This window comes from Trichosurus vulpecula, chromosome 4 (assembly GCF_011100635.1).
Source record: "Trichosurus vulpecula isolate mTriVul1 chromosome 4, mTriVul1.pri, whole genome shotgun sequence".
NCBI classification, from domain to species: domain Eukaryota; kingdom Metazoa; phylum Chordata; class Mammalia; order Diprotodontia; family Phalangeridae; genus Trichosurus; species Trichosurus vulpecula.
The window spans coordinates 8,996,882-9,219,169 of NC_050576.1; the positions used below are offsets into that span (position 1 = coordinate 8,996,882).

The following is a 222,288-nucleotide window of genomic DNA, read 5'->3' on the forward strand; positions in this document are numbered from 1 at the left end:
AATTGTTTCTTTTTCTTTGCTTGCAGTATTTCCTCCTTGATCTATGAGCTCTGAAATTTGGCTATGATGTTCCTGGGAGTTTTCATTTTGGGATCTTTTTCAAGCAGTGATAAGTGGATTCTTTCAATTTCTATTTTGCCCTCTGGTTCTAATATATCAGGGCAGTTTTCTTTGATAATTTCTTTTAAAATGTTGTCAAGGCTATTTTTTTAATAATGGCTTTCAGGTAGTCCAACAATTCTTATATTATCTCTCCCACATCTATTTTCTAGGTCAATTATCCAACGAGAAATTTCACATTTTCCTCTATTTTTTTTACTTTCTCAATTTTGTTTCATCATATCTTGATGTCTCATAGAGTCATTAGTTTCTGCTTGTTCAATTCTAATTTTTAAGGAATTATTTTCTTCGGTGAGCTTTTATACTTCCTTTTCCATGATAATCATTTAAATCAATCTAGTAACTTCAATAAGGGCCAGAGCCTGAACTAATAATCAACCAGAAGAAGAGCCTCGACCTAAGCCTCTTTGTTCTCTGAGTTTACTCAGAGAATGCCTCTTCTTCTGTCAACAAGCCCAGATGACCCTGACTCAAGAGCATTCTTTCCTCTGGCCATTAAGGATGAGACCGTTAACCTGAGACACTATCTTGAATAATGTGACTTTTTCTTTTATGGGCATATACTATGTTATGGCATGTTAATGGTAAATTAAACACAGAAATGCTGGGTTGTAGTTTCAATTGACTCTTATCAACTCTCTTATTGTATTACAGTTTAGAAAAATCCTTTCTTGTATCATGGTTAAACATACATGGAGATCATAAATTTGAGTAACAAAGACATGCTGAGTTGTAACTGTTCTAAAAATGTATTTAATTTCTCATTCTTCTGTTCATTCAGTCAGATTTTGTCTGGCTCCATAGATGTATGTATGCTGCTAGCTTTAAGGGAATAAATAATATGAATTTACATATCACCCAGCCTGTTTGCCTCCTTTAACCAAACTTTCCAGTTGACAGTTATGGCGCTGTAGATTATGGATGGAATTGATGGAATGGCAGAACATTACCCCAACCTGGCCAATGATAATGATTCAAGCACCTCAGGATTCATCTTTTCCTGGAATACTAACCTTGATGGGGTCAGGTAAGTTCTCCTTATTCCCAGCTTCCAATGGACTCCCACTAGTTTGGTTTAAGTGCAGAATTCCCTTTAAGCTAGCTCTGGGGTCAGGGATCAAATCTTTGATCAAATGTTCTGTATAGATCCCCTGGAAGTACTGATCCATCTCAGGAAAAATTATCACAAGTATTGCCAGCGCTAGTGTCAGTTAACTAGATAGACCAAATTATGTTGGCCACAATGGGGCTCTTTTGGACCAGTCAAAGTTACTTTATCTTAAAACCAAATTAAGTTTAAAGGCCAATAAAACATCTAGCTAAGAATGGAAATGTTTTCAGGGTGGGTTTGCTGGGATGACTGAGCTAGAACAAAAAGCAGAAGCCTCTTCCCTTAAGGCTCGCAAGCTGCTTCAGCATCACTCCCAATATTGGCTAATTCTCTCCACCTCACTCCCATCTCTTGTCCAACAACCCTACCCAGAGCTGTTTCTCCACTCCTTCTGCCCTATGCCTTGCCTCCTTCCTCCCTCCCTTCCCTTAAAGGCTCTGATTCTGGGGAGGATAACTGCACTTTGTCATTACCACCTCCCTCCTCACCTTCCCTTACCTGCCCTAGGCTTAAGGAGGATGACTTTGTTCTGCTGCCTTTGCTTCCTCACCCTCCCCTTACCCCCTTCCCTTAAGGGCTCTTTTCTTGAAGATGACAGCTACACTCTGGATGTAGGATATAGAAAGTCAGAAACATCAGGGATGCCAAGGTTTCCCCCCAAGACCATAGAGGTGCTCTGAGTAAAGGTTGCGGGATCTGACCCCCATCTGCTCCAACCCTGTCGGATCTTGAATCCTTCTGAATTCCCCAGCTTCTTTTCGTTGGAATAATAATAGTCAATTGGTCATGGGAGTTTCTAACAAGCCCCTAATTCTCCCTCTCCTTGTCATTAAACTGTGAGCTCAGTTTATATTTGTCCTGTTAATTATCAATTTGTCTCTCTGTCTGTGTCAGTGTGTGTGCTGTGAATGAGTCTATTACTTTGTAAAACTTAAAATGCAGGTGGCCAAAGATTTCTAAGGGCTGCAGCTAGGGAAATAAACAAAACTTTTCCTTGTGATTCCCAGTCTGGCTAACTCAGAATTACAGTGGAAACAGATAGAGCTAAAAACATTTTAGCAGATTCTGGGATTAATCATTAAAAAGTTAGGAAACTGATTAGTTAGAATTTTGGGAGAAAAATCCTGAGACTGTAGGTAGCTCCAGGAACTCTCATTTGGGCTGAAACACCTCCTCCTAATCCTGATCACTTATCATTCCCCACTTCCTCCCCAGAGTTAAGAGGGTATCTCAGTGTGAGGATTTTTAACAGCCATAAGGGTTCTTGTTAACTCCTGTCATCCCCAGATCAGATTAAGAGAACAAAATGCTGGAGAACTGTAGGGCAAACTTAAATCACCCTTCCCCACCTGGCAAAAGGAGGGGAGGGGCAGCAATTTGCAGACTGGCAGTAGCTCTGACGGTCCTATGCCCCTGGTTACCTTGTAGCTCACCCATCTAGATAAAGCTTAGAAATGTCACCCAGGTTCTATACATTCTTCCCACCCTGTCCCAGCAGCTGCAAACTGCCCCAGGCTCAGTAAATTCTACAGTTGTGGGAAAAGGGAGAGGTGGATGGATTGGGCCTGTGGCTAGCGTTCCCTAAGCCCTGCCTCTAATAATTGTCATCACTGAGAAACCAGCCTCTGCTCTTGGTAAACTTCATACTTCTCTGTTCCAATTGTAAAAATATACTTTATCTCTGTTTGACACATTTCCTGGTTCATAATGGGAAAATAATAATGATTGTAGTTATGGGATTAAAATGATATAATGACTGCAAAATGCTTAACGTAATGACTGGCATGTTTTAGAAACAACATTTTTTTAATGTAAGTATTAACTTTGAAGTGACTTTTATTTTAATTCCATACTTAATTATTTAATAATTTTTAGTTTTCAGCACTGATTTCCATAAGATTTTGAGTTACAAATTTTCTCCTCATTTCTACCTTCCACCCCAACTCCAAGATGACATATATTCTGATTGCCCCATTCCCCAGTCAGCCCTCCCTTCTGTCACTGAACTCTCCCTCCCCCATCCCTTTTCCCTTTACTTTTTTGTAGGGCAAAATAGATTTCTATGCCCCGTTTTCTGTATATCTTATTTCCCAGTTGCAAAAACAACTTTTTGTGACCATCTGCTTTTAAAACCTTGAGTTCTAAATTCTCTCCCCTCTTCCCTCCCCACCCACCCTCCCTAAGAAGGCAAGCAATACCACATAGGTTACACATGTATCATTATGTAAAACCCTTCCCCAATATTCATGTTGTGAAAGACTAACTATATTTTACTCCCTTCTATCCTGTCCCCCTTTATTCAATTTTCTCCCTTGACCCTGTCCCTTTTCAAAAGTGTTTGCTTTTGATTACCTCCTCCCCCTATCTGCCCTCCCTTCTATCATCCCCCATTTTTTATCTTCTTCCTCCTTCTTTCCTGTGGGTAAGGTACCCAATTGAGTGTGTATGTTATTTGCTCCTTAAGTCAAATCCTATGAGAGCAAGATTCACTCATTCCCCCTCACCTGCCCCCTCTTCCCTTCCTACAGAACTGCTTTTTCTTGCCACTTTTATGCAAGATAATTTACCCCATTCTATCTCTCCCTTTCTCCCTCTCTCAATATATTCCTCTCTCATACCTTAATTTTATTTTATTTTTTTAAATATCATCCCTTCATATTCAACTCACCCTGTGCCCTCTGTCTATGTATATATGTATATTCCCTTCAACTACCCTAACACTGAGAAAGGTCTCATGAATTATACACATCATCCTTCCATGTAGGAATGTAAGCAAAACAGTTCCACTTTAGTAAGTCCCTTATGATTTCTCTTTCTTGTTTACCTTTTCATATTTCTCTTGATTCTTGTGTTTGAAAGTCAAATTTCCTATTCAGCTCTGGTCTTCTCACTGAGAAAGTTTTAAAGTCCTCTACTGTATTGAAAATCCATATTTTTCCTTGGAGCATTATACTCAGTTTTGCTGAGTAGGTGATTCTTGGTTTTAATCCTAACTCCTTTGACCTCGGGAATATCATATTATAAGCCCTTCAGTCCCTTAATGTGGAAGCTGTTAGATCTTGTGTTATCCTGATTGTATTTCCACAATACTCAAATTGTTTCTTTCTGGCTGTTTGAGGTATTTTCTCCTTGACCTGGGAATTCTGGAATTTGGCAACAATATTCCTAGGAGTTTTCTTTTTGGGATCTTTTTCAAGAGGTGATCAGTGGATTCTTTCAATTTCTATTTTGCCCTCTGGCTCTAGAATATCAGGCAATTTTCCTTGATAATTTCTTGAAAGATGATGTTTAGGCTCTTTTTTTGATCATGGCTTTCAGGTAGTCCAATAATTTTTAAATTATGTCTCCTGGATCTATTCTCCAGGTAAGTGGTTTTTCCAATGAGATATTTCACATTGTCTTCCATTTTTTCATTCCTTTGGTTCTGTTTTATAATATCTTGATTTCTCATAAAGTTACTAGCTTCCACTTGCTCCAATCTAATTTTTAAGGTGGTATTTCCTTGAGTGGTCTTTTGGACCTCATTTTCCATTTGGCTAATTCTGCCTTTTATGGCATTCTTCTCCTCATTGGCTTTTTGGAGCTCTTTTGCCATTTGAATTAGTCTATTTTTAAGGTGTTATTTTCTTCACTATTTTTTGGGGTCCCCTTTAGCAAGTCATTGACTTGTTTTTCATGGTTTTCTTGCATCATTCTCATTTCTCTTCCCAATTTTTCCTCTACTTCTCTTACTTGCTTTTCCAAATCCTTTTTGAGTTCTTCCATGGCCTGAGACCAATTCATATTTTTCTTGGAGGCTTTTGATGTAGGCTCTTTGACTTTGTTGACTTTTCCTGGCTGTATGTTTTGATCTTCTTTGTCACCAAAAAAAGATTCCAAAATCTGAGTCCATTTTCACTGCCTGGCCATGTTCCCAGCCAACTACTTGACCCTTGAGCTTTTTGTCAGTGTATGACTGCTTGTAGAGTAGAGAGTACTTTGCCCCAAGCTTTAGGGGCTGCACTTCTGTTTTCAGAGCTACTTCTACACAGGAAGCTGTGCCACACCTGCACTCCTTCTCCCCCAAGAACTGCCAACCCAGACCATGACCCAGATCCAAGCAGGCTCCGCTCCGTTCCCAGTTCCGTGCAATAGACCCTTCCCAGCGACCATCCAGGCTTTCCTGGGCTGGAGCCCTGCTTCCCTCTGCTATTTCATGAGTTCTTCAGCTCTAGAATTTGTTCAGAGCCGTTTTTTTACAGTTATTTGGGGGGACCTGGGGGAGATCTTAAGCAAGTTCCTGCTTTCCAGCCTCCATCTTCTGAAGTGATTTTTAATACCAAAAGTAGTAAGTTGAATAATTTCTATATGTGATAATCTGGAAATACATTTGATGTCATCTGAAGTTCATTGTTTCTGTATTTCTAAAGTTCTCTTAGATTGTGAAATTTGAGAAGAAGATTGCATGCCAGCAATGGTATTGTAGTAATTTTAATTGAATTTGGATATATATGAATTGAGTATTTTAAAAAAAAAGGGTGTGATAAAATGTGATAATTTGAAACTGTTATATTTGATTATAAACAAGGCATAAAACAAGGAAACTGTTGTATTTCATTATAAACAAGGAATATAAACAAGGAATAACAAATAATACTGATATTTACTATGAAAGCAGATTTTCCATTTAAAATCTTGTCTATTATGAGAATATATATAGTAGTTTAAAGTTATAGCTTCAACATGTTAGTGATGAGATGAATGATTCTCTGTGCAAAGTGATTTAGAATGCCTTCACCTAAATTGGTAATGGGTTGCTTCAAGTTTTGAATACATAATAATATTTTGGTCATTGTTGCATTTCTAAATCATGTAATTTGGCAAACAGATGTATCAGCAATATTGTTGAAAAAGCAATTCTTTTGATCTAGATGTTAGATTAAGCATTGTACAAAAAAAATAGGGGTGTGATTTTCAAGCCTGTTTCATCTAAGGAAAGGCCTGATAAACTTTTTTTATTTTGAGAAGGCTAATTTAAGTAGATATGTTCTTGAGTTATAGAAACTGTGTCCTCTCCATTACAACACCTTTTTGACTAAGGAACTGTGTGATATTTAAGGATTCTGTAATAACTAGGAATTTACTTTCTTGATAATACTCTGGAATTTGTGTTACTTAAGGACTTTTGCACAAACTTAATTTTGATGAATTCCAATGTTTAAAGGTTTATTTTTGCTTTAAGAAGGAAGAAAGAGATATCTATCATTTTAAAACTTTCAAACTAATTTTCTTCATAAAAGTTTAGTGACTATTCCTCTTAACATCAGGATAAAATTTTAAACTGTTTTTAAAGAAGAGGAAATACTTCTAGAAGAGATGTTTTGAAAAATCTCTTATGTGATTTTTAGAAGGCCTACTCTGAATTTGTAGTCATTCCATAGCCCAAGCAAGAGTTAAAATTAATGTTTGAACTTATCATATGTATGAGATTCAAATCTTGAAATGCCTCATTCTTCTAGAATGTGTATAATTAGGGAAGAATAAACAAGTTTGGGAAACAAGGACAGAAAGCCATCAACTTGTAAGTTTAGTTGTTAACCTCTTTGCTTTGTTTAAGCTGCAATGGGATTCCAGTACAGACAGTTATGTTAGTAAAGAGTAATAACTTATGAGCTATCTTGTCTTATGGTTGAAATGTAAAGGAAGGCTGAATAATGGGCTCGAGACATTTGGAAAGATCGGGGAACTTCTAGATCTGAACCAGAAGTAGTAGAACTCCCTTTTAGAACTGTCCTAAGAATAATATCTTTTTGTCAAAGGAGGGATATCTAGGGACCACATAACTACATCAGGCATTTGGGATTCAAAAATGCTGCTTAAATGGACATGGGGAATAGGTAACTGGGACACAAGGAATTTAATGTTAGTTAACCTTGGTAATAATGATTGCATTGATTTGTATGGTTTGTGTTTAAGTTTTCTTGATTATCTAATGTGTAAACGTAAACATGTGACATATAAATTACCCCTCTCAATACCAGTCTATTGTGAGCCATCTAAGTGATTTCGTCTATACCTGACTTAATGTAATTATGCAATTTTGTGAATTATGAGAAAAACTTTATTGTATTTGTTTGAACCTAGCCCTGTGTGGCTGGGAAACTGAAGCATTTCTATGTGCCTTTAGTCAAGGACTTATGTTGTGCAATTTACTCTCAATTATCAAATCAAATGTTTTCTGGGAGCCCCTGTCAGGTCTGACTACCCCTATAGCTGCCAACTTGTGGATATGGACTCTTTGATCCTTCTGTCACATCTAAAGATTGCCCCTGCTCCAGAGTGGACATCTGAGCTCATAGGAGACCTTGCCCTCCAGTTGCAAAGGGGCCTGAAAAAGATGACAATATACGTAGGCAGCTTTCCCAAGAGTCCGGACCAGATTTGCATGAAGAACAGCTCCCTCCCAACCTGAGTCCCTTACATACCCAAGACCTATACCTTTGGTATCTTTAGCTTATTTTACTTAGTTGCTTTATATTCCCATCATGCTCCTTACCTTGATCCCCCTGCAGCCTGTTCCTTCTGCTTGTTTGCAATTATTTTCCATCACCGGGGATGTCCAACCACAGGAAAAAAAAAATGAATCCACTTAGATAAGGATTTTTAGAACTTTGCCCCTGAGGAAGACAGAGATTTTTCCATACCTTCCTTGGTCTACAAGCAAAGCTTTCAGCTTGCCTTTGACCAAAAGGGGGAAATGATAATCATTTAACATCAATTTAGTAACTTCAATAAGGGCCAGAGCCTGAACTAATAATCAACCAGAAGAAGAGCCTCGACCTAAGCCTCTTTGTTCTCTGAGTTTACTCAGAGAATACCTCTTCTTCTGTCAACAAGCCCAGATGACCCTGACTCAAGAGCATTCTTTCCTCTGGCCATTAAGGATGAGACCCTTAACCTGAGACACTACCTTGAATAATGTGACTTTTTCTTTTATGGGCATATACTATGTTATGGCATGTTAATGGTAAATTAAACGCAGAAATGCTGGGTTGTAGTTTTGATTGACCCTTGTGTACCTTCTTATCTTATTGTATTTACAACCTATTCAATTAAGAAAAATCTTTTTCTGTGTCATGATTAAACATACATGAAGATCATAAACTTGAGTAACAAAGACATGCTGAGTTATGACTGTTCTAAAAATGTATTTAACTTCTCATTCTTCTGTTCATTCAGTCAGATTTTGTCTGGCTCCATAGATGTATGTATGCTGCTAGCTTTAAGGGTATAAACAGTATGAATTTACATATCACCCAGCCTGTTTGCCTCCTTTAACCAAACTTTCAGGTCGACATCCACTTGGCCAATTCTATTTTTAGGGGGTTATTTTCCTCAGTAAATTTTCGTATGCCTTTTCTCATGCTATTGATTCTTTTTTCATGATTCTCTTGATTACTCTCATATCTTTTCCCAATTTTTCTTCTACTTCTTAATGTGCTTTTTAAAATCATTTTTAAGCTCTTCCAAAGTTTTTTGGGGGGCCTGAGATCAAATTACATTTTTCTTTGAGGCTTCACATGTAGCCATTTTGATACTATTGTCCTCTTCTAAGTTTATGCCTTGTTCCTTTGAATCACCATAGTAACTTTTTTGCTTATTTTTTTTTTTACCTTTTTCACAACTTGGTGCTTTTATGTGCATGTTGGGCTCTGGTACTGCACTGTCCCAAGTCTTTTGTGTTGGGGCTCTGGGTCTTACAGCTGGCTTTCACTGGGCTTTGTGGCTTAGCTGCTTGCTTTCTCTGGAGGGTAGGTTTCCCTTCTGGATTGTATCAAGTGGTGAGGCTTCCCTGTTGGCCTCTCCAAGTTGTGGGGTTTAGCTGCTGGCTTACCTCAAGGGTGGGGACTTGCTTTGGGTTGCCATGGTAACAGAGTCTTTCTGGTGGCTGCCCCTGAAGGATGGATGTAGTTTCGGGTCTGCCCTAGTGGTGACGCCCTCCTGCTGGATTGCTGTGGAGACAGGGTCTCTCTGCTGGGGCAGGGGCTTCACTACTGGTCAGCAGTGGGGTTGCTGGTATGGGGCTTTGCTGTGCTACCTAGAATGTTTACTTGCCTAGTGGGCTGCTGGTTTGTAGGAGGGCCCGACCTCGATGGTGGATTGCCCCAGGCTTGGAGCTTTGCTGAAGGCCCCCTGCTGTGAAGCTGGCTTGCCACCACAGTGAGACTGACCTTTCTTGCTAGGCTGGTAAGTAGTTTCCCTGCTCCTCCATCAATTCTGAGGTGGTTTTCTAGTTGTTTGGAGGGGAATTTGGAAGGGCTTCAGATGGTTCCTTCTTCATTCCACCATCTTGGCACCGGAAGTCCCCATTTCCCTACATTTTTAAAAGTTGTCCCTATTCCTGGAGTGTGCTTCTTTTTCACTTTTTCCTCTTAACATCCCTCCTTGGCTTCAAAGCTCAGCTCAAGAGCCATCTCCTTCATGAGATCCTTCTAGATCCCCTCGGCCACTGGTACCTTACCCCAAATCACCTTGTATTTATTTAGCATATACATATAAGTGCTTATATTGTCCCCCTATAAGATGTAAGCTCCTCATGGGGAAGGGCTAGCTCATATCCGGTGGGTTTTTTTTTTTTTGTCATCTCTAGCACCTAGGACAGTGCCTGGTACATACTTAATACGTATTTGTTGAGTGATTGATCCTTTGCTATTTCGTCTTTATATGGACATGTTTTCTCCCTTGATAGGATACATATTCCTTGAAGGCAGGACTTGTTTCATTTTTGTCTTTGTATTTCTGGTTCACAGCACTAGGTACATAGTAGGCACTTAATAAATGCATATTGATAATAAATGCATTGATCTCCAACAAATAGATGCCCATTTCACTTCTACCTAAGAAACTCCATTGAGAGAGAGCCCACAGCTTACCATCATGTAAGGGTCCCTTGTAATATTTGTTCTCACCTACCCACTTGCTGAGGTTGAATTCCTGAAACCAGGGCCAAAGCCTTTCCTTTCAGATTCAGATAGAAAGGACTTAAAATGAAGAGCTTTAGTAGAAGTCTGGACCCTCTCCAATTATTCAGATAGGAGACTGGAATGCCCCACCCACATATAACTTATAAATGTTTAAATTTTTTAAAAAGCAGACTTTATTGTAAAGGAGTGTCATTCTTAAATAATTCATTCATTTAGCTATTAATATTCCATACAAGTGGCACAGTGAGTAGAATGCTAGGCCCAGAGTCAGGAAGACCTGAATTCAAATCTAGCCTTAGATGCTTACTAGTTGTGTGATCCTGGGAAAGTCACTTAACATCTGTCTGCCTCAGTTTCCTCAACAATAAATTGGAGATAATTATAACACCAGCTTCACAGGATTTTTATGAAAACAAATGAGGTAATATTTGTAATAGTGTTTTGTACAGTGCCTGGAACATAGCAGGTACTTGATAAATCTTGTTCCCTTTCCTCCCTTCCCCAAAGAAGACCCAAAGACCATCTGGAAAACTTTCAAAGACCACCTATGCTCTCCAAAACTACCTTTGACAGCTCATTTGGCAAGACAGGGTTTTTTAAAATGGAGGAAGAAATGAAAGGGAAGAAAAAAGAAAGAGAGAAGGCAAAAGGAAGGCGTTTCTGAGCTTGGAATCCAAGAGACAAGTGGGAGCATCCATCATCAGTCATTGTTGTGAGTTTAATTCTTCCAGAAAAGACAATACTTTTACACAGAAGAGGGACTCTTCCTTCTCCTGTTCTAGTACAATGTATTAAGATGCTACATTTGATAATTATATTTCCCATGTGAACCAAAGTAGTTGGCAAAGATTGCTTTGTGACTTGTGAATCTTGGTGGAAGACTTGGCCATGCATAATTATCGAGGAAGGGGCAGTCTGGTCCCATATTCCTGCCAAAGCCACTTAAAGGTTCCTGGACAGGTGGCATGTGACTCAGTGTGTCCTGGGAGGGACTTTTCTGTCTGCCTTGGTCTGTCTATGGCATTTGTGTGGGTCTGTGAAGTCTAATGCTTTTAGGGAAGAGAAATTTTACTTGAGGAATGTCATTTTAATCCCTTCCCTCAAAATGACACAGTTGCAGGATGGAACCAATGAGCTAATTTTCAGTATCAAGTTGGTGAGTGTTTTAGAAGGAACAGCCTTTGAGCTTATAAATGGGCTGAGAGCATAGAGATAACCATCAGAACTACAAACAACAATCTGTGCTCTCTTTTTTATCAGGCTATACCCTCCGGGCTCTTCCTTCTCTCTTCTGCCCTTTAGAATCCTTTCCTTAGATACCTTCGAGACTCAGCTCAAGTGCTAACTCTTACCCAAGTACACCCCCTGTTAACACCCTCTGGAAATGACTTTGTAATATTTACTTTGCAAGATGGGCCACAGAGGAAAGTACAAGTAGAGATGAGTAGAGGGCCAGTCTTTTTTTTTTTTAATTTTTTGAATGATATTTTATTTTTCCCTAATTACATGTGTAGACCACTCCCTAAAACATTATGAACCCCCAAGCCTGAGAAAGGCCTAAAACACAGATTGGCCAAACAGGAGAGACATTGCGGCCCATCCTGTGCTTAATCCACCACAATACTTTGTGATGCTCTGGCCTACCATGTTTTGTTCTCTGAGTGAACTCAAAATGCTGCTTCCTGTGTCAACACTACACGGCCAGATGAAGCTGACCAGGAGCATTCTTCTGTTTATTGACCCAAGGTATCTAGGAGTAGGTGCTATCTTGAATAGTGGGACTTTCCTTATCTTGAGTATTTTATGGACATATACTACGTTATTCATGTTAATGGTAAAAGAAACACATATTCTGGATCCACCATTTCACTTCTCCTATCTTATTATATTTTATTTACATTATTATTTATTACATTATTACTTATTATATTATATTTACAATCATATCTGAACCTCCCCCAAATTGTGCTTTCTTATCTGTTTCTCTTCACTCTTTGAGGACAGGTATTCTTTTTCTCTTTCTTTCCTCCACACTTTGGGTTCACTTGACAAACTTCCTTATTGGCTCACCAAAGGGTGGCTGTGACTACTTTAGGGTTTCATGGGTAATAATGGCTGGCTTACTTCCAAAATCTAGCTCAAGAGCCCTTCCCAGGGTGCTTCTCCTGAAAAATCAGGCAACTGACAATTCTTTAGTGAAGGCATTTACCCAAGGGACATAGCAAGTAGAGTCAGCCAATCAATAAGCATTTGTTAAATACCTACTGTGTGCCAGGCACTGTTAAGCTCTGAAGCTATGAAGAAAGGTAAAAGACAGTCCCTGCCTTCAAGGAGCTCACAATGTAATGACAGAGGCAATATGGATAAATAGGTTAGGGTTACAGAGTTACAGATACAGAGTTAGGTTTCAAAATGGAATAAGGGTAAGAAATAGAATTAGATTTAGAATCAGCAGTTATATAGTAGTTAAAAAGGATTTCCTCCAAGGCCAGGGGTATTTGAAGAGTCTGTGGGGGTAGGAAGGGTGGGTATGATCTTAAGGCACAATATTAATTAGGCTCAGGTCTGGAGCTGCAGGGTCTCAGAGATTTCTTTCTCTCTAGAGGGTCCTCATGACATTTGCTACAGGGGGTGATGACATGTAAATAGAGTATTTGTCTTGATAGACAAATCAGTTCCTTACTAGCCAACATATCACATATTCCTAAGGAGACCAAAAGTCGTCTACCACTTTGATAGGAAGGAAGTATCCCAGTAATTCCAGGAAAGGGGAAGGGTAGGTGAAGTAAAATGCCAAACTGGGCTTCTCCCTACCAAAACTTTGGTTTTCCAAACATGGGAGATATAATCTGGCTTTAGAAAGAAAGCAGGGCTAAGTTCACTTAGTTTTGTTCCTTGCCTTTTGTCTCCAATCTGTTACTCAAACTGCTTCTGGCAAGAGAGGAAGGCTATCCATCAACTTTCCAGATTTGGAGAGGAGAGCTTCCTGGTTTGACAAGCCTTATAGAAATGCATTTAATACCTTACTCGTAACTTGATTCCTATTGTTGAAACTGGGGTCAGAAAGTATGATTAGAAAATCCCAGTCCCCATGGGTGTGGGTCTATGTCACTTTGCATAATTACATATTTTATAAACCTTACATAAGAGTCATTTTCAAATACTTGTCATCCAGGGTCATGTCTGTTTAGGTAACATAGTAAGGGGAGATGGGACAAAAATATCCACCCTAAAATCTGGGATACACTCATCATACATATAGAGTACATGTGGGAAAGTAGGCTCAAGCTTAGAAAACACATGTGACAAAGGGGTAACTCACAGTTCTTTGTTGAATGGAAGCCTTTTTCTCCCTTCCTGCAGCCCTCATGAAGCTTGCTTTTGCTGTATGTTGCTCTCTGTTGTGCTGATGTCCTAGTTTGTTCGCAAGTTCTGATTCACTATTAGTCTTTTGGAATTGTGGTTGGTCATTGCTAATATTTCATTTTAAAATATAGGTATGTTCTTCCCTCCTTGTAACCAGAATGGCCTTTGTTTTCTTTGAATGACTCAGCTTACCTCATTGAGCCTCTGGACACTGTGGCTTGCTCTTCCGGGGCAGGAGGCCCGGGGAGCATGCCGGGAAGCAGACAACTTCCTGTGTGATGAGTCATGGGGCTGGCTGAGGGGAGGTGTTAATGTCTATGCTAGGGGGAGGGGCCAACTCAGGAACCAATCGGCCCTGGTCATTCGGGCGGAGCTTGATGATGTCAGAGACCCTATAAGAGGGGAGAGGACAGCTCGAAGAGTTCTCTCTTTCCTTTTCCGGTTGGAGCCAGCGACAGTTACGACAGTTACGTCAGTTACAGCGACCGTTACATCGTCAGTTTCAGTTGCAGCTTCAGTTACAGACACAGACACAGCTGAGGCAGGAGCTGCCAGTAGCAGAGCTGATCTACGGGAGGAAGCTGAACAAAGACTTCAGGCCAGTGGGTAATCTTATTACCATCGAGGGGGAAGCATGATTTTGCTTTACGCAATCATGCTTCTCTGTAGCCTCCTGGTTACTCTTGCAAGGCGTACTTATTGGGCCTGGAAGATTTTGATCAACATATCAAAATGGGGCTTCTGGTTCATGGGTTGGTTACTGTGGAGCCTAAATAAATGTTTTGATTCTTCTGCCTTCTACTTTGAGAGTTTCTTATATCCGGCGGTTCCGAACCTTTCAGACATGTTTATGATCCTCTTTGAGATTATAAACTCGGCCCTCCTGATACACTCCTTTATCCAGTTCAGATGAGAGTAAGGTTCAAATGTTTCCCATTACCTCCCACCCCACTCTGCTCCCTCCATTTTATATATTCTCCCACTTGTGTGAGATAATTTTTCCCAGTCTTCCTCTCCTTTCCTTTCTCTCCCAGTGCATTCCTTTCCCCCCACTCTTCCATCCTTTTTTTGAGATCATTCAAATATGACAGAATCAAAACCAGGTCCTCTGCTTCTTCTATGACCCTTGGTGATGATAAAGTTCTGAAGGGTTATATGTATCATTTCTTCACATAAGAAAGTAAACAGTTTAACCTTATGATTTCTCACTCATGTTTACCTCTTTATATTTCTCTTAAGTCATATGTTCACACGTCAGATTTTCTATTCAGCTCTAGTATCTTCATCAAGAATCCTTGGAAATCATCTAGTTCATTAAAAATCTATGCCCCGGGGCAGCTAGGTGGCATAGTGAGTAGAGCACCAGCCCTGGAGTCAGCAGGACCTGAGTTCAAATCCGGCCTCAGACATTTGACACACTTACTAGCTGTGTGACCTTGGGCAAGTCACTTAACCCCAATTGCCCTGCCTTCCCCCTCCAAAAAAAAAAGACTTTTTATTTTTAGTTTACAACACTCAGTTCCACATGTTTTTGAGTTCCAAGTTTTCTTCCCCTTCCCCCAAGACTGCATAGAATCTGATATGTCTTCTACATATACCTTCACATTAAACCTATTTACACAATAGTCAAGTCATAAAGAAGAACCATGATCAATGGAGTGAATCATGAGAAAGAAGAAACAAAACCAAAAAAGAAGAGACAGAATAAAAAAAAAAGGAGAGCAAACAGTTTGCCTCAGTCTGCATTCAGACTCCATAGTTCTTTCTCTGGATGTGGATAACTCTCTCCATCATGAGTCCTTTGGAGCTGTCTTTGAGCCTTGTATTGCTGTATCATCTCTATTTTGATTATTCTCAAATCTACTGACCTCTAGTCTCACGTTTCCAATGCGTAAAAGACATCTTAAACTCCATGTGTCCAAAACAGAACTCATTATTTTTCTCCACCCCAAATTATCAAAGGTGCCATAATCCTCCTAGTAGCCCAGGGTCACAATGTAAGAGTCATCTTCTAATCCTCACTCTCCATTCCCAACCCCCATATCTAATCAGTTGTCAAGTCTTGTCATTCCTACCTTTGTAACATCTCTCATATCATATCACTTCTCTTCTCTCCTCTGATACTGCCACCACCCTGATGCAGGTCCTGGATTATGCAGTAGCCTTCTGGTTGGTTTCCCTGACACTTCAATCTGCTCTCTACTCAGCTGTTAAACTGTTCTTCCTAAAGTTCAGGGCTGACCATATTATCCTCTTCCCTTCCACCTGCTCCAATTAAATGACTGCAGTGGCTTCCTATTAGCTTCAGGATCAAACATAAAATCCCCTGGCTTTTAAAGCCCTTCATTACCTGAAAACACTTAAAATTTTCCAGTTATCTTCTCACACCTGACTCCTTTCCATGTCCAGTGACACGGCCTCCTTGCTGCTCCTCGTACAAGACATTCCATCCCCCAACTCCAGGTATTCTATATCTCACTTGTATATAGCCGTTTGCATGTTTTCTCCCCATTAGACTGTGAGCTCTTTGAGGGAAGGGACTGTGCTTTTGTGTTTCTTTGTATTTCCAGTGCTTAACACAGAGTCTGGACATAGTGGGTGCTTAATAAATGCTAGTTAACTGACTGACTGATGCCCAGCAAAAAGCAGCGATATGACACGATCAATGGACACCAGTGGCTTTTTAGCCTCAGAATTGTGAGTTACTCCCCTGGATGTTTGTATGCCTAGGTCACATGTCTGTATAAGTATGTCTTCTATGCCTATGTTCAGGATACTAGTTCCTTGCATGTACACCTCTTCATTCTATGGTCCTATGTATTCCCTCTATGCATACCCCTCCATGTGTATTATCTGCCTACATGTGTTGTCTGAGTTTGCGACCTCCCATACTGGTGATATGACAACTTGTTTTTTTAAACAAGTTTTTTACTGATGTCTCCTGTTTCTTATATCATCATAGTTATCCCCAGTATCCTTCCTTTTTCATCTCCTGGAGAGTTACTCACATAACACATGGTATTTTTTAAAGAGGAAGAAAATCTGCACAACCCATCAAAAGATCAAAGTTATCTGAAATGAGCAACATGTAATAGCTGCTGACCCTCTATCTCTACAAATGTGTTGTTTGGGAGGTATAATCTCATATCTTTTTATCTGAGTCATGCTTGATCTTTAAGTGATGTTACGTTTTTATGGTATGATCCTTAATGTTAAGGTCACTTATCTATATAGAATATGTTACAGAATATGGTATAAGGTGTTGGTCTAAGCTAATTTTTTTTTGCCATACTGTTTTTCAGTTTTTCCATCAGTTTTTACCACATAAGAAGTTTTTTCCTCCTAAGTAATTTCTTTTTCACTTTATTAGACACTGGGTTATTGAGTTCCACTGTTTCTGATTCTTCTCTGTCTAGTCTGTTTCATTGATCTGTCTCTTTAGTTATTAATCAATACAAGAAAGTAAATCTTTTCATGCTTATTATCATATCACCATTTCTTATAACATAATAATATTCCATTACATTCATGTACGTTGTTGATGGAACTGTGAAATGTTACAATTATTTTGGAAAACAATCTGGAATTATGAGAAGTGACTGAAATATCCATACCCTTTGAACCAGAGACCCTCTTGGTGGACTTCTAAGGAAGCCACTGATAACAAGAAATATTTTTAGCAGTACTTTTCATGATAGCAAAGAATTGGAAACAAAGTACATTTATTTCTAAGGGGCAGCTAGGTGGTGTAGTACACAGAGCACTGGGCCTGGAGTCCAAAAGACCTGAGTTCAAATCTGACAGACATTTAATAGCCTTGTAACTGTGAGCAAGTTATTTAACTTCTGTTGGCCTCAGTTTCTTCAACTATAAAATGACAGCACCTGCCTTGCAAGACTATGAGGTTCAAATGAGATAATACTTGTAAAGAGCTTATAACAATGCCTGGCGTATAGTAGGAGCTACATAAATGCTTATTCTCATCCCTTCCCTCCCCCCCCCCCACTCATGAATGATACCAGCCTATAGTTTTTCTTCTGTGTTTTATCTTTCCCTGGTTTAGTTATTATGACAATACTTGTCTTATAAAACAATTCTGGTAGGGTACATTCTCAATTTTTGAGAATAATTCATGAAGTATGAGTACTAACTGTTCTTTAAAATTTGGCAGTTATTCAGTATAGCAGCAATCCTTCTTAGTCTATGTTGGTCAGCTATGACTGACACTCCCACAACTGTGTCAAAAGAGCCTGCAGATGGCATTGATCTTGGTGTCACTTATTCCTGTGTGAGAGTCTTTCAACATGGCAAAGTGGAAATCATTGCTAGTGACCAAGGAAACTGGACTAGCCCAAACTATATTCCCTTCATTGACACAAAACATTTAATTAGTGATGCTGCAACAAATTGAGTTGCAATGAACCCCACCAACATAGTCTTTAATGCCAAATGACTATTGGCCATAAATCTGATAATATAGTTTAACAGTCAGATAGGAAGCATTATTTCAAGGTGGTAGATGGTGCAGGCAGGCCTAAAGTCCGAGTGAAGTGCAAAAGGGAGACCAAAAGTTTTTAATTACTGAGAGAATGAAGAATTTGAGCATCAGTAGAAAAAATTGGAGGTCTGCAACCCCATCATTGCTAAGCTGTACCAGAGTGCAGGGGGTCATGCCAGGAGGCATTCTGGGTGGGTTTCTAGGGCGTGGAGCAGTCCCATCCAGAGGTACTTCTTCTGAACTCATCATTTAAGAAGTCCAGTGAAAACACCAGAAGAAAGAGCATTCCACACAGCTTTCCAAAAATTGAAGGATTCAAATTTGTAGACAAGACAATGGCAGTTTAAAAAAGTAACACTTAAGCTACTGGGTAAATCTGGGTATTCTGAATATTTGAATGTGCATGGAAGGAGAGAAGTGATCATCACTGCACTTTATCAGTACTGTAAACAAGTGGGAATGTAATTTTGGTTGTTGTTCAATCCTCTTTCAGTTGTTTCTGACTCTTTATGTCCTCATTTGGGGTTTTCTTGGCAAAGATACTGGAATGGTTTGCCATTTTTCACCAGCTCATTTTACAGAAGAGGAAACTGAGGCAAATGGGGTTGAACGACTTGCCCAGGGTTGCACAGCTAGTAAGTGCCTGAGGCTGGATTTGAACTCAGGTCTTCCTGACTCCAGGCCTGGCATTCTATCCACTGTGTCACCTAGCTGCTGATTTAAAATTGGTACCAACCAAAAAAAAGTTGGGTAAAATTCTCTTAAGAATATATCTGGACTGGGAATTTTTTTTTTAAACTCGGGTAGTTCCTTTATAGCTAAAACTATTTCCTCTTCTGAAACTGGGTTATTGGGAATTTCATATTTTTGAAGTTATTCGTTTATTTCTTTTGTGTTCTCAGTTTTGTTAGCATATAATTGTGTATAAAATGTTTTGATTTTTTTTAACTCCTCCTGGTTTTGTTGTGAATTCACTATGCCCTTTGCTGTTTTGTTGACTGATTTTAGATAATCTTCTTTTTAATCAGATTATCTAAAGGCTTATCATTTTTATTAGTCTTTTCAAAGAACCAGCTTATAATTTTATTATTTTACTTTTTGGTTTCCACTATCCATTTCTGTAATAATTTTTAGTGTTTCTTCCTTTGTGCTTATTTTAGGTTTATTTATTTGTTTTCTAGTTTTTGAAAATGCATATCCAGTTAATTAATCCTCTATTTTGTTAATGCATGTTTGTAGGGTTATCAGTTTTCCCTTAAGGACTGCTTTAGCTGTATCCCAGATATTTTGGCATGTTGTTTCATTATTTGTCCCCTGCCCCAAATAATTATTGTTTTTATGATTTGGTCTCTGACCCAGTCACTATTTGTTATTTCATTGTTAATTCTCCATTTGGGTCTATGTCTGTGGTCCCTGAACCAATGACTGATTTTATTATGTTATGGTCTGTGAAAGATATTTACTATTTATGTCTTTTTTGTATTTGTTTACAATACCTCTGTGCCCTAATACAAGGTCAGTTTTTTTAAAAAGTTCCTGGTTCTGATGAGGAATATGCATATCCTTTTGCAGTCCCATTTAGAAAATTCCATGTCTTTTAGTTCTAGCTTCTCCAGCAATTTGTTCAGTTTCCCTTTTTATTTATCTTTGTTAGACTTATTCGAAATAAGAGAGGGATATCGAAGTCTCCTCTCACTATTGTGTTACAGTTGATGTCTTCTTGTAATTCATCTCCTTTGTGAATTTGGACACTAAGACATTTGGAGCATCTAAGTTTATTACTGATATTGGTTTGCTGTCTATGGTTCCTTTCAGCATAGTGGAGTTTCCTTGTTCCTCCTTTTGCTATGTGTATTGGTAATTAAGGTGGGACTTTCCTTTACTGTTTTCCCTTTTTGCACTTATTTAATCAAGTGCCCTTGAAGAGTCTGGCCTTTGTTTCTTTGATTAAATCAGGAGTCTTTGATGACCTCCTTGCTTCAAGGCAAAGCCTAGGCCACATGGGTTTAAGTACCATGTTTGTGATGCTTTTAGGTCACATGGGTTTCAGTAGCACATTGTGATGTCCTTTGACCCTGAACAGACTACATAAACTCAAGAGGTTGGCATCTCCCCTTGGGGCCCTCAGTCACTGGAAGAGTGGCATGGGACTCTGGGCAGTCATTTTAAGAGTTCCCTGGCTCATAAATGCAGATGTTGATGCTTTCCTAGTAACTATGAATTGTGATTTGGTCTGTTTTATAATTTTTTTGTATTTTCTCTGAAGTTCAGGTTGCTGACTTTTCCTCCTGAACTAAGTGAGTTATATTTGTATGTTGGATTAAAGCAAGATTGTTAACCCTTTAACATTGCTTTCCTTAGTAAAGCAGATCAAAAAAACTTCTGTTAGTGGCTTTCTCTGTGCTGGTTGCTGTTGGTTTTACACAACCACAGTAGCTGCTAGACCAACTGTTGTTACAGTATGGTAACCTATATTCTAACTGATGGGAGCTCTTCATGGCATTTTTTTATTATGGTGTTTCTTTAAAAATACCATTCACAGGGAGGCAGCTAGACATAGTGCTTAGAAATCTGGCCTTATGGTCACAGGGTTCAAGTGTGTTCTCTGATATATACTGGGAATGTAACCCCAGGCAAGTGTCTCAGGCAACTCTCTAAGGCTATTGGTTTCAGAGCAGGCACAGTTCTACACTGGTAGAGGGAGTTTCCTCATTGGCATTCCCTATGTCAGTGAAGTCACAGATCTAGTTAAAAAAAAAACAAAAACAAACCAACATCCAAGACAATTTAAATGTGTGTGTGTATCAGGAGGGCCGAGTTTATAATCTCAAAGAAGATCATAAACATGTCTGAAAGGTTCGGAATCGCCGGATAGAAGAAACTCTCAAAGTAGAAGGCAGAAGAATCAAAACATTTATTTAGGCTCCACAGTAACCAACCCATGAACCAGAAGCCCCATTTTGATATGTTGGTCATAATCTTCCAGGCCCAATAGGTACGCCTTGAAAGAGTAACCAGGAGGCTACAGAGAAACATGATTGCGTAAAGCAAAATCATGTTTCCCCCTTGATGGTAATAAGATTACCCACTGGACTGAAGTCTTTGTTCAGCTTCCTCCCGTAGATCAGCTCTGCTGCTGGCAGCTCCTGCCTCAGCTGTGTCTGTTTCTGAAACTGAAGCTGCAACTGAAACTGACGATGTAACGGTCGCTGTAACTGATGTAACTGTCGTAACTGTCGCTGGCTCCAACCGGAAAAGGAAAGAGAGAGAGAACTCTCCGAGCTGTCCTCTCCCCTCTTATAGGGTCTCTGACATCATCAAGCTCCGCCCAAATGACCAGGGCTGATTGGTTCTTGAGTTGGCTCCTCCCCCTAGGGTAGACCAGGTTCTGGAGCTAACACCTCCCCTCAGCCAGCCCCATGACTCCTCACACAGGAAGCTGTCTGCTTCCCGGCATGCTCCCCGGGCCTCCTGCCCCGGAAGAGCAAGCCACAGTGTCCAGAGGCTCAATGAGGCAAGCTGAGCCATTCAAAGAAAACAAAAGCCATTATGGCTACATTCCACCCCTTGTTATAGGATACATAATCTAATCAGCCATGTATCCTAGAACATACATTGTGATTCAATTACAAAGGAAACTAAAACATATCATTCATTATAAAGCAAAACATATCATTTGGTGACATTCCTAAACATTGGTTTAACGATTCAAATGCGATCCACCCCTAGGTCCCAGCAAGATAATCTCTTCAATCAATCATCCCCAAAATAATTATTAATAATTCAAATGTCCACCCCTAAATCCTTGTATCCATTACATAGGATCAATAATATCATAACAATAAAACAACACAGCAAGGATAACACAAAATAAGTAAACAGAACACTATCATCATTTCCACCCCCCTTGAACGATTGGGGCTCAAAATCTTGGGGTGAGGGGTGAAGGTCTCATTTTCCATAGCTTCTTCATGCTGAAATTGGATGTAGAGATGGCCCTGCCCCCAAAAAGTCCCATTCCAGAGGTCATTTCTTTAAGGAGCTGGCAGGAATTCCAAGAATGCTACATGCTTAGGCAGTCACCGGAAAGTGCAGGGTGCTTAAGCCTGAAGGAAACAAAACTAGCAACAAGGTTAGCCAAAACAAAGGACAAAAAGAATAGTCTGTGAATCTATTATTATAACCTATTCACGGTAAAATATATGGTTCAGGGGTACGATTTGGTAATTATTTTCCCCTGAATAAACAACTGTTACAGTGTTGTCCTTCCCATGGGCTATAACTTCTGCAGCCTTTGGAATATCATCTGGCTTCCGTTTTACCCATACCTTAGCTCCTGACTTTATTCTATCAATGGAGCAAGACCCTTTTGCCCCTCTAGTAGTTATTTTGGGAGGAGGGTCAGTTTTCACAAAGGGTATTTTTTCACAGGGGATAATAATGACTTGAACCATCCTATCATTTCTACAAAATTGTACAGGTTTTTTACCCATATTCTGGAGTGTCACAACAATTTCTTTTTGATAATTAGAATCTATCACTCCAGCCAATACATGTATTCCTTGAGCCGCTAATCCTGGTTTAGGTAATATCCATCCAAGATGATTCTTGGGGATTCTCATACATACTCCAGTAGGGGTTTTTCTTATCTCTTTCCTATTTAACCTAAAATTCTCTATACAATGTAAATCATATCCTGCTGAACCAGGTGTTCCTGGACTTGGTAGTGGGACATCTTCCCTCACAGTCCAAAATTCAATGTTTTGAATCTCACATGTTTGCTGTTCTCTGATCTGCAGATTTGGGGTCATCATTCTGGCTAGAGGTGTACTCCCCCCTAAGGGTCTATTATTCAAATTACGTAAGGCAATAGACAAATTATCCTTCCAATGTCGATATGAATTATTTGAGCTTAATTTTCTCAGCTGTTCTTTCAACAATCCATTCATTCTTTCAATTAGCCCAGATGCTTGTGGGTAATATGGAATATGATATATCCATTCTATATTATTCAACACACAATATCTTTTCACTTCTTTGCCCTTGAAATGTGACCCATTGTCACTTTGAATCTGCATTGGGGTTCCATAATATAAACTTACAATATCTAAAGTTTTACAGGTGTTTTTCTGAGTTGCGTCTTTATAAGGACAAGCCACTAGTACACCTGAATAGGTGTCAACACACGTACATACATATTTACATCCTTTATCCTGGGGTAGTGGGCCAATATAATCTATCTGCCAAATTTGGGCTGGAACTTTTCCCCTTGCTATTTCTCCAGTAACTATCCTAGGAAGAGTTCGTTCTTTTTCTAATTGGCATATACAACACTCCTCTGTTATTTGTTTTAACAACGCATGAGAAATACTAATACCTCGATCCTGTGCCCATCGATGGGTGGCCTGGACCCCTAAATGGCCAGCAGTCTGGTGGACCCATCTTGCTAAGGCTGGGTCATCAGTTGGAGTCGGAGTAGGGACAATACGTTCAGTAGCAATCTTTGCTAGTCGATCCACATGTGCATTGTACTCACGTTCTGGTGTGGTCAGGGTTGCATGAGCATCAACATGAAAAACTGACAGATCTGTAACCAAAGACATGTCCCATATATTTTCCCATAACTCTTTACCCCAAACTTGTTTGCCATGAATCTCCCAATTCTGATTCTTCCATATAGGCATCCACGTAGCTAATCCATTAGCTACCGCCCACGAGTCAGTAAATATATGACACTGTCCTCCTTTCTCTGCTCTGATGGCCTGATGCACTGCCATCAGTTCAGCATATTGGCTACTTCCACCTATCCCAGAACTTTCCAGAGTTCTCCTTGTACAGGGGTTATAGGCTACTGCTTTCCAATGTCTCTTCTGTCCTAAATATTTTGCTGTCCCATCAGTAAACCAAGCATGTTTCTTCTGTTCTTCATTTAGTCCGTCATATCCATTATTCCATTTCACTAAGGATGGTACCATCTGTTGCTTAGATTCAAGGGGCTTTTCATTGCTCTCAGTATCAATGTTCGCCACAGATTCATGTAGAGCAGAAACTCCATTTTTGCCTGCTCTGGACCTATTCTGAATATACCACTTCCATTTGATTATGCTTGCCTCTTGTGCATGTCCAATTCTGTGAGAAGCTGGGGTACTCATTACCCAAGTCATAATTGGAATTCCAGGCCTTAATACCACTTCATGACCCAGAGTTAGTTGCTCAGTTTCTACTAAAGCCCAATATGCAGCTAACAGCTGCTTCTCAAAAGGTGTATATTGCACTCCAGATGAGGGTAGTTTCCTTGACCAAAAGCCTAAAGGTACACTTCGGCTTTGTTGTTTTTGCCACAGACTCCAATTGCATAGTCATCTTGTACAGTCACTTGTAACTCCACTGGCCCATTTTGCATAGGCCATAAGTCTAGAGCTAATTGAATAGCAGCCTTTGCTTCCTCAAAAGCTCTACTTTGTTCAAGTCCCCAGTCAAATTCATATTTCTTTCTGGTGACTTTATACAAGGGTTTTAAAATCTGTCCCAAATGTGGGATGTGGTGTCTCCAATAACCAAACAGCCCTATGAACTTTTGGGCCTCTTTCTTATTGGTAGGGGTGGGAAAATCCTGGATTTTTTGTCGAGCTTGTGGGAGAATTTCTCGCAGTCCTCTATTCCACTGTATCCCCAAGAATTTTACAGTTTGAGCTGGCCCTTGAACCTTTGCGGGGTTGATTTCCCATCCTTTGCTTTTCATATGGTCAATTAATAATACTAAACTCTCCTCCACCTCCTTTATATTCTTTCCTTGTATCATGATGTCATCTATGTAATGTGTAAGCTGTACACCAGGTAACTTTAATTCATCCAAATGTTCAGCTACAATCCTGTGGCAAATAGTTGGGCTATGAATATATCCTTGCGGCAGGCGTGTAAATGTATACTGTCGGCCTTGCCAAGTAAAAGCAAACTGATTCCATTGCTTGGGGTCTATTGGGATTGTAAAGAAGGCATTGGCCAAATCAATAACTGCATACCAAGTCCCTTCACGTTTTTGTATTCTCTCTATTAAAGTAACTGTGTCTGGGACAGCAGCATACAAGGGAGGAGTCACTTTGTTCAGCTGTCTATAATCTACTGTCATCCTCCATGTTCCATCTGACTTTCGGACTGGCCAGACAGGGTTGTTCCATTGAGTAGTTGTAGGGACTAACACTCCTGCCTCAACACATTCTCTTATAGTGTTGGCAATTTCATCTTGCCCACCTGGCACACGATATTGCCTCAAAGTAATTACTTCAGAAGGTTCGGGCAAAGTGATTGGATCCATCTTGATTTTCCCCACTAAGACTGCATTAATGCCTATTTTCCTCACAGCAAATTGGTATTTCCCTTCAGGTAAATTTAAGGTCATACCCTTCAAAATGTCTATTCCAATGATGTATTCAGGAATAGGCACAATAACCACACTATATTCTTTCTTGGGCAACTGTCCAATTTTCATCATCAATTTAACTTGTCTGGCTGATATTTCAGTCCCTCCTAGTCCTGTGATGGTAATAGGAGTTCCATGGCTGAACTTGTCTGGATTTCCATAAATAAGGGTGGCCTCGGCCCCAGTATCTATTAATGCCTCAGTTACCGTACTTGACCCATTTTTCCAATATATGGTCAAGTTAATGTGAGGTCTACAATCCAGCCTGTGTATTTCCTTAATTTGGACTGGGGCTCGGCCTATTCCCTAGTATTCCCTTTCATATGATTCACTTGGGTTTGAAGGTTCAACATCTGTAGCATTTGCAGGAGCAGTTCTGATTTCCCTATCTCTCGTGTTATCAAGTCCTCTATACATTCTGTATAATTCATTGGTTGGAATTCCATCTATCATTTCAAAACCTACCCCTGCTCTCAATAAAGTAGTAAACATTTCTTTCCTTGTTACTCTCCTTTGGCGCCAAGTTTGCTGGTTATTCACTCTTCTCTCTCGAGGAGATCTATCCCTTCCCCAGTCACCTAAGTCATATAACTGTAAAATCTTATTTATCACTGTTGTAAGACGGCTCCCTACTTCTCCAAGCAATAAATTCAAAATTAGTTGTTTATAAGCAGGGGGAGCTGTCCTAATTATTAAATTCCTATGAGACAGTCCCATTGGATCATTGTAATATTTGTCTGCAGTTCCTATCATAATGGCAGTCTTCATTACCTCCTCCTTTAGTCTCATGATACAATCTCTAAGTGAATACCAGGGTCTGTGCTCAGTGGGCCACATAGAATCAGTATCATATCTCTTATTGCATCCCACAGCGGCTAATGCCAACAGAGTAGTCTTGCTATCACCATCTCCTTGCTGATGATGTTCCCTAAAAGCTTGTTGAACTAGAGGATCATGGCTGATACCTATGAATCTCATGCAGTCTGTCCCATCTACTGATATTCCACCGGCCCCTTGATCACTGAGTCTTACCATCCAAGATATCAATGGTTCTCCTATTCTTTGGCTGAATCTACTCAAAATATCTGTGACCTCTTGCGGTGAGAAATCTTCCTGAATTTCCCTTGTAACTGAATCTTCACCTCGGGTTTCTGTCTTCCTCCTTTGTATGGGTCGAGCCCTTGTCTGATCATTTAACCATCTCCTATTCTCTGTGTGAGGCACATCCTGAACCCCAGTAGTGTTTTGTGCCTCAGCCGGCTCTTTCTGGGCTGGGTTGAAATGCACTCTGGGCTTTTTTGGTCTCCTGTTGCTCTTAGCCACATTAATAGAAAAGTTCTCATTTGAGTCAGTTTGGTCTTCTGCTATCTGAGATTTCCCTTCTTCCTGTGGGGTAGGAGTGCCCCCATGTCTTTCACTTAATCTCAATCTTTCGTATACTAGCCGGTAGGCTGATAACACTATCCAGCTTTGCCTAGATAGTGATGCCCCTGACTGAATCCCAACTTCTCGTAAACACTTTTCTAAATCCCTAGGATCTCCTCTCCGTAGCCTTGGTTCCCAGTTTTCACAGGGTCCAGCTTTTTTAGCCAATTCTTTTGCTAGGGAGGAATAAATGGATCCTCCCATCCTGGGATATTTATCTCTTCCTCTGGAATTGTTCTGCTTCTAAATAGAGATCTTATACCTAGCGATCCTGTTCGTGACGCCAAATGTATCAGGAGGGCCGAGTTTATAATCTCAAAGAAGATCATAAACATGTCTGAAAGGTTCGGAATCGCCGGATAGAAGAAACTCTCAAAGTAGAAGGCAGAAGAATCAAAACATTTATTTAGGCTCCACAGTAACCAACCCATGAACCAGAAGCCCCATTTTGATATGTTGGTCATAATCTTCCAGGCCCAATAGGTACGCCTTGAAAGAGTAACCAGGAGGCTACAGAGAAACATGATTGCGTAAAGCAAAATCATGTTTCCCCCTTGATGGTAATAAGATTACCCACTGGACTGAAGTCTTTGTTCAGCTTCCTCCCGTAGATCAGCTCTGCTGCTGGCAGCTCCTGCCTCAGCTGTGTCTGTTTCTGAAACTGAAGCTGCAACTGAAACTGACGATGTAACGGTCGCTGTAACTGATGTAACTGTCGTAACTGTCGCTGGCTCCAACCGGAAAAGGAAAGAGAGAGAGAACTCTCCGAGCTGTCCTCTCCCCTCTTATAGGGTCTCTGACATCATCAAGCTCCGCCCAAATGACCAGGGCTGATTGGTTCTTGAGTTGGCTCCTCCCCCTAGGGTAGACCAGGTTCTGGAGCTAACACCTCCCCTCAGCCAGCCCCATGACTCCTCACACAGGAAGCTGTCTGCTTCCCGGCATGCTCCCCGGGCCTCCTGCCCCGGAAGAGCAAGCCACAGTGTCCAGAGGCTCAATGAGGCAAGCTGAGCCATTCAAAGAAAACAAAAGCCATTATGGCTACAGTGTGGTAGGGAATGAGACCCTGAAGAGTTCTGACTTGGATAATGATTTCTGTTCTGCAGGCACACACTTTTTTAATGGCTTCTCAACTTTATGTACATACTGATACTGAAAAGCAATGTTCACACTAAGAACCAAAAGCTAACTACCTCTTGGGCACGAAAACTAAATCTGTTCATTTACATACATGAAGAAGTTAGACCTCCATGTAAGGAAAGTAGTTAGAACTAGTAATCAAACAGCTTCCCTAAGAATGCTCTCCTGAATGTCCCCCACCATAAACTACTGAGCCTCCTTCCCATCCTCCCCCACACCTCCATGGTCTCTCTTCCTTTCAATCAGTCATCCTCTCCCACTCTAACGACCACTATATCTCACTCACCAACCTTTCTCTATAGGATCGCTTTTCCTTCTTTCTCATTTTGGTGCTCTTCCCATTTCTTCTGTCTCTCTCTCTCTGTCTCTCTCTATCTGTCTCTCTCTCTCTGTGTCTCTCTCTCTCTCTCTCTGTCTCTCTCTGTCTCTGTCTCTGTGTGTGTATGTGAAGATAAATAAGTGGAGAAAGAGACAGAGACAAAGAGAATGTGTTTAAGCTTTGGCTCAAAGAGAGGGATCTCTTCCACTGTGAGCTTCAGAAGCCTTTTGTCTCCCAGGCAACCTTTTCCTCTGGCCAACAAAGGCTTGTTCTGATTAGTTAACATAGACCCGGCTAGATCTGCTGAGCAAAATTACTTGGGTCAAAGGGAAGTTCCTAGGATGACCTATAATAGAGGCAAATTGTCAGGATTGGATATGGCAGCTGATGACTGAAGCCTGGCAAGAAGGCTAGATCCTTCCTCTCCTGGGAGGAGAGGCGTTTATCTTTTGTATTTGAAGCTGGATTTTGACAGCTGCTTTCAGGGTTGCCTGAGATAGTTGAACTTGATTGGCCATAGGGTTATATCACCTAGCCAATCAGAATGCTCCTAGGCCTGGCTGTCTTAATAGAGAATCTAGGAAAATGTCATCTCTTATTATTTTTTAAATAAAAAAGAATAAAAATATTTCAGGGAACAATCCTTGAAGCCATACTTGATATTGGTTACCTTCTACACTGAACATAAAGCTGGGGTGTGATTAATAAATTCCATCATTAATTGTAGCTATGGATCCCCCACATAGAGGGATTTATGATTTCATCCACGTCTGCTCTTCCTTTCTAACGCTTGTCCAGACCCATCCCCTCATATCACCTCAGGAGGTCATGTTTGCACAATTCTTCATTTGGAATATGTTGAAGCCTGTTCATGTCCACCAATTACACCCGTTGATCTATATATAGTATTAAATGGGAGGGGATGCTCTATCAATCTCTGTAATTAATTTGTTTTACACAGCACTCAGGTATTATTAATTCTTTCATCAGGTGAAACAGAGATAGAGATACAAGACCATATGTTAAGTACACAAGAGTTTCATTTAGAATTCAGAGATATGGACTTCCATGGCCATGCTTAGTCTACTTGCTCATGTTCTCTCTCAGTAACAATCTTTTGTAAAAACAAAAACAACAAATATTTAACAAAATCCTCACTAGATAGAGTTGGATGGTACCTACTCATCAGAGGGAATGCTGTGTGCTTTTGCAGAGATGACCAGTAGGTCAACAGTTAAATGTGTTAACCACTTCTAGAGTGACAGTCATACACTTCAATCTGAAAGAGAAACCATCTCATGGGGTGTGCAAGGTGTTGCCAGGTGTACTCTGTGGGGGCTGCTGGGATTGATCTAGAATATCCTGGAGGTGGGGGAAGTGGGGGACCTCCTAGTGATAACAGCTACTCCCTCTGCTTCCCAAGAATTTGGTGTAGGACCAAGGAGGTTCACTGAGTGGCCCACAGTATGAGGCCCATCTCCACACCCCCCTTCCAAGCTCTCTGTGGCACTGCTTTGACAGCCCCAATGTGATACCTCTTCTATTCAGCTATACCAGCTAAATATCAGGAAATACCAAGTAGATATTTTTCCCCTTTTGATTTCTGGTGTCATTTTGTTTTTGGTGGCTCAGCCCACAGTACATGGCTGTGTAACTCTTGTTAGTGTGGCAAAGGAAGCCCAAAACATTAAAACTGTAAACTGCAAAACACTGTACTTAAATTCTTCAGTCCTTAAATTTGCTGACGCTTCATAGCAAAATGCCAGGGTCAGGGGAGCATGGTTCAGTTAACTTAGAGTCTTTCCTCAAACTGCTTTCTCATATTCAAATGGTCACCAAGTCTCATCAATTTGAACTGCTCAGTATCTCTTGAATTCAGTTGGAAAGCTACTTTTATAGCCCAGAAGACAAGTCCTCAAACCTAGGCTACATATCAAATGGTTCGTCTTTCCTCTCCTTCTCCGTGAGGGAGCAGCAGCTTATTCTAAAGATTCTAATGGAGCAACCAGTCATTCCCTGTTGGTGTGAAGCAGATTGAGACTGGAATTTCCTGGTTAGTCCTTTAGCCTTTTGTCAGATGAAATTATCATCAAGTGAAGTTAAGATATTAATAAAGCCCCCTTTTCCCATCTCTCTCATGCATCTTCAGTTTCCTACTTTCCATCTGCTCAAAAACATGCTTAGGTCTTGCCCAGGAGTGTGCTGATAAATGTTTGACAACCATCCTGGGGAGGGGGGCAATGTACAGAGGAGGACATATTCTTAAATTTAATGTGCATCTTTAACACTTTAAGTCTAAATAATAAACAAAACAACAAATCAAGCCTTGATTTGCCTCATGTATCTTTCCAAGGTGTAAATGCTCACACTGAAAATTGAGCCATCAGCTCTCCCTCCCCCCAATGGCTAGCCAATCCTGAAAGTCTTTCTTTGAGTATACTATCCTAACCAGTTGATGTTTAAACTCTTTTCTCTTTACTTCTTGCCAAATGTCTTGGGAAAGTTGGCTGCATCTAATGCCTCTACTTTCTCCTGATCCAATTTCTCCTGAACCTTTTCCAGGCCTCCTTCTGGCTCTACCAATTCACAGAAGCTTTTCTTAGAGGTCCCAAATGACCACCTAATTGCCATATTTAAATGGCTTTTTTCAGTCTGTAGCCTTCATGAAATCTCAGCTGTTGGAAAATGGCTTCTCTTGGATACTCTCCATTTTTGGCTTAAAGAAATATCACCCTATACACTCATTCCTTGGCTTCTTCACTGGCTCCTAATCTTCCTGATGCCTCAAATCTCAATTCTCTCCCCATACTTTTTCTTGGCAATTTCACTCACTCTTACATCTCTGCATGTGAGGCTCTGCACTCATTTTCTGGTCCTGACCTCTTTTCTGAGCTCCGTCCCACATTATGGCTATTGTGCTTGTGATGTCCTAGACTTCAACATTGTGTTTCATCAGCAGTCCTCCTGGAACGTCCATCAACAGGTCATCCTGCGGCTTCTTCTTCCTGGTACAACCCCCTTCTCCCATTGGTGAATTCCTCCTGGATTCTCCATTTTGTGGAGGGACCCTGGACAGCCAGCTTTCTTTCCCCTTCCTGCTGTGGGGACTTCAGCACCATACCCCTGCACTGAGTACTTTTACCCCATCCTCTTTCCATCTCCCTCTTTGTGACATCTTCCCCCACTATGTTAGGTAGGCACTGTCTTTTTGATTATTTTTTGAATCACCAGTACTCCACAAAATACCCTGCACATAGTAAGCACTTAACAAATGCTCCCTACAGGACATTTCTCCTACGATGTCCTGCTGGCACTTCAAACTTAACTTGTTCAACGCTGAGCATCCTATCTTTCCCTGGAAACTTGACTTTCCTTCTTACTTTACTATTTCTGCCAATGGTACCACCACTCACTGCCTCCCACATTCTAAATCTTAGTCTTATTTTTGACTCTTTTCTTACCTTCACTTTTCTTAGACCATTCAATTACAAAGTGCTGTCGTTTCTCTCTCTGTGATATCTCTTGCATCCATCCACTTCCCTGCTTGAAGACTACCACTTTTATTTTCCCTCCTTACTCCTTCATTATCACCTGCATGGAATAATGTGAGTCTCTTTACTGGTCCTTCCTGTATTCTTTGCCCCCATAAAATCTTCCTTTCCTGATGCTGCTATGTGAAACTTTTTTTTTTTATGCATTGTTCCCAGGTATCACTCCTCTACTCAAAAATTATTAGAGATTCCTCATTACCTCCTGTGTAAAGTTCTAATTCCATTGCCAGTCAGCCACTAACTTCACATTAAGTGATTACCAAGTGCCAGGCACTGTGCCAAGTGCTGGGGATGCCAAGAAAGGCAAAAATCCTGTCCTCAAGGAGCTCACATTCTAATACTTTTCAGGTATTTATTCATTCATTTAATCAATCAACAAGCATTTAGGAGCTTTCCGTTGTGAAAGACAACACGTCCACATATACATAATAAAGAATAAAGATACACAGAATAATGATAAAATAAAGCCAAAGTAGTGGAGGAATACCTTGCAAATGGAAGATTAAGAACTGCTTAGAAGACAGTGCTTAAGTGCTCTTGAAGGATTCTAATTTGGTAGGGGGGGAGAGGGAGAACATTCTAAACATAAGAGACAGTCAATGCAAAGGCCCAGGGATGGGAGATGGGGTACCAAAGGTGATGCTTCAAAGCCCTCCACAATTTGGCACCAGCCTAACTTCTCCTGGCCTTACTACAAATGAAGGATGAATGAATGAAACAGCTTTAAGACCTCACTGCATATCAAGCATCATGCCAAGCACTAGCAATACAATTCAAAAGGGAAGAACTTACAGTCCATAATAGGCATAGACAATACATATAGGTCAAGGAGGGGGTATTTAGGTTTTTGGGGGCGTATGGGGTGTTTAAGGAGGACTAGCACCTTTGGTTTGAGGGCTTGCTGAGCCCTTTTCAGGGCTATTCATCCACCTCTGGTGTCTACTTGACACTCAACTCTCACCTGTGGCTCCAAGAAGCTACAGATGGTGCAGTGGCCACGCCATGGTAAGCTGTCTCAGCAGACAGGCTAAACCAAGTTGAGGGTAACCTATGGATCTCAAACCCATCAATGAGTTGGGGAGGTTGTATTGGCGATCAAGATGGGCTCTTAGCACTTATTCAACCAAGTGCCCTTGAAGAATTTGGCCTTTGTTTCCTTGATGAAATTAGGGGTCTTTGACGACCTCCTTGCCTCAAGGGAAAGCCTAGTTTACATGGGTTTGAGTGACATGTTTGTGACATCAGAGGCTTTTAGACCACGTGGGTTTAAGTCACATTTTTATGACAATTTTAAGTCACGTGGGTGAGTCGCATGTGTGACTCACCTTTGACCCTGAACAAGATATATAAAACCAGAGGTTGGCTTTCTTTTTTTGGAGCTCTGAGCCACAACAGGAGTGGTGTGTGACTCTAGGCAAGCCATTGTTACGAGCTCCCGGGCTTTGAAGAAAACCCCAATGTTCAGACTTTAACAAACTCTGGTAACTATGCATTAAGATTTGAATCAGACAAGATCTGTCTGTTGATGTTTGTAATTTGTTTGTGTTTGCTCTGAAGTTCAGGGTGCTGGCTTTTTCCCTGAACTATGAATGATATTTGTATGCTGGATTAAAGTAAGATGGTTAACCCCTTCACCTTGCTTTCCTTACTAAAGCAGATCAGAAGAACTTGGGCTTGCAGCATTCTGTGTGCTGGTTGGTGTTGGTTTTACACAGCCACAGTAGCAGCTAGCTGGATTGTTGAAACAGAGGTGTCTACTGCAAGCATATGAAGATTTCCCCTGGCAGAAAGGGCAGATGTCCTGGCAGATGGCCAGGAAGGTGGCTGAAGCAGTAGCTGCGGAATGATTAGAGCTTTGTCTGACATCAAAGGTGTCAAGGTCATACGCTGTATCCTGGGCCATTGACTGTCTTGACTTTTGTCTTGCCACCAGATTTTAGTGACTGTGGAAGAGAGAGTGAGGCTTTGTGCAACTCTGCCTCACTTAAATTCAATTCATGCATGAGTCGAGACATTCCCTTGTGATATCATTGGTCCTCTTTGAAAACGAGGGACAAACAACAAATTAGGTTTTGAGAGTTAAAGGCATAGTGTGTGGAACCAATGATCATTTGATATATGTGTCTGGAACCAGAAAGTGGAAGGGGGGTGGGGCAGGTACTACATGCAAGGTGGATGATGAGAAGACAGCCAGGGAGTGAAGAACGGCTAGAACCAGGTTTAGATGTAATTACTGAGTCACATAAACGTCAACCACCAATAACAGCTGGGTTCTAGACGGGTTTTGGGATGAATAGGTTAAGTCTTCTCAAGCAGTGGAATAAAACTCAAAGAGAAACAGATCCCTGCAGATGCCTACTGACTTAGAAAACATTATTCGTGTTATATTGTATTTGTTTTGTTAAACATTTCCCAGTTACATTTTTATCTGGTTCTGGCACACAATGGAATACTGCTGACAGCTAACGAGTATGACAGCTCTGCTCAAGCAGCAGTGGCAAGATGGCCCTTCCAATGATGATCCTAAGTGACATCCAGTCTGCCAAAAGCTTTTGGTATTGTCTCACTGAACCTCACACCCTTCTTAGAAGGCAGGCTGTCCCATGTTACAAATGAGGAAGCAGTTTCCCAGAGGTGGTGACTAGACCACCATCTGTCCACCGCGCCCGCCCCGTTTATCTCTGCCTTGTTGGTCTCGGCCTGGAATGCGCTGTCCACCTCTTTGCCCATTGGGTTATCATTTCTTTTTGGAACCCAACTCAAATGCCAAGCCCTTCAAGGAAGCCTTCCCTTATCCCTGTTACTGACAAGTAACTCCCTCCCCACGGGATTGCACACACCCGTGGTTTCATGAAGCTCAAGTATTTATTGCATTTGCCGGAGTTTTCAGCCCACGCGAGTATTTTTGGGAGAATGCCTGTTACTGAGGACCCGCGCGGATCCGCCGGGCTTTAGCGGTTGTTTCGTGGGTTGGATCAGCAGTAAAATCCAGAGTTCGGGATGAGCCTGAAGTCACTTCCCCAGCGTAGACCTCGGCCCCTGCAGCCAGGGCTGCCCTCCTCCAACCACCCCGACACCCGCCCCACCGGGCTCTGCCCCTCGCCCCCTGGGGGTCTCGGATTCCTATCCTCGGGGCAGCTCCTCCTGCTAGACTGATTGCTCCCCTTAGCGCAAGCCTTGCCCAGCCGCCTTTCGTCGGAGGCTACTCCCAGACGCGACGCCCCGCCCCCCTGACTGGAGGCTCTACCCCTCCCCCCTCAATGCCCCTCCTCCCCTCCGCGGGCAGGCCTGGCATGTGGCCTACCCGCAGAAATGACTCGGATTGGAATCTCTTTAACGATCACGGGACCTGCTAGAAGAGGGCCTGAGACCGCGGCCCCCGACGGAGGCCTGCAGCCCGCAGCCTGGCCTCCCGGCGGACCACGTTAAGGGCCTCACGGGCTTGACGTCACGTTAGCCCTGCGGGATGAACGCAGCCGAAGCCGCTCCCGGAGCCGCCGCGTGACGTCACTTCCGGTCATCGACGTCACATTTCGAGCGGCGGGAGGCCGGTAGATGTAACGCGGGCTCTGGGCCTCGGCGGAAGAGGAGGAGGAGGGGTGGAGGGGCGGCGCCCCACACGAACTCCGCTCCAGGGGCACTAGGCGCCCTTCGGGCGGCACCCGCGGGGCGGGGCGCGCTCGGCACGTGCCCCGGGCCCGCGGCGACCGAGGGAGTCTAGGCGAGGGCCGCCGAGCGGCCATGGGGCGAGGCCGGGCGGGCGCGAGGCCGCGCTCGTCTCGCGGTGTTTCCTGACCGGGCCCGGCTGATCCCGCTCGCCTCCCCGCCTTCGCCAAGCTCTCGCGAGAGCAGCGGGGCAGGGCAAGATGGCCGTGGGCCGCCGCGGCCTGTGAGCCGAGCGGCGGGAGGCGAGGCTCGAGCTCCCCCCAGCGAGCCCAGGGCGGGCTGCTGCGGCGGGACATGCGTGCGGGTCGGGCCCGGGGCCGCCGCGGGAGTGGATGCTGCGCCCCGCTGCCGCCCCGGCTGCTCTGAGCGCCCCCCGGAGTCCGCGGAGCCCGAGGCCGAGGCGGCGGCGGAGGCGGAGGCGGCGGCGATGACCGGCGAGAAGATCCGCTCCCTGCGGAGGGACCCGAAGCCCTGCGGCAAGGAGGACGGTGACCTGCTGGAGCCGGGCGACGACGAGGCGGCCGCCGCCCCCGGGCCCTTCACGGCGGCGCGCGGGGCCGGGCCCGGAGGCGGCGGGGGCAAGGCCGGCCGGCAGGGGCCCCGCCACCACTCGCACCCTGCGGCCCCGCAGCCCCGGCTGCCGCTCAAGCCGCCACAGGCCCCGGCCGGCCCCGGCTGCTGCTCGTCTTCCTCCGTGGCGGGCACTGCCGCCTCAGAGCCCGGCCGGGGCCCTTCGCTCTACCCCATGCACGAGTGCGTGTTCAAGGGCGACGTGAGGCGGCTCTCGTCCCTCATCCGGACGCACCACATCGGCCAGAAGGACCTTCACGGTGAGCGGGGGCGCCCCTGCACTCCTCATCCCGCGGGGTTCCCCGCAGCCCCCCGTCCTGGGGATCCCCGCAGCCCCCCCACTCCCGGGACATAATAGGACTCCAGGCCCGCGGGTTTCCGCAGTCCCCTGCCTCTCAGCCCCTAGGAACCCCGCTGCCCGGTCTCGGGGTTCTCACGCCCCAGCAGCCTTCCTTGTGCGGCCCCCTTGGGATGTGGGGCGCTTGTCGGGCCCGCTGGCGGGGGGCTCCTCCGTTTCCGAACTTTCCCGGGAGCCGGCCGTTTGTTTACTCCCCTTGTGGCTGCGGGAGCGGGTTCCCGGACTGGACTTTGAGTCCTTCCCTTCCCGGCTCTTGCACCCGCTCCCTCCGGGCCCCAGGCCCCGGGCTTAGGGGAGGCTTTTGGCGGAGTCCGGGAAAGGCTTGCCAAGCGCTTTGTTCCCGGCCCGCCTCGTTGGATCGGTCGGAACCGGAACCGTGGGGCCGCCCCAGTTCACTTGTGTGTTGGCTCTTGTGGGAGAGAATGCAGAAGCAGCTGCGGTCTCTGAAGGCCGGGATCCCTTCGGGCTGGCCGGCCTGCTGACCAGGGCGAGCTGTGGCTGGGAAGCCCAGGTTTGCAGCCAAGGGGCGTGCCCTTTTTGGTTTGGGGATGCCCCTGATGGGCCTTCTCCCTGGGTGAGCCAGGCACACGGTGAGAGGGTTAGTGACTTAATAGCTGCTCAGCTTGATTCCTTCGCCGTGTCTGGTAGGGTTGTGCCATCTCCTTAAGACACTGAAGAAGACTTGACTTATTCTTAAAGACTAATGCCTTTTAACCCTGGATTGTATTTTCATAGTTCAGAATGGTCTATTTAACAGTAAATATGTAAGAAGTTCACACTTCTGTGGTGCAGTACAGTCTACAAAGGGTTTGTGTGTAGGTTTATTACCTCTTTTTTCAGCAGAGAAAGCTGAAGCCGCCTTCAGTGCCTCCTCCAAAGTGGCTGAGCCCATGGAGCTGGAGGTTTTCTGTTGCTTATGGCAGGTGCTCCTTCCCCAATGCCAAGCATCTTTACTTGTATATTTGAACAGATTTGCTGTCCACCATTGTTTTTCTAAGAAATGTCCAGCCTCCTATGCCCAAAAGGATGTAGGAGATTATCAATAGAATTGCTTCTAAAATTAGGTCCCCTAATTCCCACTGTACTCTATAATCTTTGAAAAATTGGGCCAGCCAAGGAAATATTTTTAATCAGTCACAGTGGTGAAGGACTCGTTATTTATATAGTACCTTAACTTTCATACTACTGTACTTGTTTTACTAAGTTTGTAATATCTTAAGCATTTCAGTTTCATTCAGATTTTCCTGCTGTTTTACATAAATTATATCACAAACAAAAATATTACTTGAAATTACACCTTGTTTTTCTTCATAGACTATTTTATTTCCTTGTTTCTTCATTTGGATTGTTACAATAACAAGCTTAGTGTTGACTATTAGTAGTGGTCATCACCTGCTAACTCTGTAGGAGATAATTTATTAGTGGGAGGAGGGCTGTGTCCCTAGGTTTTTTTTTTTTTTTAGCCCATATAGGCACTGAACACCCTTATAGTTAATCTTTGTATCTTTTTGAGTGCTCAGGGCCCATGCAAGTCAAGGTTCTTATGGGGTGCTTGTGTTGGGTGCCGGTGCTTGGACCCCAATTCCAAGACCATATTTCTCTCTAGCCTCAAAACACTCTCTCTGGCAGTTTCTCCCCAGCCCAGGGACACTATGCCTAGCAATTACTCGTGAATGGGCCCTAGCAAAACAGTTATCTCTCTCCCTGGTATAGTAACAGACTGCACCTGTAGGAATTATTAGTTTGAACTGACTTAGTACTGACTCATAAAGATATTTAATACCCACTACATTATCTATACCAACTCCCTACCTCTTTATATGCATCCTGGACTCCTCATTATGTGTATCCTAGACTTAAGACATATGTATACTCCCTACGTCTGTCTTGTCAGACAAGACATCGATTGGTGGCAGACTGGGCAGTCTTCAGTCAGCCTTGAATGCTAATTAACTTAGGGTTGTAGCAGACCTAAAAACCATACCTCCCTGTGCCCACTGCACTGCTGCCACCCCCCCCCCTTTTCCTGGTGAACTCTGGGTAAAATGCCTACATAGTAGATACAAAAAGTACAAATTCCTTTAAGAACTGACCACTCCTTAACCATTCCCTAACCCTACCCTGTATCACCTGATTAGCATACCCAGCATATATTATACTGTAGTTTATCCTGTATAAACTTAAACTGTACCCCACTAAGGTCACACATTCCTTAATTTTGTCCACTGAATAGTGTAAAAATAAACCTTTGCCAACTTGACTTAAAGAATGCTTGAATCCGTGTATTCTTTCCAGACAACCCTGTCCAGTACCCCAGTTCTTGAGGGGTCTCTGAACCCCTGAAAGCTGCATCATTTCCATGCTTTCATCAGTATGAACACTATTGTTTAAACAATCCGGCTAGCAGCTTCTGTGGTTCTTTAATCTGCTTAACTAAGGAAAGCAAGGTGAAGGGGTTGACAAGTTTACTTTAATGCAGCATACAGACAGCATTCACTTAGTTGAAGGGAAAAAGCCAGTACCCTGAACTTCAGAACAAAATACAAATTACAAATATCAACAGATAGACCCAATACAATTCATAGTTACCAACATCTAGGTTCAGCCTGGGAGCTCAGAACAAGGGCTGGCCCAGAGTCACATGCCACCACTGCTGCGGCAAAGAGCTCCAAGAAAGAGGAAGCCAACCCCTGGTTTTATATCTTTTTCAGCGTCAGGGGTGAGTCACATATGCGACTCACCCACGTGACCTAGAATCATCACAAAGAGGCGAATTAAACCCATGTGGTCTGAGCCTCTGCTGTCCCAGATGTATAAACTAGGCCCTCCCTGGAGTTAGCCCCACCTTGGGCCCCACCTTAGTTGCCAATCCACACCCACATAGGTTTTACACCTAATAGGGATTTGGGCCTGGTTTAGCGCTTAGTAAGGCTCAATGAAATACACTGAATTACTCAAAGCAAACAAAAGCCAAACTCTTCAAGGGCACTTTTGAACTAAGTGCTAAGGAGCCCATTTTGCTTACCAACACACTCTACGCACGAGCTCCCGGGCTGAACCTAGATGTTGGTAACTATGAATCTGTTTTTGGTCTGTCTGTTGATGTTTGTAATTTGTTTGTATGTTGCTCTGAAGTTCAGTGTGCTGGTCTCTTCCCCTGAACTAAGTGAATGATATTTGTATGCTGAATTAAAGTAAGCTTGTCAGCCCCTTTACCTTGCATTCCTTAGTTAAGCAGATCAAAAGAACCTGTGCTGTTGGCAGCTTTCTGGGTGCTGGCTGTGGGTGGATCTTACACCCCCACGGAAGCTGCTAGCCGGATTGTTGAAACAACTATCCATATATATCCAATAATGCAGATCCCTAGCACTTTTGGGACCTGGAAGATATTTTTCAAGAGCTGCTATGCCTGAAACATCTATTACCTTTTGACTAACTTGGTGACAAGTCTTTATAAATTTAGTTAGAATGATCCTCTAGTAGAGCAGAGAAAGAGAGAAAGGGCCTATATTCAACCTTTCTAGTTTGCCATAACTTCCTGCAGTTGGTAACCCCCCCACCCCCATTCTTCTGAACCCAATCATCCTCAGGGTACAAGGAGGCATTGGATGATTTTAGTGGAAGTCTTTGCACATAGTAGGTATCTATCCTCATAATAGGCATCATGAGCCTTCTTGGTATAATATTTAGCCAAAACTTATAAAATACAGAGCTAGAGTAATTTAGACTACATTTGACTAGCCAGAATGCCTCATGCATGATGTGATAAAACATTGTACTTCATTAGGTATGACTGACTTACAGATTAATGTCATTGGAACTGATTTTGTTTTATGATCCACACAATCACTGGGGTTTAAGGATTAACTTTTCTTTGACAGCATCTAGTCCAGTATTTATCTATAGTTTTGTTGTAATAGGAGTTGTTCCATCTCTGGTCCTCTTTTAAACTGTTTTCCTTTAATTGTTCCTCTTTGTTCTTTAAATGTTTTTGTTTGCCTTGTGTGTAAAGTATCTTTACCTCTTGTTTCTATTTCAGCGTTAATGAAGTCACCTACCTAGAATTTGCTTACATGTTTAAATGTTGTGATGTTCTTTTTCTTCTCATATTGCTCACGCACTGCCCTGTAGCAGAGGATCACTCCAGTTCACTGGTTTGTTGATCACTGGCTTCTCTTGTGTAGAAAGGTATAGATGGAGGACGCTTTTATTGCTAATCTGGATAATTTATTTAAATTTTGAAGATATTATCCTTTTGTAAGGATGCATATCAACGTTAAAAAAATACAAGGTATTATTCTAAGAGAGATACAAGATAAATAATACATGCTTCTTGCCCTTAAGTATTTATTTACCTGGTAAACCTTAGTAATTATGGAGCTGTGGACACCACTTAATAGCCTGTGGTCCCCCAGAATGCAGATCACAACCCTCCATGCTCCTGCCCCTATTGTACTCTTGTCCATATTATCCTAGATGTTTTATCACTTGGGATTCACCTGGTGTGCTGAAGGTCTTCCTTGCTTTCTCCCACCATCAGAACACAGGAGGCCTACCTGTACTACCTTGCTTTTTGATCAGGCTGTCAAAGTTCCATGATGATGCCCTGTATTGTTCTTTTTTGGGGATTTCTTGTTAAGTTGTGCAGCTTGTTCACTCACTTCTGCTATGTGCCCCTCTATTGCTCTCTGTGTGATGATCATTTTTAGTTCCTCAGGAACATTTTTATTCCATATAGCAAAACCGGTAAGGTCTTAGTATCGAAAAGATAGGTAGGCATTTGCTTTCATGGGATATTTAGGGCCAGTAAGAACTTTGCAGTTTCCTGAAAGCTATCTGACCCACTCTCTTTATTCTGGTCAGCTTAGGGTTGAGCTCAGCGTGCATCTCTACTGTCCTGACTTGTAGGACAAGCCCTGGAGGGCTTGTTGGAAACGCATGTTGGAATCTGGGCATTAAACATTCTTCACCAATTTGGTCTTTACTGTGTCAGTAAGCCAAAATCTTTTTTTTTTTTTTCAAATTTAATTTTTTTTTAATAGCTGTTAGTTCTTGGAACTTTTATTCACATATTATAAATGTATTATACCACTAATAATCCTTTTATATTAAATTCCTCATGCCATTTGTTTTTCTGTTTTTTTTTTTGTTTTATTTAATATATTTAGTTTTCAGCATTGATTTTCACAAGAGTTTGAATTTTCTCACCATTTCTACCCTCTCGCCTACTCCAAGATGGCATATATTCTGGTTCCCCAGTCAGCCTTCCCTTCTGTCACCCCACTCCCCTCCCATCCCCCTTTCCCTTCTTCTTTTGTAGGGCAAGATAAATTTCTATGCCCCATTGCCTGTGTATCTTATTTCCTAGTTGCATGAAAAAAATTTTTTTTTTTGGTTTTGTAAGTCTGTTTCTAAAACTTCGAGTTCCAAATTCTCTCCCCGCTTCCCTCCCCACCCACCCTCCCTAAGAAGGCAAGCAATTCAACATAGGCCACATGCGTATCATTTTGTAAAACCCTTCCACAATACTCATGTTGTGAAAGATTAACTATGTTTTGCTCCTTCCTAACCTATCCCCCTTTATTGAATTTTCTCCCTTGACCCTGTCCCTTTTTGAAAGTGTTCGTTTTTGATTACCTCCTTCTCCTGTCTGCCCTCCCTTCTGTCGTCCCCCCTTTTTTATCTTCTGCCTTCTTTCCTGGGGGTAAGATGCCCAATTGAGTGTGTATGGTATTCCTTCCTCAGGTCAAATCCTATGAGAGCAAGATTTACTCATTCTTCCTCACCTGCCCCCTCTTCCCTTCCTACAGAACCGCTTTTTCTAAAATGCCACTTTTATGCGAGATAATTTACTCCATTCTATCTCTCCCTTTCTCCCTGTCTCAATATATTCCTCTCTTATCCCTTAATTTGATTTTATTTTCTTAGATGTCATCCCTTCATATTCAACTCACCCTGTGCCTTCTGTGTGTGTGTGTGTTTGTGTGTGTGTGTGTGTGTGTGTATACGCCTGCATATATACATACATAGACACACACATATATATATATGTATATATATATATATATATATATATATATATATGCATATTCCTTTCAGCTACCGTGATACTGAGGTCTCATGAATTATACACACCATCTTTCCATGTAAGAATGTAAACAAAACAGTTCAACTTTAGTAAGTCCCTTATGATTTCTCTTTCTTGTTTGCCATTTCATGCTTCTCTTGATTCTTGTGTTTGAAAGTCAGATTTTCTATTCAGCTCTGGTCCTTTTACTGAGAAAGCTTGAACGTCCTCTATTTTGTTGAAAATCCATATTTTGCCTTGGAGCATGATACTCAGTTTTGCTGGGTAGGTGATTCTTGGTTTTAATCCTAGCTCCATTGACCTCCGGAATATCGTATTCCAAGCCCTTAGGTCCCTTAATGTAGAAGCTGCTAGATCCTGTGTTATCCTGATTGTTTTTCCACAATACTCAAATTGTTTCTTTCTGGCTGCTTGCAGTATTTTCTCCTTGATCTGGGAGCTCTGGAATTTGGTGACAATATTCCTAGGAGTTTTCTTTTTGGGATCTTTTTGAGGAGGCGATCTGTGGATTCTTTCAATTTCTATTTTGCCCTGTGGCTCTAGAATATCAGGGTAGTTCTCCTTGATAATTTCTTGAAAGATGATATCTAGGCTCTTTTTTTGATCATGGCTTTCAGGTAGTCCAGTAATTTTTAAATTATCTCTCCTGGATCTATTTTTCAGGTCAGTGGTTTTTCCAATGAGATATTTGACATTGTCTTCCATTTTTTCATCCCTTTGGTTCTGTTTTATAATATCTTGATTTCTCATAAAGTCACTAGCTTCCACTTGCTCCAGTCTAATTTTTAACATAGTATTTTCTTCAGTAATCTTTTGGACCTCCTTTTCCATTTGGCTAATTCTGCCTTTCACGACATTCTTCTCCTCATTGGCTTTTTGGAGCTCCTTTGCCATTTGAGTTAGTCTATTTTTTAAGGTATTGTTTTCTTCAATATTTTTTTCAGTATTTTGGGGGGTCTCCTTTAGCATGTCATTGACTTGCTTTTTCATGGTTTTCTTGCATCATTCTCATTTCTTGTCACAGTTTTTCCTCTACTTCTCTAACTTGCTTTTCCAAATCCTTTTTGAGCTCTTCCATGGCCTGAGACCGGTTCATGTTTTTCTTGGAGGCTTTTGATGTAGGCTCTTTGACTTTGTTGACTTCTTCTGGCTGTATGTTTTGGTCTTCTTTGTCACCAAAGAAAGATTCCAAAGTCTGAGACTCAATCTGGGTGTGTTTTCGCTGCCTGGCCATATTCCCAGCCAACTTACTTGACCCTTGAGTTTTTCAGCGGGGTATGACTGCTTGTAAAGAGTACTTTGTTCCAAGCTTGAGGGGATGTGCTGTTGATTTGAGAACTATTTCTATACAGCCAGCTCTGCCACACCAGTGCTCCTCCTTCCCCAAGAATCGCCAACCTGACGCAAATCTTAAGCAGGCTCTGCACTCCTGCTCTGATCCACCACTTAATTCCTCCCACGAGGTGGGCCTGGGGCCAGAAGCAACTGAAGCTGTAGTTCTGTAGCTGCACCACCCCTGCTGCTCCGGGCTGGTGGCTGAACCTCGAGCTCTTTTCACTCTCTCCCAGCAGCTTTTCCTGCTAACCTTCTCTGTTGTCTTTAGTGTTTGTGGGTTGAGAAGTCTGGTAACTGCCACAGCTCACTGATTCAGGGCGCTAGGGTCTGTTCTGCCTGGCTCCTAGTCTGGTTGGTCCTGCTGTTGCCCACGCTGGGCTCCGTTCCCCTCCGCTCCATGCACGATAGACCTCATCCAGAGACCATCCTGGCTGTCCTGGGCTGGAACCCTGCTTCCCTCTGCTATTTTGTGGGTTCTGCAGTTCTAGAATTTGTTCAGAGCCATTTTTTTATAGGTTTTTGGAGGGACCTGGCGGGGAGCTCATGCAAGTCCCTGCTTTCCAGCCACCATCTTGGCTCCGCCCCCAAGCCAAAATCTTTTCCTTCCCATCAAGCTTCTGGGAGGTTCTGCGATGGTCTGGGCGTTAATGTAATCAATCAGTCCAATGTCATATGCTAACAAGATTCATAGTATTTAGTTAAGTAGATTCTTCCCAGGCATACAAAAGCCGTAGTTATAAGAGGCCTTGGACTATCTAATCCAGCCTTCTGTTCAGTGTGGGAATCTCTTCTGTGATGTTTCTGACAGCCATTTTTACTTTGGATCCCCAGTACATGGTAGACATTTAATAAACGCTAGCTGCCTGACTTAGGATCTCACTGTTTTTGAAAGCAGTCTCTGTAACAGTTGGACAGTTTAAAATATTCTTGCCTATATCATAGGGAGCTAAATTTTCCTTTTCTCCACTCTTCATAACTCTGCCCAGTATAGAGTACCTGCTGCATAGAGAGGGTATTTCTTCTCACATGTCATGGGCCTCCTTAAATCTTCTCTTTAACAAAATAGACATTCCCAGTTCCTTCAGTTGCCTTGTATCAGGGCTGCCCAACCTTAGGTTTTTATTGAAACAATAGACAATATATTTGGATTTGCCATTTTAGCGAGAGCTCTGCTGTAGCGTTACTGTGCATTTTGGACAGCTCTGTCTTATATGATATGGTTTTGACAGCCCTCACTATCTTGTTATTGAATCACTTGAAGTGTGCCTGGATACAGTATTAGCATATGACCAGTACAGTATAATAGATTGTGCTTTTGATCTTGTTCTGAATACTGTGCTTATCTTCATGCATTCTGATTGTATTAGTTTTTTTAAGTTAAAAAACCCTGACAACTTATATTTGAAACATTTCATTTCGAATGAGGTTTTTTTTTTTTTTTTTTTGCTACTCGTCAGTATGGCTTTCCAGTTACCCTCTTCCCAGAGTTTCTCCCAAAAAGTTAAGCAAAATTGCCCAATATGTGATTGCTACATGTGATTTTCAATTTTTGTACCTTATCATTTTGATTAAGTATATGTGCTTTATTTAGTAATTTAGGATCAGTGCTGTCAATTGTACTTTGAGGTTTGTCACTTTTTAGTGTTGTCTTCATTTTTATTCTTGTAAGAAATTTTGTGTATTGATTTTTGGGTTCTGTTTTCTTTTCTCTGTATCACTTTGTATAAGTCTTCCTGTGTCTCATAGAATTCTTCATATTTGTCATTCCCTACAGAGCAGTAATTTTCCCTTATAATCATATATGTTTAGCTTTTCTCCAATCGTTGGATATATATTTCCCTAAATTTTGTGATTACAAATAGTGCTACTATGAATTTAGGGTTAAGTTTCCTTATTTTTTTCATGAACTTTCAAATCAGGTATTTGTTCTGTTTTTATGTAATTGTATTTAAGACTTTATTGACCCCTTTTAAGTTTTTTCCTCTTGTTTTTGGCCCATCTGAAATTTTCCCTTAATGACTAACAGACTCTTCTGATTATGCCCTCCATATCCCAGTGATTCTGAATGGGCCCTCCTTGCTTAGAGTGAATATCAATGGTAACTTTCTCTTTGGAATAGCAACCCTGAGGATCTTCTCCTCTCAGCTTGATTTTTTTTTCTTTTTTTCTGATTAAAGGGGCCATACCTTGACTCACTTCTTAAATAGGCCTAATTACTGAATGGGTGTTAACCTCACTCTTAAGTGTGTACATGAAAAGGTCTTAGTCTAAAAGGGCCAGGGTCCCCCATTGCATCCTGGGTCATCTCCAGTCATCCTGATGAATATCTGGTCACTGGATCCAGATGGCTTTGGAGGAGAAAGTGAGGCTGGTGACCTTGCACAGCTCTCCCTCACTCAAATCAAAGTGAATGCAAGTCACATCATCATTTCTCTGATGCCGTGGTTCTCCTCGAAAACGAAGGACAAACACAACACAACAAATTCTGAATCGTATAGGTCATCATTCAAAACCCTGTCCTTCACTGCCAGATTTCTCGTTCTCATTCCCTTCAAACCCTACCCGCTACTCCCACTGTGCCCTCTGGAATGCCTGTTCCATAGACAATAAACCTTTCATCCTCAATCTTTTCCTTTCTCATTTCTGGCTTTTACTAAGAGCTGACTTTCTCCTGAGGGCACAGCTTTTGACTCATTCCCTCTAACTCATTGGTCAGGGTGGGGGAGTTGGAATATTCTTTGTCCTCATTACCACCTGAGGTTCTCCCCTTGCTGCTGTCACTTAGTACTACTCCTTTGACATTCATGCAGTTCACCCAATGAATATCCTGGTAGCTGTTGTCTATTGATATTTCCCTTCCTTCCTTAATGAGTTCAATACCTGGATCACAATCTTTCCTTCTTAACTCTTGCCCTCCTAGTAGGGGGCTTCAGCAGAGATGGATGGATGGACAGACAGAAAGACAGATTATTTTCCCAAATACTAATCTCCTAGTTCCTCTGCTCATTTCCCACGACCTACTCCTTTGCTCTATCTTGGCCACACACAGACATGGTCATACTCTTGATCATTCCATCACCTGCAGATGTATCACTTCCCTGTTTGTGGACTCTGAAATTCCCCATCTGATTGTTGACTATTGGCGTTCTCCCTATCCCTATGCCTTACAATACTGGAAACCCTGCTCTGTGTCCTTCGGTCCCTCCACTCCTCAGTTCTCTCTTTTGCCATCACCCTTGCACCACAGCTGCACTCTCCTTCTTTCTTCATTTTAACCCCTTGGTGAACCAGTTCAGCTTTGTACTGCTCTCTTGAGTCCTGTGCCCTCTTTTCATATAGCTGATTAAGCCCTGCTGTGCCTCAACTTTGAATCACTTCTACCACTAAGTGCCTTTGCTTCTACACCTTTTTGTTATTTGTCCTTCCTTCTTGAGGAAGACCATGACATCAGAGAGGTGATGCCATAACAAGCAAAGTCACCACCCTCACTTTCTCCCCTGGAGCCATCTGGGTCCAGTGGCCAGACATGGATAGGGATGACTGGAGGGGACCCTGGCCTTTTCAAGCTGAGGTCTTCAACAGATCTCAGTTCAGACAGGAGGCAAAGCCCGTTCAGTGATGATTAAGGCCTAAAAAGAAATGAGTTAGAGAATGGCCTATTTACCTCTTCCAAAAACAAACAAAAATGCTTCTGAGAGGAGAAGACCCTCAGGGTATCTGGCTGAAACAAACCACTGCTAATTTACAGTTATTCTGAGCCAATCAGGGCCTAAACTATGACCTAGTAGGGCTTGGCCTGTAGTTGGCCAATCTGTGAGAGAGTGATTTGGGATTATTAAAAAAAGCTTTCAGAGATTAAGATTTACATTCCCTTAGGGCAGAGTGTTTGTGCTGTGGACCCTGGGAAGGGAAAGAAGAAAAGGAAAGACAAAGAAAGGCTGAAATGAAAGATGACCGAAAGCCTTGCTGGCATCTGGCCCGGTTCTAGTTTGGTCCCTGCTCCTATGCTACCGAAAAAAAGGTGGAAAAAATCATGGAAACCATCCTGACTGGATCTCCTATGAATTTCTGCTATGTAACTAACTTCAGCTGGGCCCTCACTTCTGCCTGGCAATTCTTTTACTCCTCCCTGAATGACTCACTATCCTGCTCTCCATAGCAGGTCTTCCAAACCTTTTCATCTCTCCTCAGACCTTCCTTGGCTCCCTCTACCCCTCCCTCTACTCCTCATGCTTTCAGTTGAGAATCTTGCCTGATATTTTACTGGAAAAATTAAGGCTGTTCTCTGAGAGCTCCCTCTCTCCCCTAACTTATTTCTCATTACCCCTATGCCATCTGCCTCTTATGGTGAGGTGGCAGGCTAACCCCCCGTACATGTATAAGTGATCTCAGGCCATCTTGTCTTCTCCAGCAGGTTGCCCTCTCTGTCATCTTCACTTGTCCCCAAGTCTCTCATTGGCTGCTGGCTCCCTCCCTACTGCATACAAACATGTCCTAGTCTCCCCCTTCTCCAAAAAACTCCCACTTGATACATTCCTCCTTTCCTCCCTCTATCCATTCCTACTGGCTTTTGTCCTGTATTTATCTCCTGCTTTTGGTTGCTAAACTTGAAAAGCGCATCTGCAATAGGTGCTCCAACTTTCATTCCTTTCACTCCTAACTCTACTGCCTGGCTTCTGATCTCTTCATTCAACTGCAGTGACTCTCTCCGAACTGGCTCAGACCAATGGTCTTTTCTCAGCCCTCATTCTTCTTGATCTCTCTGCAGCCTCTGACACTGCCAGCTCCCCTCTTATCCTTGTTACTCTCTCTTGGTTCTCCTCCTACCTGTCTGACCATTCTTTGCAGTCTCATTTGCTGATCCTTAGTCCAGGTCAGGCCCTTTAACCTTGGCCATCCCACAGGGCACTGTCCTGGGCCTTTCCTGCCTATTCTGTTTCACTTGGGAATCTCAATGGCTCCCGTGGATTCACTTCTCGTCTCTATTCTGGTTATTTTCAGATTTGCTTATTTAGCCCTGACCTCTGTGATGACCTGCTGTCTCCCATCTCTTAACTGCCTGTTAGACATGTTGAACTGGAAGTCTTAGAGATATCTTAAACTTAATATGTCCAAAACTGAACTTACTTTCCACCTAAACCAAACTTCCCTGTTTCTCTCCAGAGTACTCCCATCTTCCTGGTATCTGACCTCTCAACCCTAGTGTTGTCCTCTACTCCTTACTCTTTTAACCCTGCCCCACAATGTCCAATCCCTTGTCAAGGCCTGTTGTTTTTACCTTTGTAACATCTCAGCTCTGCTGGCCCCCTTTTTTCCTCTGACATGGCACCCCCTGGTGCAGGCCCTCAACGCCTCATATTTGGACTGCTGCGTTAGCTTCCTTTGTTGGTCTGCCTCCCTCAAATCTCTCCCTGTTGTAGTGTACCCTCCACTCAGCTGCCAAAGTGATTTTCCTAATGTGCAGGTCCAGCTATGTGTATTGGCAATCAAGATGGGCTGTTAGCACTTATTCAACCAAGTGTCCTAGAAGAGTTTGGCCTTTGTTTCTTTGATTACATTAGGAGTCCTTGATGACCTCCCTGCCTCAAGGGAAAGCCTAGTTTACATGGGTTTGAGTAACATGTTTGTGACATCAGAGGCTATTAGACCATGTGGGTTTAAGTTGCATTTTTGTGAAGATTTTAGATCACGTGGGTGAGTCGCATGTGTGACTCACCTTTGACCCTGAACAAGATATATAAACGCAGAGGTTGGCTTTCTCTTTTGGAGCTCTGAGCCACAGTAGGAGTGGCGCATGACCCTGGGCCAGCCGTTGTCCAGTTCCTGGCTGAACTCAGATGTCGATGGTTCCTTGGTAACTATGAATTGTATTTGATCTGTTTATAAATGTGTGTTTGTAATTTGTTTGTATTTGCTCTGAAGCCCCCTGAGCTGAGTGAATGACATTTGTATGTTGGATTAAAGTAAGATTGTTAACCCCTTAATGTTGCTTTCCTTAGTTAAGCAGATTAAAAGAACCTGGGCTTATAGGGTTCTTGTTGTTGGGCTTGTGTTGGTTTTTCACCCTCACAGCAGCTGCTAGCCACATTGTTGCAACACTATGTCAGCCACACCCTCACCCCCACTCAGTAAACTTCAGTGGTTCCATATTACCTTCTGCATCAAGATAAAATCTTGTTTGTTCAAAGCCCTTGATAACCTAGTTTCCCCCAAGGCCACCCTTCTGGTCTTCCTGGTGATCACTTCACTGGTGATCCAGTGACACCTGCCTCTGTACTATTCCTTGGGCATTTTCACTGGCCATCCCTCATACATGGAATGATCTCCATCTTCCTGTCTTCGTCCCAGCTAGAATCCCAGCTTCTAGAGGAAGTCTTTCCCCATCACTCTTAATTCTACTGCCTTTTGTTCAATATCTAGAACTTGTTTTTTTTACATAGTTTGCATGCAGTCTCTCCCATTAGACTGGAGCTCCTTGAAGGTAGGGACTGTCCTTTGTCTTTCTTTGTATCCCCAGTTCTTAGTACAATGCATGGCACCTAATATCCCCTTAGTGAATGTTTATTGATCTGGTCTTTTCAGCCTATTGCGATCTGAATCCCTTTTGTATCATTTAATGGATTAGCTATCTTTGTCTTCCCAAAGTACAATTATTTGTATAGTCTATAAATATGTTAAGTATGCATTCTATGTCTTCATAGATAAAATGGTATATTTAAAAAAATATTATTTTATTTTTTCCACGACTACAGTTTTAAACATCTTTTTTTATTAAGTTTTTTTTTTTTAAGTTTTGAGTTCCAAAATCCATCCCTCACTCCCTCTCCTCCCTGAAATGGTGAGCAGTCTGATGTGGGTTATACATATATAGCCATGCAAAATGTTTCCATATTAGTCATTTTTTGAAAGAAGACCTGAACAAAACAAAGAAAAGGAAGAAAGAAAAACAGTATGCTTCAGTCAGTCTCAAGACATCCTTTCTTTCTCTGGAGGAGGATAGCTTTTTTTTTTTATCATGAGTCTTTCGGGTTTGTCTTGGGTCATTTTATTGCTGAGAATAGCTAAGTCATTCACAGTTCTTCCTTGTATAATTAGCCTTTGCTGTGTACTATGTTCTGCTGGTTCTGCTCACTTCATTTTGTATCAGTTCATGTAAGTCTTGCCAGGTTTTTCTGAAATCAGTCTGTTACAGTCATATACCATGAGTTGTGTAGCCATTCCCTAATTGATGGGCATCTCTTCAATTTCTAATTCTTAGCCATAAAATGGCATGTTTCCAATTACAAAAGCATTCAATAGGATATGGCCAATGACAAAATCTGTATTATGCTGCTAATGAGTTCCCTCCTGGACAGCTAGTTGGCTCAGTGGGTGGAGCACTAGGCCTCAGACACATACTAGTTGTGTAACCCTGAGCACGTTACTTAACACTGTTTGCCTCAGTTTTCTCATCTATAAAATGAGCTGGAAAAGGCAGTGGCAAACCACTCCAGTATTTTTGCCCAGAAAACCCCAAATGGGGTCATGAAGAGTCAGATACATCTTAAATGACTGAAGAACAATGAGCTCACACAGTATGTTTTGTTTGAGGAAGAAAAACATTTATGTATGGTCACCATCAAATCATGTACCTAGAAATACACAAACTCGAAACCTGATTAGACAATGTAATAGGTGAGTCTCTTCTGCCACCAGCACAAGAGGATTTGGAGCGGAATGTGTGTGTGTGTGTGTGTGTAGGTAGGTTTTTGCTCACATGCGTATTACTTTATAGATGGATAAGCTTTAGTGATTTAGGAAATGATGGTAGGGAAGTTGGGAGGAAGAGCAGGTTTTATGAGATGGTTTCAGTTTTGGACATGTTGAGGTTAGAGCGTATGTGAGTGGGATATCCTGGTGGAACTCAGAAGCATTGGAAAACAAATGCAAACCCAAAGAGATGAATAGACTTTAAAATCATACAGAAGGCAGATAGAATTTGAACCTAGATCTACTGACTCCCAAATTTGTATTTATATCATTACCCTCCTTTGTTCAGCACACTGTTAGAAGTGGGGAGCTGGAGTTCAGGGGAGGGAGTTTTTAGATTTGGGAGACTTCTGTGTAATAAAGAAGCCTTGGCAGTGGAGTGCTAATGAGCTGTGGCCATAGCACCTTTCACCCTCTTTAGTTCCAGATCCTTTCCCCCACGTCAGCCATGCATCAGAGTGGTCATGCTAACTCTCATCCTCACTGTCTCACCAACTGAACTTCAGAACTTTCCTCCCCAGTCACAAATTCCTGCCATTTCACTTGTGCAAGAGTCTTCCTCTAATGTGTCTTTTTTTCTCCTGCCTGGGCTTCATTGGCTCTTCACCTGTTGACTTCCAGTAATATCTCCTATCTGGCATCATTTTACATTTATTGCATCTTCTCCTTTTACCCACTGCTGCCATAGGACTGTACTGGCCTCCTAACAGGTGTTCTAGCCACCACCCTCCTTATTTCAAGTCATTCTTTTAATAAAGCTTTCAGACTAGTCTTACTAGTACATAGCTCTGATTATAGCATTTGTCTGCTTAAAAATATTCATTGTGCTCAAGCCTGTACCCTCCCCACTGAGCCACCTGACCACCTGCATCAAGTGACTATTGGCTGTTCCCTCAGGTTAGTCATAGACTTATTGCTTTGCTTCTGCTGTCCCTCATTTTTGGAATGTCTTCTCTTTATGTCCTCACTGGCAGAATTCTTGACAGTCCTTTATAACTCCACTCAGATATCCCTCCTGAACTTCTCTGTGATTCTGAAAGGAATTCTACGGTCACGGAGAGAGATACATTAAAGTGGCAAGCCATCATTTCAAGGCTAGCATAGAAACAAATGAGACCAAAGTAAATGAAAGTGTTTTGGAAAGTAGGAAGAAGAGAAGAGGGTCACTGGACAAGAGAGGCCAGGATGGGAGTGAAGAGCAGTGTGTGAGAGAGGACTGGAAGTGGAGGGAGATAGGGATGTGATTAGAAATGGGAAGTTTGAAGTTTGGTCATTTGGGATAGTGGAAGTCTAGGGGATACCCACGGTGCCACGTGGTTGAAGTGGGTGGGAAAGGGGGTTGTGTTGATCAAGAGAGTGGAGTTGGGAAAATTTAAGACAGCTGGTCACTAGGTAATAAAAACATTTTTTTTTATACTGGAAAACGTTATTGTAGGTGGAGTGGGATAGCAGGACACAGTTTAGATGATTCCAATTTTGTTGGCAACATCTAAAGCATCATAGTCTGGAGCAAGTCGGACATAGGCTTTCTTCTCTCCATCAGGCTGGATCAGTGTGTTGACCTTGGCCACATCGATGTCATGCAGCTTCTTTACCGCCTGCTTTATCTGATGCTTGTTGGCTTTGACGTCCACAATGAAGACTAGGGTGTTGTTGTCCTCAATCTTCTTCATAGCAGACTCAGTGGTCAAGGGGAACTTAATGGTGGCATAGTGATCGAGCTTGTTTCTCCGAGGGGCACTTTTCCGAGGGTATTTGGGCTGCTTTCGAAGTCTTAGTGTCTTGGGTCGCCGAAAGGCGGGGGATGTTTGGATCTTCTTCTTTTTGTGGCTGTGGACACCCTTCAACACTGCCTTCTTGGCCTTCAAGGCCTTGGACTTGGCCTCTGTCTTGGGGGGGGACAACGGCTTCCTTCTTCGCCTTCGGCGCCATCTTGGGGGAAAGAATAAAAACATTTTTATTAAGTGATTACTAGATGTAAAGCACTCTTAGATGCTTGGAATACAAATTCAATAAAGAAATAACGGCCCTCCTCATGGCCTTGATGTTCACCAAGAATATTGAAGTCCTGAAGCTTGTGGCAGGCCTGGGGCAAAGAACGAGGGGCAGTGAGAATTGTGCTGAGTCACTGAGAAAGTTGGGAAAGTAACCTGTTGACTTAGCTGGACGCAGCAGAGATTGGGAAACTGGGATCCCTGTTGCCCCTGATTCTGATTTAACCTTTCCACAAGCTCTGGGCCTAGAGCCTCCTGCAGGCTCTTAACATGCTAATGACTAAGCCCTCCCTGAGCTGACATAATTTGTTGTTATACCCCAAGCTGGATTCGATTCCCTTTGTGTCCTTGGGAGGCAGGACAGGTGCCAGCCAGTTTGTGCCAGGCTGGGAAAATACTTGTGCTGTTGGGGTCCCTTGCAAATAAGCGGACCTTCCTATCTGCAGAGTCTCACAGTTCCCAGGGAAAAGAATGTGGCTTTTGCCATGGCTTTGTTCCTCCCCATCTGGAGGGGTTTTGTCCTTTTCCCACCTTGACTATACCTTTCCCCTTCCTGGTATCCCCTCCTCACTTTGTCCTTCTGTCATAAATATGTAAACTTGTGTAAGGTCTGTGAATTCTCTTCTCTGGCTTTGATTTCCACATGCATGTTCATTCCTCTTGGAATAAGCCTGGTTTCAGCTTAGTTTGTTGGAGGTCTGATTTCCTGTTGACATATCAACATTGCGTAGGTTTCAGAACACACTTATTGAAAGGGTGGAGGTGAAGGACTTTTGTGGAAGCAGCAGTGGGGAGCAGTTCTGTGCATCCCACCTCTTGCACCCGGTTTTTCTTTCAGAGCGGCTCTCAGGATGAAGGTGCCTAGCTAGGCCCCAGCTCCAGTTCTCTTGAGGCTCCTTTTCTGTTAACTACTTCTTGCTGTTTATTTTTCCATCATCCCTTGGGATATTTTGCAGATGCCCAAGGGTTTCTTTTGGCTACAGTATTTCTCACCTTGAAGGGAGATTGTGTAAAGTTGGCTGAGACACTTCCGTGTTGAGGTGACAGTTTTTATAGATTAAATTTCTCCAGAAATAGTGCTAGTTATTGTCATTTTGGTCCACTTCTGATGTTTCAGTAAGTTGAAAGGGAAGGTCAGCAGTTGAAGTAAGTAGTTGATGTTGGAGCTTTTACAATTAACTCATTTCCCCCCATTTTTATCCTTTATTCTAATTTGGTGTGTAGTTTGGCCTTTTGCTTTATACAAACAATGATCAGCATACATGTTGCTTCTGAAATAACTTCTTATAGAATGATTAACATTTTTTTTGTGGCAATAGGTATATAGTTTTTTTTTTTTAATTAGCAAAGCATTTCTTTTTCTTCCTCCTCCCCTCCCCATTAAGAAGTGGAACACAAAATCCCTGTGACAGATGTGCATAGTCAAGCAAAACCAAGTCCTGAGTTGACTGTGTCCCACAATGCAGGAGTCCATTGACTCTCTCTCCAGAGGAGGGGTTGCATGCATGCTTCAGCACCCTCCTGGAATTGTGGCAGGTCATGGATCAGCGTTTGAGTCTTTCAGTATGCATTGTACTATGGGTCCTGTTTACTTTGCTTCACTTTGTACAGATCTTCCCTTCAAGGCTCAGCTTAAGTTCTTCCTTCTTTCTATGTGAAACCTTTCCTGATCCATCAGCAGCTAGGACCTTTCTCCCCAGATTATTCTGCGGCTCCCTTATCTGGACTTAGACATTGCCTGTCATTGCAAAACAGTCGTATCCTGGAAGGCAAGAATTCCTTCGCTCACAGCCCCTGGCATGGAGCAGGTGCTTAATAAGTGTGGATTGATTGCTGTCGACTGTTGAATGATGAATTCTAGTTTCAGAATATACTTATCTTGAATTCCTCATGTGCTTAGAGAAGTATTTTTGGTTTGTCGTTCATTATTGAAATATTTTGGGACAATTTTCTAAAGCTTTTTTTTAAATTTGGGTTTAATTTTTGAACAAAATTTTATCAGCTGTGACTCTTATTAGAAGATTTTGTCTCTTCTCAAGTGATTGCATGATCTAAATTGTATCTCTTTGGGGATGAAACTTTTTGTTTTGGCAGATAAAACATCAAGGAAGGATTGTTAGAAAAACACCTAATTTGGGAATTAGTATTTCAAAATTACTTAATTTGCTTTTTGCAAATACGTGAAGAATTTGTTACTTCATCAGTGGAAAGAATTTAACTTTATCTACTGAAGTCTAGGGAGCTACTTTAGGGACATGACTTGGTCACACAGCTGGTCAGTATTGGGAGAGAATTTAAACCTTGGTCTTTCAGTTTCTAAGCCCAGCTATCCATCCAACCTACTTGAGGTGTTAGTGATAGAATTATTAGAAGAAATGTCCACATGATTCACTGATGAGATGGTGGTCATTCATATTTATGTAGTACTTTAAGTCAGATTTTCTTCACTGTAACTGTGAAGTAGATAGTATAAGGAGTTATGTTTACAGATACAGCATAGTGATTTGCGTATTGGTCTACACAGCTAATGACTGTCAGAGATGGAATGTGAACCCAGAATTCGACTCCAGATCTGGTGATATTTTCATTGTTTTTCTAGGTATGGCTGACTCTTCGAGAATCAATTTGTGGTTTTCTTGGCAAAGATACAGGAATGGTTTGCCATTTCCTTCTCCAGCTCATTTAAGAGATGAGGCAAACAGGGTTAAGTGACATGCCCAGGGTCACACAGCTAGTAAGTATCTGAGGCTGCATTTGAACTCAGGTCCTCCTGATTCCAGGCCCAGTGCTCTATCTTATACCACCTAGCTGCCCGATATATGTATGATGCTTATTAGTAGTCCTTGGAACCCTAATACTTTATACCATCCCTCTTTCACCACAGTCATTGTCCTCCTTGACCTTCCTTCCAAGGCTGAATTTGAACTCAAGAAGATGAGTCTTCCTGACCCCAGGCCTAGTCCTCTATCCACTGTACCACCATTACACCATGCTTAAGAGCCACCTAATAGTAGGTTAGTGTTTTCGAAATTAACTTTTGAGTGACTCAATGCAGTTTATGTAGGTTATACATTTTTAAAGCAGTGTTAGAAAGTTCTTTATTTTAGAGTCAGGCATATAAATAGTTATTTGTAGCAAATTTTGTTACTAGAGCCTTTGATAATTTTGAAGTGTCATTGAACATTTCAATCTAAGACTGATTTTTGACTTGGTAATGAAAAAACATTGTCTAAAACCAGTTGAGGTCATACGTGAGGTACAGTGTGTATTAATAGCCTGTTGTAAGCTTGGTTTCATTAATCTCTTACATCATTATTAGCATGGCAGAGTGAATAAAGTGCTAGGTTTATAGTCCAGGAGACCTGGGTTCACATTCTGGCTCTGATCTCTGCTAGCTGTGAGCCACTTGGATGGACCTTCATCCAGGAGACCTTTCCTGTCTTAAACTGAGATTAACCTGTGTCCTTGTCTGGAAAATTGTAATACTTGTAATGCTTCTCTCACTGGGTATTTGTAGAATCAAGGGAAGCAAGAGAAGTACAAGATTAGACAAGGGTAGATGTCTGAAAGCTGCAGATTAGGCTGGTAACAGTGACTTTGATTTAGAAGGGAGCATTAAAGAGATGTTTGGCTAAAAGTAGAAAAAGAAGCGATGGTTACAAAACGCAGGTCATGCCATTCTATAACTTTGTTTCCTTTTTGGCTGCTTTATTAAATTAGTAAAGGGAATGCTGAAGTTGCGCAGATTTTATCAGAGCTTTTGCTAAAGTGTTTCATCCTGTTCTGATTGAGAAAGAAGGTGGAGAGATATTGATTAGACAATACAATCCGATGGATTCTTTGTGATTTGAATAGGCAGATTCCAAGAACAGTTTAGTCATGATGGTTCATGGTTACACTGAAGGTCTTCAGTGGCAGGGACGTGGTTACATAGTAGTTTTTAAAAAGATCTGGGGATTTTAGTGGACTCTGGATGCTAGGTAGGAATTAGAATTATCAGGCAGCACCAAAAAAAGCTAATGCAATATTTGGCTGCATTAAGTGTACCATATATCCCTTAGAATAGGGAGTGAGCAGTTTAATTGTAGTCTGCACTAATCTGACCTCATACATTCTGTGGTGTTTTGGGAGCCACTTTTTTTTTTTTTTTGCGGGGAGGGAGGTTATAAAGTATTTCTTAATTTTTAATTAATTTTTAGCATTCGTTTTTTAAAATTTTGAGTTCAAATTCTCTCCCTTCCTGCCTAATCTCCCCTCCCCCTTGAGAAAGTCATATGATCAATTATACGTATAAAGTGAAAAAGTTCTGCTCACTTCACTTTGAATCAGTTCATATAAGTTTTCATAGGTTTTTCCTTCCAAATATTTTTTCATTGATTCCCTTAATATTCTTGACCTTTTGTTCTTCCAGATGAATTTATATTTTTCTAGCTCTAAAAATTATTGCTTGGTAGCTTGATTGGTATGACACTGAATAAAAAATTTAGGTAGAATTGTCATTTTTTTATATTGACTTATCCTGCCTGTGAATAGTTAATAACTCTCCAGTTACTTAGATCTGTCTTTATTTGTAGGAAAAGCGTTTTATAATTTTGTTCACATAATCCCTGGGTTTGACTTGGTAGGTATATTTGCAAGTAGTTTATAATATCTGCAGTTATTTTAAATGGAATTTCTTTTTCTATCTCTTCTTTTGTTGGTAATAGAAATGCTGATGATTTATATGGTTTATTTTGTAACTTTGTAACATATTGGCATAATCTCCTTGCTAATATTTCATGTAAAATTTTTGTATCAGTATTCACTAGTGAACCTGACCTACAGTCTTCTTTCTTTGTTTTTGCTCTCCCTGGTTTAGAATATCAAAGCCATATTTGTTCAATAAGAAGAATTGGGTAGGATTCCTTCACCAATTTTTGAAAATAGTTTATATAGTAATGGGATTAATTGTTGGTTAAATGTTTGGCAGACTTCACTTGTAAATTCATCTGGCCTGGGCATTTTTTCTTAGGGAGCTCATTTATGGTTTCTTTAGTTTCTTTTTCTAAGATAGGATTATTAAAGTATTCACTTTCCTCTTCAGTTAGTCTGGGCAATTTATATTTTTGTAAATATTCATCCTTTTCTTGGATTGTCAGTGTTACTGGCATATAATTAAGCAAAATAACTTAAAATTGCTTTAATTTCTTCTTTATTGGGGGGTAATTCACCTTTTTCATTTTAGATACTCCTAATTTTGTTTCCTTTTTTAAAAATCAAATTAACCAATGATTTATCTTTTTTTTAAGCAGAAACTTCTAGATTTATTTATTAGTTCAGTAGTTTTTTTTTTTTTAACTGTCAACGTTTATTAATCTCACCTTTAATTTCAGGATTTCCATTTTGGTGTTTAGTTGGGAATTTTAAATTTGTCCTTTTTCTAGTTTTTTTTATAAGTCATATATCGAGTTCATTGATTTACTTTTTCTTTCTTTTATTAATGTATGCCTTTAGAGATAGAAATATTCCACTAAGTACTGCTTTGGCTACATTTCACAAATTTTGGCATATTGTCTTATTGCTGTCATTTTCTTTAATGAAATTATGGATTGTTCTATTTGTTCTTTGACCCATTCATTATTTAGGATTAGATTAGTTTCCTATTAAGTTTTTCAAAATTATGTTTTTATTTTTTCCTTAAATGTTTCCCAATTAGATAAAAAATTAATGTTCATTAAAAAATTTTAGTTTTAAATTCTTTTCTCCCTCCTGCCCTGCCCCTACCACTTGAGAAAATAAGCAATATATTGATTAGAAACATAAAGGCATATAAAATGTATCACCATATTTGCCAAGTCCAATTAATTTTTACTCTGTGCTTCCATGGTCCTTTATTGAATGTAATTTTTGTTACATTATGGTTTGAAAGGGGTGCAGTTAATATTTTTGCTTTTCTCCATTTGTTTCTGAGGTTTTTATGCCCTAATACATGGTCAGTTTTTGTGACGATATAATGTACGACTGAGAAAAAGGTATATTTCTTTCTATTCCCATTAATTTTTCCCCAGAAGTCTATCATATCTAACTTTTCTAAAATTCTATTCATCTCCTTAATTTCTTTTTAAAATTTATTTTAAATAATTAAATTTATTTTTATTAAATTAAATTTATCTAGCACTGAGAGGGGGTAAATTGAGGTCCCACACTAGTATAGTTTTACTATTTCCTCCTATAACTCATTTAACTTTTTCCTTAAGAATTTAGATACTATGCCATTTGGTGTATATCTTTAGTATTGATATATGGCGCCTTTTAGCAAGATGTAATTTCCCTGCTTATCTCTTTTAATTAGGTCTATTTTTGCTTTTGCTTTGTCTGAGATCATGGTTGCTACTCCTGCCTTTTTTTTTTTAACTTCTCTGAAGCATAATAGATTCTCCTCTGGCCTTTTATTTTAACTCTTGTGTGTATCTCTGTGTTTCAGGTGTGTTTCTCATAAATAACATTTTCAGATTGTGGTTTCTAATCTATTCTGCTATTTCTTTTTCATGAGTTGATGTAATATTAATTAAAGCAGGACTTTTTTTTACTGCTTTCTCTTTTGGAGCACTTATTTAATCAAGTGCCCTTGATGAGTCTGGCCTTTTGTTTCTTTGATTAAATTAGGAGTCTTTGATGACCTCCTTGCCTCAAGGGAAAGCCTGGTTTGCATGGGTTTGAGTGACTTGTTTGTGATACCCTTTGACCCTGAACAAGATATATAAACCTAGAGGTTAGTGTTCTCCCTTGGGGCTCTCAGTCACTAGAAGAGTGGCTTGGGACTCTGGACAGCTATTTTAAAAGCCCCCTGGCTTGTAAACCCAGATGTTGATGCTTTCCTGGTAACTATGAATTATGATTTGTCTTGTCTATATTCTGTATGTTTGTATTTGCTCCGAAGTTCAGGGTGCTGGCTTTTCCTCCTGAATGAAGTGAATGATATTTGTATGTTGGATTAAAGTAAGATTGTTACCCCCTTAATGTTAATGGCTTTCTGTGTCGCTGGTTGTTGTTGGTTTTATACATAGTAGGTGCTAGCAAAATTGTTACTACAGTTGAATTCATCTCATTCCTGTTCACAGTTTTAATTACTTACTGTGCATTTTTCTCTGCTCTATTTTCTTCTATTTATTCTTTTCTCTTTTTATCCTGTCTCTCCTCTAAAGTCTGTTTTGCCTCTGACCACTGTCTTCCTTCATCTGTCCTCCTCTTTGTTAACACCTCCACCTTTTTGTCTTATTTCCTTTCTCTCCTTCTTCTCTGTTGGGTAGGATAGATTTCTATATCCACTTCTGTATATATATTCTTCCCTCTTTAAAACCATTCAGATGGAGTAGAATAGGTTAGAATTTAGGGTTGGTGTTGCCCCGCCTGCATTTTCCCTTCTCCTGTAAAAGGTCTTTCTCGTGTGCCTCTTTTATGTGAGATAATTTCCCCCATTCTTCCTCTTTCTTGGCCTTCCATTCTTTTTTTTTTTTCCAGGTTATCCTAACATAATCAACTCACTCTTATGCCCTCTGTGTAGATTCCTTTCAACTGCAGTAATAGTGGTAAAGTTTCTAGGCATTACATGTCTAATCTCCCCATATAGAAAAGTAAAACTTTAGCTTTATTGAGTCCCTTATGATTTCTCTTTTATGTTTATCTTTTTAGGCTTCTCTTGAGTCTTGTGTTTGAAGGTCAGATTTTGTATTCATCTCTGGTCTTTTCATCAGGAATGTTTGAAAGTCCTCTGTTTTATTAAATATCCCTTTTTTCCCTTGAAGTATTTGTGTTGGTAAGCAGAATGGGCTCTTAGCACTTAGTTCAACCAAGTGCCCTTGAAGAGTTTGGCTGTTATTTCCTTTGAGTAATTCAGTGTATTTCATTGAGTCTTTCTAGGTGCTAAGCCCCAGGCCCAAACCCCTATTAGATGTAAAACCTGTGTAGGTGTGGATTGGTAACTAAGGTGGGGCCAACTAAGGGGAGGTGCTAACTCAATAGCCAATCACAGCAGCCTAAGTTCTGGTCATTCAGACGACGCTTGATGACGTCTGAAACTCTGTAAGAGAGAACGTAGCTTGGAGATTGAGACTTATTGGAGCCAGCAACAGCGACAGTGAAAGCTGAAGACACCAAAGCAGAAGCCAAAGGAGCTGAAGAAGCAGGAGCTGCTGGTAGCAGGGCTGACCTGCATGTGGACCGGGGAGTGCTGAGCAAGGGCTTGAGGCCAGGCTTTAACTCGTGCTGGTGTGCTGATGCGGAGACTTCAGGCAGCTGTAGCTAAGGGCCCTCTAGCTTGTAACCCGGATGCTGGGACTTTGTTAAACTCTGATAACTATGTATTGGGATTTGAATCAGACAAGGTCTGTCTGTCCATGTTTGTACTTTATTTGTATTTTGCTCTGAAGTTCAGAGTGGTGGTTTTTTCTCCTGAACTAAGTGAATGATATTTGTATGCTGAACTAAAGTAAGCTTGTCAACCCCTTAACGTTGTTTTCCTTACTAAAGCAGATCAAAAGAACCTGTGCTTTTGCAGCGTGTTGGCAGTTTTCTGGGTGCTGGTTGTTGGTGGATCTTACACCCCCACAGAAGCTGCTAGCCGGATTATTAAAACAGTATTACACTCAGTTTTGCTGGGTGGTGATTCTTCATTCTATTCCTAACTCTTTGGCTTTTAAGGATATCATATTACAAGCCCTTCACTCCTTTAATTTGGAAGCTTATTAAATCTTGTATGATTCTAACTGTGGTTCCATAATGCTTGAATTTTTTCTTTTTGGTTGCTCACAATATTTTCTCCTTGACCTGGAAGTGCTGGAATTTGGTTATAATATTCCTGGGAGTTTTCATTTTGGGATCCCTTTAAGGAGGTTATTAGTAGACCTTTCAATTTCTATTTTACTCTCTGGATCTAATATGTCAGGGTAATTTTCATTGATTATTCCTTGAAATATGATATCTAGGCTCTTAATTTTTGTTGGTGGTTTTCAGGTAGTCCAATAATTGTTAAATCATCTCTCCTTTATTTATTTTCCAGGTCAGCTTTTTTTTTTTCTGATGAAGTATTTCACACTTTCTTTTATTCTTTCATTTTTTGACAGTTTTATTGTTTCTTGATGTCTCATGGAGTTACTACCTTCCATTGCCCAATTCTTATTTTTAAGGAATTATTTTCTTTGGTGAGCTTTTCTCTTTTCTCTTTGATCAATTCTGGCTTTTAAGGTGGGTTTTTTTCCCTTCAGTATTTTTTATGCTTTTTTTACCAAGTTGTTAATTCCTTTTTCATAATTTTCTTGCATTGCTCTTAAATTAGAGCAGTTTTCCCCAATTTTTCCTCTACCACTCATCTCTTTCTTCAACTCTTCCATGAATTTTTGTTGGGCTTGTATCCAGTTTGCTTTTCAAAATTTTTCTTTGAGTCTTTGCTTCTGGCTGTTTAAACTTCATTGTCTTCTTCTGATTTTGTGTCTTAATCTTCCCTGTCACCATAGTAACTCTTTATGGTTAGGTTCAGTTGTTGTTGTTGTTTGCTCATTTTTCCAGACTATTTCTTGACTTTGAACTTTATGTTAAAGTTGGGTCCTGTTCCCAGGGTGTTGGTTGTGGGGCCACTAATCTCAAGCTTCAGGGTTTTCTGTACTGCTGTTTTCAGAGCTCATTCTGGGGTTTTGCAAGTTTTTGGTCCTTCCAACGTGGTATGATCCGAGGAGAGGTGTAGTCACGGCTATCTTGGTCTCAGTTCTGATCCTTAGCTAGGAGGGGCCCCTGATCTCTTGTAGCTTCAAGCAGTGTTGCTTCTCGGGGTGCCTGCTCCCTTGGGACTAACTTGGCCAGTGATCCTTACCACCCTTGAACAGTGATCTGGAAATAGTTACAGATGGCGGAGTTTCTAAACAGTACTGGGTCCTGTACCCAGGGTAGCAGAGGGGTCCCATAATCTATTTCTGCTTTTACTGGCTCTGGCTTCAGAGCTCCCAAAATTGCTGCTGCTCTTGCCTTCCCCAGAGCTGGTGTTGCCGCCATGTAGGGTCTGGGCCAGCCCCTACCCCACTGTCACAGGCACTCCCTTTGGTTGGCTCTGTAGCCCCAGAATTCAGTTTGTGGTGTTATTTTAAAGTTGTTTGGAGGGGAGCTCTGCTGCTTTCTCTGCTCCACTATCTTGGTTCTGCCCCTGCAAGTCCTAGACACACTGTCTAAGAAGGACATTGACAAACTAGACAGTGTCCAAAGGAGGGTACTAGAGTGATAAAAGGGCTTTGAGTTCATGTCATGAAGATTAGTTGAAGGAACTGGCCATGTTTAGCTTAGGAAAGAGGCATCTGTGGCAATGGAAGCTTTCTTTTCAAACATCTAATGGGCTATCCCACAGTGGAAGGGCTAGACTTGGTCTTCTAGTTGCACAGAGCAGATCCAAGAGCCATGCAGAGAAGGTGCAATGAGGCCACTTTAGGCTGGAGATGCCTGAAAAGCTTCCTCACCCATACAGTTGTCCAGAATTGGAATGTGTTGTTTCCTCAAGTGGTGGTAAATGTCCGCTCTTCAGAAGTCTTCCTGCAAAGGCTCCATGATTCCTTTTTGGATGTGTTAGATTGGAGAAATTTTTGTTTATGGATTAGACTTGATGGTCCCCAGGCCCTTCTAGGTCCTTGGGAGTTCCCTAAACTTTCACTGGCTGGTGCTCTTCTGCTCCCTGTCTTCCCCCCAAAACAAACAAACAAGTCATTGTAGTTGTTAAACAATAGGCTTTGTTTTGGAAAGTTTGCAGGCCTGGCCAGTGACCTTGTCTTAGTTACTGCACATCTTTAACAGGTTTTTCATCTATAAAATGGGAATGTCCTGTGTACTACGCGTCTCTCCTCAGCCCCCTACTGTCTAACATTTTCATCACAATTCCAAGGACATGACTCTCTCCAGGGTCCTCAGTGGCCTGTGTTATTGCCTTACACAAGGGCCTCTTTCCATTTGTGACTCTCTTTGACCTCTTTAGAGCGTGTCACACTGTTGATCATCTCTTTTTCCTTGATGCGCCTTAATTTTCTGTTGTTTCATGTTTTTTCTAACTTATATAAGTCCTTTGTCCTTATAGCATAGAATCAGTTATCTCATATGGGCTCTATCATTTTCAAAAGATCTTTCATATTCTCACATAAAATTCTCACAAAAATAAAAAGTGAGAATAAATATTCTCACTTTTCAAACAAGAATATGACGAATGCTGTTTGAAAAAGTGAAAAGCTTGCCGAATACCCAGTTGTGTCATGTGTAGTAGCAGTGCTATTAGCCCTATTCTACGGTTGAGAAAATTGGAGTGGTGGGAGGTAATAATGATGATGACTGCTGTGTACAGAGTGCCTGCTGTGTGCCAGGCACTGTGCTGAGAGCTTCGCGTGTGCTGTTTCCTCAGATTCTCACAGCAGCTTTGTGAGGTAAGGGCTCTTATCCCCATTTCACACTTGGGGAGACAGGGTTGTAGCTGGAGTGTCTGATCCTAAGATCTTTGTGACTCCAGGCCCAGCCTGCCTTCGTTTTGCCACCAAGCTAACTCAAGCTTGGGCACTTTGCCACAGTTCTGCAGCTGTTGTGTCTACGGTGGTGTTTGAACCCATGTCTGCTGATTCCGTATAGTAGCGATTTAGATTTGAAGATCTTTTCCACCCATTGATAGGCCCTGTGACCTGCTTGTCGGGAAGCCTAAGTCACATGTGGTGGGAGGAGCTTCCTGATAGGAAAAGGAAGTTATGTCACAGGAAATGCTGAGGGGGGCGGGGAGGGGAGAGAGAGAGAGAGAGAGAGAGAGAGAGAGAGAGAGTAGAAGAACACGTGGCTATGGCTGCTAATGGCTGCCGTAGTGATAGTTAGAGGTGAACAGACTGACTTGGCTGTACTGTGAGTTTGTGTTTGGGGGGTCAGAGAGGTTTTGGGATGGCGAGCCTGCAGGCTATTCTGGTATTTTAAGTTCCTTGCTGTTGTGATAAAGTGGGCTGGCTGGCTGTGGGAGCTGAACATTTGGTTATGGGATATGATTTTCTGGTGTCTGAATAAATGGTTTACTTCTGTCTTCTATGCGGAGAGTCTCTCCTACTTTGCAGTACAGAACTGCACAGGCATATTCATGAGTATCATTGATGCTGTGTTTATTGCCTTACTGAGACACTCATTTCCCTAGCCATTAGGCTGTACTACCTCTCTGAACTCTCATTCTTGTGAGGAGAATGGGAATGTTATTTGGGAACATTTGACGTGCTGACAGAGTCCTTTACATGGTACATAGGAGCATTCTATTCATTCAACAGCATTTAATTTTTAAAAAAATCTAAAGTTAGTAATTTTCAGGTACACAAACAAGAATAAAAATTGATCCTGCAAGATTGTTTATACGTTATTTAGCTAGTTGGCACCGTGGATAGAACATGGCCCGGAGTCAGGAAGGTCGGAGTTCAGATTTGGCCTCAAGCTATGTGACCTTGGGCAAGTCAATTAACTCAGTTTGCCTCAATTCCTCATCTGTAAAATGAGCTGGAGGAAGAAATGACAAGCCACTGTGGTATTTTTGCAAAGAAAGCCCCAAATGGGGTCATGAGAGTTGGACATGAGTGAAATGACTAAACAACAAAAATTAAACACATAAACAAAACAGTTACCAGCATTCTTTTTTGTTTCTCATTGTCCTGGTGAATTTCCAATTCTGGGCATTTTTCTGGACTTGGAAGTGCTCTTCATTACTTAGATAGTTGTAATCATGTGTATGCCTATTCTGCTTTTTCTGATCGTACAGAGCACATCTGTGTCTTCCCCTCTTTGTAACTCCTCATATTTGTCCTTTCTTAGGCCATTACATTTATATAACTGTATTTATTGGGCCAATTTCTAAGTGTTATACACAATAATAGAGATATTTCCTATTAAGAATAATGCTGTTCAGGACCATCTTTGTAGAAGTGAGTCTTCTCTCCCTGCTTCTTCCCCAGCTTCTGGTAATACACATGGGCTTTGGTTCTGGCTTTGCTGTCATTGGGACAAACGGTTTGATCGCCTTTGTGCTGCCATATTGCTTTCTCTACCAGCAGTGTAAATGCAGTACCTGTTTTTTCCACAGACCAGTAGGACTGAATCTTCTTGTAATTAATTTTGTCACCATTATTGTAACTAACATTTCCTGCGCCCGCTCTGTGCCAGGCACTGCGCTAAGTGCTGTACAATGATCTCATTTGATCCTCACAACGACCGTGGGAGGGAGGTGCTCTTAGGATTCCCATTTTACAGATGAGGAAACTCAAGCAGAGGTTAAATGACTTGCCCAGAGTTACACTGCTTGTAAGTGTCTGAGGTCAAATTGGAATTCAGGCCTTCCTGGCTCCAGGTCCAGCGCTCCATTCCCTGAGCCACCTTGCTGGCTAATACATCTTACTCATTTAAAAATTATTTTGTTAAATATCTCTCGATACACATGTGACATTTTTTAAACGTTCATTTTTAAAAAAATTTTGACTTTTCAAATTCTCTCCCCCCCTTCCCCCCACACCTCAAGAAGACAAGCAATATAGCGATTATATATGTGAAGTCATGCAAGACATATTTCTCCATTACCCATATTGCAAAAGAAAGCACACACATGCAAACCAAGAAAAATAAAGTTAAAAAAAAAAGTATACTTCAATCTGCACTCAGAGCTTATCACTTCTCTCCCTGGAGGTGGATAGAATTTTTTTTTCTTTTTATGGCAAATCCATTTTAAAAGTAGCCGCTGTCTGCATGATATTGGGCAAGGAACTGGGAGAGATGGAACACTTAGCCAAGATGCATCTCTACCCTCAAGGAGCTTGGTGTTCGGCAAGGATCCAGATACAGATAATTGTAGTGTACAGCATTCTGTGTAGGAACTGCAGTAGAGAGCTGATATCAAAGTGCTGTGTAAAGTTTGTTACCATTCAAGCTGTATGTAGAGTGAAAGACAAGGGTCAGATAAACGGCCCACATGTCCATGTCCACATCCACACACATTCACGCTGAACATTTTTTTCTCACATTTAGGAGATATTCATTTCTAACTTAGGATCTATTTCCAGATATCCTTAACCCCCTTATCCCGGAGTTACTAACAGCCTTCCCCTTCTGACCTCATTGAATTTGCATGTTAATTTAGTAATGCAGTTTCTTTGCAAGACTTGGGGTAGTGACTTATTTTATACTTGTCCCTTAGCCAGACTAAATTCAGCTCTTTGGGTACAGGGTCTGTAGTTTGACATCGTTTTTCTTAGTGCTCAGAACCCCTGGAGCTTTCACCTGTTTATTTGAGTGAATAGATAAATCAGTGATGGGAGGAGTTGGAAGGAGTCCAGCAGGTGCCAAGTAGTAAAAGTGGGTAGCTCTGGAGGCATTCAGCTTCTGTGTTGGAAGTTAATGTGCAGTAGGGTGCCCCCCTCATTTGAAAGTAAGCATGAAATTTGTCCTACAGTAAAATTAAAATGACTTTACTTGTCTCTCTTTTGGAGTGGCTATCATGATTTATCTTCCATAGGGTGGACATTGAGTAGCGGCTGGCTATTTGTTTGGCTTTAGGCCTATTCTTCTCGTTTCTTTAGGAATTTGTTTCTGAAATAGCTTGTTTAGCATCAGAAAAATAGTTAATAAAAAGTAAGTGTGGTATTAATTTTTTTGAGATAAAGGAAAGCTACCTTGAATTCATCTTTTTTCTATGTGTGGTAAAAATAGATGGATTGGCATGGAGCTTTAGCTGCCTCTTACCAAGGTAGTGAAGAAGAGGTTTCCATGCAAAGTTGATCAACTTGTCTATAACATATCTAGGTGTGAGACTGCTCTTGCATCAGGTCACAATCACCATGTTCTAATTTTGCAGGATCACGTCGATTTGTCTTGGTGGTAGGATGTTATCTATCCCTAATTTCATGTCAGACTTACCAGAATAAGGATCCCCATTTGAATGAATTGTCTTATGTTCTTTTATTACATCTAATTTTTTTTTAATTTTGTTTTAGGAAACACTCCTTTACATCTTGCTGTGATGTTAGGAAATAAAGGTTAGTAAATATATTTTTTTTTCCTTTTAAAACATCATGTTGGTGGAGAATCTTAAAATTTTAACATAAATTCGGTCTTTTAAAACATGTAGGATGAAGCTAAAGTCTTTTGCGCTGTCACTAGCTTTTATTATTTATTAAACCTGGAGGATTTTCCCCTCTTTCATTTGGCAAATTCTGTCAAGTTTAGAATATACGTAAAGTATTGCTCTTTGAGATGGCAATGTCTTAAATGTAGAAAGATAAATTTTCTTTTCCCACCATATTCTTGCCACAGAATAGAATAAGTCATATTGAAGTTCTTAATAACTTTTGAAAGTGTTTTTATTAATAATCTTTTTATTAAAAGATTCATAATATAGGAAAATTAATTTTTTTCTGCATTTAAGGATTAAGAATTATGTCACTTTGAATACCAATATAATTGTATTGTGGTTTACCCTTGGCATAAGACTTTAATATTTCCTTTTTGGAAATTTGAATGCACAGTAGATATGGTATGTGTTTATCTAAGATAGATCAGCACAACTCACTGCGATGACTAAGCTAAGTCTTGGTTATACTTTCTACCTCTGAGGAGGTTGGAATTGCTTCCATATTTCAGTGACCTGTGATTTCATTGGTGTGGCTCCCCCTCACTAGCACAGTTAGTGCCTCCTCACACAATTAGGAAGTTGATATTCGAGAATTGTTGTAGTTTAAAGAGAAATCCCCATGCAGAGAAGTGGAGGATCAGCCTTTCACAGTGTCTGTCTCCAAGCCTGTATTCTGATGAGTCTTTGTAGCTGGTAAAATTTTCCAGAGCTTACAGGTTTCTGGAGAAGCCTTCAGTAACTCAATATCATCTCCAAGTCAGGCAGGTACTTAGGAAGCACCTCTTGTGTGCCTGGCATTGTGCTAAATGCTGGGGATACAGAGAAAGGCAGAAGACAATCCTTCCTCTCAAGGAGCTCATGATCTAACTGGGGAGACAACAGGCAAACAGCTATGTGCATATAAGGTAAAGACAGCATAGATTTGAGAAAATCTACTGAGGGGAAGCCCTAGAATTAAAGGGGTTGTTGAAAGACTTCCTGTAGGAGGTGGGATTTGAGCTGAGGCTTGAAGCAGAGTAGATGAGAGGAGGAGATGAGGAGGGAGAGCCTTGCAGGCAGGATGGATGGCTGGTGAAAATGCCTGGTCAGGAGCTGGAGTCACTTGTGCGGGGAATAGCAAAGAGGCCCATGTCACCGGATTGAAGAGGATGGTGGGGGAGGAGAGCATAAGCAGACTAGAAGGGCAGGAAGGGGCAGGCAATGAGGGCTTTGAGTGTCAAACAGAGGGTTTTGTATTTGGTCTTGGAGGCAGTGGGAGCCACTGGAATTTATTAAGCAGAGGGTGACCAGTCACAGCTCTGCTTTAGGAAGATTAGTTCAGCCACGGAGTGGCAGATGGACTATAGCAGGGAAAGACTTTGGGGTGGGCGGATTAACCAGTAGACTCTTGTCACAGTCCACTTGTGAGGTGCTGAAGGTCTGTACTAGGTGGTGACAGTGATAGAGAAGGAGTGAATAGGAAAGAGATGGTGAAGGTGAACTTGACAAGACTTGGCAACAGACTGGATCTGGTGAGGCTTTTAATAATACGACTCGATTAATTACTAATTAATTATTAATAGCAGTAGAACAAGCGATCCTAAGCTTGAACATATAGGAAATAGTACTCAATAGAATTTATCTCTTGGTTGCCTTTTATCACAGGTAATTATAAAAGCCTAAATTCCTAGTCTTTATTTTAAAAAATTCACTAAAGCAAAGTTCTTTAATTACTTTTTATATTCCTAGCTACTGTAGAATTTCACCTATCCACGAGTCTTAGGAATGAGTTGTTCTGTAGAGCACGATCTTCCAGGTAGCTTAGAATTATCTAGATAAATGTTTGGGTTTCTAAACTTGAACTTTTTTAATGGAAGTTCTTGTAAGATGTACTCTATACTTTCCTGCCTTAAAAAGTGATGTTTTTTTTTTCTATTAGTCATGTCCCCATTTATACTCTATTGCCTTTCCAGTGATCCCTGTAGGAGCAAAGCCAGCCAGCACAGTGCCAGTGTCTGATGGTGTGTGCAACATTCCCTCCCAAATGTCCCCTGGATCTTAGGAGTGGAAGACTTGTTTCCTTATCCCCCGGCCTGGGCCGCAAATCCTCTTTTGAACTACTCAGGGAGGCTCCAGCTTCATTTTAGTGGGTTTTTCCTTTACATTATTGTAATAGTTGCATATATTATTCTGGATCTGCTTATTTCATTAGGTGTTAGTAATTTATCCTTCATTGTTTCTTAGAGTGCAAGCAAGCCAGTTTAAGACACTCCAAAGAAAGGCAACGCTTTCCTTTTCCTGTTAAAGTGATTATAATAGAAATGATTTCCCATTTTCTTGAGGTATCAGAGTTGCCATTGAAGCTCAAACCTTTGAGGATCCATCCATGTACCCTTCTCCCCTCATCCAGCATTTGAGCCTCTCCCTCCACCCTTCTCTCTCTGCTCTTCAGCCCTCCCCATTTCATTTGCCTCACATCAGACTTCAGTATCTCCATCCTCAAAAGAAAAAACATTTTCTCTCAACTCTGCTACCTCCTTAAACTGTCGTTCTGTGTCACTCTTTCCTTTCTGAGCCAAACTTACAAACTTATTGCCTGTCCTCCTTCTCTTTTCCTCTTCCTTTTCTTCTCCCCTCCCTTTCATCCCATTTTCCTGTCTACAGCTTTGGAGGTCTTCCCTTTTGTTTGTACCAGCAACAGAGACAGTGGGATCCTATCAGTGAGGGGTTGTGGCAGTCTGACATCATTTCTTCCATGAAGTCTTCCCTAAACTCGCCCCTCACTAGATGGGATCTTTTTTGCCTCTGAACCCTTCTAAAAAGTTACTTTTCTTATGGCTCTCATTCACTTTTCAACCCTTTGCAGTGTGGCTTCTAACCTCTTCACTCAACTGAACTGACTCTTACTAGCTGTGTGGCCCTAGGTAAGTCACTTCACCTCTCTGTGCCTCAGTTTCCTCATCTGTAAAGTGGGGATAATAATAACGCCTTCCTTAAAGGGCGGTGATTAGAATAAGGTATTTTTAAAATGCTTTGCAGTTTTTAAGGTTCTATGTAAATGCCAGCTATCATTGTTATGATCATTATCTATCACTTTACTTCCCACACTCTATGGGCTGGGCCCCCTTGTTTATCACACAAGGCACTACGTTCCTGTCTCCATACTTTTCATACTTGGAATGTATTACACCGTCCCTTCCCTCCCACCAAATCCCTCACTTCCCTCATTTCCTTCCAGACCAACTTAAAGAATCCCCTTCTGCATGAAGTCCTTCCTGACGACCTTTCCCGGCCTGCTAGCGCCCTCCCTCCTTTGTGTCTGTTTTGTATTCTGAGTATCCTTGGATAGTTATGTGTTGGCTCCCCCAATAGAATGTAAGTTCCTTCTGGGCACGGACTGTTTCCTCTTTGTCTTTGTCTCCCTGGTAGCACGCCAATGAATGGCTGGCTGGATGTGGCTCGGAGTTTAATTACTGTCTGTCTAAAGCTTCAGAATCAGTTATCTTGATAATATTCCTATTCCTGCTCTTTGTCATTCCCTAGAACAAGTTTGGAATCTCTATTGGACACACTCTTTTGTCCTATTATGGCTTAGGTTGGGCTAGTCTTTAACCTCCATGGCTGTATTATTGGAGGACAAGTGGCGGCCCAGCAGACGCCCCCTGACCTTACGGGGCTGGGGAGATGGAGATGGCCTCCCTTTTCCATCCTGCAGGCCCACACTTTGCTCAGTCTTGTCTTCTTTGATTCTTGTCTGGATGCTTCTCTGCTGATTTCATCTCTGCCTCTGATCTTTCTCTTTTCCTTTTCTTTGTTTTTTTTAGTCTTGTCTTGAGCTTCTCAAAACCTCAGTTTCTTAATGGGTAAAATGAAGATAATGGGCTAAAAATGAAGAAATGGCTGCCTTCTTGGGTTGTTGGGAAGAATTAACTTTGTACCCCTTAAAAAAACCATAGCAGTGTGATTCATTATACTGGGCATCACTGACTAACTAGGATCCCCTTCTTGTGGTAAACGATGACAAGCAGCTTGTCGGTCTGTTGGCCTTTGCTCTTCTCTGATTCATCTGTAGGCAACTATATTTAAAAGACATCTGTGGAGAGAATGGATCTGTCGTAGTCGATTTCTCTCTGGAAGGGGCCTTCTCAGGAAACGGAGGGTGTGACATTCCCAGGGCCACACTGTTAGTGTCTGAAGTGGAATTGGAGCCTAGGTCTTCCTGACCTCAGGTCCGGTGCTTGATTTCTCATGCCACGAAGCCTCTCACTTTATTGTAACTAGATTTCTGTTTGCTGCTCCCCTCCCCCTTTGGGGTGTATGCATCTTTCAGTATTTATCCTCCTTTGAGTTAAAGGGATTAGCCATATCCTAATGATTTTGGCAAACCCGAACATTTAAATGATGTACTTCTATGATCTTTTCATGTTAAATAAACGCTAGAATGACATTTATTTCGATGAACAACCCCCCCGGCCCCCAGCCCTCAGTCATTGTTTCCTTTTAAACATGTTTCTAGAGTGACAGGCCATTGAGGAGGCCCAGTTGACTGTTTCAGTAGTAGATCAGAGAGAGATATTTTGGTGTATCATTTACTTATTTAAGATTGCTAAGGTTAACATTTCATTAACTGAAAACACAATTATATATTAACATTCATTAGCTTTAAAGAGCTAATATTGTGAAGTGGCCATCTTTGGGGAAGAATGGTAAGGGAATATTTTATTTCCCTGATAGGATACGGTCAATAGTTTTGAAAAAAATTCCAAATCTGAGTTTTCTTTAAGTAATAGATGCACGTAAGTCCATTAAAAAGAAAACCATTATAATATTTGGATGTTTTCCTCATGCCTGTAAATCATGGAGCATCATAGGTTTAGAATAATCATGATTATGGAAAGCAGCAAAGGCAACAGAAATTAGTATGGCTGGTGGAAGCAGTTGATGTTCTGTTACCAATGACAACTTAGAGGCTAGGAATCAGATAAAATATACCACTAGCCTCTGTGGCAGTAAATAAATAAAGCCGCTATTAAGTATTTTCTGTGTGCAGCTGTGTACTGTGTCCAATGCTCGGGATGCAAAGAGAAAATCAGGAAGGCTCCAGCTACCCGGGAGTTCCCATCTGATGGGGGAAATAAGCCGGAAAGGAGATTTCAGCTGCAAGTCAGAAGGGAAGGCCCTGTGGTCCTTGGGGGCAGCGGTGGACTAGGTGGGGCATGCTTCTTCTCCAGTGTCATCTCGCTTAATGAATCATATCGATGTTGAACCATTTGACAGTGCTAGGGTCTTCAGTGGCCATAAATTTTCTTTTCTGGATCTTTAGTCGCTGTGGTTCCTGAAGAGGTGGTGTTGGCTGTAGCACCTTTAGAAGAAGTTGCTAGGTCACATTTCTACAAGAGGTTTTCCCTTGGGCTGTGGCTGCATGGGCTAGGCTGGAAGCAGAGTAGGTGGTTTTGGTGGGGTCCTGCTATTCTTGGGGTTCTTTGGCTTACCTGCTTATTTAGAAGTATTTGGTTGGTGCTTGGGTTTGGGATTGGCAGGGCTGAAAGGAAGGCTCCTTCTCTTCTGGGGTTCCTCTCCTGTATGATGGCCGAAAGAGCTGGGGAATGAGTGCTCCTGTGCCCAGGGCTCTTGGAATGATCTACTTTTTAGTGGCAGCTAGTCAATGATTAGTTTTGATGGTAGCAGGGATGGAAAGGCGGGGTTCAGTCAGGTTACAGTGATATATTAGAGTAAACATGGGGAGATTTTGTGTTGCATGCAGAGAAAGGCCTTAGCTGCATGGGCAGATCCTCTCTGGAAGAGTCATGGTGTAATTCATGGAGAAACGTTATAAGGGATGAGAAATTCTAGATGAGTTGGGATCAGGTGAGGGAGACTGAACGTCCCCATTGATGAAGCCTGGGCCTCTGGAGGAGCAAAGTAAGACAACAATTGATTGAATCCCTACAGTGTGGCTTCGTGGGACTCTTAAGTGATAAGATTCTGAGGGCTGGGATTCACTCTTTTTCATAATGGACCCTAAACAACATGCCATTTATTAGCTATTTTCAACAGTTATTTGATTCTCTATAGTTATTTATTTTCTTGGATGATTCTCCTTTTTAGTGATGTAAAAATAATTGGGAATGGTGTGCTTAAAATGCCTTCTCTTTTGCAGAATGTGCCCATTTGCTTTTGGCCCACAATGCTCCAGTAAAGGTGAAAAATGCTCAGGGATGGAGCCCTCTGGCAGAAGCCATCAGCTATGGAGACAGACAGATGAGTAAGAGCTCTGAGTGTTTCTTGTCTGGCTGCTATTTCTGGGTGGGATTTTGTTTAGAATTGAGTCTACATGCATGCCGATGCATATTAAGAAATCCTCCATTGTTAACAGACTTCCCTCCATCCTAGAATTCTTTACTTGCTGCTCTTCCAATTTGCTCCAGTGGAAACCTGGCTTTCTTCAGGAGGTGCAGCATTCCTGATGAGCGGCCCCGGTCCTGGGTCCTGTTTCCCTTCTCTCCTACTCTTCATACTTGCCTCCTGCTTGGACTGTCCCTTTGCCGCCAGCCCCCTCCATCTTTGTCACCTGGTCTGACTTTCTTCCAGGTACCTGCTCATCCTCTTTACTTTTCCAAAGAGCTCAGGTTCAGGGTCCTGAGCTTTCCACTTTGACCCCTGTGCTCATCTTTGGGGACTCAACTATACATGTGACTGCGGCCTCCTTGGCTGTGTCTCCAGCATGTGCAGGCCCCAGCTTGCCAGATGCTTTCTGGCTTATCGCCCTGCCCTTGCCCCTCCTCAAAGGACATAGAAAGTGTTGTATGACAAACTGAACTTCTCTCACATCAATTTTTTAAACAAGGAATAAAACTTAACCAGTAGTAACAAAATCACTCTATTTGTATTCTCTTTGGCACTTCTTTTTTCTTCTGTGCATTTTAAAAATTGTTTTGTTGCTGATCTTTTTTTCCTGTCTGCCCTTGCTTGCTCACGTACTTCTCTCTCAGTAGAAGCTTCCCCTCTTGGTGAAAGGCCTGCTTCCTTCTCAGAGGCCTCTGAGCTGCAGGCCTGACCTTAGACACTTGGGAGCTCAGTGAGTCATTTCACTGCTGTTGGCCTCAGTTTTCTCATCTTTAAAGTAAAGATAAAAATAACACGTGAGGATCATAAAAAGTCATAGTTTGCCAAGTGCTTAGCACGGTACTTGGCACATCATAGGCATTTTATAAGTGCTTGTTTCTTTCCTTCCTTCCTGCCTACCTCTTGCCTTCCTTTTGCCTTCCCTCCTTTTCCCCTCCGTCTCCCTTCTTCCTTTCCTCTCTCTGTCCTCCCTCTTCCCCCTTCAGTCTGTCTTCTCCTGTCTCTCCCTCTGTCTCTCTTGTGAATTCATCTCTTCTCTGCCAAGAGGGGGGGTAGCTCTGTGTCATCATGAAGCTTTTGAAGTCGTGATTGGTCACTCCTTTGATCTGAGCTGTGAGGTCTTTTGGGGTTGCTTCCCTTCACATTATTGTTGTGGTCATCATGTGACTCTTCTCCGGATCCTACTCATTACACTCTGCATCGTTTCCTACTAGTATTTCTCTGTTTCTCTGAATCCATCATTATCTTTTTTTGTAGAGTAACATTCCATGTTTCCAGCTTGTTCAGCCATTCTCCAGTTATTGTTCCAGACCTCTTCTTCATCTTTGCCGTCATATTCTGTCCCTGTCTTCTATTCATTTCTGTTCTGAGGCCACTGCCTCTGCCCTCTTCTCGGGGCCCTGACCCTGTGGTTAACCCATGGAACCAGATGCTTCCCCTGGCCTTGAATCTCCCTTGGTCTTTTGTCCTCTTGGCTGGTTGTGCCTTGCGAAGTCCTTGCTTTAGAAAGTCCACTCATCCTTGAGCCGTGTGGGGTGTTTGACACCATCATTAGCCCTTCCTTGGGGTTTTCTGTGAGCCTGCCAGGTTTCCTCTCTGCCTGTCTGTGGATCCTTTTCCATCTCCTTGGTAGCATCAGTATACGTGTTGTGTCCCCTGACCACACTGCTCTTTACACCCTGTTGGACATCTTGTCACTTCTACGGATTCATCATTCATTCTATGCTCTTGACCCCCAGTCCAGCTCTTCTCTTGATCTCCTGCCTCCTGATGGACTTCTCAATTGGGACGTCCCACAGGCTCTCAAGCTCAGTCTGTTAAAACAGAACTGGTTATCTTTTCCCCTAAGCCTATCTCATTTTATTTAGCTCCTTTAGACTTTTCACTTTTGTCCCCTCACTGCCAGGCTCTTCGCTAACTCGGGGAGCCTCGGGGCCATGACTAAAGCATGACTTTGTGGAAATGAGTGGTGGTTGTGGTGGCAGAGGAGGACAAATGAAGTTAATGTGAGCCCTGGACAGTCTGGATATTCTCTAGGTCTCTGCTGTAGCATGTGCCTCTTGTGGAAGGTTTTCAGTGTGCGGAAGTTAGTGACATTTGGAGAAAAGGACACGTTGCTGCAGGTGGCCCCCAGAGCTCTGGAATTTAGAAGATTCCTTAGAGAGATTCAGAAGGTCCTTTTTTTGTTTTCTTTATAGCTTTAGTTACGTTGCTAGTTTGGGGTTGGGTCATCAATTTTTTTCCTCTTTATATATTATTTTACACTGACATTCTGTAATACAGTGAAGAACTAGAGCTTTCCTTTAGCTCAGGTTTCATGAAGTGAATAGATCCCAGGTTGCCCATCTTCTCCACCAGGACTTTGATGCTTTCCAGCTGGCAGCAGATTAACCAGGAGAACACTGGGCTAGGTGGAGGCCTGGAAGGAGGTGCTTAGCGACTTGAGGGGTGGCAATCGTGAGTTCTGGCAGTCTTTCTTGGTGTTTCTGAGTTAGTGAAATCACATCCATGCTTACACTGGTGATGTCATGTGGGCAGCATTTCCTTTTGGAAGCAGTTTTTTTTTAAGCCAAGTGAAAATACATGAAAACTTTTTAATTAACTTTTTTTTCCCCTCATTTAGTTACAGCACTTTTAAGGAAGCTTAAGCAGCAGTCCAGGGAAAGTGTTGAAGAAAAGCGACCTCGATTATTAAAAGCCCTGAAAGAGGTGAGCTGTTGTTTGGTTCTGTTTTCCTTCCCAAATATTGACTGCCTCAGTATTGGATTAAAGTGAAGTACATATCACTGATTGATTATTGAGTGGTTTAAGGTCCTCCTCTGTCAGTTAATGAAGAGTCCAAATTATAAACTCAGAGATATTCTTGTTAGTAGTCTTAATTCTCTCTGTCTCCTGAGACAGGGGAGGGAGAAGATGAGAGATGATAAAGGGCCACCTTGGAAGAGCTGGAAAGAAATCTGCCTTGGCCAGTGCCACTGTCTGAGGCCAGTTAGTGGGGGGAGTCTACCACACCGCTGCTGGTGCTGCTGTCATTCCCCCCACTTTCTTCTTTTAAAGCTGCCTCAGAAGCTCTTAAGTCCAGCTCCGGTGACAGCCAAGAACCTGGGTGGGTCACCGTGGAAGGGAAGTGGCAAGTCCCCCCCGGCTCCCTTTCCGCTTGGGTGACTTTTCTGTCTCTGAGAGGAGGCAGGGCAGAGAGACCAGCTGGACGCAGCAGAGAGGTGGATCTCAGGTCCTTTCTCATCTTGGAGGCCCAGGGGACAGGATAACAGGGAAGCCATTCTGCTAAGGAAAAATATTCCGTAGTCTACTTTAAGGACCTACCATTTTGTCAATGAAAATACAGCTTTGCCCTTCCAAATTCTCGGATTTGATATATGTTGTTGGAGAGTTTCTGCTGTTCATCTAATTGTGGGCCTCTCCACAGTTAGCTAGGTTGATCCGCAGACAGTGGGCATATTGTCAACCATAAGACTTATGCTTAATGCTTTTTCAGCTTGACAAGACCTTCTAGAATTCACATTCCCCTAGAACCCAAGGTTGTCTTCATGCCACAATGATATTGGTTTATGACTTCAGCGGGTGATGTGTTTGTAGTATTTATTAAATGTTTATGGACTTATTCAAATAATGAGGATAGCATTACTGCTATTTTATTGTATTTACTATAGTTTATTGTTTAGACTTTTAGATTAGATCAGAATGGTTCCTTGATTAGTTATATGGTTAAAAATTTAATTTTTTAGGTCACTTTTTCTTAGGTCTGATATGATGACGTACTTCAAATGTAGTCCACTTACGATCTTGTAGAGATGTTTTTGGTTTTGGTTTTGTTTTCTGAAATGTGGGGATAGAGAAACAGTTTTAAAAATCAATGTTGAATTATAAAGATGAATTTGCAAGCAATGCCCTGCTATCTAAGATTTTTCTATCTCAAATTTTAGGAATTTTTAAAACTTTTTTTTACTTAAGTTAGTAAGATTGATAAGATACAGTGGTGATGATTCATCTAAGGTTTGCTTTGGCTGTTCTTATGATATAACATCATTATGTTATTCTTTATATGGGATATTTTCCTTTTAATATAATTATGATATAAATTTCATCAACAGTTTTTCCAAATAATGCCATTGGGCATTCCAAAAATTAAAAATAGATTTTGCGCGCTCAATTCCTGATCTGTGTTAACTTTTCATATCGCTTTCTCTACTTTTTTTGTTGTTGTGGATTGTATTGTGTGAAACCCTAGGACAAAATGAAAGTTTTCTATTTGGGGAGTCCCAAATACCATGAGCCACTCCGGGCTGCAAGAGGCATATAAGGCTGCTCTGGGCCGGAGATCCTGGAGCTTAAGAGAGCCGGGGAGCCGCTGAGTTGTGTGGGGTCATTGACTGACTTAGAAAACCACGTGAACGTTATTGTCTCTGCACTGTTGTATTTTTATTTATTTTAATAACTATTTCCCAGTTACATTTTCACTGCTGGGCAGTGCGTGTCTGACAGCTGTGCGGTAGAGCATTGGCCTTTGCTGTGATTGGAGCAGTAGATTAAAATGAGTTCTTCTGATTTATGGAGCTGTTAACTATATGAATTGGAAAGGGGCATTTAAAAAACCAACAAACAACCCTTCAGCTGTTTGCATTGTCAAAGGTAATTACTTGTACAGAGGGGCTGCAAGGCATCGTGGACAGCATGTTGGGCTTGGAGTCAGGAAGGCATAGGTGTGACCCTGGGCAAGTGGGCTCTTCTGGGCCAATCTCACGGCATGCATGGGTGGACACTTGCGTTGGTGGAGCCGGTTCCAGACCTTGGTTCCCACCAATGGCCCAGCTATATACTCATATCCTTTACATACTCCTGCACACGTGTATTTTACCTAGATTTTACCTAGAAATTTTTCATATGCATTTATAATTTTTATTAATGTGTGAAATTTTAATTTCTTGAATCTTGTCTTCTTGCTGTCTACTTTCATTGCTTTATATGGAAAGGATCTATGGTTTTTTTTTTTTGGAGGGGAGAAGGCAGGGCAGTTGGGGTTAAGTGACTTGCCCAAGGTCACAGAGCTGTTAAGTATGTGTCAAGTGTCTGAGGTCCCATTTGAACTCAGGTCCTCCTAACTGCAGGGCTGGTGCTTAACTCACTGCGCCACCTAGCTGCCCTAAGGATCTACTTCTGTACTTTCTGAAAGGGAAAGCTGATCTTGTTAAAGAAAGGATCTTCAGGGAATCACAGACTTGAGAGTTAGCTGGGCCTTGGCACCTGCCTTGACCAGCTGTCCAGGAGCAGGGTGCCTTGCTTGGATATACCTGAGCAGGGTGCTCCAGCCTCACTTTATTTTTATTTTTTTAATTAGTTAATTTACTCATCTTTAGTTTTCAGCATTTACTTTCATAAGTTTTAAATTTTCTGCCCCTCCCTCCCCAAGATGGCCTGCAATCTGATATAGGCTCTACATATACATTTCTATTAAATATATTTTCACTTTAATCATGTTGTATAGAAGAATTGTAATGAATGGGAGAAACCATGAGAAAGAAATAAAACAAAACAAAAAAAAGAAAATAGTCTGCTTTGCTCTGCATCCTGATTCCACAGTTCCTTCTTTGGTTGTGGATGGCATTTTCCACCATGAGTCCTTTGGGATTATTTTAGGTCCTTGCATTGCTGAGAAGGGCTGAGTCTATCAAAGTCAGTCCTTGCACATTGTGTCCAGCCTCCTTGGAGGCTGGCCCATTCCCCTTTTGAAGAGGTCATTTCTGAAGGTCTGAATTCTCTTCTTTGTAACTTCTGGCCATTACTCCTCATGTCATCTGGGACTAAACCAGTGTGGTCCTTGTTCTGTACAGTAGTCCTTCAGATAGTTGATGACAGATCTTCTCTTCTCTTGGCTAAACGTCTGTCCTCTAATACTGTGGACTCCAAGGCCCTTCTCCATTTTGGCGAATCCCTGAACATTCCAGCTTATCAGTGTTTTTCTTAAATCTTGAAGCTGAATTCAGGACTCCCTGATGCCCAGCATCTAGTGCAGAACTCAGTGAAACAGTCGATTACGTTCCTTTCATAGGCCTCATAGGCCATTCGTTTTGTGGCTGCACTATCACACTGCTGACTCCCAGCAGGGAACTCATTTACAGGCCACTGAACCACTCAGATCTTTTTTCAGAATAACTCCTGTCTAACCACAACTCCCTGAATTGTACAGCGTTGATTTTTTTGTAACCAAATATAGACTTTATATTTATCTCTTTTTATCCCATATTGCTGGGATTAGTACAATTCCTTAGTCTTTCAACATTGTTCTAGCTGCTAATTCTGTCAAAGAGTGTGATATCCGTATCTCCCAGTTCAGTGTCATCTGCATATTTTATGAGTTATGCCTTCTGTGCCTCTATCCAAGTCATTGATAAAGATACTAGAGCAGATCCTGGAGTATTCCATTGAAATCTTTCTGCAGCGTTGATATTGAACCAGTAGTAAGTGCTTTTTGAATCTGCCACTCCAAACAACTTTGAATCCATCTGATTATGTTATCTGATTGGATTCTCTTCATTTTCTCTGTGGCATTTCCTGCCTCTGGAAATGAGGTTAGACCAGCATGACCTGTTCTAGTAAGAACTGTCTAATGACTTCCTTTCTAGGTGTTAGCCAGACATCTCTTTAATTATTTGCTCTAGTTTTTCTAGAACTTGAAGTTAAGATCACCAGCCTGTGGTGTGCACTCTTTTTTATTTATTTGTTTTTAAGTAGAGGCCTTTCACATACCTCTGACTGTGGTTCAGCAGTTCTCTGTCAGTTCTTCGAGGATCTAAGGATGTAAGTCATGTGGTCCTGATGACTTACCTTTACCCAAGATGGCTTGGTATCCTTGGACTTCTCTTATTTCCCCACTTAGGGCATACCCTGATCATTTTTCATTCGAAGGTTTCTGTCTTGGGCAGAGAAGATAACAGAATAAGGTGGAGGCCAGCTTGCTCTCCCAGTTACCATCCTCCACCTTCCTCAATTCAAGGTTTTTATACTTCCTTTTTCTCTCATCTTGTCTTTAAAAACACAACACCCTTTTTATTGTACTTCGTTTCCCTCCCCACCCTCAATCCACACTGAGCTTTAGCATTCCTGACTTCATTTTTATAGGACAGATCATGTTCTTGGAGACATCATGCCTTGCTCAACCCTGCTTCCGTTTTATGTACATTTCTTTTTTACACTCTATAATTAGGTTGATAAATTCCCTGTGCATCTCTTGTCAGTCTGTTCAGAAAAATTCTATGTTTCTTCTTCAGTGGATTTATTTCCCTTTCTTATCGTCAGAGCTTTATTCTTGATCATCTGTTATCCCTTCTGTGCTTAAGTCTGTGGGATCCTGTCTTTCCTCTGAACACTTTGAAAGTTACTTTTTCAAAATCTAGGTGTACGTTGGACTGTGCACCCTTTCTTTTCCTTTTCCTTTCCTTTTTCTTTTATTTTTTGGTGGATTTTTATTTAGTATTTTTTCCCCAGTTAGATGTAAAACAATTTTTAATATTCATTTTTAATTCCTTTCCTTTTCTATCGCAAACTCTCTATTTTGGGTCTTTGTCATTCTGACCCCATCAGTGAGAATCAGATGTAGCTCTTTGTGATGCCTTTTACAGTATCAGGCCAGAACGTGACACTTTCCCAGGCAGCACATTTACCATCTCCTTGTGTGTAACACTTACCAGTTCCTGTTTACTATACAGGAGTGTTGGTTGGCATGGACGCCTGCCCTCAGTGAGCTTTTGTTTTTGTAAGGCAGATATACATAGGCATATACTGCTTTCTGTGTTAGTTAAATGTCACTAATACAAAGAAAGTGCTATTTGACATCAGAGATAGGAAAGATCTCTCCATAATGGAACTGAGTGGGGTAAAGTGTGATGGAAGAGGCAACAAGGTTTGAGAGTTGTCAATTTTGGGAAGGAAGCCACGTTCCAAGAAGAAACAACATGAGTGAAGGTGGGAAATCCTGGGAAAGTAACAGGCAGACCTGGTTAGCTTGATTGGAGGTTTCATAAAAATTGGTAGGATAGGAAGGCTTCATTCTATGATTTTTTGATTAAGGACGTGACCAAATTAATTGGTGACACTGTGCCAGGATGGCTTTAGGATGGGACCTGTCAGATCTGGGGAAGCAGGTTGAAAGGTTATTGTAGTACTCCAGGCTTGAGGGAGTAGCTGGAAGTAAGAGGATGGTAATGGGAAGGAAGAATTGAGGTCTTAGCAAAGCTGTGATGTTGGAATGTCAGGACTTCGTGACTGACTGAAGGAGCCAGTGAAAGGGAGTCAGCTTCAGCACCAAGGAAAATGGTGGTCTGTGGGAGGAATTTGAGTTCAGTCTGCGGGGCTGGTGGGATGTCCAGTGTGAACAATTCATCATGCAATTGGAAGTGTGAGATTATGTGTAGATCAAGGGAGAGCAGTCAGGACTAGAGATGATAGAGGGAATCATCCTTATCGTCCTAATGGCAGAAAGTTGAAGCTGTAGGAAGGTAAAAATAGGAGTAAGGAAGATCAAAGGGCCTGGTCATTAGTCACCCAGTGCTGCGCTGGGGACAGGGTTCAGTCTGAGGCTATTGTAGAAAGGACTCGCCACTGTCAGCAGTGTAGACATGGGAGATTCTCAGTGGCTCCTGGTGTCAAGCTGGAAAGAATTGGTGGTGGGAAGGTTTGTCCTAAGCTGAAGGAAGACTTCTTTACATCCTTCTCTTCCCAGTAGTACTGTCCAGCTCTCCTTACGTTGTTCTTCAGGAACATGAAATTTACATATTGGTTCTCAGGAGAGACTTGGGTAGCCTAGTCCTCCTTGGAAAGTTGGCCATTTCCTTTCTCTCTGAGCCTTCCGATTTCCTATTGTTGTAGAAACTGTGGGAGCCTCATCCATGGGCTTTCTTGCCGTCACAAGAGCTGTTATAGGAGGGATGGCTAAGGTGATCAGTTCAGATTTTTGTTCAGTCATTTCAGTTGTGTCTCACTCCGTGTCCCCATGTGGGGTTTTCTGGCAGAGATACTGGATGGTTTGCCGTTTCCTTCTCTAACTCATTTTACAGATGAGGAAATTGAGGCAAACAGAGTTCAGTGACTTGCCCAGGGTCACAGCTAGGAAGTGTCTGATGCTGGATTTGAACTCGAGAAGATGAGTCTTTCTGATTCCAAGCCCAGTGCTCTATCTGCTGCACCACTTAGCTCCCCATCAATGCAAACAAAAAGTATTAGACATATTTTCCTTGTAGAAAAGCATAAAAACTCCAAAGTTTATATAAATTACTAAATGTTAGCTCAAGAAATTGTTCACTGTTACATGTTCATGGACCAATTTGAGGAATTTCCCAGGTGACTCTCACCTGCCTAATAGACATGATGTGCCCTCTATTAAGAAGGTGTAGGATTGTGTTCACATCTCAGGCTTAAACTGCCAACAGAATTATTGATCCCTGGGAAGTAAGTCCTCCTTTCTGTCTCTTCCGCCCCATCCCATTTTGGTCCATAGTACCTATTACATAGTAAATAATTTATAAATGCTTATTGAGTGCCTTACCATCAGTATTTTTTCAGGTGGAAAAAGGTTGTTTCAAAAGTAACAAGGTTAGAGTTGTATTTTTATTTTCATTCTCTTCCTAAATACTATGCTTTGCAAATAGCATTGTTTATTTTATTGTGTACCCATAACATGTTTGATAAAATTCTATGTAAATTAAACCTGGTTTTCACTGTTTAAGAGAAATTATTTTTTAAGGTAGTTTAGATGACCCTAATTTCTACATAGATGGAAAAAGACACAGCTGTCTTATGAATATTCATATCTTACTGAATCATCACCGCCCTTTTTTTTTCATGTTGGACTTAGACGCAGACAGTACCTTAACGATCACTTAGTTCAACCCCATCATTTTACAGACTCTGACCCTGAGACCCAACCAGAGACACACACGTAGTAAGTGGTAGATATGGGATTGACCCCAGGCTTTTCCTGTCTCTGATTCTGCCTCCTAAGTATCAGTCCCCCTTCAAAACCTGAAGAGGTCAGAAACTTGCCCTTGGCTCCACATCTGCCAGTGTTGGATGAGGACGTGAACCCAAAGTTTTCCTGATAGCACATTCCATGCCCCTCCCAGTCAATGGCCTTTATTATGTGTGATTCAAAGGGTACTGTTTTTGGTGGTAGGAATTTGACATAGGCTATAGACATTAGATCATTAGTAGGCATTCTTTGGATGAATCCTGTCCTTCCATTAAGTCAAAGCTTATTTCAGTGAGCATTTTAGCAGAAGGTTATTAATAGCACATCTTTAGTAACACTGAGGAGAATTTAAAAATCATACTTAATTTGAGCTATCTTCGAAGACATACACTTTGGAGGGACTTCGGAGGCCATCTAATCCACCATAGGCCAAAATAAGGCCTCTCTCCAGTATTCGGAATAATCCTAGCCATGGCTTGGAGAGGCCCCAGACCTAAGGAGGCAGCCAGCCTCTTGAAGTTCCTAATTGTTTTTGCCTTCATTCAACCCCCACTGTGCCTAGTTCTGTTCTAACGCCCTCTTTCCCATGAAGACCCTTTACGTACTTGAGGACTTGTTCCTCCCACTAGTTTAAGCATCCTCAGTTACATGCTGTCATCTCAGGGTCCCTCACCATTTTTCTGGTACTTCCTTGAAACTCTCTTCAGATTGTCGGTGCCCTTCCCAAAATGTAGTTTATGAATCAGAATTTAACATTTTGGTTTTTCTCCTTTTTATTAATGTAGAATATTTTGCATGTGATTTCCTTTAATAATCATTCATAGACTTATGAAAATTTCAGAATTTTGGTTTTCGTTTCTGTCTTTTTTTTCTTTTGGTTTTTGTTTTTGATTTGCATCATTGTTGTAAACTGGTAATAATGATGAAAAACTACATCAATAAGGAAAGCTCCATTTGTCTATTTCAGTTCTTTTTCATATTTAGTTAAAAATATTTCTGTAACATCTTATTGTACGAATATATGAAAGAAAATGTTCTATTGTGTTGTAAATTGTTAAAACTGACCAAGTTATGTTTTTTAAGCCCTAAATATTTGAGAGTAATTCTGGTTTTGCTATCCATTCCTTTCTAACTGAAAAAAATAGTTTTTAAAAAAGATAATATTAAACAGATTTAAGAGCTATTTAATGATGTATCTTTAGTAACTATTAATATCTCATTTCTCAGCTAGGTGACTTTTATCTAGAGCTTCACTGGGATTTTCAAAGCTGGGGTAAGAAGTATGCTATATTTTACTTTTAAAGCGGTTACAAATGCAGATATTCAAGTGCAAAAGTGATTTTCAAAGACTTTATCAGCATAACAAATATGTCACTTGCATGAAGTTTTACTGAATAATTTCCATCATAACAAATTTTGCATGTGGATGGTTTTAAAGCCTTACAGGTGTACGTAATTATCCAACTTGAATAGTCAATTGCATTATTCTTGGAAAATTGAGTTGCCCTTTACTGTATTACAAATGACTTTGACAAAAACCGAACAGAAAAATTCTAATCATTTTAGCAGCATAAGGCAAAAGTTTTTAAATGGCTGGGAGAGATAACAAAGGATTTCTTGGAATGTGAAAAAGAACTTGGTTCACATGATTTGACAGTATCTACATTTTTTTTTCATCCTTTGACAATTCATGTCTTGCTCCCTTTATTACTGATTTCCTTTCTGTCTCACCTTCTGTTTATTAGTAAACTGTCTAATTGAGTTCTAAAAGACCTTCATGTTTATAAAGTATTTTCTATTCATAATTTTGCAGTAGTAAGGTTAGTCCCTTTTCATCTTAAAGATGAGGAAACAAATTCAGACCAAACCTTTATATCAAAATAGTCACTCATTGATGATAATTGCTATCTGGTATAGTTTTTTTTTTATCACTTTATAGTTCATCATTGTAAAGAGTAAATGGAAAGAATATTCTCTGTGGTAATTGTATAACAAATTTAGTCAATTAAGGGGCACAATACAGTATGTACTCTGCCTTATTTTTAATCATGAAACATTTTTCACATCTAATATGTGGACATAGCATAATAAAACTCATTACCCTGTCTTAATGATTTGGTTAACTTGAAAAAAAATTATGTTCTTTAGTTTTAATTTTCTTTTCCTAACCAGCGAAGTCCTAAATTACAGGATGGACTTTAGTGTGTTGGCAGAAGCATTCTTGAATGGACAGTATTGAGTATTTTATCATGTGAATTTTAAGATGTAAAAACATCTTGCTCTTGACCACAAAATAATTACAAAGGTAAATATGGTTGATAGTAGTATACAGAAATATATGAGACTTAGCATCTGCCTTCTGTACGTCAAATCTGGTCTCTATGCATCTTTTAATATGGTCACACCCAGATACATAAAACCTTAAGGGCTATTCAGAACCAAAGGAAACACAGCCATAGAACCTTACAGTAGCACAGGTTTTTCCAAAAATTATTTATACATGTACACATAAAGTTGTGATAGTGTAAGGTTCTCATGGTTAGAAGTACAAGGTACAGCTTTAGTGTATTGGAGAGAGGTAGAGAGAGAGAATAAAATATTTTTCTCTAATCCTTTTTCTCCTCTGATTGAGATAGAACTCTATTAAAACCATCAAGTATAATTAGTTGCTATGTTTAATAAAGATACGTAAATAGTTTTAAAAGAGCATAAAAAGCTTGAGCAACAGCTTGATACTTTTCCCCCTCATCTCGAATTGCCATCCCTGCCAACTTAGCCGTACTGGTTTTGTCCCACTCTTGACTGGAAGACCCAGTTCTAGCTCTTCTTCAAGTCAGGCCCTTCCCAGGGTTTGGACATCAACAGGATGGACTTCAGATGCATTTGACATAAAAGCACCTTCAAAAATGATACTAACCAAATAGAGGTTGTTTCCCAATAAAGCCCTAAAATGTAAACTATTTATGAGATAGAACATTAAATGTTTCATAAATTAAACAAAACTGTGCTTTTTCTCGCAGCTGTTGGTTGCCTTTCTCTGGGTCAGCCAGAGCTTTTAGTCTCTGTCTTAGGCCCTCCCTTAGCTCCCTTAGGAGCTTGTTATTAGTGCACCCTAAAAGAGCTTGGAAGGCAGGCCATACACACACACACACACACACACGCACACTGCACAAAGATTCTTAAAAGAGATTTTGGGGGAAGAAACCCATTTGGTATTGGCAAGAGTCAGGCAGGTGGTTTCTGAGGATGAGGTCAATTGAGATATGTAGGGAGATTGTCAACTGTAGAGCTCTGGGTAGAATCCAGAAGGAGCTCCAGCTTGATCATTTTACAGCCAGCCTCAGATTATCTTTGGGTGTTATGACAGTGCATTCTGAGCAATGTCCTGGGATGCCACCAGAATGATCCAGATGATGTGAATAGGAATTTAGTGAGTGATGTTCCTGTAAAGTATTAAATGTGAAATCATGTATGTATCAAAATACTTACATTTACCTCAATTTTGGGGTGGGAAAATGGGCCTAATTATTCATTTTTGCTTTAAAATTTCTTCCCTTTTATCTTCTTTCCCTTTATCTCTGGGATGTTCCATAACCCCAGACTCTCTCTGATCAATATTATGTATCTTTAGCATTCCAGAAAATATAAGTTGAATGCTTTCACATGACGGCCTGGCGGCTATCATGTGTTCCCTTGAGTCTTCTTTCCTTAAGCAGTCCTTTAATGGCCTTGTCTTGCTGCTTCATCCTCCTCCTTCATGCTCCCCCCTTCTCAGTGCACTGCCCTGAGCTGCACTGACCCCTCTGAACAGGCCCCTCTCTTCTTGGTGCACTGCCCTGAGCTGCACTGACCCCTCTGGGCGTTGCCTGGTCACAGTCAGCTGCCTTCTCCCAACACTCCCCTTCTCTCAATGAACCTTCGCTTCCAAGAGCTCTTCTGTTGCCCTGTGATCCTCTGAAACGCAATGAGGTTGCAGTTCACCTAAATCCATGAATCCATTTCATCTGAATGAATGTTTTAGCCTTGTACCCTCTCCCCCTTTGCTTAGGTGAATTTTTTAATTTCAGTCTGAACATAAGACTCAAGTTTCCCACATTGCCTTTCCTGCTGGACGTTGGGCAAGTCGCATCCCTAGAGGCCTGAGTTTTCTGATCTCTAAAATGAGACAGTTGACAAGTTGACATTCCTTCATCTCAGTCATGGATTTTAAAAGAGAAAAGGCCCCAGTGAAGAGCCTTGCAGCGTTAGAAACCTTCTTCAGTCAGTTTGATTATGCTTTATTAACATCTGGTCTACATTTCTCCATCTTAACCCAAAGGATGAAGGATCATAGAATTTCGTATTGAACAGAAATGCGTTGTATGGTGGGATCCAAATTGTCCAGTCTGCAAAAAGAACCATTGAGGCAGAGCTCTGAGCCAATAACCACTTAGTAAAAGGAGCTGATCCCTTCAGTGAATGGGACCTCCAATCTCCCTCACGACTGGAGAAGCCCCCTTTCCCTAGGGCCTTCTATAGGACTTGATTCCCCAGACACTCAAGAAGCCAAGTAAAACACAAGGTCTTCTTGTTTGATAGACCAGGGCCAGAAAGGATGTGTCAGCACAGGTTGTCACAGCATGGGCAAGTCTTAAGTGGTCATAAGATGGGTGCCTCCTCATGCTGGGCAAGAGGTGGTTCAGAGATACAAAAACAAGTTTGGGGACTTGCCACATGATGTCAGACATCCCACCCATACTGGGTTGGTTATGCCCTCGTCACCCAAAAGGATGACTGTCCTCTAGTCAGGGTTCTTCTGGTTAGGCCAGTGGGCTTTGTAACAGGTTAGTGAACAGTGAACTTAGAGCTTGTAGTTGAAAGTTTGAGGCCCATTATAAGAAAGACTATCTTACCTAGTTATCCCTAGTTTTAATATTTGAAAAATATGTATTTAATGTATGTAATTAATGCTTATACTGTTTTAGTTAACTAGACTAACTAAATGTATATTACTAGATGAGTGTCCATACCCCCTCTCTTCAGCCACCGTTTCAGTTAGTACTTGTTACAAGGCCCAGCTAGAACTGATGGGCTCTCCTTCATTTTTACCCCTAAAGGTATCAGGATAGACTTTGTTAAACATGTTGTTAGAATCTAAGTGCCTCTGGGTGTGGCAGCCTCCTTTTTGGTCATTTCATTAACCCTTGCACAGGAGGTTAGCCTGGTAAAACTAGAGACTGTGGACCATGCTTTCATTCTAGTGTCAACAAGCCAAGTCTTTAGTAACACTTTCGTTTTCCATGAATCACAGTCTGCTTCACGGGCCTCCGGTTTGAAGAAACAGCGTTCTGTTCTTTTTAGAAATCAAGACATTTGTCTCTCTCTAGGCATACATCATCTCTGCCACGCTTTGTGATTTTCCATAGATCGTTGACCCTGACTCTGTCGTCACACCTGACATAACGAGATTTAGTTTTCTGGAGTTAAAACTCATTCAGGCTGAGCGTGCTGCACACTGTCTTGGGCTTTAACTCCCTGTTGCGCCCTTTTGGCTTCCGTGTTTGAAGGCCTCTCTCCTTTTAGTAAAGCTGAACAAAACCAAGTTGGAGGGGAGTAGTTTTTGCCTCTCTGCCATCTGGTACAGCTCTGTTTGCCCTTCCTACAGCCTCCTTTGTCTCATCTTCCCCAAGTTTGCCCCGGTGGATCCCTCTCCCTCCTCCTTCTCCTCGTTTTCTCTCATCCTCGTGAGGCTGTCAGTGAAGCCCACTTGCTGGGGCTGCCTTTCATCCCTTGCCTCGTCATGCAGTAAGTGGTAGAGCTGCTGTGATTTGAATCCAGCTTCCCTGACTTCAGCTTATAATGGAGGGCAGCACTGTATGTCACGCAGAGATCCTGAAGGCTTTTGGGTTACCAAAATGGGAAGAAACAGACAGTACTGTGGTGGGAGAAGATCACTGACAACTGGAGACAGGGGCAGCAGCCTACCTCTAAGCTGGCACAAGTGGCAGGCGGGAGGAGGGACAATCTAAGCCGAGGCTGTGACGATCACTTGTCACTCTCGGAACCCTGGGCAAGTTGCTCGCTTCTTGGGACTTCCGTTTCTTCCTTTTGAAAATGGAAAGGCTTGGCTGGATGACCTTGAGCCCTTTCCAGTTCTAAATGTGTGGCGATCGCTTCACCTAATCTTTTTTTTTTTTTTCAAAAATTTTAACAGGTTTTTTGATGAGATCTTTTGTTACTACATTACCTAGGTTTCCCCCATAATCTTCCTTCTTTGCTAGAGAAACAAACCTTATAGTAAATAATAATTTAAAAAAAACTAGAAGAGGAAAAAAAATTCAACAAAACTAATCAAACATTGAAAAAAATATCTGACATGCAGTATTCTACCATCATGGACCTCCCTACTTCTGCAAAGGAGTGGAGAGAAGGAATACTTCTTTGGAGGCAGAGTTCTTGTGTTTAATGAATGCTGTGAAATTACCAAGAGTTATGATCTGACCCTGAGGGAGAGATAAGAGGTAGTCAAAATGCCACTGTCAGGCCCACCATGTCCCCTCAGACCCTGATGAAGGTAGCCAGGGCCCTGAATCCAAGAGCTGAGGAACTAGCCAGGCTTCAAACCCAGCACCTTCAGCCACCATCCCCAGAAAGAGCCCCCATGGAGCCGTAGCTGGGGAGCTCCCCTGGAGGGGCTCTGGACGCAGAACCAAGACCCCAAAGGGAAGTCCTTGTCCCTGTCTGGTAGGTCGACAAAAGACAGTGAAGGAACGTTATCAGTGGAAATGACAGTTGGAAGAGGCACAGCCATCTGCTTTCCCACTGTACTGTAAAGAAATCCATGAGGCCCCGATGGGTCACAGAGACGGGAAGACCTGAGTTCACATTGGCCTCAGGTACTTCATAGTTGTGTGACCCTGGGCAGGTCACTTCACCTCTGATCACCCCACCTCCTTCACAGGGTTGTAGTAAAGTGCTCACTCAGTGCAGTGCCTGGCACTCAGTGGAAGACAGTTGCTTATTTCCTCCTTCCTTTCCACCTGATTTGCAGCCAAAACCTCCCCTTTATGTTGTCTCCCTGTTAGAAGAGGGGGATCCGTGAGGGCAGCAATGGTCTTATCTCTGTTTGTATCTTCAGTGCTTAGTACCATGCACTGCACATAGTAGGCGCTTAATCTGTCTGTTTTGAATAAGGCCTATTTTTCCATGATGGTAACAGTAAATAGTACGTCCCCACGACTCTCAGGTATCCTTGTGAGATCTTGTTGCTGGGGGCATTTGTTTAAAGCCCTCAGTCTTTATCAGCAGCAGGACTTTGCTTCTTCCTCTTGGCCAGATGTGGGCCTCTGTAAGGGGATGTGCTTGGCTAACATGCACTCTTTGAGCTCTCTCTGCATAAAGATCACTTTGCCAAATTGTCAGTAGTCTAAAGTTTTATGGCAATATTTATCAGTCGTGGAAGATTGCAGAGCATCGTGCTTTGACTTCTGATGACTATTCCTTTGAGTCATCTCCCAGACTCTCCTTTGCCTCTTTTTCCCCAGCTCTAACTCAGATTTCTTTTTCAAACAAAAATAGTACCAGATGTGTAAATCTTTGAGATCACACATTTTAATCCTGATAATTCTGTGGTCTGAAATCTTGAATTACTGTTGCATACCCTTTTTGCCCTTTTTCATCTTGCAGTGTATTTCAATACTTTGTGCTTTCATTAGTATCAGCTTTCAAAATATTGTCACATCTTGACAATCCCGGTAGGTGAGCAGGTCAGAAGTGACTATTCCCGCTCTTTCTGTTGGCGCTGCCCATGGAGGGGCCGCTATCTCTTTGCTGGCGCCACGCCTGCCCTCAGACCCCTCGTGAAGCCTAAAATTGTCAGGAAGAGGACCAGGAAGTTCATCTGGCACCAGTCCAACAGATACGTCAAGATCAAGAGAAACTGGCATAAACCAAGGGACATTGACAACAGGGCGTGAAGACGATTCGAGGGCTGGATCTTGATGGCCAGTGTTGGTTATGGAAGCAATCAGTGACTTATCCAAAGTACCCTGCTTAATAAAATGGTAGACCAGGATTGAGCCCAGTGGTTCTGACTTGAGTCCATTGTTCCTTCTGCTTGGGCTATGGTGCCTAAAGTTAATATCAAATTGGCTTCATAAACCAAAGCATTAAAAAAAATCAACTCTAGCTCTAAGTTTTTTTTACAAGAGAAATTTATTCTTACTGCCTGTGTAACTGAAGTTGTGCTAGGTGCTTTCGGCAGATTGTAGCAAGCGTGTACTAAATAAAAATTATTTAAATGCACTATTGGCAAATACAGTATTTTTCCATCTACTGCTAAATTCAGCTATTCAAATATTTTATCTTAAGCTTCTCTACAAGTTTGTTTTTACTTGAAACTGTTACATTGTTGATTTTCTGTTTGTTGAGAACTGAAGCTTGGCTTCAGAGAGAGAGACAGACAGACAGACAGACATGCTTAATACCTTTCTGACCCCCTGCTTTTGGAGAAGAGGAATTTTATCTATCTTTAAAGGCAATGATTGTTTTTATGTTGGAAATGTTTTGTTTTGCGATACCTACAGTGACAGTCAGTATTGACCCCAGTGGCCAAGTACTCCAAAATGTCTAGAAATGTGTAAGAAATGCCCCATTAATAAAAATCTCCACATGAGGCTAACAGCATTATTTTTTTCCAGCTAAACATTTGGATGGTCTATCATTTCTTCCTAACTAAATTTCATGTATTAGACCTTTATGAAACACCTGTAAAAGGTACTGTATATGACACAAAAATGAATCACAAGGGTTTACTTTATTCCCATTTCTCTCTGTAGAATTCCATTATAAACAGCTCTTTGTCTGAATTTAGATATGCCACCATTAAAATCATATTCACCAGAACATAACTTTGGCCTATAAAAAGGGGTTCTTAACCCTTAAGGGTCTAAGGAAGTCTGGGGTAGATTTTAGGGGGAGTCTCTGAATGCTGATGTGGGAAAAAATAGTTCTTTATTTTCACCAACCTGTTACTGAAATTTAGCATTTCCTTCGACTATGAATGCAGGCAACACCACTTGTATGAGAAGGGCTTTACCAGACGGCCAGAAATGTTCCTGTGACACAGTAAAGGTTTCCAACCCCCAGGCTCATAATATGGACTGAATCTTGTGCCTGAATGTGATAGGTGCACCCATAGAACCTGCTGTATTCTCTAATGTGGTATAGAATGTGGCCTCTTAGCAAGCCTGTTCAAAAAGAGTTAGTTAACTGGAGGAATTCTAAGTATTGCTTGGCTCTCAGACCCTTGACCTAGGAACATGATGGGCAGCTCCTGTCTTGCGCAGGAACAGACATCCAGACATTTTTGTTGGCTGTAGGAACTCCTTCCTCTTCCTTCTTCCCGTCTCTGGAAGCTTCTCTTTCCCCCTTTCCTTCCACTCCTGCTCACCACTCTTACAAACCTGGCCTATACCTGGGACTGGGCATGCTGGTTTCAAGTTGGAGCTCAGAGCTCATTTTCTTATAGAAACTTCATCCCATGGTTAACTCAGACTTCGTATCACTTCTGGTTCTAGATTAAATGTCAGCTTTCTGAAATTGCTGGAGAATGTTGCTTTGTTGGGTCCTGTTTTTAACCTTAAAACAAATTAGCTTTAAACATTATCCGTTTTAACAGTAATTACCACACTCATAGCATTAGTGAAATTTTAGCATTGCTGTTTTTATGCTTGGATAAGTGTTTAATAGGTTTCTCAGTGCATTAATTATTTAATCTTTTCTGTTACAAATATAGTGCCTTTACTTTCCCGAATTCTGCCTTCTGATGCATGTAAAATATACAAACAAGGTATCAATATCAGGTAAGATGATTTACTTTTGTTGCTGAGGTGTGGAAAACTTTGCCATGTTTCTGAATGCTTTGCTTGACCCATAGTTTATTTTTATTGTCCTTGCCAGTAAGGATTTAGTTGGAAAACAATTGGATGGGCATTGTAGGTGACTTGCGGGAATACAGTATAGAGTCTAGTAGAGTGGTATGTTACTGAAAACATTTTTAGGTTTTAGCATTTAGAATATTATAGTTTAGTTTAAAATGAATTGGGAAAGTGATTGTTTTCTTTTTTCAAAAATGCAGAAGTAGGATAGCTCTTCTTTATAAATTATATGAAAGCTTTAAAAAATCTACCTCCGTGTTTAACAACAGACTCATTCACTTCATGAAGTTTATAAATTAGAAATATATTGTGGTTTAAGAAAACTCTGGAATAATGTTTTTGTTTGTGGATGCCTTTTAAAAGTAATAGATGATTGATTTCTTATGACTTTAGAACGATTTTGTCCCTGAATATGTTTAAAAGAAATTAAGTCCAGTTCCAACTCCTGATAGCTGAAGGGAGGGAATCTTCTTTTAAAAAACCTTTGCTATTTTGAATAATATTGAACAGAGAACATCAGTATCGGGCCTCCTTGTATGGGGTGCACAGAATCGAGTGTTGGAGTTGGTATTTTGGGCTCAGACACATACTAACTGTAGAGCCCGGGGCAAGTCATTTAACGGTCCTCTGCCTCCATTTCCTCATCTACAAAAACGGAGATAGTTAATATCACTTTGCATCATAGGGTGTTGTGGGGAATCAGATTAGATGTCATTTCTTAAACCTTTTTGTGAACCTTACAGTGCTGTGTAAATGCCAGCTATTTGCTGTCATGGAACAATATTCATCCAAGAAACATTGGATCTCAGACAGTTCTTGCTCTACCTAAGTTCCTCAGACCTCTGTGTGAAGCGATTTTTACGTAATGCAGATTTACCCCTCCCCATCCACCTCACTTAGCTTATGTAACTAAGGCACACAGAAAGCTATCTTCGTGCAAGCCATAAAATGGACATAAAATGGGAAGTACCGGGCCATGAGAATAAACAGAATTCTGGAGCACCTGGCCTTTCTCACTGGGCATTGGCTTTTTGTTTTTCTGACACTATGTTTGGGCAGTGCCTTTTTCTTCCCTCTTATATCTGGCCATAGCAAGCAAGAGTATCCTTAACTAGTCTTTGAACTTTGATCTTGAAATACTTGGATTCATTCTTTCAACATCAAAAAAAATTCGTTCAGATGATGAAATGCTTTTGCCAGCTGTTCATCCTTATAAACATTTTTGGTTTGACCTCAGGTTCCAAGGCTTCCCTTTCTTCTTCTGCAGTCTTTGCAGCTAGCAGCTCAATCAGGTCCTCATTCAACAGTTGTTCTCCATGACTCAGCTCTTCCACATCATTCCCATTCACTTCTCTCCCCAACTCTTGTGGTAATTTTACAGTCTTGTTACTCACTTCAAATGTTTCATCTTTGTCAAAACCATTGAAAGATGGGAGTGAACTGTGGGCATGTTTTTTTTTTTCCAACCCTTCTTTATACATGTTTCTAATATATCTTCCCTGGCCTTTCAGAACTCTTTATGTAAAGTCACATTTGCATAATCCGAATTTATGTAAAGCAAGAACTGTCTGTTTTCAAAGCACTGGATTCAGTGCTGGGATTCAAAATCTCAGAAAGGCCCCATTCTTGTTCCCATTGGGGCAGGGAATAGGGAGAATATAGATCGAAATAAATGTATTATGCGATGATAAGGTGTGAGGAGAGAGGAGTTTGGGGAAGACCTTGAGCTGGTTTTTAGGTTTTTAATAAAGTATTTAAAGGGAGATCTTCACAGTTTAATTGTGGATAAAATGGCTCCATGAGAGAATTTTAAAATCTACTTTGGTGTCAAATAAAAGTCAAATATATTTTGAACTAGGAAGAAATCATATGACTAGTAAAGACACAAGAAGGGAGACTATAAATTAGCTATAACACAGTTTACATTTTACTTGTCAGTGCTGATGAAATTAGTAGGATAAATTTTCTGAGGACAGGAATCTGAATCTTACTGATATTTCCATCCCTTCAAGCATTAGCACAATGCTTTACACATAACAACCTTTCTCTAACTGGTTAGTGAATGAATACCATTAATAGCAACAGTAATATCACAAACTAAATCTTAAAGGACTGGAGTAGAAGAGACCTTAGGAGACATTTGTATGATGTGGAAGATTAGAGTCAAGTAGTATCCTTTAAATAAAACTTTATGAATTTATCTTACTAATTTGATTGTGAAATATGTTAATTTCGGATTTTAATACAACTGTTTTATTAGGAATTATGTGCCTACAATGTCTTCCAGCGTTTGTTTCATCAGTCCGTTTTCCACAGGCTTGACACAACTCTCATAGACTTCACTGACATGAAGTGCCAACGAGGGGACTTGAGCTTCATTTTCAGTGGTGATGCAGCGCCCTCTGAGTCGTTCGTAGTGTTAGATAATGAACAGAGAGTTTACCAGCGAATCCATCATGAGGTGAGAGCTGCTGATGGGTGAGGTCTGGGGGGCTGCTAGGCTGGGGATGGAGGCAGAGGATGTCTGCGCAGCCACAACAACTCTACTGTGGAATTACATCGCTGTCTAAGAGAGTAGAGTACAACACATCGATTCATTGAGTCCATATATTGCAAGGTCATCTGTTCTTTTCCTGGTCAAACTGAGTATTCTTTTCTTAAGTTGCATCTTTATGAAACTTTAAGCTTTTGTTTGTTTTTTTTCCAGTAAACTCTGTTGATTATTTGTCAAAGGTTCCCTTGGCTTCCATAATGTGATTCTTTTTGGTTCTACTAGGTTTTTGAACACTTTCTCTGCTTTTTGTTATTGTCCTTCTTGTGCTTAAACTTTTTACTTGAGACTTTAATTCCTTCTCATGAGTGTCTTCCGCTGTCTGAAATCTGGCATACCCACATCCTGCTCTCCACGTTTCTGAGAGCGGAGCATGCTAATATATACCTTGGTGTTATGCCCTCTGTCAGGAAGAGAGGTAGCCTGGAGTTTGTCAGTCATGTTCACCTAGGTTTGATTCCCACCTCTGACATATACTAGATGTGTGATCCTGAGCAAGATTGACCACTGGAGAGTGGTCGGTCTGCATTGACGGGTGACGGTTCCTCTCTTGAGGTTCCCAGAATCAGTAGAATCACAGGTCCCAGTGGAAACATCTGTGAGGAGTGGTAGTGTGGGATAGTGGGTAGAGTAAAGTGTGAGACTTGGAGTATGAAAGACCTGGGTTAATTTCCTCCTTCTGACCCCAACTGGGTGACCATAGCCTGGCCATTTAAACTCTAGACTTCAGTTTCCTCATCTGTCACATGATTAGAGTGAAGCTATAGCGCCCACCTCTGGCAGTTGTTTTGTAGCTCCAGTGATAACAATATTTGTCAAACCCTTGTCAGTTAGTTAGCATGTCTAAAGTGCCTACTGTGTGCCAGACGCTGCACAAACTACTGGGGTTACAAAGAAAAGCAAAAGACTGTTTTCGAGGAGCTCGGTCTTACTGGGAAGAGAATGTGCCAACAACTTTGTATAAACAGGTTATATACAGGAAAAGTTGGAGATAAAATAGGGAAGGACCTCCCATAAAGGGGAGCGGGAAAAGCCTCTTGTTGATGGTAGGACTGGAAGGAAACCAGGAGAGAGAGAAGGTAAGAGCATCTTGATTAAGGAATATTTGCAGGGTTCTACTGAATTCTTTCTAGTCTTCTCTACTTCTTTCTCTGCCCTGGTGTTTGTGCTGAAGCTACAGTTACATTTGTGCACAGCAACAGCAGTATTGTATGCTGAAGTGTGAATGACTTGGCTCTTCTCAGTAATACAAAAATCTGAGACAGTTCCGAAGTTCTTTTGATGAAAAATACTATCCCTTTCCAGAAAAAGAACTGATAGAGTCTGAAGGAAGATCAAAGCATACTCTTTTTAACACGCGTGCGCGTGTGCGTGTGTTTTGGAGGGGAGTGGGTCTGTGCTTGCTTTTACTACATGACTGATTTGGAAATATGTTTAGCATGACCGCGCCTGTATAAACCTGTATCTAATTAATTGTCTTATGGAGTGGGATGGGGTAGGAGGGAGGAAGGGAGAGAATCGGGAACAAAACTTAAAAAAAATGTTTAAAAATGGTGTAATGTAATTAAAGACTGAAAAAAATTTTTAAAAGGAATTTTCCCTATGGAATCTGCTTTCTTCTCTTTCCTTTTATTTCCTGGGAAAACAAATAGAAAACTTAAAAAATATTTGATAATGATGATATGCGACAATTTTCTAAGTACCTACATACTATAAAATCTAGTTTACAAGACTTATTTTTCTTTTTTTTAAGGAATCAGAGATGGAAACAGAGGAAGAAGTTGACATTTTAATGAGCAGTGATATTTATTCCGCAACTTTATCAACCAAATCCATCACTTTCACACGTGCCCAAACAGGATGGCTTTTCCGGGAAGACAAAACAGTATGTGTAAATTAGACATTTTGATCTTTCATAAAATCATTTATCTTTCTTTCTACCTAAGACTCTGTCAGTCGTGAAGTTGGAAGTAGCTGACAGACCAGTTTTAAGAAATTTACCCTCTTTTTGCCCTGTAATTCTGCTACCGGGAGGCTGCATGGCTAAGAATGTATGTATTCTGTGATATGATTGATGTTGGGGTGGTTGTCCTCAGCTGATTTTGATCCTTCAAACTGCTTTTGGAAACCCCAAGGATAAGACTTGATTCAGTTTTAGGTGGCATGATTGGAAGTTAAGAAGATAAGTCTTGTTGCTTCCCCTCCCCCCAAAACAAAACTTCAAAACCCCCCAAAAGATTTGTTTTCCTGGCTAATTATTCAGTAACATTTTTATCTCCTGGATTCTCCTGCTGTTCACTAACTTGGTATCTCTGATTGGAGAGATGTTGTGGAGAGAGAGAGAAGTTTTGACAACTGATTGGATATGGGGGATAAGGGGGAGAGAGACCACCAGGATGAATCTGAGAGATTGGAAGGATGGTGGTCTTTCAGAAGCAATAGGGAAATTTGGAGGTGGGTAACAAATTCATTGTTGGACATACTGAGTTTGAGATATCTACCACCTCTCCAGGTCTGAAGTATCTGCTAGGCAGCTGAACTCAGAGGAGGTGGGAGGGCTGGAAGGCTGGAAGAGATAGCTCCAGGCATCATCCACATAGAAGTAAAGTCCATGGGGGCTGATGAGGTCACTGAGTGACAGACTGGTTCAGATGATGAACCAGCAAGACTGACAAGGAGTCAAACAATACCCTGTTATTTTTATTTCTTTTTAACTAGTTGATACTTTTAAAACAATATTATTAATCTCCCAAGTAGCTGTCAAACCCCAAGAGGTTGCGACTCATCTAGAAATCTTAAAGTGTTTATTTTTCATTCTCATCTAGAATTTGAAGTTGATAAATTCTAATACATTTAGTTAGGACCCAAAGGATGAATCTTGTCTTGTGGTTGATTAAGGAGTATCAATTTCAAATAGTTTTCAGTGAATGATGAAATTGGAGGTTCTTTCTGTTGAAGATTCCTTTTATTGTAGATATTCTTAACTTTTTAAAATATGTGATCTTGTTTCAGGAAAGAGTGGGAAACTTTTTGGCCTACTTTTACCTGGTGAATGGACTTGTTTTAGAATCCAGAAAAAGGAGAGAACACCTTAGTGAAGAAGATATTCTTCGAAATAAGGCCATCATGGAGAGTTTAAGTAAAGGAGGAAACTTAATGGAACAGAATTTTGAGGTATAGTAAGCAAAAAAAATTTTTGTTTCGGAATTCTGTAAGGTGAGAGATTTTAACCTTTTCGAAAAGAGTGAATTTTAAAATTTGCTTTACTTTTCACATATTGTTTGTTTTCTTTCTAACTTTAACCTTTTTATGTAGTCAACATTTAAAAAGGGGTAAGTAGGCCCGATAAATCAAGGACTTAGTGTTGAAATTTTCTTTTGAGTTAATTTTTGCTATTGATTAATCTTGTATTAAAAAATTACCTTGCCGTTTATCACAAACATAATGTGCAGTGTTGTTAAATTCTTACCTTCTTGCTTTTGGTCACACTCTCATGAAATACTTTTTCTAGTTTTGTCTTCACAGAGCTCTGTCCACCTTGCCCATCCCATGATTCTTCATTCTCTTATTCACCTGGCAGTTATTTTGTTCAAAGCATGTACTGTGGTATATGGGGTGTTCAGGAGGACCAGCACCACTGGGGTGGGGGCTCTGCCTGTACGTCCAGCCTGAACAATCGAGGGAGAGTCAGTCTTTTTTTCAGAAATCATTAATGAAAGGGAAATGTTTCCTCTTTCTTCCATGTTGATGGTGTCAGGCTTGAAGTTCTTGGCCTGTGGCTTGGCTGTGGACAGCTGAGTGCACTACATTTTCTAGAGGTCTCTGGGCCGTTGATGTTGGGGGTGGGGGGGTCTCTGTAGCAGTGAGGCATGTTTGGGCAGCTCGAGGGAACAGAATCACATAAATTTTAGAATGGTGAGTGAGGCCTTCTCCCCATCATCACGCTTCTCCCCACTGTTGACCAGATCCCCACTGACTATGAGCAGTTAACTCAAATAGATCTGTGGTCTTGTGATTTGGGAAGTCCCTTGGAACATGCAGATTTCATTTTATCCCTTTCTGTGGTGTCAGAGTCCCATAAATTTGCCACGGGGGGTCCTCACCCTGTTAGGGGGCTCCCTAGCTTTCTCTTGAGATCACCAGGGATCCGTGGCTCCATGTGCCACACTCCACCCTGGCCTCAGGACCATCTTAGCTTTCTTGTTCTCTTTCCTGTCATGCATTTCCTTGGTGACTTCTTTATTCCCACAGATTTTCTTTGGTTTTCTTTGGCTGCAGGCTGCTTGCATTTCATTGCCTTTTGGGAGATATTTCTTTTCCCTTTTTTTGGAGACCATTGTATTCCATGTCTTGTCCAGGAACACCTGTAGAATGTTGGTGCTAAGAAGATGCGCCTTTGTTTCCAGTTTCTCAGAGGCAGTGCAGCCCCTGGCTTTCTGCTTACCTGGTCTGTACTTGCTCTTCCAGGTCGAACTCTGTCAGTGAGTTGTCCGTCCCCAGTTGCATCCTCGGAATGATGACTGATCCCTTGGGGGAGGCTCTGTAATGTTTTGGGACCACTAAAGGCAGCAGCTAAAGGAAGGGAATCCTTCCATCTCTCTTCAGCTTGGACTGTGCTCTGGTGGCCAAGGCTGTTTTGTGCCTCATCTGGTTTTTATGAAGCGGGGGTGCTGAGCAGTATTACTTTTGTTGTTTACTTTTAATGGAGTCTTGAATGATTGGAATGTGTGGATGGGAGAGAGCCTTCAAGGCGGCATTTGCTCTACCAGATCAAATGCTTATTTACATCCTCAGAGAATAAACACGATGGAGATAATTTATTCTCTGACTCTTTCCCTTCCTTGTGAAATGGTAAAACTGTGGCCCATTGTTGAATATTGCTTGCCAAAACCTCTGATTCCCTTCTTTACCCGTGCTGTTAGCAGGGGTGCCCTCTGTGTGTCTCATCTCTTGAAGGTTTAGAGATAGGAGAGTGGACATTGAGGTGGGCGGCTGTTTCCACACCTTTCCTCCGCTGTCTTGGCACACTCTCCCAGCTGCACCACTTCCACATGGCAACTCCTTTGGAGTCTCTTGTTCCAGTGAAGCGCCTTTGCTCTCAGATGCCTCTGGTGTAACTGCTCCATTGTCTTGAAAGGTTGTTCTTCCGTTCTTGTCCTCATGGGTCCTTGACATGGCTGGTTAGTTAGGACTCTTGTTCCCAAGATTTCTTGAAGGTGCTTTAACCTTCCGCTCCTCCTGGTATCATTTTTGTTGACCACTTCCTATTTGTCTTTCTCACTTAATTAGATGAGGATTCAGTTGTAATTACATTCTATCTTTTTTTCTACTGTTTTTTTAATTCTCTCTTCTCTGAATGGTTGGTTGTCTGTACACAGAAGGTTGGTTATAGAGTGGCTTTTACTTGAATAAGAAGTATTTCCTGTCTCTTCAAATAAAATCAGTTTCTTTTTGGTCATGTTGTTTGGTGTCTCCTAGTTCTTTTCTCAGTGTTTAAGGTGTGGAGTATGAGCTCACTTAGCTGTGCTTGGACCACACTTTTACATACATTTCCCACATACATTTACGTACATTTCTCACCTTTGCACCAAGGCATTGCATATCAGAAAGTATGTTGACTTAATTTTCAGGGTTCTTCTGAATTCTTTCTAGTCTTTTTCTGTCTCCTCCTCTGCCTGGGTGTTCGTGCTGAAGCTGCAGTTATGTTTTGCAAACACAGCTGCTGCCCACAGGTGTGCAGCACGAGTGACCTTGTCAGACTTCACTTTGCTTCTCCAGGGAGTGCCTGCTTCGATGCAGCCCGCTCTCCTTCTTTCTTACCAAGGGGAGGTCACTGTGGCTATCATGGAACTAGACATGTTGACAGGTGGGAAGGACCTTGTCAGCCACGTGGTCCAAGCCCAGTCATGTTGGCCTGTTGTGGTCATTCCCTGGTCACAGGAGGCCTTTGAGGAGCAGGAACCCAAGAGGTCTTGATTGGCCCTTTTCACTTTGAGGCAGCTGTAATTGGGAGGAATCTGTACCATATCACACCTGCTGCTCCTTGTTCGCCCAGCATAGGCCTAAATTCTACCAGTGCTCCCTTACTTTGGCCATGGGCCTTTGCCTACCCTCTTTGTTATATACGTGACCTGTCCCTCCCCTTCCCACTCCCAGATGTCTTATCTCCCCCTTTCTTCCTCCCGACACATACACACACGGACGCACACACATACAGACACACACACACACCCCTTCCCAACTCTTGGTTATTCTGAATAAGACCCTCTTTCTCCCAGCTCTGGCCCATTCTCTCTGGCTGTCCCCCAGACCTAGAACCCTGTCCCTTCTCTCTAGCTCCTGGCTTCCCTGGTTTATGTCAGGGCCTTAGTGCTTAGCACAGGACCTGGCACCCAGTAGGCACTTGGTAAATGCTTGTTGACTGAATTAGAGGCATGAGGCCATCCTGTGGCAGGGCTCCTTTCTGTGCCAAATAATCTTGCTTCCCAGATATCTTCCTCCAAGCCTCTTTCATTATTTGATATTTCCAAACTCTGCTGAGGTTCTTTCCTTTGTGTTTTGGCATGTACAGTTTCCTACTCTGGTGAGGACGCCCTTGGCTTGACTCCTGTGGTCACACACCAGGCTGACACTCACTGTCCCCATCTCCATACACTGCCTTTCCCTAAGAAGTGATGTCCTCAAATTTAGTGACCTCTCTCATCAGTCTTCATTTCCTAAGTAGGGATTCTCCCTTCCTTTGGCGTCCAGGATAAAGAAATGACCCTCATCGTAGCATTTTGTTCTTCCTCTGGCTTCTAGTTTTGTTATGGGGAGGTTATTGCTCTGCCTACCTTTTGTCTCTGCCTTCCCTTCTCCAGCCTACATCTCACTCCTGCAGGGACAGCTCTGAATAGCGCAGAGTTTTGTCCCCTCGACCAGCTCCAGGTACTCCTGTCCACAGCTGGCCTCCTTTTCCCTCAGGAGGGACGGCCTTGGTGATGAAGTCTGTTAGTGCTAGGACTTCCAAGAAAACATTTTGGTGTCAAAAATACTTGAAACTTTACTATGTCCTCCCATCCTCCAGTGTTAGGGAGAGCCCCAGGCTGGATGGCAGGAGACCTGTTTGTCCAGGCTTGTAGACCTGTCAGGGAAAGCAGAGAGACAAGCCAAAGGATTCCCTGTGTATTCTCTTTTCTGACTGGCCAACCCCCCATTGTCTGTTGCAGCCTGTCCGAAGACAGTCTCTGACTCCACCCCCACCTAACACGATTACCTGGGAAGAGTATATATCTGCCGAGAATGGAAAGTGAGTATTCTACAAAACTCTACTTGGGAGTGGGCGGCCTTGGAATTGAGGAAAAACAAACAGTTTTTCTGAAAGTCAGGCAGCTGCATCTGTCTCCCAGATATCACTTTTTGGTTTATGGTTGGTTTTCTTTCCTCAGTGTAAATGCAGAGCTTGGCACTGTTGGGCGGAGGGGTCTCGGTGCTTGGCCTTGTGTGTTGTTTAAATTTGACGGTGCTGGCAGTTAGTTGCATAATGTAACGCTTCTCGTTCAGTTGTCTAAGAGGCAGACTGCCATTAAATTGGAAAAGAGCACTTCGGAACAGCTACTTCTTTGCCTAGCAAAAGGAAACCATTGTTAATCTGACATGTTAAAATTCCTAGGCCATCCAGACTCCTTGAATTCCTCAATTCATGATTTCTCTCCTACTAGAATTTAACTAACATGATTAACAAGGAAAAAAAATGAATGGTGATGAATTGCATCATCTTTCTTTTCTATTTCAAATGTCCTCATCACCACCAAGTGAGCAGGCAAAGATCCAGACTTCACTGACTCGAGCTCTTGGGTTGTCCTCCAAAAAGTCGAGTGTGTTAATCATTCTGGCTGCTCATTGATCACGCACGGAGAAAATGTAATGGCAGGGATTGTGCACATGCAGCAGAGAGAGGTGACTCCTGTTCTGTACTGGAGGCAGCATGATGCCCTTCGGTAGATGTCTCACGTATTGGGAAATGCGGGGTTACTTGAGAACTAGGAAAGCTCCGAGGAATTTCTAGATGGTTGTTCTTTTTGTCCATTTAGTGCTTCAGCACACTTTTCAACTTCGTTTAGTGAACATGATAAAATATTATAGGAATCTGTCCGTAAGGTGAAAATAATCTATTGACAAAATTAATTGTTTTATTTCCTTCCCATTGTAGAGCTCCTCATCTGGGTAGAGAACTTGTTTGCAAAGAAAGTAAGAAAACGTTTAAAGCCACAATAGCCATGAGCCAGGAATTTCCCTTAGGAATTGAATTGTAAGTTGACATTCCTAACTGTGTATGTTTATCAAGAGTTTTAAGATTGTGTCCAGAATGAATTCTTAGTTTGGGCTTTTTTATGCCTTTGAGATTAGATCTTAGGAAACACAAGGTGCGGATCAAACCATTGAACTCCAAAGCAGCTGACACAGAAATGAGAGACTTGGTATTTTGACTTCAAGCAGAGATGTAGCAATCTGAGTAATTGCTAAAGGTGGTTTTTTTCTGATCTTTCTTCCAGATTACTGAATGTTTTAGAAGTCATTGCGCCCTTCAAGCACTTTAACAAGCTTAGAGAATTTGTTCAGATGAAACTTCCTCCTGGCTTTCCTGTAAAGCTCGGTAAGAGGGTGTTCACGCTAATAACTTTATCGCCTTAACGAAATGAATTTTTTTTTGAGAAGTACGTTGTCAGATTGATTACTAATAATTAGAAATATAATGATGTGGCATAAAAAATATTTATCTCTCCTTGCATTTTAAATGTAATTAATTTATTTTATACTGTCAAGGAGAGGTTTTCCTCATTAAAAATTTAACATGCCCATCTATATTTTCAAACTGGGAAATGATAGTTTTTATAGACAACTGTTTCCCTTTGTAATGATTCTCTGGGTGATAATATGTTCTGAACACTTCTACTAACTCTCTAGCTACATATCAGCATGGCTATTTTCGTTAAAGACGAAAGTAAAGTGGGATTCACTTTACTGATCACCACGTTTTTATGGGTAGAATTGGGTTTAGGTGTGGGTGGATGCAGGAATTTAAGAGGAACATTAATTAGATTATATAGTCTAGTTTGTCACCCTCAAGGGGCTCACGTTGCATCTTGGGGGCAGCCGGGATACAGTAGGTGTGCATGTAAATAAATCCTAATTAACATCTTGAGAGAGAAAATGAGACTCCTTTGGGAGCCAGGAAAGGCCTCGTGTAGGAGGTGTCCCCTCAGCTGTCCTTTGGAGGAATGATGGTGAGGTGGGAGCTCATCTCACAGGTAGGTGATAACTTCCAAAGGGATAGAGGTCGAAGACTGACAGGGAAGATGTAGCAGGTCCGCTGTGTTGGAGTGGGCTGTGTACGAGGGGAATTATTTGATATTATTCTGAACAGATTCTGGAGCCACATTGGGAAGGGCTTTACGTGTTGAGGCCAGCAGTTAGTATTTTCTCCTAGAGGTGAGAGGGCAGGGAGGATGTGAAGTTGAGAGTCTGGAGCCAGGAGACGAGTAAGGTTATTTTAGTCCAGCGAAAGCTTGAGTGATTAGCACAGGGCAGGTACGAGAGATGTTGTGGAGGTTGGGATGGACTTGGCCGGTGATCAGATACGCAGGGCTCAAGGAAGAGAGAAGAATTGAGGATGGTTCCCGGGTCATGGACCTGGGGTTATGAAAGGACAGTGGCTGAGCTTCTGTAGTAAGATCTCGCCGTCTTCTCCATTAGACACAGGTTCTTTGAGGAGAGAGAAGACCCAGTTCTTAGCATAGGACCTTCTACCCAGTAAGTACTTAATAAGTGCTTATTGAGGAAGTAGCATGACTTTGGTTCTATACCTGTTGAGTTTCAGATCCACATTGGACTTCCAAGTGGTGATGTCTAGCAGGAGTTGATGTAGGAAAGATTAGGGCTGGGTGTGTAGATTCTAGAGAGGGTGCAAAGCGATGGTCATTGAGTCCTGATGAAGTCACAAAGAGAAATAGAGGGTCTTTAGTGAAGTCAACAGGCATTTAAGTGCTTACTCTTTGCCAAGAGCTGTGCATGGTACATCCCCCCCCCCCCCCCCCCCCCCCGCCAAAAAAAAAGACAAAAGCAGCCCCTGCCTTCAAGGAGTTCCCAGTCTGACAAGGAAGATGATCTGCAAACGGCATCTATACAGGACACATGCCTCTGGAAGGCACTGATGTTAAGGAGCACTGGGAAGAGCTTTTTGCCAAAGTCTAGCTGAGACTTGAAGGAAGCCAGGAGGCAGACATGAGGACGAGAGAGTTCCAGGCATGGGAATAGCCCAAGACAGTGCAAAGTGTAGCTTGTGGGGTGGGCACTGAAGTGTAGCCTTCCTGGGTGGGGAGTAAGGTGTAAGGAGATGGACCAGTAGGAAGAGGCCAGTTAGGAAGGGCTTTTGGGGTGATAGGGAGCCATTGGAGTTCATTGGTCAGCCTTTGGTTAGCTGAGTGGACAGGAGACCAGAGTGGAGAGAGTGTGAAGGCAAGGAGCCTGGTGAACAGGATGAGGTAGGGAGGCCCGCACCAGCCTGGAGACAGTGTTAGAGGAGAATAAGAAACAGAGAGAAGGGATCTGGCAGCAGATGGGATGGCAGGGCTGAGAGGGAGTGAGGAGTTGTGGGCCTGGGTGATGGGGAAGGATGTTGGTGCCCTCAGAAGGGATAGGGAAGCTTGGGAGAGGGGGCAGGTTTAGGGGGAAAGAAAATGAGACCCGTTAGGGACATGTTAAGTGTAAGATGTCTGCTGGCCAGGTGGAGATATGAGCCTGGAGGTCCAGAGGGAAGGCAGGGTCAAATAAATAGAATGGGGACGCATCAGCAGAAAGATAGTTATTGAAACTGTGGGAGATGATGAGATCAAAAGATTTGGAAAGATGCTTTTTTGGAATCAGTGTTAAATTTATTCTCTGTTAAACCAGAGAATTACAAGTTAGGATCAAAGCGTACAAATTACATAGCAAGTGGATTTTTTAAAAATTATATTTGTATTTTTTAGTCAGCAAAAAATCCACCTCCTGTTCCTTCCACTCCTGACCTCAATTGAGATAGGGAAAAAAAATAAAGCCCTGTTTCAGACATTTATAGATAGTCAAGCAAAACAAATTTCTGCATTGACCACTCCCCCCCCCCCCCCCCCCCCCGATTTTTAAGTGTCATTCCATACTCTAGCAAGTAGATTTTGACTTATTTCAAGAGAAGGTGTGCTCACACTTGGAGCTGAGGATCAGAAGTGCTATACATGAGGTAGCCAGTACCTCCTCACTGGAGGTCTTCTCACAGTGGGTCACCTCCTGGTTCCTTCTGTCAGTTTAGTCAGTGTTTATTAAACTCCTTGTTTTGAAGAATATGAAGATAAGGGATGCCCTCAAAGACTATTGTTGGGGGTGGGGGCAAGGTGTGTGAGATACAGTACGTGTGCATGTAAATAAATCTAAAGTTGTTTCTTGAGCGAGAGAGGGCAGTGAAGTAATAGGGAGAAGAGAAGAGGACTCTGGGCAGTGCGGGGAGCAGATCCTGCAAAGGAATCCGAGAAGCATCTCTTAAGCTTTGTGCCCCACGTTGTGCTAAACCAGGTCTGAAAAGGGGGAGGGATGGTGTAGAAGGGGACAGGAGATGGACAAGGAGCGGTAAGACCCCCAAGGGAAGGAGCAAGAGAGGGCTGAGTTAGAGAAGTGAAGAGCGTTCATCTGGTATGTCCACAAGGAGGGCGGAAGTGACAGGGTCAAAACCGCCGAGAGGTCAGGAAGGATGGAAGCTGAGAAAAGGACTTGGATCAACAATTGGGGTCTTTTGTCACCATGTAGAGAGCTGTTTTAGTCAAGCACTGGCTTGGGAAGTCAGATGACAAGAGATTGAAAGGTGAGGAATTGGAGATGGGGGAGGGGGAGGTGTTCCTTCCTGTAAGTTGGACAGTGAAAGAGAGAAGACACAGGCCTGTACCTTAAGGGAATGGCTAGATGTCAGGTCAAGGGTTTTGGGGGGAGGGTTAAGCATATGGGAGACCTCGGTGTCTTTGTAGGCAGCAAGGAAGGAGTGCAGTGGGCTTGAAAACACGGAATAGCATTATTAAAGGGGAAGCTTTGCCGAAGGAAGAAAAGCAGAAAAATCAGAAGCCTTATCAAGAAAATCAACCTCTTCCTCCAAGACCAAAGTGGATAGAATGGATGATGAAGATAGGTTTTGAGGTGTGGAGTCATGGGGAGGAGGAGCTGTCTTCTCATGAAGTAAGAGGAAGGCTGCTATAGGAGGTCTGAGGAGAGAGGGAACAGGTTTGGAATAGTGGTTAAGAAGAATGTGACAAAGGGACAGATCAGAATAAAAGGACTGACCAGCTGAGATGAAATAACATAAGTTTGTAGTGATGTCAGTTTACAAGGTGGAGGAAGCCAGGTTTAGTTTGACAAGGCAATGGGAGAGGACCGAGAGACTCAAGGGTTAATGAACAGTGTATGTTGGAACTCATCCGAATGGGAAAGAAAGGTTAGGTGTGGCTGGAGTGCAGGGGTGATGGCCAGGAAGTGTTAGGAGGAACTAGAAGTCCTGGGGTGGCAGGTTTGAAGGGAAGAGGTATTGGTTGAAGAGAAGAACTTTGGACTTCTGGATTGTGGTGATGATGGACAATCATCATGGCGACAATCAGCTGCAAGTTGTATTTATCCTTTTGTGTGGCAGGACCTTTGAGTCCAGTGCCGTTTTGGAAGCCAGGGGGCCAGATGGACACTGACATGTTGGAGTCCCAAGTATGAGAGCTGGGAGGGTGGTGGAGAGGAACTGAGCTTGCTACTGAATTTTTGAAGGAAAAAGGGGAAATGCCCAGGAACATTTGGTAAATGATAGTGACGAGGAGTTAGATGGGGTCAAAAATTGGATAGATTAAACCTCAAAGGCAGAGGGTTTACTGAGACACAGTGGGGTTTGGAGAGGGTGGGGAAGGGATTAATTTTCTCTTCTGGGCCCAGGGCTTCAGGAGTGATGAGAGAAGTACTGGAGAGGATCTCAAGGAGCATTGCAGGGCAGAAAAGATGGAAAGAGTGTGAAAGGATAGCTAATGTAATTTAAGATTGACTGTCAGTTATTTATGTGTTTTAAGTCGCTTGGCCTTTTGGGGTCTGGTTAATTCTTGTGTGAGCAACATGGTTAATTAAGCCAACGTGTGCTCAGAGGAAGGTACCGAGGTTGGTGAGAAGACCGGAGAAGAGAAACATGGAGCCCTAGATCACTCTTTTCAAGAGCAGCCATGGAAGAAGAATGAGTCTAACTTTGCTCGATCCTGGGCGGTGGAACTTGGAACAATGATTCCTGTCCACTGGGAGGGGAACCTTCACAAACAGTGTGAGCCACAGAGACATGGAATGGACTTGATTGGAAGTCTTAGGTCATGGAGACTGTGCTCACCACACTCAGCTGTCCTGTGAAGCTGACTTTTTAGGGCCCTTTTGTCTATAAAATGAAGGATAAAAACATTGATGGGCACAAGAGGAGCAAAGAGGTGCTGCCCCAAAGGTTCCCATCCTAGTGCTAGGGAGGGTGGTGAATCAGCATGCATGGCCCACAGTGAAGCTGGACTGTCTTAGCAAGGTGCCTTTGCCAGTGCCAGGGTCTGTGAAGCAGGGTCCTCCAGGAAGAATTCCTGCCCTGGTGGGAGGAGCTCCCTTCCCACAGAGTTTTAAGGGTCTGGGTTTGAAGCACAGACATTTCCTAACCCAGAAGTAACAGTTGATTGTTCTGTTGTTTTGCTGTGGATGTTGGCCTGCTGCTTCTAGGGTGGGTGCTCGCTCATTCCTTAGCCCCTTGGAGGCCCAAGTGAGCCTCTTCCCTGCCATTTGCTTAGCACGGAGCTCTCCCTTTTCAGGGCTGTGGATGCTTTTGTTGAGCTGTTCGTGTTGTTGGCCATTGTTTATTTCCTCTCCTTGTAGATATACCTGTGTTTCCCACCATCACAGCCACTGTGACTTTTCAGGAGTTTAGATATGATGAATTTGATGAATGCATCTTCACTATCCCTGATGACTACAAGGAGGATCCAAGCCGGTTTCCTGATCTTTAACTTGCCTGAAAAAAATAATACCAGCTTACCAGTGAAAGCAAGTGGATGCAAAGAACCCGAGATGTTTGTCCGAATGGAAAGGATGTACTCCTTCAGAAGAAAAAAGGGAAATACACTGAATGAACACATCAGTCAGTTATCCAGTGTGACCTGATGTGTGCCCTTGCCCGCCTTTTTAAAAATACACATATTGTAAGCTTGGTAGTTTGGCACCTCGGTGATTCTGAGGAGTTGGGATGTCAGGCAGCTGTGGGGGCTCTAGTTTGTTTTTACACCTTTTTACACTTCTTGGTGATAAATGGATTTAGCATATAAAGAAAACACTCCTGGACCATTAACGTTTTAAAAAAAGAGATGTCTTAATAGAGATCGAAGTCCTTTTAAACTTGTCATCTTCTATTCAAGGTGGCAGACATCCTTCAGCTTGGTTTTCATCCCCTGTAAAGTGTGTCACATTATATATAGTTGAGTCACTCGAATGTTGTTGAACATAATGAACTGGAAGGAATGCAGTTTTCTGTAGATGAACGAACCAAATGGTGACCATTAAACAGTTGCATTTTCACATTGCAATACATTTCAGAACTAGCATTCACTCTGCAGGGAATACGGTACCTCCTTTTAGCACCTTAGTGCAACTCCTGTGTGGTGCTATTCATGTTTTTATCTGAATTCTCAAATGGAAAATGTTTCTTACTAATCTTTCTGCCATAGAGTCTCTAATTTTCTTTTCTAATCTATGTTCATGATAAAGTATTGGTTAGCATGCTTACAAATGTTCATCTGACAAATTCTAGTACTTTCAAAAACAGGAATTCACAAGTTGTGAAATTGGCTCCCGTTCAGGGCCAGAGCCTTGTTTGTGGCTCGGGTGGGTTAAGGGTGAACTTGGAAGTGTCTACAGTCTTAAAAAAAGAAAAAACACAAACCTAAGACTTTGAAAATATATTCCCATATTTATATCAAACACTTTGAATATAGGATATAAGTGTTTCATATAACATATAAAATTCATTTGTTAAATTCTAGAAGTGTACACTTAAGTTTCATGACAATTACGCCTTCATCTTTTTTTCTTAAGCCACTTAGAAGAAAATGTATTGATTTATTTTGTCTCCAGGTGTCCAAATCATGGGTTCCAAGTTTTGCATTTTAAATCTCTCCTCTTTATTATTCCAAGTTGGTTTGAAGGTCCAAAGTTGAAAATAAATTAGTAAGAATTATGTCTGACAGTCACACAGCGTGAAGTCTATTAGAGGATTTAGCTACAAGTAATGTGACTTATATAAATGTGCTCTTGGTGACTGTGTACTTAAGACTGCACCTGTCAATTCTTTTGTATGACTCACATTTCAGCCTCTTTCAGGAGGCCCACATTAATTGGAATTAATTGGAATGTGTTCCAAGGTGTTCATCTCTATCTACTGTTTGGATCATGAAATAAGTTTGTCAGGACTTCCAAAACAAGTCACATGGTTGTTACAAAATCAGATTTGCTCAGTTCAAACTGTCCTGAGGTTTTTAGCCTTTTATTCCAAGAAGATCTCTCCAAAAACCAAACACTGGCCCAGAACAGCTGCACAGCCTTGGCCAGCCTATGTCCTGTTCTGCCAGTGTGGAAAGTGTCAAAGACTCGAAGGCTGAATGTGTTCTACTGCATTTCCATGGTGATCTACCAGGAAGCTGATGTTTACAGAGCAGGGTTATGATGTTGAATAGAAGATGCATTTAGAAAGTCAGAAGCAACACTGTTAAGAGGAAAGTTTTTTAAAAGGATCTCTAAGGCTGCTTTCTCCATATCAATGTATATGACTTTGCATATATGTTCATGTTTTAATATTAAGAAAGGAAATAATTTTTATAGTGCAGAAAAAGTATTCATGGTTAAATTTTTAAGATTATAATTATTGTTGTATGTGGCTTCATAGACCTTGGGGAATGGGTGTTAAATTGTAGTCCTGCTTTATTGAAGGAAGAAGAGCTGATTGCTCAGCCTGTCTCCCTTTCAGATTTTACTGGCTTGGGCTGGGAATCATCCTGTCTCTTCAAGGTCCGATACTGGGGAGGGGGGAGCAGGCAGGACTTCAGTTTCCCGTGGTTAGTGTGTAGAATCTTAGTATAATTTATTGGGGGGGGGTGGGAGGAATCACATCTCATTTAATCACAGTGTGGGCTTGGTCAGTATCTCCTGAAAGCTGTGAATATTTTACTGGGGTGCACTGGAGGTAGAAAAACTACTGAATATTTTTGCACTTAGAATTTTTTTGCACACATTTGTACTTTTTAAGAAACACAAGTTCTCCATTCCACCATGTTGTCATCTTCCCAGTCAGAAAGGACGAACAAATGCCCCCATACCTCTTCCAATGGCAACTATTAGGAATCAGCTCTGATGCAAATAAACTTTTCACAGTATTTTGCAGATTTTCAGGAATGTGATTTTTAAATTAGTTTGTCAGATAAGTACTGTTTCAGGTGAAATCATCAAAACACTATTCCTTTGGTAGTACTCATAGGACGGTTTGTTTTTGAAGTGCTACTGAATACTTTGAAACTGGGATCTGCTGTTTACATAATGCTGGAAGGGAGCATTAACAAGCTGGTTTTTGCTAGAAAATACTCTGCCCCTACTGTGTGCAGCATTTCAGTAGAAAGCAGAGAAATAGCAAGGATCTTTCCCCCTCTTCCAGGTACCGAAGGTGTGACAGTATCTGTCCACAGTAATCAGGAGGGTGGAAGTCTTTCTGAGAGACATAGAAATGTACTCATCAGTGACGAGCCTACACCTGGAGTCGTTACCTTAATTCGAAGTCTCAGATCAGGACTGATCCAAGGGAGCATTTCTGGTGTCAAAGTTTTACACCCTTCTAAAAAGCAGGGAGTTCAGCTATAATTTTCCTGAGGAGATAGGTTATTGGGTGAAATTCCAAGACCATTTATTAAGAATAACAAATACCAGTTCATCTCTTTTCCCTCTGAGCTACACAGGTTTTATAGAAGTTTTCTCCGGGTGGAGGAAGTGGGGAAGTTGAAGAGAAAGCTCGAGTACAGTCATGTTAGAGCTTTCTGTGACTGTTGTTTGAATGTGTGGATTCATTGCTTGGTGTGGTGTAGAAACGCCCTCTGCTGGAACTTCCTGTCGAATTTAATGATAATAGGTTTAAAGAAATTGACCCAGTACAGTCTTAATTTTACAAAGTTGTTGGGCATTGACTTCTGGAATATTAACATTCACTTAAAATGGAAATTTCAGATCAGAATATATTCTTTAAATAAGAGGATAAATGAATTATTAGTAACCTTTTAGGTTTATGGTGAGGCCAAGTTCAGTTTGCACGTGGGAATGGCTACGGTTTGGTATAAACCGAAGAGAAATGGGCACTGAGATACACCTATCATTTGTCCACGTGAGACGGAGATGGAAAGAAGCAGCAATCCCCGTTTGCCACGTCCACTTGTCATATCAGCTCCCTGTTTGGCGTCTCCCTGCCCTTCCAGCCTGTTCCCCCCACCCCCCAGGGGTTTCCTTGCCCTTTGAAGCTGCTGTAAAGGATGATCACAAACTTTGCAAAGGCGGGGCAGCCTTTGGCTTCTAGAACCTACAGATTCCATGGCAATAATAAAAACAAAACCCAACAAAATGACTTTGCTGAAGAACTACCTACCTGCTAGTCATCTGCCAAATCTAGTCCACAAATGATCTTTTATAAAATGAAATTTTGTAAGATTACAAGTCATCGAACTTTTTAAAAAATTCCTTTAACGTCATTGCAGATTTTGAGGTAGAAATCTAACCGACCTCATTTACATACGAGAGGCCGAGACTTAAGTAACTTGTCCAACTTTTACACAACTAGCGAAATTTCCATTTGGGGTTTTGACCGCACCGTTATACCTCCCTAGCTCTATTAGTGACGATAAAATGTGGGAAAACAATCTTTTAGGTCCTAATTGGAGCCACAGAATAGGAAATGCTCTTCACCAGCCTCCTACTTGTCATCTTAGCTTGGTTTTGTGCTTTGAAGTCATTTGTGACTCATGGGTACGTTTCAGACCCTAGTGCTTTCACTGACTTTAAGTTTACACTCTTCATGTAGAAAATTTGTTACCTTGTTCTTAAGTTTTGTTAAATTTCCCTTAATGCTAGAGTTTATCATTTTACTGTGCTTCCAACACCCAGTAACCCCAGACCATTAGCAATTCTTAGGTATTTTAACCATTTGTTTGTTACGTGCTAACCTACTTTTCTAGCCCGCCAGCACCTTAGATTGTATTGATAGAATGAAGAAATGCAGCTGTTTAGCTCTGGTAATAAGGTGTCATTTTCAGAAGTTTATCTGTAAATGCAAATATTATTCTGTAATTTTGGAAAATGTGCACTGGGGGACCCAGCCACCCTTTTTTTTTCTTTTACGTGAAAGAATGTTATGGAAAGGACTCATGTCTGATGCTCCCCTCTGCAACATTTCTACAAGGACATTTTTTTGTTATTACAAATAAAATCCTAAATTTTCCAACGATTTCAGTTCCTTTCCCCTTGTGAATCCTTAAGATTTTGCTCTTTCATCTTCTCCATTTTACTCTCACCAGGTGAATAAAAAGAAAAAATGTTGCTCAGCTAGGCCTACGCTAACCACTGTTACATTGTGGGTGCTAGAGCAGCAAAGGAAGGAAACCAGCCATTCTAAAGAGATACTTGATTGCTAAAGAGTACATCGTGTCCGCTAGCAGCAGAGACCTAGGGATACTTCTAATTGTTAGCACTTTGAAAGCAAACACATGAATAAAAATTGATCCGTGTATATATACCAGTATGGATTAGGCAAAACTAGTTCAAGTCTTCATAGAACCTGAACTTTCTAATTGGCCCATTTAATAGATGCCCATTTCCAAGTCATAGATCAGCTTCCCTCAAAGAACAGGAATACGAGATGTTTTCTAGGTCAGGACCTAGACATTCTTAGTACACTCCTCACTTCTCATCACTGAATTAGAATCTTCTATCACAGCCTTTCTACTCACTAACAGAAAAGTGCCCTGGACTGTGATAGACAACATAAGGCTTGGCTCCATGGTGGACAGAACCTGCAATAGAATCTGAAGCCTTTCCAGCCTGGTGTGGGACCCAGCGGAACTCGAGTGGCATTAAAAACCCCGAATCTGAGGAATAGCTCAGTCCCCTCCGTGCCATGACTACAAGTATAAAACATTAGTGTTGGACTTAGCTGTAATAGCTAAAGTGTACTGAGATTGAGGTTAAGAGACTTGCCCAGAATAACTAGGGAGGAAGCAACCTGAAGCATCTTTGCTGACCCCAAATCAAGATAGCTCCACCTACCAGCTTTACTTAGTCATCAAACTTTATTTGCTAAAAGCCATTGAACTTTATCGAGACACCTACTCTATGCCAGGCGTTGTGCTATTCATTTAATTCTTGCAACCCTGGGAACTTGTTACTTGTTCTTTGTACTTGTTCTCATCCTCTATAAGTAAGGAAACTGAGGCAGGTTCAGTGACTTACCTAGGGTCACCTAGCTACTAAGTATCTGAGGCTGGATTTGAATCCAGGTCTTCCTGAGTCCAGACTCCATCACTCCAGCCACTTCGAGGTTTAATAGTGTGTCCAGGTTCCCACAGAAGTGAATTCTGGAATGTGACAAACTGCTCTCATGCTCTCCCCAATAAATTTAAGCCAATAAATAACACCAACATTTTTCTAATAAAACCAGTTTATTATTTAAATCATTTTTCTTTTTACTACCAAATACAAAACGAAACTCAGTGTGGAGGCAGTTTAACTTGATTTCCCCTGGGGATCCAAATCTGTGTTTACAATTGGCCAGCAGCCAGTGAGGGAGAGTTCCCCTGGGGCCCCACCCGTGTGCAGACCATCAGCCAGTCGATGGATCCCTTTCTCACACTGGGCACATTTTTAAGCTGATCCCTCCGTTTCTCTTCCTTTCATTGGAGGCCATAACAATGTTTCTGGATGGAACCTTGTTTCCACATGGAATAAGTATTTAATAAGACTGAAATCTTCACCTTAAAAAGCCAAGTAAATGTCACACATTTAACAATTTTATCTATTTTCAAAAGCAGTGATTACTCAGGACTCTTCATTTACCATTCACTAACTTAATATATACTGTATAGGCAAAATTCCTTTTTTTAAAAAAGTTACATTCTATAAACTCTAAAAATGATGCTGCTTTCATATATGGCAAACTGTAAAATGCCTGTGATAAAAAGGCAGTTAAAAACAGTTTTAGATTCTGACTTGGCTAAAAATCTAAAAGCACCAAGTCTTTTCTCTTATTTCCCTGCCACCCACCTGGACAAACAGTAGGCATGGAACCACTCAACATGCCACTGAAGAACTGGACACTAGATCATACCCTTGACACTGGTCATTAAATACCATTCCAGAAAAGGCAAGTGTTTAGATTTCACTGAAAATATAAAATGTACCAGACACAGATGGGGTTGTTCCTTAATGGAGAAACACTAGTCCATTAAAGCTCACCATTCTTTCAACACCCTCCCACCTCCCACTAGGAAAAAAATGACTCAAAAATGGAGGAAAATTCTCCCGTAAAAGAATTTGAGTTTTATGATGCCCTCTGAATCTCAACAGAGACGAACACGGTCATCTGGTACCTTGCTTAAATACATGCAGGGAAAAATCAAATTCCTTCAATGAATGAGGTAAATTTCATACATTCAAAAGTGTAAATAAATACAAGTACAGTTTTACAGGAACATGAGCGTAAGTTTCAGGGTTTTATTATCAAAGTCTTGTAAAACAATTTCAGAAACTGTACATCAACATGGCACAGACCGTATGTCGCCTACTTCTGTTTTCACCTGCACAAAAGTAAAAGCTCTGGAACTCGGGTAACTAAGAAAACAGCTCGCCTAACTATGCATATAACCTGGAGTCACTGTGTGAGATTACTACTGCAGGGACAGTTAACACAAATTTATCAGTTTATACAACTTGAGATCAAAGAAAAAGGACATTATCAAGGAGAATTGTTTTAAAAGCATACAAATGTCAATTAAAAATGCACTACCTTTCCCCTCCAACATTGAGTTCAAAACTGAAGAACCAAAAGAAAAACAAAACAAAAACTGTACAACGGTATGAATGGAAATCGGTACAAGCTGAGTCTCAAAGCTGGGCACTGATAAATTAATATTACAAGAAATCTTAACTCCCAATGTAGGTGTTATGGAGAAATGCAGAACTCCATTTCAAAATACGCTATTTGCTACCAGAGGTTTTCTTTTTTTTTTGGGGGGGGGGGGAGGAAAGGGAGAAGCCTAAAAAAAAAAAGCCTAATTATTTAAAAAAAAAAAAGTCTAGTGCATCTTTGCAACCTTTGAAAGCCAAACCAAACACACAGAAAAAAAATCAGCCATGAGGCTCCTAGGAGATTCTCGATGTTACCGATGAATGTTAATCTTGTCATGTTGACCCACTGAAGGTCCTAAGCACACTCCATTCTAGGATGTAGACTTGAAGAAACATTGAGGATATTCCTGCCACAATAACATGCAATCAGTGCATTCCCTATACGGCTCTAGTACTGTAAGGAATCAAACTCTAGAAATTGTCTACGTGAGCTTATTTAATAAAGGAGGAGAGATCATACAACATCCACAATCCATGCCTGCTGGAGATGCATGCAGCTGGTCACTCTTGTGCTCGCCGGCAGCCCCAGCACAGTAGGGCTGCGTGGAGGGGGGACCCAGGGCGGCCCGGCCATGAATAACGAGGATCAGGAGCTTGACAACCATTTATAGCTCAGAGCTAGATACATCTAGGTTTGGGGTAACAAACAGGGCAGACTGAAACCACACGAGGAATGACACTGAGGCATGTCCACAGCTGGCCGGGCGCTGGGCGCGGCCCCTCAATCACTCATGTCCATGTCCTCCTCGTGGTGGTCGTCCCCGTTCACCTTGGACTCTCTCAGGGAATCCCCGCTGCCCTTCTCCACAGACGACTCCTTGGCCTTGGGGGAACCCACTTCGGGGGCTTTCTTCTCTTCCTTTTTCTCTTTCTCACTGTCGTAGCCTTGCTCTTCTTCATCATAATCTCTTGTCACCTGCTTTGCCAGGGAGTACAAGGAAAGTCAAACTCTCTCCAAGGGAGGCCTGCCCCACCATGTGCATGCACCCTGCGCCCCCCCACTCCCCTGCCCAGGTAACCCACGCCCTAGACATACTTTGACATCTTTATCGCTCTCTGATTTTCTTTCCCGTTCTTTTTCTTTATCTTTGCTTTTCTTCTTCTTGCTGGTCGACCGCTCTCGCTCATCTCGCCTCTCTTTGTCCTTATCTTTTTTCTTCTCTTTTTTGTGTCTAGGATGACAGGCAGTAAGGGGACGGTGAGAGGTCAACTAAGCAGCTGATGCCTGCTTGGGGTGACCCTCCCCCCCAGGCAGACTCCTCCCTGCCCCCACCCCCCCACCCCAGGCACTCACCTTCTGGGCGAGGGGGACCGGGACAGTTTTCTCTTCGGAGAGCGGGGCTTTTTGGGCGACCTTGTTCCACTCCGGCTCCTTCTGCGCCTCCTCTCCCTGCAGGGACAAAAGGGCAGGCGGCCATTAAGAAGCACCGGGCACACTCACCACAGGAGTCTCCCATTTCTCCTTTGTTTCCTAAAGTGTCTTAAGGTCTGAACTGAAATAACTGGAATCCAAGTCTTCTTGTGCCTGGCCCACAGTAGGTGCAAGAGAAGCGTGAGCTCTCAGCATCAAGATGACACTGCCTTCATCATCCTTCCTTCTGAAAAGATTCAGAAGCAGAGCATCAACACTGCTACTGAGGACAAAATAACCCTCCCTATCTAAAGAAAACCACAAGGAAGGAATGGGTAGGAGAAGCCCTCCTCTCCTCACAGTCCTGCAGCCCTACTGTGCACCAGGCAGGGCTTCTCTCTCTCATCCTCATAACCACCATGGGAGGCAGGTGCTCCCATTATCCTCAATTTACAGACGAGGAGACCGAGGTCAACAGAGGCCATGGCACCTGCCCTAGATCAAAATGCTATTAACTGCCAGAATGTGAGGCCAGTTTTGAACTCAGGTCACCTGCACTCCAGCACAGGCCCCCTGAAGTCATAAACTGGGCCTAACTGAAAAGGGGTGTCAAAGTTTTCAGGGGTCACTATGTGAAGCAGCTGGCCCGGCGGGACCGCCTCTCCCCTTTGTGCCCACTGCTCCGTGGTGCCGGGGAAGCTCTGCCCGCCTCGGGATCCCCTCGAGAGGCTGTGGCACAGGCAGGTTCTGGTGGCTTCTCTTCTAGGGCCCCAAGAGGACTGAACCAGACTGTGTCTCGCTGCTACTTCTCTCCTTCTGGATTAAGACACCCATTCAGCAAACTGTGGGGTAAAGGAGAACCAGAGAAACCCGGTTTTGACCCCAAGTGTTGTGATCTGGGCCACGCCACAGCCTCTCTGGGGCTTGGTTTTGTCATCTGTGAAGCAAGGATGTTGGACCTGATGACCTTCATGCCCTACTTCTAGGGTCCTTTGGTTAACTTCAATAACCATTCCATTTTGCCCATATCTGAACAAATCACTTCTCAAGTGAATCTTTTTCTCCAACGTGTAACGTCATCAGTACTTATTTAGTTTTCAGGTGATGCCCATTAAGTAATGGGAAATAAAACATTCCATTTCCTCAGCTAGGGATGGGGGTTTCAGTGTCTGCGTTAACAATGGCATCATGGAGTGTCACACAGGGACGGTGCGCCAAGGGACGGCCCGGCCAAGTGCATCTGGAGAAGACAGTGAGTTATCAGGAGAGCGCTGAGGGCAAGGCAACGCTGGTGAGACTGGAGGATCGGCCAAAGGCGAGCACGTGGAAGAGGGTGACAGCGAGGCTGTTTGGGCACCAGAGGACCAACTGCGTGCTCCTCTCTCCTGGTCTTCCTGACTGAAGGCTTTCTTCTTCCCCTTTGCTGAGTTTTGGTGCGTCGTCATCCGTGGGCCAGTCCAAGCGTGGGTGGCTTCTGGGGTCCTCCTCACCCATTCTCCTGCAGTTCACTTCTACGTATGAGGCCTCAGCTCTGTGGGGAGCTCTCGTCCATATCATCTGCCAGACATGACTAAGTGGGCAGCCTTTAAGCATCTTACACCAACACATCCAACATGGAACTCGTCTTTTCCTCCACAACTCCCCTCCATATGCACAGTCCCTGTGCCAATTCAGGCATCTTCTCTTCTTTCTGTTCCTGGACTTCTTGCAAGTCTTCAAACTCATCTCCTCTTCTTACAGTCGTTCACCTTTTAACCCCTGTCTGCAAAGCTGCTAGTGATCTTCCTAAAACCAGGAATGACTGTGACAGTGGCTCACTATTACCCCGGGATAAAATACCTGTTCTGCTGGCCTCCAAAGGATGCGATTCAACTCTTGCCTTCAAGACCACGGACCTCTTAGAATCCAATCCTTGAAAGTGTATCCTCAACAAAAATCATCAAAAAGTGGGATAGGTTGTGACAGAATAAATTTATCCTCCATTACCTGGCAGGGGGACTTGAAGGCAAAAGATTCCCAATTCAGGGGTAGGTTGGTGTCCATTACTGAGAAACTCCTGAGCCACCTTTTCACAGACACATCCCCTGGCACCAAAGAGGCAGGACTGACACCATTTCCTCAGTTAAATTAGCACCCAACCCCTGAGCACTGTCACGAAATTGAGGCAGCCCCCAGACTGTGATCAGGCTTTTTTGTCACTGTCCAAATGTCTGGTTACCAAGGCAGCAGCTTGCAAAATGGAACCAAGCACAAGCTACGCAGGTTTCTGCTCTTGCCTGCCATTAAGCACATAACTGGCTGGCCTGTGCCCAGGTACTGCAGTCCTAGGTCCATCCTTTAATTTTTAATGACACTTCTCAGCTTGTAGGGAACCACTCTGACTCATGACTGTAGCCAAGAGAAGCACTTTCCTCATCATTCACTTGGAGGCCCAAGGCCTCACTTCCCTGCTCCCCAGCTGTCTGGTGCTCCCGAGCCAATGCCTCATCATCGAGCAGTCTCTGCTCAGAGCTACCACCCACCCGCTTTCAAGGCAACTTCAAACGTCCATCCTTGTTGCTGCTGTTAGCATGCACGAGCGCCCAAGAAGGGACCCCCAACGTTTATCTGCTGGGACTCCTGCCCGAAGTGACCAGTTACTCCAGTCTAACAGTTCATCATCTGCAGGGCTAATATACTGATGCTCTACGCAAGATCAAGTGACCTTACAGCAACAAAAAGGTTCAACCCCCTCCCAAACACCCCACCACATACAATGCCTTAAGGTTCGAAAAGCACATACATTTTCATTTGATTTTCCCCCAAATTAAGATACTACAGGTATCACATTTTACAGATCAAGAAACTGAGGCTCAGAGAGATTCAATGAGTTATCCAGGTGACACAGAAAAACAGGGAAACATTGGGTCGGGGCCTCGAATGTTCTGGCCACATGTGGATGTGCCCCAATTACTGCCAAGTTTGCAAAAGCTTGCTGGCTCGTTCACAGAACAGCCAAGGAAGCCCACGAACACAGGGCTGGCGACCTCCGTCCCACCCCTCAATCCTGTATTGTAACAAAATGTCTATGGAGGCATGGCAAGGGAAGCCATCACTGAGGCAGGCTCCTGGCAGGTGCTGAGAGGTAAAAGGGCTTCCAACCACGAAGGCATACAGAGCCCCAGCCCACACCCAGCCATTTCTGAGGGGGCTCCCGGAGGCAGTGGCTCACGGGCTCCAAGTGGCAGTTTGCCAGGATGCAGCGACAACCAGAGAGGCCTACTGGGAGCAGAGGGACAAGCGTCAGAACAGAATCTGAAGCACATCCCTTGGTGGCGGCAGGAGCCTGGCCCAGGGATTCGCACGTGCCAAGGACATTGTGAGGAACCAAAATGGACAGGGAGTGGAGGGGCGAGACAGGCCCTAGGGAGAGCTGAGGAACTAGAAGGACGCCCTTGAAACAAACAGCATCATGTCAAGCAGAGGGGCAGATTCCAGATCAAGAGGCAGAGTTCTATCTTAGACACACGGGATTTGTGATGCCACCATTTTACAGATAAAAAAAACTAAGGCCCAATGAGGTCAAAAGAACAGACTGCTTGATCCTTGGGTCGAGGACGCACCCAGCCACAGAGATGGAAAGGATGAGCAGCTCGACACGTAGAGGCCCAGGCAGAGGGAGGGAAGCCCAGGAGCAAAGGGCAGTCCTTCAGGCCCACTGCCGCAGAGGTCAAGGATGGAGACATGGTCACTTCACGGGACAAATGAGAGGAGGGCAAGGCCAGGACACTCGCAAAAACTAGTCCGATTCCCATATGCTGTTCCTTACACGATACTAGTTCAGCCATAAATGCTGAAGCCATCACATTACATGGGAGAGGTTGTCAACACTGTTCAACTCACCGGCTAGTGCTCCGTGACCGCCGCGCTGTGCTGTAGCTTTTGGGTGGCGTTTTAGAACGCTTCTTTTCTTTTTCTTCTTTCTTTTTGTCTCTAAAATGTGAATAAAAGACTAATTAAAAGAATTTCCATCAATCTCATGTGCACATGCCTCTTAATGCAGGTCAAAGAGAAACAAAAAATCCCTAACGTTGTCTTTAAGGGGGATATAAGCAGGCAACAACAACTTGGGGGAGGTTTCTTAAAAATGTTTTCTCATTGCATTCCATCAAAATGGTGGAAGTGTTTATTTCCACAGCAAAATTCCCTCCCCCCACCCAAGGATGATCTAAAAACTTTTGTAAGCAGAACATTTAGAGCAAACACTGTACGCTGGGTATGCATACACCTGGAGAATAATGCTTCCAACTCTGCACATGTCAAACGTGCTACATCAGGGAAGCCAGCAGCTGTCACCCTCTTGTCTAACTTCACCACTCAGGACCAAACCCCTAGCTGTGATTCTTCAGTCCAACCTTTATGAAGCAGCCATGAGGTGCAGAGCATGCTAAGGCTTCCAAGTCAGCTCTCTGACAGCTCCTTATCAATTTCCATTCCAATTAATTATAATTATATAATAATTATATAATTCCAATTATAAATCGGATCTCCCACCAATGAACAACCACAACCATGCCTGGTGCCTTTCAGAAAGCCTGAGGACGGCTCAGACAACATTGTTCCTAAGGAGAATTGAGTGGATCAGGAAGAACCAGACGAATCCTTGTGCCTGCCTCCATTCTTTTATGCTACCAAAGGGGAGGGCTGGCTCACTCCTCAACATGCCCTGTTAAGCTCAGAAAGATGGAATGGCTGGAAGAGTGGAGAGTGTACAAAGAGTGCTGAGGGGGTGACAGAGAGATAAAGAAAACGGCCTTCCTCTCATTAAGAGAACCCCAGGTGCCTTTACCCAGGAGGCTTCCAGTCTGGCCTCATCCCCACTAGTCTGTGCAGTCATGGGGCAGGTGCATTTGCTAGCAGCCCTCTCTTCTATTATCAGGGAAGAGCTCAGACACTGAGAGCTCCAGGTGTGTGCGCCATACCTGGTTTTGGATGTGCTCCTGGATCTTCGGCCCCGCTCTCTAGAATGAGATCTTCTCCGCCGCGGACTTTTGGATCGTCGCCTACTTCTTGACTTAGAATGTGACCTCCTTCTGGACCTGCTCCTTGATCGTCTAATAGGAAATAAGCTACAAGGTTACTATGGGTCCAAGAAATTACACTCGGGGTTTAAAATGAGTAATCATTAAAGTGCCAACATAAAAATGAAAAAATATAAATTTTATAAAGTACTTAGTAATAGATAAAATGAGAGCTGTTAGGCCAGAAAAGTCTACCTTCCTAAAATGAGGACACTCCAATCACCTCAGCTAAGGATTCAGCTCCATACCTGGCTAGACACTGAACACAGACATCAGAGTCATCTTTACAGAAAGGGTCAGGGGGCATTCTGGTTCCACCCATAATACAACAGGAACATTCTTTACAAAACCCCCCTCGGGAAGCAGTATCTTCTGTTCGAGGATATATCTGAGGCACTGTCAAGACAACTTTTCCCTTGTAACATCCCCTGAACTATACATTTCTCTGCACCCCAGAGCTTGGCCCGCAGGCAGCCTGTCCCTTCATCTGGTCTATGTATGGAGGGCATGGTCTCCAGTCCTCACATGGAAGCCCTAGCTTGTCCGTGTCCCTCCCAAAATGTGGTGGGCAGAACAGAGCTCAATGTTCTAGTTCATGACTGGTGCTGCTTAGTAAAAGAGCCTACGAGCTATTTTGACTGTGGTACAAAGTGGGCTCAGACTGGCCTTGGTTTTTTAACTCAACCGTTATTTTAACCACGATATTCCCACTTAATGTTTATATTGGTGGACTCTTTCATGTTTGAAAGAAAGTCATTATCAGATTTAGCATGGCAAAATTCTAGGATCTATTACTAAAGAAATAGTTTGCAAATATCTGAGGAAGCAGGTAATTATACAGATAACAACACTTTATCAATAAAAGGTCGTAGCAAACCAACCTTTGTTTAATGATCAGGTCACTAAAATGGTAAATGAAGGGAATCCTATGGATTGTTGATTCCTATACAAAGAGAGTGTGGGGAACTATCTGAAAGCAGAGTGGTCATTAACTGTTCATTGTCCACTTACAAGGTGCCTGACCTAAGTCTAGAAGGAAACCAGGGATTCCAAAAAGGAGGTGAAGGGGCAATGCACTCCAGGGCTGGCTGTTTGGGGGGCCAGGTGGGGAGGAGAGAAGAACAGCACAGTGACAAATGGTACAAATGAAAACAAAAGATCAATTGTCACATATCCTGGTAGGAAGATAAAGTGCATGGTGAAGAGTCAATTGTAACAAGAGTAGAAAAGCAAAGGCAAGACTGGGGAGAATTTTAAATGCCAAAGAAAAGTCTAAATTTTAATCTGGAGGTAATAGGAAGAAGGGTGTGGTGTAGGGTTTACAATTAGACTGGTGCTTTAGGAAAATCACTTTGATGGTAGAGGATAGAATGGAGTGGGGAGGGAGACCACACAAGAGGCTCCTACAAAGTAGCACACAGATGAAGCTGATAAGGAAGGGGCAGCTATCTGGTTCAATGGATAGATCACTAGGCCTGGAATCAGGAAATCTGAGTTCAAATCTGGCCTTAAGTCACTTACTGGCTATGTGACTCTGGTTAAGTCACTTAACCTCTGTTTGCCTTAATCCACCGGATAAGGAAATGGCAAACCACTCTAGTACCTTTACCAAGAAAACTCCATGGGGAGTGTGGTCCACACGGTCACTAAGAGTCCAGCACGACTGAACAATGAATGTGATTAAAGGCTTCAACTCAAACAATAGCTTTTTAAGCAGAAAGGAGACAGTACAAAAATATTGCAAACATTTGTCAATGAAATGGTATGTGCGACAACAGTGATGGGGGGAAGGGTGACACCCAAGCTGCAAACCTCAATAATACCAGTGTCTTTGCCAACAAAAAGGGAAGGACTAGAGGTAAATGAGTTTTGTTTCAAATATACTATGTTTAAGATGCTTATGGCACTTCAAGAGATGAGGGGACTAGATTTAATATTGCTTTCCTGCTCTTAAGAAACAGACTATCATCTACAGACTGTATAATCAGTCCCTGGTCTCCGTTACTTTTCTGTTCAAAAACTACAAATGCGCAGCAAGGCCCAGAAAGCGGCATGACCCATGAAAGAACACTGACAACTCAGTTATGAATGGGAAATAGTACTCTAACCTATGCCTGGAGGACGAAGGAGTCCTCCTCCTCCTGGAACGTGACCTGGATCTTGAATGCCTCCGTTTTTCTTCTTTCTTATCTGGAAATAAAGGGGAAAAAACAAATTCCTGGGTTTACAAGTATGTTGGACAGCATCACGACCTATCTTAGGAGCTCTTTGGAGACACGGCTAAAATCGCAATTTTCTTACTCTAACTTCTCCATCTCCCCTCTCACTGGCGCTTAGAATTTCCCTCAGACAGTTCTCATGTTCATGAAGTAACTCTTAGAATTCAGTTTTCTTAAGCAGAATCTATTTCTCTTCATAAAAGAGAATTCTGGTAATAAGCACCAAGCTCACTTTATGAGACTGGCTTGTTCAAGGGACAAATTCTACTACCCATCAAACTCACTAATTTTGAGGTCTTCTCCTCTTTTACAATGCTCACCACCTGAAAACTAAGACCATCTTTCTTTTACATCCTTTCCTATAGGAAGGGATCCCTCATAGGGGTTGAGAAAGACTTTTCATGCTCAAAGAAGCCTCCCCATCTCCATCTCCTTCTCATTTCTAATCCCAAAAGGCTTCCATGGGCTCCCTCTCTTTAGCATCTATGGTGGTCGAATTTTAATTCAATCCAAGAAATAGCTATGAGGCACCTAATATGTATGAGACCTTAAAACATATTTTCAAGGAGCTCATACTCACGTGAGAACCCTGATGTTGGAGCTGGAAGGCCTAGACTGGGATTCCAGAGACACATCCCTTCTAGGGGTCTGTTTTATCATTAAAATGAGAGGAACCCACAAAAAAACTCTAAGGATCCTTCCAAATTTTTTTTTTACTGTCCCAGCTCTCTGTGTGAAATGTGGCTCTGCTACCCCAAGGAGTTTCTATCTATGGGCTCTGCCAAGTGTTTTCCTTTCCAGGCTTTGCTTATATGTCAACAATTTTTACTGATCTTCTCAGTTCGTGGTTGTGCGCCAGAGATGGAGAAGCGTGAGGAGCGCCTCCTTTTCTTGGATTGAATCAGGATTTACCTGGCTCGATCGCAGCGGAGATCAGTGACTGCGCTTCTCTCACTCTTTTCATGGCCTCCTCTATCTCTTTACTGGAGGTATCTGACTTCAGACTTGGAGAAACAAGGCCTGCGGCTACGTGGTTCAACCTGAAATCAAGCCAAGAGGTCAGTCAGTCCGGGACGATCATCCACAAGTTCAGAGCCGTTCTCTTAGACAGTGGTGCGCAGTCTGATCAAGAGCAGAGCTGAAGCGCGCGAGGCAACAGCAACGCCTCTGTGGACATCCCACAGGACTGGGGGACGGCCTCTTCCTTCACACTCAGCAAAGCAGGAGAGTGGCGGGGCAGGCCTTGCCTCACCCAGGAATCCCAGACGCCTCTTTAAGGCTGCACTCCCTTGGGACTTCTCTGACTCCCCTGTCCATCATGACACCCCCTTCCCTTCAAGCTTCCTTTTGTGTGCTGGCTTCCCCATTAGACTGTAAGTTCCTCGAGGGCAGGGACATTGCTCTTGTGTGTGTCGGTGTGTGCACTTGTAAGCCCAGAGCTCTATTTAGCACAGTGCCTGGCACATAACAGGCACTTAATAAAATTCCCTTATTAATACAGATGTGTCAGTTAATATGTTTTGAAAACTAGATTCGAATCTCAACTTTCTGGATCCTGACTCCAAGGCTAGCCAGTGCTCTTCCTAAGGTCACACTGCCCCTCAGTTAATACACATTTAATGGCATTAGATAGTAAAACAGATGTTTCTGAGGCTTAAAAAACCTTTGGAAATAAGCTCTTAGCACCCATTTCACAAATGGGCCACAGTACAATTACATAAATTGATGCATATGATTCAGAGATCCAAAAGTCTCAGCTACTCTTCTACTTAACTATTATGTCATGAAACCTTATGTGACATTTCACACTGCAAGAATTTGTACTCAGATATTTCCAGAAGTCAAAGTAAATGCCAACCCAACTGCCCCAGCATAAGCTCAACCTTATCTGCATTCTTGAAGGCCAAGCCACCAAACTAAAGGACTATCCCTGACCCTGAAGTACTTTGAGGGTCAACAGGGATGATTAAATAACTCTATTTTGTCTATTTGAGGGATAATTTGATTACCAGGTGACTGGGCGAAACTTATGCAACCATAAGACACACAGATAGTTGACATGTGAGAATTCATACAGGTAAAATTAGGAAATCTCTTTGGAAATGTTCCAAGTTCAGGTAAAAATAAATGTATCAGCCAATTAACTTGCTACATAAATTATCCCTAAACATTCATATTACTCATTTGTATGAAAGAAAACTTACTTAGGATCCACTGTACTCATTAGCTTCAGTAGTTGATCTGCTGCAAGAGACTATAGAAAGACAAAAGGACATTTAACAAAGAAAATGTACTATCTGATCAACATCTGTACATTTATCCCTACTTTACAATCCCATGGGAGTCAGTGGATATCAAATGGCCACCACAGCACCTCCCCCACTGTCATGGCTGTCCTCTAAGGGGTGGTGAGGATAGAACAAAAGACAGAATTTTATACATTTTAAAATTCCAAAGTTCATTAGCTAATGTTACATGAAGTAGTAATTCCATGACAGAAATGGTCCTGTAAAATAATTGCTAGACCAAATTATCTGCATCCCCTCCATTCCAAACAGTCTTGGAGAGCAATATGTGAAAAGAGGAAAGAATGTACCCAGACTGACTGATATGCATAACATACATAAGCCACTCTTCACAACAGTAAATGTGTATGCAGATTTCTGTGACTAGCTAAAGCTGCTGACATAAAGGCTATGTGTCCAAATCGATACACAACTGGCACCGATATCCCCAAATGCCACTCGGGCCTCATATCAAGTTTACATGAAGAAAATAATTATCCCTACACCAAGAGGACAAGACATGATTATGATTCTTTAAACAACAATCACCACAGGCACAGAAATGTAGCCTTCACGAATGGAGGATGATAAATCAGGACAAAGAAAAAGTAAAGAAGGAAACTCTACCTGAGAGTTCAAGTTTGCTCCAGGAAGCCCGAGAGCAGCAAGGGCAGGGTCCAGAGCAGGGGCCCCCAGAGCAGCCAGAGGAACAGCACCGATCTGTGGAGGAGGAAAAGAAGGTGTCTAGAGACTTCAACACACACAAGCAAACGTGCAAACAGACAACTCCCGGTACCACAAGTGTGTCAGCTAGCCAGTTACAGCGAGGTGAACAATCGAGTACAAATGTTTACCCCAAACCACGGGTCTCAAATCCATTACTGGAGGATATCTGCATCCGATGTTAAAATTATGCAGCAGAAAATGAGGATAAACACTAATCAAGAAGTCCCTTCATTTACCTAATGCACGTGGTTTCTATCTAGTTACCAAGAGGTTCACACTCAAGCTGATTTTTCCACAAGCCTCTTACATTCTCTTGACCTCAGCTCTTCTGAGTGGATGTCTCAGGACCCAAGCCAGCTCAAAAATTTCAGTTTTTGTAAAGCAAGTGTTTTGTTATTTTTATTGCGGATTTAATTGGATCTTTTTTCTCAACTCAGAGTCCTACCAAGAATACTTACTGTAACTACCAAGCATCCTTTGAAGAAAAACAAAACAAAACCCAAATCCTAGGACCAACCAAAAGGTCAAAATGCTTGGACCAGTATAAGATTGGTGTGTCCTGTGTTCTCTCCCCACAACCAAAGTAAACACAACTCTCTTTATAAGGAGACTTCAACAGCAGTTATTTTCTGAGGTTTGCTACAGCATAACCCAAAGATTATAAAACAAGTTTTGATGCCTCTTGTCATTTATTCAACTCCACCCTCCCTTGAGAAAAGAAAATCAATTGGCTAACAATATCAGACAGTCAAAATGGTATCATAGAGAGCTGGCTTCAAGTCCGCTTCTGACAAACATAAGGCTGCGGAACATACATACACAGACATAACAACTTTCGACACATTGGGAGAGCACAGCCCCACTATCGTGGCCAGCGATAGCCTTCTGCAAAGGAACCATTGGGTTAACATTTGCCAAGGGCGGCAGGTCACTCTGGAGCAGGGCTACCTGCCTTGGCAGAGAGCATTTTCTCACCTTGAATTCCCTACACCACTGAAATCACACATAATTAATAACTATACGGTATTATGTCATTACTTCCCTTGCCTCTCAGAATCAAGGCATTTTATTATGTTTTCTGGGACTTAAAAACAGCTTTCTGTGCTACTACAATGACCTTTTTATTTTCACTATCAGTTTAGTTTCATTCATCAACAGCCAAGTAAGTCCCATGACCTCACCTCTAATCGTCCCCCACCGACCCTACATAGCAGCGTCCTTCTTTAGCTTCGTAGCTATACTCAGAGGTCCAGCGCCTTTCAGTAATCTTTACATTGTTATGGTTACAATTATCTTCTGGGTTCTTCCTTTCTTTTTTTTTAATCAATTCAAATTCAATTTTATTTTTTCTATCAACCCAATTTGCCTTCCTCTATAACTCCCCCACCTCAATTGAAAAAAGAAACAACTCCTCCTTGTAACAAATATGAATAAATGGACAAAACAAATTCTCCCACTGGTCATGTTGTGTGTGTGTATATAATCTCGCACCAAGTCCTATCCTCGCTCTTCATCTGGAGTGGCAGATTCTGTTTATTTCACTACATTAGTCTCTATAAATCCCCGGGATGTTCCCTCTTCCCCCCACCCCCAAATTCCTTTTTGTGATTTCCTTCTACCCAACAACATTCCACTCATTACCTTTCTTACCAATTTGTTCATCCATGTCCCCAATTCAGTGGCAATTCACTTTGCTTCAATTTAATGCGACCATGAAAGTTACAGAGTTCATTTTATTTTCCTGACTTCCTTGGGGTCTATTGTGGGCTCACTAGGTCAACCAGAAATAGGCACAAACATCAAACCACTTCTTGGTTCCAACTTCCCCTGCACTTTTTTTTCCCCTCTTCTAAAACAACGAATGGTGTGATGGCAAAGCCTTCGTTGTTTTAGTAAGCACTGCTCTCCCTCATTTGTACAATTTTCTCATTGGGTTGCTCATAGTTTAAATTCTTCTTTAAAGAATGGAAATGGTTCTGTGGTTTGTGCTGATGAGCTTTATACTTTGCAGACGGAATGGAACTCTAATTTCACTGGTTTAGAGAACTTCCAGGCGAGGAAACTTCTCTAGGTCAGCACTTTCTCTGACATGTAAAAAGCTTAGAGAGAGCTGCCTGGGGCAGGCAGACAGTTCAAGTAACTGGTTCAGGTCAGTCTGTGTCAGTGGTAACAACCAAGTCTTCCTGGCTTTGCGATCCACTCTAATTCTGGTATTTGATGGAAATATTCTGTCTTTGATTTTAGATTTATAAAAACTCTAGTTTTAGGTAGTAAAAATGGTCTTATTTGAACCTGTTTGATCTTTCTATCCTTTGTTAAGAATTCTATGACTAGTCAACAAACAGTTGTGTGAAAAGTACCTCAATTCTCCACATGACCTTGTAAATTAATGTCACATCCCCATTATGAACCTCTTATACCATAAGAGTTAAGGCTGTTGAATTTCTAATTCCTAATTTCTACCAATCTGCACCATTCTTCAACCCCCACACAAGGACTTCCTTTATTTCTTGGGCTTAGCAAACATCAGTTTGTTTCTTGCTTGTCCACTCTGTCATCACTGTACATTTTAAAAACCAGGATCAAACCATTTCAACACCTGCTGTTTTAAAATCTAGTTTAAAGTATGGCAATGCCACAACTCTCTCAATTATCTGCTTTCCCATTTCCCTTGAGATTCTAGACCACTCATCGTCCAAGTGGATTTTGTCTAGTTCTAAAGAACTTCTCAGAGAACTGTCCCAAACCCCTAAATCAATAAGCAGATTCAGGTAGTTCTGTGAATGCTCCCACAATGAGCAATGAAACTTCACAGTTATCAAAGTCTCCTTTTTTCTTTCTATAAAGTGTTTCAGAGTTGTAGTTATAGAAGCCATGCATATGTCCTGGCAGGTTAATTTTCAGATACTTTCAGTTTTCTGTAATTATCCAGAATATAGTCTTATTGTTTGTTAATTCTAGACACAGAAATGCTGGTGTTTTTCCTGGACTGATTTTATATTCTGCTAACTTCACCCAAGTTTTCAACTTTAGTTTAGTTTATTCACTGATTCTCTGGGGTTGTATAACGTATTCCATTATGCCAGCCGTAAATGGAAAACTCTAACTACTTATAAGTGCTATATCAAACAGTGGTTTGAGAAGAAGAAAATTATGACTTCTAAAACAGGTATACAGAATTTCTTTTAAGTCTATGCAGCACAGCACTGACATTACTGTATCATGTCATATAGTTAAGAACCCCAGAGTCCTCAGGCTTATGAGTTACAGGCCACAGGATTGCAATTCCTTATTGGAAATTCAATCAAATTATTACCATAATCAATTTTAATTCACCCAAGCATGAGACCTGGCGGCTGCCACTTTTGTAGCAATAAGCACAGCCTAAGTTATATGTGCTAGCTAATTTCAGTGAGTACCTTGATTTCAGGGGTGGAAGAGGCTGCAAAAATAATCATACCATGTAGAAAGCACTGGAAGTGAATGAATCACTCCTAACTCTCACTACCCATGCTGCCATGAGGCCATGTCTTAAAAACCCTTCACCAGTGTCCTTCACACATTCACATTTTCTCAGAATTGAGGAGGAACAATACCTGGGTAAGGGGGTTGGGGGTTGGCAGAAGTCCACCACCAGGCAGAAGACCTGCCACTGCATTAGCTGGTGCCAACAGAGACAGAGCCTTAGTCTCATCAGGAATAACTCCTGCAGAGAGATAGCCATGCATTAGAATACATTCTTTTTCAAGACAGAAAACACACAAAAACACCCAGAAAATGTCTCCCTGATACACCACCTGAGTTTGTTGAAAGTACTTATGTTGGCTAAAATATAAAGCTTGAATTCTATTAATATTTATCACTAATTTTATGTCAGAATGAAACTTCAATGTGTGAAAAATTGACTTCCTTTTTCTCTACAAATGGTTAAGTTTCTAGAGTAAAAAAAAATAGCACAATACACACTACTTTTTTGTTAACACTGCCAAGATGTCATCACCTGTACTCGATTTTTAAGTCATGAACCAAAGGTAAGCAAGCACAGTCGGCTGTCCAGGGTGTGCTCTCAACTTTCAAAAGCTGTTTTATGAACACGACTCGTGTCGGCTGCTTCACTATAAAGCACACAGAAAAATCAAGATACACAAGACAAAAAAGGGTGATTTAGGGGTTAATAATATGGCACAGTTCACTATGATCTTTTTTACACCTACCATACAAATTTTGTAAAAATTAAAGAGAAGAAAGGTATGTAAGGAAATTTTCTGTTGAATCAAGCGTAGGGCTTTTGCTGACTCAAAGTGAATCTGAATGGCTCTGCAGATCTCTGAATCTTCACTGGGTGCGTGAAGGGTATAGACTTTGGCACATTCCTTACCTGCGTAGTGAAATGCTTTATGTTCCCATATGTGCCACGCTAACTGTACCAAAAAATGCTGCTACATATTGCCAGTTAAAAAGCAAACTTTGGCCCAAACTCTTGAAGCCACAAAAGACAAGTATGTCCATTTTAAATGCCTAGTCTATGTATTCAGCATAAATATTAATAAGGGTCCTACAATAAGACACATACTCATGTAGACAATTTTAATCCTATCCAACAGCAAAAGCCCTATACAGATAGATGGATTAATCTGTTAATGTGCCCAAGCCCCCAAAATGAGAGTTCAATAATACAATTTAACTACATATTTGCAAATACCAGTAGTATTTCTGTAATACATATTAAGAAACTGCATCTCATCATAAAACATACAATATGTACAGGGCACTTAAGAGAAACTGGATAAGCTGCAGAAGAAAACTGTTGGGTGGTATTTTCAGCAGGGCCTGGTATATAGTTCAGGCTGAACCAGGGAAAAGAACTGTAAAACACAACAACAAAAAAGAAAAACCACTGTTAAATAAAGGTAATGGTTCCTTCCACCTATACTGAGAGTGCCGATAATATAAACAAATGTATAATACACAGCACTGTTATCTTGTTTGTGTCAGAGCTGTCATCAATTTAGATACCAAGAGTTATGGAGGGGGGGAGAAGATCATTTGGATATTGGGCACTAATTAATGCATAAAATATATTAACATACCTACAGAGATTAAGGGATAATTTTGCATGCAAAATTATGTCTCAGAAAGAGGATATATAAAATATCAACATCTCTATCTCAAATTAGTGCAATTGCGACATTTCCGGAAATCTAAATCCTCTTGAACTTATTTGTGAGACACCTAATAGAAGATCTGCATCCATTAAAAAAAATCATGCATCCGATCCTCTGATTTAAAAAAAAAACTATTTAAAAATAAAACTACAATTTGAAAATAGCAATGAGGCCCCTCACCAGTTAATTTTCATGCGTCAAGTTTTTTTTTTACTGCTGCTTTGATAGAACCATGAAATACTGCATGAATGTGTAGAAATGAAAGAAAAAGAAACAGACAAAAGAAACAAACATTAACCAAGGAACCTAAATAATCCCCAAATCCATTCATATTATGAGTCCCTTCCAAATCTGACTGTATCACAACGTTATCGATTTAAGGCTATGCCTTCCCATAGACTCTGGGTGCACAATTCTAACACATTGAGCAAGAGCCAACACCAAAGGGTAAGAGCTAAAAATGGAGTGGAAGTGTGAGAGAGGGAAGGAGTATTTGTGCAGTGAGATACCTGGTGCCAGGCAACATTAATACCGCACATCGAAAGAGATATACACCAAGAATAGGTTTTTGAAATGAAAAAACATCCATAATCCAATAGACTAAAAAAAATTCACTTTCAAAAACTCATCTAAAAAAGTGACAATGTTTCTTTTTAAACTGTATATGAAAAGCTGCCATTTTATGATATGCTCTATTTTATTAAGCACTGGAAAAACCTGATAGAAGGCTTATCCAACAAAAGATTCCTTTTTCTAGAAAAGCCTCACTCAAATGTCCTTACAAATTATTTGAGGAGCATTTGCCCCAAAGACCTGCACCAAGACCCATCAATCGGGCGCACGTTCTGGATTTCTTTGGGTGCCAGGTTTCTTCTCTAACAGGGACAACGACAAAAAGGAAATGGCTTAACCAACACATACTACCTGGGGAAGCTTGTTCAGAGCCAAGCTCTTACTCTTTAGCACTGAGATGGATATACTATTACAGCATGCCTTCACCAGGAGCAGAAAATCAAAGGGATTTCTTCGAAAAACAAAATCAATCTCCAGGTTTTCTGGACGAGGCATGGTGCAAATTTTCAGGTTGATACCAAGAGATACAAGGTATTTTCCTTTTGGAAAAGATAGTTTCAAGAAGCTAGTTGCCCTGACCAGTTCATGAAAGAAAAAAATGGCAGAATTTAAAATGCCTGGCCGATAAATGCAGCGATTATACATATTCACCTAAATTCCAGTAATTCCCCTATATTTCAATGATCTTTCTTAACCATTTGCTACATTTATAGAGAAATGTACATATGGACTAAAGTCTGCCTTAAGTTTCATAAAGTGGCTGTAAAAGTGCTGTCTTGTCCCACTGTTAAGATCCACCCACCCCACTTTTGTCCTGTCCAATTACTTTAACAGCCTAAAATGTAAAAAGAGAGAAAATGTGGTTAACATTTGGTGACACCAGGAAAACACCTGGGGGGCTTGAGCGGGGCTTGCTGGCCTTTAGTTATTGTCTAGAATCCCCTGTAGCGGCAGAGGACCCACTGTTTTTCAGTCATCTGGAAGGGCTTTGCATTTGCCTTCTCCACTACAAAAATCACACACACAAATAACAGAGAGAAGAGTTTATTATTTAGTGAAATTCTATAAAGTATAGCAAGGCTGAACAAGAAAACTTGGAATAAAATAAAATGCCCAGTGCCCTTCTGGCACCTAACCTAAAGGAATTTTTGGCTTTTCACACAAACCACAATCATTCAACCCTTGGTATACTGGAATCTACAATTTGGTAAATTTAGTTTGAAATACCAGTGAAAGGAGATAATGACTACTGTTCTCATGTGTTATTACAGTGGAATTCCAAGTCATGCATTTTTTAAAGGCATCTAGATAAAGGTACGTATCAGACTACTGATTTTTAAGGGTAGGGGAAGGGGGTTAAAACTCTAATACCAATTAAGATAATCACTTACTAAATGTCTTTTAGGAATTGAAGTCAAGGACAGTTATTTTTTATTTTTACTAGTTAAAAAAGAGCTAAACTAAAAAAATTGGAACTGATTCTAATTTTCAGAATTAAGAGTGACTCAAAATTGGCCATAACGAAAGTAAAAACTATGGACCGCAGTATACCAAGGGTCTCCAAATGTTAATTGCTTAGGTTTTTAACATGCTACTATTACTCACTCTACAAAACTAGACTGAGGTAGACGGTCATCGAGAGGATGGCCACATAGGCAGTGAAACAAAGCACAAACCTTCTGCATAGGGAACGACTATCAAAGCTCTGTCAACGAATACAGTGTTTGTCAGATGCTGCGCCACAACTGCTGAGTCTGGATCATGGAACTTTACAAAACAGACACGTGAGGATACTGGCAAAGGCGAGTCACTAAGAGAAAAAAGAGGGACAATGGAGAAAAGAGATTAGCCACCACAGTACTATATCATTACAAAAAATAAAAATAGCCATTGGGGGCTGGAAGCCAAAAGTTTCCAAATAGTGCTCATCATCTAAGAAAGTCTAAATCTTCCAAACTCTACTATGTATTTATTGACATTTTAGTTGTTTAATATGCATCAATAACCAATATAAGATAGCATAAACAAGTGTCAAATGAAATGCCCAATTTTCAATGCTCCAAATAGCTGGGATAGGTTTGTTCCAGGCAGTAAATGAACATTCCAAGAAAACTGAGAGAATTCATTCCCTTGGCCTGAACCCTCTAGGCTTCACATACCTCCCCCGCCCCCCATATTCTCCCGTATAAAATCTTGACCACAATGATAACGACAAAAGAAATTTATAATCAAACATAAACTCAAAGAGCAAATGTCACAGAGGTTTCTGGGGAAGGTGGAGATGTTGGACAAGTGAAAAGCTTTACTTATCAATCTGATCTTGGTAAACTTCAGAAAGGGCAGTTGCTTTTCCTCAGTGAGCTCCTTCAAATTTAGAGAGGGTACTCACCAGCTTTACTTTTGACTTTCAAGCCAACAGAGCACAAAAGCCTCAACTGATTCCATTTGATCAAATTTATACTCTCAAGAACTCTGAGGTTTTATCAAGTTGCGTAAGGTGACAGGTGGTGATGAGTGCTCCATGTCAAACATGATTGTGGGGCTCATTGTTATCTATGCAACATTAAAAAAAAAGAGCCTATTCTAAACTCCCACTCTAGCTGTGCTGGCTCTTTCCATGATATGCTTTAAAAAAAAATTTCTAAACCTTACAATGGGAAAATCAAGATCCCTCAGCTATTAGACATTCTGTATTTTCTCTCTTTATATAATAAGTCATAAACCAAAATACCCAAATTATTCAATTTATACTATTCTTGCAAATAATTCAATAGGTTATCAACTACTATATAAATGTTGCTATGAGGCTGTTATCTTTTGATTCTAAGTCTATCTAAATGCAACGTGAGTCTTAATATTGAAATTTATAAAAATGCTGAATCAATAGATTGGGTGTGTGTGTGTGTGTGTGTGTGTGTGTGTGTGTGTATGCTTTCATCCTTTTTTTTTTGGCGGAGAGCAGAATATAGCAGAGAAAGATACCAATCAGTGGTTGGTAAATCTCTTCAAAGGTTGTAAACAAAGAACGTGGGTAGGAGAAGGGACTAGACTTGAGACTGCACAGGTGCAGGGAAGGAAAAGCGCCTCTACTGGTACCTTCAGACACAGAAGACAAGTTGGGGGTAGTTGCCTGGGGGCAGGAAGAGGTTACTTGCCCAGAGTTATGCTGTACATATGCATTAGTGGTAGGACTTAAACCCAGGTTTTCAGGCTAGCTCTCTACTTCCTCAGTAGGATAATTCCTCTGAATTATTTTCACATTTGTGTTTAAATGAAATGAGTGACCTACAGCCCCTAAAATTCTGATTGCTAACAGTTTTCATCTTACAATGCACTTAGAATACTCTTCTTAGTGAACAGGACTCTCTTCTCAATAAAGGTCCACAGAACTCTGAAGAGTACCTTTTAAAGATAAATCTCTGTAGCCAGAAGGCAGGTGGATGTAGAAACACTGGATTTAGAGGCAGAAGTCCTGGATTTGAATTACCCATGGGAGTGAGAGGAAGTCACATCATCCTTCTGAGCCTTGGAGGATCCTTAAGAAATCATGTAGCCCAAACCATCCATTTCAGAGATACAGAAACAGGTCAAGAGAGATAAAGGAATTTGCCCAACATAACTCAGATCCTAAACTGCCAGAGCCAGCACAAGCCAAGGTCCTGTAATAGTAAATCTAGTACTCTTTCCACCAATCACAGTGGTGGCTTCTCCACCCAGACTGTAAAATGAATATTCTAAAGTCTAAAGCCATTTAAATAAAAATCTTCATACTATCCAAGATAAAAATACAATTACTTTACCCAACTCCTCCACCTGCAGTTAATGATTACAAGGAAACAAACCTCTAAGAACATATTTAGGGACACGCTGAAAATTATTTCTTACTTGCATTAAGATTCTTAAGAATCAATATAAACTAAATGATATCTGTCAATTGTAAACATAATCTACAAGAGATGATCTGAAAATGTGCTGCTGCTGAAGGTGACAAGAGGCAGCCTGAACTGTATTAAAATGTAATTAGGAAATTTTGACATGATCGATCTATGTGGAATAGAAATACAACAGGATACTCCTAATTTCAAGAACGCATTTTTTTAACAAAAGAAATATGTCGCTTACCAGACATAAATGTGATAGAAAATATGATCACTGTTAAGAACCACACAAGAAAAGGAAATCTGGAGACTAACAATTTATCAAGTACTTCTCTATTATTGCTCAAAGCAGGAGATCTGCTATCTGCGGGACAGGAATATTCCCTAAGGAAAATCATGTGCTAGAGCAGCACAGGGGTAACAATCAGCATGCTTTCCAATTTAAAACATCCAATTTCCATTGCTCTGATTTCAAGCTATTTTGTTTTATCCCCAATTTGTAGTATTTTCAACTCAGAGAGTCTCTAGTCTAGAGCAGTAAAAGGGATGATAATTTCCAGGGTTGTAATGGAGAATTCTAAAGCCCATTACCAACCTGAACCTGCAAAACTGTGTGTTCTCCTTCCCTCTTCACCTCAGCTTTCATGACTATACTACCATTAAGAGTTTACCTGGTCAAGGAAGCTGCTTTTAGTCTTGTTGTATTTACTGAACTCAAACAGGTGAGTTGAGCACTTAAGTCTCTCTCGGAAATACAACCTAAAATACTTGCTGTTTGGCTAAACGATAGTACTCCAATTTAAGGTGGAAAAGAACTGGACACCATGCCACCAAATGACTAGATGAACTAGGAGTATTTAGCTTGGGGAACAGAGGGAGGGAGGAAGATAAGGGGGAGAGAGATCTATGGTTTGACAGCCAGGAGTTACTCTGAGTATCTTAGGGATTGTTTAGTGGAAGAGGTATTTTTTTTTTAAATTGGCATCAGTGTCAGAACTAAGACACACACATACATACGTATACAAATAAAAAAAAAAACCTATGCTTTCAAAAGTTTGTTTAAGGCTCAGATCAAATATCTGTAAAGAGCTTTGCAAAACTTAAAGGGCTATATATCAATTTATATTGTTATAGGAAAGATTTCCACTCATTTATCTGATTAATCCTCCACCTAGAACTCAAGCCACACAGTGTTATTTTCAGTGGCACGAATAATAAATAACAAGGTTTCAGATCCAAAAAATTAAACGTAGAGTCAAATCATTGTGCTTGATATTGTCATGGGAATGCTTTTTTTTTTTAATTAAGAAGAGAACTCTCTCAGAACCTCATCTGAACCATCATCACCTAATGACAACAACTGAAAACAAATGGGAAAAGTAGCTGGTGTAGGGGGAAAAAATAGAAAATATCCGGTAGTCAAGGGCAATCAGAATGCTTTAGAGTAAAAAAGTATCATTCAACAGACATTTCCTTAGTGTTTATCATGGACAAAGCACTAGGCTTTTTCTTTTTTACACACTTTGGAATTACCAACAAGTTTGAGGCTGATGTATATACTTTGATTTAATTTCCCAGATGCACAATTCTCACAGTAACATCCCACTGGAACAAAAGGTGTGTGCCACAGTGTGAACAGTGACAAAGAACCCATGGCTTTTTAGAAAAGCTTCATTCATCAAGGCAGAGCATCACTGTTCAGGGATGTTATCAAAAATGGAAAGACTCTCCTTGCCTTCTCCAAACACAGCGTTTTCATGCTGAGTGTGACTTGTGCTTTTGTTTTGTTGTCAATCACATACTATTTCCAGAAAGTGGTCTCAACACCTCAAGGAATGTCCTATCTTAAAACAGGCTGCAATCAATGTTGACTACCATTATCTAAACAAAGTCTCTCTGAAACAATAGCCTATTTTTCACCATTCAGATCAGCATCAGTAATTATCCCATCAAATAAAGGGAAGATCAATCCCTGAGGTGGTTTGCTCTTTTAACTCATCTAGACCACAGGCTGGGATCAGGCCCCAGATGCCTGGGGGTCCCCAGGTCAGAACCATCTGCATAATGACACTAAGCCATCATTTTCCCTTTCTCCCTAGGTCATCTCACCAGTGCACAGTGGAATGTCCCAGAGGCTATACAAGTTGTGAATGAAAGCTTCTGTTCAACATGCAAAGTTGACACCTTGTCTACAGACTTGTACTTTTGCCTTAAAAATGGACAAATCAGGCTGGACTTTCTGTTTTGCTTACATTCTTCTAGTATCAGCACCAACTAATCATTTCAGCATATCTTATGGTGCTGAACTATTAAAAGTATTGAATAACTTCCTTGAATCTCATGGTTAATCCTGGACTATGTTGCTATTTGCACTAAGGGTGTCAAAGCAATGGTGGGTAAAAGTGCTGATGCCTTAGGTGGAATCCAAGTGGGGGCACCAACTATATCAGCAGTCACTGTATTCTTCACAGACAGAAGCTTCCAGTAAAAACAACCCATCAGTTTCATTTAAGTCCTTGAGGAAACAACAAAATCAATAAATTTATTAAATTCTGACACCCCCTCCCCATCTGCTGTTCACATCTTAATACTCTGTATGACAAAAAGTCCTCATAGAGCAAAGCTGGAATGTACTCAAGTATGAGCAGTGCCTGGAGGAAAAGCAGTTTTAGTTAAAAAATGAAAAGATGGCTATTCCAACTTGGGTAGGATGTAGTATGGTCGGCATACATTCTAAAAATGAAGTCACTGTCACTTTAAAGAAAGAAAACAGACATTTTTTTTTTGTTACCAATAATAAAATTAAAGCTTTCAAGAGAAAATCAGCATTCTAGAAAATCTGACAGCTTCACAATACTAAATGACTTTTCTGATGAGACTGGTGCTGATATTAACGAATGCAAATTTTTAACATCTTATAATGAAATGTGTTAACATATAGAAGATCTACATGTACCAATATTTTTCAAATGACTGATATGAAATATTACAAAATCATTCATGGTGTAAAAGTGCATTCAAAGTACCAGTTTTGCTAACAGATTTAAAAAAAAAATCATGATATGGTTTTAGATCCCAACATGGCAACTAACCTTTAAGGAACTATGAGTAGTCAAGTTTTAGTGTAGCATCAAAAGAATAATATCCACTTATCTGAAAAGGTTATTAAAATGTTCCTTCCTATTCCAACTACTTCTCTGTATGAGGCTAGATTTTCTTTATATACTTCAACCAAAACAACGTATTGCAATAGACTGAATACAGAAACAAACAGAAGAATCCAGGCTGCTTCTATGAAGCCGGACATTAAAAAGACTTGTAAACTAACAACAAAAAAAAAAAAAAAGCTATTCTCACTCATTTTTTTGGTCTGGAAAAATGTATTTTTTTTCATAAACATGTTATTTATGTTAACATGTGATGACGTTCACTATTTCAAGTAAAGTAACATTTTAAAACTTTACCAATTTCGAACGTAAATATTGGTGGTTATTTCTCACATAAACAAAAGCTCTTTGGGATTCTCAGGATTTTCAAAATAATATAAAGGAGTTCTCTTCCATTGTGGAAAAGGCCCAATCTCCTTATTAGGGAACGGGAAACTCAGGGCTCAGAAAACTGAAGTGACTTGGCAGAGTTGTGATTCTGACAAACTGGACACCAAATCTAACACTATGCTAAAATGCCCCCCCCAACTGTGTTCTATAAATCTGTGTAAGAGCTCTTTAGCCTTTTCCTGTGTGTTAAATCTTACTACCACCCATTAAAAAGTTACAGAAGACAAGGCTATTATAAAAGTAATGATCTGCCATCTATTGCGTTTAAAGAGAGCAGACAGAAACATAAATTAAACGATATATTAATGTACCAAATGTGGGCTCCTTCAAATTAATTAACTCGTTCCTCAGTTATATTGACACAAGGAAAAAAGAAATATGGCCAGAGTCCAACTGAAGACATCAGCAGGGGCCCGCGGCAGCAGCATTCGGGTAAAAACGTCAGCACGTTCAGCACAATAAAGCGCCGGCTGATCGGAGAAGGGCCCGATCCTCGGTAAATGCTGCATTTAACCGCCTCCAATGCACGGGGGACGGTAATTAGCTCAGCGCTTAGCACCTGTGGGGCGGGTAAAGAATCCGCCCTCTGGCCCGGGGCACCTGAGCCTCCTGCTCTCCCCGGGCTCGGTGGAAGCCTGTGCGCAGGGTCTCGGCGCGATGCCGTCGCCCCCAGAGCCCGGGCTGGGCCGGCCCTTGTCCGGCGCGGTCCACTTCCGGACCGAGCCAGCGCCCCCGTACCCTGCCCCCCCCCCAACGGCTACTCACTCGGGCGGGAAGAGGCGCAACTCGTCGATCTTGCCCAGGAAGCCGAAGAGGGTCCGCATCTGCTCCGAGCTGGCGCTCGGGGACACGTTCGTCACCTGGATGACCTCGGTGCCGCCGCCGCTGCCGCCCCCGGGGACGCCGCCGCCGCCGCCCGGGCCTCCGCCGCCGCTCGGACCCGGACCCGGGCCCGGGCCCGCGGCGCTGGGGACGACGGTGGGCGTGCTCATGGCGCTCTCGGGCCTCGCTCGCTCCTGCTTTAACACATCAAACACACAACAAACAGTGAGAGAGGGGAGGGGGAGGGGAGCCGGGGCCGCGGCCGCCGCTGCCGCAGCGCCCGGGGTAACAAGAGGAAGAGGAGCAGGAAGAGAGCTAGGGGCGGGCGGGCCCGAGAGCGGACGCGGAGAGCGGGGCCCGGCCGCGGACCGCGCGCAGGCCCAGGCACGCACAGAACAAACGGCCGCCCCCCCTCCCCCGCCTCGCTCGGGCTGGGCCGCGACGTCCCACAATGCCCCGCGCGGCGCATGCGCGCCTAGCGTGCGAGCCGCATCACCACCACGAGCATCGTCGTCATCGCAGGGACGTCGCTCGGAAAAGGGCTCTGGGTCCGGGCGGGGCCAAAGCCTCCCCAGGCCCCGCCACGCTACTCCCACATAACAGAGTACCCCACCGCTCGCAGCGTCGGGCCTTCGGGCAAGTCACCTCGCCTGCCTCGGTTTCCCCATCGGTCAGACTGATGTGACAGAGGCGCTGGCTGGGTGACCCCCCCCCCCGACTCTCCGGCCTGTCCCCCCACTAGCCCCCTGCTTCTCCCCCGCCCGCCCCAAGGGCGCGGTGCGCTCCCACCCCTCCCATTAGAAGGTAAGCTCTTGGAGGGCAGGGGCCACCGCCCTGCCCAGGCATCTAGCAGGCAGATGTCCGGGGTTCCAGTCCTGCCCCAGACACCGGCCGGGTCCGCACGGCCAAGGCCCTGGACCGCTCGACCCTCTGCCCCGCCCTTTGGTCCTTCCTCGCTCTAAGGTCTGGGTCGACCCAGGGATCCCTCCCCTCCTCAGCACCCTCTCCCCATACTGCCCTTTCATGGCCTCTCTCCTTTTTCAATCTATTAAGTGACCAAAGCCTGAATACGGAAAGACACGTCTTCCTCTCTGCCGGGCACTGCTATGTTCGGAGCCTCAAATTCAGACAGAGACGGGGTTCCGAAACCTTGTATGCAGATTCCTGCCAGCTGGGCTGCACCCAGGCTCGGAGGGTCACGTTAACATCATCTGTGTTCTACTGTGTCTTTGTCTGGTTACATATTTCCCAAGTTCATTTTAATTTAGTTTGGGCCGCGATTGGTGAGCACATTTGACATCTCTGCCTTAAATAACCTCAACATTTAAATTTAAATAGCTGAATATGCTTTATAACTTAATTTTAACCTTTCCAAATTTGTTTTAAAATAACCAAGTAGCCTGTAAACCTAGTTAATGATCGAACAATATCAGGGCATACAAATATTCTCTGGGATTACTGAAACATTCAACTCCAGTTAACAGCAATTTAAATACCTGGAGATGTGGGAATATTTTGCTTTTGTCTTTGTATCTCTACCTAGAATTTAACACAATGCCAGGTGAAGTGAAAGGCAGATTTAGTAATAAATAAGTTGAAATTTGACAGGTATCTGAAAATACTAAAAATGCCAACATTTGGACATCATAAAAACAAAAAGGCCACACTCACCTGCTAATACACAGTTTTCATCCAATGAAATTAATATGCAGTTCCTATCAGATACAGGTTTTTTTTTTGAAGAATTCTGTGCCTTTCTATGGGTGCTCTACAAATGAAAGATACAAACTATTCAGGCACAGATAGGACAATCAAGGATTTCAGCTCACCCGCACCGGAGATGATTGTCCAAAGGGATTCCATGAAGGCCTACACGTTGTACCAGCTGTTTCAACTAGTGATGAACAGTGTGTTGTACACATTTATTAAGTACCTGCTGTGTGCCTGGCACCGTGCTAAGCAAGCACTAGGGATACAAGTACAAAAAATGAAACAATCCTAGGCACAAAGAGATCACATTGTAAAGGCAGAGAGGACAAACAGTACAAACGTAAATACACAAATATACACAAAGTAGTTAAAAACAAGGTAACTGTGAAGGGAGGGCACTAGTCGTTGGGGGGATTGTACAAAGTCTTCACGCAGAAGATGCTGCTTGAGTTCCTTGTTAAAGGAAAACACATGGGACATCAGTGCAAAGGCACAAAAGGGGGAACTCCTGTGGGAAGAACAGAAAGAAGGCCAGTTTGGCTCTATGTTGGAGTATGCGAGGCAGAAGCAGCATCCAAAAAGACAAATAAGATTGGGGGTAGGTTAGGGAGGACTTTAAAAGTTAAACAGAGAAATGTATATTTTATCCTAGAGGCAATAGGAAGCCACCAGGGCTGAGTTGAGTAGAGGAGTCACAAGGTCAGATCTACGTTTAACTAGAAGTATTTGGGCAACATTATGCCAGATGGACTGGAATGGTATTGGTAAGAGATTTGCAGCTGAGAGACCAATTATGAGGCTGATGCAGTAATCTAGGTGAGAGGTGATTAAGGCCCGAACTAAGGTAGTAGCCACATGACTGAAGGAAAGGGGAGTTGGATAGGAGAGATGTGGAAGAATAACTGACAAGATCTGACAACAGACTGGATATGTGGGTGAGAGAGAGTGAGCTGATGAAACTGGGAGGGGGTGGGTGGGTGGGGGGGTTGGTGGTGTCGTCGACAGAAATAGGGAAGATTGGAAAAACAGAGTTTTTGTAGGGGAGAAATATAATGACTAAATATTTTGGACATCTGAGTTTAAGATGACTCCAGGACAGTCAGTCTGAAACATACAATCAGCAATTGGTTATGTGGGGTTGAAGTTCAGGGGAAGAAACTGGAGCTGGATACAGAGTTCTGGGAGCTGTTGGCATAGAAGATGGTGTACCTATGCGCAAAGCTGTACACAGAAAGCTTTATGTGAACAGGAAGCCTTTAATAATGTTTAACTGATTAAAACATTTTAGTTTGATGTCCATGTTTATTTCAACAGCCAACGAACATTTATTAAGCACTTCCTATGGATAGATCAGGCATTGTGTTAAGTGCTGGAGACACAATGTAAGGGAGGAGGAGAAAAAAACCGTCCTGGATCTGAAGGAGCTCACATTCTAGGGGAAGACCACAAGCAAACAGTAACACACATGAGAGATCTACACAGTGTAAATAGAAGGTAATCACAAATCAAAGCAGACTGGACTGGGAATGGCTTGCAGAAAGTAGAATTTGAGCTAAGAAAGTCTGAAGGGCATTCCAGGCCTAGCAGTCAGGGCAGATGTACAGGAGATGTAGGGTACTGTCCTGTGAATTGTGATTGTATTTCATTTTAGCCATGTTTTTATCCTGGAAATATGTAGAGCAATGAGAAAGTATCTAGCACTTCTTTTCAGACATGTCAATAAAACACATCCCTCTTGATTCCTCAGACATAAAATCATACTTTGGAGTCTGCTAAAGTTTTCTTATTCCCTCACATTTTAAATAAGGGACTCAGCACCAGTAGAACTCAGAGCTGAATGGCCATGGAAGTCCTCTTAAAAAATGAGGACAACTTATCTATGTTCAAAAACAGCATACATCTGAAAATCTGCTTCTTAGTTTCCTCCTCCCTTCCACCCCATATGTCTATATGAGGTGCAAAGGGCAAGATGTTTTTATTTTGAACTTAAAATGGAAAGGAAAATAGAAAGGATTGGACTGGTTTGGGCATTAAGTTATTCCTTCCCACACCCCATAAGCATGGGCTTATTCACTGCCAAAATATTTTTAAGCCAGTGTGTAGATCTACATCCAAAATTTTCTAGGAATTAATAAGTTAATTTTCTATGTAACTTCCGATTTTTTTTTTCAATTTTTGGCTATGTGGTACCAAGGATATTACTGTTACCTTTGGGTAGGAATAAGTTAGTGGAGACCTTGACTCAAGTCCTTAGTAACACTGTGACCTTTAAAAAATGTCTATCCCTAATTAAAATGTTTCTTGGATGAAATCTGAGTTGAAACAGGACCATTTGAAAACCCTTTTATAAGGGTAAAAAAAAAAAAAACCCAAATGCAATAGATCTTAGAAGAACATTATGAAACTAGTTTTTCCCAGACTAATTTTAATACTATTCTTATATGCATAAACATGTTAACTCATCTGAAATTTAACTTTATTCCATTTTTTTCTTTTAAAATTTTTTTTTGTCTTTTAGAGGGTGAAAATGACCTTAATTTTATTTTTAACCTATAATACTGAGATGGCAAGTGTCCTGAAGCCAATCCCATGTGATTTTGGCACCGTAAAGTAGAAAGCAGGTACCTGCAGGGACTAGCTTTTTGTTCTGTTATGCATAATCTGGGGGCTTCAAATAGTCATTCAATCATTATTTATTAAACATCTACCATATATGTGCAATAACTATCTTTATAAAGAAGTAAAGGTAAGAAAAGCTCTTCCCTACTGATGTTTTATTAATAAAATCAAAAGAAAGTTTGTTGTGGATAATATATTTCTATTTGAGACTATATTTATGGTAATTTCATTTCTATAAAAAATACAATTTGTTAGCTAGCTAAAAAAATATTCAGGTACTGCCTGACTTGAAAGGATTTATGGAAATCTTGAGCAGAAAAATATGATGTACTTTTTTCATTTTTGTTTCTTTCTAAGATGATGTCCTGAGTACTGTCATTTCATATCTGGCACTCTGGTCTAAACCTACCTTTAAAAAATTAAAATGTATAAAAGTAAATTTTTTTTTTGTTTGTTTTGGCAAGGCAATTGGGGTTAAGTGACTTGCCCAAGGTCACACAGCTAGTAAATGTGTCAAGTGTTTGAGGCCACCTTTGAATTCAGGTCCTCCTGACTCCAGGGCCAGTGCTCTACTCACTGTACCACCTAGCTGCCCTATAAAAGTAAATATTAAGATGGCAGGCTCAAAAGGTTGGCTACCAAAGAAAATATTTTTTTAAAGTTGTCACTTCCTTCATACAAATGAGTATTCCAAAGGAACATAGTCCAATTATTTGAACTGCAATACTAAGGTGAATAAAGTGAACTAGGGCAATTTCTCAAATTTGTTTTAAAATTAAGTTAAACACTTACAAACTATTTTAAATGCCAGTATGAAAATCAGTAATTTCAAATTAATATGAATCTTTTAAGATACTCCCCATATACGTAACAAGAGGGGTTTATGATTTTATTAACTTTCACTGATAGAAAATGGAACGAAATGGTATTTTGAGTAAGCCTCTAACAGAAAGGGCCTTTTAAGCAGCCTTAGTGCCATTCACAGACCCCCTTCACAAATCGAGGTAGTCACAGGCATCTAAATAAAATAATTAGGATTACAAAGGAAAACAAGTTATATTGAACTATAGTTACAAACAATATTTAAAAAACGAATTCATGAGCCCAAGGATAAGAACTACTGCTCTAATACAATCAGGTTAAATGTTGAAAATATGAAAAGTTTTCACTAGCCATAATTTTGAACTTTAATGGCTTAGACTGTTACCAACATGCACATTTTCATGCTTAATGAAAACAAAACCTTCCACGGGATACTACTTGTGCATATGACAATTCAGAACAAGTATGTTAATATGATCTAGCTTGAGATAGCGTGATATTGGTCATGGTCTTGATTCAAACAAGCTGTTAAAATACTAGGGACTACCTAGTAAGTGCTAAAGAAATAGTGGTCCTTGTGGCCAAAACATAAGAGCATTTCTCAAAATATTCAAGGCCCAAACAACCAAAGTTTACTCAACAATTTTATCCAACAAGGCAAATCCTCACCTCAGAGAATTTTGAAACTCTAAGATTCCTTTGTTTCTTTGGGCTTCCTCCTCCTCTAGTCCCTATAAAGTGTGGATTACAGTTAGCTTCAAGTAATAATTAACTCTGATTAGAGCTTTCGTCTATCCAAGTCCTAACCAGGAACAGAGGGGATGGGGGGGGGGAGAAAGGAGAAAATGAGGGTAATTAAAAACTGAAAGGCCCTAGGCAGCTAAAAAAATAAGTCAACTATACATTTTTTAAAGGCCTGAGATCTACTTGGTTTGAATTCCAAAATTTATTTACATGTCAACTAGTTTTTACACTCATTCCTCCAGGGCCAATAATAAATATGCTTAATTTTTAAAAAATCATTTGCAGGATAAAAGAAACGGTCCCCACCTCTCAATCCAGATATCCTTTACAGATGTCAAACTCATTCCAGCCAAACTCTGGAATGCAGCCAGAACCAGATAAAGAATTTAAGTGGGACATGTTTAACAGAATAAAGAAAACTACAATATGGCATAATGCTAATTTGTGGTTTTCTAAGTCAATATGCAGCTTGCAGGGATCCACTTCTATTTGAGTTTGACACCACAACTTTAGATTAATTTCTAAGTAAGATTACAGTGTAGAGAAGTTCTAATGCTAATATTATAATGGTCAAACTGTATAATGCTACAACTTTTTAATGCAGAGAGAAAAAGTTATGCTTTAGAGGCAGTGTTATCAATTTTTGCCCTTAATTTTGTTTTGCAAGGATCATCAAGGCTAAAAGACAGCAGGACTCTATTCTGACGTCTCCATTCCCAAACTGTGTTTTATAATCTAATTAAAAAAAATTAAAATTTGTTTGAGACCTCTTTTCTGAAGGAAAACACATATTCTTGGCCTTAAAAAAAGAAACCTGAATTACAACCACAAAATGCTATATAAACATGAACATTTGCTGTAGGACAGTACATGGGAAAAGGAAATATTTTCAGCTATATATGACTATAGTTTTTAAGACTGAAAGAAGTACTTTTTATTTTCTTGAGACAGTACTATCCCATGGAAAGTACAGTTATGTGAATAACCTAGTTACAAAATCTTTTCGGGGGTGAGGAAGACCCCCAAATTATTGAGGCCCAGAACTTAATATGCTCCAAACAGAACTCACAATCTCTGCACACTCCACCCCCTCCCCCCCATGCACGTTCTAAATACCATTCTTTTAGGCATCGGATGCACAGCCTCGGTGTGCAACAATCCTTCAGGACTCCTCTGGCTCTCCTTCACCCCTTATATCCAATCAAAGCTCAAGTCTCGTCATTTTGTCTTCAGTCTTTTACATCCTCCTGGGCCCTCCTTTACCCTCAAGGCCACAGCTAGGACTAGGCCCTCACCAACTCTAGGTTAGACTATGTGGCAAAAGCCTAATTGCCAGGGCTGGTTCTAATGGCCAACTCCCTTTGTCCAGTCTCTCTCCTCTCCATAGTTACCAAACTATTTCTAAAGCACAGGCCTGGTGTCATTACTGCTGGGTGTGTGTGTGTGAGAGAAGTAGTGGGTCTCTAATTCCTCAAAGATAAAATATAAACTTGGCATTTAAAATTCTTCACTACGTGGCTCCAACCTCCCTTAATTACATAAACATCCTCTGCCTTCAGGGCTGCCCAAGGTGACCAAACTGGTCTCCTTTCTCTCCCAGAGGCAGAACATTCCATCTCCCATCTCATGGCATCTGCCTAAAATATTCCCTCGTCATTCTAATTGTAGAGATTTCTAGGTACTCTCAAAGCACCGTCTCCTCCAAGAGGCTTTTCCTGAAAACTACATCCCTTCAACCATGCATTCACATCCTGAATGTACTTTGTACTTATGTGCCTGCGTGTGTTTGTCTTTGTATTGGCACAGTGCCTGCTTGGCTGTAAAGGGGTGTTTACTAAACGTAGGCTAGATTTCCCTGCAGCCCCACCAACGCTTTTTCAAAAGGACAGTAACCTGACAAACTTTTGATTCTTTAACCAAGTTTGTTTTCACTTTAAAATAACTTTCACTTTAGTAATTTCTATTTTTCATCTTCAATCAATTGGAAAAGAATTAATTAGCAACATGTAATAGGGAAAACACAAGGTTTTTTGTTATTTTTTTTTTTAAATGCTAGGCCCCACATCTTTTTTTTATGGTGGAAAGAGTTTAGAGCTCCTGAGCAGACCTGGAAGAATATTTGAAATATCTGAGGCAAAACTGCAGTCTTGTAGAGCAGCTGACTTATCAAGTGAAAAAATAAAATGGCACAAGCTGATTATACTCTTACAAGGACACTTTGTTGGCAAGGGTGTGTATCAGGGAAAAAACTAGAAAAAGTAGCAGCTCTACAATCTTCCCTTGAGGCTACGAGTAAAAAGGTAACAATACTTGTTGCTATCATAGAAATAAGACACTTAGGGAGTTAATAGATGCTTTTTAAAAAAGGCATATTTTCATTTTCATTTCAGGTTCATTTAAAGCAAAGATTCTCAAACTTTTTGCATCAGGGCCTCTTTATAATCTTAAAAATAACTGAGATTTAAGTGGGTTGGTTGTCCACATAAACCATGCTAGAAAATAAAATATTTTATTATTATTATGCAAATAGTTTTCCTCTGTTACACAAGGTAGGAATGGGGCAGGACATTTGAACAACATTTTATTCTAGGAAAAACTAAGTAGTGAGGCAGGATGCCACAGAGATTAGAGAAAAAGTCCAGGAGCTAGGAAGGCCTGGGCTCCAGTATTGCCAATAAACACAGACTGGCTAGGTTATCCTGGAAAAGTCATTTAACCTATGTCCTCTAGGCAGCTCTCTCAGACTCTATAGTCACGTTGGAAAAATGAAAGAGGGCATCTACTTTGGGAGAGGGGGTTTCCTTATCTGGAAGCTTTCTATACCAAAGAAACAACAGGTCCAGTCCTTAGCCTAAAAAGTATGTACGAACACAAAACATTTAATATTATATCTGTATCTATATACACATATGTCTTATAATTATCATTAAACACAAATTAACAACCCTTATCAAGATGGGAATTATATCTGATCATTATTACAAAATAAAATGTTAAAATTTACCAAATGATTCACTTTTTAAAAGTTAATTGAGAAAGGTAAAGAAATATTTAATGTTACATCAAATTTTCATATTTATTGCCTCCTCCTCCAAGTCAAACCAAGTTTGCCCTCCAGACTTCAGAAACAATGGCATATGCTTGGGTGGAAAATTAGTTCAAGGGGGATTAAAGTGTTTTTCTTTTTTAAAAACGGAAATATAAGTATCAACAATGTTGTTAAGAGTTTAACAATTTAACAAATGTCTCCAAATGCAGTTACTGAGAAATACAGTTACATTAAAATGTGTTACAGTTAAGAGCTGTTAAGTATCTAGAAGGCTTTTGACATTCTTTTCTATGGTGAAGTAGAACAGTAATCTATTGGCTATTTTTTTTTCATTCAGAGACAAAACAAAAGTAGAGAAATCAAAACGTCTGAATGTGATCACTTAAGAAATTCACGAAGTCTCTGTTCCCCACAAACCTTAATACTTTGAAATGTTGCTATTAATGATGGATTTTAAACCTGTTTCTGTTTTAAAGGTTGGAAGAAACTACAATGTCTATACTGAAAAGATGCCTTTAAACAAATCTCTACTAATAATGCACCAGGATGCCACATCCAGGTGTGCTTTCCTCCATTCTCACAGGCTATATTAGTTGAGTGCAAGAAAAGATTGGTCTAGAAAATGTGTCAAACAAACAGCCCCACCTCAACACTCCCAAAGTGAAGCCCAAACTAGTAAAATGTTAATTGGGAAATATTTAACAAAACAAATATAAATACAATCAAACATAGATGATACAACATTTTAAAAAGCACAAAGAGATCTTCTGCTATCCCCTTCCTCATCCCTATTTGAGTTGGACACCACTGGACTAGGAAAAGTTTCATGTAAGGGTAGAAACAGTTTTTTTCTTAAGTTTAGAGAGTCTCATCACACACAGACACACACACACAAAGGACCAAGATTATCATCATCATCATTATGACTATGTTAAGACATAAAAGGAATGAAATGATGAAATTACAGCTTTGTTGAAGTATTTTAAACAAAATTTGGAATTAAAACCCCAAACCAGACTGCAGGCAGAGAGCACACCGACATTAAGTTAACTGTTGTCAGCATACCAGTTTCACTAAAGCTTTAAGATGACTAGCTATAAAAATTTCCATCAACTCAGTATAAAAATTGTGGTAGTTTTCCTATTATTAATTTAGCTGAATGATATGTCATCCCTGCATACCTGGCTCCCAAACCATTACTCTGGTAAAACATTACTTTAAAAAAGTAAAACTAGCAAAAATTTTAGAATCATTAATCCACATCTTTCATTTTCTGCTACTGAACTTACCCCCAATCAAGCAGCATGCATTTAATAAACACCTACTGTGTTGGAGGCACCATGCTAGGTGCCGAGCTTAGGGACTGGGGAGCATGCCTGTGATTTCATGGGTATAGACTAGCAACCCCACTCCTTCTCTAACAATGTTGGTTAACACCTCTTCAATTTAAGAGTCTGAGAAAGCTGTCTTATCCAGAAAGTTGACTTATCCAGGGTCACACAGCCAGTATGTGTCAGAGGAAGGATCATAGATGTAGAGTTGGAAGGGACCTCAGGGACCATCTTGTCCAACTTTTACACATGATGAAATTGAGGCTCAGTGAAGTGATTTGCCCACGGTCATGAAGTTGTACATGTCAGAGACAGGATTTGAACCCAGGCCCTCAGACTCCAGAGTGAGTGTTCCTTGCCACTAACCTTCTGTCTTCTCACATGAACTCGGACAAAAAAAACCTAAGCTCTAGCTACTGAAGTGGCACAGTATGTACGCATACGCATGTAAGTATGTGACAATTTTTAAAGGGAGAATTATGGGGGGAGAAGAGATCAATTAACTTGTAGAAATAATTATTCTAATACCTCAGAGAAAAACTATTGCTTAATGTCACATATGAAACAAAAGATTTTTCTTTTTCTACAAAATAGACCATTTCCCCAATACTTATTTGTAATTCAACATCAATAACGAAAATGTTAACTTCTAAGTTATCTGGAAATTTCCACCATGAACCTATTTTATACATTAAGTATTCATACTAACACACAAAATTATAGGCTAATAATGATTTGTTTTTTTTTCAGACTTAATATTTCAATTGGTGACAATGCATTTATCCCAAAATTTAGCTTTGGTGAAAGAAAAGCTTTGATTCTGCTTGTGTATGAGTGTTTGCACTTCTTTTTGAAAGGGAATGGGAAACTGCACATCAAAATATGTTCCTAGTTAAGTAGTGGAAATAGGAGTACATTTGGAATCAGAAGACCTGATTTTAAGTCATTTCTCCAATGCTACCTCTGAGATTTTAGGCAGGTCAGTTTCCTTCCACCTGCCTTAGTTTGTTCATTTTAAATGCTCTCTGTCCTCATTCACTTACTGGCCTCCCTGGCTTCCCAACTAAAATCCCACCTTCTACAACAAATCTTTCCCAATCCTTCTAGTGTCCTATTTATTCTGTCTATAGCTCGCTCCACATATATGTTTGTATGCTGTTTCTCCCATTAGATTATAGGCTCCTCGAGGGCAGAGGGACTTGTCCTTTTGTATCCCCAGTGTACAGTGCCTGACAGATAGTAGGGACTTAGTAAATGTTCAGTGACTGATTAATTTAAAACGAGGCGGAAGAATAGAAAGCCACTTCCACGAGGGCAGGGATTGTTTAGTCTGTCTAAACCTATCACAGCGCCTAGTTCATAGTAGGTGCTTAACAAATGCTGGCAGAATGACTAACATCTGAGGTGCTACGAGAAAAAAGCACGCTGGTCAAAGATGGAGCGTAGGAAGATACCTGGAAAGGACAAACTATCCAAGCCTCCTATTTTACAGATGAGGAAACTGAGGCCCGAAGCGGTTAAATGACATGCCCAAGGTCACGCGGCCAATTAGGAGACAGAGGCCGAATGTGACTGCCCCTCCAGCATGATCTGCACTAGCCGAAGCTAAAGCCGCTTGTGCCTGTTTCCTCCCCTATAAAAAGGAGGCCGGTGGCCAGGAGAGGCGGCGAAACTCGGACTCTGGGCCGGCCTCGGGCCTCCACGCTGACCCTCGCCCACGAGCGTGGCCAGCTTACTCCTCCCGCACTAGCCGAGCAGCCCCTCCAACCTCGCCTCCCGCCCGCCTTTGTCTCCTGCCCGAGCCGGCCATGGGGGCCCCGGAGAACTCGCAGGGGCCGGGGACGCTCGGGGGCTCTGAGCCCGGCGGGTCTCGGGTGAGCTCCTCGCCGGGCCCCCCGCCCGCTTCGCACGGGCCTGCGGGCCTCGGCTTCCCTGCCCTCTCCCCCGAGCTCGGCCTTTGCTCCGGACGCCGCTCGGGGCGGCCACGAACCCGCCAGGGTTCCAGGGAAGCAGGAGAAGCTGGCGGCCCGCCCCCGACGCCGCCGTCTGCGCCGGACCCTCACGGCCCAGGCCCAAACAGCTTCTTGGAGCGGCCTGCGGCCTGCGCGCTTCGCGGGGCCTTCCCAGCCGACCGGCCGCCCCCGCTCCCCGCTCTCCGCCTAGGCTCCCGGAGGGCCCAGACCCGCCCCGTCCCGTCCACCACCAACCCCGGCCCCCGGCCCGTGGCGGGCGTTGGTGGGGCCTGGTCTGGGCCTCGACGCCCGCTTACCTGCGGAGGACGCTGGCTCTAAGGAACACGCAGTCAGCCCCGGCGCCTCTCCAGGATCCTCCTTCCTGCCTCCCTCCCTCCGGGCCCCAGACGCCACTACTAACGTCACAGGCGCGCCAGCCTACACGTCATCGCGCAGGCCGCGTCAGGGCTCGGTGTCCACGTGACCCCGCCTCCCCTCTCGCGCGGCTAGCCGGGGCGGGGCGCGCTGCTTGTACGTCACGAGATTGGCTGGGCGGTGGCTTCGGGCTAAAGCGCGCGACTGGGGCGGGGGTGGGACACGGCGCATCGTTTTTACGTCACTAGGCAGCTGGTGCAGTGCCTTCGGGCTGAAGCGAGCCGCCAGCGCTTCATTTATATGTCACGGGGAGGGCGGGGCGGCTTCAGAGTGAGGTGAGAGCTTTGGGATGTCGCGGCTGAAGAGGCCGGTGGCGGCCCCGGGCCGGGACCTCCGGGTGGGCTTCCGCCATGAGAGGGGCGACGGCAGCGCCGTCGTCCCGCAGGGACTGCTGAAGGCGGCGCGGAAGAGCGGGCAGCTCAACCTGTCGGGCCGGGAACTGAGCGAAGGTGAGTTCGGGGCGTGCGGCCGTTGGGCCCAGGCCCGGCCTGGGGAGAGCTCTCTGGCAGCCCCCAAACGCCGTAGGCGGCCGGCCGTAGTAGCTGGGCCGAAGAAGGCGCCCTTTCGGGGCCCTCGAGGGCGCGGGCCTGCGGCTGACCCTCCCTCTCCCCCGGCCGGTGCATTTAGGGTTTGGGGGCGCGGCCGAGGACGGCACCGGGAGTCCCAGCGGGTAAACGAGCCCGGACATCGGGGGTCACGTCGGCCTACGGGGACATCTTAATCGTTTATCGAGCGCCTACTGTGTGCCAGGCACAGTGCGGAGCGCCAGGGACACGCCCCGAGGCCGAAGATCATGAGCAGACCGCTGGGCAAAGGCCTTGGGCCCGGGACGGGTTGGAGAGCGGGTCGGTGGTCCCTGTGTGACCCCGGCCCCGGGGCTTTCCAAGGAGTCCCTCTGGGGCAAAGCCCGTAGGCCGGTGCAGCCGCCGAACAGACGGGCCCAGAGGCACTCGGAGACGCGCGGAGCTTCGTTACCGCCTGTGGGCTCCGAGACGCTGGTCCTGCGTGGGTGCTCGCCCTGGTCTGAGTGGGGATCCGGTTCTGATTACGGAGCTGTCTTTCCAGAACCTTTGCAGGCCCCGGTCTCAGGACGCCATCGTAGGATGCCTCACCTTCTTTAAAGCCGAGCTCAGAGGCCACTGCTAGAATGTGAGCTTCTGGAGGGAAGGGATTGTTTCATTCTTTGTCTTTGTTACTCCGGTGTATAGCAAATGTTAAATAATCAACGCGTACTGATTGATTGTAGGTGCTTAATGATTAAATGAAAAGCCCTGGGATGGGAGGGGCGGTAGCAGGGGTGCAGAGATGGGCTCGGGAAGAATGGTTCAAACCTATGCTTTTCATACAGGTAGCTAGATTTAATGACAACTGTGGCCCATACTATGAATTATTTTCCTATTCTCACCTCTTCTTTATCAGTTATTGTCAATTTACAGCCTGCAAAACAAAGCAGGGGTTTGAGGAATCCTAGTTAAGGAAATAATAGTAAGGAAAACAGGCAGTAGGTTAGAGTGGAAAGAATGCCAGATTTGGAGTCAGGATCCCCCTTCTGTGGTCTGCTCTTAAAGTCCCTGGCTTCAATTTCCTTCTCTGTAAATCCCAGAAGGTTGAACTAGAAAGTTTCCATTCTAGTTTTAATTCTCCAATTTCTGAAGGAGAAGAAAGAGTTATAAGTACCATAGTTCTGGCACTACCACAGGAGAAGCAGAATTCAACTTCACCAAGGAAGAAGTCAGTATTGAGGAGGAGGCTGTTGTCGACAGTCTCAGATGCTGCAGAAAAATCACCAACAACTTAACAAGAGGAGGTTATAAGATTTAGTGAGAGCCCGTTGCTGAGCTTTGGCAGCAGTTTTAGTGAAGTGCGGTTGAAGTTAGAGATGAAATTGCCAGGGGCTGAGGATGGAATAAATAGGAAGAGCAGTGAGTGTGGGCCTGTCTCCACTCATGAAGTCAAACCATCACATGGGTTCAGGCCCTCATCACCCTTTACCTGTGGACTCTTGCAGTGGCTTCTTCAGTGGTCTCTCTGCCTCAGATTTCCACATCCCAGTCCTGTCGCTACATTTGCCAAAATGATTTTCGAAAAGTACAGCTTAATTGTAACAGTCTTCGAGGCAAACTCCAGGGGCTTCTGAATACCTCTAGGATCAACTATAGACTTCTGTTTAATGTTTAAAACCTTTCACAGAATGGCCCCAGCCTACCTGTCCAGCTTTATTGTGCAGTGCTTCCCTAGGCACTCTTTTCCAGCCGCACTGGCTTTCAAATTCATCCCTCCCACCTCATTCCTCCCCATTGCACTGACTGGCCCCCATGGCTAGGATGTTCTCTCACCACACAGAAGCCCTTGTTTCCCTCAAGATCAGCTCAAGCTTTTCCTGCGTGAAGCCCCTTGTATCTAACATGTGTTTTGACCTGTTGGTGGGAGGAGGAGAATTCTTTGAGGGCAGTGGAGGCTTCAGCATGTTTTCAGGGACATGTAAAGTAGCTGATTGAGAGAGATTGAAAGCAAGAGAGAGGAAACAGTAGATGAAATGTGCCCCCAAGGGGTGGGAGGTAGTAGAAGTAATGCTGAAGGCAGGAATGGGACCAAACCCCAACAAAGACATTTGAATTGTTCTCAAGAAGGAGGAGAGAGAAGCTGGATGAAGAAAGACAGACTGTGATGTTGAAGAGCTCATGACCCCCTTCCATCATTTTTCAGTAGTATTACATTACATTCATGTAATGTAATGTGTTCAGTCATTCCACAGGCAGTGTTCCTTCCTTTAATTTGCATTATGTGCTACTACAAGAAGGAAGGAAGGAAGGAAACAAGCATTTCATTTTTTAAGCGCCTAATTCCAACACTACTGGCTACTAATCTGTTTCACCATTGAAACTGTATTTCTTACCTGGTACCATGTTCTTTTGGTGACTGCTGCTTAGTAGCTTACTTTGAGATAATGTGCTGCTAGGTCCCCTTTCTTTACACTTTTGTCATCATTTCTCTTGAGATTGTTGACCTTTTCATTCCTCGGGAGGGCAGTTGAGAGGGATTGAATGCTGTATGGATAAAAATCCTTTCCTCTTCTGACAGCACCTTCTGGCATTGCCTCTTCTCAGCACCTTAAGGTGTTCTCTCCAAAGTTAGGGCCTTGGCTGTCTTTCTTTCTTTCTTTATCATCTATCACTCTGAAGTCTGATAATCTCCCACACTTTAACAACTTTATGTGGATAACACTTAAATCCATATCTAACTCTCAGCTTTCTACCTCTAGACCTGCATCTATGTCCATAGCTCACATATATATGTATGTATGTATGTACGTGTGTATGTATACACATATATATATACACACATATGTATGTGTATATATATATAGATATCTATAGCTATATCTAGCCAAGTTCCCAAATCCATCTTTTCCCCTAGCCCTTTTCCTCCTTACTTTACCATTTTTATCACAATTTACCCCTTATTCCATGTTAAAAACCTTAATATTCTAGAGATTCTTCCCTATACCTTTCATATACAAGCTATGCCAATTCTGTCTTCTTTGTGTTTTCACCTTCTCTTTGTCACGGTTAGTGCCCTACGATGGCTCCTAACAGCTCTGGCAGCTCCTACTCTTTCCCCGTCCAATCCGCTCTTCATATGGCTTACATGATAATATTATTTATACATAGAATTTTTTTCATGTGACTTCTTGGCTTAAAAATCTCCAGTGACTCCCTCCAGCTTGTATTCAAGGACCTCCACAATCTTGCACCTGCATTTTCCAAGTTTTATCTAATACTTTTTCCTTACTTTACCCACACTGGACCAAATATGTTATAGAAGGAGTCCTTACTCAGTTACAAGTTGGGTTCATTGGCTTTGAAGATTGTTTCCAATTCTTGAGATTCTTAGCCCCATACTTTCCTTTCTCTGTGCTTTTACTCATGATGTCCTGTACTGTAGAATGTCCCTCCTTCTGCCAGTGTCCTGATAATCCTTCAGAACTCAAATGGCTCTTCCATGAAAGCTTCCCTTATCCTCTTGTTCAAGTAGAGATCAGTCGTGTCAAACTGAAATGCACATTGAGAAAACACAAATTCACATTATCTATGCTGTATTGTGTTTTTCTTACATCTCTCAATGTTATTTTCATCTGGTTGGGGCTATACTGGGGCATATTGGGGGTGGCTTATAGTTCACAGGAGGTGGCCACCTTGGCTATAGACCACTTATCTTTGTCTTGCCCCCTTCCTGGTACACCTTTCACATGTCATTGGATGTTGTAGTTAATTGTGTGCTGTCTCCTCTTCTAACATTGTCAGCTATGTGAGTTTAGAGGAGAGGTTTAATCTAAATTTTGGGCCTTCTCTCCCTGGCCTGGCATGTAGTAGGCTATGCTTAGTAAGTGTCTGTTGAATTTAATGATGTGATTATTAGACATTACAATGATAATTCACATTTTAAGGTTTATAAAACACTTCCTTACAACTCTCTTGTTTTAAGTTGGCAGTGCAGGAATTATTGTTCCCAATTTCTACACAAGGAAACTGAGGCTCGGAGAAGGAGATGGTTTGTCCAGAGGTCTCATAATTCCTAGGCCTCAGAGCTAGACTCCTGGGCCCAAGCCAGAACCACCAAGGTTGGATCAGCTGGGATAGCTTAGGGCCCCTTCTGAGTTTCCGAGTAGGATTCAAGATGTAGATCAATTAGAGACATTAATTAGCATTTTCCAGATGGGGAATGAAGACAGGGAAGTGACCCAGAAATAGAGCTGGAGATTGATTCAGAAATAGAGAAGAGAAAGAGTTTTGAACAAAAAGATACCGTAGGTCCTGAAGGAATACAGAGACAGGAAACTGTAACTGGATGATCTAATTTCCTTGTTTAATGAGTTGCCATAGCAACTTTGTCATGTGTTGAGGAAGAGTGAACTTCGGGTGCACATTTTAAAAATTCCTTCAGTGTCCCTGGTCTTTCAGTAGGTAAACAGTCTAGGTTTTAGGGTCACAAGCATTTATTTTCTGGCTACTACCTTCAGGAGCTCATCTTAGTAGGATTATTTACTCCTACACAAGCATAAGATGTAGCCGGCTGTAACCAGAATGGCTTTTGTTTTCTTTGAATGACTCAGCTTACCTCATTGAGCCTCTGGACACTGTGGCTTGCTCTTCCGGGGCAGGAGGCCCGGGGAGCATGCCGGGAAGCAGACAGCTTCCTGTGTGAGGAGTCATGGGGCTGGCTGAGGGGAGGTGTTGGCGGCTATGCTAGGGGGAGGGGCCAACTCAGGAACCAATCGGCCCTGGTCATTTGGGCGGAGCTTGATGATGTCAAAAACCCTATAAGAGGGGAGAGGACAGCTTGAAGATCTCTTTTCCTTTTCCGGTTGGAGCCAGCGACAGTTACAACGACAGTTACAGAGGCAGTTACGACAGTTACGTCAGTTACAGCCACAGCTGAAGCAGGAGCTGCCAGTAGCAGAGCTAGCCTACGGGAGAAAGCTGAACAAAGACTTCAGGCCATTACAGCGACAGTTACAGCGACAGTTGGAGCCAGAGGCAGTTACAGAGGCAGTTACGACAGTTACGTCAGTTACAGCCACAGACACAGCTGAGGCAGGAGCTGCCAGTAGCAGAGCTGATCTACGGGAGGAAGCTGAACAAAGACTTCAGGCCAGTGGGTAATCTTATTACCATCGAGGGGGAAGCATGATTTTGCTTTACGCAATCATGCTTCTCTGTAGCCTCCTGGTTACTCTTGCAAGGCGTACTTATTGGGCCTGGAAGCTTTCGATCAACATATCGAAATGGGGCTGCTGGTTCATGGGTTGGTTACTGTGGAGCCTAAATAAATGTTTTGATTCTTCTGCCTTCTACTTTGAGAGTTTCTTATATCCGGCGATTCCGAACCTTTCAGACATGTTTATGATCCTCTTTGAGATTATAAACTCTGCCCTCCTGATACACCGGCCAGCAAGATGGTGTGCAGCTAGCTTTGATCCATAGCTCAGCTCTTCCTGGCTCAGTCTCACCTTGTTATGTCCGACTATCATTTGTTTCCAACTGTGCTGGATGAATTCAGGTTCATGAATTTTCCCTTTTGCTAATCCACAAAGTGACCAAATTGTTTATGGGATCATATGTCTAGATTCAGAGAGCACCTCTGATACTGTGTAATCCAGTGCCTTGTTTGGCAGTTGTGGGAAACTGAGGCCCAGGGAGGTCAAATAACTTGCCAAAGGTCATCCATCACCTAGGCGGTTTATGTTGGAAGCAGCATCGGAACTCAAGTCATCTGATTCCAGAGCCAGTCATGTTTATAATTGTACCACGATTATATTAATATTGGATTAATTAATGATGAGGTTCATTGGCAAGGAGAAGAGGATAGCAGTCCCGGATGCTTTCCAGGAAACTGCATTCTTGAAACTTCAAACTTCTCCCAAATGAAAGCATCTGGAGGACCTCACCATCCCCAGGTCCTTCTGGACCTGGCCTCTGCACTAGCATTACTACTTCAGAGTGGCAGCTACTTGTGCAAGCTTAAATCTTGTTTTTTTCTTCGTCTAATTTTATTATCAAAGGATCATTGAACAGAATTATTTTAGCTTGTTTCATTTTCCATTGCTTTAATGATCTTGACGTACAGGTGGGAGAGATCTTGCTGTAAAAGATCTTCTAAGGCAATGTTTTGTTTTCCAGCCTCAGAGGGTTTCTGTGTAATCAGTAATGAGCACAATGAGGTCTTACGGATCTTATATTTTTGGTTTTTTTGGTTTTGCTTTTTTTGATTTTGCTTTTTTGGAGGGGTTTGGTTTTGTTTTTTTGGAGGGGAGAATGGAAGGCAATTGGGGTTAAGTGACTTGCCCAAGGTCACACAGCTAGTAAGTGTCAAGTGTCTGAGGCCAGATTTGAACTCAGGTCCTCCTGACTCCAGGGCTGGTGCTCTACTCACTGTGCCACTTAGCTGCCCCGAGATCTTATATTTTCTATATATTTTAGTCAGTTGTGAGGGGGTAGATGTGTGGTCTATTGGTGAGTAGCCCTTGAGAAAGCTTGCTTATTAATAACCCTTCTAAGGACCTCATTGAGGCCACCCTCAATTCCTGCATGTCTCATGAAGATTTTGTATAAGTGGAAGAATAGGAATATAGTAGTTATTAAGAGTCTCTTGATCATCTTTATATTAATAAGGCCCCCAATTTTTCCTTTGCCTTTGGTATTTTAATATCCCTCTAAGCCTTGTATATCAATCAATCAGTCACTAAGCATTTATTAAGTACCTACTATGTGCCAGGCACTGTGCTAAGCCCTGGGGATACAAAGAGAGGCAAAAGACAGTCTCTGCCCTCAAGGAGCTCAGGGTCTCAGTGTATGTTCATGGAGAAATCGTTCTGTATTGTTAATGCAGAATACAGGCAGTAATACGTCATTGGTAAAGCTGTGAGTTGTGCTAACAATTCTGGGAAGCAGTTTGGGAAAAAGTGGCAAGGATGTCCATTGCCTTTGACCTAGAAATCATTCAATTAGCCATATACCCCTAGGAGATTAAAGACAGAAAGAAAGGCCCCCTATGTATCAGAGATTTCTAGCAGCCCATTTATGGTAGCAAAGAACTGGAAACAAAGTAGATCCCCATGGAATGAGGAGTGGCTAGCCAACTAGTGGCACATGAATACCATGTATACCTTTGCTGCGTCATGAGAAGTGATGAGTGTGGAAGATTTAGAAAGCAGAGCAGGAATATGTGAACTGATGCAAAAGTGAAGTAAGCAGAATGAGGAAAAAATTTACACAATGACTTGATTAATGTAACTGGAAAGAACACCAACAGAAGCAGAAACTGGATGTTATGTGGTGATTATGACTGAGTTTAACCCAAAGAAGATAGAAGAAAATGCATCTCCTTCCCCTCTTTTCGTAGGTAGGAGACTATGGTCAACAGTCAATAAATATTTATTAAGAACCTACTATGTGCCAGGTGGGTGTGAAATATTGTATGTACTTTCAGACTTGATTGATCTATTGGTTAGTTTTGATAAACTTTTTTATTTTTCTTCTTTAAAAAATGTGTTACATGATCTGGCTCACCGAGTAGGGCCAGTTGCCAACGTGCTTTTCCTAAAACACAGGTCCAGCTGTCACTCTACTCAAAAACTACAGCGACTCCCTGTTACCTCCAGGACCAAATGTAAAATCCTGTCTTTGGCATTTAAGCCTGTCCCCTTTCTACCTTTCCAGTCTTTTTACTTATTACTCTTAAGATCTGGCTTGAATGGCTGACTTGCTGTTCCTCACTTCCAGCTCTGGGCTTGCTCCTCATCTCTGGAATGCTCACCTTCTCATCCTCAATTCCCAGTTTCCCTGGATTCCTTTAGGACTCGGACCATACCCTCACCTACAGGGGCTTTTCTTGTTTGTCCCCAGGCCTTAGAGTGGATCATAATTTTGCCTTTAAATTCTCAATGCTTAGCACACAGTAAATGCTAATTAAATGCTTCTTTACTTTACTTGGAGGTCATATAAAAACAAGATTTAAAAAATTAAAAAAATTTAAACAATTGATCTTCATGCACTCCATAACTTCTCTCCTTCTAAATGTCTACTTCATACCAAAGTTACTCTTCCAAGTGTTCACTAAGGTAGCTGGCATCAGTGGCATATCCCTAATATTTGCAGAAGATCTTGGTTATGGGCACATCTACTGTCATATATGCTCATTATAGGTACATTTTGGTTTAGGAGATGTCTTCTTAAAGAGTTGTGCTTAAATTTCAGTTAAAATTACTGGGAGACAAATTTTAGGTCAGTGTAAAGAAGAATTTTCCATGGTTTGGAGCTGTCCAAAACGATGGGCTCCCTTAGGAGGTTGTGAGTTATCTGCCTCAGTGTCAAAATGTGTGTGGGGTTGGGGGGGAGGGGAAGAGGAAGGCGATGTGGGGGAGGGGGAGGCTTTTCAAGGGGAGGCCAGATAGTCCCTAGTTGGGAAATTGTTGAAGGGATTCAGTGCCACACCCCTCACGACTTCCTCTGCTTCTTTAATGCTTATCCTCTTGTCCTCATTGGAGGGCATGGCCTTGAATTCCAAAATCTCCATTTAAGGAGGGGCCTCAATACAGACAGCTCCTCATTTCCCACCTTGCTGCACCACTTAGGACTCCTCTGACCTCTGACCTCTTCACCAGGCCCCCATACACCTGAGACACTTCTGTTCTCTCTGTGGTTTTCAGCTTTTTATGTGATGGTCTGCCTGGTGAGCTCCTTGAGGACGTGGATGTGTCTCTTGCCTCTCTTGTGTCCTCAGTGCTCAGCAGAGTAGGTGCAGCCATATAGCCTCTGGTGATTGGAAAGTAATGTTTAGGAAGTTTTGGAAGGTAGGAAGGGATTAGGTTATGAAGAGTTTTAAATGCCAGATGGCGGTTCACAGTTGATCCTAGAGATAATAGGGATCCACTGGAACTTATCAAGGAGTGACACAGGCAGACCTCTGTTGGACGAAAATCACTTTAGTAGCATGCATATGATTGTAGTCAGGGAGACTTTGGGGAGGCTCTTGTCTACAGACTGTCAGGTCACTCTCCTTTCTTCAGTGAGCTCGATACCTGCTTTAAAATGTTCTCTCCTATCCCATCTCCTGAGCTCCTACTAGGGGATGTCAGCATACATATTTATCCTCCCTCAGAAGCCCTAACCACTGAGTTCCTCAACCTCCTAAGCTCCTCTTCCACCCAACCTCAGCCACACACAAAGATGGTCATACCCTCCATCTTGCTGTCACACACATGTGTGCCACCTCCATGGTCAAGAATTCTGAAATCCCCTTATCTGACCATCATCTCCACCATCCCTTACGTAACCCTGCACTTACTGTGCACTGTGACTTCTAATCCCTTGACTCCTCAGTTCTCTCCCAGGCCATCTCCCCAACACTAGCCATTTCCCCCTCCCTATCTTGACCCCTTGGTGAGTCAACTCAACTCTACCCCTTCCTCCCCTCTTGAATCCCTGGCCCCCTCATCATACTTCTGATTACGGCCTACCAAGTCTCAGGCTTGGATGACTTGCATCCTTTGTCATCTGTGCACCTCCACACATGCTGCTGAACAAAGGTGGAAAAAGCCACACAACTGCTCTGCCTGGGGCCACTCCAGATCTATGTTACATAGCCTCAGTGAGGCAATCCTACTCTATATATCTCCCTCATCAACTCACTCTACCACTCAGCACAGTGACTTTTCCAGATCTTCTTGAATTGATAATGAAATTACAGAACGGGCAGGCATGCCTGGTTCTTTGGATACTCGCCAGGAAAGACCACAATTGGATATGGTGAAGGAAAGCAATGACGGGGAGAGGCAGAGAGTGTCACTCACATAATCGTGAATTACAGTTGGGAGCACTCAGCAGCATGGACGTGATGGAGATGGAAGAGGGCAAGAGGTCTCATTTTTAGGGAAATACCAACTCCTATCTGTGCCACCTGGGAATTAGTTCATGAATATGGGTAAAACTTCAAAGTCTTCATCCCAAAGTTATCAGCCCCTTTTGGATGTTCTGCTGGTCTGGACCTGTAAAGGTCTAGATTTTGTCCAGAATTTATACCTTTCGTAGGACCAGAATTTTAACAAGCAGCCATTAGTGTTTTCCTCTGATTTGGCACGTATTACTAGGATGGAAATTGTGGTTAGCATATGATACAATTTGTAAATTATGCTCTGTAAACCATCTTTGGGACGGTTTGTATATGACTTCCAGGTTCCCCTTTGCAATCGGATTTCCTGCTAAAACTTCCTATACTGACTCAAAGGGGAAGGGGTGGTCAGGGAGACCAGAATAAGATAGAATTTTAATACAATTCTAATCCTTCCTCAAACCTCCCACTCTCAGCTGAGAAACTTGGCTCATGTTTTAAGGAAAAAAACTAAGGCTGTTCACTGTGACCTCCCTCTTCTCCCCTCTTCCTTAGCTTCTGTCACTTGGATTCCTTCTGCCACTGTCTCCTCCTTCACCTGTCTCACAGGATGAGATGGCCTTACTCCTTACCAAGGCTAACCCCTCTTCCTGCACAAGTGATCCCATTCCATCCCATTTTTCCCACCAGACTGCCCCCTCTCTCTGTCACCCCCATTCTTTTACTTATATTCAGTCTCTCCCTCTCCACTGGCTCATATCCTGCTGCCTACAAACATGCCTGGCTTTCCCCTATCCTGAAATAGCCCTCATGTCTATCCTTCCATCCCTGTTAATTATAATCCTCTATCTCTTCTGCTTTCTGTAGCTAACCTTGAAAAAGCTGTCTACAGCCGTACCTCCGCTTTCTGTCCTTTCCTTCTCTCTTGTCCCCTTGCAGTGTGGCTTCTGACTGTGTTAGTGCACCAAAACTGCTCTCTCCAAAGTTACTAATAATCTCTTAGTTACCAAATCCAGTGGCCTTTTCTCAGTCCTCATTCTTCTACATTTCTCTGCAGCCTTTGACACTGTTGATCACTCTCTCCTTTCTAGGTTTTTGGGGTACTACTCTCCCCTGGTTTTCCTCCTACCTATCTGACTGGTCCTTCTCTTGCTGTCCCCTCCTCCAGACCATGCCCTCCAACTGTAGGTGTCCTTCAGGGCCCTGTCCTGGCTTAGGTTACAAGACCATTTTTGTATTGTAGAAAGAGAGTAGATGGGTGCCTTCTTCTCATTTTATTACACACAGTTGTGTAGTATTGAAATTAATTGTTCTTTAAATGTGTAGTAGAGTTCAATGAGACTTTTTAAAATAAAACTGACTTTTGCTAAAAGAGAAATTTTTTTTTTTGCTGGTTTCTTTCTTAGAGGCATAGAATCATATAGAGAGCTAGAAAGGATGTTTAGAGAGGTCCAGGGAACATCTAGGCCAGCCTTCCTCATTTCATATATAAGTGGTAGCAAATCAGTATTTATCAGAAATGGGAAGTGACATGGTCTACACAACAACCAGTCTGTGCTGATGATTTAAACTCAGTTCCTGTGGCTTCAAATCCATTCTTGTTGTTGTTTTTTCCCCACTATACAATGCTGCCGGTTTACTCCTAATCCTTTTTTTAAAATTTAATTATAGAAACAGGTTTGAAAGAATTTTTTATTGCTGCTGTGTATTAATATGTGATTTTCATTTTCATATACATTAACATTAGTGGGAATATAGTAATGTAAATACATTTTTTTCCCCTTCTCATTTTGGGGGAAAATAGTCCCTCAGACAGTGTGGCGAATAAATTTGGATCTCCCTGAGGAAGCGAACCAGAATCATTCCTTTAATTCTTCTGAACGATGGTGGGAGCAGACAGATTTGACAAAACTAATCATATCCAACAATAAACTTCAGTCACTTTCAGATGACCTCAGGCTTCTTCCTGCACTGACTATACTTGATGTAAGTAGATTGGCTATACTTGAGCGAATATAATCTAATACTGTAAAGAGAAAACTCAGCTCCACTTAGATCCTGACAGTGAAGTAGGAAAGAAAAGGTTTCCATTTCCTATCCTCAGAATACAAGGAGTGAATTCAAGGTTAAATTAAAGTTCTGGATTTTAAGCAGGCTCGAACCTCCCAGCTCCCTATGACTTCATGGCTAGGGCTGCACCCTTAGCCATGCAAACTGCAGCTCGGCCTCATCTTCTTCTACTTGGTCACCCTTGTACTCATCCCTCTGCTTTAGAGTGTCCACCTGTTGTGATAGAGACTTCCTTTTAGAGAGTCTAATTACGTAGTAACCTCAGCAATGGTTTTTCTTACTGTATGTTATGTTCTGGATTTATTATCATACAGCATAGTGTTTTGGGCATCTAGACATGATCTGTTTGACATTTAGAACTGATCAGTTTTGCAACATGATAGAAGAATATTTTTCTTTTGCTGTGGTCTTAAATTAAAATGGTGGACCTTAAAGTTAACTAAATTGTATTGCTCTTTCTGAGACCAAGTTTTAAATTTTGAGATGCCATATTTTCCAGCTTGTTGAATCTGTGAGAGCATCAGCACGTTCTTTTCCTTACATTTTTGCACTATGGCACTGAAAATTCTCCTAGGAGAATCCGGAACAAATGGGTAGGGATTCGCATGAAAGGCTCTAGGATAGGCTGTGGTCCTGCACTTAAACTAGGAGAGAAGTGGAGAGAAGAGTCTCCTCTCCTTTTCTGCCATGTTTGCAGTTGATCTTCTCATTGCTTCTGCCAGGAGAGTAGGTTTGTAGATTGCAAGTCCACTTCTCTCATTTCCCCTTTCTGTCTGGAAGCTGGACGTAGGCTCGAAACAGACCTCCTCCTGTCTGGCCATGTGAGCAGAGGTTTGGTCAGCTTCAAGGAGCCTCCACATGTGACTTCTGACCACCAGCCTCATTTGCTGACACTAAATTGATAAGGGAAATGGAGGGACTCAGGTTGAAAAGTGTGAGAAGAGGGAGTGGTGGGGAACATTGTGGGGGATGGAAGAAGGAACAACTGTTGACTGTGACTGAGTCTGTGGACTTGTTCTAGATGCACGATAATCTGCTGACGTCCCTTCCTTGTGCCATAGGCGAGCTGGAGAATCTTCAGAAGCTTAATGTCAGGTAAAGCCAGAATGCTGTTATTTTTAATTTTGATGTTGTGGAGAAGAACTCGGTCACTTTTTTATTAATTTTTTGACTGCTAAAAACAAAAAAAGGCAAGCAAGAGAGTGGGTGGGATAGTGGAAACAGGGCTGGTGTTAACCTGAGGAAGACCTAGGGTCAAGTCCTGTCCTAGCCGCCTGCTCTGATCATGGGGAAGGCACCTAACCCTCTGTTTTCTGGTTAACTATCCAAAACAATAAGTTGTAGTTATATTGACCATCAGTACAGAGTTTGCACACTGCATGTTCCCTTTGTGTCCAGCCTGGAGTAAAAAAAATACATATGCATGTAAGTGTATATATCTATAGATAGACAGACAGATGGGGGGAGCCTGCATTCAGCGTCTGCTTCTGCCACCACTTAATGTCTGTGTGATTTGGGGCGATTCATAGAAACTTTCTCCATCTCACATTCCTCACTTACAAGTTTCAGCTGTTGAAGCAGTCGCCCTCTGAGGCTCTTTCCAGGTTTAAATCTTTAATCCTATGAAGTCACATCATTTATTGATTAACAACAAACTTACATTATTAAGCACTACCTACTCTTTGCTAGGTGCTCTGAAAGCAATAATTAACCATAGCTTAATGACATTTATGTGGACGTGTAACAATTTCAGTTTTGAAAATCACAGAATAATTGTTTCCCACTATTCAAATTACCTGAATTCTTTCTTGGCTGATTGTAAATTTAGCCCCATCATGAAGATGATTTTGTTGTTGCTAAACTTTTGTTTAGGTACTGTTTTTCATTTGGTTGAATACTAAATTCCTTGGCCATAATTTAGTCCATCTACTCTGGTCTGGTTTGATTTGATCTTGTTCAGACATCTGAATTCCTTTTCAAGTCCTGTTAATTCTACCTTCACAATGTACTTTCTATTCTGTTTCCCACTGGAACCTCCCTTCTAGCCCCCTATTCTTTTTCCTCTATCCAGATCTTTAGTAACTTTTCTCTGGACAATTCGTTCAAGAAACATCAGTTATTTGTCTATTTTGTAGGGTATTAGAGGGGATGGAAGATTCCTGCTCTTGTTGAATAGATAGTCTCCTAGGAAGACAAAATAGGAACCCGTTATTAAGTGTTTACTATGCTATTAGCACCATGCTAAGTGCTTGGGATACTAAGAAAAATAAAAACATGGTCCCTGCTCTCAAGGATTTCCCATTCTAATCATAAAGACCCTATACAAAAAAAACCTCTGTACAAGACACACACACACACACATACGCGCACGCACACACACACACACACACAGACACAGTAAATGGAGAATAATCTCAGAAGGCATTATCTGTGCAGGGAACTGGGAAAGGTTTCCTGTGGAATGTGGAATCTGAGTTGAGTCTTAAAGGCCAGGGAAGCCAGGAGGCAGGGATGGCCAGGACTAAGGCACAGTGTGAGGCCATAGAGTGTCATGTATGGGGAGCAGCATACAGGCTAGTGTGCCTGGATGTTCGAGTACATGGAAAGGAGTAAAGAGGAAGAAGACAGGACAGGTAGCAGGGGGCGAGGCTGTGAAGGGCTGGGACAGCAAACAGTGGTTTCTCTTTGATCCTGGCGGCAGTAGTGAACCTAGCCTAGAGGTGATCAGAAAGGGTCTGTATGGCATGATCTGACGTGTACTTTAGAAAAATCACTTTGTAGCTGGAAAAAGGAGAGATTTGAGGCAAGCAGCCCCTTAGCAGCTGTTGCAATAGTTCAGGTATGAGGTCACCAGGGCCCGTACCAGGAGGGGAGGCTGTGTCAGAGGAGAGAGGAATCGTATGGGGGAGATGTTGTGAAAGTAGAAAACACACCTTGCTAAGGAGCCAGCACATATAGGTGGAGAGTGAAAACATGAAGGGTGCATGCCTTGGGAAGGAAAAGGGCCATCTCTTCATGTGAGACAGGGGCAGCATAGGGAAGCTTTCAGTGAAGGCCCTCAGCTTCTTTAGTGAAGAATCAGATATGGTCCTAAGCTCAGGAGGCCAGGGAAGGGGTGGCTTTTGGAGACTTGAGGAAAGATACCTTTGGAAGAGCTGCTGTGATGAGTGGGACAGCAGACTAGGAACATATTAAAAGATTGCCCAGCTGTCAGTGGTCTGACAGCCAGCTGTGCTCTGGGAATCTTCTACAGGTCTGTTAAGCAACCTGTGACTAGGAGAACAAGTCATTAACTGCGATCTTACAGGATGGACACCAAGAACTGTGTGAGATCTGGGGAGGAAGGTGTTCTCAGCTAGCGAGAGTTGGCCTTAAAAAGGCAGCTGAGCATTCAGCAGGTCAGGAGGGGCAGGGATGGTCAGTCCCCACCCACGGGGCACTGCCTGAGCAGGCACTTTCCTGGGCATACCCAGTTTGGAGAGGAGCAGTGGGGTGAAAGCTGGAAAAATCAGCGAGTTTCCAAATGTGAATGGCTGGACACAGCAGAGCTTGAACTTTGCTGTAAGGAGTAGGGAGTGGCTGAGGATTTTTGGACAGAGGAGAGAGTGCTATCACAAGTTCTCTGCTTAAGAAAGCTTATTCTGACACAAGTTTGAAGGCTAGATGGGGTGGGGAAAAGAGTGGATACAGGATGGCCCATGGGGAGACACTTGAGCGATAGTAATAGCAGCTAATTTTCTACGTCTTTTGGTCCTCACAAATCCTCTGGGAGAGAGGTGCTATTATTCCCATCTTACAGATGAGGTCAGAGAGGTTAAATGACTTGCCCAGGGTCCTAGTCAGAGTCTGAGGCAGGATTTGAACTCAGGTCTTCTGCCTCTCCGCAGACTTCCTCACTAGCAGTAGTACAGAAGAGGAATTGGATATGAGAAATTTTAAGCCGGGTGAGTTGTCAGGACTTGGTCATTTACTGGATATGATTGGTGAAGGAGAGGAGTCAAAAGGAAGCTGACGTTGGAAAGGTGGGGTGAATGGTAGAGCTGCTGGCAGAGATGGCCGAGGCTGAAGGAGATTTAGGTTCAGGTTCTGACTGGTCTGGCTGACTCTTGTCTTCTTCTCTCTCTTCTGTCCTTCACAGAAGAGCTCCTCATGCACACAGCCCATACCCCAAGCAGCCAGCTCCCAGACTTTCAGGGCTCCCCACTGTTCATCAAATAAAACACAGACTCCTTCATTGAAGATTCTCAGCCCTCCAAATCCTTGTGCCCATTTAACATTCCAGTGTATTGCATATGATTTCTGCTTTTAGGAAATTAGACTGTGATCTTTTCTTTGATTTCTTGTCCTATTACCTCCATGCCTTTGTTAGAATAGTTCTTCCCTGGATTCCAAGCTCACTGTCCTGACCTCGGATCCCTTAAGTTGCTCTCTGCAGTGCATTTTCTATGTTTTTCATTGTGTTACAGCTTGTATTAGACCGATCTTCCTTTTATAGATCATAGATGATCTGTGAATGGACCATCCAAAGTGAGCTGGAGCTTCTCCCCCCAAACAGTCACTTGGCTCTGGGTTTTCCACAGGAGGCTGAGCTGGAATGATGAGAGGGTGAAGAGGCATAAAGAAATTGAGCATTTGCCAGAATTTTATAAGCTGAAAAGGTGTACATTTGAGATGATTTGTATTTAAAAAACAAAACTCCTTTTCTCTAGTTTAGTCCATAGGATTAAGAGTTAATGACAAAGGATATTAAAAAAATAGTTCACAAATTACTTTTGTGAAAGGATTTCCTTTTCTCCTTTGAAATGTCTAAAAGGTCATTTATTGCAATCTTTTTTTAAGTGCCTGGTGTTGTAAAAGAAAATAGAATTGCATTTAAAATAATAACTAATAAAGTTTTAATAAGTCCATGTAGTTTGCTAACAAAAATGGCTATAAAACTTTATTGTGTTTTCTAATGTTTTTTCTTTGAATTGTTTAGCATTTCTTTTTAATCTATCAATAGTCATAACAAACTGAAAATACTGCCCGAAGAACTTACCAAACTAAGAAACCTGAAGGGCCTGTTTCTGCAGTACAACGAACTGACAAGCATCCCCGAAGGATTTGGCCAATTGCACAAATTAGAGGAGTTAGTAAGTTGAGCGTTTTTAATCCTGAAGTGCTTTTTATTTGAAAAACTGGTGCTCTGCCTTGAGGGTCCTGCGGAGCAGTCCTCTTTGATCCTTGTTTCAGACCAAAACCCTTAACCAGGGTCAAGAGCCCTCTGGATGCTAGATGAGACATAGGAGGAATTGGGAGAGAAGAAGGCAGCCAACTCAGAAAATCCAGCTGAGGTTCACTCTTAACTTCTGCAGGTAGCACCTGAGGCACAGAGAGTGGGGGGCTAGATCTGGGTTCAGATTCATCTCAGATGCTTGCTTTCCATGTGACATGACATCATCCATCTGTCAAATGGAGAGGTTGGACTCCGTGGCCTTCTAGCCCTGAAAGGCCCCATCTAGCTCCAGATTCATGATCCTAGCTTTGTAGGCCTCCTTAGCATTTACACTGCAGTGCATTTTTGGAAGTCATGCTGCTAAGGGCACTATCACCAATAGTACCGTAATTTCCAAAGGAACGATGTTTAATTATTACAGAATCTTACTAAGAACCCAGCATTAGGAAAAAAATCAGAAAAGATCAACAACATGTAAGCAAAGAAAAAGGTACACAAATTATAAAACAGTATACTAGCCTGAAATAAGTAACAGATATGCTCTGATCCTGTTAGTTGGCTGGCACATAAGAATGACAACTCCGTCTCACTAGAAGTTTGAGCTAAGTGAGATGTTAGGTAAAATCTCAGACCTTGAGTTTAACCATCATTTCATTTGCTGCCTGAGGATAGAATTCGCTATTATGTTGGGAATGATTGAGGAATGGTGGCTTAGGGGTTTTCATTAATGATTGCTAAGGCCTTCAGGACCATTCCACAAACCTTCCATCTTCCAGCTGGGCTCCAAGTGCTTTAATATGTGCTCATGGAATAGTTTTGCACGTTAATTGTGGTATTTCTCTTGCTGCAAACCATTTCTTAAAAATGACAAGACTTAGCCACTATCTGTCACTGACAACCTCTTCTACTTCCTCTCGGTGTAGATTTGAATTAAGAAGCTAAGGAGAGCTCGTGAGGAAAGTGCCAACACCAGACATTCAATACTTAGTCGTCCGTGTCGCACGAAATTGAAGAAATAATAAAAATAATGACCAGCATATGGGCCCGAAAAACGAGCTCTAAAGTATCTCTCACAAAAGTGCTAAAACAGTATAGCAGCCTGGTCACCCTGGAATGACGCGGGTATCTAGGAGAAAGGACATGTAAATTACTTGGGCAGTCTTGGCCCTGTGGAAGGGGAGAATTGGCCATGTTGATCAGTTTGACTGTAGAGAACTTACCAAGGATCGGCTGACCTTTTCCAGAAGCAGTGAAGGAGGGGTAGTTTTTCTTCACACAGTAGATGGGCTGTTCTTTCACCTTCCACTTTCAGTTGTGAAAGTCTAAAGCCAAACACTTGATCTATTCATGTGACTCTCCCAGTAAAGCTGTAAAGGGTTCTTTTAGGATATATCCAGATTTAAGAACTTCTGGTGTAATAGAGGCATTTAACATTTCCAAAAAGGGAATCTCTAGAATATCAGGGTAGAGTGATATGGCAGGTCTGGATTTCAGTCTGTTTTCTACTACTGCGAAATCCTTGATGATCCCAAAAGGCAAAATTGTGTTAACATTGGATTTATATAAATACCTGGTGAAAATTCAGAATGATGATTTTTTTTTTTATAATCCCAACTGAGAGGTGATAGTTGGAGAGATGGAAGCATAGAGAAGAAAGCCTTTCTCTAGTGAAATCATTCCTTCCCACTTTGCGCTGCCCACAAGGATCTCAAAGCTGCATACAAAAGTGCCTTGGGAGGGGCCATTTCTTAATTTTGTTTTTACTTTTTCAAAAGGATCTTTCCAACAATCACCTTACAGCTGTTCCTGCTAGCTTTTCTTCTCTCTCTAACCTGATGCGACTCAACCTTGCCAGCAACCAAATGGAGGACTTGCCAGCAGAAATCACTAGGATGAAAAGTAAACTTACTCATTGTTCAAATATTTAAAATTTAATGGAGCGTTTCATATATTTAAAATAAAATATTTTGTTGTAGTTGGAGGTGTGGGTTTGAAGGTGCTAAGAGTTACTTATCCTAAGCTGTCAGTCTTGACCCAGGAGCCCTCTTTTCATAGGTAATAATGCACTTTGGTATTTGGTAGCTTGAGGTAGAAAACATAAAACTGTCAAGAAGTCAGCTTTGCAAAACTAAAAAAGGCAAACTAAAATTAATAAAGTTATGATGGGCTTAGTACAGGTATAGAGCTGAGCAACTGGTTAGTTTTGTGATGTTTGATAGGACTTTGTATCTTAGCCTTCATGAGATGAGAGGTAGGGAACCATAGCTGGTGCCGTGCAGCTTTCCCTGCAGAAGGCTCAAGTAATCTTTGGCTGGAATTGCAGAAGGTGGCCTTCTGCTTGAGCCCAGATTTTTCACATTTAAAAATGTTTACATCTAAAAAGATGAACAATATAATTTTTACACTTACAGAGATAAACAATATAGCTCTTTAATAAAACAGTTACATACCCAACCAAGGTAAGCATGAAAAGTGGCTTTGTGGTAACATTGTTGTGGGCATCATGGGGCTGTTGAAAGCTCTGCCAGCAGAGTGCTTCTCTGGCAGGTCCTTCAAAGCCTGGAAAGGCTTTGAGTCCAGGCCTGGTGGTAGGCTCATGACTTTAAGTAAGGCCACTGGGGGATGAATTGTTTAGCCACAGCAACTCCCAGGACTGTTTCCTAAGACAAAGAAGGGTTACAACCCAGTCTGTGTTGGTGGAGAGAGTTCCTACATCAGCTAAATCACAGATCCTTGAAGTAAGTATTTTTAAAACTATATTTTAGAGTCAGTTTTTAAAGACAAGAAAGTGTAATTTTGTGCTTTTCTCTCTAATCTTTATATTTTATAATTTTACCCAGAATTTAAAATTGGAATAAAAAGCCTTTCCAGTGCATAGTGCTTAACTTTACACTTGGCTTGACCCCAGAATGTCAGTGGTCCACTTATCTCTTGGCCACTGGCTCCTCTGGGTCAGCCACAGGCTATGCTTGACCTTGACTACTTAGGCAATTTGAACTCAGGGAAGGGTGCAGCAGAAGAGAAAAATAAAGTTATTTAAATTATTTTGACAGTTTACCTCTTTACCTCACCGCATGCCCATCGGCTCCGGTTACACGTTTCTCGTTTTCATAGTTTTTGAAAATTTGCTCTACACGTTATTACTTAGATGGGAGCTTGTATAAAATATATGACATGCAGGAATTTATTTGGGTACAACTTGGTTGTGAAAGCTATTTTCTTAAAAGGCTAATAGTAGTTTCCACTTTCTCTTCCACAAAAAATCTGTGAATGCTAATGAATGTAAGAAAAGCTGGGTAATCAGCCCTTAAGTAATCAGACATTCAGGGCAATCTAAAGCCTCAGGAAACAGAATCATTTTTTGAGGGTTTTTTTCCTTTCCTGACTTTTAAAATAATAACAGTCTCTGTTGGTTAGAGCCTGGTAATGATGCTGAGGTTGTCGGTTCATTTCCCCATGGGCTGAGCTGTCACTATACGTAATGAGGAGATGCTGTTGCTTCCCTAAAATTGTTGCTTACCCACACTAATAATTCTAAAAGCTGCACAAAGTTATGAAGGTGGGCTCTTCAGAATTCCCGAAAGAAGAGTTTAGAGCAATGTGAACCATAGAAATAGGTCACCATGCTGCTAATGTCCACTTTCTTTACTTAACCACACTTGTCCACTGGGGGGAAAAGCTGAAAGGCCTTTTTCCCCACTGCCCCCCCCCCCCATTCACATGTGTTTATCTTCTTAAATATATTTTAAGAAAAAGCTAAATGGCAGTGAGCAAAAATAATACCTTATATATTTGTAGCATTTTATACTTGGTATTTTCGCATACAACATTTCTGTGTAATACACGTTAACTCTAAAATTTTAGTAGATAAAGTATTAAAATTATTTTGATAGTCAACCTAAATTCATGTAAGTCCATTGTTTTTTGGAGGGGGTAGGGAGGCGGCGTGGTGGTATAATTCATTATGAGAATATATTTTGTTAAAGTTTTCATAAAACTTTATGGTGAATTTGTTATTCATTGTTAACAAAAGTGGGTGAACTGGAAGTTTTGATCTTTAAAAAAAATGTTTTTCACCAAATAATTTCTATAGGATTAAAGCATTTGGATTGCACTTCAAACTGCTTGAAAACTATACCTTCTGAATTAGCTAGCATGGAGTCACTAGAACTGCTCTATTTACGGAGGAATAAATTGCGTTTTCTACCGGAGTTTCCTTCTTGTTTGTTATTGAAGGTAAACATATTGCTGTTTAACATAAAACATACTACTTTTAAAAAATACTATTTAAGTAATAGATTATGTATTGCTATACAGTCACCTTTAAAAGTTGTTTCTGAGAGCTGTATTAAAATTAGTGTCACAAATATTAGTGTTGATAAATAATTTTTAAGTAGAAGAAAATAGTTTTTAAAGTAACGATCTATCTTGTTTGATCCAACCATTACTCATATTCATCCATTGATAAGTAGGTCTATTAAGAAATATTGTAATTTTTTAAAAAATTAGCTAGTGTTAAAATCACTTTAAAATTTGTAATATTTTGCTTTCTGATTATGATTATATTATATTCTGATTGTATTTGTCAGTTCATCAATATTGATTATATTTATTCTGATTATATTAAAGTAATTACATCCAATCATGGAAGGGATTTCAGAGGTTTTGTCCAACCCAGACCTAAGTGGGTACCCCTTCTACAATGCAAAGAAGTGGAAATCTAAGTATTCTTTGAATCTTTTAATGATGAGGAACTCAGTATTTCCCATGTAGATCTAAAGTCTGCTTCTCTTTGGTTTCTAGCTCTGTGCTCTGAAACCAAGTAATAGCAAATCTAATTTCATTAAATGGGTTGTAATTTCAATAACAGTGACAAGAATCATTGAACAATATATATCATTTAAATGTTAATGAACTTAACTGACAATCTTAAATCCTGGTCACTAAAAAATCATTTCATGTTTTGATATCCTGTCATGAAATACTTCTCTCATTAAAGAACACATTTTCTTGTGGTCTTCACAGCTTAATTTATGCTATGGGTATCTTAAAGATACCAGGAGAAAATGAGGAAAGCCCCAGGCATGTTGGATGGAACTGAAGTGGTCATTTTAGGAGATTATGCACAGGTTGACTCATGAGCTCATCCCTCCTTCATTAGAGGGAAGATCCAAATTGAGTTCATGTATCTCTTTGAGTGCTTGCTCTAGGTAAGCATTTTGGTGGGCAGATACTTGGGTTGCAATTCAAGAGCTCTGGAGTCCTTGTTAGTCAGCACCAGCTAAGCGGTAGGCACTGATTCTAGGCCAGGCTCTGCCACTGGAGTTTGGGGTTTTTCAATGTTGTGCAAAACCTTAACCTTTCTTGGCCCCATTCCCTTCTAACAGTCTGTGAATCTAGTTTATTAGATTAATTGCTTCTCTGCCACCTCCTCTGTTATATATCTTGGCTAATTTTTTTTTTTACTTTATTTCTCAGAGTTTGAGATAATTCTCCATAGAAGCTTTGTAATAATTTTAAAATAACATAATCTCAGGAAGAGTTTTCCGCTGGGAATTTTTGTTCAGCTGTAGAAAAAACTTGTTTTCATTTTACTGAAAATTCAAACAAATTAACAATAGAAAAGCTGTGTTTCTTATCAGTAATTTGAATTTTATTCTTTGAGTGATTTGAATTTGTTTGCCTCTAATTGATATTTCATCCTGTAGGTGATGAATAAATTATATTTACTAAGAATAACAGAACTACGAGTAACTTTGATCTTTGCTTCTTGTAGGAATTGCATGTTGGTGAGAATCAGATTGAAATGTTAGGGGCAGAACATCTTAAACATCTTAAATCTATCCATGTGCTAGACCTAAGAGATAACAAGTTAAAATCTATTCCTGATGAAATGACCCTGCTCCAGGCCTTGGAAAGACTTGATCTAAGTAACAATGATATCAGCAGGTAAGCTGAAAAAAAAAAAAAACAACCCTTTGAATAATATGGGGTATTAAGCATAACAAGTAGTTTCTGTATTATTCAGAGAATTATAACCAGAGAGTTCAAAGTCCACTGATAAAAATTTTTCTCAGTGATTTAAATTGTATCGGACATTATAGTTAAATCTAAAATCATTTTTAAGCCTCTGAAGTGACTTCTAATGCTGCTTCTTTATTCTGTTTATTTGTATTTTAGGGAATTGTGAGAACTAGATTGTCTTTTAAAATGTATTTGTGATTAAGGTCTATATAAGAGAGGCATGTGGGCTAGAGGATGAAGGGCTGGGCTCCAACTCAAGAAAACCTGGGTTCAGGTTTGGCCTCTGACACCCACTGGCACTGGGCCCCTTGGCAGGCCTTTCTACCTCCAAACACAGGCTGTTCCACTACACAGAGGGGTGCTGCCCTGCCCTGGCAGAGCAATGGCCTCCCCAGAGAGTTGCTTAGACTGATGAAATGACAGGTTCAATGCCTAGCCCTACATTAGGGGAGGAGAAAAAATGGACATTAGCCACTTGCTTTATATAGTCTACTAACAGATACTCTACCTTCCTCCAAAACTCATAGAAATTGACTTAATTCATACAATTATGTATTGACTTAAAAAAAGTTCTTTATTATATTCTTGTTATATGGCTTTATCTAATAGTAATGAAACTTGTTTTCCCTCCTCTTATACAAAACCATCTTGAAAATCAGCTGATCATTTGCTCTTAAAAATGGATTTTATAAAAAAATAAAAAAAATAAAAAATAAATAAAAAATTAAAAAAAATGGATTTTATAGTTTTCTTGCCTCCTCCAAAGTTTCCTGTGTACCATTTCTCCCTCCCTGACCCTCTTCCCCCTTTTCCATAGACACATCAAAGTTAGTTAATAAAAACAAAAATGCAAAACAATAAAGAAAGCTAATCCCTGCTGTGCAAGTTAATCAGTACATATTCAGGTGTCGTGGCTCTTCTCCAGATCTTTATTTCTAGAGAATAAAAGCCAAAGCATGTGGAGAGTCTACATGGTCACCCAGCACACTGCAGCTGCTCAGTAAATATTCAGGTTAATTCTATAATTTTTTGAGAGGAATCCTTTTTATTTAAATAAATGAATGCATCTGGGTAGGGGTCTCAGAAAAATCTTTGTATTTAATTTGTAATACGTCTTTTACCACAAATGCTTTTTCATTTAGAGGGACTATGGTGCCTTTTTTGGTGTCCTCAGTATAAGCCTGAGATATGACCATTTAGGAGTGACAGATCATTCAAAATTGGCTTTCAAAAATATTTATTTTGTTTTTACAATCTATTAAATAATAGTATTAAAAAATTTCAAAGCTCTTTTTACTTCATTCAAGACTTTAGCAAATTTTTCCTTTCTTAAAATTAAGTTAAACTTTCATTTGAAGAGGAAATACCATAGGCCAGACTTACTTAGTTCTATTTTGGGCATGTTAGCTCTAATATACTATTCACTGTTTTGTGAGTTTTGCATTCATCTGTCTAAGTGAGTTTTATATATATATATATATGGTGTGTGTGTGTGTGTGTGTGTGTGTGTGTGTGTGTGTTAGTATAGTTGAATTATGTTTAAGGGGTTTTGTTTTGTTTTTGATAGTCTGCCCCATACATTAGGAAACCTTCCTCGTTTGCAGTTTTTGGCATTAGAAGGAAACCCTTTGAGAACGATTCGGCGAGAACTCCTAAATGTAAGTGTATTCTGAATTCAAGTTTATATTTTATTTATTTCACATTCAGACATTCATGTGGATCTTCTATACAGCTCCAGTGGTCTCTTTCGGTGACGGTTTTGTTTTCTCTTCCATTTAGAAAGGGACCCAAGAAGTCCTCAAGTATCTAAGAAGCAAAATTCAAGGTATCGTCCTATTTCCTTCTGTATCTTCGTGCAAGGAAAGTAGCAGCCAAAGCTCTAAGATTAAATTAATTTAAATGTACTACTTGTAATCACAATTAATTGGAATTAAACCTCTGGAAAACCAGAATCTGGTTCTAAATAATTAGAGGAAGTATGCTGTTATCTTAGGCAAGAGGTTCTTAACCTGGGGTTGGTGAACTTTTTTTTTTAAATACTTTCATAACTGCTTTTTAATATGACCATTATCCTTTGTAATCTCATGTATTTCATGTTGTGCATTTAAAAATATTCTTCACCAGCTTGCCCTTGGGTTTTGATAGAAGAAAGGTGAAGAAGCTGCATTGCAGACGATGTTTAGACTCACTCTGGGAATTTACATTTTTAATCTCTTTCGAGTTATGCTATATTCCATAGCATGTAAAAAAATGTGGAGGTCAAGAAATACTTCCATGCAGGAATTTGTGCTCAGTAAGGGCCAAACAGCTCTCCAAAAGATAAAAAAAAAAAGTCCCCTTAATCCTGTGGTGTTCTAGCAAGGTACAAATGTGAAACAGTTTTCTTTTCAAATCTTATATTCAAATGGGGCTCCTTAGAATAATTGTCTTCTTAAATTTTTTCACTTGTGCCTTTGTTTGAATCAACTAGATGTTTTGATGTTGTACAGATAATGCCCAAGTTAAGTTTGAGTTCAAAATTATTTTTTTCAAGACTGAGCCATTCAACCGCTGCAACCATCCTGACTCATTCTTTCTTAGCTCTCTGACTCTCACCTGTGTTATGGTTGGTGGTGGTGGTGGTGTTTAGTTGTTTCAGTCATGCTTGATTTTGCATGACCCTGTTTGAGGTTTTCTTGGCAAAGATACTGAACTAGTTTACCATTTCCTCCTCTAGCTCATTTTACAGATGAGGAAATTGAGGCAAACAGGAAGAAGTAACTTGCCCAGGGTCACATGGCTAGGAAGTATCTGAGGCTGAATTTGAACCAGGCCCTGCACTTTAGGCACTGAACCATCTGGCTCTATAAATAATGATAAAACAAGATCCTCTCTGCTAGGGAAGGGATGCTCTGACACTGAAGAATGAAATAACTTGAAACATGCTCTGAAAAGGACATTTAATGTCCTTTGTGCTTATGTCCAAGCATAATTATTTCTAAAACATTTTATTAAAACCCTTGGATTCAGCCAAGTTATTGTCCTTTTAAGCAATATTCTGTCTTGTGAAGAAGGGTGGGATTATGCAGCTTACATGGCAAACACAGAGCCCAGCACAGAGTGGGAGGCTGCTCTGCGTGCTAGAATCTGTGGGAGCTCCAGCAGGTCCTTTCCCTGTTCTGGCTTCATCTCCTCTGTGGCATCAGATGGGAGGAGGCTGGCCCAGGAGAGTTCTATGATCCCTTCCAGTGCTCAGATTCTGTGAGTTATCAATAAAGATGAGAATTCAGCTAGTTACTTCACTTTAGGCAAGATCTGGCCAGCAGTGCAGTAACTGTAAGCTGTTTAACTTCAGAGTAATTTTAGATTTGAGCAGCATATTTATTAATAGCCATTTCTAGTTATCCTTTCTGTGGAGGTGGAGGAAAGGACGTTGCAGAAACTGTGATGTAGTGCAGGTCTGAATTTGTCTGTGTTTCGTCCCGTCCCCTCCCTGCACATGCATACTTCCTTTATTTTTGCCCTTTTAAAGTCAGATTCGTTTGCCAGGCTATTTGTAATATGATAAGCAGCAAATAGGTTGCTTTTAGCAGAAATATTCCTCACCTTTTTGCTTTGAAGACCTTCGGAATACCTGGAGAAAGCCTTTTTAAGAAATAAAGAGTACATGATATTCTGTGTGCTTCTACATGCTACCATTGTTACGGTATTATAAACAAGTAGCCTCCCTTTTAGGTAGGGCATGTTTTAAATGGGCCTTTTTGCAATTTGCTGCTCTTTAAATTGTAATCTTTTTCATATCACAACAGTTTGTAGTATTTTTATAAGAATCACATTTTTTCTTTCCCCCTTGATACATTTTTTCCTGCTCGTTTTCTAGAAAGACCTTTATATCACATTGAATATTTTTCACTACAGTTTTTTTGGTTACATTCATGGGGATGAAATTTAGTTGCAAAAATAATTGGTTGTTTTCCGTTTTCTCTTATAAATTAAATTGTGAAAATAATTACATTGGACATTTATTCACAATGCTTCCTATACAAGTATTCCTTGTTCTTTGTTTAAATAACAAAAGTAACAAAATGCAACTGAATTTAACGTAAGACCCCAGCCTGGTAATGTCTAGGTTGTGTTCCAGGATGTGTGCCAGAATGAGAATCAGTTGGGAAGAGTTCTGATCTTGACCATGCCACTTAACTGGCCTTATGGCCTTGGGAAAGACACTTCACTTCTCCAACTCCCAATTCCCCATATGTAAAATGAGAATGATACTTGTTCTGCCATCCCTTGTTGTAAGGCTCCTGGGAGATAAGGAATGTGCGATTCTTCCTGCTCTCACAGCCAAACTCTGAAAACAATCTGGCCACTCTTGTGCCCCCACCTCTTCTCCTCCTCCCATTTTTCAACCCTTTGCAGTCTGACTTCCAGTCTTACCATTTAACTGAAACTGCCTTCTCCAGAGTTAATGGTTATCTCTTAAATGCCAAATCTAGTGGGCTTTTCTCAGTCCTCATCCTTTTTGGCCTCCCTGCAGCATTTGGTACTGCCGGCCTACCATCTTCCCCTGGACATTCTCTCTTCTGCAGTTTTTTGTGAGTCTGTTTTTTTCTTGGTTCTTTCCCTCCCTGTCAGTCCACTCTTTGTTGGAGCATTATCTATATCATCTCCCAAATCTATATCCTGGCTCCTCTTGTCTCCAGTCTCTTTTTGTGGCTGCATCAACTCCCTTGAGTTTAACAATGACTCCTATGTCTGCATATCCAGGCTCTTCTAAGCTCTAGTCCTTTATCCACAATTTCCAGTCGGCCTTTTTGAACTAGGTGGTCCATAACCATTTCAATATCAACATGTCTAAAATAACTCATTCTCTTTCCCCCCATTTCCCCTGTCTTCTGAATTTCCATATTTCTGTTGAGGGTACCACCATCCTTCTAGTCAGCCAGGTTCATGATCTCGTAGTTGCTTTCAACTTTCCACCCCACAAAACCAATCACTTGTTAAGTTTTGTCAATTCTACCTTCGCAGCATCACTTCATTTTCCAACCTTCTCTGTATATGCTATTTCAAGTCCTCGTCACCTTTCACCCAGTATTGTTGTAGCCTCTTAACTGGTATCTCTCCCTCCAATTTAACTGTCCCCAATCTGTTTTCTGTAAAGCTATCACAGTCATTTACCCTAAAACACAGTTCTGGTGATATTATTCCTCTCTTCATTCAGCAACACCGTTCCTTTCTTACCTTCTAGAGTCAAATATAAACTTCTCTGTTTGACATGTAAAGCCCATTATATAACATGCTTCCCAATGTACATTTATAGTGTATTATACCTTAATTCCCATTTGTACACTCTGTAGTATAGAGATTTTTTCTCACATCTTAGGTATCGGTGGCCCTCTTTTGGTCAATATTTTTATCAGCCACTTCAGTGAAGACATTGATGACATGGCCGCCAAATTTGTAAGTGATGTAAACCTGGTAGAAATAGCTAAATGTTGGATTACAGAGTCATGACCTAGTAATATCTCAGCAGTCTAGAATGATAAGTGGAAACTAGTAAGGTAGATTTTAATAGAGATAAATGTTAAGTCTTGCACCTGGATTCAACAAACCAGTTGCTCCCAGCTGTAAGATGGGGGAATGTAGTGAGATAACAATTGGATGTGGAAAAATCCCAAGGATTTGGTAGACTGTTAAGCTCATTATGAGTAAGTGGCATCATGAAGCAGTCAGAAATGACTGTGCTCATAAATTCAAGTATAATGTTCACAAGAAGTTGAGTAGTATTTGCCCTTTATTTTGTACAGACTAGATGCTTCTGGAGAATAGTGTCCCATTTTTCATGTCCCATTTCAGAGAAAACGTTGACAAGCTGGAGTACTTCGAGAAAAAGGCAACCAGGGTAGTTAAGGGGCTCAAAAACTGCCATGTGAGGTCATTGGATGTGTTGAGCAGAAGAAAAGAATTAGGGGGGACATGATTGCAATTTTCAAATATCTGGAGTCGTGTGGAAAAGGGCTTTGTGTTTTGTGTGGCTTCAGAAGACAGAGGTAGAACAAGTGGGTTGAAGTCACAAGGAACTACATTTTAGCTCTACATTGTACACCATGTCTCCCTAATTAAACCTAACCAAGAGCGGAAGGAGTCTTGGGCTGGTGAGTTTCCCAGTCTTGGAGATCTTCCAGCAGAGACTGGATGGTCATTTGTTGGGAATACTGAGGGATCCTTGGTTCCTCAGCTATAGATCTGGAGGGGACCTTAGAGATCCTTGGGAGGATTTATGTTCGGGTAGGGGGATGGTCTAGGTTTACATCTGAGGTCCTTTCAACCTCTGAGAGTCTGTGATTCTGTTATCATTTCAAAGGGCAAACGCAACAGATATTGTCCACAGCTCGCTGCTTTAGTTTGTTTCTACCTCATTTCTTTCTTTCTTTCCATGTTGTCCTTCCTGTTTTATTACTTTCTTCCTTCTCTTTTTTCCTCCATTCTGTTTCTTCTCATTATGTTCTCTCTTTCTATAAATAGAAATATTCCAGCAATAATTATTTAAAACTGTTTTCTTTGAAGCAGAGATGTAGTGTCAGTAAGCACTTATTAAGGGCCTGTATGTACAATGCACTGTGCTAAGTGCTGGGGATACAAAGAAAGACTTAAGACAGTCCATGCCCTCAAGGAGTATCCAATCTCATGCAGGAGACAACACATAAACTGAAAAGTGGATGGGGAGAGAGGGAAGGGTGCCAGACACATCAAAACATGATAAAGGCCTGCAGGCAGGGTGTGAAAGATCTGAACAGATGGGAGTTACAGAATTGAATTAATCTTACAGAATGATGAGTTTCTGGAGATGATGAAGTCCACAGCAGCAGCTAGGTGGGAAAGGATGAGATGAATTCCCTGGGTGTCCTCCTCAGTTGGAGGGTTCGGGAGGAATTTCTGGATGTTCACCTCTCACCTTTTCCAATCAGTGGGCCCCAGGAGTGGGGATGCTGAGAAGTGTAAGTTTCAGAGTTGATCTGGTCTTGCACAAAGATGAGTTTCTAGAGTTCATGAAATCCAGGAGAGCATCTGGGAGTGGGGAGTGGGGGATAATATTTGACTGACTGACTTATAAAATTGGAAATTCATTGTCACAGAAAAATCACCTAAAAGAAAAAGTTGAAAACTTTTCATGAAGAGGTAAAATGGCTTTTAGCTCCATGGTATCTGAGGCATTGAAATAGGAACATGCCTCCTGCTATGAAGTAGTATTCTCCACATATGAATGTTCTCTTCAGAGGCCCTGGCAACATGTATTTCTACTGACTCTGGCATCTCTTAGCTGTTATCATATATTGATGGCATTTTTTCAAGTTTCAGTGTATAGATTCCCCTTATTCCTTATTTTCTTTTCATTTTTCTATCTTCAAATGATGGGAATTTTGCCCATGCCTGGTGTATCAGTAAGGCAAGATTCATAACCTTGGAGACGACCATGAACATGCCTGTATAGTTTGGAATCGCAAAGTGTAAGAGATTCTGTAGGTAGAGGGCAGGGGAAATATAACATCTATTTAGAGACCAGAGGATTAAATCCCAAAACCAATAATTCAAATTTGACATAACAACAGTTGTATCCCAAAGCCAGTAAGTCCACCTCAGTGTAACTACAAGGAAATTATAACGCAGTATTACAGCAAAGAACCAAGTCATCTCATCTTGTAACCTCCCCCACCCCACCCTGGCTAGGGCCTTCCTGTAAACACTCATGAATCCCAACTGTCTGCTTGCCTGTGTTCTCTCCCCACTCAGTTCTGATCTCCACTCTCTCATCTCTCTGAAGCTCTCTGAGTTCTGTAACTCACTAGTCTGCAGATTATCAGCTCTGTCTTCCAGAATTTTTACTTCTCCTTGGGCTGAATTTTGATCTGAATGGCTACCTTCTGGGTATATACACTCTTAGGGCCTCATGCCTAATCAGCAAAAGGGTGTAGGCCTGGGGCTTAGCATTTAGTAAGTAAAGAGTGTAGGCCTGCCTCTAATCAAGCCTCCCTTAGCCCCACCTGAAGCCTATTGAATGGGCGGGGAAAGCTCTTTAATTGCTGATTGGCATCACACCTGGCAATTCACAGACTATACTCTTGAGATGGTGAGAGCTGTGACCCCTTCTTTTCCTTCGGTGTGGTTATTTATACTTCCATGAAGTGTCTTTATTGATTACTTAGACATATTCCAAACTTACATAGTAATTTCATACTAGATACTACAAAGTAAAGTTGCCCTTGTTATATTGGGAAGAGGTCCTTCCCTTTAGTTTTCCTTGTAAAGATTTACCTTAGCCAGATTTGGTAAAAATGTGCATTAATGTAATGAAGTAGTGGTGAGAATTCTCTTTTGCTAGTGTCTTCAACTTCCAAGTCCCTTTTTTAGCTAGGATTACTTAAAGCATCAGCCATGGTGGAACTTTACTAAACTAATCTTTAATCTGCTAGAGACTTAAATTTTTGATCACCTTCCCCCTACTCCCACCTTGTCCTGGCACCTTTACTGTGTTAGTTAGAAAACTCAATGGGTAAAAATTGAAAACTTTGATAGTTGTTGAGGGAACATTTTTCTTGTGTGGTCTGCTTTCAGTATACTAAATAAGTTAAACCTGTGAAGGTGCTAACCATATTAAATTTATCCTGGAAATTTTGATTCATTAAAAGATACTTGTCTTGGGCTTCAAAAATATACCCCATCTCTTCCATATGCACTAAAACTCATGAAGTTTCACATCAGAAAGTACTTTAGCTTTGGACAGTCAAAGAAAAATCTTGTTATCTTCAAGAAAGCTCTTTAATTTTGATAAAGATTAATTTATATTCCTAGTTCCCTGTACAGAACTTCACTGACATACAGTGAATCAAGAGCACCTACGTCCTACAAACCTGTCATACTTTAAACATGTTGGTAACATTAATTTATTTGTTTTCCAGTTATTTCTAAAAGTCTGTAGAGATGAATGTGCTTTTCCTAGATAGGTAGAACATTTCAAATTTTAATTTATTGCGCCAATTTCATTTTTTTCCTGTTAACTGGTAAATTTTTCCTGTCCATATAATGAAGGTTGAACTTATGATCCTGTGATCTCTATGGTTCATTCTAATTCTAAAAATATTTGATTTTATGCTTCTGTTATTTGTCAGCCTTATCAATACAATTAGTCTTCTCATTCTACAAAAATATTTTGTATTCAGAAAAATCTTCTTTAGTTCATTGCATACATATTTGTATTATAGAAATAAACATCAGTAACCTAAAGAAATAGTAGAGCTTATAAGATATTGCTAATTTTTTCTTGCTTACATTATTTTGAAACATTTAATTTTTTTAGGACCTAGCTAAATCCTAATTGATTTACATAATTTAAATTTTCTGATTGATTTATACAATTTAAGCTTGTTATGTTGACTTATGATCCTTGTCCTTAGGTTGATAGAGGCCGGATACTTAGGTAAAGCAATCCCTCCCAATGGGTGTGCCTAACTATGACTTTACTAGATGATTTTGGCTCCTTAAATAAATGAATCTGAAACTTCCCCACAGAAGTAAGGTTATGTAACAATCAAGAGCAACTTATTCCATTGGGAAAGATTCAGCTCACAACGGCCATATGTTAAGGAAGCTTGCCTTATAAGAAATAAGATTTCTGCTATGATGAATGAAAAGCCCAAGACACAGAGTTTCTGAGTAATTAATAATCAAATTTTTAATTGGGTTAGCTAATAATCAGTAAATTGATGATCAGTGTTTTCTCTTAGAAAACCAGAGACTCCCAGGGGAGAGCCTGACACCTTTGTGAAAGAAAATGCCCCAGACAAGTGAAAATCAACCCTGATTAATGTTCATTTAATGAGGAGGTGGGCGAGGAGTCTTCAGCTCTTCCTGCTGAGAAGATGCCGTGACCATGAGACTCAGCTGCCTCCCGCAGTCTGGGCAGGGGAATACATCTCCATCCAAACCCCTCTGGGTGGTTTTCTCCTTCGTGGGCTGGGTTACCCTAAATTCTGTTGGAGGGTTCCGAGGTCAGGGCTCATTTCCTCCAAGAACTCACCCAGACTGGATTCTGTTTACACTCTGAACAGAATTGAGGTCTCCTAGGTGGGTGGGTTTCTGCCCAAGATAGAAGGGTTGGATTTCCTTGAGGAAATGTCCTTCTGAGACTGACTGATCTTCTAAGGGGGCTGGGCCCTAAGAGGAGAAAAGCCTTATGAGGCTTCAGAGGTCGTCCAGTGCAACCCCCTCATTTTATAAATGGAGAAACTGAGGCCTGCCTGAGAAATGGAATCACTTGCCCGAAGTCATGGAGCTAGTAAGGGACATATCTTGGATTTGAACCTAGGTCATCTGATTCTAAACTCAGCTCATTCGCTATGCCATCCTCCCTCAAATGCTTGAGATTAATGGGCAATAATAGAGCCCCAGGCCGTGTTCTCACTGGATGTTTCTGTCTAGCTACAACTAGCTGGCATTCCATGTCTCGGCACCTCTTCTAAGTGAAACTCCAAAAAGGACACCTGTGCCAAACGCCCGTTCTCTACACCAACTCCACTCTCCATCGTCAGCAGGGATCTCTTCAGTGCCAGGTCTGGTGACTGTACCCAGTCCTTGTCCAGCTCTTTGAAGCTTTTTACTTTGTTGTTCCCGCCTCTTCTCCTGTCCTTGCTTTCTCTTCATCTGTGGTGTGCAGGCTCCAAGACCTTCTCCTAAGCCCTCTTCTTTCTCTTACTGTCTTCACTTGGTGATCTCACCAGCTCCCACGTATTCATTCTGGCCTTCATAGCCATTCCGAATCACTCTCTCCCTTGAGCCCCAGTTTCTCAGCACTGACTGCCCTTTGGGCATCCTGAACTGAATGTCCCAAGGGTGTCTCAGACTTCACATGCCTCAAACAGACCTAACTGTCTCCTCTCCACTCTCACAGCCATCCCACTCACTCAGTCTCTTACCACTTTTTACCTGGCGCACTGCTGTGGCCTTCTAATCATATGTCTCAGATGTCTCCTCACTCTAATCTATTCTCTACCCAACCAGCAGACTGATTTTCCTAAAGGATCAGTCTGATTGCATCACCCCTGTACTCCATGTAATAATATTAATAATAGTAATAATAATAATATTTGTGACACTACGTGAGATGCGCTGTGCTAAGTGCTTTACAATTATCATCTCACCCTGTTTTACAGAAGAGGAAACTGAGGCAGGCATCAGTTACATAGCTAGTATGGCCTGAGGCTGGATTTTGAACTCAGATGTTCCTGATTCCAGGCCTGGCACTCTAATCCACTGCACCACTTAGCTGTAGTATCATTCCCTGGCTCCCTGCTAGCCCATAAAGTATTTATGGCATTTAAAGCTCTTCACAACCTCTCTTTTCCTACCATTCAAGTCTTCTTACAGATCAGTCTTCTATACACACGCACACACACACACACACACACACACCCCCTATGCCTCTTCATCTGCTATCTCAGTGCCTTTGCCCTGGCTCTCCCCATTCCTGGAATCTTCTCCCTCGTAGACTTTGCCTCTTTCCGTTAAGATGCAGTTCACCTCTGCCTTCTGTCCACTTTGGGTGTGTCTGTTTGGGTTCATGTTTTCTCCATTAAAATACAAATCCCTTAAAGACAGGGACTGCTTTTCTTTTTTTATTGTTGTTGTTTATATCTCCAGCTCTTAACACAGTACATGACACATAGTGCTCAGTAAATGTTTGTTGATTGAAAGATTGCTTCATGTCTGGTTTATGATGACACCACTTAAAAGCATCCCTGTCTCCTGATGCTTAACAAGCCATTTCCTGGATGCCAATGCTGGGAGTGGGGAGGAGATGATGCTGAAGTAGAACGTTGACTTTTTGTCCCCTAACATACAAACACATAGGTTGCTATGCTGCCTTTGTTTGGAACCCTGGAATTTAGATGCTTCTACTTCATCTAGTTACATAATTTTCCATCTCACTCAGATAACATCTTTGCATCTTTTCCTCTCATGCTCTGATCCTCTTGGTTTTGACCTGAATATTGCCTCTGGCTTCCAACCCCTCTGACAGCTAGTATTTCTACTAACCATTGTTTGTGTGACACTGACCTGGTATTTTTGGCCTCTCCTTAAGGGTTAGATGCCTTTTTCTACCTCTTTTCTTTCTTTCAAGCTCAAGAAGTCTTGTCAGGTGTCAAGGGGGCACCTCTGCCCTATCCTTTGGCAAGAGGTGGCTCTGATGATACAGTGGCAGAGTAAGAGGTTGTCCTAGACTCAGATCCCCCTTCCTACTTCACATCAACAGAAAATTAACTGAATAGTGCCATAAAGATAGCAGCCACAAGAAGAAAAATGTCACTGGTCTTTACAAGCTAGTTTTTATAGGAAAAGTAACAAAAGTGTGCACCTACCTTCCAGTCTTCCCAAAGGAGGCGTGTAGATGGACAGTCTCTGTGTATTCTAGGCCTTTAGGCTCCCTCCTTTCTTATGATTGAATCACATCTTTCACCATCCTTTTTACTGCCTTGCCTCATGCCCATGTTTGCAGTGAAGTCACCTCATATCCCAGCATATGTTACTTTTTGGAAGTTTCTTAGCTTCTTAAAAAACTTTTCAAACTCTTTTCTACTACAGATCCCTGGGATGGTGTTTTTGGAAGGACTTGTTTTGAAAACTGGTATCCTAGCTAACTGCCATGGAATGCTTTTGGTTGCCTTTGTACACACTATATGATCAGCTCTGTCAGCTCCCATAGTTCCTCTCCAAGGAGAGTCTGGGAGCCATCCTTCAATTGAGCTCCAGCTTTTTTCTCCTAGTTTTATCTATAGTGAGAATTTTCAGGTCACTGTCATTCACTTCCCACAGTAGTATATCTATCTATTGGTCACTGGACAAAGATGACATACATTCATAGTGGGTGCCAACAAGTAAGCTCATTTTTATAGCCAGGCTAAGTTATCAGCACCCTCTGCCACCATGACTGTGGAATTTACTTTGCATTTACCATGGCCAAAGAACTTCATCACCTGGGAGGACGTGTCGAGCCAGTATGTGCGAGGCACGCTCAGTCTGCAAGGCCCCTGGCTCACCTTCATGTCAGGGAAGGTGTTCGTGTAGGACTTTAGAAAGGAGGGCCTTTCATTCCCTTCCACTCTGAGGAATAACTATTGCAAACACTTCATTTCTTATAGAAGTCGGAAGACCAAGAAGGTATTTGGCTCACATAGGTTTAATATAGCCCTTAAAGAAAACAATCCCACCCTCTTTAACCTGTGTGATTCTTTGCCCCACAGGATGGCAATGTTAAACGGTCTCTGTAGGGGTTAGAGGCAGGGTCCACAGACTGTGTGTGGGTGTGTGCTTGACTGGGGGCTGGGGGGAACCACTGTATGAAATTCTTATACTTCCCCCCCCCCCCAGATGAGGCCGTGCAGAGGCGCATTGGGGGCAGTGACTGAATACACTGTGACCTGACTAATGCCTGGACATCTTTTGGGAGTAACGTTGTACCTTTGCTCGGCAGCTTCTTTAAAATGTGCCGTAGTATTTTGTTTGTGAGGGAGGACTGGTCGCCGTTATTTCTTCTCAGAAGTTGATTATTCCTCATGGATTTTCCTTGTGGATCTTCTAATGTCACATGATTCTCAGGTGTTGGAGCCAGGCTCACATGTAGCTGCTTGATCACCTCCTTGTGGCACCCCCAGGTCGGATTCTGTTCTCTGAGGTTTCTGAGGCCTCACTGAGGAAGCAGATAAATGAAAGATATTCCCGGTGTGCAGCTTATTGTGCCCCAGTGTTATACATCAGTAGTAAGGTGTTTAAGGTATTTGATTAATTAACTTCTATTTGTGCTCCCCCAGGTGATACAGGAAACCAAAACGACATACCCATTGAGACAGCTATGACTCTGCCAAGTCAGGCCAGAGTCAACATGCACAGCATTGCCACATTGAAGCTGTTAGACTACAGGTAAGCAGTGTAACAGCTTGGTTACAGTCGCCTCTGAAGATTGAAAGGGATCTTCCAAGTGTTACGTAGAGTGCGGGACAGAGCTTATGGGCCCCCAGGAGAGACTCCAGGAGATAATTGAGGCAAAGATAGAACATGCAGGTCAGAAAAGAGAATGTTCTGTGATTTAAGATTGCCCTTCCTGTTCCATTAAGAAGCTGAGAAAAATTCCCAAATTTATTTTTTCTCAATGTTATATGATAGAAAAAACATCTGTTAAGAAGAGCCAGGGTGTAGGAATATTGTAGCCAAATTCCAGAGCTCCCAGATCAAGGAGAAAATACTGCAAGCTGCCAGAAAGAAACAACTTTGAGTATTGTGGAAACACACTCTGAATAACGCAAGATCTAGCAGCTTCTACATTAAGGGATTGAAGGGCTTGGAATACGATATTCCAGAGGTCAATGGAGATAGGATTAAAACCAAGAATCACCTACTCAGCAAAACTGAGTATCATGCTCCAAGGCAAAATATGGATTTTCAGTCAAATAGAGGACTTTCAAGCTTTCTCAGTGAAAAGACCAGAGCTGAATAGAAAATTTGACTTTCAAACACAAGAATCGAGAGAAACATGAAAAGATAAACGAGAAAGAGAACTCACAGGGACTTACTAAAGTTGAACTGTTTTGTTTACATTCCTACATAGAAGGATGATGTGTATGATTCATGAGACCTCAGTATTAGGGTAGCTGAAGGGAATATGCATATGTATATATACACACACACATATATGTGTGTGTGTGTATACGTATATGTGTAAAGATATATATATATATATATATATATATATATATATATAGAGAGAGAGAGAGAGAGAGAGAGAGAGAGAGAGAGAGAGCGAGCGAGCACAGGGTGAGTTGAATATGAAGGGATGATATCTAAAAAAAATAAAATCAAATTAAGGGATGAGAGAGGAATACATTGAGAGAAGGAGAAAGGGAGAGATAGAATGGGGTAGATTATCTCGCATAAAAGTGGCAAGAAAAAGCAGTTGTTCTGTTGGGAGGGAAGAGAGGGCAGGTGAGGGGGAATGAATGAATCTCTTGCTCTCATCAGATTTGACCTGAGGAGGGAATAACATGCACACTCAATTGGGTATCTTACCCCACAGGAAAGAAGGAGGAAGGAGATAAAAAGCGGGGATGATAGAAGGGAGGGCAGATGGGAGTGGAGGTAATCAAAAGCAAACACTTTTGAAAGGGGACAGGGTCAAAGGAGAAAATTGCATAAAGGGGGACAGGATAGGAAGGAACAAAATATAGTTAGTCTTTCGCATCATGAGTATCGTGGAAGGTTTTGCATAATGATACACATGTGGCCTATGTTGAATTGCTTGCCTTCTTAGGGAGGGTGGGTGGGGAGGGAAGAGGGGAGAGAATTTGGAACTCAAAATTTTAAAAGAAGATGTTCAAAAAAAAAAGTTTTTGCATGCAACTAGGAAATAAGATATACATGCAATGGGGCATAAACATCTGTCTTGCCCTACAAGAAAGTAAGGGAAAAGGGGATTGGGGAGAGTGGGGTGACAGAAGGGAGGGTTGACTGGGGAACAGGACAATCAGAATATATGCCATCTTGGAGTGGGGGGGAGCGTAGAAATGGGGAGAAAATTTGTAATTCAAATTCTTGTGAAAATGCTGAAAACTAAAAATATTAAATAAATAATGATTGAAAAAAAAAAAGAGCCAGGGTGGCACAGTGGCAAACCTTCTGGATTGTGAGCCAGAGGAACTGGGTTCAGATCCACCCTCCCACAGATGTGCCCTTCAGCTCTCAAGGCCAGTCTCCTCATTTGTAAATTTAGAAGGGATGCCTTTGGATGTCTCTTCCACTTCTAAATCTTGGGTCTTGTGAATCTGTATTCTTTAAATAAAATTTGCTCTTGATGAGAATGCTTCTCATGAGTGACCCATTCTAGAGTATGACTTGAGGAGATAATCTGTGTGATATTAACATGTTTCCTTTTGGGGATGTCACTATGAAGCGCCTGAGCTGAAATGTAATTACAAAGATACTAAGGTTCTCTATTGATTTAGAAGTTGCTTTTTGATATATCCCAGCATTTCGCAGTTGGAAGGGGTCCTACTGAGACTCACCCAAGAATGGCTGATGGGGGTTTCTCCACCTTGTAGCTGAAGGTGTCCGACGAGGGGGAAGTCTGTTTTCCCTGGCAGCCGACTTCCCTTGTGGATGGTTCTCATAAGTCAGGAGCTTGACAGACACATCCCCTCTCAGAGTCTGGTCTGTTTGGGGCCCAACAGTCTTCAGCCATTTGTTAGATGGTGCGATCTTGAGTCCCTTCGCCATTATGACCATTTTCCTCCAAATAGTTACTGCCAAGCCTTTTGACATAAATATGAGAAAGGAGCAATCTGTTTAAAGCAGTTCAGTGGAAAAAATAAGCTTGAGAAGCGGAAAACCTGCGTTCGGATTCCTCCCCTGACACTTTGTTTGTAACTGTACGACTGTGGCAGTTCACTCGTCTCTCTGGGTCTCAGCCTCCTCATCTGTAAAACGAGGCTGCGGTGCTGGATGCTCCTTGAGGTTTGTTTTAGTTCTGTATCTGTTTTGGGCTGCTCTCCAGGCTTGATGGCAAGGCCTCTTGAGAAAAACCTTTGAGTTTCTGGTTTTATACTCACCGAATAATCCTGCCAGTCTAAAACTTTTGGCTTCCTTAGTGACGTAGCCCCCAGGAAAGGAGGACTCCATGTAGATCAATCCCACCTCGTAGGCCAGAGAGATCTCCCTTTGTGAATTAATAAATCACATGTGTATGTGTTCGTATGTATCACATAGGTGTGTGTTTCATATCTATGTATATCTATTGCATATATTATTTTTATATATATTTGTAACTAAGCCTTTCATGAGTTTAATTTGGTTCATAAGATTTTGAATCACCTCAGGCTAAAGTGACCTTGAGTTTTTCTATCAGCAAAGCTGGGAATGGAACCCTAGAGCATTGGTAGAAGGCATAGCAATTATGAAGCCCCTACTATGTGCCAGACATTGTGCTAAGTGCTGGGGCTACAAAAAGAGGCAAAAGACAGTCCCTGCCCCCAAGGAGCTTACAGTCTATTTCTTTCTTGTCCTGTTCTTACCTCCTTGCCCATTCCTATACTTTTATACCCACTTATCTCTTAAGAACCTCCTCTAATGCACAGCTTTTAAGCCCTGTGTCTTTCATTGTGGTCACAATAACTCTCAAAAACCAACATAGTGAGCTTAAAAGCGGCTGTGACCTGGGTTTCAGAGAAAGAAGCCCTCAGAACACCCTCATAGTTCTCTCAAGTATCAAAACGAGTACTGTTCTTATGACAAAGATGTCAGAACAGAGGGCTGAGCCGAGGACATGCACCAGCAGATAGAAATTGGTGGATTTAATTTCCACAGGTTACAGCCCAAGCTCCCTACGTTGGATTTTGAGCGTTGTTGTGGCTAGGAGTTCAGTCTGTAGCCAAATTGCTGACGAGCATCTCCAGACTTAATCTGGCCAGCAGGCAAAGTCTGCCAGGGAGCCTTACCCTTTTCAACTTGGTAGGAGAGCCCAGCGGCCTCTAGTGGATCTTTCCAAAGTGCTTCCCTTTTCTCATCCCCCTTGGTTGGGACCTTTCCCCTCTGACTTCACATCGTTTTTTCCTTTTTTGCACTTTTCAGGCATGCTTGTGTATTGCGATGATCTCAGTGTGTCCCATTCCCCTATTTAGGCTAGAGGCTATCGGACCTCTTCTAGAATAGCATTCTTTGTATACAGTAGACACTCAATAAATGTGTAATTATTATCACAACATACTTTAAGCAATTTCTTTGCGAAAGACACCGTGCTAGGTGTTGGGGGTAAAAGAGCCTACATTCTGTTTGGGGGGTGGGGGGCAGGGTACAACATGTCTGGAAGTGAGTAAAGCTAAAGTAGTATGCCAGGTAACAAAGTAACTTTGAGAAGGAGGGACCAGTGCAGCGAGCGGGTGGAGGGAGGTGGCTCCAAGCTGTGCTTTGGAGGAAGCTGGAGTCTGGGGATTCTGCATCAGGATGAGGCGGGGAAAGGGAACGAAATGCGCCAAAGGTCCCTCTTCTTGGACCCTCCTTTTACCCACTGTTGGATTCTGACCGCCTCTTCCAGAAAGCCTGCCCAGAACCTCCCGTCAGAGTGACCTCAGCATGTGTTAAGTCTTTTTATTGGTCACGTGTGGATGCTTGCCCTTCTCCCTCTCCTTGGTGAGCTCCAGGAGAACAGACACTGTCCTAGATGCTCACCTGACCCAGTTAGCAGGGACTTGGTCCTCAAATGTTTATTGATCCCGACTGAACAATAGTGACGAAGAGACGCTTGGCAACTGACAGAGGCTGATTTACTAAAATGATCTTGCCTTTTATATTCCAGTGAGAAACAGACAGCTATGATTCCTGATGAAGTATTTGATGCTGTGGGAAGCAACATTATTACTTCCATAAACTTCAGTAAGAATCATCTAAATGAAATCCCAAAAAGGTGGGGACTGGGCTCCTGAGACCTTTGCTGTTGTGTTTGTGTACAGAGCTATATGAACACATTCTGAACCTGCGTGCCAGGGTGATTCTTTTCCTCATCTCCTCCACTAAATTGACTTTTTGCATTTCTTTGTATTCCCAGAGCTTAGCACAATGCCTGGCAGAATGGAGGGTCTGATAAACTCTTGTTGACTGACTGACTTTTTAATGCTTGCTTTCATCTTTTTTAAGTGGAATTTGGCTTGCTGTTGTTACTATCCCCTAGAGAAATGGTAATGAGTACTTTTAATGAGACTTAAGGATCCTCAAGAAAAGCTATTTGCTTTTCACACATTTTACTTTTAAAACGTATATTACAATTATTAGCTAAATGTTTTACCTCCTTTTTTCAGATGCAATCAATGTTAGAAGAAAGGTCCAAGGAATTAACCAATGGTCAATCCATGTTAATCCATGGGCAATGTTAATATTTCCATTGGCTTTGTAAAATTTCGAGTAAGTACCACCCTGGAGACAGATTATCTTAAACTGCAAACAGTATGGGATAGATAGATCCTTGTTACAGTTTTTATGCCTGGAAAGTTCATCTTCATTTCCAGATTTTCCAGATATAGTAGAATTTTCTTACATCCTCTTGTAGTGCTCAATAAAATTTCATTGATGATAATAAATGTAACTCAGCATTCAGACAGCTGTGTGCCAGGAAAATGGCATGTGTGACATCTGATTGCAAAGGTCAGCCAAATTCTTTTAGTGTAGAGATCTGACATTAAGAAGAAGCAAATTTTAATTTACCTCCCATTTTCAGAGGGCATTTGGGATGATCCCATCTTGGGTTCTGTGTCCTTGACCAGACTATCAGTCAGTAAACATGTAAGTACGTACTATGTGCCAGGGCACTGTGCAAATTTCTGAGGATAACAAAAGGAGGCAGAAGGCATTCCCTGTTCTCAGGGAGCCTACAGTATAATGGAGAAGAAAAATGCAACAAATATATACAAAGCAAGCTATAAATAGGATAAAGGGGAGATAATTAACAGAGGGAAGGCTTCCTGTAGAAGTGGGATTTTAGTTGGGACTTAAGGGAAGCCAGGGAGGTCCAGGATTGGAGCAGAGGAGGGAGAACATTCCACACGTGGGGGATCACAAGAGAAAACTTTCAGAGCTAAGAGATGCAGTGTCTTGTACATGAAATAGCCAGGATACCAGTGTCCCTGGATGTGTGGTAGGTAGTAAGGTGTGAGAAGACTGGAAAGGCAAGAGGGGGCTGGGTTGTGAAGGGCTCTGAGTGCCAAACTGAGCATTTTGTATTTGCTCTTGGAGGCAATAGGGAGTCACTGGAGTTTATTGAGTAGAGTGTGACATGGTTGGACCTGGACTTTAGGAAAATACACTTTGGTGGCTGAATGGAGGATGGACTGGGGTGGGGAGAGACCTGAGGGAGGCAGACCTGCCCTCTGCCAGGTGTGAGGTGAGCAGGGCCTGAATGTAAGGATGCAAGGTTTGTAGTGGGGCAGATTATCCTGCCAGCTACACCAATTGGAAGGGGGCAAGATTTCTTCTGTGCTGATGATGCCAATCATAAGGTGGCAGACCCTCTGAGAGAATACTGAAAAGAAAGAGGAGCCCATGCCAGCTTCACTGTTTAAGTATAGATTTATTGGGGGAGTTTGTTCATGAGATTGGTCCTTGGCAATATGAGCACTGAATGGTAGATCCCCACACCACCCTTAGAAACAGAACAAAGAAAGCAAAGTGTCATGGACAGCCCAGGGTCACCTGCAAGATTTCCTGTGGGATACCTAGAGATTCTTTTGCTGTTAACATTCGTTCAATGTAGTTTACATTAAGTATGGAGCCCTAGGTCACAGCCTCACACTCTAGCTCCAACCATCTGCTGCAGGGGCCAACGTTGGTGGGGGAGGAGAGGAAAGGGGTATTCAGAGACACTTTGGAGGTAAACTCCACAGGCCTTGGCACCATGTTGGATATGGAAAGTTAGAGATAGTGAGAAATCAGGATGACTCCTGGCCTGGGGGCCTGAGACACTGTCCCTGGTGATCCTTTTTATGGCACAATGTTCACAGGAAGTATGGTGAACTCCAGACCTGCTCAAGTCTCACCCTACTTGGGAGATGAAAATATTCCTTGCATGCTAAAAAATTTAAAATGAACTTTCCATCAAAGCCAAGTAGATGAGAGGATTTTTGATTTCGGGATCATTGGGGGATCTGGTCATTTTATAGAGGAGGTAACCAAGGAAGTGTCTGAGACTGAATTCAAACCCACATTTTCTTCATTCCAAGCCCAGTGCTCTCTCCGTGCTGACCGGGCGATTGTAAGTCTAGGATGATATGTTGTATTTTTGAAAAAATGAAAAAAATTGTGAATTGTTTAAATGTTTGGATCGAAGCATAGAAGCACTTCACTTACTAAAAGTCACTTAGCTGAAATGAATCTTAAGTGAAATTCAGGCAACATTCCAGTTCTGAGATGGCTGAATGGTGTGTGTACTTTTGTTTCAGGATTGTGGAACTGAAGGCAGCTGTGTGTGATGTCAATCTCAGCTTTAACAAGCTTTCCTGTATTTCTGCAGAATTGTGCATGCTTCAAAAACTGACCCATCTGGACATCAGGTTTGCCTTGTTAGGATCATGGGCATGCTTGCCCTGGGAGATTTGGCCATTCCTTTCATATTCACGTTTTCCAGACATTGAACCTAATCTTTGAATTGTGGCTAGATTAGCTTTGCTGGGGTGGGGAACTAGCTATGTGTGGCCTTCCAGGTCCTTGGGTTGGCCTTTTGACTGAGTCCTAATTTTATATAACAAGTCTTTTTATTAAGGGGACTAAGTGAGGACCTAGCAGGCCAAACGTGGCCTGGAGGCTACAGGTTCCCCAACCCTGACTTACACCTTAAAGGCTTCTGTTGGGGGCTTTGTTAATTGAACACGCATTAAATGTGGATGAACATTAAATGTTTCGGCCATCAGTAAAAGAGCTGACAGCTGAGCTGAGCTTATAAGCTTTCCAGCTTTTTGCTAAAGAACCTCAGAATCGAAGACGACAGCAACATTGCACTAGTTTCCTATTGATGTGGGTGTGTCCCTTAGAGAAGACCTGTCTGTGGCGGAAAACATCTAGGAGGAGCCAGGGATGATGTTAAGAAAGGATTCTTCACTTGACAAAAGAGGCTTTGGTCCAGCGAAGGCCCACGTTTTTAGGTGCGGCCACAGCAATCCTTATTTGTGGGCAGCTTTTAGTGCAGTGTTCTGGTAAAGGCAGCTGGTATGTGCTCAGGGAAGTTTAGGAGGCAATGGCATGGGACAGAGCAAATAGCGGCTCCCTTCCTTTTGGGGTGGTTCTCTTGGGTTTGTTCCTTGGAGCTCTGTGCTGTGGGGCACCTCACTTTGGCAAGCTGATTTAAAGAGACAGGAGGAGAAAGGCAAGGAGGGACCAGACCACGAAAGGGGCATTCGTTCCTTCTTTCGTTAATCCTTAGTGGGCCCCATCATTATCGACCCCATCCAAGATGAAGGGGTGCAGGGTGTGTCTGTTGAGGGGCTACAGAGATTGTTGTAGGGTCTAGTCCTGTTTTCAAAAACGAAAGAAATGGAAAGGGCCTCTCTACTGACGGCTTGAGATATCTGAGTAGGGAGCAATTCTCCCTCATCCTCACTAGTAGCTGTAGGGCTGGACTCTGGCCCCACACCAGAGGAATTATTCCTACTTCACTTGACAGAAGGCTTTGGTCCAGTGAAGGCCCACATTGTCAGGTGCAGCCAAAGTGATTGTTATTTATGGGTGTATTGGAAGGTTTTCTAGTAAGGTCAGCTTTCTCCCTCATCAGCGTTTCCCACTGTCCCAGGGGTGTTCTTCCAGAGTCCTCACACTTTGCTGCTGCAGTATTTTCTGGTCCCTGCCACCTTGAGATGGGATTCTTTCCCCAACTTTCCTGGGCAGGTAGACTGAGGAACCTGCTATGAAAATAACTTCCTGATGAACTCTGAAAGAGGAAGCTCGAAGTGACCTCGGAAGGAACGGAGCTGAGTCTTAAGTATGTAAGACGGCCACCCTGCCAAAGGTGGCTAAGATCCTGGGACCTGAGGGCCACCCTCCCTCCCCCAAGGTGCGGCCAGGAGTGAGGCCAAGACATCTCATGCTGGGCCTAGTCTAGTCACTGTCTCCTTGAAGAACCATTTGTGTTGATGTTTGGTTACTGTCTAAGCTGACTGAGGACTTGGAACACTGTCACATTCATGAAATAGCTGTCTGCGCATTGATGAGATCAGATCACAGACAAGTCAATCTGCATTATTTTTCTGTTGTAATAGTTTAAGCTGTAAAACTAAGTAAATCTCTTTTCCTTCCCTTCCTCTCCCTTCCACCACTTCCTCCCTCCCTTCCCCCTTTACCCTCTCCCTTCCCCTACCTTTCTCCCCACAGAAATAATCTTTTGGCCTCTTTGCCCGAAGAGATGGAAGCCTTGATGAAACTGCAAACTATCAATCTTTCCTTTAATAGGTGAGTGTCGCGGCAGATGACCAGCTACAGGCTCCAGTGCCAGTCAGCAGAAGCGGGTTCTGTCTCCCCTTGGACAGACTCCAGTCTGTTCTCCCTCTGACCTGTGAGCAGCTCAGAAAGACTTGAGGGAGCATCCTTGGGGGTGACCTCACAGCTGTCCCACTTCAGAGCTCTGGGGTATGGGGGGCACACATAGGCCCATTTTGCAGAGGGCAGAACAGAGAAACAGAGGCACACAACCAGAAAGGATCAGGGCCACCACTTGAGCCCTGGTCTTGTTGGCTCCAAGTCCAGTTCTCTTTGGTCTCTTTAGAAGCAGCCATGGGACACTGCAGTGCATGATGCATTGGGCCTCAGACCTTGATTAGCTGTGCGGCTTTGGGCAAGTCATTTACTCTCTCTGCCTCAGTTTCCTCAGCCATAAAATAGGAGGCTGATAGCACCTACCTGGAAGGGCTGTCATCTCGGTCCTCTTCAGAACAAAGGACAACAGCCAGCTACATCAGCCTGTCCCTTAATTCCCAGCAATTGTCATCTGGGGCATGGAGGAGCCAGTTTCTCCTTGTTGCCAATCTCTTCCTCTTACAATCTCATAAATATTCTTTTTTGTTTTTTGTTTTTTCCTGCCAGTGAATAGTATTTTATTTTTTTCCAATTACATGAGGTAACATCTGTAAAGTACTTAGCACAGTGCCTGGCACATAGTAGTTGCTTTATAAATGCTTCTTCTTTTTGCCTCACTTATACCATATTCGTAACTGATATGTGGCAGGTTTTTGAAAGGGCTTTTCACACTAGTGAAAAATAATGTTTCCTTTTCTGTTTCAGTGTGCTGTTTGGAAGCAGTAAAGTAGTCAGAATTGCATTTCTTTGGGTTCATATTATAAGGCACACATTTAGTTCTCCTTTCATTCTGGCATTCTCACCTATTCAGAAAATACAAATTCCTTCAGATTTAAAGGAGAGATTCAGACATTTCAGCATGGTCCATATTCTTTATAACCTCTTTTTTAAAAAATGCTGACCATTTTTGATCACAGTCTGTCATCTCTCCATAGATATAAGGCTGAGGGCCAATCCTCCGGCCCCTACAGAGGATGCTCTTGGGGCCTGGGTCCTTGGGGATGTCGTGCTGCCCCAATGCTGGGGCTGCCCCTTTCTGAAGGCTAAAGAAGGAAGAGGAGCAGGTGAAGAGTAGGAGGTGGGCACCTGCCAGCTTAGAATTCAGCAGCGCAAAGGCTGGGGCTGGGCAGCCAAGTGGCTGGCCTCCCATGCTTGTGGTTTTTGTACTACCTCCCCTCTGTCTTTCACACTGATTGCCCCTGCCTATCTCTTTCTTACTCTGTCTTTTCCTTTTTCCTGATCTCTTTCCTTCTGTGTTCTTCCCATGTTGACCCAGTTCTTCTTCCTCTCTTTAGCTCTACCTCTTTTCCCATTTTTATGATCTCTTTGGGATACAGACCTAGCAGTGGTATTGCTGGGTCAGAGGGTATGCACAGTTTGAGCATAGTTCCAAATTGCTTTCTGGAATGGTTGGATCAGTTCACAACTCTACCAGCAATGCATTAGTGTTCCAGTTTTCCCTCATCCCCTCTTAGATTTATCATTTTCCTTTTCTGTTATATTAGCCAATCTAATAGGTATGAGGTGGTATCTCAGAGTTGTTTTTTTTTTTTAATGAATTTATTTTTTTATTTTTAGTTTACAACACTCAGTTCCACAAGTTTTTGGGTTCCAAATTTTCTTTCACTCCTTCTCCTCCCCCCTACCCCCCAAGACAGCATGTTGGTTCTACATATACCTTCACATTGAACTTATTTACATAATAGCCCAGTTGTAAAGAAGAATTATAACCAATGGAGTGAATCATGAGAAAGAAGAAACGAAACCAAAAAAGAAGGGGAAGAAAAAGAGCAAATATTTTGCCTCAATTTGCATTCAGACTATAATTCTTTCTCTGGATGTGCTTAGCTTTTTCCATCATAAGTCTTTTGGAGCTGTCTTTGAACCTTGCATTGATGAGAGGAGCCAGTTCTATCAAAGTTAGTCCTTACAGATACCGTGTGTCTGTAATCATGTATAATGATCTCCTGGTTCTGCTCCCCTCACTTAGCATTAGTTCATGTAAGTCTTTCCAGGTTGTAATGAAGTTTGTCTTCTCCTCATTTCTTATAGCACAGTAGTATTCCTTTGCATTGATATACCACAATTTGTTTAGCCATTCCCCAATTGATGGGCATCCCCTTGATCTCCAACTCTTTGCCACCACAAAAAGAACTGCTATAAATATTTTTGTACATAGGGGTTTCTTTCCCACTTGTATGATCTCTTTGGGATATAGCCCTAGAAGTGGTATTGCTGGTCAAAGGGTATGCACATTTTTATAGCCCTTTGGGAATAGTTCCAAATTGCTCTCCAGAATGGCAGGATCAGTTCACAACTCCACCAACAATGTAACAGTGTTCCAGTTTTCCCACATCCTCTCCAGCATTTATCATTTTCCTGATTTGTCATGTTAACCAATCTGACAGGAAAGGTGAGGTTACTAAGAGTTGTTTTGGTTTCCATTTCTCTAATCAATAATGATTTAAGCATTTTTTCATATAACTATAGATATCTTTAATTTCTTCCTCTGAAAACTGCCTGTTCATATCCTTTGACCATTTCTCAATTGGGGAATGACTTGTATTCCTCTAAATTTGGCTCAGTTCCCTGTACATTTTAGAGATGAGGCCTTTATCAGAGACACTGGTTGTAAAGATTTTGTTCCCAATTTTCTGCTTTCCTCCTAATCTTTGTTGCATTGGTTTTGTTTGTACAAAAACTTTTCAATTTAACATAATCAAAATTATCCATTTTGTATTTTGTAATGCTCTCTATCTCTTGTTTGGTCATAAATTCTTCTCTTCTCCATAAATCCAACAGGTAAACTATTCCTTGCTCTCCCAAATTGCTTATAGTATCAGCCCTTTATTCCTAAATCATGAACCCATTTTGACTTTATTTTGGTATACAGTGTAAGATATGTCTATGCCCAGTTTCTACCATACTGTTTTCCAATTTTCCCAACATTTTTTGTGAAATAGTTAATTCTTGGCCCAGAACCTGGATTCTTTGGGTTTATCAAAGAGCGGATTGCTGTAGTCATTGACCACTGTGTCTTGTGCACCTAACCATTTATCCTCCACTCTCAGAGTTGTTTTAATTTGCATTTCTTTAATCAATAGTGATTTAGAACATTCTTTTTGGTTTTTGAAACCTGTGGTTTCGTTTGTGTAAGGAGCTCCCTGTGCAGACATTGCCCCAGTGCAGATGAGGGGTGGGGGTGGCCAAGCGATTGTCTCTGTTGCCTCAAGCTCTGAGAGCTTGCTTGCTTTCCTGTGGTTTGTGCTGCCAGTGTTTGTCCTGGATGGGATTGATGTCCAGGCCTTCCATGACCAGCCGATTCTGGCCATGGGCCCAGCTATTTAGCCTGGCATTTAAGGCCCATAGGATCTGACTCCAACTTGCTTTTCTGACTTTCTCTTCTGTCACTCTGTTTAGTGAATATTCTCTTTTAGACCGATATTGGTCTCTATTCTGTGCCTTATCGATGCATTCCCATGTAAGAAATACAGGCAGTGAGAGGTCTGCCTTTCAATGGAGGGAGGAATTCCTGGCGTTTAGGAAGGCTTCATGAAGTGGATGGACCAGAGCTGGGTCCAGGAGCCAGTGGGCAAGGACAGGAGGGAGAAACCCCCACATCTCCTCCAGAGCATACATCTCTCAGGGCCGGGGGGTGGGGGACTCCTCCCACTGTTCCCAACACATAATAAATACTGAAAAATGAATGCTTGTTTGTTTTATTAAACAAAAATAAAAGAGCTTTTGAAAGAAAGGGTTTTAAATTTAAAAATGATGTCTTATCCTTTCATTTGTCCATCTTAAGAATTTATTTTGACCTCTGGAATGACTAGATTGAGTTTCTTCACAGGTTTAAAACATTCCCCAGCATTCTGTATCGGCTCCGGACCCTCGAAACCATCCTTCTCAGTAACAATCAGGTTGGATCTGTGGACCCCCTGCAGCTAAAGCAGATGGACAAGCTGGCCACTTTGGACCTTCAGAACAATGACCTCCTCCACATCCCCCCCGAGCTGGGCAACTGTGTGAGTCTCAGGTAAGACCAACCTGTTCACGGGTGTCTGGAGTTGATTGGATGCCCTTGTGGATTGAGATCAAAGCAACCTTCTTTGGGGCTGATTGCCTGCCAAAGGTGAGGTGAAGGTGGAGGGGCCTCCCTGGGTGTGTGGGGCCAAAGTTCTACCAGTGGGTTTGGGCAGAAGTTTGGGCCTGTAGGCTAACCATGGCCTTTCTTCTTTTTTAAAGAAACGCAATAATGATTCTCAGGGATTGGAGCATTAATTAAGGTTTTAAAAAACAGAGTTCAAAATGAGGCTGCGAGTTTGAAAGAAGTCTGACCCAGATGAGCCTCATCAGCTTGGCCATAGGACCGGCCCCTCCAGAGCAGTGTCTAGTCAGTGCCTACTCACTCTCTTATTTCCTGCTCCATCTTTTCATAGGAAAGAGGAAAGTCAAAATTTCCAAATAAAACTTACTGAATCTTTCTTCGGTTCAAATTAGCCCATTTTATTTTAATTCTAGGGCAGCTGGGGACACCACAATGCCCAGCATGCCTGGCCCAGTCAGGAGGTGCTGAGTTCAAAACCACCATCAGGCACTAGGTGATTCTAGGCACTATGATTCTGAGCTGCTGTAGCTGTTTGCCTCCGTTTCCTTCTCTGTCAAATCGGGATGATAGCAGCATCTCTGCCAGGGTGGAATGAGGATTGGATGAGGCAGTCGTCGTCAAGTGCTTGGCACAGGGCTGGGCACACAGCACACCAGATGAGTGTTAGCTATTTTTGTTCTCTTAGTTTTTCTTCCTCCTTTCCCATTTTGAGTTGAAATTGAGTGTTTTCATTCATGTAGCCCCCACAGTTGTCAATAGTAAGAACAATCCTAAACATTTGATTCTGGACTAAAAACAGACGACAACCTGGAGACTTATATAGCAAACACACCAGTATTTTCTGAAAGGGTTCCTGCTTATTGGTCTTGATATTCTATTTGAGGAAGGCTTAGGATGGGCACTGGTCTAAAAGGAATTTTTCAAAATAATAATGGGGTAGTTTTCTATTTCTTAAGGTGGAGTGACACCTTTCCAGGTGGAATTTAAAGTCAGAGCAATATTCCATTTGAAGCATTTTTCTCTCTTTTTCCACTGTGTGGATGTATATTTCTTTTTATTAGATTAAAGAAAGGAGACTAGTCAGGTGTGCTCTGATAACAACAAATTCATTTTGCTGGTGTTGCCTTGATGAGCTGACATCTCTTGCCTTACAAATAGAATCAGGGGATTGAGATGCCTGGGTTGTCCTCATTCTCACTCTTCAACTCTGGCCCATCTCTGACCATCAGTCCAGGAGCATCTCCCATCTCTTAGCATGGAGGGATGGGGCGGGGGGGAGTCATTTCAAAAGTGACCCCTCCCATAAGGAGGCCCCAAGCCCTTTTCCCCCTGAACAACACGATTGTCCAAGCAGTATTTTTGAAATTGCACAGTGGAGGATTTGCCAGTGCCAGTTATGTCTCTCACCGTGTGCCAGGGTAACTTTGTTTTAAATCATGCTAGATGACAGCCTTCAGCTGCTCACATGTGCTCAGACTTTGCTGCTCATCGCGTCTTCGTTATAGTCATATGTTTACAACTTAACACATGTATCAAAAGATTATATTTTTACAACTGGAAGGGACTTTATGAGGCTATTTGAGCCAGCCTCCTCATTTTACATTTAAGGAAACTGAGGCTGAAAGTGGTTAAGACACCTTCCCAATGTCGCACAAGTAGCAAGGATCAGAGCTCGGATCCAATCCTAGCTTGTCCGATTCCAAATGTATCTCTGTGTAGGACAATGAGCCGTGCCTTATATTTGAATAGGGAATATTAACTTCTAGAAATTGACTTAAACGACATAATCAGTTCACATTGTGAGGAGGAGACATTGGAGGTTCTCAGACCTGCCAGATCCCAAGCTTCCCCATGTCACCTCCTGCTGCTCCTCCTGCATTAAGGGGTCGCCTCTCCCATCTTGCCACAAAGCAACAGCTTGAATGGCACTGCACTGGTTCTCAGTGGAATTGATTTGTGTCTAGAGTAGGCCCATTTCTTGGAAGCTGCACTATTGCTTGGTATCATGACTGTACTGACTTGGAATCTGTGTGTTTTCTGCCCCCTTCCCACACGCCGAGATGATTATAGACAGTTTGAGGGGTCTTCAGTCCTTTGGTTGGTCCTTTGCTTCTGGGTTGGGAAACTTAAGACCAGATATTTGGTGGTGTTCCATAAAGCACACACACGTCAGAGCCAGCACATAGACCATTCCTTTTGGGGAATGCCAGAAGATCATGACATGAGCCTCATAACTCTGTCTGAGGAAATAGGCCCAAAGATGGTAACAGTGGTAATCCCGGTTCTACCACCTGTGTGACCTTGGGCATGTCACTTAAAAACAGAGTGAGCATTTAGATGGCCTCTGAACACTGTCCATCCTAACTCAATGAACTATGAAAAATCTATGAAAATCAATGAATCAGTGAAAAACTAGAACTTAATATAGAAAAGTTTCCTGTATCCTCTAATTAGGTATAACACATCCTTAATATAAGAAGGAGGCAGCAGCAGTATGTGTATGAAATGGTGGGGATGCATGTGGACTGTAAGGTGTGGAGGGGGAAGCAATGTGACCAGAGAGAAATAGGCCCGCAATCATTACAGATTTTGGTTAAATTGACCCTAGTCTTAGTTTGTGCCCATCAATGGAGTACCTGTGACATGGATAGGCCTAGTCTAGTTAGATTTTGGTCAGATAACCCGGTTTAAAAATGGGGGCCTGGGGAGAGGGAGAGAGAAAAGTATTATTTTAAAAATGATTTAGGTTTTGGAGAGGGAAATTCATCTCATTGAAAGTAAACAATCCCTGGTTTCTTCCCCTTTCTCCAGGACCCTTCTGCTGGAGGGGAATCCATTCCGAATTCCTCGAGCGGCCATTTTAGCTAAAGGAACAGATGCTGTCCTGGAGTATTTAAGAGACCGAATTCCCACTTAATTGGAGTTTTGTAATCTTTGGCCAGCTAATGGATTTGCATGCTTCAGAGTGCTGGGGAATGTTCAAAGTGTTGTCAGAGCGCTGATTTGCTGTCATTTATCTGATGGTTTCTTCAAACAGTTTATCAGTTATTATTGTTGTGATTTATCTGGGGCATGAAACAAATGTTCTTACAATCTTATTATCACTAAATATAATTTTTACATTGCAAATAATGTATAACAACTTTATAGCGATTATTACAGTCTTCTTGTGTGTTTATACATTCATTCTTAAAAGTTTTGAAATTTTAAAAGGCAGTAATGGTTTCTATACCTGAAATATCATTCCTACTTAAAGTTGATTTATTTTATACTGACAAGGCATTTTTTAAAAATGAGTGTTTTTTTTTTCAACATTTTTTATTTTATCATGTGTGTGTTAACTGTTTGTAGCATTTATTTTCAGATGCTGAGAATCTGGTTTTCTCTGTTATGTATAACTCATTTTGATTAAAACATTTGCCGAAGAAGAAACATGGTATATCCCATAAGGAGCCCAGCTTGACTTTTTTGGTATTTCCTTACGCCCTCTTATTATCAAAGTTGCTGTATCATGCCCACAGCAAATTAAAGTGTTTTGGTCACATCTTAATAGCTCATTGTTTTCTCTCATCTGTTTGGTGCCCTTCTTTGTACCAACATTCAGATTTGGTCACTTCTAGGTGTTCTGGGACGTAGACAAAAACTCTGAGATGCTAAAAGGCGGCACACACAGTGTCTCCCATCATGGCCACGCACTCTCAGAAAGGGCTGAGAGAGTGCTTGGCAACGGTCTGACCTGCAGCTTTGCATGTCTTAAAGACATCATTAGAACAGTGAGCTTGTTGATAGAGTTAAGACCCGCATTGGGCTAATACAGAATATCTTCCTGCAAAAGAGCTTGATTTAAGGAAGCTAAATTTTAAAAAGAAGATTCATGGTCTAGTAAGCTCTTGACACATTCAAAATAGGATCTCACTTGGGATGATTTCAGAACCTTTTTTTTTTTTTTGAGAAAAAAATGAAGATGAAAATACTTATTATTTATGGGTAATGCATTTTTCAAAGACAAGTTACAATTTTTATCTTATTAAGGGGAAATGTACCTATTCATACCACCCCTATTTTCAACGCACAAGTCTATTATGACATTAAACAGAAGACACTTTACAATAAGGTGAAATTTTATTATTTGTACAATAAAGAGACTTTATGTTATTCAAAACACTTTTTTTAAATACTGAAAAAGTTGAGTACACCAAAGCCAAAAAAAGGCTCTGCTGTACACTGCACAGCATTGTCTGAGTCCCTGTATTTTGTATATGTACAGAAAGCATCTTCAAAATGCATTATAGTCACAATGTACACCCTCACCAATTAGTATCAATACAGAAAGTCAAACTGGAAGGCTACAACTTGAGTGTGCAAATTAACTAACAAGATCAGTGAGATCACCAAATCCGTCTACTTAAAATTGAGTTTTAAAGGACCTTTTTGCACATAAAATGAAGCAGTTCTCAAGTTCAGTATGTTATAGCTGCAAAAAAAACCATTAAATACATTCACAATCTATGTTAATAAAGTAGTAAATAGTTCTTCATCCAGCTTTATTTACAAGATGGGAGTTCAACTAAAAAGTACAGTTAGTTGTTTTAATATAGCAATCTGTAACACATACAAAAATGACAAGTATATATAATTTAAGCTCAAAATCACAATTATCTCAAAATATTAGTTACAATACAGCCATTTCCATCATAATTAAACATGTCCTCAAATAACTTTTTTTATAAAATGGTAAAATTTTTATTAAAGTAAGCTATTTGTTTTGAATTGGCTACAGTACTTACTCCCAAGTAGAAAACTGTTGAGTTTTGTTTTTCTTGAAGAATTGTTAGATAAAGCCACCCGTGTAAAGCCAAGAGACCGAAAAGGCCCCGATTTGTAAAGATCCGGCCTCTTGGGCTTTGGGGGAACTGGTCAGTAAAAGCTTTACGAGGGGAGTGTCCGGCTGGAGTCTGGGCAGTGAAATGATGCGCACCAATGTACAGGATGTCAGAGTAAGTCAGTGGAGACTACCGTGCACATAGAAATACTCACAGAGATGACAAAAAGAAGCCTTAAATAAAGAAGCAATTGTAAAATCCTCCATTCCTCTGCTCCCACATTACCCTGACACCCTAACAGCAGCAATGAGGCTATTTGGGCTCCTGCTGCTGAAAGGCCACAGCTGTGGCCCTGAGCCCCATGCCATGCCCCAGAAACCTGGCTAGAAACACCATCTGAAGCTAGCCTAGTGTCTGTGTGGAATGCCGCAAAGTGTTTTACCCAGTCGATCATACGCTTCACCTCCAATTTACAAAATGCGATCGCTGGCCATGGACAAACAGAGCTGAAATGTGGAGTGTTGACTATGGGGTGAGAGGGAGGCCAATCACAGGGGGCAGAAACCAGAAGAGGGATGATTTCCATGAGCCTTTTTCCCCCACTGAATTTGGAAACATCCCGTGCTGAGGAAAGGGAAACAGCATCCTCCTTGCCTGTAATCATTGGGTCAAAAGTTGCTTCTAGTTTTGTGATTCTGGTCTGGCTAGGAGGAGCTCCCAGGGCCCAACACTGGTTTATTAATATAGGGGTGTCGCCCTCAGGAGATAAGAGGGCAGAAAAGAAATAACTTAGAAGCTTCGTTCTTGTAGGTTATTTATGATCAAAACAAAGAATCTCAAAAGATTCACAATACAATTTTCTACTTTAAAAAAAGTTTCCCTTCACACTAAAAAACAGAAAACAAGATAATGAACAGTATGTTGCCTTTGGTCCCCCAGCTTGTCTCTACGAAGGATCAATGGAGAAACTTGGTTTCTTCTAACACCTACAATGTGGGTTCTATGTGGATTTTCAGGTCTCTTTTTTTCTGAAACCAAAACAATAAAGCTAGGCTTCCTAGAGGCCAGAAATGGGACTTAGAAATAGGAGGAGATGCCTATGAGTTTGTAAAGTAGACAAGGGAAGGAGGAGTTGGCTAAGGGGACCCAAACTTATTTCTGAGGGCTGAGTTAGGGCACGCCACATTTCCCAGTCTTACTTCTTGTGATGCTTGCCCATGACCTGCAGGGCAAAATTGTTCAGTTATTGAAAATAAAATTCATCACTAGTAAACATGATGATAAATGGTTTTGTGTTCCCACTATGGGAAAGTTTCAACAGTCTTCAACAGATGGGTTTTCTTGGTTGGCCTAAGGACTTCCATTAAATAACAACAAAAACCACTCCAGCTTTCCTGCCTAAGTAGCAAGTAGCTTGGCTGGTGGGAAGGGGGAGATCATGAAGCCGGGAGCTTGTTGCACAGGATGGGAAGTCAAATTTCATGTCCCTTTGTCATAAATTCATTAGTTCCTCTCTGGCTGTTAATCAAGGGCCACTGCTAATCCCCATGACCTTAATTAACTGCACAAGATAAATGCAGCAACATAAAAGAAAATACCCACGTATGTGTGTATGTATATATACACATATATACAAACCTGAGTCGTAATAAAATTTATTTAATATATGAAAATAAGCTTTAAAGGGCCAAAAATACCTTTGTGCAATATAAGCAGCTAACATTTAAACTTCAGACAAGAATATTCATAAGCTTATACATTCTATAAAGAACCAGCAAAATAATGAGCATCTGTCTGCATATGATAACTTTCCTAGCTATAGTCGAGACAATCGTCATTCATCGCTAGTGCTGATTCTGTTTTCATTCCCCTGAATTCATTAAGGTTTTAGAAAACATATTCAAGTATGGGATTTCTGTGTTATAACTGGTGGGCATTTCCAGTGTTTCCTTAATATTCTGATGAGATCAAATTGCAAGGTCAGGTTGTGAAGGTGACTGCCTGCTACCAGATCACAAGGGGAAAAACCTTTGAAGGGAATTCATAGACCCTTCCAAAAATAAATATCACAGAAGAGGATAAAGCCTGGTGTGATGCATTAGGTAGAAGGAGGGCTGAAGCCACACGTTCGTAGGCTTCCCTTCTGCAGAGAAACAGTTCCTCTAAATCTTGTCTCCCTTTTTCCTTGAATCCTCATTTCCTTAGCTCCCAGGTCCATTTTTCTAGTTTTTTTTTTTCCTCCCCAGATCATAGGAAGCACCTTGTTCCCCTGACCCAAGCTTCCCTCTGCCCCACACCAAACTGCAGCAATCTTGCTTCCAGCCCTGGGCCTGCTGCACACTCCAGTGCTACTTCTGAAACCCAGCAGCCTCCAAATCCCTACTTTCTTCAAATCTTCCTCTCCTCTGTCTCTTCCTGTGCTGGAATTTAACTATCCTGGGAACTCCCATGTCTCCCTGCCCTCCCCCTTGATGATTTACCACTTAATCGTATATTAGGAGAAGATCTACTCTGATATTCCAGTCTTTGTGCACAACAAATCCTCCACTGACCAGTCCTTTCTAGCACTAGGAGGATGATTCTTTCCCTCCTCCTGTCCTCTGGCATTTACTTAAATATTCACATGTTGCATCTCCCAGTAGATTATAAACTCTTTGAGGGCAGGGACAAATTTTCATTTCTGTCTTAGAACCCCAGAACCCAATTCAATGTCTGCTGGAACGAACTGCAATGGATAGTCATCAGAGATGATAACCCACATGGTGGTCCAGGGCACAGTCAAGCACTGGGCGAGACTTCCAGATGTTTCCCCAGGTCAGGTCTGGAGTTTGCTTGTAAGAGGAAGCCTGAGCCTTGGAGCTGTCCCAAGCCAGATCCCATGGCCCCAGTGACTGCTACTGGCCACATTGCCAAATGCGACATGAGAAGAGGGGAAGCTATCTAGGATTGGCATCAGGCATTTCATGACTTTACATCTGCAGCTGGGTGGGAAACTGCATGGATGTTCTGAGCTAGTGGCAGCTATTGTTTGTCACCAGGATTGGAGGGGCAGAAATAGCTGGTGTGGGGGAGATGGTACTGAACCAATGAACCATTGGTCTCTCCTTGCCATTTTCCTGCAGCTTTTGCATTTGGATCATGAAGGCTCTGTCTTCATTGTGCAGAAAGCTAAAAGAGATTAGATTTCCTTTGCCAACAGATATGTTGCCATGGGAACTGGCACAGAGATACTAAAATATGTCAGAAAACTGCGGATTAAATACGAGGGCAACTCTCTACCTTGCAATTTGGGCATTTCCAGTTTTGAGGAGCCAGGATCCTCCAGTTATGGCTCCCAGAGAGACTTGTCATCATCCCTGGTCAATGGAGGGTGTGGCCTGGGCTGTGTAGGGAGAAGAGTAGATGCCAAACAGAAATGGAGCTGTGAACAATTCAGACCATCTCCTGGCATAGAGAACTCTTAACTCAACCATCAGATTAGCCACACAGGCCAAAATGCCTACCAAGGAGGCACATCTGAGCTGGGGGCAGGATGCCTGCCATACCTGCCCTCTCCCCTCCACTCCAAGCCCACAGTCACTGCTGGGCCCAATTAATGCACACCTAGGCACATATTATTGCTTATATACATCTTCCATATCCTCTGCAGCATTTGAAAGTAACCTGAAATTTAATTGGGCAAGTTACTCAGCCAGAAGGAATGCGCTCAAACATTCCCAGAGTACCACCTTGTTCACCTAGGTCTAAAGAAACCAGATTTTCATGTGTCTTGTTCTGTCTTTCATCACATGGTCTTAGGTAGGGCTGAATTATGCATACACATAGGGGATAGCCACCTACAGCTTATGATTTTTAGGAGCACTGGGAATTCATTGCACATGCCTTCTATATCTGAGAGGGCTGATGCCTGAAATTTCACAATTAGAGATTCATTCTTTTGACTTAAGACCTTATTAAAATGTAGATTTACCCACATCCAGCCTCGTGGGCTATTTGCAATTTAGTGTGAATGACTTCCTTACCCTAGGTTTCTAGAGAACAAATTTTGATAAGAGCAGTGATTGGGGTCGTAAATGGAGAGAGTAAGCAGAAATTGGAGGTGCTAAATTTCCCTACATCAAAGTTTTGCCTAGAGCCAACCCTAGGTCCAAAATTCTCTAATAACGGAAGACTTTCACACATGTGAGACAGAAATTCTGCTAGAAATCCTGATTTCTTTTCCCACTTCCACTAAATCAGCACAAGCTCTTTTTATAGTTACGAAGTTCGCTAACTCAGGAATTGCCAAAAAACATTCTGTCAACTAGTCCACCCTCGAGCATAGAGGCAGCAGAGAAGAGCTGACTTAGATGGTAAGTGACCTCAAGCTGGGGAGATGCTGGCAACTTCCATCGTTGGAAAGGGATCATTGGACCAGGACCCGAGGCAGAGGCTGCAACCGTCTTGGTCAGTTTCGGAAGTTGGGATTTTCTCCTAATTCGGGAGGAGCAGGAGCATTAAAATAATTAGCGTCGGCGCTTTGAGATAGTAGGATAAAATACTCCTGGGTGGGCGTCTGCCCTCTTGTCTTGTAATTGCACAGAGGGTCGTGTGATGGGCATCTTTTTGTTTTTTTACTAGAGCCCTTTAAATTTCATGAGGAAGGTGTTGACTGATGAAGGCTCAGCTAGAGTGTGGCTGCCTTGGGCTGCTCCTTTACCGATGCTCTCATTAAGGGCTCCCGGTAGACTGAGCCACTCTGCAGAGCAGAATGCCCCCTCCTCAGCTCCATCTCTTGGCTGCTTCCTTCAAGACTCAGCTCAGACCCTACCTGCTGCAGGAGGCCTTTCTCCAATCCACCCTTCTTCAGTCTAGTGCCTTCCCACCATTGATTATTTCTAAAAGCTCCTTTGTACCTTTGCTTGTTGTCTCCACCATGAGCTCCTGGAGAGCAGACAATCCCCAGTGCTTAGTAGTGTCTGGCACACAGTAGTCGTTTAATAAATTCTTACTGGCTGACTGACTGACCAACCACCATTACATAACTCCTGAGACCCGATGTTTCGGCTCCCTTGGTTTACTCCTAATTCCTTTAGCGCATCACTGAGAATTGGTGTTCAGCTGTTCTTTAAAGCCTCTCTTAACCTTTAAATTCATCCTCTCCAATCCCCACGAGGCCACAGCATCACACCCTCAGTGCTGAAAGGCACCTGAGAGATCATGTCGTCCTTTATTTTACAGACGACGTCATTGTGGGTGGGAGAGAAAGTCGAGCGCACCGACATCCTCTGAGCCTGGGCTACTTTTCTTCTCCCACCCTGGCTCTCCCAAACCTCATTGCCTTTCTGCTGTGGCTTGTGTGCCGATGCATGACTCGGGGCATCACCCAGCACACTGTCACCATGAAGGAACTGGTTGATTGTAGATGCGAGCAATGCTCCCTCCTCAAAGGGGTCTGCGGCCTCATGGGCCTTGTGCAGGCCAGCACCTATCTATCCCAAGGGACAATTGCATGTTGCGTTCCAACATTTCAACCCCTGCCTACCGAGAGCTCTGGAAGCCTTTCTCATCTTATCCCTCTATCACAAGGGTGTCTGCAGAGCATTAGGGCTGTTACCAGGGTTTGGACAAAACTGGAAACACTGGCTCATGAACGGAATTACCTGTAATAGCTAGTTTGGCCTTATTATTTTCTTAGTTTTTAGATGAAAACATGGCACCTTCCATGTTCTGCTTATTTTATAAAGATGTACTTGGAAAAACTGAAAAGCAGTGGTCTTGAGGACCAATCACTCAAGCATCCAAATAGAGAGGCGGTAGGGCACAGGGATGGAGGACGGGCCTTACAGTGAGGAAGGCCTGGCTTCACATCCTGCTATCCTGGGCAGCTCACATTGAATTCTTCTCCCCTCTCCTTTTTTCTCCTCTCCCCTCCCCTGCCTTCTCTTTTCTTTTCCTTTCCCCTCCTCATTCTCCTCCATTCTTCTCCTCCTCTCTCCTCTTCTCTCCAAGCAACAGAAGAATCAATGACATTCATGGGTGGAGGAGGTTTACACACCAAAACAATCATAGTCTAGACCAAAAAACCCAAGATGTGTGGACAGTCTTATCTTGCACTGTTGACTCCGCTGTGGTCAATATTTTGTACAAACAAAAGCACTGAATTGTGGCCAGTGCAGACCTAGCCCACGCCTTCAGGAGATGGTGGCCGATCCCAGACCACCCAAGCTGGAAGGACCCTCATTGGCCACCTAGCAGTCCTCCTTACACACCGCAGGAATTCTCTCTACCACAGGCCAGGCAAGCAATGAAGCAGTTTCTTCATAAATGCCTTCAGGGACAAGAAGCTGTTCCCTTCACAGCTATCCCATCCCGGTAGGTGACAGCTCACTTGTTTGTTGCTTTGTTTTCTGGGTAAATGGAGTTGAAACTCCTTTCCCTTTTAAGGGTCTTTGCCGCTGGGCCCTTCCTGTCTCTGCAGTCAATCTAAAACTCCCCACACTATGGTCCAGCCACACCCAGCCTGCTGTTTCTCACACACATCTCCCAACTCTGGGACTTCACTCTGGCCATCCTTCTTCCTCAACTCCAGCCCTTACAAGCCTGGCCTTCCTTCAATAGTCTACACAGATCTCATCATCTACTGGAGGACTTTCCTGCTCCCCCTAGCTGTGGTACTCCCCCTCCAGGATTACTCTGCACTTACTAAGTGTGCTCTGTGTTTATACTGTTTTAGGTTGTTTTCTCCCATTAGAATATAAGCTCCTTGAGGGCAGAGACAGTTTGACTTTTGCCTTTGTAGCCTTAGTATTTAACTTAATAAGAATCTTTGTTGACTGATGGATTAATTACTACTCTTCTGCATACTGGGGCTATTTAGAACAGGTCTCTTCACCCGCCAGTATTCCAGTATTCCCGTATTCCCAGAGCTTGCCTTCTTTAAGCCTTCTCCGCTCTAGATCAAATATTCCTGTTCCTTCAGCTGACCTCCAGCCCCCTCTCCTGTGCCTGGTCTCCTTCCTCTGTCCACATCCTGGTACCTTCTTGACTTGATTTTCACCTGAGCCACTGAACATTTGCCAGGAAACATCTCTAACCTAGTGGGGTGACTTTCTCTACATCGCATCCCATCGAGCCTCTTAAGTAAAGTGCCTTGGTTTCAACTCATTTTTTTTTGAGGAAGGCAGGGCAATCGGGGTTAAGTGACTTGCCCAAGGTCACACAGCGAGTGTGTCAAGTATCTGAGGCCGGATTTGAACTCAGGTCCTCCTGACTCCAGGGCCAGTGCTCTACTCACTGCGCCACCTAGCTGCCCCCCAACTCATTTTTTTTAATGGACAAAAGGCCAGGTAGTCACCCATTTTGCTTTCTTTAATGGAGCCTGTGAAGAGGCCAAGCCTAGTGGGAAAGGCTTGGCTGGTGCCCAGAGCATCAGCAGAAGCCAAGGCTGGGGGGCTATGACAGGGGCCAGGGATATGGAGGCCCTTCTCTGGCTGTCACAGACCTGAGGCTCTTGCCCTATGGTTCTGGGCAGGCGATTTTGCCTTCTAGGTGGAAGAGAGTGACAGTTCCCTTCCTATATGTGTTGCAAACAGTTTCTTTGTGGTTTTCCATTAGCAGCAAGGACCCAGGGTCACACATGGGAGCCTATTTTCCTAGTACATGAATGAATATTATGCATCCCAAGCTCCACCAGGGAATCCGACCACAGTCTTTGTGGGATTCCAATTTCAGGCCCCTGAACACATCTCTTAGAGGGAGAATTTCAGTTAAACTGTTAGACATCATATAGTTATGCCATCCCTTATCCCTAGGGCCTCCCACCCCCAAACTGCAAAAGTGGGTTAGAATTGGGATGTCTGAGGATTCTCTGGAACACCTCCAATGTCCCAACCCAGAGAACAAGGATCCATCCCTGTCTCACTCACAGGCACTTCCCCACCCTGTGTGAAGGCAGGCTCTTGGGTGGCCCAGCCTGAGGGGAGCAGTCCTGAGGGGAGGTGGCCTCTACAAAGAGAGGAACTGCTTCTTAGGAGGTGGAGGCTAGAGTTCTTTCCTTCCATTGGTGAAGCCTGACACCGTGCCTGGTAGGAAGAAGTAATCCCTGCTAGGCAGAAACCACTAAAGTGTCTTCCCATCCTTTGAGATGCCTAGTGAAAGCCTCAGAAGGAAGGGACAGATGTGCCTTTAATATGTTAAGATCAAAGAAAGAGTAATAGAAAAAATTGCCATTTTATTGGAGGGGAGGGAGATGATACCAAAGGTTTTAATTAGCTGCCTTGCTTTTCCCTCCTCTCCTTGCTTCTCTCTCTCCCCCTCCTCCCTTCTCTCCTCCTCCTGTCCTCTCAGGGAAGGGAGTAGGGAAGGAAGGTTGGATAGAATTTGGAACTCAAAATCAAACAAAAAATGTTAAAATTGTTTTTACACGTAATTGGGGAAAATAAGATATTATTTAAAAAATCTCCATTTATCACTATGTATTAATCCATCCATCCATGTATCTATCATCTCTCCCTAAAATGTTATGTAATCATCAACTATAAAGCAAGAAGACTGGAAGGTGAGAAAAGGAAAAGTGGGAGGAAGCCCCAGATGTCTGGCCCTTAGGATGCAGATCAGTATTTACAGCAACCCCATATAAGATGTGTAAGACAAACAGAAGAAAAGCAATCAGAACAGGTAGAGAATGACAGGGCTGGGGAGAGGGAAAAAGATGGAACAAAACTTTGGGAAATTCCCCCAACATCTCATTTTTTCTTAAGAGGCAAAATCTGGCTAAAATGAACAGGAATACAGGAACAGTTTTTAATCCCATAGTTTAGGTCCTCAGTGGTGGTGGTGGTGGTGCGGGGGGTGGGGGAGGGAGAGGGAGGAGTCCTGGATTTGAAGTCAAAGGTCCTGAGTCTGAATCCCACTTTTGCTACTTTCTCCCTTTTCTCAATGAACTCAATGACTCAATGAACCCCAAGTCCCTTCCAACACTAAATGTATGGCCCTTTGTCAGATTTATGCTTCTATGCTCAGGACCAGAGGTGTGGTTGGGAAGTAGTAGTATGAGGGTAGACCTTTTGTTCCTTGCATATATTTGAGCTTAATGAGTGCTGATGGTCAATAACAAAAGTCTGAGGAGGTGTGGGGGAGGGAGGCACCATGAAGTAGGGAGATGCTGCACACTGACCCTTGGGTGTTTTAAAGAATAGCTAGGAGTTGCCATTTTCCCCTTCCCTTCTCCCACTGCTTTCCTAAAGTTCAGGTCCAACCAAGTCACTTGCCTGCTCCAGAAGCCTCTGGGCCCCCCATTGCTTCTATTTGGCATCTAAAGCCTTTCCCACTATGACTCTAGGCTTTCTTCCTGGGCTGATTAGATGTTATTCCCATCTGTTCTCTGTAAGGACCTTCTCTTTCTCCTATCTGTCCCTTCTT

General features: G+C 42.0%; 3 protein-coding genes and 1 pseudogene across 13 annotated transcripts; 2 read left to right on the forward strand and 2 right to left on the reverse strand.

Annotated features, from left to right (window-relative positions):
- The first annotated feature begins 35,821 nt into the window (after positions 1 to 35,821).
- Positions 35,822 to 116,157, forward strand: ANKRD13C (ankyrin repeat domain 13C). The gene is made up of 13 exons (XM_036754528.1): positions 35,822 to 36,409; positions 68,670 to 68,711; positions 74,946 to 75,050; positions 77,754 to 77,839; positions 86,340 to 86,385; positions 94,888 to 94,954; positions 97,346 to 97,490; positions 99,334 to 99,465; positions 100,593 to 100,754; positions 104,789 to 104,868; positions 105,772 to 105,870; positions 106,115 to 106,215; positions 111,510 to 116,157. The coding sequence occupies exons 1-13, from the start codon at positions 36,007 to 36,009 to the stop codon at positions 111,638 to 111,640; spliced, it is 1,599 nt and encodes a 532-aa protein (XP_036610423.1). The 5' UTR covers positions 35,822 to 36,006; the 3' UTR covers positions 111,641 to 116,157.
- Positions 53,140 to 53,611, reverse strand: LOC118846228 (annotated as a pseudogene).
- A 2,244-nt stretch (positions 116,158 to 118,401) lies between the features above and the next one.
- On the reverse strand, positions 118,402 to 157,071 carry SRSF11 (serine and arginine rich splicing factor 11). 9 transcript variants are annotated; one of them, XM_036753954.1, is made up of 14 exons: positions 157,016 to 157,071; positions 146,143 to 146,239; positions 144,415 to 144,665; positions 137,891 to 138,024; positions 134,073 to 134,182; positions 130,378 to 130,470; positions 129,670 to 129,719; positions 128,378 to 128,505; positions 127,355 to 127,436; positions 125,148 to 125,279; positions 124,069 to 124,158; positions 120,130 to 120,225; positions 119,872 to 120,007; positions 118,402 to 119,751 (listed from the first exon to the last, which is right to left on the reverse strand). In XM_036753954.1, exons 3-14 carry the CDS (start codon positions 144,639 to 144,641, stop codon positions 119,557 to 119,559), a joined length of 1,473 nt encoding a protein of 490 aa, XP_036609849.1. In that variant the 5' UTR covers positions 144,642 to 144,665; positions 146,143 to 146,239; positions 157,016 to 157,071; the 3' UTR covers positions 118,402 to 119,556. The 9 variants fall into 9 exon arrangements, with proteins under 9 accessions (XP_036609849.1, XP_036609845.1, XP_036609846.1 ...); XM_036753950.1 differs by having other exon boundaries at positions 118,402 to 119,754; XM_036753951.1 differs by having other exon boundaries at positions 118,402 to 119,754; positions 144,415 to 144,668.
- Positions 157,072 to 157,362: 291 nt separating this feature from the next.
- Positions 157,363 to 211,613, forward strand: LRRC40 (leucine rich repeat containing 40). Of its 3 annotated transcripts, XM_036754996.1 has the most exons (15): positions 157,363 to 157,582; positions 169,327 to 169,508; positions 170,614 to 170,687; positions 174,595 to 174,724; positions 176,583 to 176,706; positions 178,901 to 179,043; positions 180,584 to 180,756; positions 182,399 to 182,489; positions 182,611 to 182,656; positions 194,673 to 194,781; positions 199,202 to 199,309; positions 201,834 to 201,944; positions 203,755 to 203,832; positions 207,806 to 207,991; positions 210,875 to 211,613. In XM_036754996.1, the coding sequence occupies exons 1-15, from the start codon at positions 157,423 to 157,425 to the stop codon at positions 210,978 to 210,980; spliced, it is 1,821 nt and encodes a 606-aa protein (XP_036610891.1). In that variant the 5' UTR covers positions 157,363 to 157,422; the 3' UTR covers positions 210,981 to 211,613. The 3 variants fall into 3 exon arrangements, with proteins under 3 accessions (XP_036610891.1, XP_036610892.1, XP_036610893.1); XM_036754997.1 differs by lacking the exons at positions 207,806 to 207,991; positions 210,875 to 211,613 and adding an exon at positions 204,891 to 205,157 and having other exon boundaries at positions 157,403 to 157,582; XM_036754998.1 differs by lacking the exons at positions 169,327 to 169,508; positions 170,614 to 170,687; positions 174,595 to 174,724; positions 176,583 to 176,706 and having other exon boundaries at positions 157,403 to 157,582.
- Positions 211,614 to 222,288: the final 10,675 nt, after the last annotated feature.

Excerpts from the sequence above, each read along its gene's own strand:
- ANKRD13C (XM_036754528.1), top strand. The coding sequence starts at position 36,007 with ATGACCGGCGAGAAGATCCGCTCCCTGCGGAGGGACCCGAAGCCCTGC. Across the intron at positions 68,712-74,945 it reads TGTGATGTTAGGAAATAAAG|AATGTGCCCATTTGCTTTTG; the intron begins GTTAGTAAATAT and ends TCTCTTTTGCAG. Across the intron at positions 99,466-100,592 it reads TTTTCCGGGAAGACAAAACA|GAAAGAGTGGGAAACTTTTT; the intron begins GTATGTGTAAAT and ends ATCTTGTTTCAG.
- SRSF11 (XM_036753950.1), bottom strand. The coding sequence starts at position 144,641 with ATGAGCACGCCCACCGTCGTCCCCAGCGCCGCGGGCCCGGGCCCGGGT. Across the intron at positions 129,720-130,377 it reads GAGCAAACTTGAACTCTCAG|TCTCTTGCAGCAGATCAACT; the intron begins GTAGAGTTTCCT and ends GTCTTTCTATAG. Across the intron at positions 124,159-125,147 it reads AGGAGCACATCCAAAACCAG|AGACAAAAAGAAAGAAGAAA; the intron begins GTATGGCGCACA and ends TTCACATTTTAG.
- LRRC40 (XM_036754996.1), top strand. The coding sequence starts at position 157,423 with ATGTCGCGGCTGAAGAGGCCGGTGGCGGCCCCGGGCCGGGACCTCCGG. Across the intron at positions 170,688-174,594 it reads CTTCAGAAGCTTAATGTCAG|TCATAACAAACTGAAAATAC; the intron begins GTAAAGCCAGAA and ends ATCTATCAATAG. Across the intron at positions 176,707-178,900 it reads AGAAATCACTAGGATGAAAA|GATTAAAGCATTTGGATTGC; the intron begins GTAAACTTACTC and ends TAATTTCTATAG.